This window comes from Rhipicephalus sanguineus, chromosome 6 (genome assembly GCF_013339695.2).
Source record: "Rhipicephalus sanguineus isolate Rsan-2018 chromosome 6, BIME_Rsan_1.4, whole genome shotgun sequence".
Classification (NCBI taxonomy): Eukaryota; Metazoa; Arthropoda; class Arachnida; order Ixodida; family Ixodidae; genus Rhipicephalus; species Rhipicephalus sanguineus.
The window spans coordinates 29254416-29542773 of NC_051181.1; the positions used below are offsets into that span (position 1 = coordinate 29254416).

General features: G+C 47.3%; 4 protein-coding genes across 6 annotated transcripts; 2 read left to right on the plus strand and 2 right to left on the minus strand.

Moving 5' to 3' along the window:
- Positions 1-38542: 38542 nt before the first annotated feature.
- Positions 38543-86719, minus strand: LOC119395666 (protein ABHD13). Its single transcript, XM_037662656.2, has 8 exons — positions 86323-86719; positions 81337-81568; positions 76032-76132; positions 74425-74678; positions 64971-65075; positions 53434-53541; positions 45322-45431; positions 38543-38620 (listed from the first exon to the last, which is right to left on the minus strand). Exons 1-7 carry the CDS (start codon positions 86603-86605, stop codon positions 45345-45347), a joined length of 1170 nt encoding a protein of 389 aa, XP_037518584.1. The 5' UTR covers positions 86606-86719; the 3' UTR covers positions 38543-38620; positions 45322-45344.
- Positions 86011-174244, plus strand: LOC119395665 (epoxide hydrolase 1). Of its 3 annotated transcripts, XM_037662651.2 has the most exons (10): positions 86011-86199; positions 129021-129156; positions 132153-132451; positions 141123-141285; positions 159436-159568; positions 160800-161011; positions 169412-169640; positions 170339-170750; positions 170896-170955; positions 172997-174244. In XM_037662651.2, the coding sequence occupies exons 2-10, from the start codon at positions 129021-129023 to the stop codon at positions 173201-173203; spliced, it is 1851 nt and encodes a 616-aa protein (XP_037518579.1). In that variant the 5' UTR covers positions 86011-86199; the 3' UTR covers positions 173204-174244. The 3 variants fall into 3 exon arrangements, with proteins under 3 accessions (XP_037518579.1, XP_049272686.1, XP_037518583.1); XM_049416729.1 differs by lacking the exon at positions 170896-170955; XM_037662655.2 differs by lacking the exon at positions 170896-170955 and having other exon boundaries at positions 173000-174244.
- Positions 174245-219571: 45327 nt separating this feature from the next.
- Positions 219572-223451, plus strand: LOC119395667 (uncharacterized). The gene is made up of 3 exons (XM_037662657.2): positions 219572-220800; positions 221864-222092; positions 222905-223451. Exons 1-3 carry the CDS (start codon positions 219990-219992, stop codon positions 223449-223451), a joined length of 1587 nt encoding a protein of 528 aa, XP_037518585.1. The 5' UTR covers positions 219572-219989.
- A 2764-nt stretch (positions 223452-226215) lies between these two features.
- Positions 226216-241388, minus strand: LOC119397155 (cytoglobin-2). Its single transcript, XM_037664594.1, has 3 exons — positions 241171-241388; positions 235339-235580; positions 226216-226262 (listed from the first exon to the last, which is right to left on the minus strand). Exons 1-3 carry the CDS (start codon positions 241386-241388, stop codon positions 226216-226218), a joined length of 507 nt encoding a protein of 168 aa, XP_037520522.1.
- Between the last annotated feature and the right edge of the window lie 46970 nt (positions 241389-288358).

Below are 288358 nucleotides of genomic sequence, written 5' to 3' on the forward strand. Positions count from 1 at the left end.
TCGTCTGCAATTATACTATAGGCTCTACCCCCCTCTCAACAGTTGACGCCATAAAGTATTTAGGCGTGACCATAACAGGTAATTTAAAATGGAGTAGCCATATAGAAAAAATTTGCTCAGCAGCGGAAAAGAAACTGGTATTTACGACGCAAATTGAAGCTCGCTACGACCCCGGTTAAGCTAACAGCGTATCTCACGTATGTACGGCCAACTCTGGAGTACGCAAATATCATATGGGACCCCTCAGAAGTTGGGCTAATAAAAATGTTAGAAAGGGTAGAGGAGAGCCGCTAGGTTCATACTTTCAAAATACGCCTCCAAAGAATCGGTAACAGAAATGGTATGATTTTTGGGACTTTCCACTCTAGATGATCGTCGAAAACTGGCCAGACTGAAATTCCTTTTCCTACTGTCAAAGAATAAACTAAACATAGATATAGACCAATACTTAACGCCACGCAGAGTAAGAATTCTGGGAGGAGTTAATGAGCATACATATGAAGTACCCCAACAACGCCTCAATATATATGCAAATTCATTTTTTCCAAAAACTATTCAGCAGTGGAATTCACTGCCTTCATAATTGCTCCAATGTACCTCAGTGGAAAACTTGGAGGAAGGGCTCAAGCGATATTTAGCGCAACCTGAGCTCCAAGATTGACATATTGTGATGTGCAAGTGCGCGTTTGAAAAGGGCGCGACGCAAACACAAACCGATGAAGACGACGACGATGACTCTCGACCGTAGCGCGTGTGAGCGTGAACAATTTTAGCCCAATGAAGAGCCGCCACGGTTTTAGGGGCGAAGCTCCTTATAGCGGCACCCGTTCGTCCCTCGTAGCGTAGTATGTAACAAGTCTTACGCTTTGACCTGCAAGGTGGTGCCGGTGGGAGATTTTTCCTGTGCGTTGTTGAACAATAAAAAATTCGCAGCGTTAGCTAAAAGCCGACTTCTTCTGTCTCTCATTCCCATTAGCAGCCATTCTTTACCTCCAAGGTAGTGCCTGGTGAGATTTCTCCTGTGCGTGATTAAACAATAAAAATTTTGTTCAAAACGCCGTTGATTGATGAAATAAACCAACAAAAGACGCCACATGTTTTGTAAAAGCAAAACGAAAGAACGCCAGATGTTTCTAAAGCAAAACGAAAAGACGCCAGCTGCTTAACGAAAGACGCCAGATGTTTTCTAAGCAATGGTTTTCTAAACAATGAAAATTCACAGCGTACATGTAAAATTAAAGTGCGCTGCAAGTCGTCATAACTCTCATCGAACCTTTAGTATAAACGCGCCCGATCTCACGTCGGTGATGATGTACTGGGCAGAATTCACGGAAGATTCACGGTTTATCGATGAACCTCCGCAGCTTCGCCCACTCATCATCATTCACTCCGTGGATATGCTGTGTTTTTTTCGGAAGAGCAAGCCACGGGTGAAGAACGGCAGAGCGGGGAGACGGGGCGGGGACGTGACCGAGTGAAGAAGGCGACCAGGGCGCGGGAGTGGCGGCCGGCAGAGTTCCTGCGTCGAGGCCGCTGCGGGCTCCCACCTGGGCGCGTACCCAGCATCTTCAGTCGTCTGGCGTTGGCCATACACACGCTTCTCATCGTCTGGCGTTGACCAGTCAAGACCGGCGTCTCCCGCTTCAAACCCAATCTGCGGCTGGCGAACGCCGAAGGGGCGTTCGGCCGTTGACCTCGACTCGCCCCACGCTTATGTCCACCCGAGTGAGCGTCTACCGCACATCTAGTCGTTGGTGTCTGCGTGAGTTCGTCTGTGCCTTGCCTTCACAGTCCCCGCTACAACGGTGACACTGCCTTTTCTCTTGTACTTATCTTCTGTGAACTGTTCGCGTCTGTTAACATTTTCCTACTCTTGTTAACTTCTTTTCCGCTTGCATTTTCTGTACTTTTCTCTCTCCTTCGCTATTCTTATTTCTGCTGTGTAAATACATTGAGTGTTTGGTTTCTGGGGTGCACAAGTGGTCTCGCCTCCTTTCTTAATGACGGTTATGTCATCGGTTGAATGCTTATACGAACCTACGCGAGAGCTGGTTAATTTAACAGCCTCGTGACAATTGGCGTCCGCGACAGGACAGGACCATTTGTGGCACTTTAGTGTGGTTCACTGAGACAGAGGCAGAATGAGCAGGGCAGATTTAGAAGAGTTGGCAAGGCGCATGGGTCTAGAAGGTGTGGAACTGGTGGCGTGGTGCGAGGAACGCGAGAGGCGAATTCGCGAAGAGATGGCTGAGGAAATAAAAGACAGGATTGAACAGATGGAATTCGAACGTGAAATGAGAAAGAAGGAAAGAGAGCTTGAAGAGCTAAGGCAAAGAACGCAGCAATCCGCTTCGTGCGCTGCTGCTTTCAGTGGTACTGGTGGCGCCACCAACGGCGGACGGTGGCGATAGGTGGATACGCGCGGCTCATAGAAGCCGCGGGCAAAGCGCCTGTTACTCTCCGTTTTTCTATTCATGTTTCATTCTGGTTTGATATTTGTACTGCCGACGCTGCTCCACTAGACAACCATGCCGTCTGTTACGTCGATTGTTCTATAATATTTGTTTTAAAATGACAGGCCCGTTTTTTTATGCGTGTGCGCGATGCACTGCGTACGTTTCTTACGTGCATGTGTCGAAGTTGTTTACGTGATCTGTTAACACAGATGAAATAAAAATTGTTGCAGTACAAAACAGCATTCTTGTTTTAATAAACACCCCAAACAGTACAACAACAATGACTATTACGGCTGTATGACTGCTTAAGAAACGCACAAAAGACACGCGATTTTATCTTCGCCCAACACTCGTAGCACTCAACAAGGCCAAGAAAACCAAAATCTAACTTGCTGAACGTTTTAACAGCCGTCACACAGCTGCATAATAATGCGTGAAAGTACTTTAGCAAATGACCAACAAACATTCACACAGCGTTTTTTTTTGCTCACAGACCATGTTAACATATGAGAAAGTTCTAACTGCATTGCAATCACATATTTCGGAATATCTAATCACTTTCACCATTGAAGCCACAATCCTCTAACACATGCGCTTTAAATTGAGCATGGCATTACTCAGACTTATATAGGAAATGCGCACGCGTGGCTTTACTCAGATTTATATAGGAAATGCGCACGCGTACAATGTATCTTGTATGCTAGGTTCTCCTTTGGTACGTGCAGCTCAAAATAAAATGCGATTCTAGAAGTAATGTTCGTGGAATAGCGAGCATATAGCAGGACAACTACTTACAGCTTCACTTACCTTTGCAAAAACGGTATTCCAATTGCGATTCAATGTTAACCGACGCAACAACGATAACAACACGCTTGTTGCACACAGGCGTACCAGGTTGACGCTCGAGGCCAAGCGCGGTATTTTAAGTGTAGCACAATCGTGCGCGTACAGTACGCTAGAATATTCTGGCACAATGTCTTCAAGCTTGCAGTCACTTCAGCGGTTCCCACGATGTAGCACCAGTTGACGTCCTCGTGTCATCAGACTGCTACGACGCCGAGAACTACACACACAGCTGACTTGGAAAAACGCCGTCTTGCAGGAGGCCATCTTGTCCCGCAACCAACGGACAAAAGTACACAACTGAGGCGTCTGAAACATTGCCGTTGATGAGATGGCAGCTGAACGAAATCAGGGCTCATCGTCCGACGTGTGGCCACCGCCTTAACACAATATTAACGTTGCAACGTTCAAGGAAGACGCGACGAAAGCGACGAGCCCAGCCGGTCTTGTCGGGTGCGCTACTGGATGGATGGATGGGATGGATGGATGCTATGAGCGTCCCCTTTATAACGGGGCGGTGACATGTCTGCCACCAGGCTCGAAGGATAAAAAAAGAAAAAAAAGAAAAAAAACTTCCTTGTTTCATGTTGTCCTAATGCCTTATCTACATTGATTAAATCTATGTTATTATAACAAAAAATATAAATTCACAGTCCATCTCTCTGCCTCTTAAGGCAGAATAACCTTTTTCCCCCCAATTATTTATTTTTGTACTTTATCTCTACTTTTCTGCCACCAATACTCTAACCGTCTCTTACTTATTTCTATCGCGGGCGTGTTCAGCTTTCCATTGTTGTCCCTAAAACCCAAGGCTTCATGTAGACTCGTGCCCACACGTATACCTGGGTGAATATCGCCACATTCAATCAGTACATGTTCCATCGTTTCCTTAGTTCCCCCGCAGCATGTACATAGTTCTTCTTCGTTACTGAATCTCGCTTTATAACTACGCGTTCTCAGGCAGCCCGACCTTGCTTCAAACAGTAAAGCGCTTCCCCTTGAATTATCATAAAACCTTTCCCTCCTTATTTCGTTTTTTCCTTTTCGGTAGTTACTCAGAGCCGGCTTCTTTTCCATCGCTGTCATCCAATAAGTCTTCTCCGCCTCTCTGACCTTCCGCTTAATGCTCCTTGTTGCCATATCGCCCGCACTGCCAGTCGTATATTTACTGGTGAGCCTCCTAGTTCTTTTTCTCCACTGCGTGTCAACGCTTTTTCTATACAAATACCTGAAAACCTTCTCTGCCCATCTACTCTTCTTCATTTTCCTCAGCCTCTCTTCGAATCTCATTTTGCTCTGCGCTTCCCTAACTTCAAAGCCTGTCCATCCCATATCACCCTTCACCGCCTCATTTGTCGTCTTCCCGTGAGCGCCCAAGGCAAGGCGGCCCACCGTCCTTTGATTTACATCCATTCCTGATTGCACCTCTGACTTCATGCACACCACTGAGTTCCCAAATGTAAGCCCCGGAACCATCACACCCTTCCACAGCCCTCGAAGCACCTCGTACCTATTGTATCCCCATAAAGCTCTGTGCTTCATAATTGCAGCATTCCTCTTTCCCTTTGCTACCGATGCTTTCTCTTGTACCTCCATATATCTATCTCCCTCATTTACCCATACTCCGAGGTACTTGTACTCGCTTACCCTCGGTATTTTTTGGCCCTGTATTAAGACCGTATGGTCTCCGTGATCATTGAATATCATCAATCCACATTTTGTTGCACTAAATCCTAGTCCTAGAGCCTCACACTCCCTTCCGCATATATCTGCCAGTCGCTGTATATCATCTTGACTGTCCGCAAATAAGACAATATCATCAGCATAAAATAGACCTGGAAGCTTCTGCTCAACCATCGCTCCGACCTGTTTGTGTGACAAATTAAATCCAATGTTGCTACCTTCTAGCGCTTTTTCCATCCTCGCCATGTACAGCATGAATAACAGCGGGGACAAAGGGCATCCCTGTCTCAGCCCCTTGCTAATTTCAACGCTGTCCTTGCTACTTATTCCTTCCCATTCTATACAAACTGTATTTTCTCGGTATATTTCTCTCAAAAGCTGTACACAGTCGTCACCTATGCCCACTTCCTTCAATATATCCCACAAAATTTCCTGATTAACGTTGTCATACGCCCCGGTGATATCTAGATAAGCTACGTATAAGGGCCTGTTTTCTATTTTAGATATTTCTATACACTGGGTAAGAACAAACAGATTATCGTCTAACCGCCTGTCGATTCGAAATCCATTCTGAAGTTCTCCCAAAATATCATTTTATTCTACCCACGCTTCTATTTTTAATTTTACTGCCTGCATCGCCAACCTGTATAGCACCGATGTAATTCTTAGGGGTCTATACGAGCGAATGTTATCTTTTTCTCCCTTGCCTTTATAGATTAAGTTCATTCTACTTTTTCGCCAACTGTCTGGTATTTCCCTCTCCTGTAAGCACTTTTCTACGGCTTTCAGCAGTGCTTCTTTAGTGTTATGTCCGAGTTCGTTAATGAGGCTGACGGGAACCCCATCTAAGCCCGGAGTAGTGCGCTTAGGAATTTTTCCTTCGGCCTTCTTCCAATTGAAATTCTCTAGTACTACATCTTCGTCGGTTGCTCTCCTTTGCGTACTTTTACTCACCGGGGGAATCCCCTGGGGGACCTTTTTAAACGAATCGGCTGTTATCTTCCGAATGTAACCTAGCGCTTCATATCCTTCGAATTTATTTCCTCCTTCATCTACCATATGTTGTTGCATTGTGACAGACTTCCTACCCAGCGCTTTTAGGTGGCTCCAAAATATCCTAGGCGCGGCCTTCTTCTTTTCGCGAATCTCTGTCATCCAGCGTTCACTTTCACCTTTAATTTTTGCCTCGACTAATTTCTGCACAATGGATTTTTGCTCTAAATATATTTCCCATATTTGGTTAACTTCGTCCTGTGGCCGCTTCTCCTTTTTTGCCTGTCTGTGCTCCCGTGATGCCTGACGTCGCATCTCGATCGCTTCCCGGATTTCTTTGTTCCACCAACTTTTTGGCTTTTTCTTTCCTTTCCAACAAATAGTTTTCTTCTCTATTTCCATTTCTTTCGTGATTACATGTAGCAGCTCACTATACTTCCAGTCTTTGCCTGGTAGTTCGTCTACTTTTTCCTCGACTCTTGCGGCTATATTTGTTATTTGTTTGTCATTTAGATACGAGCTGCCAAACTTTGATTCTATGTTCTTATTTTCAGTTTTATATCCCATTTGTAATATTATGCGTTTATGATCACTACCCAAGCTGTTAATGCCTTCTTCGTCTATTCTCATGTCTCTAAGTTTGTCATATATTCCTTCTGTCATGAGACAGTAATCAATGCTCGATTGCCTGTTTCCGACTTCCCACGTGATCTGCCCCTCACACTTAGGCCCCACGTTAACTATCTCAAGACTATGTTGCTCGCAGAGATCTAGCAATAACTTGCCATTGGTGTCTGAATATCCGTCAAGGTCATGAATGTGAGCGTTCATGTCCCCTAGAAGGATTATTTCGGCATCATGACCAAATTCTTTAATATCGGTGCTTATGCATTTCACTATCTCCAGATTCTTTTCTCTGCAGTTATTCCCCGTCCACAAGTAAGCTACACCTAGCCACGTTTTCTTTCCACCTACTGTGCCCGAAACCCATATGTGCTCTGAACACGTTTGTTTCACTCTCTCCCATTTTGTTCTGCTATGAATTAGCATTCCAACCCCCCCACCTCTCCTTTCTGATGTGATCCTGTTACATCCTTCCCAAACATAATTTTCAATATGTGGTGGCTCTTCCAAGTCTCTAAGGTGTGTTTCTGTAACCGCATAAACACCTATCTGTTCCTTGTTTAACTGTCCCTCAATCTCTAACCATTTTGCCTTTTTTCTGCCACCCTGCATTTAATGTAACTAATTGCAACACGCGCCTTCTCCCTTCTTTTACCTTTTCGCTGTTTTTTCGCTATACTACCTGTCAAAGAGTCCCCCTGGTTGTTTTCCTCATTACAAGCTACCTTGGGCACCGAAGGGCCCGCGTGCCCCCCAAAAAAGCTACTGCGCGTCCTGCAAGACGCCACCCCACCTCATGGCCAAGCCTCCTATCGAAGTGTATTCCGTCTCTTCGAAAACCACTCCACCTGTGCACCTCTCTGTTTATTTCCACTACCTCGATGCCTTTCTCTCGACTAATTCGCCATATCTCTTTGTTTGCGACGACAACCGCTGTTTGTAAGCTGATATTTCGCACTGGTACTTCCGGTATTGTGCATACCACTATCTGCACCTGAGGGGAAATGGCGCGCATGTCATCGACCCCTTTCGCCAATGTGGTCGCTAGTTCGGCTGATTCTTTACTCAAGACGTCGTTTAGACCTCCCGCGATTATCACGAGGTTACGTCCATTAGACTTAGTTGCGAGTTCTGCGCTAGCTTGTCTCATCACTGATCCCAGCCTATGTCCCGGGAACTTCCCTATTAAAACTCGTTTGTCGCCTCTCACCCTTTCCTCGATTGCTTCTGCGCATGTAGCTAAATTCGAGTCCCCGGCGATTATCACGTGATCCGACTTTTCTGCTGGACTCTCCCGCACCTGGCCACTGCCCCGGTTACTAGCGCGTGCTACTGCTGTTGTTTTGTCCCCTCCCGTTCCCAAGACTACTTCGCGGAAAGTGGGTCCTGTGACCCTTGCACCTGTCTTTTCCAAACCTGTTTCCCCCTTCGCGCATACCACTGTCGGGGTCGATGCCCCATTGTTGCCGCTGTCGCTTGCTACCTTTGCTGGCATGGCTACCTTTGCTAATCCCTCCTCGGCTGACTTAAGCCTTTCCGCCATAGCCATCGTTTTTTCCCGCTCTGTCGCTACCGCTTTCTCCAGCTCGGAGATTCTCACCATGAGCTCATTCTGGGCGGCCATCATTATTTCCATTTCCGCCTCTAACTCGCATTGCTTACACTTGGCGTCAGCTGTCTCTGTCGTCTCATCCTCACAAACCTCTATTTTCCGCCCCATTCCGCATCCTGAACACTTTACGGTCTTTTTGACCATAGCTATAGATCGTTCACACGGTGGATTAGATACACTTAAAGCCAAATGATATCACAAAACTCCGCAAGTACGTTACACGTCTAAGCACCTGTGCACCTTTCAGCCACGTGGTGGCCGAACAAACAAATATTTAAAAAAAAAACACCCGAGGCGACTGTCACACCACTTTGTACCAACAGTACAAAGTTGTAAGCTCTCTTAAGCTGCAATCTAGTGGATTAACTAAAAAAAACAAGCTCGAATCATGCAAAAAAAAAACACTTATCTGACGCTGTCATTCCGGAGCCCACGAAAAACACGTCCGTCCTCTAGCAGCACCAAACACGGGCCACCAAACACGGGCACTGTGCACTGTGCATGCACAGTGCACAGTGCGCGCTCTCACGGCCACCGAAAGAAATAAAAGAAAGTGGAGAGAGGGGTCACCTAGGAGCATCGCGTATCGGTGAAAGCAAGAGGAAGTGTTGCGTCGTCGGTGTGCCGTATTGTCGAGAGATGGCGCTAGCTTGTTTTTGCGCAACGAAATCGCAAACTTCATTCAAAATGCATGGGATCCTATGGGGGGTTGGGAGAGGGTACAACCGCCTTAGCTGAGCGGTGGCGCCACCATACCGATGCACGAGGCGGATTGCGGCTTAAACTGGCGGAGGTCGAAGCGAGGCGATGCGAAGGTAGAGAGTGGCGGGATCAATTTTCATATCTGAGCTCCGAAGAGCAGTTACTCGATGTGTGCTCCGAAGGCAGGGCCTTCACGAGTGAATCAGTATCGCTCTTTAGTGGCAGTATTGCAAACGCCAGCAACCACACTTTAGGTACAGGCTCTGAACAAATAGAGGACAGAGGCGAGGCGGAGAGCGAGGGTGAGGCCAACCAAGGTCTAGGGACAGCGCTAAGTATGGCTTCGCAAAACTTAGCAAAGAAGGAACAGTCGTGTTCCTTGGAAAGCAATGCGGCTGTGCGCACTGGTGCAACAGAATGCACACTGATTGAAGAGGTACATAGTCCTCTAGACAGCCCTGATAGAGTAATAGATGTTCGCATGAAGTGCGCAATTGAAGACCGTGAGGCGGTCTCTAGAGAAGACGCCGAGTCTTCAGGCATAATGAGCTCAACAAAAGCATACGCCAGAGTGATGCACGAAATCCAGGTAGAGAAGTCTACGGTTGTGGCCGCGGAGTCTTTTCGTGTGCCGCCAACTGCAATAATAAAGGGCACGGGAATGACCGATGACCACGCGAATAACTCCATTTTTACCACAGAGAAGTTAGCACTCAGCGTCAGTACCGATGAAATGTACCCGAGTGAGCTGGCAAATAGTGCAGAAGCACATTTCAATGAACACAGACTAGGGTCGCACGTTCAGTCAGCAGTAGGTGATGACGAGGTGAGGCAGGATGCCCAGGATGGAAGAGCGGGTACTCTTGGAGAACAAACAGATGCATTGGTGAAAAGTGAACCAGAGTTGAGTAATATTTCACCAATCCATTGCTATTGGAGCCATGAGGATGCCAACCTATGCTCTGTGGCTTTTTGGAGTGCAAAAGCCACTTCTTTCAAGGTTTCAGGTCGATCCGAAGCTTATGCGCCGAAGCGAGTCATTCGCTTGCAGGCAGCGTTTGTTCGCATGCTGTTGTCTCGACGCACTCAGAGGCATTGGGTTGGGTTCGGATGCAATCCATCCTACGCAGAGGCTAACGTTTTAGCTGAGCAGGCGGTTGCTGAGCATACGAGTCTTTTTACGCTTACTTATGGACGAGCGTTTTGTCGACGTCCTTCCGAGACCTTCCGACTGTTTTCGCTGGACATGCGAAAAGGGTGGTGCGTCTTGTGTGGGACGCGATCACTTGAGATACCTGAAACTAACCGGTAGCTTTTCTTGGGTTTCGACTATGGACAAAGGAACTATAATGCTTGTAGATATCTTAGGTTTTGAACTGGCCTTTGGTGTGAAGTGTGACGTGATTATAGTTTTGGCATAACGCTGGGACCATGCTTTGAAATGTGTGGTGGACTTAACCAGCATATTTTTGTGTTAACTCTGAAGGTGCAATGAGTGTGTTGGTGTAAGATTATGTAGTGGACGCTGTGCCGAACGTGTGCTGTGCGTGGCGAAACGCGCACTTACCGGCAGTTTTTTCATCGGAAAAAACTTATCGAAAGGGGGCTTTTGTGATGTGCAAGTGCGCGTTTGAAAAGGGCGCGACACAAACACAAACCGATGAAGACGACGACGATGACTCGCGACCGTAGAGCGTGTGAGCGTGAACAATTTTAGCCCAATGAAGAGCCGCCACGGTTTTTCGGAAGAGAAAGCCACGGGTGAAGAACGGCAGAGCGGGGAGACGGGGCGGGGACGTGACCGAGTGAAGAAGGCGACCAGGGCGCGGGAGTGGCGGCCGGCAGAGTTCCTGCGTCGAGGCCGCTGCGGGCTCCCACCTGGGCGCGTACCCAGCATCTTCAGTCGTCTGGCGTTGGCCATACACACGCTTCTCATCGTCTGGCGTTGACCAGTCAAGACCGGCGTCTCCCGCTTCAAACCCAATCTGCGGCTGGCGAACGCCGAAGGGGCGTTCGGCCGTTGACCTCGACTCGCCCCACGCTTATGTCCACCCGAGTGAGCGTCTACCGCACATCTAGTCGTTGGTGTCTGCGTGAGTTCGTCTGTGCCTTGCCTTCACAGTCCCCGCTACAACGGTGACACTGCCTTTTCTCTTGTACTTATCTTCTGTGAACTGTTCGCGTCTGTTAACATTTTCCTACTCTTGTTAACTTCTTTTCCGCTTGCATTTTCTGTACTTTTCTCTCTCCTTCGCTATTCTTATTTCTGCTGTGTAAATACATTGAGTGTTTGGTTTCTGGGGTGCACAAATGGTCTCGCCTCCTTTCTTAATGACGGTTATGTCATCGGTTGAATGCTTATACGAACCTACGCGAGAGCTGGTTAATTTAACAGCCTCGTGACACATATATGTTTTACTTTTTTTATGTTAATTGTGTTATGTTGTAACTCGTGCTATATTAACTTTATTTAGGAGCTTGCTTAACAAATACACATCCGTATTGTATTGCACTGTATTTTATTCTATTGTACTGCTTGATTTTTGTATTTTGAAATGTCGTATTTGTTGTGCTTCAAATGTTTTGTATTGTATTAGTGATAACAACTGTAACCCACCCCTGTAACGGACTCAGGGCCGACAGTACGCTGAAATAAATAAAGATCATTTGCCTTTGCGCAAAACAGAAGCGTGGAACTCTGTGGATAAACTTCGTATAAGGCAATGTTATTGAACGTATTATTTTTAATTTTTTGCAAAACAAAATGTTGCTAATGCTGCATTGCGCCGAGCGTACCCTTAAAATACTGTTTGGTGAGAAACGGTCACAGCAAAAAAAAAAAAAAAATCGGCAGATACCACGCATTGAGGGAATCGATTTCATGCCAGCCCAAGGTCAATATACATACTGTGTTGCAGTAGCATGAGCTTTAAAAATTTACGGGATGTGCTGTTTCTTATCAAAAGAACATAAAGCACTGTGCCGAGGAAGTTTTAGTAATAGCGCACTACGAAAAAACAAAAGTTCAAATGAAAAGGAGTGCACAAATCAAACCCCAGCTGTTTACGCGCTGGCAACGTCAAAAATTAAATCTGTCGGAACGCAGCAAAACATTTGCAAATGCACTGCAACGTTGGTTAGTTAGTTAATTCGGTATTTTTTTTTTTTTGCGCAAAAGCAGCTAGGGCTATGCTGCGCCACTCACTAGGTGTTTTGAAGTTTGAACGTTGAAACTGTTGCAGTTTTAAACATTGATGCACACAATAATGAACATTAAAGCAGTTTTAAAGCTTATTTAAAAAGCCACCTTCTTTTAGGAAGATTAGCACAGAGCCCAAGGGTACGAGTGGATCATCTCCAAGAAGCAGAGTAGGGTGGATAGGCGTATTATATTTGTATAATTGGTTGAAATATTTTCGTCTGTGCGTATCGTAATGGGGACATGTGATCAGTATGTACATTACTGTTAAAGTGTCTTGACATTTTTCACATGTTGGCTGTTCGTCATTTGTGAGCAGGAAGTTGTGGGTCAGGTGTGTGTGCCCAATACGGAGTCGGGTTAGTATAACTTCAACAAACCGTTCTTGGTGACGACAGGTTTTCCATTCTCCGAGTATGGGCTTTACTACATAGAGCTTATTGTTCGTATACGAGTTCCAGTGCTGCTGCCATTTAGTTAGCAGTGCTTGACGAATTTTTCTATTGCTGTCTTTCAGGGGAATTTTACAGCGAAAGCTGTTATGAGATCATTTCACCGGCCGTTTTTGGCGCCGTAGTTGTCCGCCGCCGCCGCCGCCGGTGTCCGTAACCAGTATCGCTCGAAATAAGAAAAAAAAACGAAATAAGAAAAAAATTCCAGGGTGGAACGAAGTTCGAACCTGGGCCCTCTGCGTGTGAGCCCAGTATTCAACCTCTGAGCCATGCCGGTGCTTGAAGCTGCTTTGCAAAAAGGTCCTATACAGGCTTCATGTCGCGAAGGAACCACATTAGCATATGCAATATAGCGTGGTAGAAGAGTAAAATAAACACCAAGCGTCGCACAACGCGAATTCTGTAACCAGGCGTCACACAGTGCGAATTGCGCAGCGAGTAGGTTGTTGAATGCTTCCAACCCGTTACAGAGGGCTCTGCCATAATTCTTCATCGTCATCAGTCACAGCATCAGCAAAGTGCGCATAATGCCTTACATGCGTTTAGCGTTTAGTAGAATGACGAAAAAACAAACGCCAGGCCTGCGCTGAAACCGCAGCACAGTCACAGCGAAAGCTGGAAGAGCGGCGTTTCTAGAGCCCGTTGTAAGCTCTCTTGGGGCTACAATACAAGTACACTAGAAAGGTACCCACTACGCCATAAATCATAGTTTTTGTGATGTTGGGAAGCACCTACTAAGCCATTATTCGTCATTCTGCGGAGAAGCGAGGCACCAGCTAAACGTCTGTAAGGCATTATGTGCACTTTGTGTACGCGACGACTGATGACGATGAAGAATTATGATTCAGCCCTTTGTAATGGGTTGGAAGCTTTAAACGGCCCACCAGTTATGTAATTTGCATTGGGTGAAGCCCAGTCGCTATTTCCCTCTCCCGTCATGCTGTATAACATACGTTGACGTGGGAGAGAGACGGGGGGGGGGGCGAGGAACTTTACTGAGACCCCGCGGAAATGCATCATGCGGTTAATGGCTTCCTTGGCCACCAATACAAGTGCACTTGCGAGGAACCCACTACGCTATAAATCATTGTAATTTTACTGAGACCCCGAGGAAATGGATCATGCGCTTATGGGCTTCCTTGGTAACCAATACAAGTGAACTTGCGAGGAACCCACTACGCTATAAATCATTCTAATTTTTGAGAAGTAGGGCTGCAGGCGCTGTGCCATTTTTCGTCATTCTGCGGAAAGCCTTCGTACCTGCTAAACGCATGTAAGACATTATGCGCACTTTGTTGATGCTGTGCCTGATGACGATGAGGAATTATGGCAGAGCCCTTTGTAATGGGTTGGAAGCATTCAACAACCTACTCGTTGCGCAATTCGCATTGTGTAATGCCTTGTTACAGAATTCGCGTTGTGCGACGTTTGGTGCTTATTTTACTCTTCCACCACGCTATATTGCATATGCTAATGTGGTTCCTTCGCGACATGAAGCCTATATAGGACCTTTTTGCAAAGCAGCTTCAAGCACCGGCATGGCTCAGAGGTTGAATACTGGGCTCACACGCAGAGGGCCCAGGTTCGAACCTCGTTCCATCCTGGAATATTTTTATTTCGTTTTTTTTTTCTTATTTCGAGCGATACTGGTTACGGACACCGGCGGCGGCGGCGGCGGCGGACAACTACGGCGCCAAAAACGGCCGGTGAAATGATCTCGTAACAGCTTTCGCTGTAAAATGGCACAGCGCCTGCAGCCCTACTTCTCAAAAATTAGAATGATTTATAGCGTAGTGGGTTCCTCGCAAGTGCACTTGTATTGGTTACCAAGGAAGCCCATAAGCGCATGATCCATTTCCTCGGGGTCTCAGTAAAATTACAATGATTTAGAGCGTAGTGGGTTCCTCGCAAGTGCACTTGTATTGGTTGCCAAGGAAGCCCATAAGCGCATGATCCATTGCCTCGGGGTCTCAGTAAAATTACAATGATTTATAGCGCAGTGGGTTCCTCGCAAGTGCACTTGTATTGGTGGCCAAGGAAGCCCATAAGCGCATGATGCATTTCCGCGGGATCTCAATAAAGTTCCTCGCCCCCCCCCCCCGTCTCTCTCCCACGTCAACGTATGTTATACAGTTTAGAAGAACTTGCTGGTGGGCGAGTTGGTGCATCTGAATAGAAAAGGGATAACTGCGCTACCTGACACACACGTAACAACCATAGACACACACAGGCGCAGTGTGTGTCTATGGTTGTTACGTGTGTACGTTTAATAATACTCTCGTACGTTTTTGCAAGACAACTTGTTAACGCAATGGGCCTGTAGCTACTAGGAGATGTTGGGGGTTTACCAGACTTTAGAAAAGGTATGACTATTGCATTTTTCCAATCTTGAGGCATTATGCCGGATTCCCATATTTTGTTGAAGAATTGGAGAAGTGCCTCCGCCGATACTTGGGAAAGGCGCGCCAGCATTATGTAGTGTACCCGGTCAGGCCCTGTTGCTGCTTTTTTACTGGTGGAAATTTTTTACTGTTTAATTCGTGTAGAGTGAGATCGTGATTATAGAATTCATTTGAGGTACTGAGAGTAGGCAGTCTCTGCTTTTCAGCAGATACTTTGTACTTAAGGAATGCCTTTGTGTAATTCGCAGAGCACGAGACATTGTAAAAGTGTTCGCCTAATAGGTCGGCCTGGTCTTTTAGTGTTGTTTGTGTGTCTGGACTTGCAAGCAGTGGTATTGTGTACGATGAGTACTCTCCTCTAAATTTTCTCACCTGGTCCCAGATATGTTTAGAGGTGACGGAGCTATTAATTGATGATATGTATTTTTGCCATGAGCACTTTTCCGCTTGCCTACGAATAAATCGTGCTTTGGCTTTTGCCTGTTTATAGATCACGAGGTTGCTATACGTCGGGTGCCTTCGTAAGCTTCCCCAGGCCTTGTTTTGCTGTTTTTTCGCTTCGGTACATTCTTTCTTCCACCAAGGATTTAATTTTTTCCGCATGATACCGGACGATTGTGGTATCGCCTTTTCTGCCGCTGTAATTATAACTTCTATAAACCTTTCGTTCAATTCCTCTATAGAAAGTTCCGGTAAAAAGACATCTTCGAGCTTCGCGTTCTCGGTAAAAAGCGGCCAGTTCGCGAGTTGTGATTTCCACCGGCGTGGCTTGGTAGCTAGAGTTTCGTATGTTGGTAAGAGTTTGATGATGGCCGGTTGATGGTCACTGCCATATGATGTGTCGAGGACATTCCATTTAAGATCGTTAAAAAGGCCTGGTGAGCACAGAGCAAGATCTAAACAACTAAAAGTGCGTGAGGTTGGTGAAAAGTATGTAAAAGCACCCGAGTTTAAGAGACAGATATCACTTGACAAAACAAAATCTTCAACGACCTGCCCTCTTTGATCAGTTTTCTCACTACCCCAAAGAGTAGAATGAGCGTTAAAATCTCCCACTAAAATAAATGGCTTTGGTAACTGTTCCATTAGGTTTTCTAGGTTTCTCGTGGTAAAATGGGTGTGGGGTGGGATATAGAGAGAACAAACGGTGATGGTTTTGTAAGATAAAATGGTGACGGCTACGGCCTCGAAAGACGTGTTTAGTTGGACATCTCGGGTAGGAGTGCCGCACTGAACGGCAATAGCTACACCTCCCGAAAGTCGGCTACAGCCTTCGCGGTCTCTTCGGGAAACTGTAAACCCCTTAAGGACATGTTTATGTTTTGCGCCTAGGTTAGTTTCTTGAAAACATAATGCTATTGGTGAGTACTTGTTTATGATGTCTTTTATGTCACCTAAATTATGTAGTAGCCCTCTGCAGTTCCAGTGAACGATGAAAACCATGATGGAGAAAAAAGAGCAAATATACAGTTGTAAAGTGTTCCGTTATTTAAAATGTATAGGTGACATATGTTGAGCAGTTGTGTAGCATACAGGAGCGATAACCATTTGAGTTATCGCTTTTTGTTGAAGATAGTCGTGATGGGGACTTTGTCCTGCTTGGCGCGCTCCAGGGAGCGCTTGTCAGTCGGTGTCGATGACACCGAGGCTTTGTGGTCGATCTCCATCGCCCTCTCAGAGGCGCTGGACGATCGAGAATTCGGCGCTGAAACCCGGGTCTCAGGCCGTGGCATTCGATTGAGTTTAGGGCCCTTGGAGACCGGAGTCTGTGGGCCCTTTGACGTGGATGGAGCAGCAGACGCTGCTTCCACCAAGGGGGCGCTTGGAGTCACCACGGGACCACTGCGTGTGGTCGAGGTGGGCTCCTGGGGCCTCTGTGGCGCTGCCCCCGCGTGCGCCACATCGGCATAACTCCTGCGGAAAAGGTAAGACAGGCGTTTTCGTGCTTCGTGGAATGATATTTTTTCTTTGACGGTCAGAGCGATGACTTCCTTTTCTTTTTTCCATGATGGGCATGAGCGGGAATACGCTGGGTGATCACCCTTGCAGTTGACACAAAGTGGCGATGAAGTGCAGTTTTCGGTTTTGTGGTCGTTTTCGCTACATTTTGCACATGTTTCTTTTCCCCTGCACGAGTGGGATGCATGTCCGAACCTTTGGCATTTAAAACACCGTCTGGGATTAGGAATGTAGGGCCTGACATTTATTTTGACGTACCCTGCCTCAAGAGAGGTGGGCAATTCACTAGTTCCAAAGGTTAGTATCACGTGTTTTGTAGGGACTTCCTGATCGTTGCGCCGGATAACTATTCGCTGTACCTTTATGACATTTTGGTCCTGGAAGCCTTCGAGGAGTTCTTTGTCGCTTAGACCCAAGAAATCTTCGGATATTACTCCCCTGCTTGTGTTTAGGGATCTGTGTGCGGAAATTGTTATGGTTGTGTCACCAATACGGTTGAGTTCAGAGAGTTTCGGCACTTGGTCTTTGTCGGCAAGTTCGAGGAGCAGATCACCACTTGACATTTTAGAAGCTTTGTATGTGGGCCCGATCTTTTCCTTTAGGCACTTGGCCACCAAAAACGGGGATAGCTTTCTTACTGGTGTTCCTTCACTGTGAATTACGTAGTATTTGGGATATGATACTTTGGTCTGTGTTGAGAAATGATAAGTTGCCTCGGTGCGGCCTCTTTTACGAGACCGATCAAAAACAGTGGATGCTTGAGACGCCATAAAAAGATGAATGTGTTCGGCAACAGCGCCGGCCGCCCACCACGGAGCCCAACAAGGGGACGCGGCTGGACTTGTCAAACAAGCCTGCACGGCGCCAGCCGTACGCTGTCACTATAACCATAACTATCCAAGGTTGGATACCTACACAAGGTTAACCCTTGCCGCCAGGAAGTATGGGAGTAAATGGAAGGGAGAAGAAGACAGGACAGTTTGAAAGTGAGAGAGAAAGACGCAGATGTGAGTAGAGAGGGACAGGAAAAGGCGACTGCCGATTTCCCCAGGGTGGGTCAGCCCAGGGGTGCCGTCTTCGTGAAGCCGGGGCCAAAGGGGTGTGTTGCCTCGGCAGGGGGGCCTTAAAGGTCCAATAATCACCCGGCGTCGACTCAACCCCCAGGATCCCCTTTTCCCCGGACACGGTAATGCCACGCTAACGGGAGGGGGTCGAAACCCCCCCCCCCCCCCCGTTAGCTCGGGTCCGTGGTGTCGCTACACACCAAACGCCTGCTTCCGCAGACGCCCCTGCGGGGTGCAACGTTGGGAATACTAAGGAGACGAAAAATAGGAAATGAAACAACTACTTAGGTTATGTCAGTCATTTTTGATGGCCTATTTTCTACGCATCTATTGGGGAAATGACAGCGTATTCGCAAAATAAGATGCGCCTCACCTACCGCGCGCCGATTCGCCCGTGAGTTCGGCTGCTGGGGTTCCGAACCGAGACATAGATACGTCACGCACAACTTCCAATTACCATACACACACCACTTCTATTACACATAACACCCAGTTAAACAGCAAGCATGGTGCGCAAGCAAGGTACGCGTCAGCCATCTGTCGAAGGACGCAATGTTGAATGTTCTCGACGTTGTTCGATAATGTTCTCGAGTGCGCTATGAAGTGATCCTGGACACCGACTGGAAAGCTAGCGCAAACAGTCAACATTCACCACGTGTCGATGTAAATGGCATCTCGCACGAAGTCTGTGCGCTAATGCAACCAGGTTTACAGCTCCGGACCTAGCGAACACACCCTGCTATGACACGAAAAAAGACCGATAAAGCCACGAAGAAAGTTTGCGAGCACATGGCAACATTCGCCGCACGTTTCAATAGTTACACCGCTTACCGCGCAGTCGATTCATACCTGTCGATGACTCGAAATCACTTCTGATATTGTCACGTGGTCGTGACGTTGACGAAGGCAGCACTCAGCACGTCAGAGATGAAACTCTTTATTTGGCCGAACTTGTGGCCGGGAAACTGAAAAGCAATACACTGATAGCGGCGAATAGAGCGTCGACCGTCGATCAACTGACAAGCGGTGAAGCGCGTCGTCTTTTATACAGGCGCTATCGAACTTTCCAGCGATATCGCTGGTTGTTGCGTAATCTCTAGAATAAGCTCGAGTGTTCGCGTCTCGCGCGCAATCTTAACAAAATGATCTACAATACTCGTGAAGCTTCTCGAACAATGACGCGCGGTTTGCGCTAAGCGTTGCTGACAGTCTTTGTGGGCAAAAACTGAATACAGCAAAATGATAATAAGAAACGCCCGTGGCAATATCCTCTAGAAGAAACATACACACATATTGCAGTTACGCCGAGCGTAACACGTCATCGAGGCGAAAAGATCCGTCCCTTCTCAACACACGCTAGCAAGCGCGGGACGGTCTGGAAGGGAAATGGCCGCCACCGCCCAATGTTGCTCGCGTGCATCCTACCTTTGCGGTACTCTGAAAATTTCCAGTGACTCTAGCGGATACGGACAACCGGCGCCACTTAAAGGGACACTAAAGGCAAATAACAATTTATGTCAGAGTGAAATCCCAATGTATGACAACTTCTAAAACGGCAATATTATCAACAGCAGTGCCCTACTTACCGAGAAATTAAGCTAAATGTATCACATGATGAGCGCCACGAGTGGGACATTTTCGAAGTGATCTCGATGACGTAGGGAAGTCGGCCTACAATAAATCACTAGTAATCAAACTAGCAGCAGTAAAAAAAGAACATTCCGAGCATCAAAAGACGTAATAAAATGCTGTTTGTTCGTTTCCGCTTGATTCATGGAAAACAAAACCTCCGTGGCGTTGCCATGGGGAACGGCGTGCGTGGTTCAAAGGTTTCGTTTTCGCCGAGCTGTGCCTCGCCCGTCTCAGTGGTAGTTTCGGGATCGCGTACTGCCGTGCGTGTTTTGCGCGCTCGTGAAAGTCGCTCTGACAGGAAGTTCGACAAAATGCCGCATGCGTGTGATATTGACGGATGCCCGAATGGTGCACAACGCCAGCGCTGCAGCAAGGAAACCGGTGTGTCTTTTCACTGGGTGCCGCGGAATGAACCCTTACGCTCGAAGTGGCTTAGTGTCATGCCATTGCGCCAGTGTGCTAAACAGTCAAAACCTCTGCGTGTGTGCTCGCTGCACTTTCGTACTGAGGATTACGAGACCAACCGCAACTTAGTGACGGCTTTGAATCTGCCCATCTGAGCAAGTCTTTGCCGCAGCGCCGTTGTTGCTACTGTGGGTCCCGCTACTTCCGCTCGGCTGCTACTAGTGTCGGCGGCCGCGCAGTAAAAGCGGGCAACGTTGGGCACGGCAGCAGTGACGTATGAGAGTCGTATTTTCAGGCGGGAGATTTGAAGCGCGCTAACGCGATGCGGACCACTAAAAACGTGATTTTATTTCAAAATAAGCACTTCCTTTGCACAAAAGCAGCGCTACGAGGTTTCTGGACCGGTATTTCAACAATCAACGTCGACTTAATATTTGCCTTAGTGTCCCTTTAACGGTGAGTGTACTGCTTTCGTAGGCACTAATTATACTGCTTTAGCTGGGCGTCTGCAGCAGCTTTGCGGAAGTTATCTGCCAGCCATTTCCAACAGCAGCCTGTGTCCGCGGGGCTGTCAGTTAACGAGTTGCCACGTTATGCGCGTTGCTGTACAAGCTCCCATAAAGTGAGCGATGCAAACAATTATCAAGGGTCATTTCTTGCTGATTGCACGTTGTGTCTGCACTACTGAAGGTGTAAGATGTCGTTTTGAGATGCACTTTAGTCTACCTCATAACATTTCCATCGACCTTGAATGTGCTGCGTGCTTCCGCGCGTGAGAACGTGAAAAAAAAAAAAGCCTGTGTACAGAACGCTCAGACGCACTATATATAATGATTTTTGTTGGCTTATATATATATATATATATATATATATATATATATATATATATATATATATATATATATATATATATATATATATATATAGATTGAGGTGCAGATATAGTGCGGTGGCTTCCAGAACGTATGCGGTAGTCATTCAAGTTCGACACGCCTCGCCGGTAAGGCGAAAATGCTAGACTTTCGACGGCGCCCGTTGTTGCGGCCGCCGCCGTGCACTTTTTTCCTTCGTTTCTGTTTGCTGTCTTCATGGTTTGCCAACATCTGCGATGACGCTATAACAGAATCAAGTGAGTGTACGTGATTGTGGGAGTTGTGTGTGCTAATTCTAGAATATGACATGTCTGATCTCGACGTACACTGTAAACACTGTGCACCCTTAAGGGTGTTTCAAGCAAGCCAAACACCCTTTTGCCTAACCAAGATTAGCAAAAATTAGGGTGTAAGGGTGTTTTCCTTCCCCAAAATAACCTTTAAGGGGTAATGCTCTAACTAAACACCCTTTAGGAGGTAAGGGTGTTATGGGTTATCGAAACACCCATGGCCCGTACTACAGCGTGCCAGATGATAACTGGGACTCGCTAATTAAAATGTCGTTGGATCTTAGGCGAGTTTAGATTAAAAGCCATGTCTCTTTTAGGGATATCTGCAAGCGTACCATAAATGTACGCCTATTCTCTTAATGTTTAATGTTCATTTATACGGAACATGAATATCTCCACCGGCACAGAACGGCGGCTTAAGATACTATGGCTATATATACCAGATGGTCAGTGTAAGGCTGTGTAGCACGAGCGCTCCGTGCATGTGGTATTTTACAATACGCTCCGTTGTGTGTGCGGTTTGGCGCGTGCGTGCACCTTCTGTGCTGATGTCGTCTGTAATTCCGTGTCCCCGGACTCGTAGATTTTTATTTTTCACATTTTTCAGTGATAGGGGTGTTTAGGCTATTGGAAACACCCTATGGTATGGGTGTTTTGATACGTGAGAACACCCTTTTCTTAGGGTGTAAGGGTGTTAGAGACACGACAAAACCCCCTTAAGGGTGTAAAGTGGTTTACTGTTTTGACGGCGTCCGCACGCGCTGGGTGTCGTTCGGGCCCTCGTACTCGCATATGTTTATCTGAGCATGGGTTACGTTTGTAAAACATGCGGTCAGTAACCGCACACGGCATGCCCCTGACTGCCGGAGGATGTGCTTGGTTGTCGGGGTAAGCCGGCGCAAAACCGTGTTTATTCTGAAACCAAATTTTGAAGCGATTTCTCAGAAAAGAAGTGCTTTCATTCGTGTATAGCCAGTGCCTATTGCGAGACGAGGTTCCCGCTGCCTTTTACGTGAAAATTTGTTTTCGTTGCGAAATTTGAACTAAACAGTGGTGGCAGATGTGTGTACAATAACGGTGTGTTGAACAACGGGTTGTTTTAAATACAAATAATGTGTGTGTTTTGGTTATTCCCACAATCCCAGATCACTTCTCCCGCCTCTTCACTCCAATTGACAGCCACACTCGGGGAAACGAAGGTGCCGCTATAGTGCCGCTCTGGTCTGACCCCTCACCGCTCGTGATGGGAAAATCAACAGCGGCGTTCGCCCTGTCGACGAGGCAGTCGGTCCTAAATTTCCTTTGGTTGGACAAGACGACGTAGGAAAAGAGGTGAGTGGCACCCACGCAAAGGAGCCTAAACCAATTTTGTTTGTTGCTTAAAAGAGGCTCACATCATGTTGTGCTGCAAGTTTGTCGCCAAGTGACGTGTTACAAAAGGTACTATTTGCAAGTTGTGTTTTACACGATAACGGCAAAAAACTTGGTTCCTTACCATACGTGTTTGCATTTGTTGTTTTGTTGTGAGCCTTCATTGTGTCTATGTGAACCACTTATTTTGTAGGTTTTGCAAACCTTTACTGCAATTTCATTTTTTCATGGTGCTCACGCTGAACAGGAGCGACAACGTAGCAAGCCACAAGTCTGATGCCTCCAGGCCGTCACAACTTTTTGATTTATTTTTAATCATAAGGAATAAAGATTGAAACATGATGCCCATTTCTGCGGTTTATTTTGCACTATATGACAAGATGCACATCAGTCACACATTTTAGTTGGCTATACTCATACAAGCATGTACATGAGGAATACCCCAACTTCTTAATTGGAAATCAAAGACCATCTTTTCGCACTTTCTATATAACTTTGCTGGAAAATATATGTTGTTTTGACGACTTTTATTAAAATAATGCTTCAACTGAACTATTCTTTTTTTTTTTGCAGTCGCTGGGCAGAACGGCAAGTATTATTGGACATGCTTAAAATGAATACTCCACTATTTTCAACAGCAGTCGCGCAAAAGTAGAGCAAGGGTCCAATGAGTAGCTTAAAATACTTGTGGAGACGCTTGACGCTTCGGTGTGGGTCATTTGACCCCCGTAGGAGTGTTACCGGCAAGAGTCGTCTGACTACATAGAAGTGGTAACGTGATCCTTCGGATGAGAGTCTTTCCACTCTTCCTATAGGGTCAGGGGACTCTCCTAGAGCGAGCCGACCCTGACCCACCAAGTGAGTCACCGTGACTATTTAAAGAGAGTCCTATACGTGGCAAGTCAGATCTCTCCGAAAAGAGTCACGCATACTCTTTTTTTTTTCTTAGAGTGTGTCTACACAGTAAACCACTTTACACCCTTAAGGGGGTTTTGCCGTGTCTATAACTAACACCCTTACACCCTAGGAAAAGGGTGTTTTCACGTATCAAAACACCCATACCATAAGGTGTTTTCAATAGCCTAAACACCCTTATCACTGAAAAATGTGAAAAAAAGAAATCTACCAGTCAGGGGACACGCAATTACAGATGACATCAGCACAGAAGGTGCACGCACGCGCCAAACAGCACACACAACAGAGCGTATTGTAAAATACCACATGGACGGAGCGCTCGTGCTACACAGCCTTACACTGACCATCTGGTATATATAGCCATAGTATCTTAAGCCGCCGTTCAGTGCCGGTGGAGATATTCCTGTTCCGTATAAATGGACATTAAACATTAAGAGAATAGGCGTACATTTATGGTACGCTTGTAGATGTCCCTAAAAGACACATGGCTTTTGATCTAAACTCGCCTAATATCACACGACATTTTAATTAGCGAGTCCCTGTTATCATCTGGCACACTGTGGTACGGGCCAAGGGTGTTTCGATAACCCATAACACCCTTACCTCCTAAAGGGTGTTTAGTTAGAGCATTACCCCTTAAAGGTTATTTAGGGGAAGGAAAACACCCTTACACCCTAATCGTTGCTAATTTTGTTAGGCAGAAGGGTGTTTTTCTTGCTTGAAACACCCTTAAGGGTGCAAAGTGGTTTACAGTGTAGGTGTGATAAATTTTGCCAGCATTTGAAATATTGTTATAGTTCGAAAAATATCCTCGTTTGCATGCGGCTTTTTAGTCCTTGAAAAACACGTGACTGGCCCTTGAATATCCTTGAATTTTCTCCTTTGAAGCTTGTACGAACCATGATTTTTGTGGTTTTAAATATTTGCTTGTTCGGTTCAGCATTATCGACATTAAGGAATATATTTTGTAAATAGCATTGCTCTGTTTACTCAATTACAGGAACAAGCCTTGCTAACCCTATGCCTGGTACGGAAGGACATATTGGCGCTTCACCTTGCAGACAGATTGTTTTTCAAGGCTCGCCGCTGCTTTTGGGAATAGCCCACCTTCATGGGCGATTTTATGAAGTATGAAGGCACATACACATACTTTAGGTACACTCGCACTTCATTGTTCAAGAAGTCTGCTACTGTACAATTTAATAAAATAAAGTTTGTTGGTGCTTATGACATATTTGCGATGCATCATTCGGGGTGTGTGCCACAACAACTGCTTTGTTGTTTCTGAGCAGCAACTGCTGCTCACCGAAGGAACGTCGTTCGAGGAGTCAGTGTGCACAGGATTCTTTCACAGCACAGATTCAGTGTAAAGGGTCTTACGTTTTCTCTTTATTGCAAAACACTACTCTAACAGCCGCGCCGCAGGGTGTATAGACACACAAGACGGGGTACTCTGTTGAACTATTGGCACACTTTTTATTGTTACGAACGGCTCGTAAAATGCAAAGACAGACGACGGGCCTTTCTGTTGTCGAACTATTGGCACACCCGTATCTTAACGGTTCACTCGTTAAGTACAAGCATGGGTTACGAAATCTTCTGTTTTCTAAGTGCGACGACACCTATATCCAGTTGAGCGGTTTCTACTAAACGCACTGGGCTTCCAACGTAAAGGACGTTTTTAAGTGAGGAAAAATTGTTCGGTCACAATATGTCATCAAATTTTGTCGTAAAGTGGGGCATTTTTTTTGCAGTGTAACTATTATGCTCATAATTAATCAACATTAAATTTCCCAAGCAAAAATAGTCATGTAATAAAAATACCGTTTCTGGTTTATAAAAATTCTTATTTCTGTATTTATTTAACTTTTCGGTCTCGTGAAAATTACTGCATTCTATTCGAAAATATCACTTTACTTTTTCCTTTACTTTCGCTTCATGTTCACATTTACATCACCTGCCAGCTACTTGGCCAATCCGCCGCTGTGGGTACGAGCCAAATATAAAGAACAAGCAAGCAGAAGGCGTTGGGACATTTTGGAGCGAAGATCGCTGGCGTCGCGTGAACGTCATGTCGGGTTGCGGACCCGAACGCGAGAAGTCCGACAAGGCAAGGATGCACCAGCCGTTCCTGATGCACTCGGAGTTACGTGGCCTCAATATGTGCCGGCCGTGACTGTCCCAGACCACGTCCTCGCTGCTGGGGCCACCACTCCTGACATAAACCATCCGTGGAAGGCGGAAATTTTTGAGTGGATTTTCCTGATGGTAACGAACATTTCCGACGCTTCGAGCGGAGCCTAGTAGCGGCCGCAGTTCACATTGGGTTTCGACGTCCTGACAGGCACGTTACACGATCTTCGAGTGGAACCTCGTCAGCATCGCCTCATAGTCTGAAAGCAGCCTATGAGGCCATCGCCGCAATAAACACCACTGGTGGCTCTTTCTTTTTACAATGTTATAGCGGAACGTTATATTCTGTAATTTGTAATTTGTTCGTTATATTTTATTTCATCTTAACTTCCTTACTTTTCTTGTTTTCTTTTAAAGAAGCTTCGTCTTTTCTTTTGCGGAGGCTCTGTCTCAGAGTAACAACACAGGGCCTTAAAACTTCATGGCACCCTTGATCTTACAGCATTCGAGCACGAGTGTTGTTATCCATGTCATCATTGGTGGGTGTCATCGAGGTAGTAAAAGGTGGAAGAGCCGCTCGTACACGAAGCGGCAATCTATACTGTTATGCTGGGGATACAGCGAGTCAAGTGACAATTGTGCAAGTAGCCCTCAATTTCTACGCCCGTTTTGGCCGTCCGTAAGTGTCAAACAATGACCTTTGTACCCTTAACTTCGACCCCACCCGGGTTTCATCCTCTCCGCACCTACGTCTCATGCTTTTATGTCTTGCTTGCAAAAGCAGTCTGTACAAACAGAGGACTAGCAAAACCCTCCTTGTGATCAGCTGTCCATAACTCCAGTAACACAAATATGACCAAGAGGACAATTTCTTCGGTTTCAGAGTCAACAAAAGGAACGCCGCAGCGACCTGTCCTGCCACTCGTTTTTTTTATACTCCCGCGCTGATCGCGCTAGAATTTTTACACAATGGCATTTTTTAACCCGGAATTTTCCTGCCCCCTCCTCTCTCTTATCTATTTCTTGTTCCCTTGGTCCTTCTCCCCACCTGTGTGTCATGTTTGCTCCCCTTCCAAGAAAGCGGGATCATTCGTGCTTGCTCTTACCTACACTTTTGTCGTCTAGGTCACGTGGTCTTCTCTCGTGTACTACAGTAGGAACTTGAGGGAACCCTTTTCACCACCACAGGTATTGTCATAATAAAGGCTTCCACAAGGTTTGATATTCAAATATCAAGAACTATTCAAACCTTCACTGTGACTATCCCTAAATTGTGGTCAAAAGGTTTCGCTCAAGTGCCTATTGTAGTACACGAGGTTAGACCACGTGACCTAGACGACAAAAGTAGTAGCTCGCGAATGTCCCCCACTCACGCGGACGAGGCGAACGGAGGGGGAGACCAGTGTTACTAGACTACTCTGGTGGCTTGCACCACGCGTTTGACGAGCTGCTGACGACGAGCTGCAGACGACCATGCAGCTGGAGACATCCGCTGCCGCTCTCTGCAGGAGCAAGTGCAACAATGTGGCCAAACAAGAGCCCGAAATTTCGCTATATCCCCCACCGCCTGGGGATTGTTTGTCCTTTCGGGGAAAAAGTCTCCGTCTCCCCCGAGAAGGCGTGGGGGGGGGGGGGGTCACGCCCACTCGTTAATCCGTGACGTCGCGGTCACGTGATCCGCAATCCCCCCGTCTCCCCCTAGCATTTCTCCCTCTTCTGAATACCCCTTATGGGGTGGACGGGGGGATGACCCCCGTTCACCCCCGATAGCAGCGTTGCTATCGCTATGACGTGGTAAACGCCATCACGTGACTCTCCTTTGCCGCCGAAAGCTTTGCCAAAGCTGCTCGCTGCATCTCATGCCCGAGGTTGAAGCTTTGTTTTTTCTTCAGCATGGTCTATTGCTCTGTGCTGCAGTGCCGAACGTATTCGACCGAGCCCCCGGTGTGTTTCCACGCATATCCCAAAACCAAGAAGCAGCGAGATGCGGGTTGATAAAGCTTAGAATGGGGAAGCAACCCAGCATCCATTATCGCGTGTGTAGCAAGCACTTTCGCGAAGAAGATTTTGTTTACTGCGTTGGAGTTAAAATGTTTGGTAAGTACTACGTGAGACTTTCCGTGACTGTGCACGTAGGAATTTACGACGTTTATTCACGCCAGGCTGGAAAAGGCGGTGCCTGGTTCCCGAATCAGTGCCGTCGCAAAACCTTCCTGTCCGGCCCTTGGACCGTCCAAAACACACCGAGCGTCGCCGGAAGGCGCTCAGCACAAGGGCGGCGAGAGTGACTTTGTCTCGATGTTGTTCTTTTACGCTGCATATTCGGACGTGGTCGGCCTCATAGACTGCCTCTCCTTCCGTTAGCAGCCGCGATGTGCTGAACTGCTGGTAAACGAACTCGTTGACGCCAGAGACCGGCAGCGTCACTGAAAACGAGATACGGTAATTGTAATTAGTATTCGACCAATCAATTCACACGTGCTGGCATGATATCACGTCCATATCACGCCCCCCCCCCCCTCCCGTGATATCACGGGGGGGGCAAGGGGGGCTCTGCCCCGCCACTGAAAAGTTAGGGGGGTGGAGCCCCCCCCCCCCACTTTCGACAGTGGTTATTGTCGGCTGCAGACTGGGAAACTAACAAGTCAGGCAAAGTTTTACTTGAACGCAGCAATTACGTAATTATGTAATAAAATTTTTCCTGCGATTCTCCTTTGACGACTGTCCTCCGTGTGTCATGACCACGCACTGTAGGCTACCTGCGGTGCGGGCTGCCTATTCCACGCTTGCGCGCCTTGCGCTCGAGCATTACAGAGAAGGCTGTCGCTCAGCAGCAACATCACAACAATCTGTCATGATTTTCTTTTGTTCTGCCTGGCCTGAAATTTAAGTAATCGGCGACGCAAATATTGGCGGGAACCAGTAAAGGTTTTATAGTCCGATCAAACGCTCTCCTTTTTTAGGAAGTTCAGTTTCTTTCCTTGAAAACGAACAGCATCGCCACTGCTCGATATCCAAGCTGCTGTGAGTTGAGCGTGCAGAAGTGTCCAGTATTTTAGTTGTGCCTAGCCAGGACAGCTAAAATAGATTCCTACTTTAGTCTCCGAGAGAGAGAGAGAAATAACATTTATTTACACATCCGCGTGTGGGAAGTCCCCGGCCTCGCAGGGCGCGGATGTTCCCTATCTTAAGATTACGGCTATTAGAGTCCGATAATCTCAGAGCCGAGTAGCCTGCTTCACTTGGCTTATCAAAACGATCTAGAATAATCGCGAAGCTTCTCGAACAATCAGGTACGGTTTGCGCTGAGCGTTGCTGACAGTCTTTGTGGGCGAACACCGAATACAGCAAAAGTGATAATAAGAAATGCACGGGGCAATATGGTAGCCTGCAGAGATCGTGGCGGCTTTTAACAAGGCAGTGGACTCGAGCACATCGAGAAGCCGAGCATTCGAGTTTGTCCCGTTGCTTGATCTACCTCACTAGGGAGATGATCAGCGTCCACGGTTTTCTGGACTAAGAAGGCTGCCTACCTGCAAAGGATTGTGTCGGTTCCTAATAATGTTTATTAAATGCGAAGCATTTCTTAGCGAACTTCTGCGACTTTGAGCGTATCTATCTATCTATCTATCTATCTATCTATCTATCTATCTATCTATCTATCTATCTATCTATCTATCTATCTATCTATCTATCTATCTATCTATCTATCTATCTATCTATCTATCTATCTATCTATCTATCTATCTATCTATCTATCTATCTATCTATCTATCTATCTAGCCGCCTACGACTTTGTGCTCTCCTGGTCGCTTGGTTAATCGAATGTACACCAAAGTTGGTATGGCGTAACATGACTGTATGACGAACGTAAATGACAAGTCATAACATGAAAATCATGACACGCATGTCATGTACAGCATAATTTACATGCCACGCTCATGGTGCGCTGGCGGCCGTTTCGCTAGCTTGATATACACCAAAATTGGTATCTTGCGACGTGACTGTGTGACGAGCATAAATAACTCGAGTTAACATGAAAATCATGACACGCATGTCATGTACAGCATGACTTACGTGCCACGCTCATGGTGCGCTGGCGGCCGTCTCGCTGGCTTGATCTACCCCGAAATTGGTATTGCGTGACGTGACTGTGTGACGAACATAAATAATACACGAGATAACACGAAAATCATGACACGCATGTCATGTACAGCATAACTTACGTGCCACGCTCATGGGGCGCTGGCGGCCGTTTCGCTCGCTTGATCTACCCCGAAAGTTGGTATTGCGCGACGTTACTGTGTGACGAACACAAATAATAGGAGTTAACATGAAAACCATGACACGCATTTTGCTAAACGACATACAAGACGATGTATGCAGCTCTTTGCTGGCTGCTTCGCATTACATCGATTCCCACAATGCGTGGGATCTGCCGGCTTTTTCTCTACTACAACTGAAATTAATGATAATTTCAGTTTTAGTATAACGATGCTGAGCTGTTTTTGCGCGTGTACAACTTCGTGTGAACTCATCGTTGCTGACAAAGAGGTAGAGAGAGAAATAAACATTATTAGGAACCGACACAATCCTTGTACACATATGAATCCATCTCGCCCGCTGCTATAAGCAGCCGCTGCCAAACAACCTTCTTGAATTACGTTCAGAAAGAGACACTCTCTGTGTGTTCCAAAAAAAATGAGTTATTGTTCAGCACAGTAATATGTGCTGCTAATTGTGCACACTTCATTTTAACGCCGCGAGCTTTCGCAGAGCTGTGACGTCGCGTAACACTCGGAGGCGATTTTATAGCACGTTGAAAATTTTTGACGAATAGCGAAGAACCAATGACAAACAATACGCCATATTGAAAACAGTTCATTATTATTTCTTTTTTTACGCAGTCATGCGTACATGGTAATTACGCGGTGGATCACTTACGCGTCATGTTGTTGCGTTGTTTTACGAGCAGGTGTTCAGCATGACCCCGAATATTTCGACCAATCATTAACAGCTAACGACATATACGGAAGGAAACAATGCGGGGTAGTTTAACGTTATAATCGCCCACAATTTTTCAAGGCAAATTTCCGCTTACACAGTTTACGTGGGCTATTCACTTGGAGGAACCGGAGGGCAGGAGTAAAGGGCCACTTCACAGCTTTCCCGTCCACCCCCCACCCAAGCTGGGCAAAGTAGGAGGGCAAGAAACGACACCTACTATATAAATTCGTAGTCATTTATAATTTTATAACTATACACAACTAGCTCAATGTGGTTTCTTAAGTATTAATTGGCTGAACTTGAGCTTCTCTTTCAGAAAGACTTTATATTAGAGGGCTCTAACAGTAAAGAAATTGACACTCGGCTTATCCTGAGGATTTCTGCGAAGTACCTTGCTTTGTCAGCCACATGTTTTCTTTAATAAGTGAGAATTTAAGGCACTAGAGTCATAGCAGGTTCTTCATACTCATCGTATTTACAACGCCAAACTGAGGCAGTGAAGTTTGCAGATGTAATGCTCAGATGAAGAACAGGTTAAATGTGGCTGCACTGCTTAAACTTCACGGTAATATATCCATAAAGTTCTTAAACACTGCTGTGTTGTCGCGGTATAGGGCGACCCAGCCTTCACAATCTCTTTGTGCAGATTCTTCCTTGATATAAAGCAAAGAGTTTAGAAAAGCAAGTCATCTGATAAGCTCTATAAATATACCAAATCACTTCAAATCATATATATATATATATATATATATATATATATATATATATATATATATATACACGGCGGACAGAGTGAGCGACGTCAGCCCCCCCCCCCCCCCCCCCCCCCCCCCCCACTCGCGAACGAGTTGTTACGCCACTGATCACGTCAGTGAATGTACCCCTCGCAGAGAAGCGCACGAAGCGGAAGCGTGGATAAAGGAGGCAAATATATATGTGGTTGAACTTCCATTTATTAAAATATATCTGTTATGAATAATCGTCCGGCAACAGTTCTGGCTAAACGGGTAAGCCGAAGTCACCACGAGTGTTGTGGACATTGCTGTTATTGCGGCGAAATAACTTATGGCTACCTTTACGAAACATCTCGCGAACGTAATAACCAATGTCGAAGCATCGTTTGCACTCGGCCATTTGATTACGCGCTGAAAACTAGGGCAAGGCGTTGCCGTGAATTGTGCGCGGCAGTCCGCGTCGATCGAAACGTATACCTCTCGGCCGCGCAACTTCCACGCAAAAGCAAGAGATAGGTGCGCGATGTCAAGCTTGCCTCAGTAAACATAAATGTACACGAGATGCGAGGATGCTTCGAGTTACAGATTATTAGGTAAATTACATAACTCACCAAGAGTGGCCTCTTCACGTTCGGTGTCCATGGCTCCGCGCGCATGCACTCGCTCCGTCGAAAGTGCACGACGCGACGATGACAGCGCGGTGGCTCACGAAAAACCTTTGCTGGCAAACACACTGATTGCTTCACAGTGCATTACAAGTGCATTCAACGCTTGCAAGACGAGAAAAACCGTGGCCGAACACTGGCGACGTCGAACACTCCGCGCACTCGGTACCACGTGATGCCCCTCTATACGTCACAGAGAGATTCCGGCAGGCGGCGCCACGGTATGTCCTCGCCGCCAATATATTTGTATTTAAACCTAGGAGTGTTAGCGCCAGTCGAACCATGGCGGCGAGTGTGGAACACTTTTTTTGTGCCTGTTGGCGTCACGTAGCACGTGATCTTAGCATGTAGCACGTGACGTAGTGTACGACAATACCACTGGATGGCAGCACTCATCCATGCAGTATCAGCAGTGCCGCTGGATGCAGCATGCATCATGCGCCGATATATAAGGGCTGTGAATGAACAGGAAGACACTTGTCCACCCGGAGTATAGTGAACTAGAATATATATTCTAGTATATTCTAGTTCACTATAGCGGACGTCTACAAAGAAAGCAGCATATCGACAGGTAATAAGTCTTCATAATTCCCTGTCTCTATTTTTCGCGTTCAAAATAGAAGAAAGTGTGCACTGCAGGTTTAGAAGATAAAGAAATAGATGCGCTAATGCCTGTTTACGCATAGCAAACAGTACATAGTAAACAGTGCGCTGCCCAAGCAGACGATGTCGCGCTACAATGCCATGGTGTGCATCGTGTCGCACGATGTTTATGCGAGCACCCAAGGGTCCATTTCCCGTGTTTCTTCCCAGGTGGAAGATCACCGAAGCTTTTCTGAAGCCGCTTGTGACACTATCGTTTGCGGTTGCGAACGTGAATATGTTCAGGGTGACAATACGAAGAGTGCACAACGTTCTGATTGCGCGCGCGCGTTTGCCATATCAAGCTCTGGAGCTGTATATGGCAGCTATCAAAAATCATTTGGGTTTTCCGGTAACTTGCAGCGGATGCAGCTTTTGTAATGTTGATGGTGACACGTACGATCGGTGACCTGCCTAGGCACGGAAAGATTTTTTAGATGCGAAGCAGTTTTCGCGCTGGGCTTTGTCCGTAGTTCCATTGGCGACCGTCCGCTTTCTAAAACCTACCACAGTCATCTGTAACATATTGAGCGTGCTCGCGTCACGGAAACGTCTTCGTCTTGCTCTTCGACCGACTTGATGATGATACGTGCCGAGCGCGCGCTCGTGCCAAGGAGAAGTCTTCTTCGTCTTGTTCTTCGACCGACTTGATGATGATACGTGCCGAGCGCGCGCTGGTGCCAAGGAGAAGTCTTCTTCGTCTTGTTCTTCGACCGCCTTGATGATGATACGTGCAGAGCACTTTAGGGGCACGGGCTGCCGTATGCTGTCCTAGCTTGGCGTAACGCAGACAAAACAACGCGTGCTGGCACGCGCTAGCGCGTTCGGGCCTGTGTAAGGGGTTGGGTAAGACGCTGTGGCCTCTCCCCCTTACACACTCTCAGCAATCATGTGATGGCGTCGGCGAACGAGATTCTGCAGACGCGCTGCAGATGAACCAGCGCGTTGTTCTCTGCAGATGGACCAACGCGTTGTATCCTAGTCAGAATGCGCTGGAACGCGCTAGCGCGTTCTCTCTCACTCTCTCTCTCTCTCAGCAATCACGTGATGCTCTCTCTCAGCAATCAGCACACTCTCTCAGCAATCACGTGATGACGTCGGGGAACGAGATTCTGCAGACGCGCGATGAACCCGCGTGGCGTGCTCCAACAAGAGTTCGGGACGAGTAACAGCAACAGCAACTACAGTGAATTCATGGTGTGCTCCACATGCAACATCGGCTAAGGTGCCCGTGATGAACGAAATTTTAAGTCGGCCCATGCGCTTCTTCGCATCCCCACATGGTTCTCTTTAGTGGGAGATGGTGAATTTTTTTCTAAATTAAGATTTGCACATTTGTTGTCATATGTTACATCATTTAAGCATAGGCGTGCGCAGGGTCCTCGTCAAGGGGGGGGGGGGGCAAAGGTTCATCGCAGCGCCCCCCCACCCTACTAAGTCAATGTATTGGGCAGATTTTGCGCCCCCCCCGCCCCCCTGTGCGCACGCCTATGATTTGAGCAACGAGTTAGAATCCTGGAAACGCTCATGGTGATGGTGGAGCAACAAGGCCACCAGTTCGATACAGTACAGCGGCAACTGTACAGTACTGCATCACAAGTTGTTGCAAGAGATGAAGGAGATCTAATAAGCGCAGGTTTTGAAGATTCAGATGCCCTTGAGAAGTTTGATAAAAAGCTGGCAGCTGACGCAACCATCAAAATGCGGCACTTTAGGGGCCCGGGCTGCCGTATGCTGTCCTAGCTTGGCGTAACGCAGACAAAACCATGTGTGCTGGCACGCGCTACCGCGTTTGGGCCTGTGTAAGGGGCTGGGTAAGACGCTGTGGCCTCTCCCCCTTACACTCTCTCAGCAATCACGTGATGACGTGGAGAAACGATATTTTGCAGACGCGCGATGAACCTGCGTGGCGTGCTCCAACAAGAGTTCGGGACGAGTAACAGCAACAGCAACTATAGTGAATTCATGGTGTGCTCCACTTGCAAGGACGCGTTAACATCGGGCAAGGTGCCCGTGATGAACGGAACTTTAAGTCTACCCATGCACAGCTGCTTCGCATCGCCACATGGTTCCCTTTAGTGGGAGACGATGTAATTTTTTGGACAACTTTTAGCGTCACATTAGCACGGCTATCCGACGGTCGTATAGCCGTCTACGGTCTACAGCTACAGAATGTCTTGACCAAGACATCTATTAGCCGTTTCAGACAGCCGTCCAAGACGCTTTTAAGACGTGAAATAGCTTCTGTTGTGTTTCGTGGGCACGGAGGTGGCAGTGCAGCTCAATCCGCCGAGTGCACTGCCGTGGCCAGTGTTCGATGAGTTAGGAGGAAAGGCTTGGAAGCAGGGCAACACATAATTGCCCGTAGCTGGCTCGATAGGTGGTGCGTCGCTTAATTTATGGTGCGGATTATTTGATAATGCTGTAGCCCAAACGCTGACAAAATAATAATTAAAAAAGAACTCTTTCAGGGTTCCTTTAACATTGAACCGCTGTTTTTAGTAGGCTTGTGCGAATTGTAAGTCTTAGGTTCGAAGCGAATAGTGATGTGGTCGAATAATTTCGTATCGAATTCGAGTAGTATATATCACATGATATAAAAGAAAAATGAGCATACTTGTCATAACCCAACTAACCTGCACAATACTTTTAAAAACTGAAACAAGGCATGTGCAAATATCATTCTTTTTGGTTCAAAGGGAAGTGAAAGCAACTTTAATACTGTCGAAACCCGCAATAACGAAATCCCGAGAGAACGAAATTCACACCGCAACGAAATATTTCCTGAGCACCGGAGAATGCATTCATGCTACACTGACATTGTGCAAAACTATCGATACAGCGCACTTGAGCCGCCACCATTGTTTGCAAAAAAACATACAGCTGGCGACAATAATGATGATGATGGCTTGCCGAAACACCTGCTGGTTATCGCGGACTGCGTAGCCAAATCCACATTCCTCATGGAGTTTCGTTCGTTGGCTTATAGTCAACTAGAATATTCTAGTTCACTATAGCTTGGCTCTGTGCTTGGCTTTGTCGGCTTTGCGCGCACATGGTCTCGTGTGTGGAGCCATTTGTGGAGCGTTTGCTTGGTTGCTTGGTGCAACATGAACTGTGTGTTGCGATTGCTTCGTCCGATTTCACTGCCTGCGAAGATGCCGCCCAGAACGAAAAAGCGGAAGTTCATCACGCTGGAAGATAAGGCTGCAATCATCAGTGAGGTGGAAAAGGGGGGAAAAAAAAATGGACATCGCCGAAGAATTCGGCGTTGCGTGCAGCTCGCTGTCCACGATTCTGCGCTGATCCGCGCTTATCCAGCGGAGCCGGAAGAAGGTTCGCCTGTAGGCGCACTTGATGACGGTACTCGTGACAGCGCAGTGCCGCTGTCACTGACCAGTGCGTGGGGCGAACCTTGTGCCGTGGCAAACGAGATTCCCCATCGAGAGGCATGAATTTGCTGCATGATAAGGCCCGCCAAAGCAAACTTACTTACTTTCGGAAATAAAATGTGTTTTTTGTATATTCCATGTCTTTTCTGCCGCATTCTCGCGCCAACGAAATTCCCGCAAGGGCGACATTTTGTGCTTTCCCCCGCCGATTTCGTTATTGCGGGTTTCAACTGTAGTAGCAGGATTTGACTTTCGGTAGAATGCAAGTGATAACCTGGAAAATACGTTACGTTTTAAAATTTATTACACTTTCAGCATATAAACTGGTATAACAAGTTTTCAAACTTAGAGAATGATGATTCGAGGTGAGGATATGTTCATTTAACCTTGAAGTGGGGCTTCACGGCAGTGCGGGTTTCCCCTGGATAGGTGTATTTACGGTAGGGCACCCCTCCACTGCAATGAAACCACCTTTACAGGGGTTACATGCGGTTTATGTCTTTTTGTTCATTTTAATTACTTCGACATTTAGAATAATTTAAATTCATTTCGAAGTGAATTGGAATACTTTAATATTCGTTCGAATATCCGAACAGCTCGAATGTTCGCACAAGCCTAGTTTTCACGTCTTCCGATACAGGCTTTCTTTTTTTCCCTCATGCCCACAAGTATCGAGGAACAGTGTGGATATTTAAGTTCCTTTTTCACTTTACTGTTAGCACGTAGTACTTTTAATAATAAAGAATACCTGAGGCACTTGTTTTCCTCCTGTTTGGATGGTGGTGATGGCGACGTTGTTACAGGTGGTTTTAGCCTGGTAGACCTTGCCGGCAATTGCTCCACCCGAGCGTCCCTTTTGTCGTGTAGGGCAGGAGCGCGGCGTAACCCGCGGCGGGCCGACGGAGAGGCCGAACGACGGGAGGGTGCGTAAAGTGACGACGCAGAGACCGAGCTTCGGCGAGACTGACGGGAGACTGCTCTCCCGCGTTTATTGCAGGTGGCTTTAGGAGGGGAAAGAAAGGCTATTGGTCCACGAGGCACGGGTCACATGACCGGCATGGCCACGCCGGATTGGTGGTAGCAAAGAGACATGGAAGAGACCCAGCTCCACCCAGTAGCATGAATAGAGAGCTCAACTGCACTGGTGTCATAGCATGTCACCACGGGTCGCGCGACACAACACCTTTCCGGTATTATGTCCAGTATTATGTTTACCAAGTGTCAATTAGGCCAGTCTCTCTCAGATAATTTAAAGGTGTGGGCACTTCAGAAATTTAAATGGCATCTTCGCACTCCGCTTGGAACCAACAACACATTTTTATGGTCCCCGTTTTCTTTGGTGCAACGCAAAGCTTTCTGGGCAGAGTATCTCCATCACGGAACGATAGTGCAGAAAACACTGTGAAACATTTATAGTCAGTTTTTCTACATACAGTGACTGAGTCACACATGTAAAGAGCTCGCATGCCTTGCATGCACATGCGCCGCCACCAGTCAAACTAATTACAGATAAGGACATGTAGTTATCATGCAGTGTGCTGTGTGTATGCATCCGTCGTGTGAATAAATGTTTTGTTACTGGCTTCCACTTGTCACAGTGTTGATACAGTACACACAACACATGCTGCAAACTGTGGGAAGTGAGCACAACAGTGGTTCCTGTTTGTGAGCTGTGGCATGCTGCACATGCGTGTGCTCCATGTGCATGTGCCGTGACTCCACATGCATTAACTCCTTTTAATTTATAAGCAGCACAGAATAGTGCAGGAATGGGTAATAATCCACATACTTTCATTTCGATAGAGTGTACTAGAACAGGGGAGTGCTCGGAATGGCTGCAGCACCAACATGCAGCAAGTTAAGCTCAAACAGGGTCAATCCGCTTGTGGCACTGCGATCGGTAGTCTGCAATGTGTCATCGTTTAAGAGCTGCGTACGGCGCCGCCAAAGTGGTGCGGGGGTAGAATGCCCGCTTCCCACTCAAAAGGCCCGCGTTCGAATCGCAGCTGTACATCGTGGGCTTTTAGTCTTAGTGTCACCTTTTATACCTGTATTGGTTTTCCTTTGTTTCTTAAAACTAGCTTCTGTTGCTACGCATTGCTACAAATAGTAACGTAAATGTGAAATCTCGTTTCGGGTTTCGTATTCGGAAAAACCTCGGAGGCCATACTTACATTTTTTTGTTGAATCCGGGGCGGTGGCGCTCCAAATAACTACACTCACTATCAATTTTTCTTCTATTTTACTTCACAGCGACAGTTTGCATTTAATTGCAGTGCAACCGAGGAAACACAAATATTACCAAGTTACAAAAGAAGTCTAATTTTGATTACAAGTAATTAATTACATGTAATTAATCACAGAGAAGCATGCTCTATTTATTAAAATTTGGTGATGGCAGCAGTATGGGCTTGAGGAGCATGTGTGCCTTTTATTTTTTAGCAATATTTAAGGCACACAAACACAAATAGAAACAAAACAAGATATTGTGAGCAAAAATTGCAAGTAAAAGTGCACTTCTTTATTGGCAACCATGAAGCAGGCAAGGCATATTCTTGAACAGATTTTCAATGCTGAAACGAGAAAGTAAACTGGTTGTCACTCAAATATTAATCGTCATGCGCATTTCAATAAAATATATATAACCATCAAATTTAGTAATCAAAAAGAATGCTCGAAACTTGCTACGCACAGTGCTGGGCAGTATCGAAGATACATGTATCTTAGATACTATCTTAGATACTCTATGGGTATCTCGTATCTGTATCATGATACGTCTTGAAAGACGAGTATCTGTATTTCCGATACATTCGATAATGTATCGTGTATCTTAAGATACAAGATACTTCTATCACAACACAACCGTGTGAAACAATAATCGCTGGCCAAGCTCCACTTCTCAAGCTGGTGGTGGTGCCACTAAGACATCTGAATAAGTCTAAGGACAGTGACATTATTTTATTTTTACGCTAGAGTCATCCCGTGAGGGTAGAAGATCAGGAAGAAAAGCACGCGTACGTCTACGCCCTGCCCAAGTACCTTTTGTTTTCTCGGTTTCTTTTCTTTTTAGTTGCGCCAATTCCGCGACACTTGCTCATGCCACTGTCCTGCACCGCGTACTCCACTGCGTGCGGTGTCTATCGTGCAAATTCTGATGTTGTTACAGTGTCGCTATTGAAGACATCTCTTGCGTCTTGCTCCGTAACGAAATGTGATGCGTACAAGAATGGGGTTGCTTTGCGTCGCATGGGTTTTACATATCAGCGTTTTGAAGGATCTCGTGGATGCAAGTTTCACTTGCATGCAATAAATAAACTCATATGCAAATAACATTCCAACAACTTTAGAACCACTGGTACTGATGCTATATCTAATAGAGCACACGTTTACCCGACAGAAAATATCTTGGCGTACCGTATTTTTCACTTCCATCTACATTTATTAAAAGAATTTATGAAATAATTTGATTAGTAGCACAAGCGCTTTCTTAGCTGTCATTTTGCATCACATACATTACCTAGGACTCTGCACTGTTTTTCCGGTCTGGTCACTGCAGTATATCTTTTGTAATGCGCTCCCAAAATAAGATTTCTGTTTTATTCTTGTGTTGCTTTATTTCTACTACTGTTTACACATTTACGCGTTGCCAAGGCTATCTTGAAAACAAATATAGTATTATGTGGGCGTGCCTTTAGTATACAGTACAAAATATTCTGCTTACCGCTTAATAAAATAGCGAAATTGAGTTAGCATTATAATAATGGAAATCATTAGGAGCCATCTTAAAGATGTTCGAAAGGGGATTCGAGAAACGTTGTTTTACTGAATGCTCCGTTTTACTCATGAGCGTCCTAACGAGCCGTTTCAGTCAATTTTCCATACGCACTGAATTTTCTATTGTCTCAACAGGTAAGTTGACGATACTTCATGCTCATAGCTATTGAGGGCGCCGTCTGTATTGTGTTTCTGTACTCATTAAATGCGAATGTTTGATATGCAACCACCTCTCTATATTTACTTATATTTGTTTTCCTGTTTTAGGCCTTCTTAAATATTTTTTGTATTACTAATCGCCACGTAATGGAAGCTATAAGCGGCAATAGCGTGAATAGCGGCGGTGTCCTGCGACGCTTTGTGCAACTATACAATACGTCTGAGACATTTCTGTGTTGCACATGTTCTCTCGTTGAAGAAAAATTGCTACAAGATTGCACGTTAGTGAGTATATCAACAAAGAATCCCTTACGCCAGCAGCTAAGTAGAACATGGAAATTCATTGCAGTTTTACGTTATCTACGTATACACACCAGGGGTCTCAAACTCAGCTTATAGCCGGCGGGCCACAGTCGCCAAATTCAGCTCCAAGGGCCGGGACAGTGAAGAAGGTGGGGTCGGAGAGAGTTTGAACAAAATGACGTTGCCATTTGAAAGGAAGCCTTTTCCATATCTCATATATAGGTCATTTCTGAAGAGCATCTGGAGTCAAGATTCGAGAAACATCAATACCGATGTACACAAGGAGTGAAATCTGGACGATGATTGAAATATAGTTCTTTTTCCACGGTTATGTTTCAGCACATGGTGACCACATGTTCATCACGAAAGAAATGCTTGAGACCAGTGACGTCTCCGTAGCTCACGAACATACTCATTTAGAAAATAAAAACAAATGGGACGGAGACAATCATGTGTGCCGGCCAGGCCGCTAGCGAACGGTCTCAAAACCTGTATGCACCATGCGTTCCTCCCCACCTTCTCCCAAAAAAAGAAAAAGTTGCTACCAGCGTTGTTGCTGCTGTACACCTGTCTGGATATACGGTATTATGCAAACTGTCTTTTACGGACAAAGTAAAAGTCCACACTGGTATTTGCGCCGTTGTGGGAAAGGCTTCTTATTGAAATTATTGTGATTATCCGGCAACCCGCTAGCTGGTCGGTAAGCTGAGCAGCGACTCCCATCAATTGCAAAAATGACAAGCAAGAACCGCTGTCAGCAAAGTGTATACAGTAAAAGCTCGTTAATTCGGATTTCTAGGGACCGGAAAAAATGTCCAAATTAACCGAATGTCCGAATTATCGAATGGTCGAAATAAACACAATAAATGCATGAGTTTTTCAACATACCTTTACTTAACAAAGTAATCGCGGATGCTTGTCTGTTTTCGAGCAGAAATTCGCGCGGACACAATTTTTCTGAGCCCTTCCAGGTGCTCAGCAGCTCGCATGATGTCTACAGTACCGCAAAAGTTCCACCCGTCATCCACGCTTTTCTAGGCTGTTGCTAGGGTTACGTCCAGACGTAACTGTAGTCACCGCTATCGTTACGTCCAGACTAAAGTCCCTAGATTTTTCCCTGTTGAAGAGCAGGGAAAATCTAGGGACTCTAGTCATGTGGCTTTCCACAAACGTGAGTACATTATTTTTCTGTTGCTCAGTGAAGGCCCTCTGCGCCCTTCGGGCGCGGCAACCTAATCGTGGCTTCGCCCTCGCTTCGCGAGTGCGGCCATTTCGCTAACGCTCAATGGCCGGTTGGCAGGGTCACGGTCACGCGCTACTGGCCGCTGTCGCGGCCACGCGCTGTTTAGCCCGCGCAGCCTGCCCCTTCGGGGCAGGCGGAGGTGTACGTAACCCAAGAGCCGCGTCGCGCTTCTCTGGCAACAGACTTCAGCAACACCTGACAAAAATAAAAAAAAGGAAGAATTTGCAGCAGCAGCGAGGTTCGAACCAACGTCCTCACAGTTCCGAGCACGACACGCTAGCCGCTGCGCCACTGAGGCCAATCGGTCCGGTAGGTCTAACGGGCTGTATTTGTATCGTCACGCTGGACGTAACTTTTAAGACTCGTTATTCTTACGTCCAGACGTAACTGCAACGGCTCCTGCCGTTACGTCTAGACGTAAGGCTAGACACTCCCTTTTGGTTGGCACTAATCCACGGGAAGATTGTTGATGTTCTTAAAGCAGCGTGGCTTTTGAACCTTTCCGATAACGAGAAGCGGCAAGCGCTCTGTTCCCGTCACGTTGGCGGATAAAAGTACGGTTACTCGTTCCTTGCTTCCTGCCGCCGATTGAAGAATCCCCTTTCATCACTCTTCATCACTTCTTGACGGGAGAGCCCGTTATTCAGAGCACGCAAAATTTCTACTTTGGTGGTGAAGTCCTTGGCCTCGTACTTGGGCCGCTTCGCCGGCGTTGCCATCGGCGGAGAGTGCGGTCGCACGAGAAGTCAGCACAAAAGCACCAGCAACGATCAAGCTAAAGGAGCCGTACTGAAACGTTCCTCGCTAAATCGGCGATCAACGATGCAGCACACCAACGGGAACAAAGCAACAAAACCCACACGCGAAAAAAAGGCAATCAACCAGTCTCAATCCAAGCCAAGTCGTTAATTGATGTCCATGGCGATGCTGCGTTTGAGCTTCACTTTTGTTCCGAATTGTTCTTTTTTCGTTTTCGAGCCTCGCCAGCGGCCCGAAAATCGCCGAATTATCCGATTTGCGGTCAAATCTGTCCGAAATAACGAGCGCCCAGTCTCATAGAGTGATGCGTATATTTACAGGGACCAGATGACGTGTCCGAATTAACCGATTTTCCGAATTAACGAGCTTTTACTGTAAAGAGTTGTCCTTTGAAGAAGCTAAAACAAGCCCCAATAAGTTGTCTTGGAAGGAAACTAATGTACTTTGAGCAAGAAGGGCAAAACTTTTGAGATACTAACAGACATTTCATTCAAGTGAAACAAAATAGGTCACAGTTAAGAAATTTTCGAGCAGACATTTTCGTGTATAGGCGTTTGCTGCTACAATATATGGATCTATAATAACAAATTTGAGAATGTATCGAAGTATCTTAAGATACAATTGCCAAGTATCGTATCGGATACAGTTATTGCAGCACTATCTTGTATCTGTATCTCCAATACTTCTTGCCTGAGTATCTTGTATCGTATAGCGATACAATTTCAAAGTATCTTTGCCGAGCCCTGGCTACGCAGATATTAAAATGCTGATTATTACAGTTACAAGATGTGTTAAAAAAAGTAATGAACCTTCTTCTTTCCCACATAAACTAATGAAATACTGGAGGCTTTCTTCAGTCAACATATAGACTGGACACACACGTGCATGCGTGAATTTTTTTGCCGCCAATGGAAGGCATCACCTGCTGGCAGTAAGTGTGACTTGCTGGTTCTATTGCTAGCAGTAAACCCATAACTGAGGACATGCTTGCCGGATTTCAGCTAGTTGTAAAATGACAGAACAAAATGAGCAGCGACATAGCATAAAATTTTGTCAAAAGCTTGGCGATACCCAAGCAGAACCATTCGCAAGATTCAACAGGCTTTCGGTGACGATTCCGTGAGCACCATTTGGATGAAGGAGTGGCACAACTACTTCAAAGATGGCCAGAAATCGGTGGACAGCAAACCGCTTTCAGACAGACTTTTGACAAGCCGAAAGTGGAATGTCATTTAGCAAGTGCAGACTTTGGGAATGAAAAACCGCTGCCTTACAGCAGCCTCAGAGCTTGCGAATGAGATAGGGGTAAGCATTGGATCAGTACATTAAATTTTGACCAACGATTTGGGTATGATGTGAGTGTTCGCAAGATTTGTACCATAACCGCTAACAACCGGGCGGAAGAAAAGCAACATCTGGAAAACATTCCTATCATTCATGAGGTTCCCTTCTCCCCCAACATCGCTCCATGTGATCTTTGGCTTTTTGCCAAGTTGACAACGCCGCTGAAAGGAACCAGACTTTAGTCAAGAGGTGACATCATGCGGAATGCGGTGGCCCGGCTCATCCTCATTCCTAAAGATACATTTCAATTCCCAAAGATTAGGGATGGGTGAATAGTGAATTTGAGGTTCGAAGCGAATCCGAAGCGAATAGTGATTTGGTCGAATATTTTCGAATCGAATAGTTCGAATAGTATTTACGACATATTATCGAGAAAAATGAGCATTTTTGTCATGACCCTTGCACAATATTTTTAAGGACTGGAACTAGGTATGAGTGAATGTCACTTTTTTGGTATGAAATGAAGTGGAAGCAGCCTTGAATAGTAGCAAGATTTGAGTAGTAGTAGGTTGCAAGTTTAAGTGGTGCAATACATAACAATTTAAAAATTACTATACTTAGTGCGTATAAGCCCATATGACATGCTTTTAAACTTAAAAAAATATGTACATTTAACTTTGAAGTGTGGCTTCGCGGCAGTGCAGATTTCCCCTGGATGAGTTGTTTCACGGCACAGCAACCAGACGCTGCAGTGAAATCACATTTACAGGGGGTTATGTGCGGTCAAATGTATATATATATTCGTTCATTTCGAATACTTCGAAATTTCGAATAATCTAAATTCATATCGAAGTGAATTTGAATACTGCAATATTCGTTCGAATATTCAAAATGCACGAATATTCGCCCTTCCCTGCCAAAGATGCATTTTGCACTTGGAGGATTGTGTTCATTACCATTGAAGGGGATTAGGGTTTTTGTACGTCCTAATCAATAAATGTACCGTACTTACTCGAATGTGACGTGACTTTTTTTCCAAATTTTTGCTACCTAAGGTCGACCCTCCTGTTACAATGGAGTATCAAAATCACTATTTTTTCTTCATGGACGCAATGAGAAGTCACCCCTCGCGTTACAGTTGTGGTTGCATTACAATAGAGTAAATACAGTATTCTGCTGACCAAAGGTATGATACTTTCTAACACACCTCTCATATATATTTCATTATGTGAACAAAGTGTGCATGCAGATAAGGTGTAACTCCCAATTTCTTTTTTGTAATGTATTTAATATTTACCAATTATATATTTGTTTCTGCATTAGTACACCTGCATTAAATATAGTAGGCATTCAGTTTATTCCTCATGTTCACCTGAACTATGAATGAGACAAGCTCTGAAAGTGGCATCTTCCTTCAGCACACAAGGCAAATGAAGTACTACATATAAAACCTATGTTTCTCTGAGATGTCAGGCATAAGAACAAGGCAGTCGCCAGGCAGATAGACATTAGGCACAGGTGGTTATTGAGGCGATGAGCCGAGTGCTATTTATTCACAGAAGGCTGCTGGTTTTACCACTTTGTCCATGACAGTTTCAACATTAATCTGCTGTACAACCCTCTCCGAAACTGAATAGGTAACGTTTGTGGGCCAGTGAATCGTAGGTCACTGGCCCACAATGCAGTAAATGTGAATCTGAGACTCAAGGCCACATCATGTATGATACTAGCACAGCAATCGACAACACCTACCAGATGTGCAGTGCAGTGAAACTTCAGATGACTTCAGCCGGCACGTGTATGCATGTGTGTCCCACCGGCCACTCTGAGGCACCCCGTTGCAGATGACTGTTGGCAACCAGCTGCATCAAAGGCAGTGAATGTGCATATTAAGGCACGAAATTCTAAGCTCAAGTCACCTAACGCCAACTCCAAAAGCAGTACGTTTCCAACCCACAAATACGCATACTCTCTTACCTTGACATGATAGACCCACACTGCTCCCAGTGTGGGTCCACAGCCTCTTTGCATTATATTACCCGGGACTGTAAGGAAGACCCCCTTTCACCAGATCTCCTGGCCACTCCCTTGTCTGAAGTGTGGGAAGCAATATATGTCACCATATGGTCACCATATCAAGATTACCTAGTCCGTATGTTGGAGGTCGTCCAGAATAGAGCAGCAAGATTCATCCCTGGCAGCTATGACTATCATTCAGGCATTATCCTAATAAAACGAGACCTTGCATTTCAGTCACTGAGAGAACGCCACACCATTTGCTCTTTTATGTCTGTTTCACAGGTACATTTACAGTAATAAATTTCACCGTTTTCCACTTAATTCTCCTGTGCGCACATCCCAACGACTTCACAATGCATGTAGTTTTATGCGCATTCATGGTCACATGCAGGAATTTAACTCATCATCACTACTTCGAGCCATTGCACATTGGAACGATCTTCCAGATCACATTGTATCCATGCCTAATCGTGAAACTTTCTGTGATAACCTGATTTCGGTGCACTCTAGTATTGTATAATGTTGTTGCACCTTGCTGTTTGCAATCTTTGTTTTATTCTTTTTTTTCCTTTTTTTGCTTTTTGTCTGTATTTATCTTTATTGTTGTTTTGTAAATATTGATGCCCCCCCTTACTCGATGCCCTTGAATGGGTCTGTAAGGCGTATTGAATAAATAAATAAATGACCCGAGCCTGGAGGTTCAACTTCGGGCCATCAAAAGAGTTGGTGGCTGCAAGGCAATCCCTGGTAGCTATCTATCCCTCACTGAGCCAAATTGACTGAATCTTCTTCTCTGGTTTCTTCATAAATGGCTCATTATCAGGTTTAAAGGCTTACAGAAGAAAGCGATAACCATAAGAATAGTAAATGCGGAAAAAAAATGCAAGTGCCAACAAGTTGCCAAAACATGGCTTAATAATTACACTCGAAATAACATTGACTTTGGCGACACGGAGGAGAGGACGCAACAATGTTTACCTGAAATGTCCAACTCACCTCATCTGTCTTACAGATATTGAGATTCACAAATAAGGCACCGTGATAATCCTCTGCCAGGAAAGAACATTCATGGTGAAGCGATGTGGTGATGATTTATGTGCAAAAGTGCTTCAATAAAACTTCCCGTTGGGCGAGTTGGTGTTGCATCACATAGGACATTTCTTAGCGCAAAAGTTTAGCACTCGCCCTTAGCACTGTGTTCGTCTTCTTTTCTTTCCACTTTTACACGAAAAATGTCGCATGTGGTGCAAAAGTAGTGAGTATGAAATCACTAAAAATGAAAGCAATTGATCAGGCTAGTTGGTGGTTATAATTTGTTTCTTCTTCACTGTATATTAAGTAGGGGTGTGCGAATATTCGAAATTTCGAAAATTTTTCTAATAGTGTTTGCTATTCGATTCGATTCGCACTGGAATTTTACTATTCGAACTTCCCAAAAACAAATACAGTCAACGTCCGATTGGAAGTGGTCCCTAGATTTTCAATATGCTTCACCTCATCACACCCTGGTATTGCGGCAAATGCTGCCTTTCAAGCTATGCTACGGTCGCAAATGTATTAACTCAAGAAAACGCTAGTTCCAACATGGAGATGAAAGATGTGGAAGAGGTGGGGGCTCAATTAATGCTGCTTTGAACCTGAAATTTGGGCAGGGAGTCCGAAAAATCGGAAGCCGAATCTTTTTAGCATCCAAAATTTCCAGATGTTCTTATATATCGACGTCTAGAGGCAGATTTGGAACTCCGGACTTGAAGGGAGCACACCCTTGTCCGACACATCAGTTGGGTTTCCACAGAAGTTGGAAGAGGAGGAGAGGCTGAGGAAATGGCATTTTGCCTATCACGTGTAAAGTGTTGTTGGCAACACTTTGGTTGCACCAAATCATGTACATAAATACAATTCGGCCTCTACATTGCCTCCTTTTTGATAAGACAACTATGAAACACCACCCCGCCAGTGCTTCATCAGCCTAGTAAAAAAGAAACACTTTCATGTTGCTATCTCATAAGAATATGCTTAGGAATCCTCTTTAAGTTTTTTTTCCTGCAATTTCACTCCGAAGTATTCGAAAAGTATTTTAGAAATATTTTAGAAATATTAAAAAATATTCGATTCGATTCGCACTCACACTTCAATATTTGAATTCGCTTCGCACCCAAAATTTTGCTATTCGCACAGCTCTAATATTAAGACAAGAACGCGAACACAGTGACGACATACACTGCTGCCTCGCTCTGTTTTTAATGCATGGCGCAAAAAGAAACTACGACACTGCAGCTGCAATGCGCCTTCCTCATTTCACCACCACAAAACAAGGCAGGCTGTGTGATTTTACCTCAATAATTTCGTATCTGTCCAACTTAGTGAAAGCTGCAATTGAAGGAAGCGAACAAGGCTAAAATTTGTCCGAACAGCATCTCTGCTGGAGGGCAAGCATTGCGCTTGGTTCATCCATCCACACTGCCACGAAACCGGCGAAAAGGCGACACTATCAAAAGCTTTTTACTGCACAAGAAACGGACAAAAGAAGACAGAACGTCCTTTTGTTCTTTTTGCATCTGTGTTTTGTAAAAAACTTTTTGAAGATGAACTTCCACCAACTAGCCCAACCAGGGTTGCCAGGTTTAACTACTTTGCCCTAACTTGGCTACTTTTTTAGCCCAGTGGCGGCAGAAAAAACGTCTTGGCTACTTTTTGGCTACTCTATTGTTCCCTTTATTTGAACCAAATGATCAATACCTGAAGTCGCAGCCACTGATGTTCGAGTATGCACTGTCAAAAGAAGGCGGTCAAGGCGCGTTTCCCCCTTCTAAAACTGAAAATGGCACTTGAACTACACAAAAGAAAAAGCTTTTGGATGGGTGGCTGGGACTCGGGGTAAACTGGGGCCTCACCTTGCATGCCAACAACTGCTAAACCTAAGTTTAAACTATAATGAAAACACTGGGCTACAAGCGGTGCTTGTCGTAATAGTAGCAGCAGGAACTGGACAGGCGCGGGCAGCGTTGCAGCAAGAACACGGGCTAGGCAGCTCCAGCTCGTGCCTCGCGCAGGGCTGGCGATGTGGCTGCAGCGCTGGACATTCCTCTTCACTACAATTCATCCCCCGTCGGAAAGGAGCCATCCTGCCGACTCACGGTGAACTTATTACGAGCGGATCGTAATAGGGCTTCAGACGCTGTACGTGAACAGTTTCACGACCCCGAAAGCGTTGGTCCGTAGATGGTGTGACTGGTTCGACGATATAGTTCACAGGTGACGTCTGCGCAACAACACGGTAGGGTCCCTGATACTTGGAAACCAGCTTGAAGGAGAGACCAGTAGGGACAGCTGGAACCCAAAGCCACACAAGGGAGTCCGGAAGAAAGTGAGGATACGGGTGGTCATCGTCGCGCCGAGATTTTTGTCTCCATTGGTCGACAGTTGTGAACGACCGGGCGAGCTGACGGCATTCCTCGGCATGGCGGGCAACTTCAGAGATGGGTGTAGATTCGGAGGCATCGGGTCGGTACGGCAGAATGGTATCGAGTGTGGTCGAGGGTTCTCGGCCATATACGAGGAAAAATGGCGAAAAGCCTGTAGTCGCCTGTGGAGCAGTGTTGTAGGCATACGTCACAAAGGGCAAAATTAGGTCCCAGTCAGAGTGATCTGAGGCAACATACTTAGAGATCATGGCGCCAAGGGTGCGGTTGAATCTTTCCGTCAAGCCATTAGTTTGAGGATGGTAGGCGGTAGTAGTACGATGAACGATATGACATTCGGCAAGGAGTGCGTTCACGACTTCGAATTGTAGGGAAGAGGAATGTCCAGCACTGCAGTACTTCCTCTAGCCTGCTGAGATGTGTGGGAAAATCTGGTGAAAATATAACTACGTCATCTAAGTAGCAGAGGCACGTTTTCCACTTAAGACCACGCAAAAGATTGTCCATCATCCGCTCAAATGTTGCGGGCGCGTTGCAAAGACCAAAAGGCATGACACGGAATTCGTAAAGACCATCAGGTGTGACGAAAGCCGTTTTAGGTTGGTTGTCAGGTGCCATGGGGACTTGCCAATAGCCGCTCCATAAGTCGATAGAAGAGAAGAACTCCGCGCCTTAGAGGCAGTCAAGGGCGTCGTCAATTCTCGGTAAGGGGTAAATGTCTTTTCGAGTTATCTTGTTAAGGCGACGGTAATCAACGCAGAAGCCAAGTGACCCATCCTTCTTCTTAACAAGAACAACTGTTCGAAGGCTGGATGACGCCGCGCTTCAGCATGTCAGCTACTTGGTCGTCGATAACCTGGCGCTCTTTCGCGGACACACGATAGGGTCTTTGTCGCAGTGGCGCATTGGTACCCGTGTCGATGCAGTGACTTACAGCTGACGTGCGGCCGAGGGAAGCATGCTGGCAGTCGAAGGAAGAGCGGAACTTGTCGAGGAGGCGTAGAAGCTGGGCGCGTTGAGAAACGGTTAGCATGTCGGCGATGGAGCTGCTCAGTACGTCAGGCGTAGCAGTCTGCTGCGAGGAATCACAGGACACTCCGCCGACTTCGTGTTCGGCGGTAGAACCGGTTGGCAGGTCAATGATGGTAGAAGGGTCGACACTGTGGACACGCCCGACGCACTCGCCACGAAGCAGTGTTAAAGGACATGACTGCAGGTTCGAGACGAGCAGTCTGCTGACGCCGTGACGAATTTCCAATACAGCAAAAGGCAGCGGGGAGCATTTGCGACAGGCGAAAATGGCAGATGGCGTAAAAAGGGCGCTCGACTCGGCGATGCTGTTGCAGGACACCGTGGCAAGGGCAAAAGAGTGCGGCGGTATTGAAACGTCTTCCGCAACAAATAGTTTGTCCTCGGTTTCAGGAGCGTCAAATAACGGGGCGTCGCAAAGCACTTCAAATACCACCTCAGCGCGAGAGCAGTCGATGACGGCCTTATTAGCGGAGAGAAAGTCCCATCCCAAAATGAGGTCGTGGGAGCACGAATGCAGCACTAACAATTCGACGACATACAGCAGGCCATTAATCACAACGCGAGCAGTACATGCAGCGGCCGGCGTGATGTGATCTGCGCTGGCGGTACGAAGAGATATGTTCAATAGTGGCGTCGTAACTTTTTTTAGCAAGCGGCAGAGTTTGGCACTCATAACTGAAACTGCGGCACCAGTGTCGACAAGGGCGAGTGCAGCGACGCCGTCCACAGATACATCAATAACATTTGTTGGTGAAGGGAGAGGTCTTGGTCGTTTCGCGGGTGACGCAGTTCCTGCCTCTGGAACTGCGGCAATTAGTTTTCCTGCTCCGGCGTGGATGAACGACGACGCATCGGCGATAGCGAGCGGCGTCGAGGCGATGGCGAGCGGCGGTTAACAGGAGGGCGGTGTAAGAAGACATCTGGCCGGGGTTCTGAGATGCTGAGAACGGTGGGCGCGGTGACACATACGGGTCAGAATCGAAGCTCTGGTGGTAGGGAGGTACGCGCCGACGGCAATATCGCGCGACGTGGCCAGGCAGGCCACACGCAAAACAAATCGGTCAGTTGTCGAGAGTGCGCCATTGGCCACTACTCTGTGGGTACCTTGCCTGATCGAAGCGGGGAGTTGGTCGCACTGGAACGGCTGAGGGTAATGACGCAAACGTCTGAGGCGGTGGCCGTGCGGCAACTTCAGCATAGCTGAGAGGCGCATTTACCCCGGCACCTCCACCAAAATATAATGAAAACACTGGGCTACAAGCGGTGCTTGTCGTAATAGTAGCAGCAGGAACTGGACAGGCGCGGGCAGCGTTGCAGCAAGAACACGGGCTAGGCAGCTCCAGCTCGTGCCTCGCGCAGGGCTGGCGATGTGGCTGCAGCGCTGGACATTCCTCTTCACTACAAAACCATTTTGAAAGCGAATAGGACGATCGAAAGTGCTCTGCATCCATGGCACTCTGCACTCATCCGACGAACTGCTTTGTCATTTCGCAGGATTGGGTACACACTATGAGTCAGGAACACAAATGTTCGGACTTCATCATCCCGCAAAATATGATGTCAGAATTAACTACAAGTTATGCTTCAATCCCAGCAACTGTTATTTTGAGTACACTCATGCCTTACTTAATTTTATTGTCACAATAATGCTGCTACTTCTGGTCTCGAAAAATGTGTAGAGAATGCGTCATTTTTGCAACAGCGCAGAAACTTCATCCTGCATGAAACCATTTTTAAAAGCAACAATTTATGCTTAAATCTTGGCAATTCTGATCTTGAAGGGTTCATGCTGTATTTGTTTACATTTTCACCAAAAGCCTCTTGAATTTAGTTGTTTAAATAAAAACGTCGCAGCTGTTTTCCCACACGCACAACTACTTTTGGCTACTTTTAGTGCCCTTGGCTCAAGTTGGCTATTTTTGACTAGTTTATCCTTTTTTTTGCTATTTTTCGTCATTTTGACCTGGCAACCCTGAACCCAACTTGGTGTTCTATGACAATGTTGAACAGAGACAAGAGTGAAAAAGTGCCTGTAATGAACAAGCAGCACGAGGTTCAGAGCATAGCATGCCATCGTCACCGCTAATCCAGCCTGCCATGACACACACGGGGTGTAGGCCAACACACCTCGTAGCACTCAGAAAACCCAGTAATATAACCATAACTGGGGTTTTACGAGCCAAATCCATAATATGATCCTGTTTTTGTGCCTCAAAACTCTAGATAACCTGCGGTGTTCTGCCAGACACAGATGCCCAACAGATATGAGTTTACACAATGGTAAGTCGACTCGTCAACCCCACCAATAATCTCAAATGAAATTTTAAAAAAATACTCGCAAGCATATTCCAAATCCCGAAATTCGTTTTTGTATTTGTTGGACTGGGTCCAACAAATTCCCATGTCCGAAGCATAAACACCTTACGTGACCATGTGCATGCCACCAGCAGAGATCTATCACGTAGTTCGCTCATGTGTCACGAGCTCCAGAAAGCATCCAGGCTTCAGCCTGCAGAAATCTCAGTGCATGACGTCACAAGTGAAAACTTGGTCACACTGCAGTCACCGCTGCCGCACCACCCATTGAGAAACTTTGAACTTGCATATCCCTGTGCAGTCGCTTGTTTTTTTGGCATGGGGAATGGCAGTGGCAGCCCTCTTGAATGCTGCTATGGATGAGCAATAAAAGTTCTTTTTTTTGGCCTGAAGCACTCATAGCAATGATCAAGCACAACAGTGGCACGTCGCCTGGCCTGGGCATCAGCCCCGGTTAATCTATGCGTTGCCTAGCTCTGCAACCAACCCTCACTTCCGCACGGTAGATAACAAAACTTTCACTGGTGGCTCCGCAACCGCTGGCACCTGAAGCGCATGCGGTGTGTGCGAGGACAGTTGAAGACAAGAAAGTGGAGGGCCAGGGAGGCTTTTCCATTGACTATCGTGCACCCCAAACAAATCGCCGCTGTTCACTGTAAGGAGTGCCACTGCCCATAGGAACAGCCGCTCTCCCATCACCGATCGATGCTTAAAAAATGGCACGCGTCGCTGTTATAGGAGCATTCAACCGCTGATTGGTGAGAGAGCCACTCTGCCATCAATCAACAGGAGCATTCCTGATGGTGAACAGGAACTTGGTAAATGTAAAAAATTAAAGAAAAAAAAGTTTTTTATTTTCTTCAAGACCAGCGTGCCGAATAATTGTATGCTATGTTTAGAGCCCGAAAGCAAGTGTAATGTTGAAACCATGCCACAGCGTCCCCTTTTCCTCGTTTTTCCCACCGTTACTGGTAGCACTAGCTTTGAGTCGACATCCCCCTCCACTTCGGATTTCAAATTTAGATAAAATGGTTTGACCTACAATTGTGCAAATACGTTACAATACGCCACTCACCTCATTGATGAAGAGTGAGAGGCTCTGGTAGTAACCCCGGCACTCCCACGTCTCATTGTGCGTGCCAGACTCAAACGTCACCAGTCGTTTCATTGGACTAGAGCAGCTCTGAAAAAACAAGAGAAGCATCCACTGGATGTCCTGGTGGCCATAAGGCCCTTGGAAAATAATGTTGCAGGCCATTCAAGCTGACAATTGACAGCTGCCAGTCCGTGCCAGAGAGTGTGACTTACTTATGAATGACGAATAGATTAGACAAGACATTACCTTCGGTTTGGACATGCTGCAGTAACTCATAGCACTCCACACGGGATGCATCTATGAGGTACTGCACTTGCATTTATCATTACTTCAACATGATCGTGCACCAGACGTAATAGTGCCGTCTCACATAAAAGCTTTTGTTGGGTAGACTCCACCAAACTTTTTATTTTATTTCGTTTCAGTCTACATGTGACGGTTGTTTTTCACTAACCTTTCTATTTTACCCAGCTTGAACTCTTTCAACATTGGTACAAACATCTGCTTTTTTACCTGATCTCAGTGATAGTAGCAACAGACAGAAGCCTAGGGCACAGCAATGTATGCACCGAAAGGCTGGCTGCACAGCATTCAGTGCTAGTCATTCGGTGGCATTGTGAAGATGCTTGAAATCCTGATTCTTTCGTGTATCGTTGTTTGTATATCCATTGATGTGTGGCAAGCAATGCCAACATGCCAAAAAAAATGGCCTTGGTCTTGACAGAATTGCAGTGCTCAAAAGTAAGTGAGTACAAGGTTCTAACCACTACAAGGTTCTAAGAGTTCAAAGTTGCAAAACTTTCCCATACATACACCTCTGATGAGACGAGTTGATCAGCCCAAATTATCCGGAGACTTGAAGTAAACAATTACTGTCACTTCACTTTACTTAATGCATGTATGTAAGCAGTTCAAGCCAATAAAACATATTATATATGGAAGTGCACTATACCATAAATTATTACCAAGAAGGACCGTCGTGAAACCTAGATACACATTGAATCTCACACCTGTAGATTCATGAGTCATATTTGCCCATGTCTAGCACTATAACAACTGCAACAGTGACCAGTTTTTGGAGCCAAGTTCCTGACTTGTAAACAGTTTGATTTACTTTTTTTATATTTATATATAGATAAAGATTTTGTAGAAACGCTGAGACAATCATCATTATGCTTCCTATGGCTGTAGAAATTAGCTTTGCAAATTGCAACAAACTTAATTCAAACTCATGCAGTGGTTGCCTAAGGAATGTTCATGTGTTGCACATACACAATTACAAAAGTAGGGGAATTTTCCGAGGGGCTCGTTTTCTGTATTATACACAACTAATGAAACCCACAGACAATTAAGTCAAGGAAGGCATAGAGGTTTCTTAACTTTTTGTGGTTTCTTAACTCTACTGTAATGATTCTCACTTAAATTGAAAGAATTTAAAGTGGACGAAAAATTACCTTTTCCGTCCATGGGATCCGAACCCACTACCTTCGAATTACGCATCCTACTTTCGTACATTCATAGTGAGGGCTTCGTCCCGGCAGACTTGATGCCATAGGTAGCATGCAAGGGTTTATTGGTCAGCCGCCACCTCGTTCGAAGATCACGTGCCTCGTGACGCCCTATGGCTAAATAAAGAGTTGCACAGCATGCCAGTTGCACAGCGAAACGGCCATTCACCGATACACCGGTCATACAGCTAAGCCTTAATGCTCTGTCGCCCACAGCTGGCACGAAGCGACGCCTCTTACGTGTATCAAAGGGCTCGTTGCGCGCTTTGATTACAAACCGACATAGAGCAGTGGCAAACCAACATGTATGAAAACTGCGCCACATTATCGCCAACGTGCCATGAGCCATGAATAAAGCACCAAGCTGCCCGTTAATGTCACTTGAACTGGTCTGAACGCACATGCGCATGGATTACCAGCACTACACACGTTCTGTCACCACGGGTCAGCAAATCGTGCAAGTTTCTTGGTGCGCACTAGACGACGAGTCTTCAGTGCTGCTACCACGTGGGTCTCTCGCTACATGCAGACACCCGATGTGCAGATGCGGCATGCGATGGCTTCGTTAAATGTAAAATGCAATGTAAATTTGCTTGTCTGAATAAATAAATTAGTTGCTAATGGGGGTAAAACGCGAGCGGGTTGCATTCGTTCTGGCCACTTGTGGAACCCAGTTTAAGAACCCATGCGATAGAGCATCGAACGTGTAATTAGAAGGTTGTGAGTAGGGATCCCACCGACAGAAAGGGCGATTTTTTGTCCACTTTAACTTCTTTCAATATCAAAGTCAATATTTACTGAGTTTTATTATTCTCAGTTTAATTTGTCTACAGTAATAAATTCCTGAAACAAGTATTTCGTGCCTTTACCATGCTTGCAATTTTTTTTCTCAAAAGCCCTTTTACTGCAAAGGGGAATAATATATGCCCATAAGATGGCATTTCATTTGTTTTTTGTTTCATTTCATTTCATTTGTTCTTTGTCGGAAATATTCTGGCCAAGAAGTGCACCGTTTTTTCACTAGGTGCACTCAAAGTGGAGATATTGCAAAATCAGCAGAAAGGTACTTTTTATGGTTGACATTTGTATACTTTTTTACATAAAGAAGTTCTTTTCAGAAAACTCACTTAAATACCACTGTACTGGGTCCAAAACCTGCGCCTAGAGTAAATTTCATCAAAATCGGATATGGTGACTGAGACCTTGTGTTCACTCTTATCTGGATTCACCCAGGTGTTAACTGTGATATTATTGGCTTTAGTGAAGTTAGGAGAACTGGAGAAGCATACACAGTCGTGACTGATGGGCATGTTTTTTGCTACAGAGGACTCGCTGAGAAGAGGGAGTATGGCGTGACGTTGTTTTGAGTTCACAAAGACATTGTGGGCAGCATGCATTGCGACAAAGCTAAACACAAGATATACTAAATTGAAAGTAGTACTACAAGGCATAGAAATAGGAAGTATAACCCAGAAAAGCCTTAACGAAGAAACAAAAATGAAATATATTTCATAATGTGCACGTATCCAAGCATAATAGAGGACATAGAAGTGATGGGCAATGTAAAATGAAGTCGTAGGTTAGTGAGAGTGTGGATCACCTTCAGCCTAAAAAGAATAAGAACAAGATTAGTCCCTATAATACAGAAGCACAGACCGCCCAAGATGTGGTCAGGGTAAAAATATACAGGATTGCCCTTGAAAACAAGCATGATGCTTTGGAACAAGGAGATGAAGACAACGTGAATGGAATGAACGCAGCCCTAACTAAACTGATTTGAAAACAAGAAATTGAATCCTTCTAAAAAGACAGGGCGTGCAACCACGGACACATGAAAGAAGTCAGGACACCACAAACGCCGACTAACAACTGAAGAGACGCACAACGGCTGAAAAGAAAGAAGGCACGAAAACTTATCTGCGCATGCCCATGCAACAGGCGAACCTATCAATCTGGCACGCGTGGCGGTCTACGTGGAAGATAACTGTTAAGGCATTTGATTTCATCTTTATGCAAGTTAATCGACGGTTGGCTCACGCATGCGCTACCACTATTCTCGATATGCCATGCTTCAATCATCAGGTGCGTTTCTTCATTTCTATGCCGGTACAACACTGCGCATTCATCGAATTTTGGCGTGCACTTACAATCTCAACAATGTAAAGATAGATTAGAAGGTGAGCCTCCTGTTAGCGATCCCTTATGTTCCAACAATCTCTGGTTAATGCATCGGCCCGTCTGTCCTACGTAGAAGCGGCCGCAGCTGAAAGCGACCTTATACACCACGCTCGTAAGGTAATCGATGAATTTGTTGGTGTGCTTTACGAAACAAATATCGGTCCGCTTCTTGTCTTTTACTCGCTCATTCTTCCTCTGCACAGTGGCACAAATCTTACCTAGCTTATTGGCAGCCGTGAAAACAACATTAACGCCGTATCTGCTTCCTACTTTCTTTAGCCTGTGAGATACGCGATGAATGTACGGTATACCTACCACACGTTTCTTCCTATCGCTTTCTGCAACCATGCTCGGACTTAACACAATAGACTTCTTTAAACGTTCAGCGACCGTGGCCACTGCATCACGAGGATACCCTACATCTACAAGACGCGTAACCTGTGCGTTAAAGCTATCACTCATTTTGTGCTCACACGACTTGGTGAGGGCTGACTTAAGGCAAGACATGGCGATGCCGTTTTTTACAACCTTCGAGTGCTTCGACGAAAAATTTAACAGCGGTTTCGAAGATCTAGGAGAATACTGCCAGCACACGTGGTTCTTCTGGAATGTTAAGGAAATGTCTAGAAATTGTATTCCATTATTCTGAGGCACCTCTTTAGTAAAGCTCAGCCCTCCTCCATTTAATTCAAATTTTTCGCTCACGGAAGTTACCACCTTTCCAAAGTCCTCACCACTACAAAAAATCAAGGAATCGTCCACATAACGAAAAACCTTAATAACCGAATTACCTAAGGCGCCTTCCAAAAGATTGTCAATCTTGCTAAGGTATAAATCACTAAGAACCGGAGCAACCTTAGAACCAATACATATCCCTGATTTCTGCACATAAACGCCTTCCTTCCAACCTACCAGCGTCGACTTTAAATACATGGAAAGGATTTCTAGAAATGCCCCGGTAGAAACACCACATTTTTCGATGAAAACCGTCTGGTGCTCTTGTTCGTTAATACATTCATTAACACATTTTAACAAGTCCTTATGCGGCAAAGAATAATATAGGTCTTCAATATCCATACTAAAAGCTTTACAACAGCCGGGGTTCTCCTCTGAGAGGAACTGAACTAACGCCTGAGAATTACGCATGCGAAAAGGGTCTGAAAAACTCAAAGAGGTTAAGCAGTTCTGCAAATAACTAGATACAGCGACTTGCCAGGTGCCTTGCTCTGAAACGATTGCTCGAAACGGAATCTCGTTCTTATGTGTTTTGGCTGAAAAAAACAATTCTAAAGTAAGTGATTTAGCCTTCTTGACATTACAAGCTATTCTCTCAAGATTATGTCTTAACAAAAGGTCGACAGCATGTTGCCTAACTACCGATGGCTTAAGTTTTACCGTCCCAAAATTCTTTTCTATGGTTGTTAATGCTTTTTCTGAGAACAAACTGTCCGGCATAATTACAAAATACCCTTCCTTATCTGAAATTACTGGCCTCAGTTTCTTTTCGACACAGTAATTAACCAAAGGCCGGACAGGATCAGAACACTTGAGATGCATATTAGAACCCTTGATGCTAGCAACGCAGTCTGAAATGCAGTGGGAACGCTCTTCTTCAGGAACAAGTCTAGTGATTGTACGCGGCAAACTTAAAACGTCTATTGGTTTCAGGTTCGGCTTAAAACAGTATTTAGGACCTAAGGCTAGGGTTTTGCCGTGACTATCATCTAAGGCAGCTCCTACAAGGACTAGCAGGTTATTTTGTGGTGAAACAGTAGAAATAATCTTCCTCTTACATGATAGAAGTTCTCGAAGTTTTACCCTCCATATGAATTCCGCATGCTGGTTAGCTACCCTCATCCAGTCGGCGTACATCTGCTTCTGGCGCCGATCGTCACGCGAAGTCGAGCAACGGACCTTGAGGCATTCCTGGTAAAATCTCACTTGACGCCATGATTCCGCGGTCAATATGGCACATATCCTCCTAGCATGTCCGGTAGATGGTTGCAGAAAGCCGCACAAATGTTGAACTCCAACTGGGCAAACTCTATTCTTAGAAAACCATGAAAAAGTTCTAGCACGAACCAAGCAAATAGCAATTAAAGAAGCCAAAGAGGCAGGATTGTTCAGATAAGTAGGGGAACACAGAAAAGGGCTCAGAGTACTAGTGCAGCCGTTGTGCGTCTCTTCAGTTGTTAGTCGACGTTTGTGGTGTCCTGACTTCTTTCTTGTGTCCGTGGTTGCACGCCCTGTCTTTTTAGAAGGAATACTTACCAACTAGCTCAGCTCTATGTTATTCTAAGAAATCGAAGTTGCAAGTAAAGTACCAAGACAAGAAGTAAGCAAGCCCTCTCAAACCACCAAAAACTTCATAAAGAATTGACAACACATGAAAGTACCTGCTACGAGAGATCAAATGGAATTTGCTGAACTGTCAACGTTTTGAGAATCAGTGATGTATAGAATGACAACATACAGGCAGCCTCGGCCAGTCTACGTCCGAGTCAGAGAAAGTTCCATGCAAAAAACATTGCTGATCCCTCTGTCATAGGAATCGGCATAACACGAAAGTGAAATGTGTCTTCACAGACTTAGTTGAGTGTTTGTTGTGGACTGTTTCGGCACAAGGACGAAGGAATGAATGCTAGAGCAACATACTGTAATGTCACATGAAGAACGGCAAGCAGCTCGAAACTCACGACGTGCTGCACGAGCAGAAAGGACGCATGGAAAGAACATACACAGGATGAGTGCAAACTAATTGTCACAGATGTAACTTATTTGCGTGTGAGCAGCGCGCTCCTTTCGCAAAAGCGGCTGCTGCGGTGAGCGAAGTGACCTTCGTGCTCTCTGTAACTTCAACGCATACATGCGGTGAGAGCACAGGACATACAAACCACCCCCCATCACGAGATAAGTGCACGCGCACGAGCGATCATGCCCTGATGAGGCGTGTGCGCATCGCAACGCAAGGGACAACGACCTTTAAAGCGCGTTTTGAGCCCTTCACGCCATCTCACTAGTGATAATGAAAACGCGCTGAGGTGCCACCGATCTCTGAGTACCGCCAACGGTAAATGGTGGTGCATCATATTTGCATAGCGTAAATGCGGCAATTTCTTTTCTTGTGGGGCTCCATGTCCGACATGTGTCTGAGTGGTGCGCTTTCTCACACACGCCATGTCCCCGTCCATGAGATAGCAAGGCTAGACTGAATGTAGACTTAACAGCTTGAGCTTCACAAAGACAATGTGCACGCAAAGAGAAGTTCATGAAAGAAGGGCAAAAGCAGAAGAGGGGAGGCAGGAACAATAAGCAGCGGCGTGCGCCATTTCAGACATGCAACACGAAACGTTTTTATCGCTGGCGCCATAACACAACCCAAAATTATTCATTTTTTTTCCGCACTGTTTAAATTGAACAAAGGTGCTCTGCAATGTTGGCATTGGCTCGCAATCAATAACTTTTGGGGCATTCTCTATAAAACAGATCAAAAATGATTAATTTTCCATCTCATTTTTCGAAAAAAGGTTCGTTAAATCGGGACAGATCACAAAATTTGTTTCATTATTTTGAGTTGTCAAAGCATTGGACCCTATGGGCATCTGAGGGGGTATCTTTATTAAATTGGGACTTTCATTAAATCGAGTTTTAACTGTATATAAACAGCATGAAACCACCAGTATAGGTGGTTTCACTGCAATGGAGGGTGCTATACCATGAATACATCTATCCAGGGGTAATCTGCACTGCCGTGAAGCCCCACTTCCAGGTTAAATGAACAAACTGCCCTCATATCGATTCAAAATCTTGCGATACCGGCTTATATGCTCTGAGCATAGTAAATTTTAAAACGTAACATGTTTTACAGGTTATCACTTGCATTCTACCGAAAGTCGAATCCTGCTACTATTCAAAGTTGCCTCCACTTCCCTTTGAACCACAAAGAATGACATTTGCACATGGCTTGTTTCAACTTTAAAATATATTGTGCAGGTGAGTTGGGTCATGACAAATATGCTCATTTTTCTTAATAATATGTGACATATACTATTGGATTTTGATTAGAAATTATTCGACCAAATCACTATTCGCTTCGAACCTAAAACTTACTATTCGCACAAGCCTAGTGCCAGCTTTGACGCACAGGTTACGTGTCTTTTAGAAGTAGCTTATCCTCGTGTTGCAGTGGCCACTGTCGCCGAACATTTAAAAAAGTCTGTTTTGTTAAGTCCGAGCATGGTTGCAGAAAGCAATAGGAAGAAACGTGTTGTAGGTATTCCTTACATTCATCGCGTATCTCACATGCTAAAGGAAGTGGGAAGTAGACACGGCGTTGATGTTGTTTTTACAGCTGCCGATAAGCTCGGTAAGATTTGTGCCACTGTGCAGGGGAAGAATGAGCGAGTAAAAGACAAGAAGCGGACCGATATTTGTTTCGTAAAACACATCCAACAAATTCACTGACTGCTGTACAAGTGTGGTGTACAAGGTCCCTTTTAGCTGCGGCTGCTTCTAGGTAGGACAGATGGGCCACGGTGTTAACCAGAGACTATTGGAAAATAAGAGATCGCTAACCGGAGGCTCATCTTTTAATCTATCATAGAGCAGGTAGCGCAAAAAATACAGACACAAGCCAGGAACATAAACATGAGACGAGCGCTATCATATCGTTTACGTATTTTTAGCGCTACCTGCTCTATGATGCATTCTTACAAACTTGCCCAGATTTCGGTTCTCGTAAGCATAATTTCTAATCTATCTTTACATTGTCGAGAGTGTAAGTGCACACCAAAATTCGATGAATGTGCAGTTTTGTACCACCACAGGAATGAAGAAGCACATGTAATGATGGAGGCATGGCATATCGATTATAGTGGTAGCTCATGCATGAGTAAACCATTGGTTAACTTGCATAAACAAGAAATCAAATGCCTTAACAGTTATCGTTCACGTAGACCCCCACGCGTGCCGGATTGATAGCTTCGCCTGTTGCATGGGCATGCGCAGATAAGTTTTCGTGCCTTCTTTCTTTTCTGCTACTGTGTACCTCTTCACTTGTTAGTTGATGTTTGTGGCACCTTCACTTCTTTCTTGTGTCTATGTTTGCACGTCCTGTCTTTTAGAATGACTGTATAACCATTGGTTTCATCAAGAATGGAGGGGATTTTACATTTTAGAAGCTTATGACACTGTATATCAGAGCTGTGTGAATAGCAAAATTCTGAGTGCGAAGTGAATTCGAATACATTTTTATTACTTCAAAGCTAAATTACAGAAAAAATGTTGCACAGGATCCCTAAGCATATTCTTATGATAAATGCAACATGAAAGCGTTTCTTTTGGCTAGGTTGGTGAAGCGCTAGAGGGTGGAGGGGTGGTCTTCTCTAGTTGTCTTATCAAGAATGAGGCAATGCAGAGGCCGAATTGTATTTTATTTACGTGATTTGGTGCAACCAATGTGGTGTCGACAACACTTTACACGTGAAAGAAAAAGACAATATTTCCTCAACCTCTCCTCCTCCTCCAACTTCTGTGGAGGCCCAACTGATGTGGCGGACAAGACAGCGCTCCCTTTGAGTCTGGAGTTCCTAATAAGAACATCTGAAATTTAGACACTGAAACTCTTCGGCAGCATATTTTTCGGACTCTCTGCCCAAATTTCCCGTTCGAAATGGCATTAATTAAAGCCCCCACTTCCGCCGTGTCTATCATCTCGTAGGCTCGAGCCAGTGCTTTCGTGAGTTGATCCGTCTGCGGCTGTAGCAGAGTCCGAATGCAGCTTTGCCGCAATGCCACGGTGTCATGGGGTGAAGCATATTGAAAATCTGAAGAGGCCACTATCATGGCGCAGTGCGGCGATGTCTTTACGGATAAGCACCAGAAATGCACAGAGGCGTGATGGCGGCAGCCAGCAAACGCGCCCAACCCTTATGATAAGCGTCTTCAGCTAACTGCTCAGTAGTGTATGTGGCCTAGCGCAGTGGTGTGCGTATAACTCAAATGCGCCACGCCGCCGTTCATGCTGCCTCTTTGTGCGAGACCGCTAAGTGCGCTACACAGACGCGTTGCCTTCATAGATGAAAGCAGCTTGCCATCACCGTGCCCATGTGCGGTCAGGAACGGAGTGGGCATTAAGAACACTGTCATGACAAACGCGTGCGTACGGTACAGCATGCGCCCCGGCAGTGATGGCGTCAGCTTAGTTGGCGATGTGCTGCCCACAACGAGGAACGATCGGCTTCATGAGGCAGCAAATGTTACGTATCGGCGGAGATTCGGCAATGCGGCGCACACGCATGCATCGGGGAAAGGCGGATGAGTCGTCTGCTCTTCTGCCACAGTCTTTGTCCCGTGTCATCGTTTCCAAACGCTCCATGCGAGAGAGCCGTAATCTAATAAGGGGGGACATGGCTTGTGGAGGCCAAAAAATCATCAAAGAAAAAAATGTTTTTTAAATTATATTATTGACATCCACAGCTGTTATTTCGCATGTAAAGCCTAAGAGAAGTCTCATAAGATCAGTATTTCATCTGCAGTTTAGATCTGTGCAACGAATACGAGCTGAACGTTAAATGTTTTCGGGTCATTTATTTAGCTTGTCGGAGTCATATCTCATGATCTAGAACAGCTAGAGCTGTAAATACTTTTTTAACATAAAGCCCAAGCTGTGTATCACAAAGTGCTGAGAGCAGAATTCTAATTTTCTGCTCATCGATTTTTTAAAATCGATTTTGTTTTTTCTTTACGGTAGTCATGGTACAAACATTGAATTTCGATCATCTGCAGAATGACTACTTATGATCCGATCCGAAAACTATTTGCAGCGTTGTACTTATTGCATATAGTAGTATCTAGCTATCTGATAATATTCACTTTCTGCTGAACGGCTTTTCTCCTATTGTCTCCGGAAACAATAGAGAGGCAGCTTTGTGTATCTCGTAAACCAGTTTGCTTACAAGAAAAATTATTGTATATTTGAAATCAGCATGAAAAACCAAACAAGTCTATTTAATTTCATCAAGTTTGGACATAAGATACAGAAAATATCTCCACGCACCATGTCCCCCCTTAAATGCTTTGCTGGTATCAGCGGTGCTCATCTTGAGACGCAAATTTCCTATTGGCGGTTGGCACATACATCCTTAAGCGGGGCTCGCAGCAGGTACCGAGTGTATTCACGAGAGCCTGGGCACGCACCAAAATGCCTGATAAATGTACGGGGAGGTATTAAAGCTATTTCGGATATGGCTGTCGCGATTTGACCGCTTGAGCGGAATAAAAAAGCATGAATTTGTTTTTTCGATGGCTACCATTTTGGAGGCATGTGACCTACACAGTATTAATGGCAATGGCAAGCATAAATATGCACAAAGTGTTCTGGCTGTCTTGTCGTTACCATATGGATCCCACCGATTACTATGGCAACGTGAACTGTGCCGCTTCGTTCAGGCGATGTTCTGGCACAGGTCCAACGTTTTTGTGCTGCACATTTGCAACGCTTTACGTTTGGTGGATTCATAGGATTGCCCAAGTTAACCGGGATGGAGCCGAATAAGCCCTCAGTAAGGATACTTTGATGCCATTAAATCATGCATATGCTCATCAGAACAGAGGACAAGTGCAAAGTAGTCAATTTTCCTAATCAGCGAAGGTCAGATTAAGAAGGTTCTGCAGCATAAGCATTTCTTTATATTCTTCTTGAAACTTTCAAAGTGATTTGTGATTAGCTTAGTTCACATTTTTTGCTGACCGTCTGATTTAACGAGGTTTTGTGGTATTTGAATAGGTGGGCTCCAGCATACAGTGCAGTGAAGAATGAGTGCAGCTCACCTGGTAAAGCCGCTGTGTCATCGAAGGTGGAATGAGGGCATCTGACAGGCCACAAACAAACAGTATGGGCACAGTCACCTTAGGTACCTTGTCGATGGACCGAAACTGCAAAGTAAATGCAAGGTATCTATGATGCTTAGGCCTTAATCAACACCCCGCACATGTATACTACCACAGTCAAAATGAAGAAAAACAGGAGTAGACATGTCCATATGCTTTGTGCCCTGCAAACACCGCAAACTCTGCCACAATTCCTTAAACGGGTCCTGCAACACTTTTCCAAGTACCAATCTAACGACATTATTATAGGCCTTTGCTGCCTCACGAATCGACCACCGTGAAAAATTTTTAGAATCCGTCAGGTACGAGCAAAGGTGGAGATTTGTCGCATGGTGTAATTGCTTTCTCGCTTCTCTCGTCTCGACGAGTGCGCTAAAAGCTAAGCAGGGAGCGATGGCATGGGGGAAAGACGTCACTTGGTCATGACCTTGAGCACTTTTCCTTTTTTTTTTTCTTCCAACGCGCACCTTACTTTCAGTGTGATCGCGTGGGCATGTGGCAGCCTTGTGCGGCTGTCACGGTAACTATGCAGCTAACGATGCTCAAATCAGCCAATGGCTGTGAATCTGGGTACTACTATATGGCGTGGTCATTGGGGTATATGGCATCATTTCTCGAGAGAAGAGGGAACGATTTCTAGCTGACTTCGAGAATTAATTGTAAATTCCAGGCCACGTGCTGCGGTATAATGTTTGGCTCGCGTGTTCTCAGGAGCCTCGACTACAGATCGGTGGCGCTTTCTGACCGTGCAGAAAAGTACCGTATTTACTCGATTGTAACGCGAGAGGTGGCTTTTCATTGCGTGCAGGAAGAAAAAAGAGTAGCTCTGGCATTAGATTGTAACACGAGGGTCGACTTTAGGTAGCAATAATCTGGAAAAAAACTCGCGTTAAATTCGAGTAAATACGGTATTGCCAGGCCCCTTTAAACATATCAGGAATCTAACTTCTCAGGCATAGTGGTGCATAAAATTATGAGAGTTTGTTAAAACGTTGTTGGAAAGCTGTCAGTGTAGCCTGCTAAGTCACTAAGACTGCTACAACTTTCCATCTCCCTCTTTTTCTTGACTCTGCATGCCAGAGATTCTTCTTTACAAGAAAAGAGCAAGCCAAGATCCTTAACGGACTTTTGTTCAGCCTAGCACTGCAGTTCAATGATGCGGACATTCAGCCAAATCCTCTCAAACCATCCTGACAGTCACAGTGATGCGAGCGACTGAACCCATTTTCGCACAGCTTCTGGAGCAGCTGAAACGACCATTTGAAGCCGCCAGTCATGATCAGTCTTTTTGAGAAGTCACCAGTCCGACATTTCCAAACACAAATATGTATTGAAATCTCCAATGGAGCAGTCCTGCCATGTTTAATGAAATCACTTATGAGCGAAATCAATATATACACACATAAGCCCTAAGTCGCAATGCTTAGTTTCTTCAGTTTTGCAACCTCAGGCCACCTATATTTCTCATACTTGTAATTCAATCAAACTGTTACTGCTGCTTTAGTTACAGCACTGGAAGCACAAGCTGCATGAATTTTTGACACATTTCATTACTATCTCAAATAATTCTGATAACGTCCGTGCTTTCAGAACATCTACGCGTTCATAGCTTGTGAGGTACCTGTTGTCATGCTTCATGGACAGAATTGCCAGGCTCCCGGTTTGTTGCTGGTTAATGAAATACACAGTTTAATAATTATTGGTCATTTGTGTTCGAAACCTACCTTTTGCTCTAAATTTGCAGTAATGGAGGGCTTCATGTTTGATTCTGACAAGTTCCTTAGGGCCCCTGAACCACCCAGAGGTCGAAATTTAGTTGTGGTGTGACAGTTGTGCAGAAGTCTACAATGAACACATAGCCGTGAGAATTTTATGAAACAGTGTTGTAATAGTGGAGTTACATGCGTTTCATGATGGAAATGCTGCGATCGCTCATTTCACTCTTTCCTTCGCTACCTTCCACTCGTTGGCTGGTCTCCTCTCCCAAAGCCGCTTTGCCCTCCTCGCCGAGTGCCCCTCCCAATCTTACGTCAAATAACGTCATCGATGACGTGCTCTTCGAAACAGCGGGCACTTCCAGTTGCCGCGACTCCGTGAACTCCGTGCTTCTCCGCTAACCGATGTTGTTGCCCTGACAGCCCGTGCTCTTACGAATCGTGCCGGTATGGACCCTGTGTTGTGCACATGCATTCAAGGGATTGCGAACATGATGGACCCGTTCGGTGACACACGTCGCGTATTTTTGCTTTTCCAGTCGGCACTTTTGCAGCCAAGCACCACACACTGATGCGTGAAAGCCATCGCAAAACACTGTCGGATTCAGTTCGTGCAGCTTATCAGACTGCTAGGCGTGACTGTGCTAGTACGCTAGTGATTTGGCAGTTACGTTGCGGGCTGCAGTTGCCGATTCGCAAAGCACACAAGCAGACAACACAACGAAGAACAGCAAGGAGCGCGGGCAGCTGCTTGCAGACTAACCAGAAGTCATAGGTTCTTGTTCGACCAATAGCAGCATCACCTCTTTACCGAATCACAGATTCAACATGCTGATGTATGTCACTAGGGAGGCCGGAAAGACGTGGAGAGGAGAAGGCATTGTGTCTTGGAATTTGTGGTGCGCCCACGGATTGTAGCGCTGCCACGTGTGGCATCGTTGATTGGGACGGCATTCTGCACACGATGCGCGTGTTTACCTGAATTGTTCGAAAAAATATCAAGAGGTGGTTTAGGGGCCCTTTAACATGAACTTTTGCTGCAGTCGAGAAGCAGAACCGAGACATTGGGATACTGTGACACCGTGCTTTCTCAGTAAAATACCAAAGGCCACTGCAGCAGGTGGAATGTTTGCTAAATATTGACTGTGTATGGTATTAAAATTTAGGAGTCCTGCATGAGCTCTTATGTCAATAAAAACAAATACAGTGCTAAAAATTTCTGTAAAACAAACAAACTAAAACAAAACACTCTGTTCCAAGTATACACATGTACTGCTCACTGTAATAGCACATATTCAAAATGTAGAGCCCCACTTGTAAACAATGCTGAAAGCCTCATCCGCCATCTTGTCTCATACGGGTAAATGAAATCAGTCACTTATCGTAGCATTTTATCTGCTGGCTGCTGGTTTCTTGCTTCCATTTTGTCGTGCCATGCCTCTGTTTCATGCCGTAGTGCAGGTAATGAGTGAGATGTGAAAATGCCGGGAATAAGGTAACACTGCTTTGAGGAAAACACATGCCGCATGTTGACGTGAGCTACGCCATCTAAGTTGATTTCGAATTTTCTGTTCTACAGAGTCCCGAATTGCCCGTGCTGTGTTGTGGGCGGCAAGCCTACTCATTCGTGACTCGTCAAGCTACGGCACTGTGTGCCTCAGCAAGGCAACCGGTGACCAGAATCACTGCAGCACATCAAGACAGTGAGCATCTGGCTCTCACTATCCAATCAATGCCAGGATTCAAGCATTTGCGGCTTTTACATCACGCCCGAATGTGCTACCACCATTTCCTTATTTACGCTTAAAAGTGGCTGTTCACGCAAAAGCCTTACATGCCTCATCAGACGGGAAGTGCGACCATCTTCAGGGAAAATACACATGCTATCGAAAATTCCGTGATGTCATACGAGATGTGACATCATCCTGTCACAGATCGCCAAAATTTGTGACATCATCACATATGACGCTATAAACACATGACATGGAAAGGTTGACCCCGTAAGGGACAGAAGGCTTCTGAGGGTTGGGGAGGGGAAGAATCAACATACAATATATATAAAGCAAAGAATATGGCCTTTGCCTTTGAGTCGTCTTGGGAGAATGCAATAGAGACCTAGAGAGCACGTCAGTTCATCCATATATATACAGTCAAACCTCGTTAATACGTACCCGCTTTAAACGTACTAAACGTACTAACGGTTAAAACGTAGTTGCGACGAATCCCCGACCGAGTCCCATAGAACCCAATGCATTCGCTGACCGCTTAAGCCGTAGTGGTTCGCCCTATGCCTACCGGTTGGTGCGTACCTACGCGTACCGCGATAACTTTTTCTGCCATAAAATTTTGTTGCACCAGTGAAATTCTTGACGCCACAGTGTGCCGCCAAAGGTTTCCCGCCTTTTCGAGACATGCGGTGATCGGTCGATCACCGATTCCGACTTCCGCGCAATTGCGGCGACGCCTTTGCAGGTAAGCATCGGGAAAGAACGAAGGCGAAGCGGTGGCCACAGACAAACGCGCCAGCATGACTTAGCACCGACAACCTTCTCACAATAAGTATCTTCAGCTATCTGCTTGGGCTCGCGTGCAGCGCAGCGCTACTTTAAGCATACTGCACGCTTTTATTTGGCCACAACCTGAACGTGCTGGGCCGCCGATCGCTGCCGTGCAGGGCCATGTTCAAGCGCGCACCGCTTTGTAGAAACGAGGGCAGATCGCTGTTACGGAGTTGAACGCTGCCGGTCGCGGATGCCGTGAAATCTCGCTGCATTGACGCTATCACGCTAAACGCACGCGTACGGTACAGCAAGCATAGCGCTGTTGTAACCATACTGCACGCTTTTATTAGGCGACCACCCAATGAACCTCCCTTCGCTGCCAGGACCGCTACAGCGTCGCGGAGGAAGCACGACATCGCCGCGTTATCTGAACAAGCTACTCGCCGCATCTGTGCAAGGTCTGGAGCGAAGCGGGCACGAAGAACACTCCCACGACTAATGCGCGCGTGCGGTACGGCAAGCGACCCGGCAGTGACGGCGTGAGCCAAGTAGGCGACGCGCTGCACGCAACTACCCAGTAGATGATCGGCTCCACGCAGCCGTTCCGCGTGTCCGTTTTCGTTTAGTAGTAGATCGCGGCACAGACGCATACACATATATCGCGGAATGCAGACACTGTCTGTTCTGTCGCTATGTCGGGCACTGAGTATCCCGGACCCTGTATTAGTTTCGAAATGCTCTTTGGCGTGGGCCGCGTGGCGGCCACCGCGCGCTATCGGGCAGTCGTGCGAGGGTGCCAGGATCTTTTCTCCACTTTGGCAAAAAGAAAGAAAAGGCTTTGCAGTGGGTAGTTTAGGCAATATTTGCTGCGGCACTCATTTTTTCTTTGCTGGCGGCGATGGCGTACGCCAGGAGAGGCAAATTTGTACTTGGTGGTTAATGCGTACTACTGTTTAGTGCGTAGTTATGCCGCGTTCCCGGCAGGTACGTATTAACGAGGTTTCACTGTACTTAATTCTTAGCGTTTGCAGATCATTGGCTTACTGTAGAAGAAAATAATGCAAATGGCCAGTAGCCCACAGCGGTTGGTACCATTGTGGCAGGTGGCAGTGTAGAGTTCAACTATGCGCTGGCGATAGCTGCAGGCTATGCCTGAGGGAGATGCACCGGTTTCCCACCCGGAGCTCGAGCTAAGTGGAGTTGAGGAGAAAAAGCAGTGCAAGAATGAAGGTTGCCGTTAGCGGCTTTGATAAATGGTGCATCAGTTAGCTTAGGCTGTGAATGATTTGATAATGCTGCAGCCGAAACGCTAACGGAATTTAAAAAAACCACTTCAGGGACCCTTTAATGCTATGCCTATAATTTCCAGTTCCAGCGCAAACTGCGTGGTTCTATAACTCCTTCTTGAGTTTCTTTGTTATTCATTAAAGGGACCGACAACTGGCCTGAACCGGTGATTAGGTCCTGGTGGAAATGAAAAGGCCGTGAATTATAGTGACAGATTCCAGAATACTTTTCGCGATCTGAGTAGGATTTATATTTTTAAATCGCATTTAAAAGTAACAAAAACCGGTATGTCGCGCAGCCTAGCGCGAGCGCCATGAACCAGACGTATGCAGTCTTAAGCACTTTGTTGTACGTAGTCTAATGCTTCTACACGCACCAGAACGAGGGCTGAAAATTTGAATATGTATGTTATTGTCAATTCCCGTTTGTTTGTAAGGTAAAAGAAGTAAAGCATGAGATGCGGCGCTGCTTTCGTGGCTTCCAGCGAAACGGAGGCTGCGGCGCATGCGCGCAGGCGTCCGGCGGAGTTTCCTGCGTAGCTCGACTCTCGTCTGCTCTCGTCGTATCGGACTTTTGAAGAGTAGCACACGAGTTTGCGTTGCTGCGCGCAAAATGCCATCGACTTACTGTTCTGTGGAGGATTGCTACCACTTCGTGAACAGCACTGCTGGTGTATCCTACCACTTGTTTCGTTTTCGAAGGCTTAGCTTGGCTTGACTAAAATGTGATAAAGCGACCTGTCTACGGCCAAAGTACTTCTATAAGAAGCTCCAGAAAAACGCTATAACTATTGTAAAATAATTTAATAGGCTAGAAAGCAGTAGTCGCGGCACCGCAGGCTTTACAAACGTAACATTGCCTTTTCATACTTAGGGCATAACTTGTCACCACTGCTGGTGTATAATCACTATCGCGCTCACCTCTCACTGTTTGCAGCATATGATATTAAGACTGCATAATTGCTGCAGATCAAAAAACTCTGATTACAAATGGTTTACGGCGTTCTCCGCGTTACCACTCCGTGATTAGAAGCTCTGACCGGTAAGCTTCCCATTGCACTCAAGAAAATGGGTACCACAAAAGTTGGTTGTCGGTCCCTTTAAGTTTCTCAGTACTAATGACAATATGCAATTATTGTACGCTTCTTACTTTAGGGACAGTGGTAAATTGCTGGTTGTGAATTGAGAAATTGAGGTACCTCGTTTTATATTTCTCAGGTGTACGTGAAGTAGAAGCACGAACCATCATTACAGTGTCACATATATGCCATCCGCACCCTCGCTTTCATTGACGATTTTATTTGCCCCCTTTCCAAGCACAGCAACCCCAAAGAGTTTTGTTGATTGCTTAGCAAACCGCAACTTTTATCGACCATGAACACTACCAACGAGGCAGCTAGTGCTCGTTAGGCCTAGCCTGCAAGTTGGCACGCTGTCACTGTAAGCCTCTCCAGAACAACATGGAGATCGGGCATCAAATAAATTGTGCGCACACACTTAATGAAGGGCAGTGCGCAGAAAACAAGGTTTGGGTTTTCTGCTGGCAAAAGCCTGCCAAGCTTGTAAAACCACACAGTACTAGCAGCAAAGGCGAAAGCTCACTTATTGGGGGGATTATATGGCAACTGCATCGTAAGTGGTCGTTTATCTCGGGGGAGGGGCTGCCACAATAAGTGGTATGCATATTATACACGTGGAGTGGGAGAGTAAACGGGAATCGGAAATGACTGCATTGTCACAATCCCTATTGACACAATCCCTATCAGCGAGGATAAAGACACTGCTGCTTGTTTTGAGATATTACAGAGCTCACTATCCTTGATCCCAAAGTTGAAAGAAGCTATTCTGTATTCTCTGAATAATAGTACAAATTCCAAGAGAAAGCAATTTGAACAGGTTCTTTTACTGGAAGCAACAATAATTTCAGTGAGTGCACTGCTGCAACAAATTTCCAATAGCTGACCAATTTTTTAGAGCTGCTTGCAGTTAAATGTCACACCACTACAAGCACTACTAAATTATGTGGATCCTCAGTCATAAAAGACTACTGCTGAACCAATGCATAAAGGCAACCGAAATTCACGACACCGTGCCGGGTCTTGCTCAATTCTCCAGACATGCACTTACAATGTCGCAGAACAGAAAACATGGTAACCACTGGCGTAGTCAGGGGGGGGGAGAGTTCAACTCCCCGCCCCTTGTAACTTATTTAAATTTTGCATGTGTATTATACACAAGCACACATACAAGTGCACGCACACATACATAAAGCATAATTACTGTGCTCACTTTTTGTTGATGCTTTTGCTGATGATGATGATTAAGTATAACTGAGTGCTTTGTAACGAAAGGGCCTTTAAAACACTGCCTTGTTGCGCAATTCACATGTTTTGACGCCTGGCGCGATTCTACGCTTATGCCACGCAATACTATTACATGCATTAAAGGGACACTAAAGGCAAATAACAATTTATGTCGGAGTGAAAGGCCAACATGTGAGAACGTCCAAAATGTCAATAGTATCAACAGCAGTGCTCTAGTAATCGAGAAATCAAGGTAATTGTAGGACACGATATGCGCCACGAGTGGGACATTTTGGAAATGATCCCGATGACGTCAGAGTCCCGAGCACAATTAACCGCTAGTAATGAAACTAGTTGCGATGAAAAAATAACCTTCCATGCATCACAAGACAAAATGCTGCTTGTTCGTTTCTGTTTCATTGACAGAAAAAAGAACCTCTTGGCGTTACCGTGGGGAACGGCACGAGTGGTTCAAAAGTTCAGTTTTCGCCAGGCTGCACTTCGCTCACGCGGTCGCGTCTCAGTGGTAGTTTCAGTGTTGCGTACTGCTGCATGTGTTTGGCTCTCGCTATTTTTGCACTGATGATACTCCACTTCTGCTGCTTTAGAAAAAAATGTAGTGCTGCAAAGCTAAGGACAAGAAAAAACATGGACTACACAGATGAGGCGCCTCGGTTGGTGTAGTCCACGCTTCTTCTTGTCCTCAACTTTGCAGCGCTACCTTTTTTTCCTACAGTATGTTCCAACTAGCCCCCACACAAGCTCTTCTGCTGCTTGCCAAGCTAACCTCTGTTACAGTGAACTATAACACAGTTTCGAAGTGGCCCGTGGCTGCGTCTTGGCAAGGTTGATGGCTGCTGTTGCGCAAGAAACTGTAGCTTCAGCGGCCGGGCAGTAAAGGCGGGCAACGTTGCGCACGGCAACTACTACATCAGAAGGCCCGTTTAGGCGGGTGATTTGAAGGGCACTAATGCCCTGCGGACCACTAAAACGTGATTTTCTTTCAAAATAAGCATTTCTTTGGCATGAAACAAGCACTACGAGGTTTCTGGAACGCTATTTCAACAATCAACGTGGACTTAACATTTGCCTTTAGTGTCCCTTTAAGGAGACTCCTTCCACTGCATGACATTCATATAGTGTTGTCTTACGAAGCAGTTTCAAGCAATGGTGTGGCTGTGTGGTAGAACATTTGCTTGCCACGCAGACGGCTTGGGTTCAATTCTCACTCGAACCAAAGATTTTTACTATTACTTTATTTCTATCTTTCACGATTTTTTCGCTCAAAACCAATGATGCCGATTTTTCGCTCACAACCAACGACACTAACGCAAAACCGACATTGAAATTTCTGCAAAACGAGCTCTTTTACGCTATCGTGTTAATAATAATCAGCAAGAGACACTTAGCACATTCTTTATGTGTTAAGTTCCCGTTGGCAATGGTTTGATAGGCATGCGGCCAGCAAGACAATGTGCTGCAGATTTTTAATTCAGCCTGTTCACGAACGAGCTATAAAAATCAACAGAGTGTCGTTTTTCTGGCCCAGGGGAGACACAGTGAGTAGACCCATTATGATGGCCACCCACCTGGTTCTTGTAGCAGAAGTCTGGCAGCCATCGCAGCAGGCGCCAGCCAAAGAGCACGCGTGCCATCTCCGGGATGGAGGAGAAGGTGTTCTCCACGATGACCCCGAGCAGGTGCTGGGCCTGTTCAGGCCGGGAGGCCAAGTCCAATGCCACGGCTCCCCCCAGCGACCGACCAAACACGAGCAGCCGGGTCTGATCCAGACCGGGGTGCGACAGCAGGTACTCCAGGCCCGCCTGTGCGTCCAGGTACAGCCCTGCAAAAGCTCTTAGCTCTGGTTTTGCCCACTCTTTCTCGAGAAAAAAAAAATGGCACCAGATAAAAGAACTACAGAGAAAGACATAAAATTTCATTTAAAAAAAGCGAGAAGTTATCGAACTGTTAAAGAGAACAAACCTTAACGGGACCCTGAAATAGTCTTGATGATTTTATATAAAAAAACTAGGCTAGTGTGAATGTTCAAATGAATATTACAGTACTCGGATTCGTTTTGATTCGAACGTAAATTATAGGAAATTTTTTCGAAATGAACGAAGACGTGTATCTTGTCCGCGTGTAACCCCCCTGTAAAGGTGGTTTTACTGCAGTGGAGGGGTGCTATACTGTGAATACACCTTCCAAGGGAAAATCCGCACTGCCGTAAAGCCCCACTTCAAGGTTAAATGAACATATTATCGTCACATTGCTATTGTAATGAGCGCACAACAGTTTACGTCGTAAAGCATTGCCAACACTTTGTCCCCACCACAGAGAATAAGATGAAGTGAAGGTTCCATTTACAATTGATTTCTTGCTGCCAATGCAAAGTGCAAGCTGCAAGAGCAAACTCACACAAAGTGGGCACACAGATTACATTGCAAAATCAAGCGGAAGTGGCTGTCCCATGGATTTCCAGGCAACAAGCAATATATATGAGCTGGCCAGGGTACGGTAATGCGGCAGGAAATGGATCACCCTCCACGAAGGCAAAAACAAGTCGCTAGATGCCGTTGCTTATTGCTAGAAAATCATGCGCATGTGAATGCACCTTTAATCAATAACCATCCTAATGGTAATCCTACCAATTAATTCTACTTTGCTGCATCGTGTTCCTGTGTACTGCAGCATAGGTTCTGCCTGCCAAGTTGGCATGAAAGAAGAATTGTTATACAAATAGATACTGGAAAATGTGTGTAGTATCCAATGAAAGTCATTCTCTTTAAAGTGGTGAAGGAAGTGCAACTGATACCAATTGTAAAAGTATGTGGGTTCCTGGTGGGTACCGGGATTCAATCCCAGCACAAACTGCACATGCAGCAGTTTCCCCACCTTCTGGCTGCCTCTGTGGTAGGAAAGTGCTTGCAGTCCAGCAACCAATTTACTCCTAAAAGCCGTTTAAGGCTTGCTCATGACTCCGATACACTAAACAATCAAAGGCATACAAATCTACTGCCACAAACTATCTTGCCAGCACCGTATAGCTAATCACCAGTCGCAGAAATAAACTGTACTGTGTACACGGGAAACGCAGACATTCCTTTGGTCGTTAATTGTACACAGAGCAGGCACAGATGTCCTTGCATGCCTTTCTTTCTGCTCCAAGTAGACGTGGCCATTCGGCAGCACTGACCTTCCTCACTGGGCGTTCCCTCACTGCGGCCGTAGCCCCGATACTCGAGCAGGAGAATGTTGCATCCACAGCGGTGGAAGAGGCCACCCACATTGGGGAGCCTGCAACAACGTTCGGACACTTATAGCTCTGTAAAAAAGAGTATAGCTCTGTAAAAAAAAAAGAAACTGGAAGAACAGAAACATACGAGTGCTGTGCTTGTAACCAAGAGTTTTATTTCGTGCAAGCTTGCACTATCATTTCATATATCTGCATCTGATCCAATACTATGCTACTCAGTCGTAACTTTGATTTGAATTTGTGCATTGAGACGCTTTCGAATTTGAAGTAGTGATACCACACAAAAATAACTGTTAAAACACACGCAATAACCCGCTGCATTTTCAGTGAACAAGTCGGCTATTATTAGCACTTACCAAAGACAATGGCAAAGAACTCCTGTACTAAGTAAATTTTCAGTACTTGTTGCTAATCAGCAACGTGGCCCGATATCACATGCATGAGCTAGACTACAGTGCCAGCAGAGTCATTAAAAAAAACGCCAGGCCTGCGCTGAAACCGCAGCACAGTCACAGCGAAAGCTGGAAGAGCGGCGTTTCTAGAGCCCGTTAAGCTCTCTTGGGGCTACAATACAAGTACACTAGAAAGGTACCCACTACGCCATAAATCACAATTTTTGTGTAGTTGGGAAGCACCTACTAAGCCATTATTCGTCATTCTGCGGAGAAGCAAGGCACCAGCTACACGTCTGCAAGGCACTATGTGCACTTTGTTGACGCGACGACTGATGACGATGAAGAATTATGGCTCAGCCCTTTGTAATGGGTTGGAAGCTTTAAACGGCCCACCAGTTATGTAATTTGCATTGGGTGACGCCCGGTCGCTATTTCCCTCTCCCGTCATGCTGTATAACATACGTTGACGTGGGAGAGAGACGGGGGGGGGGGGGGGGGGGGGGTGTCGAAGAACTTTACTGAGACCCCGAGGAAATGGATCATGCGCTTATGGGCTTCCTTGGCAACCAATACAAGTGCACTTGCGAGGAACCCACTACGCTATAAATCATTGTAATTTTACTGAGACCCCGAGGAAGTGGATCATGCGCTTATAGGCTTCCTTGGCAACCAATACAAGTTCACTTGCGAGGAACCCACTACGCTATAAATCATTGTAATTTTTGAGAAGTAGGGCAGCAGGCACTGTGCCATTTTTCGTCATTCTACGGAGAGCGTTGGTACCTGCTAAACGCATGTAAGGCATTATGCGCACTTTGTTGATGCTGTGCCTGATGACGATGAAGAATTATGGCAGATCCCTTTGTAATGGGTTGGAAGCATTCAACAACCTTCTCGTTGCGCAATTCGCATTGTGTGACGCCTGGTTACAGAATTCGCGTTGTGCGACGCTTGGTGCTTATTTTACTCTTCTACCACGCTATATTGCATCTGCTAATGTGGTTCTTTCCCGACATGAAGCCTGTATAGGACCTTTTAGCAAAGCAGTTTCAAGCACCGGCATGGCTCAGAGGTTGAATACTGGGCTCCCACGCAGAGGACCCAGGTTCGAACCTCGTTCCATCCTGGAATTTTTTCTTATTTCGTTTTTTTTCTTATTTCGAGCGATACTGGTTACGGACACCGGCGGCGGCGGCGGACAACTACGGCACCAAAAACGGCCGGTGAAATGATCTCATAACAACTTTCGCTGTAAAAAATACAGTACAGGCAAGTGACTCAAAACCTGGTGATTAACTTGCTCTCGAGTAGTTTTGGCTCAAGGTGTGACACGAACCTTAGAGAAAGAGCCCACTGTTTAGGTGGTTCATAGGCTGGTGAAAGATGTTGCCATGTTACAGTTATACGCTCAACTTTTAAAATAAAGAAACATGTTCATGCACATCAATGAAGACGGAGAAGCCATAAAGTCTCAGCATCGGAGGACTGCTGTCAAAGCAACAAGAACTGTATGCAAAAAGTTATGTGACTTTGTGAAATCTTTGCCCAGTAAAACTCTTTTTCACCTTCTTTAGAGGAGAAGCTCACTGGAAATCACAAAAATTATGCTTGTGTGATGCTTGTATAGGTGTTTCGCGAAACTCCCGCTTAGTGTGTATATACACGACGGACGGCTCGGCGGAAATCTCTTCCACAGACAATGGTTCTGCCAACCGTCCAGCTGCAAAGCGCACCCAGACGGTGGACGAAGTGAGTAGACGAACAAGGTGGAGAAAAAAAGCATGGCGGCACCGTCTGAAGCGAAAGCTGCCCGCTACAATTTTTAAGCTCCTCGTCATGCACTGCGTGGCCTGTTAATCCCAAACTGGTGCTTGTATTTGCTTTATGTTTCTGTCCGAAAGCATCGACGGCAAAGCATTCAGGACGATTTGGCACCGTTTCCGAGAGCCATACTCGCTTTCTCAGAGCTGTAGGCTTAGCGAGTGCCTCTATTGGCGGAACATGGCTTTGGAGATTTGCTGTAGCTCGGGTGCCAGCAAGTCTAAGAGGCCGTAGCGTACGATTCTTTGCTCGTTTCTTCTTTTTCTAGATGGCACAGAGGGTATAGGAGTTTTTTTATGTTTCTGTCTCTGTCGTACATACATAGTTTGTTTTTGGTTGAAGATGACACTTGAAAGAAAACGACGATTAGTAGCTGCAATGGTTGTTGTATTGTCGGACTTTGATGATGAAAAGCACTTGTTTTCTGCAAAAATATCTTGTGGGCAAAAGACTATATCGCTCAACAAGATGCAGAAGAACAAAAGTTGCGTCGTTGCATAAGTTCATAGTTGCAGCTGAGCGAACTTCCCATGCAGAAAACGCCAACAAAACGAGAGAAAAAAAAGGAAAAAAAGGTAGCGCCCATTGCCAGACCGTTACGACTTTGTCAGTTAAGGCTGTGTTCCAATTCTGGACAGCATCGTAGACAGTCTACGCTGACAGCTTAGAAGACAGCATCGAGGTCATGTTGTCCGACAAATGGAACGCGTCTAGAAGACGTCTACGCGACGTGATGCCACCTAGCGCCGAGAAGAGAAAGCTAAGAAAAACAAACGTAAATGTTCTTTCTTTAGCCTCTTTCGTGTTCAAACCTATGAAAAAATTAACGTAGCTTACATTGAGCGCCTGGAAAAGCGCTTACTGGTGTACAGACGACCATACCGGCGTGGTCCGAGCTACGCGAGCATTGCGCTGAGCCGCCATCTTGTTTGGACAGCAAAGTAGCCTGCATCGTTTTTGTCTTTCTCGAAGCTGTCTATTTTGCCGGCTACGTGAGAATTGGAATGGGACTTAAGATGGCCGCTGTCCACTTAACTGTCTATTTGGCCGTCTACGGTGAGTATTGGAACACACCCTAAATCCACAAAACAAGCGAAACAAAAAGCTGTGCTTGTTGCCAGACCTATAATGGCACTCTCGGCTAAATCTGCTGTTTTAGACCGCCGAAATCCGGATGCGAAAATTAGCCTGGCATTTTCCATCTGTGAGGTCCGCGGACACGGGACAGATGGCACAAATCCGTGACATGGGGTCATGTTATACGCCGTCCGCCGTGGAAAAGACGAAATTAGTCCATCGTGTGGATACACGGCGGACTAAATCTTCATTTCGAGGTCATCATATAATGAACTGTTCTGACTGCCATCATACAAAACAAAACATCTAAATCAAAGAATTAAACCACAAAGAACGATGTAAGAACCTCCTTCAGATAACACAACCCCTTAACTGAACATTCCAAAAATGCGTACCATAAAATTGCCTTCCAAGAAGAATGAAATTCTTGTGAGAGAGAGAATAACCAACAATGTAGCCTGTTACTGGAGTCATGGTTATCAAAAAACAAGTACACACAAAAAGAATTTAAACATTCCTAAGAAAACATGCCCTTGGTTTATATTCCCTTCTTAAGCACAATTGGAAAAAAGTGAGAGAAAGCACCTGTGGAAGAAATTGTAGACCCTCTATGACCACTGTCACTAAGCCTGAGAGCTTCACGTCACCAAAGAAATACTCGACATCTCCTCCTCGCTACGAGATAAGTATAGAAGTTGCACGTTGGCATCTGTCATTTATCCCTGGATAAAGGAACTGAATTGGTTCCAAAATGCCAGGCAAATAAACCTATTCTTTGGTTGGAGCCATTTGAAAGTCTTAATTTGAGAGCTTCTTCAATCCACTTCATCTATAATTGTTGGGGTTTAACGTCCCAAAACCACCACATGATTATGAGAGATGCCGTAGTAGAGAGCTCCGGAAATTTCAACCACCTGGTGTTCTTTAACGTGCACCTAAATCAAAGTACGCAGGCCTCAAGCATTTTCGCCTGCATCGAAAATGCGGCCGTCTGCGGCTGCGATTCGATGCCACGACCTGCGGATCAGCAGTCGAGCAATCCATTTCATCTGCCCTCTTGAAGTGATATAGAATAACTCGGAACATTTTATATTACCTTACTATGAATCACACTAGCAGTATCACATTGATTAAAGGTGCCCTTTCCTTGCAGTCACTGTCATCATGTTGCAAAGCATCTTGTCTTACCCTTTTTTGCAAGATATATCATCATCCAGTTTTCAAAGCCGAGCTTATCTTATCACTCAGCCCTCCAGTACAGCTGCACTGAAGCTCTTTTGCAATGTTTGATTTCACTTTCCGTCATGCTTATCATGCTGGGAGCAGAGAGGCAGACTGCAGAGATAATGGCAGTGTGTGAATCGTGTCCAAACAAGAGATGAAGGGTAAAAAAAAGACGAACAAACATTGAACACAGAATAAGGTGGCTCCAAGAGTCAGTAACAATTTTCTTCCATTTGCTACATTGTAATAGGCAGATAGTTATTTGAAAATACAATGGACTCTCAGTAAAAAGACATCTCTTAAAGGGAACTGCTGCTTAATGGAACAAGTGCTTCTGACAAGGTTGGTTTAGTACTTGTGTTCTGCACCCTTGTTAATCTCTCAGTAAACGTAACTCCTGTTAAATGGAACATATCTCCCTGGTCCTTTCAGGTTCTGTTTAATGAGTCTACTGCAATACCACACAGTGCGCACTCATTAGTGAAACAACTTTCAGCCAGTGTGTAGTCACATTTTGCCAAGCCAGGTGGTGCTGCTTGTCATTAACGCTTGCCCAGTTTTTTTCTTTATTGTGGATTGCTTAAGTCCCTGCATCAAAAGACGGTCATCCGCAAGTGGAGTTTGGGGAGAATTAGGTCGAACATTCGCCCTTTCCTGCGATACAGGAAGGGCCCAAGGCAAGAGACATTAAGTGTCTCTTGCCAAGTAAGCGCCACTGAGCAACCGACCTGTGTCCAATGTTTCCTGCATTGCCGTGCAAATAGAGCAGCGTGGGTGCCTGGCTGAACAGCTCGGGCGGCTGCTTGATGAGCCAGGCGTGCAGCGTGACCCCGTCGTGCGTCTTGAGCTGCAGGCTCTCGGCCGGCAATCCCAGCATGCTCGGAGAGGGCACATAGAGCCGGGAATGGGCCGGCTGCTCCGGGTGGTACAGCAGCCAATCGCCCACCTGGTACACCAGCCCTGCCAATCAGATGCACACATCTTCATTTCCTATTGAAGCTGGTCTTGACATGTTGGATCTAGTTGAATTATCGGAATATCGTGACGGAGCAAGGATTGCTCATGTTGTGAAGTTATGTAGGGTAACAGTGCTTACACACAAACTACAGACACAGCTGTACCGTCTCTTCCTTTTGGCTGTGCCCATAGGTCGGCAAACTCACTCATGAGTCGACTCACTGAGACTCACTCATGAGTCGGCTCACTGAGACTCAGACTAAGATTGAGCTGCGAGTCCGAGTGAGTAATATTTTCTTGAATCTGTGTCCGAGTGAGTCCAGATGAGGAAAATTTTTGTGCGTCTGAGTCCGAGTAAGCCCTGTGGGCAAAATATATTTCATGAGTGAGTCTGAGTGAGCTCCACATATTTTTGCCGATCTATGGTCCTATCTACTCAACTTCAGCATTACTATCAGCCTTATGACGACTCAGGTTTATACTCCCATAGACTTGCACATACTTTAAAGCACTAGCGTTCATATGCCACCTATTCGTTGATGAGAGGCATGAGTTACGAAGGGGGGCGGGGTGAGGGGGGTTTGACCTCTCTCCGGGCATATCTTTCGCGGGAAGTTCTTGATAAAAATATCTCGTGTGAGTCATCTCTTTCAATAAAAATGTCCTTACTGGGTTGTAACCAGTGACAACCCGTAATTGAAGGTACGAGATAAAAAACGCACCAAGTAGAGCACCAGTGATATGATAGCGATGCTAAAGAGCCTTGACACTATGGTCGAAAAAGTTGATTATATGCTAATGGACTCGTAAGTCGACAAACTCAGACTCAGATTGAGCCGCGAGTCCGAGTCGGAATGAGTCCGAGTGAGCAATATTTCGTTGATGAGCCCTAGTGAGTCCGGTTGAGAAAAAATTCAGCGAGTCTGAGTGAGTCCGAATGAGGAATATTTTGGTTAATCTGAGTGCGAGTGAGCCCTAAAGGCAAAATATATTTCGTGAGTGAGTGAGTCTGAGTGAGCTGCACACTTTTTGCCGACCTGTGCCTGCATGTAGCAGTTTGAAAGAATAGAACCAGCCAGTGTACCAGGACGCCAATATGCACCCATGTACTTAGCAATGTCATGCAGAAACAATACAAATTAGCTAATGTCTAGGCTAACATCTACAGCAAATTATCAAAATTTGTATCTTTGTATCTCTCTCAATGTAGGGGCCATGACCTTTTTTCTAGCTACTGCAGCTGCTTTCAGTACAGAAAAGCAGAAGTTTGAGGAGGGCATTTCTGGCAGGCATAATTGGAATCGAATCTATCATTGAAGCTGCTTTGACGATTGCCAGTACTTTTTTTCCAGGGTTTAAAGGGCTTGAGCCTTTGTTCAGAGCAAAAATTAAAACGGGGAGGTATGAAGTCGAACACAACCCCATGTTCATCATAGCAGATAAATGGGTTTAGTGACAAAACAGTCCATAACGACCAGGAATTGGATAATGTTTCAGGGTACGAAACAGGAGTAATTAGTATTGCAGGGAGGGTACTTCAATGAGGGCATAAAATAGGCGAACCATGCTGCAACTGTTGATGCCACAGCTGCATACTGCGGAAAGATGTCTTGGCTTCAAGCATATATTCGTGACACGGTGATATCGAGGAGAAAAATTTCTTGTTAAGCAGGAAGGAAAGCCGAGGGGCCCGATTTTTGTTACTGCTTAGACTCAGCTGCGCACCGAATTACAGCTGCTCCAACGTTACTTCCAGGACCCTTCATTAATGAAAAAAGTGGTCGAATGCAAATGCAAGCAAATTTCGATGTTGATAACTGAACTCAGAAAAAAAACTCGAACATGCCTGGTAAATATTTTGGCAGTAAAGTACTGTTCAAAATATTTTTTTTTTCTCAACCATACACATCTACAGTTAAATTCCTTTTTATCTGAAAATTTATTTCTCTTGCTTCACCGAGATGTCTACTGACTATAACCTTCTTGCCTGGTTCATTATTCAACATAAACAAAGTTTGTCATTGGTAATACACACCTAATATGGATGGCACAATGTCATCAGGCTGTCTAGCTAATAAAGTTGTGCAAAGATTTGTTATTCTCATTCTTTCTCCATATCTATCTTCTCCTGTATAGCAGTTTAAGAATAGTTGATAGCCATTTGAATCTTCCTTATCTATGTTCCGTTCGTGTTCCGATTAATTTCTTCTCCATCGGACACGTACTGTGCTGCCCTCTACAGATGCAAGTAGCAGCTTATACAGGGAATTCAAGGAGCATAGGACAACCCTTAATGGCCTCAAGATTTGTTCAATTTCACTCTCCATACCTTGGAGTCATTAATGTATTCAGGCCTTGCAGATGTATTGTCAACCGCAAAAGTTTGCAGGATCTTCAGCGCGTGGTGGAGCGGTAGAAAACTGCATTGCTGCGCCATCTACCATCCCATTGTGTGGTGTTGAGACTATTGGCCACGGCCTCTGCGATTAGGTCCTGCGACGCGCCATTGCCGGAGCTAATTGCGGAGGCCATGGCCGACAGCCTCAACACCACACCGTGCGATAGTAGGTGCCGCAGCAATGTAGTTTTCCGCCGCTCCACCATGAGCTGAAGATCCCGCAAACATTTGCAGCCGACAGTACAACACTATAAAGCAGAATTTCAACATGACTTGCACAAAATCAGTGACAAAATTAAGAATGCAAAAGAGGCTCATCCCTGCAAAGAGTGATGTTCCTGGCTTTTCTCTTTCAAAGTTAGGTGGCAAACGTGGCTTTAATGGTGTTGAAGATTCCTGTTGGCCCAAGCAAGAAGAAAGGAAAGCATACTGGTGTCTTTTTGTTTACTCTTTCATGCAGGACGTTCCAAGCAGTTGGTGTAGCTGTACAGAGGTGCACTCATACGCACAGTCGCCAACAGGTGAACTTTAAAGTTCGTAAAGCTTCCTTAGTCATGACAGTGAAAATGTAAAAAAGAAAGGCACGCATGCATTCTTTTTTTTATGTCTGTGCTAAGCAGGCATCTTTAGTGGGATACACATGCACATTATTAAATAGAATTTGCGTTTCAGCTTTGTCTTTAGATGACGTGCAACTCAATGGGGTGAAGCCTGAGAAAGAACGTTGTCTTATTTTACATCACACTTCGACTTTCCCAACAGACTTTGCTGTTGCCTATTTTACTGAGGCCTTCAACCAAGTACCACTCTGGTGTCCTTTAATCACCAATGACACTTCCAACGTTTTACACACCTCTGTTCAGCACCACTTTCCGGAAACATTCTTGTGGAACAGACTTCAGGTTACTTCAAGTTTGATGCAACATTTGCAACATTGTAGACCAACCCCGAATTTATTAACTTTACAGAAAGTTCAGAATAGCTGGCAGGTATACATATGACACACAAGAAACACAGACTATTTTTGTTTTCACAATCAAAGACTTGCTAAAATTAGGCAGTTTTCGAATAGCGTACGCAAAGCTCTGCGTTGACTTTTCGCGCAACTGCACATGCATCGTACGCTAACCACTTGCGGGCTCCCGTTAAGTGACGGAAAGAACGGGCCGCAAGCGCTAACTTGGGGCACGCTATTCGAAAGCTCCCCATTATCACACATTGTCATTGCATACGCTATTCCGAGCCATGAAAGAGCTTCGACAGTAACAGCTAGATACGTCATTGGGAACGAATGGATTGGTGTATTGTTTCGAGCTAGGTGGCATTCTAGCACGTTGAATAGATGAATCCAGGGATCCATGGCAAAACTAGTTAAAAAATGATTCCACTGTAACACTGGCAGCTAGCATTAAAATGCAGTTCGGACTCGTGAAGCACCAAATAACCCCATGAATATTGAAGTGCTCATTTCAGAACGCTGTTCATGGCATTACTACAAGTGTCTCATAAAGCAGCATCTAAGCAGTAACACTAGTATAAAGGAGCAACTCAGACGATAAGGAAGCTGGATTATCACTTCCATGACGCGCATAACACAGCTGTAAGGCTGTTTTTTTTTAAATTACTTTTATAGCACAGCAAAATCGCTCTGAAATGACCACGCACATAACGAGCTGTCTTGTGACAATTCTATGCACCACTTCACTCATCCGTTCTGCTCACTGACATGAACAGATGTGTGGTCCTTTCTTGTGTAGTTGTACTCCTCATAGTGTCAGCAGCAGCTCATCCTCATCGTTAGGCAGACGTGCTTCTACGGTACTTCAACGCACCTAAGTCGTGTGGCACACGGATACAGTTGGCTACAATGTAACGCCATCGAGCGGACAGTTCTCTGGCTGTACCGCCTAATACGTGCTTTGCTGAAACTGTGTGTTAGACTGAGACGCTATCGCTACAGCAGCAGGGTGCCTGCAGCTATAAATATCTTCGCTCTTATCTTCGACGCTGGATAATATTGTCTACGGCGTGCACTTGAGACGCGGCGACGGGGGCCGCACTTTTGAGCACGCGATTCAAATACACATCGCATCTGCCGCAACAGCAATACGTAGGCAGTGAGGAAAGTACGCGGCGAGCATTTCCTGCCGCCGAGACAGGTTCGCCCTCTCCACGACGACAAGGACACGCCGATCGGCGGCGCGCTTCCTTCCTCCACGCCTGACCAACGTGCACGGTGAGTACGCTCTGCTTCACGTCTCCAGTTCCCGCCCTTCGATGAGACAACGGCTTTAGCACGGGCTACTTGACGATATCTCCAAAACACACCGTAGCTGTCAACGCGTGGTCGCGTGCGTACCTGTAATTGCGAAGACTAACAGCAGCAGCGCTAGGATGCTGCTGCAGTACCAGTAGATGACGAATATGGAGACGAACGAGACCCCACACACCATCCAGCACTTCCTGAGCACGAAAAGCACAACGCGGCTGACGATGCGGATGGTGGCAAAGTCCGGGTTGCTCTCGGGCCCTTTGGCCTTTTCGGGCCGCACGGAGTCCGGCGGTCGCATGGTGTCGGCCGCCAAGTAGCCACTGTCCAGTGCCGATCCTCCATTGCCCTGCGGAGGGTGTATCTTAACCATCGGCAGGCTGAACGCTCATGACATGCACCAGTCCCATCGAATTTAATTTCTAATCGTCAGAAACCGAAAGGAAAATCTTGGGGACCCTGCTCAGCTTCCAGCCGCGACACTGTGTGCAAATTATTTTGCTGGCGGCGTTGGTGGCGCTGGTATCGCACTGTTTTTGTGACGCTTCTTCTTCCGTTTCCCTTTTTTTTTTTTTTGTCGATTTCGAGTAGGGTTGTTGCTTCGACGGCTGGCATTTTAGTTACGATCGAGCGTAACCAGATCGAAATTCGCATTCGCGTATGCTCGATGAAACCATGCTGCCAGGCCACTTGGTACAGTGTCAATTTTTATGAAAGGGAACACGCGAACGCATGGCCTGCGCTCTGCGACGGCTGCCTTCAGCTCCGTCAACCGACAGCTAACGAAAGCTCGCCCGCTTTGGCGTCATCTATTGGCAAACAAAATAACAAGTCATGGCCGGTTGCGAAGCGCTTTTAGATAACGCTGCATCTCGGCTCGCGTAACGGGCGATGCAGGCAGCGCGTCGTCTGCCTGTCAACAAATCGAGCGTGCCGCGCCAGCACTGCGCGAGCTGCAGGAATTGCCCTTAACGCGAGCCGAGAGGCAGCGTTATCTAAAGGCGCTTCTCAACCAGCCATGATTCATTATTTTGTTAGCCAATAGATGACGCCAAAAGCGGGCAAGCTTTCGTTAGCTGTCGGTTGACGGAGCTTACGTCAGCCGCCGGATCGCGCAGGCCATGCGCTCCCGTGTTCCCTTTCATAAAAATTGACACTGTTCATGACTACTGCAGGGAGTCGGTCTGGTTCACTCCCCCTTATTCGATAATGCTACATCTTCTCGCTGATCCGAGCACGACACGCACTAGCCCACTGCGCCACTAGAGCCGATCGATAATGCTACATCTTATCATCCACCGAGCCGGCTGAACCCGTTGATAACTTCGACGGGCCGTCGCTCTGACCACTGGCCAAGCGCGAAAAACAATTAGCATAAGAGAAGGTATCGCCAAAAAATACCGGCTCTGCAGTTGTGCTGTGCTCCTTCCGCGCTTGTCGTTCGCGTCTTGTTGGAAGATTCGCCACAACTACCGAACGATCAAGACGTCTGTGGAAAGCGTCTATGGCCCCTATACACAAGCTGCCAAACGATCGCGATCCCACAACACCAGTGCGATTGCGAGCTCGATCGCAGTCATGTCATATGCATATACAGTACCTACTTTCGTATTCCCCTTCCCTACGTACGTGCCAGAAAAGGGCGCAAGAATTGTTCCGAGTACATCGAGGCTAAATTTTGATGCAAGCAACTAAGAGAATATTTAACATAAATGATGGGGTACAATATGGAACCTGCTTATAATCCAAAAATCACGCCTAAAGTGGACATAGCATACTTTTTCTGCAGCACGTGCGTGCGGCAACGGTAATATGAGCAGCGTTACAACGTGGGATGGCTTGCAAGAAGAATATCAAGCGTATCAGAATAAAATGGAAACAATATTATTCGACTCGAGGGAGCGTGTAAAAAATAAATGAGCCTGCGAGAAAGCTATAATGAAAAATCAAAGCCATTCGCGCATTCCTAATTAGGACTGTATCCAGTCCTGCAGATTATATCTCGTGATCGGCAGCATAGTTTGTTGCTTCACATCCTTTTATTACACAATTTCTTAGCCTGCTTATCATGCAAGCAAGGTGGAAAACACGCGCATAAAGGAAACGAGCTGAACTGATATGCAGCGTCGACTGGTGTCCGCTTGCGATTAGAAACGTGCGACGTCGTTCGCAGACGTAGTAAATGCGTACATCATGTAGAAATGATGTCAAGCAGACGCAGTTTCCCTACACTGCAAGTACGTGTCCCGTAGAAAGAAGCGTTTTTATAGAGGCTTATAATGGCATAATTAAAGGAAATCATTAAACTACACTTCCTTTTCTTCCCATGCTCGTTTTATTATTTCTGGACATATATCCTTCCAGGCCCGTAGCCAGGAATTTTTTTCGGGGTGGGGGCACTGGCTGAAGGCCTTGACTATTTTAGAAAAACACCTATTTTTATTATTTGTTTTCCACAAGAATTTCGGGGGGGGGGGGTAGCATCCTTCCCCCCTTTTTTTTTCTCCTACGGGCCTGTATCCTTCTCGCGAAAGTTATCCAACGTCGCTACGAGTATTCGAGACACCAATGCGACGAACTCAATTTCAGCGTGAGTACATGGCTGAAATTATATGATGTGCATATGATTTTCACGGAATATACCTTCACGATAATTTTATATTCAATATTAAACAAATAATAATGAGCATAATAATATAAATTTGTTCAATGCATCAATATTTCTTATATGCCCTGGAACAATCGTGACGTCTTCCTGCGAGCGCACGCAACAGTAATCACTAATAATAAACGATAAAATGAAGGCAGTCTACAAGAGCAGATACGAACCATAAAAGGGGGAAAATGTAAAAACAAAAATGTGTCGGGACAGAAATTTAGGACAATGATAAATGCAGTTCACGTGCAACAAAGTAATGGTAGCTAAACACAGGGTTCGAGGAGCAAAAAAGCTTGTACAATATGTGTGGCATTACGACAAAACAGCGCGGAACTTCGGATAGGACAATGGCTCTGGGTTAAGAAAAATATCGATATCAAGAAACTGAGCATTACAACGGTTTTCTTGTAGGCGGTTGAGTGTTGGTGGAAGCAGGCAGCTACAAGAAAAGGTCTGTGTTCTCCGGCTATTACAATTCGAAAAAAAAAAAAAAACGAACAGTTCAGGGCAGCTAATGATACCGTAAAGAAAAATATGTGAGATCTTGTCAATATATATATATATATATATATATATATATATATATATATATATATATATATATATATATATATATATATATATATATATATATATATATATATATATGCAGTGAAACAGACACGCGTACGAAGCGATTTATAGGGAACCCAAGCTCAAGTTTGCGGCGCGACGACAGCGCCGCGCCAGCCGCGCTGCGGCTCTGTCGGACAACACTGAACCGTCGCGCGGCCGACTCAGCCCCTTTCACGGTAGCGGTAGCGCACGATGGCAGAAGCGACCCCGCGGAAGCGCAAGCGTCGTCCGAAGTATTGCGGTTTAGTGGCCAGCCACAACAGTGCAGACAAGGCACACGATTCACGTATTAAACTGTATCGGTTCCCGGGCGTGTCGCACGAGAAATAAAGGCGGCAAGCGTGGATATCTGACAGCGCTGTCTCGCCTTCTATTTTGGCTGTCTGAGTTCATCGCTTTCGTTCGTTCCGACTACCTGAATCGGTAAGTAACGGGGCGCATGCACGCAGCGACTACAGTAATGATTAGTCGCTGTCTTCTCGCATTGTTAAAGTCCAGTTACGGTTGTAGGTGAAGCAACTTTGTGTTTTGATTCCCCGTGCTCGTGAGACCTACCCGTCGTTGTTGAACGTTCACATTCGCGTTATACCGTTAGCGTTGCGCGGTTGGTTGAATTCAACTGAACTCCGCACATTGTCAGAAGTTCGGCGCCTGCATTTCACGCGTCGGGAAGGCTGCTTTATCACGCCGGAACGGACGTCTGTGCATTTTCAGCAAGCTTTGACATCGTTCTGCAGGTTTGCTTTGTTTTTGTCACTTTATTGGGGTGATATATATTTAAGCCGCTAAATATAACTGGCACTTCATACATGCTTTGCAATTGCAACCTTGATTTAACCACCTTCTGACTTTGTGCGATTTTCTAGCCGCGTTCACGCAACAGGTTTTATACGCCTGTCAAGTCGGTATCATAAAAAGAGACTGCAAGCATGACGCGAGAGCCGAAAAAACGAGGCGAGCAGTACATCTTGCTTCACAGTGGTTGAAGCTCAGCTAGCTGCCTCGCGTCTTAATAGGCAGGTGATTCTCCAGCGGCACGGAGGACTTGACTCTAACCTTCTCAGGAAGCAGTGCCATGGCCGTATAATCTTTTTTTCGCACGCCGCAAACGTTTGTTCACGAAAGTACACGGCTGCTACTGTAAGCATGCCATATCAAAACAACAATCATATGATTCGTAGTCCACGCCGCAGAACACCGATAGCGTGTACGGCTTCATTTCGGAGTGCATGTGGACCATTATTCATCTTTAACGTGACAGAATGAGACTTACCTCGAGGTATACGTCCTACACGGTGTAATCGCGACTTGGGAAATGAATTTCGCTTTGAGTCGGGCGTGGTTGTCGTCGATCGTCTGCTCTTCACCGTTAACGTGATTGACGAGCTTTCCTCATTTTATCAAGTTCGCTTTGCGGAAGTGCCAGTCAAGCTTGAAGATCCTTTTGAAGCCGCACTGCACGCGGTACATTGTGAGACGCCGCAAGTGCACCGCGAGAGCTCTGCACGTGCACGGAAGCGAGTGGCAACGCGGTGGCGAGAAGGGAAAGCGCTCGCTGATCACGCCCCAGTTTCTCTTTTTCTGCCAGAGATGGCGCTGCCTGTCAAGAGCAGCAGCGCCGCTAAGCGTTGCTTGGGAAGCCTATTGACGTTTCGGCCGCGGGTCCGGCCTTCATCAGAGCAGATACGAACCATAATGAAGGCCGGACCCGCGGCCGAAACGTCAATAAATCGCTTCGTACGCGTGTCTGTTTCACAGTCCGCTTTGCGTCGCGAGGCAGCGTCGCGGCAGCGTCTTGATTGAAAAAACCGACCGCTCGCGCTGCACAACCGTTCACTGACCACCCCGTATATATAAGCACTGGATTTTGACCTCCGAGGTAGTGCGTGTGTGCGATTTCTGCTGTGCGTGATTAAACAATGAAAATTCACAGCGCACATGTAAAATTAAAGTGAGCTGCAAGTCGTCATAACTCTCATCGAACCTTTAGTATAAACGCGCCCGATCTCACGTCGGTGATGATGTACGCAGAATTCACGGAAGATTCACGGTTTACCGATGAACCTCCGCAGCTTCGCCCACTCATCATCATTCACTCCGTGGATATGCTGTGATTTTTTTTTCAATGAGAAACTCGCTAGCAGACGCTGCCTGCGTCGGCGTTGTCTCTCGTGGGCGAGCGCGCGCTGAGGAGGAGGAGGAGGAGAGGTTGAGGAAAGGAAAAGGCGCAACTTCTGCAACCCTAATTGGGAGCAGCGCGTTCTCATTCCTTGCGAGCTGGTAGTTCAGCGTTCATCGCAGAGAGAGAGAGAGAGAGAGTGGTCCGAGAAAGAAGAAATGAAAAGGGGTGCTATTTTCTGCCTCCCGTCGTGGATGCACGGCTAGCGCCCTTAGGGATGGGGAAGGGGAAGTAAAGACGATAAAAGAAAAGAAGATAGAAAGGAGTGAGTAGCGTGGCAAGAGTGTCTTGTAAAGAGCGTGCGCCGTTCCCCTCTCTCGCCCACACGGCGAGCGCTGAGGCGGTGGCGCAGTCTCTTGCGCTCAAGCAAATGGACAGGACACGACGATGCCCGTTGACAAACCAATACCCTAAGGTGCTTTGCCCCTTAAAAATATTTTTTTGTATTTCTCATTTTCCTGCGGTTTTAATAGGCGAGTTTTATGTCGAGGCGGTCTACATGGTAGTCGACGGCGGAGGGGGAGGGGGGTTCGCTTACGCGTCCCAACACACTATATATATATATATAAAGGCGCTCGTTAATTCCGTCACATTTGGCCCCAACCCTGTTAATTCGGACGATCCTCGGAGCGCGCCAAGCACGAAGTACCGCAATTGTGCTACGCAAAGGACCGAAAACGGCGTTTCATCAAGGTGTGGTCGCCAGGGTTTAAAGTCAGGGGGTGCCCGAGCCCCCCCCCCTTCATTTTTTAAGGAGGAGCCCCCCCCCCCCCCCTCAGCAGTCCGACGGTGCCCTGCACCCATTTGACAAGTGCTGTAGTTGATTTTATTGGCATTAGTGCTTTGTGCGGGAGAATTATACTCTGCAATTTCCCGAATAATGATTTATTAATCGCGAATGTTTGGTTGACGGGGTGTCAGCAGAACAGAAGAAAACAGGTATCGTTGTACTGCTGAATTCAATTCAACACCACGGGCAACGCCTCCTGAAACCACGGGTCACCACCCTGTTCGACAGAGCGTCTTGGCACAGGATACTGTTTCACGAGGCACCTGAGTGTGAAGCTACCTGCTCGTGAATCAGTGATGGTTCACGATGGTCTGTTTAGCTTGCCACTCAATTTTCATTCTTTTAGTTGTGCATCACAAGTCTGTAATTACAAAGGCCTATGTAATTTGCCCACTTTATTAGACCAGGGGTAGCGAAAATAAAATATAGCATTTCCATGCCTGAGGTTCTGAATCCAGTGAGTCAACTAATGTTACTTACATTGAGTTGAGATATCTTTAAGCCTGTATATCTCGTGTTATTTTTGAAGAATCGTTCCCAAAATAATTTCATTTAATGCTTGATTGGATTCACACGTTGAATAAATGCCCGAAATATATTTGTATAGCATTCATAAGCATTTGTTCAGTTGGAGAGACAGTTGGCTGCACTGCACTGTGATCATCGCAAACACCTCTCTTAATACTTAATCTATAGCATATATATATATATATATACAGTGGAATCTCGTTGATACGATTCTGCATAATACGTTTTTCAGCCTAATGCATGTTTGTTTTATTCCCGGCGAACATCCCTCGGAAATAATGCATTTTCATGTGTTTAATACGATCACATTTTTGCCCATAATTGGATAATACGACCGGGAAAGTGGATCTTGACCGATATATCTAGAAATCCAGCGTGTATTACTCGGTATGCCAGCGCGCACCGCGTTTGTTATATATATATATATATATATATATATATATATATATATATATATATATCCGCTTTATGAGCCCCCCCTTCCCCTCCAATGAAGGGAGACTTGAAGCCCTGGTGGTCGCCATTCATAGTTGTGCGTTAGCGGCGTTAGCGAGCCGGGCTTATTCAGTACCAGATGCGGTGCTCAGCAGTTTCGTTTCGACTCTGGGCGTAGCAGTTGCCAACAAGCCCAAGCTACCCAAGCCTCCACACTTGTCTGGGCGTAGGCCGCGCGCGTGCCTTCAGAACTGCGTGGACGCTATGACCGTGTCTTTAGCGACTACGGTTTCGTCTACAGCGGATGCGGCACTCATAAGCTTCGTTTTGGTTTCGGGCAACGTGCGCATGTCACAGAACTGAAACATGGTGGAAGCTGTTGAAGATGAAGCGCTGCAACCGCAGTCCGCATGCCGGTATAAAACTCTCTTGCTACAATGTGATGGACGAATGATCAGTTGCCGGCCATATTTCCGGCGAAAGAGTTACCGTCACTTTCTCGTTGTGGTGGTGTTGGTGGTGGCGGTACGTAATAACGCATGTGTTCAGAGCACGTTTTGGCTTAGTACGCGGGGTGTCTTCAGCCGCGGCCCTTTGTGAACGAAGTCGCGAACGTCAAAAATTGTGGCTTTTACACTGCTCTTATGCAAAATAAGTATTGAATTTACGTATTCATCAAGCGAATGAAAATGTATTGATGTAGCACCCAAATGTTTATTGTATTCTTGATACTATCGATAATTCGGCATTCGGTTAATTGTGACATTTTTCCAGTCCCGTGAAATCCGAATTAGCGAGCTTTCACTGTATATATATGTATGCGTAAGTTCACGTCTCGGGACCGGTCCAGACGCCGAATAAATGCGTATATATATATATATATATATATATATATATATATATATATATATATATATATATATATATATAACCGCAGCGGTGGCTTCATGGTTGAGCGTCCGCTTCCAATGCGGGAGGTACCGGGTTCGATTCCCAGTGCCGACCGGGAACCCACCGGTTTTTCCAAAGGGGTAGAGGAGTACACCTACATGGCGCTCGGTTGTTAATGGTTACTCATCCCGAAAGGTGGCCCCATAAGGTTCTGCAAAGACCCCTGGGCGCACCTTAACCCACCACAGCCTTGGTGAAATAGTTGAGCATCCGCCTCTGCTGTGGGAGGCAGAGAATTGCTGCCGCCGGGTACCTACCGGTAAAATAGGGACAAGCGCACTTCCTGCCTGGTGCTCGGCAGAACGGAGTTCATAGTCGCTTGGGAGGGCACCCACCCTGTGGGAAATTGGCGGCATGGGACCGCCAGACCTAAAAATAAGGTCACCCTCTTTTTTTTACGAATAAATGCGTGTATGTGTGTATATATATATATATATATATATATATATATATATAGTAGTGGGAAAAGAATCACGCGGACCCCGATGGAATAAGGAATGAAGAAAGAAACTACGACTTTCGTTGGTTTGGCACTGTATATTTTCACTAACGTTTCGTCTGGTGGACCAGACTGTCCACCAGACGAAACGTTAGTGAAAATATACAGTGCCAAACCAACGAAAGTCGTAGTTTCTTTCTTCATTCCTTATATATATATATATATATATATATATATATATATATATATATATATATATATATATATATATATATATATACGTCGGTTCACGGGTGAATGGGGTAAATGAAGAAGGGGAAGATGAGGACAGTTAGAATAACTTTAAAACTTCATATCAGCAATTCTTGGCCAATCCCTCAGTGTGGGTATGAACCATGTGTAGAGGCACATCATCATCATCAGTTAGAATAAACAGTTGTTCTGACTGACGCCATGTCTCCTTCGTCACAGTAAGTTGACAGGATCTACCTAACCAGTATCGTGAGCACATCAAAGGAGTCGATCAGCCTGCCGAAATACACCGGCGCCGAAGACGACGTCCCCGTGGACAAGTGGTTGCGCCTCTTCGAAGCGAAAGCGAGCAACGTTGCCCGGTCTGAACGAGATTGCATCAACTACATCTGTGAGTACCTGGAAGGTGAGGCATTCCGCCGGTACCTCACCGAGATATTCGACGTTGAAGACTCGCGGGGAGGCATCAAAGACAGCATGAAAGAGCGATTTGCTGAGCCCATCACAGACCCATTCCGCCAATTCATACACTGCAGACTGAAAAAAGCACAACGCATGAGGCACTATCACGATGAAAAAACACGCTTTGGTCGCCTCGCAGAACTGAAGGACGCTCACATAATATCAGGCTTGACCGACGGTGTGCCTGAAGATATGGAAAGGCGCCTCGCTGGACTGACGCTCTCTACCAGCCAAGTGGCAATTGCTGCTGCACTACAGGCGGAAGTCTCTGTCCAAAGTGATGTATCCCCACGCTCGTTGAAGCAGCAACCCGTGCAACGGGAGCCTCATCCTACACAATGATGGAACCCTGCAGGATCGATGCGCACCCCTCGCACTCAGTGCCGACAGTGTGCATCTGCTGGTTTATCAGCTTCACTGTCACAATGAGTGCCCTCGTCGTGAAATGGTGTCTGCTCTTGCTGACGACCAGGAAACAAAGAGGGTGGCCCAAAGCTGCACTAATACGTTTTGGTCTACTTGGACACTTGGTGAACGCAACTCTGGATACAGGAGCCACGATTACCTGTACCCATAGGCGTGCGCAGGGTTCCCCAGGGTTCATCGCAGCGCCCCCCCCCCCCCCACCTTACTAAGTCAATGTATGGGGCAGATTTTGTGCCCCCCTCCTTTTTAGGTGACTAGAAGGGTCAATGTACAGGGCAGATTTTGCGCCCCCCCCTCTTAGGTGATTAAGGGGGGCGGCCGCCCCCCCCCCCCCTGCCCCCCCTGTGCGCACGCCTATGCCTGTACCAGTGACGTTCTGTTCAAATAGCTCAAGCTGCAATCGCTCAAGGATCCACGCACCAGTGTCCACCTCAACAACAAAAACTTTGGGCCGCGTACACATACAGTTGGAAACAGGGAAGATAAAGCAGGCAGTTCAAGCACACGTTCTCCAAGGAATGAAGACTGAATTCTTGCTAGGCCTGGACAACGCCTCCTTTTGGAACCTTTCACTGAACTTGAACACCATGACTTTGCTTCAAGACAACGAAGTTCTGCAAACCCCCTTTGGAAATAAAAAGTACGCCTTCAGTGCGGATACATCCCTGCTTCAGTCCGTTGATGTCACGCACCTTCCGACGTCGCAACAAGTTGCTTTGAGAGATGCACTTCACAGTTACGAGGACATTTTCTCAAAGTCTCAGATGGACTTCGGGTGCATTGCGGATGAACGACATCGCATCGTCCTCAGAAACAACGTCCCGATTCGCAGACCACCGTATCGATGCTCCTGCTACATTCGAAAGAGCTGCCGAATCAGTGATAAGAAAAAAATAACTTGAAGAGTGTTGTTAATTACTTTGATGATATCGTAGTCTTCTCCGACACATTTTCTGAGCACCTAAATCACCTCCACCTCTACTGTGTTGACCTCTACTGCAAGTTCTAAAAAAACGAGAACATCAAATTAAAGTTGAAGAAGTGTCACTTTGCCCAAGATTCTATTGAATATTTGGATCACAGGGTGTCTCACGGTACCGTATCGCCTAACGGAGCAATATAGAAGCAGTATTGCTATTCCCAAGACCAAAGATCTCCGAAAGCTGCAGCGTTTTCTCGGCACCCCCAGCGTTTACCGCCAGTTTATACCGCATTTCAGTGACAGTTTTCCCACTTCCAAAATTGTTGAAGGACACAATGTGGCAATGGGACGCTTCTTGCGAACAAGCTTTCGAGGAAATGAAAAATCATCTGACCGAAGAGCCAATTTTAAGAATATTTTCTTGCCAGAAACCATGCATACCTTATTGCGACGCATCTAACGTCGGCATCGGTGCAGTCCTGAAGCAACGTGATGATGATAGCAAAGAACACCCTGTCGTTTATCACTCGCGCAAGCTACTAACGCATCAATTAAATTATGCCATAACGGAGCTTGAATGCCTAGCTATAGTCGACGCTGTTAAGAGGTGGCACTGCTGAATGGTCTCCATGGAAGACCATTCACTGTTGTTACCGACCACGCTGCCCTACAATGGCTGAAAAACAAAAAAATCCCCAGGGCCGCCTGTTTCGATGGTCTCTGAAGCTGTCTATGTATGACGTCAACATTCGACACCAAAAAGGCAGCGAAAACATCGAGGCAGACGCATTTCCTCGGAGTCCTGTGGTTCAATTCCTTTCGTTACCAGAACTCCAAGGTTACCAGGATGATCGACCTCGCTGCAAGTACACTACTGAAAACGGGGTCACTATCGTGACACGCAAAGGAATTCGCAAAGTGTATGTTCCTCACAAGCTTAGACTGGAACTTCTGCAGAAAGCACACCACCAGTTCGAACATGTCGGAGTAAAGAAAACTCTGGGGTTGTCACCTCACTATTATTGGCCGGAAATAATCACAGACGTTCCATCCTACGTCCGACACTGCGACATACAGTAAAACCTCGGTGATACGAATCTCGCGGGGTTACCAAAAATATTCGTATCATCTGAAATTCGTATCACCAGAAAACATGGAAAATTAGTATGCGACATAAGAAACTTGGCATACGTTGTGATTTAGTGTTTTTGAGCGCCGCAGCGACGTCATGAACAGCTCTGAATGATTGCCAGTAAAGTTTCTAGACGTCAACGATCATACTTCTACTCGTAAATATACGGGGCATGCGCGCGTGTGTAGTTAATGAACCATATGTGTTGTGCCCCGTGACTGCTAGTAGCCCTTTCCTAATCTTACTACGCTTTTTTGTATGACACTAAAGTACTGCGGCGAAAGTGATTTAAGAAGCGCTTTGCACACGATAGATAGAGGCCAAGCTCCTTCGCCAAGACCATCCGCTTCGTCTCTTGGGGTCTTCGGCCACCTTTAATGTGACTTCATGATGGACCCGCAGCCCAAGTTTCAGTCTTGTTTCACAGAACGTCTGATTGTGGGGACATGGCTTGCATTGACGTGGCAGACACGTGCAGTGATTAGCGCACCCAGGATTTCTCTCAGGGGGGGGGGGGGTTGAGAAGACTACAGGAATGCGGGGGGGGGGGGGGGGGCAGGCGCATTGCATATTACGCCATTTCGTTGTTTTATGCTGGAGGAATGCAACGACAAATATAATATGAGATACCAATTAATAATAAGAATACTAATGGAATAATAGTAATAATAATAATAATATCAAATGTGATATGATGATGATGATGATCTTTCAGCGTTTTACAGCAAGATCTTGAAAAAACTTGAGAGGGCCAAGAAACAGTTCAGTGAAGCAGTGCACGTAGAAAATAAACGGCAAATTGAATAAACCAACGCGTAATATAGTTCCAACAAAGATGTCTGGGAAATACTTGTTATTGCAAATTTTTCAGCTCCAGGTATTGATAAGGGTGCTGACGTGCCGGCCGGCTGGCGGTCGCGCAATGCTACTTAAAAATATTATTATATGATAGCGCAAACAAATGGGACGCAAAAAAGGCACACGAGGACACGCGGCGCCGTGTGCCTTTCTTGTGTCCCAGTTATTGCGTCTTGTGCCTGATTACCACAGTAATCAGGAAATGTCACACAAACAAGCCCCATTGGCAATTTTAGCAGTTAAAAAACTTTGCAACTGAGAATCTTGTGCATAATGCGAGCAGAACATCCTATATTATACTTCCTTCCAGCCTCGCCAAACTATAAATCTGAAACTGCATCGTAAATATTGATTATAAACTTTGCGGCATTGATTACAAACAGTATGTGCAGCTCAATGCAGCACACATATACCACGGATAAACTGCATTGTAGCCAAGCTTACCGATTTGCCATGTCATTCGGGTGCACAGGTTCGGCGACTGAAGTATCCTCAGTGATAAGTGACTGGTCGATTGACGCATCTGAAGGCGATAAGTGCTGAGTCATCGCTTCCTTTCTGGCCGTAATCGGGTATTCCGGTGTTCTTGCTGCGTCTCTTGAATTCGAACACGGAATCTTTGTCGGGAAGTAGGTGAGGATCGTGTTCAACTGGCGTTTGTGGTAGCGTGGTGTGGTAGCTCACTGTCGACGCAGACTCGCGCAGCAGACACAGAAGCCAGTTCTAGCTAAAACGCATGGATGGGCTTTAGTTCTAGCAAGCGAACTGCACATCGAACTTCGTAGCTTCCGTCCGATGTACCACATACAAAAAAGAAGTAGCAAAAATAGAGAGGTCGAGAGTTGTCTACTGGAAAAAAAAAAGAAAGAAAACGTGGTACCCCAATATACCTCTCGCACTTTCCAAACCCCTTTTTTCTTGTCGAACGAGCCGCGTACGAGGTCGCCTTTCTTCTCGCCGCTCCAATGCACCTCGTGCGTCCGCTGTCAACAAAGTTAAGAAAAAATGCACGACCACCCTGCTGGCGACACCCTTTGCCTGCAAAAAACGCACGCTCCGAAGAAAACAAAAAACACTTGTTTTCGAAGCCCAGCCGACGCCCTCTTATCGGTGGAACTTTGAGCGAGCATTGTCCCTACTTCGAGGGAGGGATGAAGAGCGTTTTTTTTTCTTGTTCGGCGGGTATGAAAGGGTGAGTCAGGCGGCGGCGGTGATCTTCGGCAAAGAACAGAGGAGTGCGAGGGATTGACCGGCGGGAATGAGTTGAAGAGTAAAAGGGGGTGGGGAGCTCCTTTGGAGTGGCCGGAATGTGCGAGGCTGTACGCAGACATCTTTTTCTTTTTTCTTGCGATCTGCGCAGGGAAAAGCGACGGTGCTACGTGTAGGTTGCCTTGAGCGTGGTTCACAAATGGGGTCGTTTGAATCTGCCATCATTCATTCCCGGTAATTGGCTTCAGCTGCGAGGAATTGGCGACGTCTTTCCTGTCTTTCTCAGTTCCGCTGGTGCAGCTGGCGTCGCAGCCAGTACCAGTAGGTTTGTTGAAGATGTCTTGGGTACGCTCTTCCAGTGGCCAGTCTTTGGGAGAAGGCAGACAACGCGCTATTGTGTTCGTAATGCTGAAAACATTTTCACGAGCCGCCCGTTCCCGTCGTCGGCTGCGAGCCACACGCTCGAAGGGGTCGGGCGTCAAAAAGACCTTATTTTCCCTTCTTTTTTTCGGCAGCCTAGTACGCCGGCGGCTTTTCGAACATGTGGCTTCGTTTTGAAGTCACGCGCCGTCCGCGGAAACGGGCGATGGTTTCGCTGGGGCCAGGGATAGCGGAGAGTGATGTATTTCTGTCGTGATGTTGATTGGGGGAGGCCTGTTGCTGGATTTCTCAGCTTGCGTCGTTGTGTTTTTGGAAGCGAAATGCTTTCCGAATAAAAGAGTTTGGGTAGCCATTCTTGGCGAGTTTCCTGAATATATCGTGTTTTTCTTGTTTTTCTTTCTTCAAGTTCTGAGCTGCAGTGCGTTCCGGCTCTTCGCATTAATATCTTTACCACTGATGTATTGCGGATTTTCGGGAGGTATGAAGTGAACAGAAAATATCGACTTGTGTAGGTGTGTTCGCACAGTTTTATTTTCAAGTTACAAGAGCATCCAAAAACGACAGGGAGTCTTCTGTTTCAAGGGTGAACTGAATACTGGTTCGATAAGTTTAGATGAGAGAATAATTGTGACTTATGATCTCTTGACGCTCGAATGACAGTCGTTGAGACGTATCTCTGAAAGATTTTTGACTGCGGCTGCAATGGATTAAGAGCATTGTTCCTCGATGAGTTTCATTGTTATATTTGCCATGGCGACAGACATGGGCACAGGGTTCCAAACAGTGAAACGTTTATGAGAAAGTTTGCATATTTAGCAAACAATGCATTGTGACAAGGCAAGAAAAAGAAGATTCGCACCATATGTCTCTGGAAGGGCCCGAGTGCTTCAAATGCTTTTATATATCTTTTTTTTTCGTTTTGGGGAATCAATAGTTACCTTGATTCGGTCCTGCCAATTTGAATTACGTTAGTCCCCGTTTGCACGTAAAAAGTGAAGCTAATTGGTAAGACCGTAAATATAAAGGGCATTTTAGCGGTGACACGTGGCTATGTGCTTTAGATCTTGCCGTCGAATGAGTGCCTTCATTCTCATTTTGTGTTTTGTAGAGCCCATCTATGATGAAAAAAGAATGTTTGTCGGCAAGGAGAGTGTATACATTATTGACTATTTAAAGGAAAACAAAGGTGCTCCATGACGGACATAATTCGTGTTCATTATAATATGAAGGATTTAAGAAAAATTAACGAGAACGCCATCTTCATCGCAACAGGAAATGTTCATCACGCTTTTTTTTTGTTCATCACGCTTAAGCGAGTTTCGTTTCCATAGCGAGTAAGGCCATGGAATATACATTAAAGCGCTTGTTATTTCTGCAAAATGAGTTTTATGTCGTAGAATTTGAAAAAAGTTGCACATTCAAGGCAAAACCAACATATATTTATTGCGCAACTTCGTCATCGTGCCATTAGTGCCACTAAATCAAGCCATGTGAGGCCGACAATTTAATGGTATTTAGGCGCTTGATATCTTAATCTCTAATTGCATTAGAAGCGTCCCAGTGAACCTGGTATAATTTGCATGTGTGCAGGTAAGTGCATTAGATTTGCCCATGTGAACCGGATAATAATGTTATAAACGGCCAACAGTGCGAACTCTTGTTCGGGACAAACATGTATGTAGCACTGCGTACACAGCTGGCTGAGCTGCTATACACAATACTTTTTGATGTCACATGCACTGTGCACCGATGTCTGTGGCCAAGTCACGCGGCGCATTATCATCGTACACTGCGACTTCCTCTGAGAATCAAATAAATGAAAAAAAAACAATAGCTTGTTTCAAAGATTCCGAAATATCTCCTTGCTCTATTGCAGTAATCAGAGGGGGCAAGAAAAGAAGAGGGGTTAAACTGAGGACCCGTGAAAGCATCTTTTCTTTCGTCCAAAGCTGCTTCACTGGAAGTGAACGCAGAGCCACAGAGCACGCGGTTTGCGCTCTTTCAGTTTACGAGTAGATGAGTGAACACAACACATTTCTGGAGTAAATGAGAGAAAATCGACCTCAGACTACCTCTTGAATTGAAACGACAATGTCAACAAGGGCTTTGAACGTGTACGTTGGATTCTCGGTGACAATGACCGTGAAGCAGTTACAAGGTGTGTGTGTGGGGGGGGGGTCAGGTCGGCCTCAGGGGGGGGGGGTTACAACCCCCAACCCCCCCCCCCCCCCGTCGGTGCGCCACTGTGCACAGTACAAAGACGCTGCTGCCTCGAGTACAGGAGCACGCGCCAACGCATCGAAAAAAAAAAGAGCGCGACGTCGACGTCATCTGTAACCTAAACGCGAAGGCGCCTAAAGGCCTCCAAGATTCGCGCGCACTATCTCGGAGGCAACGACGCACCGTTGATGGTCGCGCAGCACGCATGCCCACGCCCGCGCGTGACTGCCGCGTCTTCCGCGACAGCGCGGGCAGCACCTGTTCGTACCTGTGCGCTAGAGTACGTTCGCATCAAACGTCATGGGGTGCAAATCGGTTCGCAAGAACCGTACTCCAATACATTGCAGGCTAATGGGCCTTGGCCGGGACCACAGAAAAATTCGTATCACCCCGAAATTCGTACGAGCCGTGATCGTATCACCGAGGTTTTACTGTATGCCAACTATGCAAGAAACTTAAAACCAAGAGATTCGGATCGCTCGAGTCGCTACCACCCGCATAACAGCCCTTCGATCTTTTCACGATGGGCACTATAGGTGGTTTTTCGGGATACGGCTCCGTGAACTAATTTATTCACTTGGCGATAGACCACGCTACGCGGTATGTCTGGGCGTTTCCCCACAAATATAAAACGTGTGACGCATACATTTCGTGCCTCACCACCATCTTCGCTGCAGGGAAACCAAAGAAGTTCCTTTCTGATCGTGGACCAGCTTTCACTGCAGGCAAGCTCGAGCAGTTCCTAAAGCGCAACAATGTCCACCAGTCATTCACGTCCCCCCACCACTATAACGCAATGGCATGAACGAACGCACGAATCAGACCATCGTGACACGACTAAAGTGCAAAATGAACAGCTGCAGAAGTCTTTGGTCAAACATCTTTCGGACGTTGTTCAAGAATACAACAGAACCCCACATGAAGTAACCCGACATCCACCATCATACCTAACGTATGGAATGCCTTCTTACGAGGCCTCTTTAGACACGACAAAGGAAAGTGTGCAAGATGCAAGGCAGAATGCAGTCAAGAACACGCTCGCCTACCATGAGAAGAACAAGATCATAACTTCGACTGGGTAGCGCATAAAACACGGATACACAATATAGAGAAGTAGACAGCACAAGCGCTAACCTCAAAACCTTTTTGAAGTTAGCGCTTGTGCTGTCTACGTCTCTATCTTTTGTATCCCTGTTTTATGCTCTACCCAGACGAAGTTATGCACCTTTACCAACCTGCCCAACTTGCCGCACTTAACAAGATCATTTATGACAAAACATTCCTGCCACAACATCTTCAAGTTGGTGCTCTACGAAACACCTTGGCACCCAAACAAGGGAAAGCTCAACTCAGTTATGGAAGGGCGGTCTTACACAATCCTTCGCAGAGTGTCTCCAGTAAACTATGAGATCGACCGATGCGTGGCACCGTTAAGCAGAACTACCGACATTGTGCACGTCAGCAAACTACGCCGTTACTATTGTCCCAATAAGTTGACTCTCTCGCGGGGAAAGGGTGAAGCGTGTGACGGTTCATGGGTGAAGGGGGGAAATGAAGAAGAGGAAGATGAGGGCTGAGGACAGCTAGAATAAACAGTTGTTCTGACTGACGCCATGACCCCTCTTCGTCATATATATATATATATATATATATATATATATATATATATATATATATATATATATATATATATATATATATATATATATATATATATATATATATATATATATATATACAGGGTGTTTCAAGAAATGTGTCCAACCTTCTCAAAAAATCAGGAAAATGCGATATTTGATTGCTGCCTTCAGAATTGGTTTTTCTGTAGTGGCAGGGATTTTAAGATGGTTAAAGAAATAATTTGGGACTGTAATTGAAAAAGTTACATTAATTAACTTTTTTAATTAGTGCAGTTAGGTGGTTGTGTCAAATGGGAGAATTGAAGTTCTTCATGCCAGAAACCCAACCCAACTTTGAGATTTCGAAAAAGTGGCATTTAGTAATAATTATGAAGTAATGAAATTCAACCAAATTCAATGGCGAAACCTAAACAGAAACATGGAAGAACGCAACTGCCATATTCTTCTGAGACGTCCAAAATGAGTGAATGACTTTTTCTGTAGCGCTAGGCATCTTAAGATGGTTAGAGACATGACTTGAGACAGTAATTAAGCAAGTTAATATAATTAACTTTTTAATTAGTGGAGTTATGTGACTGTGTCAAATTGGGCAATTGAAGTTCTTCGTACCAGAAACCCATCCCAACATTGAGATTTCGAAAAAGCGGCCTCCAGTAATAATTACGAAGTAATGAAATTCAACCGAATTCGATGGCTTTCGCTATTGAAAGCCGTTGCATTTCGTTGAATTTCATTACGCCACAACAATTACTAGAGCACGCTTTTTCGAAATCTCAAAGTTGGGTTGGGTTTCTGGCATGAAGAACTTCAATTCTCCCATTTGACACAACCACCTAACTGCACTAATTAAAAAGTTAATTAATGTAACTTTTTCAATTACAGTCCCAAATTATTTCTTTAACCATCTTAAAATCCCTGCCACTACAGAAAAACCAATTCTGAAGGCAGCAATCAAATATCGCATTTTCCTGATTTTTTGAGAAGGTTGGACACATTTCTTGAAACACCCTGTGTGTGTGTGTATATATATATATATATATATATATATATATATATATATATATATATATATATATATATATATATATATATATATATATATATATAATATATATACTCGCATATATTGTTACAGGGAGACGACGACAGAAGAAGGCTGTATCTAGAGTATTGACACAAGAGATAGGGGTGACAACCAAGATGGCGAAAGCAGCAACAAACACGTCCTCCTCCTCTTCGTCTTCTAGGTAAACGGCACATAACATTACCCGCCGGCGGTAAAAGCACCGACTCGGTGCGCCCAGGCAAAGACGGTTGCAAGGATGGTCACTATACACACGCGTCGGTGGGTTCCGGTAGGTGATAGGGCTTCAGACGGACAACGTGAACAATGTCGGTGCGGGGCTGAGTCGACGAGGACGAAGACAATGGCTCGATTTCATACGTCACGTCGGTCACTTGGCGGCATACACGGTATGGTCCGGTGTACTGGAAGAGGAGCTTTTCAGAAAGCCCAACACGTCGTGCTGGTGACCAAAGGAGGACAAGGATCCAGGAAGAAAGTGGGCGTTTCTGTGACGGCGATCGTAGCAAGATTGTTGGCCCGCTTGCGATTCGGTTAACCGAACGCGCGCAACTTGGCGTCCATGGTCGGCACGGGCAATAGCTTCTTGAGCGTACTCAGCAGGTGGGTACATGGAAGGCGGCATCATCGTGTCCAAAGGCAAGACTGGATTTCGGCCGAATAAGAGAAAGAAAGGCGAATAACCAGCCGTCTCGTGCCGGGACGTGTTATACGCAAACGTGACAAAAGGCAATGTTCTATCCCACTCTTGGTGGTCGGCCGACACGTACATTGCTAGCATGTCGGTAATAGTCCGGTTCATCCGCTCCGTCAAGCCATTCGTCTGTGGATGGTAGGCCGTGGTTAGCTTGTGTTTCGTCGAGCAAGACACCAGGATGTCGTTGATGACCCTGGAAAGAAACTGCCTGCCACGGTCGGTCAAGAGCTGGCGCGGTGCCCCGTGTTGAAGGATGACGTTATGGAGCAAGAAGTCTGCTACGTCGGTCGCGCAGCTGGTTGGAAGTGCGCGAGTAATTGCAAACCGTGTAGCATAGTCCGTGGCAACGGCGATCCATTGATTTCCCGAGACAGACGTTGGAAACGGACCAAGCAAGTCGAGGCCGACACGATGAAACGGCTCATATGGGATGTCGAGTGATTGAAGACGGCCAGCAGGCGGGAGTGTAGACTTCTTCCGGCGCTGACAAAGGTCGCACGAGGTCACGTGACGGCGTACCGACCTATACATTCCTGACCAGTAGAAACGACGGCGTGCACGATCGTAGGTGCGGGAAAATCCGACGTGCCCCGCCGTCGGCACATCATGAAGTTGGGCCAGAACAGTCGAACGAAGGTGTGCCGGAATCACAAGCAAGAGGTCAGGACCGTCAGGTATGGAACTGCGACGAAGCAAGGTTCCATCGCGTAGCACGAAGAGACGAAGGGAGGAATCAGGAGTCGGTGAGTTGAGGCCGTCAATGATCTTGCGGAGAGTCGGGTCACGGCGTTGCTCAGCAGAGATGTTGAAGAGGTCAGTTATTGCGAGCACAGATGGAATGGTATCGTTCGCCGAAGGTTCTGGTGGGTCTACGGGATAACGAGACAGGCAGTCGGCGTCTTGATGCAAGTGGCCAGATTTGTAGACGACAGTGTACGTGTACTCTTGAAGTCTCAATGCCCAACGACCAAGGCGACCAGTGGGTTCCTTCAGAGAGGACAGCCAGCAGAGGGCGTGGTGATCACTGACAACGGTGAAGGGTCTGCCGTACAGATAAGGACGCAATTTGCCGACGGCCCAAACAAGAGCGAGGCACTCTCTCTCCGTTATTGAATAATTCCGTTCAGTTGCGGAAAGAAGGCGGCTGGCGTATGCAATAACGCAATCCTGACCACGTTGATTTTGGCCGAGAACAGCGCCGATTCCATGACTAGTGGCATCGGTACGTACTTCGGTGGGTGCAGAGTCGTCGAAATGAGCCAACACAGGGGGCGATGTGAGTAGGTCGATGAGATGAGAAAAAGCCGACGCTTGCGCAGGACCCCAAGAGAAGGGGACGTGCTTTTTAAGAAGGCATGTGAGGGGCTGCGCAATCGCTGCAAAATCTTTAACAAAGCGGCGAAAATAGGAGCATAGGCCAAAAAACGACCGAACGTCCTTGGAAGAACGTGGAGTGGGGAAGTTATTAACGGCGCGTATTTTGCAGGGTCAGGTCGTATACCCGCAGCGTCCACAAGATGGTCCAGCGCGGTGATCTCGTGGCTGCCAAAGCGGCACTTCGAAGAGTTGAGCTGAAGACTTGCGGTGCGAAAGACTTCTAAAATAGCCGACAAGCGTTGTAGGTGCCTTGAGAACGTAGGTGAGAAAACGACGACATCGTCGAGGTAGCAGAGGCATGTGGACCATTTGAAACCTTGAAGGAGGGAGTCCATCATGCGCTCAAATGTTGCGGGTGCGTTACACAACCCAAAGGGCATGACTTTAAACTGGTAGAGCCCATCCGGTGTAATAAAGGCCGTCTTCTCCCGATCATGTTCATTGACAGCGATTTGCCAATAGCCTGAGCGAAGGTCTATGGAAGAAAAGTACCGTGCGCCATGAAAAGAATCAAGGGCGTCGTCTATTCGCGGCAAAGGGTAGACGTCTTTCTTGGTGATCTTGTTAAGGTGCCAATAGTCGACGCAGAACCGCCAGGTGTTGTCCTTTACAAGAACCACAGGGGACGCCCAAGGACTCGAAGATGGCTCGATGATGTCCTTAGCGAGCATCTTGTCGACTTCCGTTTGAATGACGCCACGCTCGGTAGCAGAGACACGGTGAGGACGTCGATGGATGGGTCTTGCGTGCCCGGTATCAATACAGTGGGTGACCAGATATGTTTGGCCAAGCTGCGGCGAAGCGAAATCGAAAACGTCGCGGTATGACACCAACAAAAGGCGTAGTTCCTTGCTTTGGGAAGCGGAAAGGTCCGGGGCAATCATGTCGTCGAGCGGCTCATCAAGTGTTGCGCTAGCAGCAGGGCTTCCTGAAGCCGGTGGTGGAGTATCAATGGCTAGGGCCACAGGGTCGTGCGTGTCTAAAGGTGATATAGTGCCCAGCGTGATACCTTCGGGAAGCAACTGTGCGCAACGTCCAAAGTTGAGTACAGGTATACATGGTTGGCAGAAACAGTCACGAGGGAGTGAGGCAGAGCTACACGTTGCGTCAGAAGAACGTCCAAGGAAGGGGGGTAATTAGGTAGTCGCCATCACGGGCAGGAGGGTCCGGGGTGAATGAGACGTAAGTAGCCTTACCTGGGCGCAAGCGAACCAACTGGACAGCGCATAAACGTGGTGGCGACCTGACGTTGAGGTCAGGCATAGCCGGAAGCTCTAACTGTAAAGGCCAGAAGAACAGTCGATAAGGGCAGAATGCGTGCTCAGAAAGTCGTGGCCGAGAATGATGTCATGGGGGCACTCGTCCAGCACAGCAAAGAGAACTGAGGTCTTGTGGTCACCGAAGCTCACACGCGCAGTACACATTCCAAGAACGCGAGGTGTACCGCCATCGGCTACACGAACAACAGGTGATGAAGTGGGCGTTAGGACATTGCGAAGACGGCGAGAAAAGTGAGCGCTCATTACGGATAATTGGGCGCCAGTATCAATGAGCGCCGAAACAGGCACGCAATCTACTTCTACGTCCAAAAGGTTTTGTCGGGTAGCCAGGGTCAGCAGAGGATTTCCGGGTCGGTAGGCCAATGCAGCATCACCTCCGGGAGCTGCACTAGTCAGTTTTCCGAGGAAGGACGGCGAGGATACGGCGAAGGTGAGCGACGGGGCAAAGGTGACCGAGAACGTCGCTGGTTCTGTGGGGACGGCGAGCGGTCGTAACGTGGGGCCGAGGTTTGGGCATTAAGGTTGGTAGGGTCCTCGCGGGCGTAAAAAGGTGAGGATCGAGTGTCCTCTGGACGGTACGTGATATGTGGCCTACCCCGTTGCAATTGAAGCAGATAGGCCTGTCATCTCGTGTGCGCCACTGGTTCGGATCACGGAACCTGGAATAGGTCGGTTGTGGGCGGAAGGATGGAACAGTGGTGACCGCGGGACGACTGAGGGCACATATGGGCTGGATGCCTGCGTTTGCCAGTTCTTCGCGCACGACGGCCTGGATCAGAAATTGTCGGGCGGGTTTCTTCGTAAGGACGGGCCTGCGGTGCGTATGGGGATGCTGCCTCGATCTCTCGCCGCACAAGGCGCAGGAAGTTTTCGGTGCTGGGCGGAGGCTGGAGCTCGGCGTCTTCGCACGACGACGTGGCGGCGGTGTTAGGGAGTCGAACAAATTGCTGCGTGACTCGACGACTCTTCGCTTCTTCAAAGCGTCGGCACTCCCTGATGATGTCGTCGATGGTGGAGCAGTCCTTGTAGACTAGTAAGTGAAAAGCGTCATCGGCGATACCTTTGAGAATGTGGCTGACTTTGTCAGTTTCGGGCATTTGGTCGTCAACTTGCCGGCACAAGGCTAGGACATCTTGGATGTACACCATGTACGGCTCCGTCGAGGTTTGTGCACGGCACGAAAGTTCTTTCTGGGCGGCGCGTTGTCGTGCAATAGGCTTTCCGAAAAGGTCTTTCATTTTCTGTTTGCACACGTCCCAGCTGGTCAGCTCCTCCTCGTGCGTGTCGAACCACACACTGGCCGTTCCCCTGAGGTAGTAACTGACGTTGGCCAGCATCAAAGTGGGATCCCACCGGTTGATCTTGCTGGCGCGCTCGTAGTCGGCCAGCCACTTTTCGACGTGCACGTTGTCAGTTCCGCAGAAGGTACCAGGGTCTCGGAGATGGGTCACAACGACGTGGCTGGGTTCAGTTGGCGTAGCGGGGGCAGGATCAACGGGCCTGCCTGTCGACATGGTGGACTGCCCAAGGAGACGCCCGCTGCGAAGTTCCGTGGTGTGCTTCGGATGTGCCCCGCGCCTCCACCAAAGATGTTACGGGGAGACGACAGAAGAAGGCTGTATTTACAGTATTGACACAAGAGATAGGGGTGACAACCAAGATTGCGAAAGCAGCAACGAACACGTCCCACGTCCTCCCCCTCTTCGTCTTCTAGGTAAGCGGCACACAACAATATATATATATATATATATATATATATATATCAGAGAGAGAGAATTGATTTACAGAAAGGCAGAGAGGTCGGTCTGAGCAATAGTTTGCTCTGGCGTGCTACTCTACACTGGAGATGGGGGACGGGGGAGCGAAAGAGTAATGAATGACGATGTTAAGGTAGTGAGATGAGAACATAGTTGCGTGACGCTGGGGCAAATTTAAAGACGTGCATCCAGTCCAGTGGCTTGTAAGAAAGCTACGACTGCTTCTATAACCACACTTGAGCTGCTGACATCAGGCCAAGGACCTAACACAACTTCATCGGTTAACGGTCTGTATCATAGTATACTATGATACTGCCCAATCGTGGAGATCAGTTTCTGACGTTCTCGTGCGTACTCCGGACAGGCGCAAAATATATGTTCCAGTGTTTCTGGTAACTGACAATCACCACAATCGGGACCTGTGTCACTGCAGCCGATCAAGTACGCATAGCGTCTTGTGAATGCCACACCAAGACGAATGCGGTGAATCATGCATGTGTAAGGAGGAAGAAGAACAACATGCCGCAGTGGGACACCACCTCAGCTGAGAGAGCCAAGCGCGAGCTGTTGGTGCCAGCGCTGCGATTCTTGTGTCGGTTGTCGCCGCCCGCTTTCAGCGTCCGTAGACATCCTGCCCAAGTGCTACTTACGCCAATAAACCCCGTATCAGAGTGGTGGAGGTGCGGGGTACTCAACCTGGAACTCCGAAACAGGAGACTACCCGCTGCCCCTGAAATGGCCAACGAAACCGCCCAGCAAGGCACGACCCAACCTCCGATGGTCATCGTGCCCACGGCGCTGCGCCTGCGCGATCCACCTTTCTTCAACGGCACCGATGAGCAAGACGTCGAAGACTGGCTGTCGACATTTGAAAAGGTGGGCGCAAGCAACAAGTGGGACGACCCTTCCAAGCTGCAATATGTTTCTTTCTACCTGAAAGAGGTCGCAAGCCTCTGGTTTAACAACCACCAGACAGAATTCACCACCTGGAGTGATTTCAAGCAACGCATTGCCGATGTGTTCGGTCACCCAGAGGTACGGAAGCTCCGTGCTGAACAGCGCCTACGGGGGCGTGCACAGTTGCAAGGAGAAGGCTTCACAAGTTACATCGAAGACATACTCGACTTGTGCAAGCTCCTTAACCCTTCGATGAGTGAAGGAGACAAGATCAGACACATCTTGAAGGGGATAGACGACGACGCCTTTCAGATGCTGCTGGCCAAGGACCCGCGGACTGTGTCTGAACTCGCCACTCTGTGCCAGAGCTTCGAGGAACTGCGGAAGCAACGGCGGCCAGCGGCTACAGACGACACTCTCGCGGCGTTGACCCTCGGTGGTGAGCACAACCCGCTGCTATCAGAAATCAAACGGTATGTGCGCGAGGAAGTGGCTCGACAACTGTCGTGCCTGTCGTATTTACCGACAACAGAACACACTACTGAGCGTCTCGCGCCAGCCATCCGACAGGTGATACAGGAGCAGGTCTTCGAGGCACTGCCGTCCGCCTCCCAGCCAACACCTGTCGCCGCTCCACTGACTTATGCCGCTGTTACTGCTAATCCACCGCGACCTCTACCTTCGTCGACTCCTCAACCTGTGCGAGTACCAACGACGCCTAGTACACAGCAGTGCTACGGAAACCCCTGGCGCACAGCTGACAACCGTCCCATTTGCTACGCTTGCGGGTATCCAGGCCATGTCGCGCGCTTCTGTCGTCGGCGCTTCGCAGCGACCTCTGCTGCACCGAGGTACCCCGACTACTCTTTCCGGGCCCCGTACGACGCGCAACGCGAACCGCCACCTCAACGTGATCGACTACCAGCTGAACATGACCCGTTGCCAGCCGAACGAGACCGCCAACGTGCTTCCGAGTACCGACCGTTCGCTTCCCGTCGCTCACCCTCACCACGGCGCCGTTCTCTGTCACCCCTGCGTCGCCGACCGAACCAGCTGGAGACGGAAAACTGACTGCCGCAGCTCCGGAGGCACGAGCTGCGTCGTCGTCACACTGTATAAGTCCTCGCCTGTCCCCCGCCAATGTTATGGAAGTGTTCGTTGAAGGTTTCCGAACTCTCGCGCTTGTCGATACTGGTGCTGCCATATCTGTGATGAGCCGGAAACTTTGTCGCTCTATAAGAAAGGTAACGACGCCGCCTTCCGGGTTTTCGCTTAGTACAGCGAGTGCGCAACAAATTCAGCCGGTTGGAGCATGTACGGCCAGAATCGTCATTCAGGACGTTTTGTACCGCATAGAGTTTCTCGTGTTGGCCACGTGTTCGCATGATGTAATACTCGGATGGGATTTTTTGTCACGCCACCACGCCGTTATTGACTGCGCGCGCGCGCAGGTGGAACTTTCTGTGTTTTCTGAGGCCCCATCTACCGACAGAGAACGACCACCCCATGTCGGCAAGCTTGTTGTTGCCACTGACACTGACGTTCCTCCTCTGAGTGCCGTCATAGTTCCTGTCCACTGCGCTGAATTTTCTGGCACTACCGTTGTGTTCACGCCATCTGACGTTTTCAGTCGCCGCCACAGTACATCGCTGCCATTTGCGGTTCTGCCACCTCATCAGCATGCGACGGGAATATTAGTTTGCAACCCCACCGTTTGCCCTCTCACTTTGCACATTAACGAGACGCTTGGCCACGTCCAGCCTGTAGACGAAAATGCTATCGTGCCCATTGAATCCTGCGAAACTGAACCAAAACTTCATTTGAACGCTGTGACCCCGCGTGTTACATCGGATGACGTCTCCTCGGATGTATTCAACCGCTCCATCGCAAGCGAGCTCCCTCAGGATAAACGGGCACAGCTTATTGCGCTTCTTCATGAGTTTAGACATTCGTTAGACTTCCCGCAGAAGGCACTGAGTAAAACCAACACAGTTGCTCACCATATCGACACGGGCAGTCACACTCCGTTGCGGCAACGGCCCTACCGTGTATCACCAACGGAACGGAATATCATCGCGGAGCAAGTGAATGACATGCTTCAGCACGGTGTCATCGAGCCTTCTTCTAGTCCCTGGTCTTCACCTGTAGTGCTCGTGCGGAAAAAAGATGGTTCGATTCGATTTTGTGTGGATTACCGACGTCTCAACAAAATTACGCGGAAAGATGTCTACCCTCTTCCCCGCATCGATGACGCCATCGATTGCCTACAAGGTGCCGAATACTTTTCGTCATTGGACTTACGTTCAGGTTACTGGCAGGTCCCGATGGCAGAATGTGACCGTCCTAAAACAGCGTTCGTTACTCCAGACGGCCTGTACGAATTCACAGTAATGCCATTCGGTCTGTGTAATGCGCCTGCAACGTTTGAGTGCATGATGGACAGCATTCTACGCGGCCTAAAGTGGCAGATATGTTTATGTTACCTCGATGATGTTGTCGTGTTCTCCCCAGATTTTCCTACGCACGTCGACCGTTTGCGCACGATTCTTCAGTGCCTTACCAAGGCAAACCTTCAGCTTAATCTGAAGAAGTGCCGCTTCGGGGCTCGCCAACTCACTATTCTTGGTCATGTTGTCTCAAAGGATGGAATTCTTCCAGACCCGGACAAACTTCGTGCGGTCGCCGAGTTTCCTAAGCCGACTACACTCAAAAAACTGCGGAGCTTCGTCGGCTTGTGCTCGTACTTTCGTCGTTTCGTCCGTAACTTTGCGTCGATTATAGCACCACTTACGAAACTACTTGCTGGCCCTGCTAATCTTTCCAGTTGGACCCAAGCATGCGACGAAGCCTTCGACACATTGCGCCGCCTGCTTACGTCACCACCCATTCTGCGCCATTACGACCCCACTGCTCCGACCGAAGTGCACACAGACGCTAGCGGCGTCGGTCTTGGCGCAGTGCTCGCGCAACGTAAGCCCGGCATTCCAGAGTACGTCGTCGCATATGCTAGCCGCGCCCTCACAAAAGCAGAAACCAGCTACTCCGTCACCGAGAAAGAGTGCCTCGCAATTGTGTGGGCATTAAGCAAGTTTCGTCCTTACTTGTACGGACAGACTTTCGACGTCGTAACCGACCATCATGCACTCTGTTGGTTAGCTTCTTTGAAGGATCCTTCCGGTCGCCTTGGACGTTGGGCTCTTCGCCTACAAGAATTTGACATGCGCGTCGTCTACCGATCTGGGCGAAAACATTCTGACGCGGACGCGCTCTCTCGATCGCCAGTGCAATCTAGTGAAGACCCGCATTCAGAAGCTGCCTTTCCCATCACTGCCGTTTCCGTCACGAACATGTCATCTGAGCAGCGAAAAGACCCATGGATTGCCTCTCTCCTCAACGTCCTTTCCGACTCTTCAACGTCTGCATACCCACGTGCTCTTCGTCGCCAAGCCACACATTTTGAGATACGAGACGCGTTATTATACCGAAGAAATCACCAAGCAGATGGTCGCAAATGGCTCTTGGTTATACCAAGCCACATGCGATCTGACGTATGTGCATATTTTCACGCTGACCCGCAACATGCTCACGCTGGCGTGTTGAAAACATACCAACGGCTCCGCCAGCGTTACTACTGGCGTGGCATGTACACTTTCGTCCAAAAATATATTCGATCATGTCCATTGTGCCAACAACGAAAGTCATTTGCCCATTCACCCGGATTACTGCAACCTCTACCGTGTCCGGCACGCCCTTTCGACCGTGTTGGCATTGATCTATATGGACCGCTTCCTTACACCGCAGCTGGCAATCGATGGATAATTGTCGCCGTAGACCATCTAACGAGATACGCTGAAACAGCTCCGCTACCTTCAGCCGGTGCTCGTGACGTAGCCAACTTCGTCTTACGTCGCTTCGTCCTGCGTCATGGTGCACCACGCGAACTACTCAGCGACAGAGGGCGCGTGTTTTTATCCGAGGTTCTTCAAGAACTCCTTCGCGCATGTCGCACGGTTCACCGCACCTCTACAGCCTACCACCCGCAGACCAACGGTCTCACTGAGCGCTTCAACAGAACGCTGGGAGACATGCTCGCGATGTATGTCGATGCTGACCAGTCAAACTGGGATGTGGTCCTCCCCTTTGTAACTTATGCATATTGTCACGTGGTCGTGACGTCGACGAAGACAGCAGTCAGCGTTTGCAGGATGAAACTGTTTATTTGGCCGAACTTGTGGCCGGAAAATGAGAACTCGAACTACAGCAATACACGCTGTACAAAGATAGCGGCGAACAGGGCGTCGTCCGTCGATCAACTGACAAGCGGTCACGCGTGTCTGCTTTTATACAGGCGCTATCGAACTTTCCAGCAATATCGCTGGTGGCGGCGTAATCTCTAGACAAAGCTGGAACATTCGCGTGCGGGGCGCAATCTTAACAAACTGATCTACTACGATCGCGACGCTTCTAGAACATTACTTCGCGGACAGCGTCGAGCGTTGATAACCGTTCCTGCCGGTCAAACCTGAATACATCAAAACAAGACAAGAAGTGGGCGTGGCATTGCCCCCCTCTGAAAAAAGCATCGTCCCGATGCTTGTGAAAGAACAAAGAAGAGAGAAAAAACAAGTGCATACATAAATACATTACAATAACAAAGGAAAAGTAGAGTCCCCAGGTTCGCTAACGCGCAAAAAACGGCTTAAGGCGCACGACATGGACGACTTCAGGTCGTGCGCGGCGTCGCTGAGAGTTCGTAATGCCGTCCGGGATGACCTCGTAGTCAAGAGCGCCGAGGCGTCGAAGAACCTTGTATGGCCCGAAATATCGCCGAAGGAGTTTTTCGCTAAGCCCACGTCGGCGTATCGGCGTCCAGACCCAAACACGGTCGCCGGGCTGGTATTCCACGAAGCGTCGTCGAAGATTGTAGCGACGGCTGTCGGTGTACTGCTGGGACTTGATGCGCAGGCGGGCGAGCTGTCGAGCTTCTTCGGCACGTTGTAAGTAGGTGGTCACGTCGATGTTTTCCTCGTCGGTCAGGTTTGGTAACATGGCGTCGAGCGTCGTTGCCGGGCTCCGTCCGTAGACCAACTTGTACGGCGTCATCTGCGTCGTTTCTTGCACAGCGGTGTTGTATGCGAAGGTCACGTACGGAAGGATGGCATCCCACGTCTTGTGCTCGACGTCAACGTACATGGCCAGCATGTCGGCGATGGTCTTATTTAGCCGCTCGGTGAGGCCATTGGTTTGAGGGTGGTAGGCAGTGGTCCGGCGGTGGCTTGTCTGGCTGTACCTCAAGATCGCCTGAGTTAGCTCCGCTGTAAACGCCGTACCTCTGTCAGTGATGAGGACCTCTGGGGCGCCATGACGCAGAACTATGTCTTCAACAAAGAACTTCGCTACCTCGGCAGCACTGCCTCTAGGTAGGGCCCTTGTTTCGGCGTAGCGGGTCAGGTAGTCGGTAGCTACGACGATCCACTTATTACCGCTAGTCGACGTTGGGAACGGCCCCAGGAGGTCCATCCCGATCTGCTGGAACGGTCGCCGAGGTGGCTCGATCGGCTGAAGAAAGCCCGCTGGTCTTGTTGGCGGTGTCTTGCGTCGCTGACAGTCTCGGCATGTCCTTACGTAGCGAGTGACGTCGGCAGCAAGACGCGGCCAGTAGTACTTTTCCTGTACTCTTGCCAGCGTTCGGGAAACACCGAGGTGTCCTGCTGTCGGGTCGTCGTGCAGGGCCTCGAGGACTTCTGGCCGCAATTCTGGAGGCACCACGAGAAGGTATTTGGCTCGGTGTGGCGAGAAGTTCTTCTTTTGGAGAACGCCGTTGCGTAAGAAAAACGACGCCAGTGCTCGCTTGAACACTTTCGGAACGACGGCGTTCTTGCCCTCGAGGTATTCCATAAGGCCTCTGAGTTCCGGGTCGGATCGCTGTTCTTCAGCGAAATCGTCGGCACTTATGGTTCCCAAGAAGTAGTCATCATCCTGGTCGTCTTGCGGTGGCGGGTCCACGGGGGCACGAGAGAGGCAGTCGACGTCAGAGTGTTTTCTTCCGGACTTGTAAACGACGTGAATGTCGAATTCTTGCAGTCGTAGGCTCCACCGTGCGAGGCGACCGGAAGGGTCCTTCAATCTAGCTAGCCAACACAAGGCGTGGTGGTCGCTCACAACTTTGAAGGGCCGGCCGTAGAGGTAGGGGCGAAACTTCGATGTAGCCCAGATGATGGCCAGGCACTCCTTTTCCGTTGTCGAATAGTTGATTTCTGCCTTTGATAGCGACCGGCTAGCATAACTGATGACCCTCTCCAGCCCGTCAGTCTTCTGCACGAGGACGGCGCCGAGTCCTAGGCTGCTTGCGTCGGTGTGGATTTCCGTATCGGCGTCTTCGTCGAAATGTGCTAGTATTGGAGGCATCTGAAGGCGTCGTTTAAGTTCTTTAAATGCCTCGATTTGCGCCGTTTCCCACTTGAATGGCACGTCGGTCTTCGTCAGGTGCGTTAGTGGCTGTGCTATTCGTGAAAATTCATTGACGAAGCGTCTGTAGTAGGCGCACAAGCCGAGAAAACGGCGTACGGCCTTCTTATCGGTGGGTGGCGGGAAGGCAGCGATGGCAGCTGTTTTCCGCGGGTCCGGGCGAACACCATTCTTGCTGATCACGTGACCCAAAAACAAGAGCTCCTCGTACGCGAAGCGGCACTTTTCAGGCTTCAGGGTGAGTCCGGAGGTCTTGATCGCTTGAAGTACAGCTTCAAGGCGTCGAAGGTGTTCGTCGAAGTTTGAGGAAAACACAACGACGTCGTCCAAGTACACAAGGCACGTCTGCCACTTCAAGCCGGCCAGTACTGTATCCATAACGCGTTGGAAAGTCGCGGGCGCCGAGCAAAGACCAAAGGGCATGACCTTGAACTCGAACAGGCCGTCTGGTGTTATGAAGGCAGTCTTTTCTCGGTCTCTCTCGTCGACTTCGATTTGCCAGTAGCCGGTCTTGAGGTCCATCGACGAAAAGTACTTGGCGTTGTGGAGTCGATCTAGGGCGTCGTCTATTCGTAGGAGAGGGTACACGTCCTTCTTCGTGACCTTGTTCAGGCGACGATAGTCGACGCAAAAACGTAGGGTTCCATCCTTCTTCCTCACTAACACCACAGGTGACGCCCACGGACTCTTGGACGGCTGAATGATGTCGTCGCGTAGCATTTCGTCGACCTGTTTCTTGACGGCCTCGCGTTCTCGCGTCGAAACTCGGTACGGGCTCTGACGTATTGGTCGGGCACTTTCTTCTGTTATGATGCGATGTTTCGCGACTGGGGTCTGTCGAATTCGTGACGACGACGAGAAGCAGTCCTTGAATTGTAGGAGCAGGGTTTTTAGCTGATCTTGCTCGTGCTTCGGGAGGCTCGGGTTAACGTCGAAATCTGGTTGGTTTCGTCGATTCGTCGAAGCAGGTTCGGTAGCATCGAAGAGGGCGAGAGCATTGCTGGATTCCACGAATTCGTGGATGTAGGCGACCGTCGTACCGATGTTGAGGTGCCTATATTCATGGCTGAAATTTGTCAGCACTACCTTTGCTTTGCCATCACGCAGCTCGGCTATGCCTCTTGCGACGCAAATCTGACGGTTGAGAAGTAGGTGCTGATCGCCCTCGATGACACCTTCAAGGTCTGCGTGTTCTTCGGTGCCGACGGAAATGATGATGCTGGAGAGAGGCGGAATGGTGACGTGCTCTTCTATCACATTCAATACGGGCTTTCCTGGCGTCGTGTGTGGCGGCAGCGCTTTTTCTGAGGTTAGTGTTATTGACTCAGATCTGAGGTCTATTACGGCACCGTGTTCACTTAGGAAGTCCATCCCAAGTATCACGTCCCTGGAACAGTGCTGCAGGATAAGAAAGCTCGCAGGATAGGTTCGGTCACTGATGCTGACTCTTGCTGTGCAGACTCCAGCCGGCGTTATCAAATGACCTCCAGCGGTGCGGATTTCAGGACCTTCCCAAGCAGTCCTAACTTTCTTCAACTTCGCGGCGAATGACCCACTGACGACGGAATAGTCGGCCCCAGTGTCGACGAGAGCGGTAACGTTGTGTCCGTCGAATAGTACGTCGAGGTCGCTAGTCCGCCGTCTTGCGTTGCGTGTACGTCGCGGCGTCGGGTCACGGCTACGTCGGTTTGCACCGCTGCTTCCGCGTTGCGTCGTCAGGTCTGCTTCCACGGGTCGCAAAGTTTCGTCTTCAGGACGTCGTTCGGCGTGCGGCGGGGGCTCAGAACTTCGTCGCGGCGTCGTCGTCGACGGCGGAGGATCTTCAAAGTTTTGTCGTTCAGCAACCGCACCTCCATCGGTTGCTGCCCTTAGTTTTCCGGATACGGGCTAGGTGACCGGCCTCGCGTTGGGCCAGTGTATGGTCGGCGTTGGGGGGAGACGTAGCGGCCTGGCGACGGCGAACGGGAAGGTTGTCGGGGCGTCCATTGCGTTCCCGCGAGGTAGTCGGCGATGTCGCGTGGTCTTTCCCCTCCTTGTGGACGCGGCGCGTCGATGGCGAACCCACGCAGTCCCATCTGTCGGTACTGGCAGCGACGGTAAGTGTGGCCAGCTTCCCCGCAATGGTAGCAGAGTGGGCGGTGGTCGGGGGCGCGCCAAACGTCGGTCTTCCTCGGCGTGTATAGCTGGCCGGCTGGCGGGCGGTATGACGTCGGTGGCGGCGGCGGTGGTGCCTGGCGGCGGAACTGCTGGGGTGGCGCGGCGGCTTGACGTGGGCGAGGAGGGGGGGCGTTGCGTCGGGCTGCAGCGGCATAGCTCACTGCTTGCAGCTGTGGCTGCGCTGACTCGGAGGTGCCCAGAGACTGCTGTATTTCCTCTCGGACGATGTCAGCGATCGAGGCAACTTCAGGCTGTGGTAAGGGTAAAAGTTTGCGCAGCTCTTCGCGCACGATCGCTCGGATCGTTTCACGCAGGTCGTCGGAGCCGACATGAACAGCTGGGCTGTCTTGAATCGAACGGCGATTATACTGGCGGTTGCGCATTTCCAGCGTCTTCTCTATCGTCGTCGCCTCTGAGATGAATTCTTGGACTGTCGAGGGCGGGTTCCGCATCAGCCCAGCGAAGAGCTCTTGCTTTACCCCTCGCATGAGCAACCTGACTTTCTTGTCCTCAGGCATGGCTGGGTCGGCGTGGCGGAACAGTCTGGTCATTTCCTCTCCAAAGATGGCAACACTTTCATTTGGAAGTTGAACCCGCGTCTCTAGCAAGGCTGCGGCCCTTTCTTTTCTTACGACGCTTGCAAACGTCTGCAGGAAAGCGCTTCGAAAAGCGTCCCAAGTTCGAAGAGTGGTCTCCCGATTCTCGAACCAGGTCCTTGCTGCGTCTTCAAGGTAAAAGTAAACGTGTCGCAGCTTGTCCTCGGAGTCCCAGTTGTTGAATGTTGAGACCCTTTCGAAAGTCTCGAGCCAGGTGTCTGGGTCTTCGAATGACGACCCGCGGAAGGTTGGCGGCTCCTTGGGCTGCCGGAGTAGGATCGGCGCAGGCTGCACGGGGTCGGTCATCGTCGCTGCGGTGGGTGTTGGGACCAGGGGCTGCCTGGTTTTTTCGGGAAGGAGCCCGTGCTCTGGCTGCAGTCCCTTCTGCCTGCGGCTTGTTCGACGATCCGGGTTTTCTTTGCTGTCGTCCTCCTCGCGGCTTGGGCTTGGGTCAGCGCTTCGCGGGGGCGTCCGGATCATGGAAGAAGCAGCACCTCCACCAGATGTCACGTGGTCGTGACGTCGACGAAGACAGCAGTCAGCGTTTGCAGGATGAAACTGTTTATTTGGCCGAACTTGTGGCCGGAAAATGAGAACTCGAACTACAGCAATACACGCTGTACAAAGATAGCGGCGAACAGGGCGTCGTCCGTCGATCAACTGACAAGCGGTCACGCGTGTCTGCTTTTATACAGGCGCTATCGAACTTTCCAGCAATATCGCTGGTGGCGGCGTAATCTCTAGACAAAGCTGGAACATTCGCGTGCGGGGCGCAATCTTAACAAACTGATCTACTACGATCGCGACGCTTCTAGAACATTACTTCGCGGACAGCGTCGAGCGTTGATAACCGTTCCTGCCGGTCAAACCTGAATACATCAAAACAAGACAAGAAGTGGGCGTGGCAATATAATACGGCAACGCAGTCAACGACGGGCTTCTCGCCTTTCTTTCTTCTATATGGCCGCGAACCGTGCGCCACCCTTGACACTATTTTGCCGTATCGTCCGGACGCCTCCGAATTCAGCCCTGTTTCTGAAATTGTGCAGCACGCTGAAGAGTGTCGTCAGTTGGCCCGCTCATTCACCTCGGACAAACAGGCCCTCGAAAAAGAACGCCATGACCGCGACCAGCAAGTCGAGACATTCGCCGTAGGTTCGCTCGTTTGGCTCCGACTGCCCTTCCATTCCCCTGGCCTGTCGTCCAAGTTTGCCCCCAAGTATCACGGTCCTTATCGCGTCGTGGAACGTCGATCACATATAACATACGTGATTGAGCCAGTCACGCCATCTACAGACAGGCGCCGGCTTGGTCGGGAGACGGTCCACGTCAGTCGCCTCAAACCATACCACGACCCCTTCGTTCTGTCGTCACCTTGATTCGCCAGGATGGCTCTCCTTTGTCGCCGGGGTGTTGTAAGGAGGAAGAAGAACAACATGCCGCAGTGGGACACCACCTCAGCTGAGAGAGCCAAGCGCGAGCTGTTGGTGCCAGCGCTGCGATTCTTGTGTCGGTTGTCGCCGCCCGCTTTCAGCGTCCGTAGGCATCCTGCCCAAGTGCTACTTACGCCAATAAACCCCGTATCACATGTAATATTTCGCTTCAGCTTGTGAGGCATACGGAACTTCATTTCTGGGTCCCATTCATGAAGCCGCTTGTGCCGGCGTTCTGGTTTGTTTCAATGCTCTAAGGTGGAGTTGCGCGTTACTCGCCGAAGTAAGGCGTTAGTGTCTGTTCGCGAAAACGCAATGCACACTTCCGGGGCATTATGTAAAGCTGTTTTAGCTTCGGCGTCAGCCTCTTCATTCCCCATCACGCCACAGTGAGCAGGTATCCACTGGAATGTTACATGATGTCATTTTTCTTAGCATTGCCAAGAAGCTCTGAAATTTCTATCGATAAAGTATGATACGGGCCTTGTCTCATGATGCAATCGATGGTTTGAAGAGCAGCTTTGGCATCGCAGAATATCGTCCATCTACGAGCGGGCTCTGCGGAAATGAATCGTATTGCCTCCCGAATAGCAACAAGTTCCGCGGCTGTTGATGTGGTCTTGTGATCTAACTTGAAACTTCGAGCGACGGTCATTTGCGGAATGACAAAGGCTGCGGCGGAAGTACATGAGGTGGTAGATGCATCAATGTATACGTGTGCCGCGCCGCCATACGTTTTATAAGTGTTAAGGAGGGTAAGTTGCTTTAGGCCGATAGGTGGTACCAGGGACTTGTTCGTAATCCCAGGTATCTGAAGCCTAACATGCGGTCTAGGCAGAACCCACGGAGGTGTCCCAGGAATACATGTTGGAGAGAATCTTGATGGTATAATGTTCTCGTGCCGCGATAGAGCTCTTGAATAACAGCAGTCTGGGTGGATATCAGGGAGTGCTGATAGTGGCAACACTCAGGGAGTGTTGCCTGTGTCGGGTCAACAAGCGAAGATGGACTCGAAGGGACTCGCAGAGCCTGTATACATCCATGGGACAAGCCCGAGCTTCGGCAATAGTTCCATTGGTTGATGAGCACCGTGGCAGGCCCAAGCATGTGCGCAACCTTTGAGCTTGGATGCTTTCTAGCGTGCGCACACAACTAGGTTTCATGTTTTAGAGCACGGGCATGCTGTATCGTAAGTATCCTACGAATAAAGATTGATACAATTGTAGGAGCGCAGCCTCCGACTGGCCCCATCTTGCTCCTGCCAAGAACCGAAGAACGTGGACAAAACTTTTCAGCTTTGACTTCATAGCAGCGACGTGTTTTGACCATGATAGATTCCGGTCGATGATGACACCAAGGAATTTGTGCTACGCTACCGCAAGAATCTCGGTCCCATTCACGATTATTGGGTACATTGACATTCGTTTGCGTGTAAATGCAAGTAGTGCGCATTTTTCAGTTGAGAGTGCGAGACCTTGACGTCGTAGGTACATTGCTGTGATGATCACTGCACGTTGCAGTCGAGCACGCAATTGGGGACGTGTACCTCCAGATGCCCATATGCGGATGTCAGCATATGCGCTAACCTTCACCGGGTCTGGAAGTTCAGCAGCAAGTCCAATCAACGTGATGTTGAAGAGGGTCGGACTGAAAACACCCCCTTGGGGAACCCCGCGGAGAATACTATAACGATTGGTATCTCCATCGCTCGTCGACATATACACGGTACAGCCACTAAGGTAAGTCACGATCCATGCATACAGTCGGCCGATCCTCTAGCGCATCAAGGATGGCATAATGCAAGACATTGTCATAGGCGCCCTTTATATCAAGAAAAACTGCGGCCACTAACCTGCGTCGACATCTTTCCTGTTCAACATCGGAGATTGCCAAGTTGATGACATCGTCAATGGCTGATCGGCCTCTCCTAAAGCCATTCATGAATTCTGGAAAGCAATTATTGCTCTCTAAGAGCCACTCTAACCTCGACAAGACTATCCTTTCTATCACTTTGCCAACGCAACTAGCTAAGGTGATCGGCCGGTAGGATGAAAGTTCATTAGGGCACTTCCCCGGTTTAAGCAGCGCAACTATGCGACTGCACTTCCAGTTATCTGGAACATTTCCCGACTCCCACGAGGTGTCGTAGTAAGACAACAGGATCTGTCGTGCTTCTTTATCAAGATGGCGGAGCGCAGCGTACGTGATTCCGTCCGGCCTTGGTGCCGATGAGCGTCGGGAAAGTGAAATTGCAGCTTCCAGTTCTTGCACTGTAAAAGGTACATCAAGGCGCTCAACAAAACACGGGGGGGGGGGGGCGTGGTGGTAAGAGTTTGAATCATGGTATCAGAGGTGCCCACGACAGGGCAACAGTAGTCCTTGGCTACCTCCGATTCGTTCCGACCCTGATGCAAAGCGACGGCACGGAATGGCTGAGTTTGTTGTGGAAATGACTGCAGACTTCGTACTTTCCGCCAGATCTTAGGGAGAGGCTGTCTTGGGTCCAGAGATCCGCAGAATGTCCTCCATCACTGCCTGTGAAGCTTGTCGAGATGCCGAAGAACGTGTCGTTGAGCTTGACGACAGGCTGAGAGGTCTGACAGTGATCTTGTTCTTCTATATTGCCGTTCTGCGCGGTGGCGGATAGCACGAAGGGCCTCGTATTGTAAATCGATAGCTGATCGCTGCATCGCTATGTTAGCTTGTTTTGTTGTGTCACGCAGGGAAGAAGCAATAATCTCTTCGACTTCGGATGGTATAGCTGTGCTCCGACAGCCGGTTTTCACAGATGTCCTGAATAAACTCCAGTCTGTTTGATGACTACAGCGTGAGTCTAAGGGGAGGAACCACCTAAACTGAACGTAGGTTGGAAGGTGGTCACTACCATGAGTCTCTATATCCGTGGACAAAGATGCAGAAGACAGGAGACTCCTGGACACAAACGTAAGGCCGAGACAGTTGCTGTAAGAAGTTCCTCGAATGAATGTATGTGATCCGTCGTTGAGCACCTTTAGTCCAAAATTACACACGAAGTCCGACAAATCTCTGCTACGACCACTCATTACCCTGTTATCCCAGAGGGGATGATGAGCGTTAAAGCCACCAATCACAATGTGTGGGCCTTGTGCAGCCTGAAGCATGGACCGAAGGTGGAAACAGTCGATCTTCGTATGTGTGTGCTTGTCCGGGTTCTCCTAACAGTGGGAGGAGGTGGAAATGCCGCCCATCGCTCCGACTGCTTCCTTTGAAATGCGCTCCCGAGGAACAAAAAAAGGGGGGGGGGGAAATAGAATGTGTTCGTGCGCAACACCAGCGCGTAGAGAGCCTACATATGGGACTCCACGCATTACAGTGATGTATAGTCTGGCGTACGGCCTCTACCAGCGGGCCGTGCCTCGCGCCACCTGGTTACCTAAAAAGGGGTTTGAACAGGTGGTCTCCTTGTGGCCTCGAAGATCGTCAACGCCAGTGCGAGCGCTCGAACACACGCGCCCTTGCTGCCGTTTTCTGTGTGCGAATATCGCAGTCAACGTGTATGCATCGTATGCGACAGGTGTGCATAGGTCGGCTCACTCAAACTCACTCATGAAATATATATTCTGCCCTTAGGGCTCACTCGGACTCAGACTCACCTGAATTTCCCTCAACCGGACTTACTCGGACTTCGTTTTCCCATTTCTTGCTACATTTAGCATACATGGCCATGCTATGCTCACCCTCTCCCCTCCTCGTTTCTCTCCTCCTCACCGTTACTTCTCTTTCCCACCCTTGCTATACTATAGGATACATGGTGTGCTATGCTCACCCTCTTCCTTTTCCTCCTCCAGAACCCCCACTGCCTTTTCCCACCCCCTTGCTATACTACACCATACTAGGCTATTCTATGCTTTACTCTCTCCCTTCCTCATTTCCGTCCTCCTCACCCTCACTTTCCTTTCACCAACAAGAGTTTGATCTGGGCGAGTCGGTTCATGCTAAATATCGCAGGTACAGCGCAACAACAGTCGGAACGACTCCCATTGCTATACTATGTTATACAAGGCTATGCTACGCTTTACTCTCTATTCTCTTCCTCACCCTCACTCTCTTTGTCACCCACTATTTATACTACAGTTTACAAGGCTATGCTATGCTCTGCTAGAGCGTCTGGATAGCCGAGTAGTTGCAATGCTCGCCTTCGGATCGTGGGTACACGGTTTCGAATCCCGCTTCGCCAAGAATTTCTGTTTCTCTTTCTTTCTATCTCTTTCTTTCTCTCTTTGTACTCGTTCTCTCGCCCATCCGAGTTATTGCATCCCATGCCGAATAAATCTGTGTCCGTGGTCTGGGAGCAAAGAACAACATGAAGAAGAGGATGAAGAGAGCGCGTGTCGGTTCGTGATGATGACAATATTTGTACAGGGTCGACCAGTAACGCGGCCAGAAATTTCTCAGCCATTTTTTGTACGTGTGCATGCGTGAGTTTGTGTGTATGCGTGTAATATACACGAGTGGTGGTGGTGGCGGGGGGGGGGGGCGGTTGGCAGGAGTTTGGCTAAAGAAATGCGTACTGTCAAACCCAACTATATTAAACACGGGCAAATCAAATGATCCTTCACACCGAACTGTTTTCGAACACGACAGTGTTTCAATGTCAATTCACAGGAAAATTTACAGCTACATCGACAAAAAATGCCCCCACCTCCCCGAAGGGAATCGTGAGGAAATGCGAATGCATTTCTTGCGCCGAGAGTACACGGCGTAGTAATTTGAATGGCGTAAAGCTGGACACATCGACGCGCTCAAGTGTCTCCCTTTTGGGCGCCTCTTTCAACGAACGCTTCCTACGTGCGTTCGTAATCACCTCAGGGATGTTGCCACCGCCTTCAATGCAGCACAAACGCGTTTCGAACGCGCTGTTATCAGGCTGTGCCAAGGCAGCACAAACGCTACAAACGCGTTTTAAACGCACTGCATTGAAGCCGCGGCGCAGGGAGGAGAGAGAGAGCGAACGGCGAGAGAAGGAGCGGCGAAGCACTGCACCTACCCTCTCCCACACTCTCTCCACACACGCGATGCGAGCGCCCTCACACGCCAGAGCGCGCTCCTCCTCTCCACTCACTCTCCGCTACTCCGCCCGCACCACCTGCTCCTGTAGCTAGGGGCGAGGATAAGCGCGCGCGCCCGCAGCTGTTGCTATGGGAGGGGGAGTGAGAGCGGAGAGGCGCGCGGACAACGCCGGAGGCCTCCATAGCCCGACTAAGAAATGCATTCGCATTTAAAAGAAAATCGCCGGAACACTTGATATATCGAACATCGGGCAGCGCGAAACATCCCATCGGACCAACCAGCCCAGCAACAAGTTAACACCCTGAGAAGTTGGCTTTTCCTCACGGAAGGGGTTTCCCCCCGTGCATCTGTGAGAGTTAGCGGTGTGATTAGGAGGGCGCCGCGCAGGGCAAACAGAAACTGCCGCTTGCCATCGCGTGCTTTCCGCCGTGATTCCTCGCCGTCGCATCCGTCGGCTTCTCCGCTCCTCTTGTTAACACGGTGGCTACCGTAAAACGGAAGAACCTGGCTGTTCTCCGCAAGGCTAGCGATAATCAACACAGCCGTACGTAAAGAAGACTCGCGTCGCCACTGCGTGCAACATTTTATGAAGCGCGCTTAGTATGACATTAAAAAATTTGGCCGCGTATCTGCGTGCTTCGCTGCAAATGTCGTCTAAAGACGATAGTCTTCTGCCGGCCGTACTTCATGGGTCCTCCTCCTATATGTTGAATTGCCGCATCTGGCAAATAGCGTCAGATTTACAGCGCAGCCCAACCAAAAACACTAGCATTTTCAGCGCAGCCTAACAAACACTAAAGCCTTTAAAATTACGTATCTATGTATTTTCTAGTAAAGGAACACACCACCTAATAATTACGTACTGATGTTGTGCCTCAGATATGCGTAACATTTGCTTTTTGATCGAAAATGTTCACAAGTATGAACGGCGCTAACAGTTCAAGATGGCTTGGCGTTGAGAAAGTGGTTAAACTTTGGCCGGGTGGCTGAATCGGGTGACAGAATGACAAACAAAAAGACAGGCAGACCAAAATTTCTGCGTTTAAGTTCCCCAAGAAAGACTATCGTCTCTAAAATTGGTCGCGTATCTGCGTGCTTCGCTGCACGTTGAACCGCTGCATCTGCCTCATAGCGTCGCATTTTCAGCGCAGCCTAAGAAACATTAGGATCTTCAGAATTACATATCTACGTATTTTCTATTAAAGGAACGCATCACCTAATACTTACGCATTGATGTTGCGCCTCAGATATGCGTAACATTTACTTTTTGATCGACAGTGTTCACAAGTATGAACGGCCGTACCAGTTCAAGATGGCTGGGTGGTAAGCAAGTGGTTAAACTTCGGCCGGGTGGCTGAATCGGGTGACAGACAGACAAAAAGAAAGACAGACAGACCAAAATTTCTGCGTTTAAGTTCCCCAAGAAAGACTATCGTCTTTAAAAACAGGCCAACGTATAGCCAAGGCGGACCAGAGGCTTCCGGCGCCCGACGAGTAGGTGCAGCTGCGTATGAAGATGTTGAGGCGCTGCTCACAATGATACCGTATTTTCTTGCGTATAACCCGCCCCTGCGCATAACCCGCACCCGCCCCTACAAACTGCGGAAAAATAAAAACTACTAAACAAACATAAAATTGCCCCGTTTTGCCGTGAAGTTTCCTTTCTTGCATTATAGTGAAGTAGTGCCGTGCAGCCAAATTGCGCACCCAAATTCGCATCGAAAATACAGCAAATTCTTTAAAAGTTTCAAATGGAATTTTACGATATATCGAACTAACTCCCGTTTTCTTTTTTTACGAGTATTATGTATTCGGGTTCTACTGTATTTCAAACAATGCCAGTGCTTTTGCTTGACTGTGATTTTGCCATACAGTGTGCTGTCTCTACGTTGCAGATGTGCCGGCGGGTGTTCATCTGCTTCTTGGTGTGCGGCGTCGTAGCTGCGGTGCTGATTGGCTTCCTCAACCAGGGCCCTGATCCGTTTAAGGTCAACAAGACGGGCTACTGGGGAACCGCCAGCGTTAAGAATGGTGAGAGCGCAGCCGCATACGAAAACGGGCGCGCGACGCGTATCGTGCTTTCTAGGCACCTGCATCAAACGAGAGAGTGAGTGAGTGAGTGAATAAACGTTTATTTGGTCCAGCAAAACGCGAATAATTGCGCACGTGGCTAATCCCACGACGGGACCGACAGGTCTAGCCTGCCGGCCCGATCACGGGCGCGCTGGACGGCCAGGATTTGGACCTCATAGACGGGACTTCGTAGGAGCGCATCAAACTAGTAAGCTCTTAAGATTGTTTTTGTTGCATAGGAATTTCGTACACAGAAATTATAAGCACTAAATGTAGTAGGAAATTTCAGACGAGCAACTCGGAAAGCAATCACACCGCGCACTTCTACGAATGTATAAGGTTTTTTTAATATATATTAAAAATAATAGCCACTTTCGTCGACTGGCTCCCGTACTCTAGAACGTTCCTTGACTGCACAACTGCACACTCCACCTCGACTCAAGAAAGTCGATGGCAGCGCTACCCTTCGCGAGATGCGGTCACTGCAGCCAGGGTGTTGAAGGAAATTAACCCGAACTGAAAACCGTACCAGAACCTGAATTTTAACTTTAACTGAACCTTAAACCTTAGCAATGTTCTGGGAACGTGACTCAACCCGAACGAAACCAGAGCAAACAAGAAAAACAAAAGAATGGTTCGGCACTAGCATATGTGGCGAGAACGGACGACAACTAAGAAGTGGTTTTTGGAAATTACTTCAGCCGGCGACCCATTACTAAATTGTGACGGCTCACGAATAACTTTGCGTGCAATAATGGCGATAGAAGAGAGGTACGCGCTCGAAGCTATCCGGAGATCTAGGCCTAGATGATATCACAATTCTGAATTGGCCGTGCCAACTTGTGTTTCAGCTGCGAAATGATCCAACAGGCGACAAATGGCGAGACTGTTGGTATATTGCAGCGAAACATGAAATTACTCTGCGGCACCGTGAATGAGTCAGTACATTTGGTTTGTGTAATATTCAGTTACAAGATGTAGAGTTATGTTGTGATAATCCTGCTGCGGACTTACCAATAAAAGCGCTGATGGCGTACGCGTGTAGAATGAGTGAGCTCGGGTGATATATGGCGTCCGTGTTGCTGTTTTCTTCATAAATGCTCTAATCGGTGAGCGCGGCTTGCAATTGCATTGGGATTCCCTGCGCATAGTACAGCTAGAATTTCCGCTTCTGCGTCTTTCAATTCTTTTTAAGCACCAAGTTACATGCGCGCAGAAACGTCTGTGTGCCTTTTTGCGAGCGTTTTTCGCTAAGGGGGGCGCGTGCGTCGAATCACCCCAGCATGGATGGGTGGATGCAATGAGCGTGCCTTTTATGACGGGACGGTGACCTGCGCGCCGCAAACTCTAAAAAAGAAAAAAAGACATTGTACTTTGTTTTAAGCCGACTTAATGCCTTACCTTCTTCAGTTAAATCGATCTTCCTGCAGAAAAAAGAAATACTATGCATTCGCAGCCGAGCTCTCTGCCCCTTACGCATAGGCGTGCGCAGGGTTCCCCATCAGAGGGGGGGAGGGGCGAAGGTTCATCACAGCGCCCCCCTCCTACTAAGTCAATGTACGAGGCAGTTTTTGCGCCCCCCCCCCCCTCTTAGGTGACTTGGGGGGGGGGGGGGGGGCCAAGGTCCTTCTGCCCTTACGGCAGAAGGACCTTATTTTCCCGCTATTTATTTTTCTTCTCTATCTCTACTTTTTCGCCACCAATCCTCTAACCGCCTCTGACTTATTTCTGTCGCATAGCTGTTTACCTTCCCATTGTTCGCCCTAAAACCCAAGGCTTTCTGTAGGCTATAGTGCCCATGCGGGTGATATGGCGTTCGCGGAACATTAGCGTAGCTAGAAATTTTTTCCGGAGGGGGCGGGGCGGTGTGGGGTGCTCAGCCATACTTTATGTATATTAGTGCGGGCGTTTGTACGTGTGCATGTATAAATACACATGCAAAATTGAAAAAATTCGGAAGGGGGCGGGGGATTGAACCCCCAACTCCCCTAGAACGTTCCTAGAGCTAGTATCGCCAGAGTGGGTTGAACGCTCCCCCCCTACCCCCCCCCCCCCTTCTGGCGACGCCAGTGCTGCGAAAGTTCGAGGTAGCGTTTTCATTATAAATGTTCTGATCGGTGAGTGCGCCTTCTGCATTGGGGGCGGGGTACCTTCTGGTTCAGGGGCGCCATGTATAGAAATTACATAGTACAAGCGATGCATACACTTTTTCCGTGTTTTTAGGGGCGAAGCTCCTTAAGGCGGCACCCGTTCGTCCCTCGTCGTGCTCGTAGTAGTGAGTAACAAGTCTTACCCTTTGACCTCCAAGGTGGTGCCGGTGGGAGATTTCTCCTGTGCGTTGTTGAACAATAAAAAAGTCGCAGCGTGCGCGTTAACTAAAAGCCGAATTCTTCTGTCTCTGTAGAAGTGTAAGTGTTAGCTAAAAGCCGACTTCTTCTGTCTCTCATTCCCATTAGCAGCCATTGTTTACCTCCAAGGTAGTGCCTGGTGAGATTTCTCCTGTGCGTGATTAAACAATAAAAAATTTGTTCAAAACGCCGTTGATTGATGAAATAAACCAACGAAAGACGCCAGATGTTTTGTAAAAACAAAACGAAAGAACGCCAGATGTTTCTAAAGCAAAACGAAAAAGACGCCAGCTGCTTAACGAAAGACGCAAGGTGTTTTCTAAAGCAATGGTTTTCTAAACAATGAAAATTCACAGCGTACATGTAAAATTAAAGTGAGCTGCAAGTCGTCATAACTCATCGAACCTTTAGTATAAACGCGCCCGATCTCACGTCGGTGATGATGTACTGGGCAGAATTCACGGAAGATTCACGGTTTACCGATGAACCTCCGCAGCTTCGCCCACTCATCATCATTCACTCCGTGGATATGCTGTGATTTTTTATTTATTTTCTCCACTGTATTTCTCGAGCCTGTCGCGACCGAGCATAATTTGGTCGATGCAGTTCGCGCCGCCCCGGAGGACGACCCGGTGATTTACAAGTTCTCGGTGCACGCCCCCGAGGAAGCCCTGCTGGACCTGAAGCGCCGGCTGGCGTCGACGAAGCTCGCCGAACCCCTTCAGGACAGCCGCTTCGAGTATGGGTTCAACGCACACGAACTTCGCCGAGTTGTAGACCACTGGAAGGATCGTTTCGACTGGCGTCAGCAGGAGCGCCTCCTCAACGCCTACCAGCACTACCACACCACCATAGAGGGCATACGCGTGCATTTCATGTACGCCAGGCCAAAGGCTGATGCAAAGGTACGTACTCGATTTCTGTGTTTCTTACAGAGAGGTATGGTACCTCACGCACGATCGCGATGTTCACATCAGTTCCCTTCCAAATGAGGGCGTGACAAGCAGCGACGTTGCTAGAAATATTTTTTTTCGGGCTACATAGAAGTACGGTGATCGCCGCCGGTAAAAATGAAAATAAGGCTGAGCCCTAATCGGTATAACACGAAAGTGAAACGTATCTTCACAGAAGTAGTGCTTATTGTGTAGTGATATATGAGAACTTGTACAATGTATATTGGTGTTGGTGTTTGCCAGCAATTGCACCTTTTGACGTGGATGCACCCACGTTGACGCCTAGTGGCAAGTCTCCATCGCGACGATTAACTCCCATGGTAACGATTTAACCGTTCTGGTAGCTGCAGTTTTTAACATATACCTGAACACATCTTATTGTGAATCCCGCGCAAAGATGTCATCAACAAGCACCTAATATGCACTTCTTCAAAGTGTTGTCAATTAAGGAGGGAAACGGCACGGTGTGCGCTCTCGAGTAATAGGGCAACCTATGCCTGTGCTCATGCATACACTACCACACTGCACTTCAGCAACACGGGAGAGAGGTTCTCAGCTCGAGCCACGAACGTGCGCAGGCGTTCCACGTCCCTCTGGCCTCTGTCTCGGCTGCGGCGACACACCGTTGGTACGGGTGAGAAACAGCGCTAAAAAGACGGGACAAGAAAGGACACGAGACGACGGCGCTGCGTTGGTACATGCGGAAGCTGCACTACTCTGACAACGAGCAGTCACACGCTAACACAAAGCGAAAGGCAAACAACGTAACTGCGTCTAGGGCGACTACCCGATGCTAACACAGCCAGTGTTTTTCGCTGGTATCAAGACTCTTTAATCATAGCCTCCGAGATTGCGCGCCGGCGGCTTTCTCTCCGGCCCTCCCAATCACCGCGCTCCGCACAAAAAAAAAGTACGGTGCCTCGCGCGCCCGCCTACCGCGAGAGGGCGCGTTTATTGAGGATTCCGGCGGCAGCGCAGACCGCGGCAGAAAGCAGAGCGCGCGGGATACCTGCGTGCACGTTGGCACTTTTTCGCGTGCAAGGAAGGATCAGCGGCCGAATCTTTTGAATGCACTGAAGGCAAGTATTTTCTTTGTGTTACTGCATTTATTTTGGCCCGATTTACGGAGGAAAGCATGGCAACTGCTCGATGTTTCTGATATAGATCACTATAAGGACGCATCAATTCGTCTCTGCAAGTATTAAGGCGAAAGCCATTAATGTCTAGTACTCGTGGTGACCGTCCGTCCGTGCCCTGGCACGGTGCCAGCTGTGTCCTCTCCCCCTCACACTCGCTCAGCAATCATGTGATGGCACAGCGGCCCATACCCAACGTTAGCCCATACCAACAGCTTCTCGTTGCTCCTTCCAACGCGCGTTGCGCAACTGTTGCGCAACGCGCGTCCGTCGGCGGCGTAAGAATGTGGATTCCTCCGATACCATGACATCGTCAGTCGAATGGCCACAGGGAAATTTGAGCGCACCTGCACATGTGTTTTCATTTCGCTATATCTTGAGACAAAATGTTACACCGAAGGGGAAATGCTCAAACGAAGCGAACACCGATACCTGCTTTTAGCGATACTGCTTCAAAGCGGGCTGCTTTCGTCGCTGGCCTTAAATTTAGCGTACAAAATGATGAACATATCTATTGTGGGCTCAGGACCAGCAGTTGGCCGGGGCCCTCAGAGAGAACACGGAGGTGACAAGAAAACAGATTTACTTTACGAAGGCCAGGTTGCGACTGATCTGTCTTCAGCAGCAGGGTGAGCGCGAGCCCTGAGAGTCATCGCGACCAGCCAAATAATCGCTCACTTTTTTATCTCCTTCGCCAGCACCTTCATACAATGCAGCCCGCAAACTCTGTAGTGCGTTTCCAGCACATGCGGATCTTGCAGAGGCATCGCACTTCTAAGTGCTCTAATATAGAATGCGCATATCTACAGCAAAAAAAAAACAAAAACAAAAAAAACAGTGCATTTGAGAAAAAATAAGCCCCCAGCACGCACTTTGACTCTCGTACGTATTGACCTGGCATTTCCAAATCAATGAGAGGTTTTATAAAAGCGCAAAACAATTTTTTCCTCCCCTCACGCAAGCCGCGCCACAGCGCGGCAGCTTCTCCGACCCTCAGTGGCGAGCGCTGCGGTGTGGAGGAGGAGGAGCGAGCCACGCCCACCCCTGACTCTCTCCGTGCGATTGGGAGGTCATCGGAGGCCATGCTTTAACTGCGTCGTCGTCGAATCGTTCTCTATCGGCGCTAGTAAGTGTCATGCCGCATTACTTCACTGCACCGGTCGCAGATGGCGGTACCGCCCCACCCCGCCCCGCCCAATCTAGGCCCGCCAACAGAGAGCATCGTGCGAGAGAGAATGTGTGAGGGATATAAGATGCGTTTGTGGAGTGTCGCGCAAGTGCCTTGTTAGCTAAGTCGTCAGAGCGCCAGTTCCTTATCGTCGCGGCCCAAGAGGTTGTAGGTTCGGTTCCTGGCGGGACAACCTTTTCTTATAGTTCTTTCTTTCTCATCCGTTAGCGTCCATTTTATCAACGTCGTATCCGTGACGGAAATACGTCACTAATGTCTTGGTGGACCCCGGCATAGAACACTTTCGTGTTAAAAATAATAAGGAGAACCCTTTCGCGAACAATACCTCGGTAATTTTTCCGTTTTAATAAAGGCGGAGGGTTAGTTGTTCCTTCAATGCAATATCTACATAAAAAATCGCAGCATATCCACGGAGTGAATGATGATGAGTGGGCGAAGCTGCGGAGGTTCATCGGTAAACCGTGAATCTTCCGTGAATTCTGCCCAGTACATCATCACCGACGTGAGATCGGGCGAGTTTATACTAAAGGTTCGATGAGAGTTATGACGACTTGCAGCTCACTTTAATTTTACATGTACGCTGTGAATTTTCATTGTTTAGAAAACCATTGCTTTAGAAAACATCTGGCGTCTTTCGTTAAGCAGCTGGCGTCTTTTCGTTTTGCTTTAGAAACATCTGGCGTTCTTTCGTTTTGCTTTTAAAAAACATCTGGCGTCTTTCGTTGGTTTATTTCATCAATCAACGGCGTTTTGAACAAAATTTTTATTGTTTAATCACGCACAGGAGAAATCTCACCAGGCACTACCTTGGAGGTAAACAATGGCTGCTAATGGGAATGAGAGACAGAAGAAGTCGGCTTTTAGCTAACACTTACACTTCTACTTCTACTAACTTTTCCTACTGACATGCCAATGGCTGCTAATGGGGAATGAGAGACAGAAGAATTCGGCTTTTAGTTAACGCGCACGCTGCGAATTTTTTATTGTTCAACAACGCACAGGAAAAATCTCCCGCCGGCACCACCTTGGAGGTCAAGATCTGGTACTAGCGTTACGACTGGTTACGCACTACGACTACGAGGGACGAACGGGTGCCGCTTTAAGGAGCTTCGCCCCTAAAATACGACTGCACACAGGACTCCGAGGACTTCATTCGCAAAAAACATGTACTTTCTCACAAGAAGCACTCGTGCCAAAAAGAACACAAATGTACCAGAATATTCCTGAATAATTACTGAAACACAAAAGTACGGGCCACCGTCTGAAATCCAAGCTGAAATGTCGGGCGAGGAAAAAGTATCGCTATTAAAATATGGTCGCGGCAATAAATGAAACTTGAGTTGGTCTACATGCTGAACACTACGTGCAATTGTCCCTTCCGCTCTGCATCCCAGTGTGCAAAAAGTGGGAAAGGAGTTTCTGTGCTCGCGTTGAGGCTGGACATTCAGAGGAAGCCGCTGGCTGATTTGGTTCCTCTATGTAGAACAGGATAACCATTTTTGTCAACAAACCGACAGTGTTCTTACTTTTGTTTTTACATTTCAATATATCGATGAGCTGTGTAAATAGCGTGCGTGAAAGAAAAAGGCCGAAAGGAGGAGGACCGGGGGCGGGGGAAAGGGGGTATGCAGCGCTTAGAAATTTCGTGTTTCGACACCCAAACACCCACCAGATTACGTCCCTGGCGACAACTCACCTAATCTGTTTAATGTAAACAGTTTTATGGCATTCGCGGAGGTTTAGCATTCTGGCTATCTCTCTATGATTTTTTTTGCTTTCTTTATTTAAACCTCGACTACTGTTACTTACACCTGTACTGACTCCAGTTCCATAAATGTTGCCTGCTTTTTTCCCCAAGCAATTCTCCTTACTTCTCTCATTTATCTCGGCAGCTCACCAGCTTGCATTCGCTGTATATCCCAGCGTCTCATAAAGGTGGCCGCCTTCTACGGATAATGCTGGATGAATCTCCTGGAATTTTGTGACAGGGGGCTGAGTAATTTCCGGACTTTTCTTGCGCTACACGCATGCCTCATCCTGTTGCGGCCATTCGCTACGGTATGTTATTGTCCTCGGGCAGCCAGATACTGCTTCTAATAGCAAAGCGGCGCCCTCCGCGTTTTCAGGGATATTTTCATTTCTGATTTTTTTTACCGCATTTCTATTGCTCTATGCTTCCATCCTTCGCATCCGAGTAACAGCCTCTGTCTTTCTCACTTTTATGTATCCTGGTTGCCTATTTACACAATCTCTTACCCTCTACTTCATCACCAGCCTTTTCGATCGTCTCCTATCCATTTCGTGCTTACGCTTTTATGTACAAGTGCTTTTGCATTTCAGCCGCCAAATGTATGTGTTATTCGCCCGTGTTCCTGAATACGTGCTCAAAGCTAGTTTTGCTCTGCGCTTGCCCGACTTAAAACGATGCCCAGTAGTTATCACCATGCACGACCTCTTTTGCGACTTTCTTCGGGGGCACCAGTGACTATCGGACTTTTGGTTAATTTGCAACACCGATGAAAGGAATGCTGAATTCATGCACAAAAGTGCATTTACGAACTCTGCTGTGGCCAACATCATCACCATAGTCGTCGTCGTCGTCATTCTCAGCCTGTTTTACGGCTTGTGTTACTTAGATGAGCCGTAGAAATCGGTCTTATTTTTACCCAGTTCGCGATTACAGGTAATGTTCGTGTTGCTTGGACGTCATTAAGTAGGTCTTTTTTGTTTCAAAAACTTGCTTAAAGATGCTAGTTAGCTCTGCTTAAAGGGACCCTGAACTGGTTCTTTGAAATTTTTTCAGCCTTTAGGCGACAGCATCATCAAATCAGGAAAACTTGCGTTTGGCCTAGTTGGTGCTTACTGTTAGACATTTTGACCGCACAAAAAAGACGAGGACAGAGGGAGGTACGACGACACGGGCGGTAAACTTTCAACTCATTTTATTCGTCGTGCCTCCCTCTGTCCTCGTCGTCGTGTCGTCGTACCTCCCTCTGTCCTCGTCCTTTTTGTGCGGTCAAAATGTCTAACAGTATCATCAAATCATTCGCACCATAAATTAAGCGACGCACATTGTATCAAGGCAGCTACGGGCAATTATATGGTTACCCTTCTCACCACTGCCTTGGCTCCTTAACTCGTCCAACGCCCGGCCGTCGCTTGCGACGGCAGCGCACCGGATGGGTTGGGCTGCTCTACCCTCTCCGTGGCCTAACCTCCGCCTTTATTAGCACCGGTGCTACGTAACATGGAACAGTGCTAGCAGAATGGAAGCGGGAAGCTGAAACTCGTTCGGCTGAGCCGCTGCGATCTGTACCGATTCGCATGTTTAAACTTTTTCAATGAATTACAGAGTTGACGCAGAGAGGCAATATCTGTCTGCAGGAGGTCCTTAGGACTTGCTTTACCGGATCAGTGCGTTTACACGAAATCGGCGAAACCATTTCAGAGTCCCTTTGAAGCGGTCACGAACCACCCCAAGGGCTTAAGAGAAAACAAATCCTGCGTATAGCAGACGCGAACGTCTCAGCCAAATCTTGCACTCGTGCGCCGCAAGGAGAATTTAGACACGGAGGAGCGCGAAGTTGCCATTTTCTCAGGCGCCCTCTTTTCATACAGAGGCCTACTCTGTTCAGAGCTGTCAGCACCTGCTTTTTCACGTCGAACAGCAGATGGCATGCTATTGGCCAGTAGCGGACATAAGTCAAGAGCGCCCTTTGGATAAGATACGCTTCTTGCCACGGGACGTGCCGGCGCCACTATCCACAGTCTGCTACACAGTGAACTACACTCGCGCACAGGAATCACAACCGCAGGGAGCGATCGCGTTTCATCACGCGCGCTCAAGGTCATGACACTCGCTGACGTCTTCTTTTCCCCGTGCCATCCCTCCCTGTGTAGCTTCCAGTGCGCTAGTCGAGACGAGAGAAGAGAGAAAGCGCTTAAAGAGGGCGTAATGCTTAAAGGGGAACTCCGGCGATTTTTCGATATTCACTGATCTCAATTAAACTTTCAACATATGTTCTCTTTGGTATGCTGATAATATGTGCCAAAGTTTACAACCGTAAGTAATTTTGCTTTTTTAGAAAACGCATTTTAAAAACTGGTAGCCAATTCCGTAATCACGCCTGTAAACGCGGGCCACCTTGTGCATGTGACGTAACGTGCCTACTCTTTTATTTTTAATCCCGCCTCGCCCAGCAGCCGGATGCAGCGCGCGCTTTTTTCTACGATGCGACGACAACGCGAGCACAGTTCTTCGGTTTTATTAGCTGCGTTGACATCGGGTCTTACTGTAAGCTCGCACAATATTGAGCAACTACGAGATCGATGCGGGGCACGTCAGCTACTTCACATGTCGGCGGTTCGAAATTAAAAAGGCGATGCTTTCGCGCTCAGATAGTAGCTGGAATCATCGCTGAACTCGTCACTGGTAAATTCAGATAGGCTGGCACAGCTTGATTCCGCGTCAGATGACATCGCCAACTTGCTTTTCCCGCGATAGAAGAAACACGTGTGCTGTTTACACCCTGGCCAGCCGTGGAGGCGTGTAGCGTATTTCGTGACGTCATCGCACACCCAGCACGGAGCAGCTCCCTGTTTCGGTTTCCATTTTGACTAATCGCATATTGCTTATTTAAAATATTGACGAGTCTCTCAGCAAAATGAACCACCTGTTACAGGACTGGTAATACTATTTGAAAACGGCATTATCTCAATAGGGTCGAAAATGCACCGTGGTTCCCCTTTAACGCTCATTCTCCGCTCATTCTTACAGATTCGAGAAATCTTGCGGCAATCGATTTGTGAGGAAGTAAACTCTGTAACTGAGGTCATTCGATCATTACTTGTAAACGTCGATCATGACCTTTTTAGGTGTTTGAAACCACCCATTTCATTCTGCATTGGAATTTCATTTAGATGTTGAGCTGCCATGTCAGGGATATTTTTTGCTTATTTGTTCCAGTAAAAATGTGTGGATAACTTCTCAAATCTCTGTGTTGCTGCATCTGGTTGATTATGCACTTTTATTTCTCTCTTATGGTGGTCATCAGCATTAAAGTCTCCTTCGAAGGCTCTCCCGTTGTCATTTGTAAAAAAAATGTTCGTGAATTCTTAATTGCTGATTCTTCCCAAGATCATTTTTTTTTTCTTTTTGGTGCGCCTTTATTACTTTTGCGAATGCCATGCAGCGCCAGAGCTTGTCGATGTTTGCAAACCAATACAGAGGTGCGGGTAGTTGCACTAGCCTCAGTAAAAATGGGGACCTAAGGTTTCTTTACTGAATAGGGTGGTAGCTCAGAGTTTCCCGAATTATTTTAACTGCGAGGTATATTAACGGAGAAGACACCATAAAGAAAACAAGAGCCTGGCCACATGTGCGTGTCTGCAAAACATATTGTAGGAGACAGTTGCACTGAATGTCGTGCAAGGTCTTTTGTACAGAGAGGCTGGCGAGGACGTGGAGAGGGGTGCGGACGAGGTGCATCACCTGTGCGCGCAAATGTTTGCCGTGTTGGTTAGTCTTGAGCTACGGCAGCAGCTTCAGCGAATTATGTGCTATGCGTTATGTCGAGAATTGGGTAGGAAATGTTCATGAAATGCAAGGTTAGGATAATCAGAACTGCACTCAAGTTTGGTTTGTAGATGTTGAATATGACAGGTAGGCATTACCGCAGGAATCTGACAATCAACATTCAGTTGTTGTGAAGGAGAAGAAAAAAAGAAAAGGAAATAAGAGTCTCATTTTGGTTGGTCTCAACTGTACGAAGTTTCTAACAAATCAGATAACTCGCAGGTAGGTTAAATGTTACGTTTAAGTGAAATGTAAAAATAGTAAGGCAGTGAAAATGGACGAGGAGATAACGTGACGCAGGCGGAGACCGAACTCCGAATCCCCGCATAGCTCGAAATGAGAGGTGCTTTTGACACCCTTGTGGCACTAAAGGTTTGCCTGACGAATAGGTGATATAAGCCGCGTGAAAACCCAGTAACAAGCACCACCCCTGTTAGCCTGAACGAGTTCGCGATCTCTGCAACATGACAGGACGTTTGAATCGGCTCCATAAAAGAGCGATCGGCGCTGGCTTCATTGGCGGCAACACCTGACAGATACGACCGCGAACACGTGTGCGATCTTCCTGGTATTAATTGTATCTCCAATATTGCGCTTAGGAAGTCCTATGAAATGCTCCATGTTTGTGCTGCCGCACTTCCGATAGTTGATGGCGTGAGGAAGGGGACTCCAGGTACACCGGTTGCTTAGTGCGAATTCTTCTGTACGTCTCATTTGATGCAGACCAAGGTGTACACGCTGCTGATGATCCACGGATGGCCGGGATCTGTAGTCGAGTTCCTGAAGATCGCCAAAGAACTGGCGACTCCAAAGCAGGGGGTCGCATTCGAAGTCATCTGCCCCTCCATCCCAGGATACGGATTCTCCGAAGCGCCACACAAAAAAGGTATGCCTCATTCAATAGTGACAGAAAAATTCCTTTGACAGTGTATGAAAAAGGATGCTGTAGGTTACCGGCGGATCTGGTCAAGCTGCAGGGGTTAGGCTCCGCACATATGGCTAAACGGTCCTGGAGAGGCTTTCTCTCTTGATTTTTTCGAGTAGACGCTCAATCCTTGCTTAGTTGCAACCATCGAAGGTTTCGAATTTTCCAGAACGATGAAGAGCAATGCGAGGAAGGCATTATTGATTGAACAGTGCGTCCTACTTAAAGGTCTGCTAGATGCCTTATTTTGTTAACGGTATTCTAAGAGAGCTTCAGCTTATGTGTCCTGACCTTAACTATGAATGAAGGAAAAGAGATTATTCTTAAGGGCTCTTTTATCTTTGTTATAGGCACAATATTAATGAGAACTAACAGACAACTGCCGCACTTCCGCGATTGGCGCTGACTACCACTCCTAGGTTTAAATCCACATATATACCTCACAAAGTGGACGGGAGGATGACCGCCGCCGTAGCTCAGTGGTAGAGCATCGGACGCGTTATTCGAAGGTCGCAGGTTCGGTCCCTGCCGGCGGCAAGTTATCTTTTCGTCCACTTTTTACTTTCTTCACACTTATATTCTAAATACTACAGATAACACCCCCTATACTTTCCTTGGAGTTATTGTCTGTTAGTTCAAATTAATTTTCTTACCTTAAAACAAGCCTTCCACCAGCGGCGTTGCTCCTCCTTTGCGTTTTCCTTATTGCCACTGTTGGCGAGTCACTGTACGTCTGTAAGTGCGTCTATCGTGACGTAAACAGAGCCTAGACAAATTTTGTAAAAGTAATTGCGGTATGGAAGCAAGCACTGGCCAGGTTTCACAGCGGCGTCAGATAGTGACGCGGCACCGGCCTCTGCGCAGGCGGGAAAGGATGAAAGAAAAATTGGGGTCATAATGTTGGTAAAAAATTGGGGAGGTGAGAAGCATGTAGGGAAGGGTGTTTCAGCTCGACTAACGTGAAACCTGTGGATGGGCGAAGCATGCAGTGTGCGCCGTGGTTCCTACAGCAAAATCACTGCTAATGGGCAATGAGATACAGAAGAAAGATTAGACACATAGACCTGCAGTTCGCTTTTAGTTAACGCGCACGCTGCGAATCTTTATTGCTCAACTACGCACAAGAGAAATCTCCCACCGGCACTACATTGCAGGTCAAGATCCAGTGCCTATATATACGGGGTGGTCGCTGAACGGTTGTGCAGCGCGATCAGTCGTTTTTTTTTTTTTCAATCAAGAAACTCGCTAGCAGACGCTGCCTGCGTCGGCGTTGTCTCTCACGGGTGAGGGCGCGTTCTCGTTCCTTGACAGCTGGTAGTTCAGGTTCATCGCAGAAAGAGCGTTTCCATAGTTAACGCGCGCCGTTCGCTATCTCTCGCCACATGGCGAGTGCTGAGGTGGTGGCGCCCTCTCTTGCGCTCAAGCAAATAAACAGACGACGATGCACGCCGCGACAGCAGCCGACGATAACAATGCACGCCGACACGCCGAGATCCTAAGGTGGTTGGCCTTAAAAGTGTGTTGTGAATGTGGCCATCGACGTTCATACCAATGTACAGAGCCGACCGCGACAAATGGACGACTACACCACCATCGGGGTGCACATTAAGCGACATTTGCTCGCCAACAGTGTTGCCAATCAATTTTTCGAAAATACCCCTCGTCTCGGTCAAAATTACCCTTCTTTACGCTACACATTTTTTTTTATTACGCTACATTTTACCCTACGCCTAGAATAGCGTAGTCTACTAATAATGAGATACAGACTCGGCGCTGAAGTCGATTTAAGCGGTTTAAAAGTTAGTTTCGAAGCGGCACTAAGGAACATGAAAGAGAGCAGATGGGAAGAGAAGGCGTTCCGGTATTTGTGTTGGAAGAGTGTTGACTCACAGTTGAGAAAAAGAGCTAGAAGACTCCTCAGCAAGTATGTACGACTGACAGTGTAAGCGGCATGGGAACAACGAGCGTTAGTCGTCAGAAGGGCGGAAAAAAGATTTATTGCATAGCAGCGATGGAAAGAAAACCGGCTCTATGTAACTACCGAAACGGAAAAGACGAAATAAGCAAGAATACATTTGATGATAACTCAAGTGGAAGTGTTTTGCTGTTTGAAGCGAGGCCGGGTTGCCTTAGAACGCGTAGTTATAAAGCAAGATTCTGTAAAGTCGAAGAACATTTTTAGGTAGCGGGAGCTAATCAAGCTGCTTTAGTGCAGCTTTTACTCCCGCCATCCTTCATGTAGTATCAAACATGAAAATAAAGGTTCAATTCAATTCAATTCAATTCAAAATGTAAATGCTGTGGGGCAGCTAAGGAAACGACACAGCATGTTCTGATTAACTGTGGAGGTATCCATCCAGATGTATGTTTGGGCACGAGCCTACATGAAGCCTTAGGTTTTAGGGACAATAATGCAAAGCTGAACGCGTCCGCGATAGAATTAAGCAAGAAACGGTTATAGTATTGGTGTCAGAAAGGTGGAGAGAAAGGACAAAATAAATAGTGGGAAAATAAGGTTAATCAGCGTTAAGGCGTGGAAAGTTGGGCTGTGAATTTATAAGTTTTTTTTATAGAAAAAGAACCTTAATTCAGCTAGACAAGATTAGGCTGAAATATAATAATAATAATAATAATAATAATAATAATAATAATAATAATAATAATAATAATAATAATAATAATAATAATAAAAATTACACCATCTCCCGCTAAAGGGGACCATGAGGCGATGCGAAGCCGGAGCATTTGCACGATCGCGTTCCGTTGGCGTTTGTTGGGCATGCTACCGACCTCGCGTCGTGGAACGCGAAGAGGGACGCTACGCGCGTCGTATTTTCCATCTAGCCTGGCCGTTAATTCTCTCAGGGCGAGCGGGGAACGCGGTCGACAGGCGGGCGAGAGGGGGGCAGCGTAGGAGAGGAGAGAGAAGGGGAGGGGACGCGCATGCGCTCGAGCTCATCGCGGCGTTGCGCAGGAGAGAATTTCGGCATGTCTAGCCCGCGTTTCAGAGGAAGAGTGGAAAGGGGAGGGGAGAGGGAAAGTGGAGAGGGCAGGGGAGAGGGGAAGTGGAGAGGGTGAGTGGAGAGGAGGTGTGTGGAGAGGGTATGCGCATGCGCAGTAAGGGTGGTCACGCCGCACACCACCGGATTGAGCTCGGCCTCAAGATACTTCGCATCTAATAATAATAATAATAATAATAATAATAATAATAGTAATAATAATTTTGAGCTTGGTGGAGCGCAGGTCATCGTCCCGTTATATTAGGACGCTCTTAGCATCCATCCATCTACTGTCATCGAAAAAACTGGCATGGTCCTTTATGCATTCGCCTAATACGACTCAAAGGTGAAGCTATTTTCTTTTTCTTTATCTCCTGAGTCAATTGCATTGATCCCCCCGTCCTCGAAAGATCCCTGCTCCTAGTGCGTTTTTGCACTGCCAGAGGGATCGGAGGCATTCCAAGCTTTCAACACCTAACGCGCCTCCGGGATCGGCCCATCTATGACCAAGTGACGATGTCTTGTGATGACGTCATCATTTGATGGCACATTATGTGATTTCACAATGACGTAACTATGACTTCGCGATGACGTCACAAATTCTGGCAATCTGGAACGTCACGATGGCGTCATGAGGTGAAGAATGATCAAATATAATCAAATCAAAGCTCCATTTCATCTCAGCAAGAAGAAAGGGGGTGGCGAAAAAAGGCCGCATTACTTCAGCTTGACTAAGCCCGGTCCCGTGTGTTACAGTTCGACAATGTGCAGCGCTGACTATAGGTACATGACATGTTAACATAAGGCACTTTGCAAAAGTATGGAAATTGGGGAACGTGTGTAATGCAGTAACGGAGACGTATGTAGTAAGTTGAGTTTTCTTTTTGTAAGTATAACGCAAAGCAACACAACGGTGTCAAACAGATATACACAAAATAAATTCAGAAATAAAACGTGGCAATGAAGAATCGCAGGCCAAAAAGAGAAAGAAAAACTTGGAGGACGCTTGAGCTTCGCCTTCAAGAGCAGAACGCGATAGCGTAATCGTGCCCCGTGCGCATCTCCTTCTCTATTGCTAGCCTCGCTTCGGTTCTCGGTGCATGCCTCAACCGTGCCGTAAGGAAACGAACGACTGCGACATTCGCCGTTTCAACTATCCTAGAATGTCTACTGCAAGTACATTTGCTAAGTGTCCACTGTGCCATAGTTCTTTTTGCGAATTAGCGAAGGGCCCACTACGCTTCCGCAAGGCAACACGCGAGCCTACGCAGCTGCTCACTTTGTTGACGCTTTTGCTGCTCACGATGATCAAATATGTCTGAGAGCTTTGTAATGGGCGGGCCTTTAAAACACCCACTTGTTGCGCAACTCACATGTTTTGACGCCTGGCGCGATTGTATACGCTTCCGCCACGCAATATTACCTCCGTTAAGGAGACTCCTTCCACTACAAGAAATTCATATATTGTTTTTTTTTTTCCCGAAGCAGTTTGAAGCAATAGCAGGCCTCTGCGGTAGAACACCTGCTTGCCACGCGGACGGCCTAGGTTCGATTCTCGCTCGAACCGAATTTTTTTATTTGCACCTTTCTCGATTTTTCGGTCACGGATAAGATGATAATTTTTTCGCTCACAACCAACGACGCCGACGGTGGAATTTCTGCGAAACGAGCTCTTTAACGCTCTCGTGTTCAAATGCAATGACCACATCAACTCTGGAAATAGGTGATATGCGCATTTTTATATACACATGTAGGCATACTCATGCCCTGCAAGAATCACACAGCGCGATTTAGCGAAATGAAATGAGTGAAAAAGGAGTGATAAGACATTGTATCCGGGTTTAATTCATATCTAGTTAGGGTGTTTAAAAGATCAGCACTACGGTAGGATACCGATTGCTGCTCATAGTTAGTAGGTACAACAAAAATGTGCTAAACAAATATCTCCATGTCTTGTACTATATGGAATTTCGCGACGATTCAGGTTAAACAATTGTATGTATTCAACATTTCCCTTTCGCAAGTCAATTCTGTACATGCAAGCCAGATGAAATGAGTAAATTAAGTCAACTGGCATTATAATGCGTAAAGTGTTGCCAAATCAGCCTAACGGCCGCGCCGTTCGTTATGTGCTGAAATACGGGTATAAGTTGTTCAAAATAATTCTACGCGACATAATCACAAAGCAGCAGCTCCACACCAACAAATGCGCAGCCAGGTGTCACGGTTCAGCAAGCTTTGTCTTGCGATCAGCCGCTTGACAAACCCGCAGCAGCGGCCGTTCGACGCTGCGGGCGCTCACATTACATGAGTGCCGCTTCGACTGCGGATGAGCTCCGCTTGCGCGCCAGACTACGCTCAGAGGAAGAAAAAGAGAAGGGATGCATCACTGTGAAAGTTAAAGGCTGTTAAGTATACTATGTTGCACTCTGTCTCTGTTGTCGTCTTTTCCTGTTTTACCGCGCTGTGCCACTCGTCAATATGAACCAACTAGCCCAGCAAGCAACCGTCCTTGGTCACATTTGACGCATTATAACTTGTTAGCAACCAATATAATGCAACGTTTTTTTATGCAGAATCGTAGGTGACGTCCTTGACTTCAATCAGAGGGACTTCAACAAAATAAGAATGGCCTTTTTGAGAAAACTATTTTCAAACTTCGGCGTTTTTGGTAAATCACTTACGTTTCAGCCCAATTATCGAGTGAAACGAAGCGCGATGAGGCCACAGAAATTATTTTAGAAGTGTCAAAGTTAATATTTAACGATTTTTATTAGCCTCACTTTAACTTGTTAGCAGCAATAAATTCCTGAAATACAGGTATTTTGTGCGATTTGCCATGTTTGTGATTTTTTTTCTTCAAAAGTGCTTCGACCGAGCAAGAAAAATAATAGACTCATAAGATTGTATTTCACTTGTTCTTTTTGGAAAACAAATATTGGGATCGAGCAGTGCACCATTTTTTTCCCTAGGTGCGCTCAAAATTCAGAAATCCCGAATTTGTCGGAAAAGTGTTTTTTGTCGCCAAAATTTATGTATGTTTTTTTAGGTGAACAAATTTTTTTCGTGGAATAACTTTGCAACTATTGTTCTAGGTCTAATGCCTAGGCCTACAGTAAATTTATCAAAATCGGGAATGGTGACCGGGGCGTCGTGTTCGGTCTTATCTGGACACACCCAGCTGTCGGTCGTCTGCTGATTCTTGATGCGTAGGCGGTCTAGTTGTCGGGCATCTTCGGCGCGTTGAAGGTAGACAGTCACGTCGAGGTTTTCTTCGTCGGTGACGTTGGGCAGCATGGCGTCGAGCGTCGTTGCCGGGTTCCTTTCGTATACCAACTTGTATGGCGTCATCTGCATCGCTTCTTGCATGGCCGTGTTGTATGCGAAGGTCACGTACGGAAGGATGGCATCCCTTGTCTTGTGTTAGACGTCGACGTACATGGCCAGCATGTCGGCGATGGTCTGATTTAGGCGCTCGGTGAGGCCATGGGCCTGTGGGTAGTAGGCGGTGGTCCGGCGGTGGCTTTTCTGACTGTATCCCAATTTGGCCTGAGTTAGGTCCGCAGTAAAGACCGTACTTCTGTCAGTAATGAGGGCCTCTGGGGTGCCATGACGCAGGACGATGTCCTCAACGAAGAACTTGGCTAGCCCGGCGGCACTGCCTTTGGGCAGGGCCCTTGTCTCGGCATAGCAGGTGAGGTAGTCGGTAGCTTCGATGATTTCCGGAATTTCCGTTGTTTCTGGAATTTGACGTTGGGAGCGGCCCCAGTATGTCCATCCCTGTTTGCTGGAACGGCCGGCGAGGCGGCTCGATGGGCTGCAGAAGTCCGTCTGGCCTTGTCGGCGGTGTATTTCGTTGCTGACAGTCTCGGCAAGTCTTTACGTATGTGTGACCTTAGCAGTGTGGCGTGGCCAGTAGTAGTTTTCTTCTATTCTCGTGATCGTGAGGGAAAATTCAAGGTGTCCAGCCATCGGGTCGTCATGCAAAGCTTCGAGAACCTCTGGACGTAATGCTGAAGGTAGTACGAGAAGATAGTTGGCCAGGAGTGGCGAGAACTTCTTCTTCAAGAGAACGCCGTTCCGCTACAAAAACGCCAGTCCTCGCTAGAATACATTTGGAACAACGGTGGCCTTGCCCTCGAGGTATTCCACAAGGCCCTTGAGTCTCGGGGCGGCTCGCTGTAGTCCGGCGAAATCATCAAAACTCAAGCTTCCCAAGATGTAGTCACTACCCTACGGCGCACGGGACAGGCAGTCGGCGTCAGACTGCTTTCGTCCGGACTTGTAAACGACGGTAATGTCGAATTCCTGAAGTCGCAGGCTACACCGTACGAGGCGACATGAAGGGTCGTTCAAGTTAGCTAGCGAACACAAGGCGTGGTGGTCGCTCACAACTTTGAAGGGCCTGCCGTAAAGATAGGGGCGAAATATTGATGTAGTCCAGATGATGGCAAGGCACTCCTTTTCTGTTGTGGAATAGATGGCTTCTGTCTTAGATAGCGACTGGCTAGCATAACTGACAACCCTTTCTAGTTCGTCGGTCCTCTGCACTTGGACGGCTCCGAGCCCTACGCTGCTTGCGTCGGTGTTTGCGTCGGTTTTTTCCGTGTCGGCGTATTCGTCAAAGTGCGCAAGTATCGGCGGCTTCTGCAGGCATCGTTTCAGTTCTTGAAATGCTTCGACTTGTGCCGTTCCCCACTTGAATTCCACGTCCGTTTTCGTGAGGTGAGTTAGCGGCTCGGCGATCCGTGGAAATCCCCTGACGAAACGTTTCTAATAGGTGCACAAGCCGAGAAATCGTCGTACGGCCTTCTTGTCGGTGGTTGGCGCGACGGCAGCGATGGCAGCCGTTTTCCGTGGGACGGGGTGAACTCCAAGCTTCCTAATGACGTGGCCCAAGAATAAGAGCTCCTCGTACGCGAAGCGGCACTTCATTGGCTTCAGGGTGAGTACAGATGTTTTGATTGCTTGCAGGACAGCTTGAAGGCGCCGGAGGTGCTCGTCAAAGGGTGAGGCGAATACAACGACGTCGTCCAAGTACACGAGGCAAGTTTGCCACTTCAAGCCTGCCAGTACTGTATCCATAACGCATTGGAAAGTCGCAGGTGCCGAGCAAGGCCTAAGGGCATGACCTTGAACTCGAAGAGGCTGTCTGGTGTTATAAACGCAGTCTTTTCTCGGTTTCTCCCTTCGTCTTCGATTTGCCAATAGCTGGTCTTGAGGTCCATCGACGAAAAGTACTTCGCGCTGTGGAGTCGATCCAGGGTGTCTTCTATATGTGGGAGAGGATGCATGTCCTTTTTTGTGATTTTGTTGATGCGACGATAATCGACGCAGAAACCTAGGGTTCCGTCCTTTTATTCACTAACACCACGGATGATGCCCATGAGCTCTTGGACGGCTGGATGATGTCGCGTAGCATTTCGTCGACTTGTTTGTTTACGGCCTCGCGTTCTCGCGTCGAAACTCTTTGCAGGCTTTGATGGAGTGGTCTGGTGCATGTTTTGCGACTGGGGTCTGCCGAATTCTAGACGACGACGAAAACCGGTCCGTGTATTGCAAGAGCAGGGTTTTGAGCAGTTTTTGCTTATGCGTCGGAAGGCTGGGATTGACTTCGAAAGCTGGCTGAGAAGCTTGGTTCGTCGGAGTAGGCTCGGAAGAATCGGTGAGCGTGAAATCTTTGGTGGCTTCCACAATTTCTTCGATGTAGGCGACCGTCGAGCCTTTCTTCACGTGCTTGTACTCGTTGCTGAAACTTGTGAGTATCACTGTTGCTTTCCCTCCCCGCAATCGGCTACTCCTCTGGTGACGCAAATCTCGCGGTTAATGAACTGGGGCTGGTCGCCTTCAACGACGGCTTCCAGGTTTGCTGGTTTCTGAGTGCCGACGAAAACGATGACGCTGGAGCCAGTGGCGTAAGCAGAAATTTCGTCGGGGGGGGGGGGGGCACATTCTTGATCCGACGTGGGGTCCGGGCAGGTAAGTTGGTCGAGTGTCATTTTTTGCTCTCTATGCTATGGCAGAAAAAAACTTCGAGGATTTGGTAGGGCACGGGCTCGGTGTGCCACCCCCCGGCTACGCCACTGACTGGAGCGGGGGGGAATGGTGACCTGGTCCCATTCGGTAGCTGCGCTCTTGTATCCAGCAAAGCGGCGGCCTTTTCCTTGCGGTCGATGCTCGTGAATGTATTAAGGAACGTCGTCTGAAAGAGGTCCCAGGTTTTAAGTGTCGATTCTCGGTTCTCAAACCACGGCTTCGCGGCGTCTTCTAAGTAGAAGTAGACGTGGCGCACCTTTTCTTCAGAGTCCCAGTGGTTGAAGGCGTAGACTCGGTCGTACGTCTCCAGCCAGCTCTCCGGGACTCCAAACGATGATCCACGGAAAGTCGGTGGCTCCTTTGGCTGCTGCATCACGACCGTTGTAGGCGGCAGAGGGGCTGTGATCGTCTCGGCTGTCAATGTGACGGTCTTGGGCTGCCTGGTGTTTTCGGGAAGAAGCCCGTACTCCGGCTGTAGTCCCTTCTGTCAGCGGTTAGTTCGACGATCGGAGTTGTCTTCAGCGTCGCCTTCTTCGCAGCTTGGGTTGGGGTCGGCGCTTCGGGGGGGGGGGGGGGGGGGCGTCCGGATCATGAACGAAACAGCACCTCCACCAGATGTCACGTCGTGGTGACGTTGGGGAAGGCAGCAGTCGGCGGGTTGAAAATGAAACTTTTTATTTGGGCGAACTTGTGCCCGGTAAACGAGAAGTCAAACTAGAAGCGATACACGCTTACACTGAGAGCGGCGAACAGAACGTTGGCCGTCGATAATCTGATCTGCTGTAAGGCCTGTCGGCATTTATACATGTGGCATCAAGCATTCGAGCCTTATCGCTGGTGGCCGCGTTAGTTCCAGAGCAATCTCAGCTGTTTGCGTTTGCGCGCTGAATCCTATAAGAAGATTCTAACATAGTCTGGAAGGTTCCCAGACATCAGGGCGCGGCTTGCGCAAGGCAGCGGATGCGCGTGCAACGGACTAGTTACATAAGAATAACAAAAGAAGCGCGCGTGGCAATATGACTGCTGGTATGAACGTGAGTGAGGGCCGGTGAGAAACAATGGATGTATGAACGTTATTGTGTACTTGTGAGTGCAATGCGACGTGTTAAAGTGACTGCACGTGAAAGAGGGGAGCGGGCACGTGAATGCGAACTTCAGTGATTAAATGCTAGTGTGAGTAGACGTAAGTACGATCATGAATGAGTATCTGTGAGTGTAAATAGACGCGAGCATGGGTGAGAGTGAGAAGTTGTGAGTGTGAGTGGACGTGAGTATGAACGTGAGTGAGTAGTTGTGACTGTTAGTGGACGTGAGCATGAACGTGAGTGAGTAGTTATTAGTGCAAGCAGACGTCGGTATGAACGTGAGTGAGCCGCAGTGAGTGTGAGTAGACGTGAGTACGACAGTGAGTAGCTCCAAGTGTGAGTAGGCGTGAGCAGGAACGTGAGTGAGCGCCTGGCAGGGTCAGTGAGCGTGAAGCCCGAAAAAAGTATGGTGAATGGGTATGGGTGAATAGTCGCGTTTGCTGCAGACCTGTGACCAGAGCACATGCGCTCCCGTGTCTACTGTGAAGTTCATGAGTATACCGTGAGTGTGACGTTATCGAAGTAAATAAACTCGGGTGCCTGTGCAATTTTCAATGTACAGTTTGCAGAAACTTGTAGGCGTAAGCTTTTACGGTTTCTGTGCCATTCTTTTCATCGCTTGTTTCCCTTCTTCACGGCGTAGGGTAGCGAACCGCAGGCTGGTCTTGTTGACCTACCTGCTTTTCTTCTTTCGCGGTTATCGAATGAGGAGGAAAATAATTTAATGTAGCGAGAGAAAAAATGGTTGACGGAAATGGGCTCATCTTTGCGTGTAGGCGTATGACGTTATGCTTGTTACTTACGTTAGTAAGCTGTTTTGTTACGAATTCTAATCAGTAAGCTACAACATACACTGCCGAAAAATTATGCGTTCTACCTTCTGTTGTTGTCTGTTTCGTATTTTGGGCAACACTGTGGCTTTCTTTGTTTGTGGAATCTTTTACAGAAAAAAAGATCTTGTCTACTTTGCCGAATGGCCCAGTAAAATGGGGGCTGCGTAAATCATATAATTTTTTTTAAGCTTGTCAGCGAATTTGGAAGATATTGGTTGATGACTGGAAAGGGAACCTCCGCGAGGCCTTGGCTGTTACATATGTCAACGTGAAAGGCGAGTGGATACGGTAGGCCCTCTCTGGACCAATACCGCTCGTCTGTTCATGCTGTTTAGAAAACGATGTGAAGCTTTTCTTTGAAAAAATGCTTCCGCTACAGTATAGGTACCTAAGTGTTTTGGAAACTTACTTGTAAGGAAGCAGGGCATTCTCGTTCGGAACTGTGAAGCGAGCAGCGCCTGAAGCGATAGTGCTAACTTTTGAAGAGGTTTTGTCGTCGGCTGCCTTCCTCATACAAAGGAGCATGCATACTTGGACTTTCGCCACTTTGCGATAAAAACCGATCAAGATAATAATCTTGCGCTGTCGCAGATTGTTAATTCCCGTCACAAGCTTTCGGACTGCGACATTCCGTGGAACAGGACAGTCGAAGAGCAGGACGCAGGGTGTTACTATCAGGCTCGTGATCACGTCTGTCGGAAGGAGCATGCCAGCGTCGTAGGAGATTTGGTTGAAGCTGGCCTAATTGAACGTGCAACTGGCTCTTGCATGAGAATTTTATGAGGGTTAGTATTACTGAAAGCTTACGAAGCTTTCAGTAATACTACAGTAATACTACGCAACGACGCTGCGTTGGTAGTCATGTAAAATTGCTTGAAATTTTTTAAGTCGTAAAAAAACCTCGTGATAAAAAAAAGGAGTTTATTAGGAAATTTTGGAAAGACTGGAGATATATCTACCATTTCCCAACATACGGAAGTAAATATAGCAGCACGCTGTAATCCGCGCAGCGATTTGTTTTCAGATGTTTTACGGAGATGTTAATACAGTTGAATATCTTTATAAAGAACACTGCAATAGCGAATTATTGGTTATAGCGAACAAAGTAGGAACTTTTGTTGGTCACGCTTCGTTTATGTGATATTTATTCTTTCTATAACGAAACCGAAAACGTCATAGTCGCCGCGATGTTGGCTGTAAAAAAGAGCATATATAGTTTGCGCGAGGCTTAAAACTCGAAAGGTAGCATGAAAACCAGAATAAATATTGATAGAATTCTTAACAACATTCATATTTATTAATGTGGTTGTGACATTAAAAGTTTTGTTATAAATATGGTCTAAATTACGCCAGATCCGCGCTGAACACGCAGCACAGTCACAGCGAAAACGTTTCTAGATCCCGTTGTAAACTCTCTAGGGACGACTAGTGCTAGTAGTACACACTACGCCATAAGTCATAATATTGCGAAGTAGGGAAGTATCCATCATTCATCATTCCGCGAAAAAGCTAGGTGTCCACTACCCGTCTGTAACGCATTATGTGGGCTGATGACGGTGAAGAAGGCTTTTGTAATTGTCAGAAGACTTTAAACCACTCACTCGTTACGCAGTTCGCATTGTGTAACGCCTGGTGTTATTTTACTATTATACCACGCTTATTACATCTGTTAACTTGATTTATTGTCCGACATGACACCTGTATAAGGCCTTTTTGCGAAGGAGTTTGAAGCACCGGCATGGCTCTGTGGTAGAGTATACTCGAGTGCCACGCATAGTTCCTGGGTTTAAATCCCGCTCGAATCTCGTGCATGGACACCGTCGAAAACTTCATTCTACTCTGTGGTGTGAAAAGCCACCATCCTTCTTCAGAAGGATAGACTGTTGGGCGAGTTGGTAATTCATTCTGGAAACAAATAGCGCGAAAAAACGTGGGACTAGTAGAAGAAAGCAACAGGACAAGCGCATACTAACAACTGAACCTTTATTAAAAAAAACGAATGTATTTATACCAAGCAAACCACACGTTCACCATGCACAAAACCCAAACCTCAGATGTGCGCATCCAGATACCCTATCTCAACTTTGTTCAAAGCAAGAGAAGGCTTAGCCACACAGTTATCACCGCCTTTCCCAATAAAGAACGCCGGTCTTGACTGATGCAAAAGTGCTTGCACGTCATCGTGACCAGACGGCACGTGAGCTTATGGAGGCTTTCTTTATTGGAAAAAGCGGTGATAACTGTGTGGCTAAGCCTTCTCTTGCTTTGAACAAAGTTGAGATAGGGTATCTGGATGCGCACATCTGAGGTTTGGGTTTTGTGCATGGTGAACGTGTGGTTTGCTTGGTATAAATACATTCGTTTTTTTAGATGCGAAGTATCTTAAGGCGGAGCTCAATCCGGTGGTGGTGGTGGTGGTGGTGGTGGTGGCGGTGGTGTGCGGCGTGACCACCCTTACTGCGCATGCGCATACCCTCTCCACACACCTCCTCTCCAATCACCCTCTCCCCTTCCCCTCTCCACTTTCCATTTCCCCTCTCCACTTTCCCTCTCCCCTTCCCCTCTCCCATATCCCTCCCCCTTTCCACTCTTCCTCTGAAACGCGGGCTACACATGCCGAAATTCTCTCCTGCGCAACGCCGCGATGAGCTCGAGCGCATGCGCTTCCCCTCCCCTTCTCTCTCCTCTTCCTACGCTGCCCCCCTCTCGCCCGCCTGTCGACCGCGTTCCCCGCTCGCCCTGTGAGAATTAACGGCCAGGCTAGATGGAAGATACGACGCGCGTAGCGTCCCTCTTCGCGTTCCACGATGCGAGGTCGGTAGCATGCCAAACAAACGCCAATGGAACGTGATCGTGCAAGTGCTCCGGCTTCGCATCGCCTCATGGTCCTCTTTAGCGGGAGATGGTGTAATTTTTTAATAAAGGTTCAGTTGTTAGCATGCGCTTGTCCTGTTGCTTTCTTCTACTAGTCCCACGTTTTCTCGCGCTGTTTCCAGAATCCTCCTTCAGGTAAATGTGAACTCAGGCGTGTTTGGTCGAACGAACTGTGTTCTGTTTTAACTTCACTTTCTCATGGTGCGGTATATTTAGCTTTAAATGGCTTGAGGAGACAGGTAGTGCATCACTTCGTGTATGGAATCCTAGAATAATGCGTTTTAAATGCGAAGCATTTCTTAGCGAACTTCTGCGACTTTGAGCGTATCTATCTGTCTATCTATCTAGCCGCCTACGACTTTGTGCTCTCCTGGCCGTTTCGTTAATCGGATGTATGCCAAAATTGGTATGGCATAACATGACCGTATTACGAACATAAATGACAGGTCATAACATGAAAATCATGACATGCATGTCATGAACCGCATGATTTACATTCCACGGCCATGGGGCACTTGCGACCGTTCCGTTAATTTCATATATATCAAAATTGGTATGGCGTGACAAGAATTCATGACGCACACAATGACAGGTCCCAACGTGCAAATCATGACGCGCATGTCATGTGCAGCATGATTTACATGACATGGTCTCGGGGCGCTAGCAGCCGTTTAAATGAATGGATATATACGAAAACTGATATGACGAGATATTTCTGTATGACGAACATAACTGACACGTGGTAACATGAAAATCATGACATGCACATTAGGTAGGACATGATTTACATGCCACGCCCATGGCGCACTCGTGGCCGTTTCGTTAGATTGATATACACCAAAATTGGTATTGCGTGATGTGACTGTGTGAAGAACATGAATAACAGGTGCTAACATGAAAACCATGACATGCATGTCATAATTTACATGCCACGCTCATGGTGCACTCGCGGCCGTTTCGGTAGCTTGATATGCACCAAAATTGGTATTGCGTGACGCGACTGTACGACGAATGTAAATGAGAGGTGGTAACATGAAAATCATGACATGCATGACATGTACCACATGATTTACGTGTCACGCTCATGGCGCACTCGTGGCCGTTTCGCTAGATTGATATACACCAAAATTGGTATTGCGCGCTGTGACTGTGTGAAGAGCATAAATAACAGGTGGTAACATGAAAAGCATGATATGCATGCCATGTATGTCATGATTTACAAGCCACGCTCATGGTGCATTCGCGGCCGTTTCGCTACCTTGATATACACGAAAATTGGTATCGCGCGACCTGACTGTATGACGAACATAAGTGACGGGTGGTAACATGAAAATCGTGACATGCATGACATGTACGACATGATTTAAACGCCACGCTCATGGCGCACTCGTGGCCGTTCCGCTAGACTGATATACACCAAAATTGGTATTGTGCGATGTGACTGTGTGAAGAACATGAATAACAGGTGGTAACATGAAAACCATGACATGCATGTCATGATATACATGCCACGCTCATGGTGCATTCGCGGCCGTTTCGCTAGCTTGATATACACCAAAATTGGTATTGCGCGAAGGGACTGTACGACGAACGAAAATGAGAGGCGGTAACATGAAAATCATGACATGCATGACATGTACGACATGATATACACGCCACGCTCATGGCGCACTCGTGGCCGTTCCGCTAAACTGATATACACCAAAATTGGTATTGCGCGATGTGACTGTGTGAAGAGCATGAATAACAGGTGGTAACATGAAAACCATGACATGCATGTCATGATTTACATGCCACGCTCATGGTACATTCGCGGCCGTTTCGCTAGATTGATATACACCAAAACTGGTATCGCGCTACCCGACTGTATGACGAACATGAGTGACAGGTGGTAACATGAAAACCATTACATGCATGTCTTGTACGGCATGATTTACATGCCACGCTCCTGGTGCACTCGCGGCCTTTTCGCTCGCTTATTGTAGACCAAAATTCGTATTGCGCGATGTGATTGTATGACGAACGTAAGTGCCAGATGGAAACATGAAAACCATGACATGCATGTCATGTATGGCATGATTTACGTGCCATACTCATGATGCACTCGAGGGCCATTTCGCTCATTTTGATATACACCAAGATTGGTATTACGCGATGTGACTGTATGACGAACATAGATGACAGGTCCTAACATTCGAATCATGTTATATGCATGTCATGTACGGTGTGATTCACATGGCACTGTCATGGTGCGCTTCCGGCCGTTTTGTTAACTGGATATATACCAAAAAGTGTAAGGCATGGCGCGAGTGCGTGATGAACATAATTGACAGGTCATGCATTGAATATACCAGAATATACGTTTCATATGGATGGTATATACCAGATTTTGCATGCATGCTTGCATGGCAAACATGCGATATATAGTGAACTAGATCCCATGGCATGAATGATTTCATTCGACTCAAAGACAAACAAGGCGATGTGTGCAGCTCTTAGCTGGCTGCTTCGCATTACATCGATTCCCACAATGCGTGGGATCTGCTGGATTTTTTTTAGCTTGGATTTTTCCGCGAGCCAGATTGCTGATATGCTAGATCCGATTTTTATTTCTACTGTTACAACGAATACCGGATATAACGATATAACGGTCCCGATGCTACTTCCTTTTAGCGAGGTGCAACTGTGTTCGACATCGAATGACCTCTTTCTTTCTCTGCTCATACATCCTTGGTGGAGTGGATTTCAGAAATGTTCTTTGCTACTTAGTTAGAGAGGAAGAAATTATGCTCTCTCTGCACAGTTCTGGAATTTTACTTTTGTGCATCTTGGAAGCCACGTACGGGGACAGTTATATCGCTCGGCACGAAATGGCAAGAACCGTGGGTCAAACGAGTGTGCACATTCGGACTTACGCATTGGTATGGAATGAGCAGCCGTTAGTAAGTTGTTTTCGACCGTCTGCTTGACACTTGTTAACAAGGACAGGATATTCTTCATAAACGGTTTTAATCGATTCATCTAAAGTAATTTTTGTTGGTATGCTAAACCGTTCCTTTCAGTATGTTGCTATTTATTCTGTGAGAAAGAGGTTACTCCTGCGGACCGACTAAATAAAGGCCGCACTTTCATTTCTAACGTTTTTATAAAAACGCGTGGCACCTTAAATTTCAGGTCATGTTTTAGTATGTGCGCGATATGGAGCCATGAGAAATTTTTAAAAATTTATAGGTTGAGCCTTTGAATTGTTCAAAATACTGTGCAGATTGACCTTTTTCATGAAACGAGTGAACGATAGATCCATGGACGGCTTGTGAAAATCGACATGCTGACGAACCAGTTCGGAAAACTCTAGGCTCAAGCAGGTTTCACCAATTGCATTTTGTGCTGCCTAGTTGTCGTGTTATCAAATACGAATTTTCGTTCTTTGTGAAGCGTAGTTGACAAGCACCGCTTAACATGTTTTAACACACCTTTGAAAGTCATAAATGTTGGCCTAACGTAATCTCTAGGCTATGAGCCTATGTGATTCCTCTGATGGAAGCAACACTTCGAGTTCTTAATCTAGAAGTGCGCAAGTTGATACTACGCAGGCATACAGCCGATCACCCCGAATATTACAGCGTAAAAAGTACTTGCATCAGAAAGGAACTTCTGCGGCGTGTTTCTTTGTTAGAAGAACAGAAATCACTGCCTTTGCAGAGAAAAAGCTAGTGGATCGTCTTTTTTTTTAATTTCAACACTCGGATGCGAAGGGGAGGGGGAGTTCTTCGTGCAGCAATCGTGGAGAGAGAGAGAAGCATAAAAGCAGGCGGAGAGGTCAACCAAGACTGAGTCTGGTTGGCTACCCTACACTGGGGAAAGAGGAAGAAACTTTTAGGAGAGGAGAAAGGCTACTGTTCCCACCGACACAGTAACAGTTCTGTGCTCGACGTCACACACTAGTTGGTAGGTCATGACGAGAGCTATAGCGCAAACTGAGGACGAAGAAGACTGAATAGACGAGAACGAGCGCTACTTCCAACTGAGTGAGCAGATCACAAAAAATATAGCAGACAATGAACACAGGAAACACGTGGAAAAGAGCAAAGCGAAAACCAAGCAAGTCAAAAAGTGCAGGGAGGGGATTGGGGTTAACCCCTCGCCCGTCCCCGAAAATTTTCTATTTTGCATGTCTGTATTTTGCACACGCGCATACAAACGCACACACGAACATACATAAAGTGTGGTTGAAGCCCTCCCCGCACACCGAAAAAAAATTTCTGGCTACTTCCTGATGTGCAGGTTTCAATAGTCTGGAGGCAGCGCGTGTGTTCGTGAAGCTGATGGACCGTCTCGGACGGAAGAGATTCTACGTGCAAGGAGGAGATTGGGGGGCGATGATTGCGAAGCTGATGGCCACCTACTACTCTGACAGGTAAGGAACTTGCTTCCTCTTGTGTCGCACTATTCACCCATTCTGTGTTACTCGTAGCCAGTATTTCCAGCCCGCAGCTACATCAATACTTCGTCATCAGGAAAAAAACAAAACCAAAATTTTGTTCCCTTGCATTGGTCCAAGAGGACATTAGCTTTACGCAAGGGCGGCCATTCGGGCTCCTTCGTGCTCTTATTTGTAGCTCCCTATAGTTTTTTAGTGTTGTAGAACATCGCGACTACGTTTTTTTTTTATCTGCGGTTTTCACACATTTTCTCGTGACTGTACACTTCTGTGAGAATTCTCAAAATCCCATGAATTCATCTTCGGTGAAGCGCGCTCGCTCCGTCGCACAAACAGTGGCGGAACCATCGCTTGTGTGCCCTGTTCCGGAATCGCAGTGAAAAAGAAAAATGAAGAAAGCGAAAATTTTTGAATATCGATGATAAAGATGATAACTTTATTTTTTTAACACCTGTTGCAACGCTCATTGTTAAAAAAAAGCGTGAGCATGGGAAGCGTTGCGCATGTGGGGGCCATCGGACCCGCTGAGTCACCGTGCTCCGAACTCGACAGCTAACCGCTAGAGTGCGCTCAGGTGCGACACCCTCGGAGCTTAAGTCACGGCGATGTAAATCGACTGCTTTCGAGTACTACAACGTGAAGATTCCGATATCTGACAAGTATTACGTCCCTTGAAAATCCGCTATTGCATTTCACGCGCTTCATAAGCACAGCACCTCTGAAAGACGAGCCGCTGGAGCTCTTCGTCAATGACGATGAAACCAAGGAACTTGACGCAGTGCAGCAAAAGCTATTTACGTTTGTGATGCGCGCAAGACTTTCATGCTACTATGGGAGGTATCTTACCGAAGAAACTGTTTCTGCGAAATTCGTGCACTTGCAAAAACGACCGCGAAAACGTCACCACCGGCTGGTAGAGACGACAATGTCGGCCGTTTCCTCTATGGTGACCGCGCTCTAAATTTTTCTTGCAGTCGTGCTCTCTCTTAAGTCGCGTGACAGAAACAGTTGTAGCGCTTCCTGGAGCCTTCTGTCACAGCGCAACGATAACATTCTTGGTTAACCATTGTTTGCATGAAAACGTCAGAGTAGGAGGTTCACGCGTTTCTCCTGGCATCTCTCTGTAGTGACCTTGAATGCAGCGTGCGCGCACAGCTTAGCGACGCACAATGTCAGAGCTACCTATTTCAGAGGATGTCTCGTGCAGAGTGCTGGGGGCGCACATGAACATGATGGACGTGGAGTTCAACCCACTGGTGCTGCTCAAGCTGCTCATCGGCTCCTTCTACCCGTCGCTGGTGCTGGGCAACGACGAGCGTCTAGTGGCTGCTTCTGCGCTGCCCCTGTGGCCAAAGTTGGTGCAGCTGCTGCGAGAAAGTGGATACATGCACCTACACTCCACCAAGCCCGACACCATTGGTACGTTTTTATGCCTACGCAGCCAACGTGCAAGTTGATAAAACTCATTTCAAATTTGATTACAGCGCAAGGGAAGACACGGGACAAAAGAGACCAACGAAGGCGAGCGATAAATATCAGTCGTTTTTTTTTCTTTATGAAGCTGGGCACTGGCGAAAGTTGTACCAGTCGTTTAGCTATTTTGTCGAAATGATTTCTGGGAATTCGCCTAATCTTTCTGTTTCGGAACATTAAACGTACTTGCGGCGTTATTACCTTTTATATTTTTAGTTGCTGCCGCGGTGGTTACGGTGCTCGGCTATTGACCCGAAGGACGTGGGTTCGATCCCGGCCGCGGGGTTCTCATTTCGATAGAGGCGAAATGCTAGAGGCGCGTGTACTTAGATTTAGGTGCACTTTAAAGGACACCAGATGGTCGAAATTTCCGGAGCCCTCCACTACGGAGCGCCTCATAATCATGTTGCGGTTTTCGGCACGTGAAACCCGAGCAATTATTATTATATTATTATCTGTTGTGAAACACAGGTTTGCAAGATGTAACAAGGGCATGGTTACTTAGCAATATGGAGACCACATGCGACTCAGTGCTGTGATCACACCCTCGTCTTATGTGTCTTGCTGTGACCACCTCCTCGTCCGTTGTTTCGCTGGGCAAGTGTTTGGCATAGGGCTGTGTCCCAAAACGGCCTCTGGCACCAGGAGCACCGTCAAGTTGCTGTTAAGTATATGTGGCAAACTGGAGAGCCGTAAAGCTTGAGCCTGGCAGCGTGGACTATTTCATTGCTTGTTGCAGAGAATAATGTATAGCTGTGCTTACTGAAACACATACGTACGTGACATCGGTGACTTTATGAACCACACGTTACGGGCCCTCTGTACGAAGAAAGCAGCTTCTTGTATATGCCAACTAGACGAGAAGTTAATTACTGAAGAACAAGGGCACAGTGCGAAAAGTGCTTGTCGTGATGACATTAGTCGTAACTCCAGGTAGAGTTTCGCTTCCCGTGCCGGAACACTGGTTTCAGGCAGCTGTTGCCTTAACAGAACAGTGCTCAAGTCCTAGCTTTACGTTATGAGGATTTCTAAAAAGACAGGGCGTGCAAACACGGACACAAGAAAGAAGTCAGGACACCACAAACGCGTTGTTGCAAAGTTTTATACTGATGTTCCTGCAGATATTCAACACGAGCAATGCGTTTCCCGTTATGCGTTGCCTCATCGGGCATCACAGCAAGGAAGAAACACATGCGGGCTCTTCGAGACGCTCACTGCAAAGCTACCGGCAGAGTTTTGTTGCCTTATATGGTTCTTATTGGCGATTAACGGTTTTCACTTTGCTCAGCAACATATTCGTCATATTATTCATCTTCTGAACGTCTGAGCAAGCGGAGCTTGCCCCCAATCGAAGCGAATCTGATGTAACGTGAACGTCCGCAGCCTAGAGCAACCGGCGCCCAAGATCGTCTACTCAAGCTTGCGATGATCGGAAAAGGTTTGCGCACCATGCAACCCGGCTGCGCAATTGCTTTTTTTTTTTATTGCGATAGCACTTATATGGACAGTCTCGGCGGGCTTTTGCCGTCGCCGTCGCCATGCACCGTATATGTATAAGTATGTATATATATATATATAAAAGTCCCAAACAAAAATAATTCAGAAAAATCCTACCGAAGCGCGGAATCGAACCAGCGACCTCTCGCGCTGCAGCGCGTGGCGCTCACCACTACGCCAAAAAACGCAGATCCCTCAGGTAGCTAACGGCGAGCGTATATACACACCGTTTACCGCAGTACTCCGAGACGGCAGGCGCTTATAAGCGTTTCGTCATTACCTGCGAGATGGTGCGAGGAGCGCAACGGGCGCATTTAAAAGTCGTCCGCCAGCTTGCTCGCTTCTAATATTTGTGCAAGGAGAACCTTGCCCTTCCGCTGTCTGCTCGCGCGGTAGTTGCTGCCGGGGGGTAGATACTTTCTGCAGCGTAGTAGCGTGGCCATCACGGGCCGCTTTTCTTGCTATCGCATTCATTGCTTCGCGCTTGCGGCGAAACTGTGACTATTTTTTGAACAGCTTCTTTGTGACTATGCCGGGTACAACTAGTATGAGCAAACTGCGTCGGATTTGCAGCACAGTAGTATTATCATGGCAGCTATAGGCTGAGTTGGTCACATTCAATGCTCCATAAATGTTCAGAAACTGAAAAAATGCAATGCTTCTTTATGCAGAATGGTCGACAACGTCATTTACATTAATCAAGAGATTTTCAGAAAAAAAAGTAAAAAAAAAAGATGTTTTCTCAGAACAATTTTCAAACTTCGACATTTTTGGTAAATCACATATGCATCAGCACAGTTTTAAACTGCAAATGTGCGTTGCAATGCCTCGAAAGTTTTCTCAAACGAAAGCGCGAATATTGTAGTGTATATGTGTTGAGTTTTATTAGCTTCAGCTTCACTTGTCTACAGCAGCAATCTCCTGATTTACAGTTAATTTGGCTCGTTCATCATATTTGTGATTTTCTTCCTGTAATCTCCTTCCACGAAAAAATTAAATAAAATACTCGTACGGTAGCATTTCAGTTGTTTTTTGTTGGGAAGAAAAATTCTGGGAAAAAATGTGCCATATGTTCGCTAGGTGCGCTCCAATTAAAAAAAGTTGTGAAATTAGATGAGTACTGTGTAAAGTGGCCACTATTTTATCTTTTTTTAGCCGTGCGAAATCGTTTTCCAGAAAACTAATTTCAATATCATTCTCCTTATAGGCCCAGAGTGTACATCTACATTAAATGTTATCATGAGAGGGAATAGTGGTGTTCGGTCTTGCCTGGATTTGTCCAGTACATATATATATATATATATATATATATATATATATATATATATATATATATATATATATATATATATATTAGGGGTGTGCAAATTGAAAATATCAACTTTTTCGAATACGAATCGAATACAAATATCCACCTTCGAATATCGAATCGAATATCGAATGTCAAAGGAAAAATGCGTCCACAGTAATGATATTTTATTTAACATGTAGCTATTTGAAGAAAAAAAAAACATTAACTGCCTGACTGGCAACACAACATACATTGCTATCTCCAGAACACAATGTCCAGGCTAGCACAATGCACATCACAACACAAGCAAATATCACGGCACAATGAAAGTAATAACCACATGTTATCATGAAGAAATATGAGTTGCTCCACATGATCAGGCAGTAGGCGCTTTCTTGTAACAGAGACAACCCCCCCCCCCCTTTCCACTGAAAATGCACAGGCACGCTCGCTTGGAACAGAAGTGGCTTGTATAAGGAGTTAGTTACATGGGGCAAAGCTTTTGCCAGAGTGGGGTATCTGAAGGTGCCTACACTCCGCCACCAGTCCCGTGGGTCACTGTCTTTCTTCAGAAGTGGACCCGCGTAGTGAACGAGTGGTAGTGCGGCACGTTACGGCCGCATAATATTGAAAATGTACGGTTGCATGTTCGCCAACAGCGCTGCACGTCGGAGATGCACCAGCAATAAATCATACGTATTGGGGCGCTCGTCGCAGGCAGATATCGTGCCTCCGTGTACTTACGATGTTTATCGCTCCCCTCGGCAACGTTTTTAGCGATAGGAACGCAGCAGAAATGTGGAAGACGAGTTATTTTATGCATGATAATCGAATCGCATATTCGAATTTTTCGAATAATCGAAGTTATCGAATATTCGAAACCTTTCGAATACACGATTTTCGAATCGAATACGAATATTTCGAATGTAATATTCGACGAATATTCGAAACTTTCGAATATTTGCACACCCCTAATATATATATATATATATATATATATATATATATATATATATATATATATATATATATATATATATATATATATATTATTTATTTATTTATTTATTTACCCTCAGGGCCTTTCGGCATTACAGAGGGGAGTGGGTTACAGAGGAACAACTTGGAAAGGAGCAAATAATAACAAAGGTAACAGTACACTGCGACTAATACAATATTTGTTAATTATACAATACTAGCAGAGTATGTCGATATATTGTACAACGAGGAAATGAAGAAAAAGAAATAAGTAAGATGAAAAAACAGAGTGAGTCTTCTTTGATTATTATACAATGTTAACTGGACATATAAAATACAGCGTTGAAAACAAGACTGTAGGTGCTTCTTTTTATTTAAGGCATAATGAGACTGACAGATGTAGCAATAATAACGCACCATATAAACGGGCAGGTAACATTAGTTGATACAAGTGATTGTTACTATACAATGTTAGCTAATGCTTTACGAAAATTTTCGTTGTTAACAATAGATACAATATCAGCCGGAAGGTCATTCCATTCACGTGATGTACGAGGGATGAGTGATTCTGAAAAGCATGTTGTGTTACAAGCACAAATTCTAACTTTGTGCTGATGATCAATGCGGTGAGATAAGTAATATGGTCGTGACATGAATTCCGGGTGTAGAGTAGGATGGTGATAAAGTTTATGAAAAAATGATAAACGAGAAATTTTACGGCGTGTAGCCAGTGACTCAAGACCGAGATGTGATTTCATTGAGGATGCACTTGCCATTCGGTTGTAATTCCAAAGAATAAAACGACAAGAGTTATTTTGGATTAATTCGATGGAATGAGTTAGGTTGTCATGATAGGGGTCCCATATAGCTGATGCATACTCTTGCTTCGGCCTTAGCAATGTTTTATAAAGTATTAATTTTAATGGCGATGGAGCGCGAGAAGAGTTACGGCGCAAATAACCAAGGAAACGGTTGCCTTGGTTAGTCATGTACTCAATATGTTTGTTCCATGTTAGGTTAGATGTTATATGTACGCCCAAGTATTTATATGAATTTGTAGCTTCCAAAGAAATGTTATTAAGATGATATACGGGCAGACAGCTATTCGATCTAGATATTCTCATAAATTTACATTTGTTAATGTTAAGCTCCATACGCCACTGTTGACACCAGTTGCAGATGTTGTTAAGATCGGCCTGAAGAGTAGTGATATCTTGTGGGGTAGTTATTTCTTTGAAAATTACACAGTCATCGGCAAACAAGTGTATATTAGAAGTTACTGCCGAAGTCAAGTCATTGATATAAATATGGAATAAAAGGGGTCCCAGAACCGAGCCTTGTGGCACTCCGGACTGAACGATACTAAGTGGTGAGTCATGATCATTAGCTGTTACGAACTGGGAACGATTAACAAGGAACAACTCAATCGATTTTAGAAGGTTACGGTCGAGGTTTAGTATGTGTAGTTTATGAAGTAAAAGTCTATGGCTTACTTTATCAAATGGTTTTGAATAGTCTAAAAAAATGCAATCAGCAAGGGAAGAACGGTCAAGTATCTGGTGTAGTTTGTGAGTAAAAGACAACAATTGAGATTCACAAGATAGGGTTTTGCGAAATCCGTGTTGTGAAGGCGTAAAAAAGGAGTTAGATTCAAGAAAATTCATCAGGTTAGTAAAAATATGTTCTAGTAATTTGCAGCAGGTGCTAGTCAATGATATGGGACGATAATTTCTAGGTGAGGTTTTGCTTCCAGATTTATGTAAAGGAATAACTTTTCCTGTTTTCTATGCGAGTGGGAGAGATGATGTGTTAAGCGATTGCTGGAAAATTTTAGTTAATACTATAGAGCTATATGAAGAAGTGTTTTTAAGGAATTTGGCACTGATGTTGTCAAATCCAGGTGACGAATGCATTTTCATTGAATCTATTAGTCCAATTACGCCAGTAACCTCGATAATTATAGGAGGAATTGGTAAATAGTTATAGTTGTTTAATGCAGGCAGAGTAATATCATTAGTTCGCGAGAAGTTGTTTACGAAATCATCGTTCAAGAGGGCTGCGCAATGGCTTTCTGGAACTGGGTTACCAGAACTATCATTAAGAGTGATGGAATTATCGGAAAGGGGATGAATGACTCGCCAGAATTTTCTGAGATTGGTTAGTAGCATAGATGGCAATGTGGATGATAAAAATGTTTCTTTAGCTTGTTTGAGAGCGGCTACATAGGTGTTAGATGCAAGTGTGTAAACTTTCCAACGGGACTCAGTAGCCGTTTGCTTTGCCGAACGATACAGACGTTTTTTTTCTGTTAGACAGGCGTTTTAAAGTATTATTGTACCAAGGCGCGCGTGGATTACAGGTTATGGCACGGGTTGGGATGTGTTTGTTTGTTAGACGCTTTACCTCAGCCTCGGACATATTCCAGTTTGACTGCACAGTACGGTTATCAAAGTCCTTCAGAAATTCATCCACAAATTCGCACAGTTCGTTGTTTATTGCTTCATAGTTGGCTTTTTTGTAGTCTCTAATAATTTTCTTGCTTTTGCGTGACATTTATTTCTTATATATATAAGAAATAAATGTCACAGTTGTGCCGCTAGGGCGAAGCAATGAATGCGATAGCAAGAAACTAATGCTATACGAAGTGAGGCTCACCAATGGATACTCTCAGTTTGAACAGTGCTCCTGTTGCAAAGGCGGCCGCAGCAGCGAAGGAAACTAGCGTGCTTCAAGTGTCGAGCTGTGACACTTGATAGTTGGCACTCATCTTCTGTTTGCTCGTTTAGCGGCGTCCCTTGAACTCGAGTGACTTTCGTACGCTCCGTAACATCAGCGCGGATATCACGGTGAAAGCTCGAAACAACCCTCTTCCCCTCACCACGAGAAAACCGCGCGAGCAGACAGCGGAAGGGCAAGGTTCTCCCTGCGCAAACATAACAAGAAGCGAGCGCGCTCGCCGACGACTTTTAAATCCACCCGTCGCGCTCCTCCCGCCATCTCGCTGGTAATGAAGAAACGCTTATAAGCGCCTGCCGTCTCTGAGTCCTGCCAGCGGTAAAGGGTGTGTATATAACGCTCGCCGTTAGCTACCTGAAGGATCTGCGCCTTCTGGCGTAGTGGTTAGCGCCACGCGCTGCGGAACGAGAGGTCGCTGGTTCGATTCCGCGCTTCGGAAGCATTTTTCTTTGATATATATATATACACATACTTATACATATACGGTGCATGACGGCGGCGACGGCGACGACAAAATCGAGCCGAGACTGTCCATATAATTGCTATCGCAGTAAAAACTGAAGCAGTCTAATTCACTATATACTCATTTTGGCAGTTTCGACGACCCCTGCTTTTCAGTATTAACGGAGCCCAGCTGCATGTCTTGATAAAACTTGACTGCACATGCTAAGTCACAGCAGCAAGCAAAGTGGAAATTTAGCAGTCTGAGTAAGTGTTCATAAAAGGACTGTCTCTTTTTATTTTTCATTTTTGATAATGAGATTTATGACTGACTATCGTTGCAAGCCAGTAAGCTTAAGAACAGCAGTCATCGGTATGTTCACGACAACGGTCAATAATGTAAGTGCACAACATTCCCATATATTTGTTAGTAGAATGGGCGGGGGAGCATGTTGTATGTAGAGGAATACAGTCATCCATTACGAAAATCATACCCTTCTGCTATAAGTTCCGTGCGTCGCAGCAACCTGTATGCATGCTGTGAATAATACCACTGGTATGCCGGTTATCTTTCTACCACAGTGCAATAGATACAATTTACCTGGTATAATGGTGATATTTTGTCGTATTTAAAGTTATCAAAAATAATATGCTGCGCTGAAAAGCACTAGCCAGGAAACATGATATAAATATATCTCGAACTTTTCGTTTTAATAGTAACAAACAGCCACCAATTAAGCGTCTATGTTTATATATAGTGTGACCCATTGCAGATCTGGGACAGTGAGTAAATGTAGACAGACTACACGTTCACTGCACTTATAGGCTGACTAGATCTGGTAGCGAAGACATACTGCTTAGATGTGCGTGTACACTTGAAAAGGAAACGACATTGCCTTCCTTGAAGCACGGGGACAGAGGTTGTCTTGAATGATGGAGCTCTTTATTTCAGGCCAACATTCTTTCGGGCCATACTGGTCACTCTCTGGCACACAGACGATTTTGGATGCATTTTTACCTGCAAGAACGAAGAAAGAGTTATCCAGAAACCACAGGAAATAAAATCGAAGAAAATAGCTTTGGCAGCAAGACATATGCACTGAGGACCAATCGCAGCCCCTGTGCACGCCACAAGCCACAGAGTACGGGTCAACTTTGAATCCCTCTGTAAAGTACTTGTTGGTAACAGCTGTTAAAACCTCACTTCGTTGTGGACTGACCATCATTTATGATCCCTGCCGAAACTGCTTTGTTGTAACACTTCTGCCTTCATTATTTGCCTTAGTTAAAGAACGCTGTAGGCCGGGCTGCGTCACACGACGACCTAGAGCGTTGTCTACTCGTAGCATATGATGTAAATGCAAATGAAAGGAACTGCTACACGGCTGCCATCCTATTTATAGGTCTGGCGCTGCTCAACTCTCCGGCCGGTCTAGCAGCCTACATCCTGGAGAAGTTCTCTACGTGGACTGCCGGTACGAACGTTGACCGTGAGGACGGGGGCCTCACTGACAAGTACACCTACGACGAGCTGCTGGCTAACGTGATGCTCTACTGGCTTACCGACTGCATCGGGTCGAGCGCACGCTTCTACAAGGAGAACTTCGCTGGTGGTTTGACCCGACCCACAAGGTGAGGCTGACCCGAGTGCTTGGGCGACTAGATAAGTCTGGGCCAAATCAACACTTCGTTTGTTCAGAGAAAGCGCACAGCAATTATACAGAAAAGAAAGAAGTCGTTTTTGACTCTGTCTTATACCTCCTGCTGCTTCGAAAAAAAAAGCTCGTGGAAACGTAGCAGAATCCGTTCCTTGGGCCATCAGTGCTTCTTATATGCGTGTTTTTGTTACAGTGATTACTTTCTCATTTCCAGTGAAAACGGTAGGATTGAAACCAGAACCAAGGTTTTGACGTTTTTATTTCCAAAGACGGCTAAATATATTAAGCCAAGACGCTAGCAGCTTTAACGTAACAACGCCATTGTTATTTTGCACGGAATCGCGCCCAGCGTCATATGGTTTCCTTAAGCTCACCAGGCCGGTGCCAGAAGTTCTTGCGCAGCCACCTGCGCTTTTTTGTTGCAATACAGAAGGAAGAAATACAAATTTGTTAACTTGAATATATTGTTGATTATACTACGGCTGCAGAAGCAACTCGCATAACTGCAAAATGTTGAACTGTTCCTCAAACATTTTGGAGGTAATGCAACGTTGGGACGCAATTTTCCATGCTGATTAATTGGACCTACCTTTTGCACCGTAAAGTGTAGACTACTCTTCGCACTGTACTGGGATTGCGTAGTGCATTAAGCATAGGGAAATGATTGCGCAGGGTGCCCGTGACTGTGCCCGCGGGATTCTCAGTGTTCCCCGAGGATCTGCTGGCGTTGCCGAAGTCGTTCGTGGGCCACGCGTACCACGACGTTGTCACCTTCGAGCAGCACTCGAGCGGCGGCCACTTCGCCGCCTTCGAAAAGCCCGATGTGCTCGAGAGAGACGTGCGTCACTTTGTGGCTGCGGTGGAGGCCCGCAACGCTTCGGCTGCCGGGCCCTTCGCCGCTTTCCCTTTCGTCGATGTGGGACCACAGCTGTACCGCGCCACGGTGACCTTCGGGCCGAGCAGGCCCGCCGGAGGACAACGCTTCGAGCCAGTCGAACAGCCAAAGGCCGTGCCGCCTCCGAGCCCGCCGCCGGTCAGTAGAGAGCCGGAGGTGAAGCCAGCCTCCAAGCCCGTCGAGAGCAGGGTTCGTGTCCCCGAACGTTGTTCCGAAGTACTCTGAGAACACCCATTACGTTTTGCCTTAATTTCTGGGGTTTTCCACTGACGTCCGCGCAAAGAACAGTGCAGTTATATATTTCGTGTCTAACGCAGCTAATATGATTTCGCAGCCTCCACCAGCATCTGCAAACGAGGCAACAAAGCCAGCGCCAAGGGCTGCAGAATCCGAGGTTGGTGTATGGCATTGCTTGCATATAGGAGGCAATTTGCGCCGAATTGCTCTAGAGGCAATTGTCGTGGTGTGTGAGACGTAAAAGAGTGTGTATGCAGGCCAGTTGGTGATCCATGATTAGCAAAGGTAACCGCAAAAGCACACGGGACACAGAACGAGGCAACACGAAGCGCTTACCTTAGCAACACAACCACTTCGTGTTGTCTCTTTTTGTGTCCCGTGTGTTTTTACGCTACCTTTGCTAATCGCGTGTGAGACCTCTATTAGAGTTAGGGAGACGCGTAGCTGTGCATGCGCATTATTAGCTAAAGATGACACTCCAACCAAGAGTTCATTATACTGCTACAAGAGCGGATAGTCAACTTAAACTAGTGCTGATATGGGAGTACGGGAGCGCGCTAGCAGCTGTAATTCGCTGCGTTTCATATACGACCAAGACGTGAGAATGGCGCCAATGTTGCCACTATCTTGCGCGCAATGTGTTCGTGTGCGCTACAACATCATCATTCTGTCTGGCGTCTCCGTCCAGCGAGTTTTGAGCGTCACTATTCATGCTTTCATAGAAATGGAAAGGAAGGTAATCGAAGCAAATATATGTAGATAAGAAACTATTAGTGAAGACAATGTGCGAAGCGCTGCAGAAAATGCAATGCCAGGGGCAGGCCAGCTTGTTATATTATAGCGGAGCTGTCATGCTCGAGGTTTGCCGTGTGTCGTAGGCAGATAATTATCATCATTACGAACCGGCACGAGTTCTCTTCGTCCTCTTTTTCCTCTCCTGCTCCGCTTCCAGACCACGTGCGCCTATTTGTCCGGCGTAGGATGCAATAACTCTGATGCAATAACTCTGAGAGAATAAGTGCAGAGAGAGAAAAAGAAACAGATAGAAAAAGAGAGAGCGAGAAATTATTGCGAGAACATTCCTTGGCGAAGCGAGATTCGGACCCGTGTACCCGTGATCCAAAGGTGAGCATCTTAACCACTCGGCTATCCAGGCACGCTAGCCGAGCATAGCATGACCTTCTATGATATACCAAGGGGTGGGAAAGGGAAGTGAGGGTGAGGAGAGAAAGGAGGAGGGGAGAACGAGTTCAGAGAGAGAGAAAGACAGAGAAAGATAGAGGGAGAGAGAAAAAGACACAAAGAAAGAGAAAGAGAGAAAAGGAAGGGAACAAAACACAAAAATATAAAAACACAGAGGAAAAAATAGACAGAGATGGAAAGAGATGGAAAGAAACAGACACAATAAGGTAGAAAAAAATAGAGCAAGCTTAGCCATGTATAATACAAGGGTTGGGAAAGAGAGAGGTGAGAGGGTGAAAGCCTAGCCAGGCCAGGACCAGCTAGGTGCCCAACAGCTCTGCTGTGACCCAGCCTTGCGCGACTTAGTGCAAGCTGTGATAATGTTTTTTACTTTATTTGTGCAGTGCTAAGAAAAGTAGGGCGGTAGTATTTTGGGGCAACCTTCTCGTTAACTCTACGTTTACTGTCTAGGCGCATTTATTTTAACTATGACCAACTACGATTTTTAAGGAGGTAATGGTAATCGTTACTTTTCTTCGGCGATGTGTAGAAGACTGGTCACGGTTGGCAAGCATCTGCAGCTCGTGCTAGAGGAGCGTGCTGGCCTCTGCCAACGCTGTAGGACGGTGCCGAAAAGCGGCAAAGCTGAATATTTACGCAGCCTTGTTGTGCAGATTGGTATTCGGATTCCAGACTGGTACTATTATATGTGAAAATCTTGGTGTACGTCCCCGTCGCTCGTTCATGTGTTTCCTTCGGTAGCTCTGGTCATGCGTACCTGTTTTAAACCGGAATAGCCACTCGTCTTCGGAAATTAAACCTTTCCAGTAACTTTTCCACGGGCCACACTAAACATTTAAGGTACACTGTCCACTGCAGTGGTCGGTACACTGCAGTTGCGTACATTTGAGCGGAAAAGGATGCATGCTTTTATTACGATTAAAGGTGTTCCCAACGTTACAAAAGTGGTTTTGTTGTACAAAATTTAACAAGCGATGTAAACTGTGATGCAGCAGCAGCAGCAGCCGAGCCGGAAGGAGCCGGAAGCCAAGGCAAGGACAGCTGCGAAGCCGTCCGAACAACAGAAGAAGGCGAACGCACCTCCTGCTGGGGCCAAGCCGAGTCCTCCTCCGCCTCCCGCAGCGCAGCAAGCCAAGCCTACGCTATCTGTTGGACAGAAGAGTGCTAACACGAGGCCTCCACCGGCACAGCAGAGGCCTTAAATCGCGTGCTCAGCTCCGCTCCTGTCAAGATGCTGGAGTTTGACGTTCGCGTTTTCTTTTGTCCACACTCTTCCAGCCGTTATGGATGAAACTTTCAACGCCGCTTGGTTAAAGGGACGCAACGAAATGAGCTTGCTATACTGAATTAAGGCAAGATTATTTGTCATATTATGGAACAGAAGTGCGGAAAAGTGCTCTTGCTGTCAGCTTGCACGACAAAGAGGACCAAGACAGTAGCGCTGCCAGAAACTTTTCCGGGGGTGGGGAGGGGGGATTCAACCTACTTTATGTATGTTCGTGCGCGCATTTGTATGCATGCCTATATATATATGTATGCAAGATTGAAAAAGTTTTTGGGGCGGTGGTTGAACCCCGCTGGCTACGCCAGTGGACCAAGCAACGGTGGAATTGCAATTTCACCGCGTGCCGTGGTGACTTTTGACAGCCATTGCTCGGGACCTGTTGTATCGTGTCAAGTTAAAAAGACCTGAGCGCAAGTCATTTGGTAAGAGTCAATCGACGAAAAAGCGGGGCGAAATGAGCGCGGACGAGGGAGGAACAAGGCCAAAGCGCTCTTGAGGTTTCTGAAATGCCATCATGTTCAAAGATGCAGCATCTGTCAGCACGCTTTTGATATGCTTTACTGAGTTCAGCTATCTTCGTCGGTTGTCTGTCAGTGTGGTTTTAGGTGCATGATTACCATTTTTTTTAATGACATGGCGCATGCGTGGTTGTAAGTAGTTTCCCATCCCCACAATATGCACCTTGTCAAAGGTATATTTTTGTACTGTAATAGAGTAAACAAAAGTAGATGGCAGAAGCGCTTGTCCTGTGTTCCTTCCTTGTGAGAGCTTATTTCACGCTGTGTTTTTCTTTTTTTCACCGAACGCGTTAAGCTCGGTTTTGCTGTGGTGCAATGTAACCAACGAGTCAAATGGCATGAGAACATCTCGCGGCATACTACATGGTCAAATACTGTAAAATCTAACACTCTTTCGGCTGCGCAGCTTATGGCTGGAAATAAACGAACGGAAAAGCAAGGTTGCGCTTCAGTGTAATAATATTCATTTTTAGATTTTACGTGCCTAAACTACGATTTGCTTCTGAGGCACGCTGTACTGGCGAGCTCCGGATAATTTCGACCAGCTGGGTTTCTTTGACGTGCGCTGACATCGTACAGTACATGGGTCTCTGGCATTTCAGCTCCATCGAAATGCGACCGCCGCGGTCGGGATCGAACCCGCGCCTTTCAACTCACCAGCCGAGCACCCTACCCACTGCGTTACTCCGGCGGCCTACCTGTCTTTGTCGTCGCCATCCAGTCACTATTCTTCACGGTATTCTTACAGAGGGCATTATAGATGACTGCTTGAAACTGCTGGTATCGCTTTTCAGTTTCTGTTTTATGTGCGTTCCACGATAATTGAAGATTAAAAATGAAAGCAAGGATTTTTTTCTGGTAGCTGCTATATAACGCGGACCGGCGTGTTAAATTGTATGTATTTTCTGCATGAACGTGAAACCACAATTAAAAATCTTGCTGAATTACTCCCGGCCAGCACTGTGAAAGCGTTTCTTTTGTTCGGTTATCATATATCTTACAGCCCCCGTTACGGATGTCTGAACCCCTTGATAATATGAGCTGATAGCCGCTCGTATCACTGACGAAGACGGAAGAGGCATAATACTGGGTTGTTGGGGCATTAGAGTAAAAACATGTTATCTAAACCTTCGATTGCGACGATTATTGCTCATATAATAATAATAATATCTCGGGTTTAACGTCCCAAAACCACGATATGATTATGAGAGGCGCTGTAGTGGAGGGCTCCGGAAATTTCGACCACCTGGGGTTCTTTAACGTGCACCTAAATCTAAGTACACGGGCCTCAAACATTTTCGCCTCCACCGAAAATGCAGCCGCCGCGGCCGGGATTTGATCCCGCGAGACGATTATTGCTCAATTTCGCGATAACATGCGCTTGCGAGTGTCGAAGTAGCCACCATACTAATGTTTTTTCAAGGTGCCAACGGGCGTCCGTTTGTTTCAAATTGCCAGTGTGACAGTTGATGGTTGCGGACGTGCATGGACATTATAGAAATATTGAACAAAATATTCTTTTAAAGATTTTAGGCATCCTTAGTTGCGCATAAGGTACGTAATGGCGCTAGCTGGATTAACTTCGTGTTACGGCAACTCTGTGTGGAATGTACAGTTTGCGTGAACTTTAAAGTATAATAATAATAACAATAATAATAATAATAATAATAATAATAATAATAATAATAATAATAATTACTGCAGGGGTATAACGTCCCAAAACTACGCTATGATTATGAGACACGCCGTGGTGGAGGCTCCGAAAATTTCGATCACCTAGAGTTCTTAACATGCACCTAAACCTGAGCATTCGGGCCTTCGGCATTTCGTCCCATCGAAATGCGGCCGCTGCGATCGGAATCCGATCTTGGCACCTTCCGGTCGTTCGGTGAACTTTGAGGGCACTTTATTAAGCAAACTGAATGACTGTGTTAAGACATACAGTCTGCTAGGACCAGGTTCTCGACCTTCGTCCACCTCTATTGGCCTCGAGGAGTTACGGAGTCGCCCTCTATTGGACGCGCCTCGATTGCGTGCTAGGCAGGATACCGCCGGCGCGCTCCCCATAGGTTTTGCTGTCGGCGCTCTACAAAAGCACATCGCGGAAGCCCTCCAGGGCATTTCTGTAAGTACTTTAGAAATGAACTGTGTTCTTGACTGTCAAAACAATCATTTTCGACGAACTGAAAGCACAAGATGTGGAGGCGAAAATGTCTGAGGCCCGTGTACTTAGATTTAGGTGCACGTTAAAGAACCCCGGGTGGTCGAAATTTCCGGAGCCCTCCACTACGGCGTCTCTCATAATCATATTGTGGTTTTGGGACGTTAAACCCCAGATATTATTATATTGTCGCAACGCAGAAATAACAAGAAACAGGACCACGTTGCGACGAGGAAAGACAAGTCTGTATTCAGATAACAAAAAAGAGCAGACGCCTCAAAGTCGTCGTCCTCAGAGAGCCCACAGCTGCAGCTCGTGCTTCTCGCTTCTTTGTCCTCTGTCGTCCTGTCGGCTATTGATCGTGACAGCCTCCCTTCCAAGAAAGCATCGTCTCGATGCTTCATCGTCACGGCAGCAGGGTTTGTACTCACTGGCAGCCCATGAGTTCATTCGGACAAATAGGGCTTCATCCGAACCACGTGAACAACTTCTGGTGCATGCCTTTGACGCCTTGAGCAATGTGGACTGTCGGGAACAACCTCATAGTTAACGTCAGTGAGACGTCGGAGGACTTTATACGGCCCAAAGTACCGCCGTAATAGCTTCTCAGAGAGTCCACGACGGCGAACTGGGGTCCAGACCCAAACTCTCTCTCCCGGCTCGTAGTAGACTGGTCGGTGACGTAGATTATAGCGCCTTGTGTCATAGTCCTGCTGGCGGCGAATACGCGTGCGCGCAAGTTGTCGGGCTTCTTCAGCAAGCTGAGTTATGTAGTCTGCATCTGTTTCGACGCCATCGTTTTCATGCGGCAGCATAGCGTCGAGCATGGTTGTGACTTCACGGCCATGGAGAAGACGAAACGGTGTCATGCGCGTTGTCTCTTGCTGGGCCGTATTATATGCGAAAGTAACATAAGGCAAGATCTCATCCCAGTTCTTATGCTCCACATCGAGGTACATGCAGAGCATATCGGCAAGTGTCTTGTTTAGCCGCTCCGTCAGACCATTCGTTTGTGGATGGTATGCCGTTGTACGCCGGTGAGATGTGCCGCTAAGCTTCAACACTGTGTGTAACAGCTCGGCTGTGAATGCTGTTCCCCTGTCGGTTATTACTACAGATGGAGCGCCATGCCTCAGCACTACATTCTCTATAAAAAACCGGGCTGCTTCACTTGCCGTGCCCCTCTCCAGAGCCTTGGTTTCGGCGTAGCGAGTGAGGTAGTCCGTGGCTACAATTATCCATCTGCGCCCTGCAGCCGAAGTTGGAAATGGGCCTAGGAGATCCATTCCGACTTGAGCAAATGGAGTTTCCGGTACATCAATCGGATGGAGGAGCCCTGCTGGTTTGACGGCTGGCACTTTCCTACGCTGGCATTCAAGACAAGTCCGAACGTACTGTTGAACGGTTGTCGTTAGTCTTGGGCAGTAATACTTTTGTCTCACTCGGCATAGCGTTCGTGTGTAACCCAGATGACCGGATGTTGCTTCATCATGGCACGCCTGTAGTACTTCTCTCCTCAGTGGTGTTGGAATGACGAGTAAGTAGGTGTTTCCATTCGGCGAAAAGTTCACCTTATATAGGACGTCGTTTCTCAAGCAAAATGATGCTACTCCTCTTGCGAAGAGCTTTGGCACAGCGCATATGCGTCCCTCCAAGAAACCAATAATGGATTGCAGTTCCGGGTCGTCGCGTTGCTGCTGTGCGATTGTGGTCGTGTTGGCAACCCCGACAAAGGCCGCGTCGTCGTCATCTTCAGCATTTGCATGTTCAAGTGGCGCGCGAGAATGGCAATCGGCATCCGTATGTCGCTTCCCTGATTTGTACACAATAGCCATATCGAATTCTTGAAGCTTAAGGCTCCAGCGCGCCAATCGTCCTGATGGGTCTTTTAAGTTCGTCAACCAACAAAGGGAATGATGGTCGCTGACAACTTTAAACGGGCGGCCGTACAAGTATGGGCGAATATTTATAACAGCCCACACCACCGCAAGACACTCTTTTTCAGTGGTGGAATAATTCTCTTCCGTGCGGGAGAGGGTCCTGCTCGCATAAGCAATTACTCGTTCGGCGTCATCTTGCCACTGCACGAGTACGGCTCCTAAGCCGACATTGCTGGCGTCGGTGTGGACCGCTGTCGGAGCGTCATTGTCAAAGTGTCCGAGGACTGGCGGCTTTTGGAGGCGTTGCCGCAGCTCGTTGAACGCTTCCTGCTGCTCTTCACCCCACACGAATGTGACGTCTTCTCTGTTGAGACGTGTCAACGGCGAGGCAATGCGTGAAAAGTTCTGAATAAAGCGTCGGTAATAGGCACACAGTCCTAAAAATCGTCTGACTGCCTTTTTGTCAGATGGTGCGGGAAAACTTGTAACGGCAGCTATTTTGTCGGGGTCAGGCCGCACACCTTCACTGCTGACAAGATGCCCCAGAAACAGAAGCTCTTCGAAGCCGAAGTGACATTTTTCTGGTTTAAGCGTTAGTCCAGCAGATCGTATCGCTTGGAATACCGCGTGCAGTCGCTTCAAATGCTCGTCAAATGTGGCAGAAAATACTATCACATCGTCCAAATATACCAGACACGTTTGCCACTTGAGGCCTGATAGTACGGTGTCCATGAGCCGCTGAAATGTTGCCGGTGCGGAGCACAAGCCGAAAGGAAGTACCTTAAATTCATAAAGGCCATCGGGTGTCACGAATGCTGTTTTTTCTCTGTCTCTTTCGTCGACTTCTTTCTGCCAATATCCGCTCCTTAAATCCATCGACGAGAAATAACGTGCATGCCGTAGTCCATCTAGGGAATCGTCTATACGAGGTAGCGGGTAAACGTCTTTTTTCGTAACCTGATTGAGCTTGCGGTAGTCCACGCAGAAACGTAAGGTGCCGCCTTTTTTCTTCACCAATACTACCGGCGATGCCCAAGGACTCTTCGACAGCTGAATAACGTCATCTTGAAGCATCTTGCGCACCTGACTTTCTATGGCTTCACGTTCCCGCGGAGCTACTTGGTACGGGTTTTGCCGTATGGGTCTGGCCGTTTCATCCGTAATGATGCGATGTTTCGTCAAAGGCGTTTGACGAACTCTGGACGTCGAAGAGAAACAATCCTGAAACTGATTAATAAGGTCCAGGAGGCTTTCCTTCTGCGTAGGCAGCAAACTTGGGCCAACATCGACGGATAGAGGTACGGGCAGCAGGCCGGTGTGATCGTCTTGCTCCACAGTCAAGCAGCCTGCGACCTCAGTGAGCTCCTCCACGTACGCGACTGCCATACCTCGCGCAAGATGTCGTCGCTCAGAGCTGAAGTTTGTTACTAGAACTTGTGTGTGTCCGCAATTTACGCTTACGACGCCTCTTGCAATGGATAGGCCATGGCTGAATAGCAATGTTGGAATTTGTTCGGCGATGTTGTCGGACTTGCCTTGTAGGGCGCATGTTACAGCCACGAGAGCGCTTGACCGCGGAGGGATGGTCACGTCATCGTCGAAGACACGCAGATGTTTACGTGGCTGATCTGCACAGCGCATATCCGAAACTTGTTCTGGGGCCATCCAAAATGTAACCGACCTGTCCGGAATGTCTATAACGGCGCCGTATTCAGACAGGAAATCCATTCCCAAGATCAGGTCTTTGCAGCACTCCGACAAAATGACGAACGTAGCAACGAAAGCCGAATTACCGATGGTTATTCTGGCGGTACATTTGCCAGTCGGCGTCATCAGTTGACCACCCGCGGTTTTGACGTTGGGCCCCGTCCATGAAGTTTTAACTTTTTTGAGGCAGTCGGCGAGCTTCCAGCTTATAATAGAGAAATCCGCACCAGTATCCACCAGCGCTGTCACTGGGCGCCCGTCTATGTAAACAGCTAGGTCGGCGCTTACGATTTCCTTGGGAGTCGGCAACGTCGCATCGTCCGTCGTATCGCCGTATCCTACGGTTGGGGGTGTTGGAGCATCTCGACGGGCGGCAACCTTCCCCCCAAAGGTCGCTGCTGTTAGTTTCCCCGACGAGGGCTGGGGGATCTGCCCCGAACAGCGTCGGCGTAACTACGACGGTGCGGCGAAGTGCTCGGCGCAGGTGACGGAGAGCGGGGTCGACGATACGGACCAAATGGCTCGGCTTGCGGGCGCATGTCGCTGTCGCGGCGGTTGTCGAAACGAGCACGTGGAAAGGTCGGCGCAAAAGTCTGAGATCGCTGTTCACGGTAAAGGCAAATGCGGTAAACATGGCCGGCTTCTCCGCAATGGAAACAAAGTGGACGGCGGTCGACGGTGCGCCACAAGTCCGTCTTACGAACAAATGGTCGACTAGTGGCCATCCTTTGCGACCAGGTTGCAGACGTTGGCGGAGGGTAGAACGGCGACGTTTCTGGATGCGCATTAAGCTGTGGAGTCGGCGGCGGTGGTGGTGGAATGTACGCTGGAATCACCGGCTCATGCGGCGGTGGAATGTACGCTGGGACCACCGGCTCGTTGCAGGTATGAGCCAGAGGAGAGGAGTTGTGCGGCACTGGCGTTGGGCGACGGACGGTCGACGCATAGTTAACAGATCGCTGGTCTGGTAGCGATTCGGGCAGAGAAAATGCTTGCCTGATTTCCTGTCGTACAACTTCTGCAACGGAAGCCATTGCAGGTTCTTGTGGAGTCACAAGGAGGTTGCGAATCTCTTCACGAACAACCTCGCGAATGAGCTCACGTAGAGAACCCCCACTGCCGGCCGTCAGAGCAGAGACGCTGATCGAGGCGTTGTTCGGTCGGTCGTAATAGCGGCAGCGTTGCTGTAGTGCTCGCTCGATAGTTGTAGCCTCCTGGACGAATTCCGCAACGGTTGTCGGCGGGTTGCGAAGAAGACCGGCAAACAGTTGTTCTTTGACGCCTCGCATCAAATGTCGTAGTTTCTTGGCTTCAGGCATCTCAGGGTCAGCTCGTCGAAATAGGCGAATCATGTCCTCCGCAAACATGGCGACGCTCTCATTCGGTTTCTGTATACCCGACTCGATGAGTTGCTGAGCCGAATCGCGGCGGTCGTTGTTTGCGAAGGTGCTTCGAAGCTGCTGCCGAAATGCGTCCCAAGAAGACAATGTGGCCTCGCGGTTCTCATACCACGTACGAGCGCTGTCCGCTAGAGCAAAGTAGACGCGCGAGAGCTTCTGTTCGACGGTCCAATGGTTTGCCTTGGCGACTCGCTCATACTGGTCTAACCAATCCTCGACGTCTTCATAAACCTCGCCGTGGAAGGTCTCGGGAATCCGAGGCTGCTCAACGGTAACCTGTGAAGCGCCTCCAGTTGCCATTTCTGCAGACAGAGTCCTTGGCTGGAGAGGTTCCAGGAGGATTGTCTCGGGACTGAGGCCTCGCTGTCGGCGACTGTAGCGGTGGACAGGAGTATCCACTGCAGGAACAGGTTCCGGTGTCGGACTGGCAACGCCGGGTCTTGGAGGAGTCCCGAGCATCAGACGTAGAGGTCCAGCACCTCCACCAGTGTCGCAACGCAGAAATAACAAGAAACAGGACCACGTTGCGACGAGGAAAGACAAGTCTGTATTCAGATAACAAAAAAGAGCAGACGCCTCAACGTCGTCTTCCTCAGAGAGTTGGTTGGTTGGTTGGTTCCTCAGTACTTTGGCTCAACCCACTGCGGGGGATAGGCCATGAAGCGGACGGTGCTTTGCTTAGGAAACTAATTCACTTCGTGAAGGAAAAAGCTGAAATGAAATGTTTAGCCTTTACATATAAACTCGCAAGATTTACAGAAGAGAAAAAAAGAAAGAAAAAAAGCCTATATGGAAACAACAACAAGAACAATAAAAAAATATATATATACAGTTGCATATAAGACAACTGAGGCTACACTCAACATTCAATTCTTTTGGATTCTCGTAAAAAATTAGAGACAGCGTTGAAAACGCTCCTGTGGCTAAAACCAAATATGGTTGCCCCAAATGAAAGAATCACCGGAAGTGACAAATTCACGCCCAACTTCCGCAGGGGTTCTTCTAGTAGTCTTTTTCTTTGTGTTTTAAATCTTCGGCACGTCAAAAAGAAGTGCTCCAGAGATTCCCTCTCATTACAGTGGAGGCATAACGGTGACTGAGCCATACCCGACCTGTGAAGGTAAAAGTTCAGTGGTGGGACTCGACAGCGTAGCCTTGTAATTAGTATTTCTTCCTTCCTAGATGAACACCGTCTACTCTTCCAAGGAAACTTTAGCTGTGGGAAATCTGATGAAAACAAAGGAGATTTATCGAAGTTATTGGCCGTGGTACGCTTTTCAAATCTCGCTGCTGTGACATATGCTGACGTGGGCAATACAGATAAAATAGGGCCATCATGGGATGATATTGCCAGTGCATCCGCATATTCATTGAGTGCTAGCCCTCTATGGCCTGGTACCCACACTAATCGAACCAGCCGTACATGCCTGGGAATCATCGAATAGAACGTCTGTATGGTACTCGATAAATTAGGTGCACTTAACGCAGAACAGACAGAGAGGCAGTCTCTTAGTACAACCACTGCTGATAGACACTGGGGCAATTTACTCAATGCTAGGACTATTGCCAGCAATTCAGCCTGGTAAATAGGGGTGAAGTCCGGTAACCGAATCGAGAATGACCAGTCTAGAGAGAATGATACAATTCCCACACCTGCCTTCTCTTCACAAACGGACGCATCAGTCGCTATCACAGTGTTTGTTTCTAAAGTGGCCAGATGATCTTCCAAAATGCAATTTAGATATTTATGTGGTAAATTTTTCGCGTTCTTGGGATATATATCATCAAATTCAATCCTAATTGTTTCTACAGTGCTGAGTATCTGTACTTCCCAGAGGTGAACTTTTAATGGGTCCAAAAGTCTCTGTGTAAAAACGAACTGGGGGCAACGTAATCTAGACCATTGGTGGTTAAAAAATGAGGCTTGCTGGTTAATGAAGACATACTGTGACCTCCTCTGTGGAGAAGCATAGATTTTTAGGAATGTACGTACTGTTAAAATATGAAATCTTTTGATAAGAGACGGCAGGCGGGATTCTTCGTATAGAATATTGTTTGCAACAAATTTTGGTAGCCCCAGACATAATCGTAATGATTCACGTTCTAACAAAACCAATGGTCGAACTTTATAAGCCGGAGTGCCAGAAAACAAAACGCAGCCGAATTCTAGAATTGGTCGAATGTACATGCAATAAATCATGACGAGCACGTCTCTGCGCAAACCGGCACGTTTATTGCTGAGCCTACGCAGCATCCCTACTGCGCGTGCTCCCTTAGTAGCCATGTTTTCTATATGGGGTCTCCAGTCAAGTTTGTCGGTATAGGTTACTCCTAAATACCTAACTGACTCGACCTGAGGTGTCACGGCTTGTCGGTAAAGTAATGAAATTTGCACTGGTACATTTTGTGCGAAAACCACAATTGCACTTTTATTAATATTTAGCGATAAATTAATACCCTCTAGCCACGTTTCCAGGCTATTCATGTATTTCTGCAGGGTTTGGTAAAGAGTGTGAATGTCTGCCGAAGTAGCGAAAAATGCGATATCATCGGCATACACATACACCTGCACGTTCTGCTGTATGGGAATAGAACATAGCAGAATATTAAATAATAAGGGTGATAACACTGAACCCTGCGGGAGGCCTCTCGTTTGCTTATATTTTGAAGAACTGACACCAGATTGCGAGCAGTAAAATTCTCTATCCCTCAAGAAAGCACAGACCCATGCCACAAAGTATTCTGGCAGTCCTAAGTTCTGAAGCGAATTTATCAGTTTCACATGCTCCACACTGTCATAGGCTTTGGTGATATCTAAGGTTACTAAAGCTGAATATTGTTTCTGATATCGAGCAAGCTGTATTCTACTTTCTAGATCAACATGTGCACACAAAATGGAACAACCACGCCTGAAACCAATTTGACTTGGGCTCAGTGTCATTTTTTCTGGCATCCAACGATCTACCCGGCTATGTAAAATTCTCTCGACGAGTTTTACTAGATTTGATGTGAGTGCTATAGGCCTGATATTATCTAAGGTAAACCCCGCGCCTTGCTTTTTTAATAATGGAATAACTTTTGCAACTCTCCAATCAGCTGGGATCCAAGAATTTCTAATTGAGTGATTCACAATTTCGAGTAGGCCAAGGGGGTATATTTTATGTACTGCTTTTATTACCGACGTCGTGATACCATCAGGACCTGGAGCGGAATTAGGCAGCGTTCTTACCACATTTACTAGCTCAGCAGCTGTGACCTCCTCAAAATCCTCACCCCTCTTAGGGGTCTGGGGTTGGTATAAGAGAACAGTCGTAAAGCGACTCTCTAGGCCCTGAGCGATGTCTTCGAGAAAGGACTTCAGTTCACTTGGTGTTGATACTACAGATTCTACGGTTTTCAGTACTGGAAGAACTCTCTTGGTTCTCAGAAAGCGAAATAGTGCTTTTCTGTTTGCTGTCTTTGAGAGAAACTCAGAACGTTCACTGTCAAATTTGTCCTTCGCAATGGCAACGGTTCTTTTAAAACTCGCGGCGGCATACTTATAATCACTCCAGTTGCGAGGGCACTGGTTGAAAAGTAATTTTTTCCATGCAGCTTTTCTTAATCTATACGCCCGCGAACATTCCGCATTCCACCAAGGGTTGGTCGAAGCGCTTTTGGAGCTGTGTATGGGGAATTTGGACTTATTCAACGATTCTTTTAGGATGTCGCTTAATCTGATAGCGTCTGGTTCCCTATCATCTGCTCGGTTAGATATAGCCGCTCGTAGTAATTTTCCAAATGTACTGAAATTTACATGCGTAACCGATGGTCGAATCATGGAAGTTACTGGGCATATCATCTCAAAAAATATAGGCAGAGAGTGGGCCACAGCTGCAGCTCGTGCTTCTCGCTTCTTTGTCCTCTGTCGTCCTGTCGGCTATTGATCGTGACAATATTATGAAAGCACAAGATGGTCTACAGTCGCTGTCTCTTTGCAGAAAACCGAGCACCCGCTTCACGCTGTCACCGCGTTGGAGACCCCTGAACCGGCTTCTTGCGTGAAAGGTAGTCAGTCGCTGAGTGCAAACTATGTAAAATATCTCGTTAGAGTAGACTGCCTGTATAACCAAACGGAGCATAACAGAAAGAAGCCTCAAGCCAGCGATCGCACGGGTTCGCGACGACTGACGGTGCCTCTGCATGTATGAGCGTCTGCATGTATGTTCGTACTGATGCTTTAGCTTTTGCTACGAGCACGTTTTGGCACCGCGCTGTGAACTTTAGGCCGCAAAATATGAGAATTTGTGAGTAAACAAACAACTCCTCTTGCGCGGACGTTATCAGAGCAGTTCAAAAACAATTTCCTTCGGTGCGCATGGCAACTTTGTGATCTGCCGTCCCGACGATTCAGTGTTTTTTAACACGAAAGTGTTTTATGCCGGGGTCCACCAAGTACATCCGTCACGGATATGACGTTGATAGAATGGACACCAACGGGTGAGAAAGAAAATAACCAAGAAAAAGATACCCCGCTGGGAATCGAACCCACGACGTTGCGGCCGCGACGGCAAGCGCCCGACGCGCTACCCACTAGGCCATCTCGGGAGATGCTAGGCACGGCGCGAACGCGCCTTATATCTTTCACACACTCTCTTTCGCGGCGGGCGGAGCGGGGCGGTGCCGCCGTCTGTGAGAGGTGAAAAGAAGTAATACTTCACGATCGACACTAGCGCGCTTACTCCGAGATTGCACGCGACATCTGAGGTCATGGTTAAAGCGTCTCGATACCAGAGAGGTAGAGCGGCCGCGCTGGCGTCGCCGAGGCGGCCGAGGCACCCTTGACGCAGTTACGTTCTTTGCCTTTGGCTTCGTGTTAGCGTGCGTCGGCTCATATCTTCCACGTGCACCAACGGGATTTCTCCGCCGCCGACTGCTTCAATTGCGAGAGCACCGACTAACAAAACTGCTGCAGTATGCGTTGCAGAAAAGGACGCGATTTCGACGGGCGAATGTCGTGCCTTGGTGGAGCGAGAGCAGCGCCTGCGAGACAGAGGCCAGCGGGACGCACGCGTTTGCGGCTCAGGCTACGAACCTCTACCTCCCGTGTTGCTGAAGCGCAGTGCGTGTTACGTATGCATGAGCACAGGCGTCGGCTACCCATTACTAGAAAGCGCACACCGTGCTGTTTCTCTCCTTAATTGACGACGCTTTGAAGAAGTGCATACCTGGTACCAGTGTTGATTATGAGCTTGTTGATATCATCCTTACGCGGGATTCACGATTCGCTGTGTCCAAAATATATGTTCACACCGTCAGCTACCACAACAGTTTAATCATGATCATGGGCGTTAGTCGTCGCGATAGAGACATGCTGTCAACATGGGTGCATCCACGTCAAACGGTGCTATAGCTGCCAAACACGAATAGACATTGTACAAGCTCTGATATATCATTACACAATAAGCACTACTTCTGTGAAGACACGTTTCACTTTCGTGTTATACCGATTCCTATGACGGAGGGATCAACCATGTTTTTTTTTTTCTTTTTCGGTCTAAATTCGGGTACGTTTCAATGTCACTTGACAAGTTGTCTCGCACTGCGTATTGACCGGTCTTCTCAGCGGGCAAATGCCGCTGCTTCTGTTTCTTTATTCAGCGCATTCGTTTCGTTTGGTGCTCAAACAAAACGTGAGCAAATGCGACGCCTTTTTTTTAATGCTCCTTAATTATCGTTCCGTTTGCATTCCAGTGAACTTGCCGCTCTCTGTCATCAACAAATTCATAGACCAAAGCTTCACCACTTCGAGATTGCTGGTGGAAGGAGAACCAGTCTACGAGACCGAGCATGTAGTAGCATGCGACGCCTAGGAAAAGAAAGAAAATACAGTAACGTTTGCCGGACTTGTTCTGTAAACGTCGGCTGTGAACTAGGACCCACATGAACTTGAAATAGGGGTGAATAAAATAGAAGGTATTGCAGCAACCAGCAGCCGCAAAACAGGATAGTAATTATTTGGCGTGTACCCTAATTTTGGCAGCAGTGTCAACAGGGTGGCATCTTTCCCACGTAAATAAATGAGGCTCCAAGAAAATACATGGGGTTGGCCGGTGGGCCGATCACGGAGGCAGTGCAAAATTTATGAAGCAATGCATGCCTCATCAAATGGGAAGGTTGCCCGTCGGCGTCCCGCGTCGGCGGCGTCAACACGAATGATGCAAAAAATAATCGTCCCGTGATGGTGTCACCATATGACGTCATCATGACGTCACAGATCGCCAAAATATGCAGCGTCATTATGACGTAACATAATGTGACGTCACATGATGACGTATTCACACGTCATGGTCGCTTTGCATTGCCTCCGTGATCGGTCACGGAGGCCGTGCGAAACCGCGTTAGGTGCAGAACGCTTTTGGAGGGGGGCGCGGGAGAATCAGTACATCGACTGACAAGAAGATGGCTTTCGCCTGCTAGTCATCTTTAACTAATGCATAAGGGACCCTGTGCGTTTTTTAATTCAACGTATCTAAACAATGACTTGCGCATCTGCAGCCGATTTTGTGGACGCTGAGCACGGGGCCGACGATCAAGAGGTCGCATTGGAGGGTTCTGAGATGGCATCGCACGTGGTAAAAGGTAGCGCTTTTACCATCCTGTGGCAGATAAGCATCAGTTGCCGGCGGGAAGCGCGCGCGAGCCATCGTCTCAGTGCGCGCTGTCTGCTACTCACCGAACATCGCCGGCCCGACGCAGTAACAAAAGTCTTCGTCGCGGAAGTGCTTGTTGCACACAAGACTCGTAGCGGATGGCTACTTGCCGGTTCTTAGCTTTACAACCCATGCTTCACGCTGTTTCTTGTCCTTACCAGTGCAGGCTGACACTGGGCTCTTTTGCGTAAGCGTGGCACTGCGGCACCGAGCGGTAGATCCCCATGTTCATCGCCTTCGGAGGCAGCCACTCTATTACAATGGTTTCAATTGAGTAGAAAATGAGAGAAAACTTCCGAATTTGAACAGGCCGCAGCGCATGTGGGACTTGAAACTCGTTTTCAAAGCACGCGGCAGTGCGCCACAAGCAGCCGACGCGGCCGCTGAGACCACGTGATCCTGCCAAGCACGTCACGCCGACGGTGGCGCCGGCGTTTCCAGTGGTGGGCCTCGAGGCCAATAGTACGCGAAAGGAGCCAGCGCAAGCTCGAACACATCTTACTTCTACAGGATCTGGCCAAGTGATTGCGGACGTGTCAGAACTAGTGATGCAGAACTATCGATAACTGAGACAATAGTGAACTATCGACGGTGAGAAAGAAGTATCGACAGTGGCATCGATAGGAAATTCGATAGCACTATCGATAGTATCCAGTCAACCGCGCGAACTCATTGGAACATAAACTTAGTTCCCGAGTGCGTGGTATACGGTTGAGCGGGAGGCTGAAAGGCAAGAAAGTTGACATGTTTGTCTTGCTTTACCAGAATTCTTGGCGGACATATGGTAATCAGGTTAAAACTGTTCAGCTGTAGCGGAAAAGACGCCGTTACATGTGGCGGAACTGCGCGGCTTCAAGCTTATATTGCCTTTTGACAGCGAAACTGTTTAGCAAATCGTTCCTTGTCCGGCGAACCAAACAAACATCATCATCGTCATAAACGGGCATGTGCCACAGAAATTGGATAAACCGCACTACTCACCACTGGTTCACTAAAAATGAAGAAGGCAACGGCTAGCCCAACAAATGTCCATAAAACTATCATCATCATAAACGGGTATGTGACACAGAAATTGGGTAAATCCCACTACTCACCAGGTCCACGAAAAATGAAGGCAACAACCCAACAAATGGCTGCGAAGCGACGGCGGTGAGCCGAAGACCCTGAGTACGTACGACGAGAGAATACTAGGGAACGGGAAAGGCAACGGGGGCTGCGAGAAGACCCCGAAGCGATGGAAGGCCTACGCCAACGACGACGTACCCGTATATATATGAGAGGTGCGAACGCTTGGTTTCAGCGCGAGGCTCTGTCTCAGCAGTTTGGACATCCGTGTCGTGTCGGTGACTGTGTGTTGTTTAACACAAACCTCTCTACGCTGAGAATCAACGTAGAAACAAGCTAGCATCACCTAGCTATAGCCTAGCAACGACATAGAAGCAACCTAGGAAAAACCTGCATCGCTTAGCTAAGGCCTAGTAACAACCTAGAAGCAACAACATTAGTCTTCAGAATCGCCCGGTTTCGCTGTTTCGTGCCTTGCGCGGCTTAGTGCAATCTTCGCCAATTTTTTTATGATTTCAAACTAAAAAAAAAATATCAAGAACGAAGTTTGTTAATTGTAAGGTGTAACTGGTTACTATTGAATATGAATTTATTGATCGACATATTCCGCCATTTTCACTCCGGAAATAATTTATTTCTCCCGCCAAAAATTGCTCATAAATTAAGCGAACTGAGTATTGCTAATATCACTGACAGTCATCATCATCATCATCATCATCATCAGCCTGTCTACGCCCACTGCAGGGCAAAGGCCTCTCCCATGTTCCGCCAATCAACCCGGTCCTGTGCTTTCTGCTGCCACGTTATACCTACAAGCTTTTTAATCTCATCTACCCACCTAATTTTCTGTCTCCCCCTCACGCGTTTGCCATCTCTTGGAATCCAGTCAGTTACCCTTACTGACCACCGGTTATCCTGCCGACGTGCTACGTGCCCGGCCCATATCCATTTCTTCTTGATTTCAACTATGATGTCCTTAACCCCCGTTTGTTCCCTGACCCACTCTGCTCTCTTCCTGTCTCTTAAGGTTACACCTATCATTTTCCTTTCCATCGCTCGCTGCGTCGTCCTCAATTTAAGTTGAACCCTCTTTGTAAGTCTCCAGGTTTCTGCTCCGTAGGTAAGTACCGGTAAGATGCAGCTGTTATATACCTTCCTCTTGAGGGATAGTGGTAGATTACCATTCATGATTTGATAATGCTTGCCGAATGAGCCCCATCCCATCCTTATTCTTGTAGTTATTTCACTATCATGGTTCGGCTCTGCGGCTACTACCTGTCCTAAGTAGACGTACTCCTTTACAACTTCCAGTGTCTCGTCACCTATCGCAAAGCGCTGTTCTCTGCCAAGATTGTTCCACATTACTTTAGTTTTATGCATATTAATTTTCAGACCTACTCTTCTACTTTCCGTATCCAGTTCAGTAATCATGAGCTGTAATTCGTCTCCCGCGTTACTCATCAATGCAATGTCATCATCGAATCGCAGGTTACTGAGATACTCTCCATTAACTCTTATCCCTAATTCTTCCCAATCGAGGGCCCTGAAAACCTCCTGCAAACACGCTGTGAATAACATTGGAGAGATCGTGTTTCCCTGCCGTACGCCCTTCTTTACTGGGATTCTGTCGCTTTCTTTATGGAGGACTACGATGGCTGTGGATCCGCTGTAGATTTCTTCCATTATGTTTATACATGCTTCGTCGATGCCCTGATTCCGCAGTGCCTGCATGACTGCTGATGTCCCCACCGAAGCAAGTGCCTTCTCGTAATCATGAAGGCTATGTATAGGGGTTGTTTGTATTCTGCGCATTTCTCTATCACCTGATTGATAGTATGAATATGGTCTATTGTTGAGAAGCCTGTACGAAATTCTGCCTGGTCCCTTGGTTGATTGAACTCTAATGTCGTATTAATTCTGTTAGCAATTATTTTTGTAAATAGCTTGTACACAACGGACAGTAAGCTTATGGGCCTGTAATTTTTCAGGTCCTTGACGTCCCCTTTCTTATGGATCAAGATGATGTTGGCATTCTTCCAAGATTCTGGTATCCTCCCCGTCGAGAGACACTTCGTATACAGGGTGGCCAGTTTTTCTAACATAATCTCTCCACCGTCTTTCAACAGGTCTGATGTTACCTGATCCTCACCAGCTGCTTTGCCTCTTTGCATTCCCTTTAGGGCTTTCTTTACTTCTCCTGTTAATACTGGTGGGATATGTCAGTTTCCTCTGCGCTGTTACTGCTTCTTACGTTATCATGCTGACTGTCTCGGCTGCTGTACAGATCTCTGTAGAACTCTTCCGCTACCTCAACTATTCTATCCATATTGTTTGTGACGTTGCCTTCCTTGTCCCTTAATGCATACATCTGATGCATCTCATAGGAGGCCACACGAGGCTTACACAGTGCTCAAGAATGGACACGTCCTATGCTATCGTGGCTTAGCTGACAGAAGAGAACTAGGAGTGGGGTTCCTTATTCATAAAAATATAGCTGGTAATATAGAGGAATACTATAGCCTTAATGAGAGGGTGATATGTATCGTAATTAAGTTTAATAAGAGGTACAAGACGAAGGAGGTACAGGCCTACGCGCCTACATCCAGCCATGATGATCGACTGGTTGAACGCTTCTACGAAGACGTAGAATCAGCAATGGGTAAGGTAAAAACACAGTATACTGTACTGATGGGCGACTTCAATGCAAAAGTAGGCAAGAAGCAGGCTGGAGATCATGCAGTTGGGGAATATGGCATCGGCTCTAGAAACGCCATAGGGGAGTTACTAGTAGAGTTTGCAGAACGCAATAATTTACGCATCTTGAATACCTTCTACAGAAAACGGGCTACTCGTAAGTGGACGTGGAGGAGTCCTAATGGCGAAACTAAAAATGAAATAGACTTCATAATGTACGGCCACCCGGGCATTGTAGAGGATGTGGCAGTAGTTAACAAGATCCGATGCGGTGACCATAGAATGGTAAGATCTAGAATTCAACTAGACGTGAGGAAGGAACGGCAGAAACTGATACGCAAGAAGCCGAATAATGAACTAGCACTGAGAGGGAAAGTACAGGAATTCAGAGTTTCACTTCAGAATAGGTACGCGGCTTTAACCGAGCAAACCGACCTTAGCGTTGACGCAATGAATGATAATCTGACTAGTATCATTAAGGAGTGTGCAGTGGAAGTCGGGGGTACAGTCGTTAGACAGGACACTGGTAAGCTATCCCAAGAGACGAAAAACCTGATTAAGAAACGTCAAGCTATGAAAGCCTCAAATGCAATAGACAAAATAGAGCTGGCGGTGCTTTCGAAGTTAATCAATCGTAAAGTAGCCGACATAAGAGAGTATAATATGGAGAGAATTGAGCATGCTCTAAAGAACGGAAGAAGCCTCAAAGCTATGAAGACAATCACTGACAGTAAACTATCCGAAATGTTTTGGCAATATCGCCGGCCAGCAACCGCATCATTATGCACACCACTACCGATAGTACACTCTAAGAAAAAAAAAGGCAGGCGTATTCACTAACAAAATACTAATAGTAAGATGCAGGTTAGTAAAATTCGCTACCTTGTCAGTAAATGAATTGTAGGAACTCGAATGGTTAGTCTGTTACTAAATTGTTAGTAACCGCACCAGCAACTTCGTTACCGTACTAAATCTAGTGGACTACAATTAGCCAACTAGAGGTTTACGCCTATGTCGTTTATATGTGCGTGTGCATTACCATATCACGTTGATTGTACAGTAAGATAAACGTGCATAAGGTGAAATAAAAACAAAATGGCACGGCTTGTTGCACCAATTAACAACTGCTAATTTATTTAATTAATTACCACGGTAACTATGCATCAACAGCGTAGATTGAGGCATGAACGGATTCTAAGCGGGAACACACACAAGCGCACACAGAATATCAAGGCTTCTACGCACGCGCCATCGACTCTAATATTATAGTTTGACGGCTATTTATGTACCTACTTTGGAATAGCCCTCACTGTACCGGTTAGCAGTTATAGAATTTAAAAAGATTGACCATCACGTATCACGATACTTTTAGTTCAACATAATCTAGAAAATTCAACCTCTGCCTAAATTTCCCAAAAAACTGTCACAATTACGGCATAAAACACTACGGCATCTACGAAGCATCTGGCAACATAGGTATTTTAGTAGTAGACTTAGAGCACTAAGAAAGGCTCCCGCGTTAGTAACGGCAAAGTTTACCAGCCTTACTAGCTGCTGGGTAGTAAAGGAATGTCGCGAAGGTTGCAAAGTACGCTCGATACTAGTAAATGCATGCATGTACTGTTTACTAAATTTTTTCAGTAATTACCGATGGTACTATAGATAGTTTTTTTACACCATCGATCGTTTTAATAAAATATCGATGCTATCGATAGTCAATTTACCGATAGTTCTGCATCGCTAGTCAGAACGCTTCGGTGCAAGCGAGCGCCAAGCGAGAGGAGAGTAGGGTAGGCAGGAGAGGAGAGCGCGACGCGAGCGCTGCACGAGAGCACAGCGAGAAATGCACGCTACGCACATGACGCGCGCGTGACGCAAGCGCAGCGGAGCGTACACAGTAGTACACAGGTGCAGCCGGCGCCAGCGAGCACGCGCGCGATGTGAGCTCCGCCACGAGATGGGGGGAACTACGACGAAGGGTACAATGCATTACTGTAGTGTACTGTTGCACATGTTCCTACTAGTGTTGTGGAGTTGCCACTCCGGAATTGGAATGACTCCGGAATCATTCCACATTTTCCCGACCCCGGAATGGAATGGCGACAACACTTGGCGGAATGGACTGGGAATGGAATTAAGCGCCTTTTGCACGGAATGGAATGGGAATGGAATTAGTCTTTTTCCGAAAGTAGAGCGCGGTGTGAAGATAGAGCCGGCGTTTGTGGTGTCCTGACTTCTTTATTGTGTCCGTGTTTGCACGCCCTGTCTTTTTAGAATGAATACTTACCAACTAGCTCAGCTCTCTGTTATTCTAGAGCACGTTTTCGTCTACGCGCTGTTTTTCAAACTTCATACTTAAGTAAGTGAGAGCCTCGAATTTAACAATTAAGCAGTATTTTTAAAATGGCTTAGCTGATTACAAACACGGTACATTTAACAGAAACACGCCTACTACAATTCTGTCCTACTGTGCTGCTCCGAAGTCTTCTTGAACACTACTTTTGTCAGCATAAAAATGCGCTATGTAGTCATTTTAGCATCAACACATTTAAGCTTAAACAATATTAAAACACCACCATTTGTTCAAACATGCTGACCATGCAAATACTATAGGTAGCGGGAGAACTGTCCCTATGGGAATTAGTAAGGTGGTTGTACTGGACGAGATATATCACCAAGCTGATATATCCCTCGACCTTGGTAAAGTGTTTTGCATACTTTTGCAGTTCTTAATGCATCTGATGGCATAAGCTTTATTGGGCGTTCATTCGTAACTCGATAAAACTATCAAGATGCCTTTCCTACGTTGAGTAATTATGCACAGCAATATAATTGAATTGCCCGGCCATCTCCGGAGTCGGAATAGGCTAAGTTTTCTCATTCCGAGAAATAGAAAGGAATGGAGTTGCGGCAAGTTTTAATTACTCGGAATGGAATCGGAATGGAATGGAGGCGCCCATTCCGCAACACTGGTTTCTACACCCTAAACCATAGAGTTAATGTACTGACTTATGAGAAAAAAATTGGCCGCGTATCTGCGTGCTTCGCTGCAAATGTCGTCTAAAAACGATAGTCTTCTGCCGGCCGTACTATATGAGCCCTGGTCTTATCCGCGGCCACCCATGATGCTGTTCCCAGGGCTACTGCCAAGTGGCAGCACCATATCGTCGGCAGAGGGCTTTTTCGTGCATAGCGTCGCATTTTCAGCGCAGCCTAAGAAACACTAGGGTCTCTATAATTACGTATCTATGTATTTTCTACTAAAGGAACACACCACCTAATACTTACGTATTGATGTTGCACCTCACATATGCGTAGTATTTGCTTTTTGATCGACAATGTTCACAAGTATGAACGCAGCTACCAGTTCAAGATGGTAGGGCGTTCAGCAAGTGCTTAAACTTTGTCCAGGTGGCTGAATCGTATGAAAGACAGGCAGACAGACAGAAAGGCAGACAGACAGACCAAAATTTCTGCGTTCAAGTATCCCAAGAAAGACTATCGCCTTTAAAAGCTCCGCATAGGGCCCATGCATTGAAACCTATAACCGCATGGGTTCCGCATTGATGGAACAAAACGAACGTTACCAGATCCTGAGACACTCGCTATATTTGACGGCAGTAATCAGTTTCAATATACCAAACTAAGCCAGCTACGCGCTGTTGGCGCTATGTCAAGGAACATCTGCTGCGTTTTGATGCGTGAAGCCGTGTGTTAGTGTAGCGCTGTCTGTGCCCGATTGAAAACAGTTAGTTTCCACCTGTTTGTGCATCGTTTTTAGTAGGCACGCCCTACCAGTAATGCATAACGAATGGAGTTTCTCCGTTCGCTGGCACAAGGGCCACTCGCCGGATTCGCAGCTCGAAGCAAAGAGCATATAGGCCGTGGTCACGCGGTGCTTGGACTTGCAATGACGAGACACCTATATCCGCATTCTTTTTCAGCTCATTGCTGCCGTACTTCAGCACAGAGCCATAAAGCAGAAAAATGTCGATTGCATAGTGATGCAGAACTATCGGTAAATTGACTATCGATAGTATCGATAGTTTCTTTGAAACTATCGATAGTGTAAACAAACTATCGATAGTACTACTATCGATAAACAATCGATAGTCGAATCGGTAGTACCATCGGTAATATTGCTAGCGATACTACTGCCACGCGTGTTTATTGCTTCGTTTTGATGTATTCGGGTTTCACCCACAGACTGTTAGCTGTGTTTGACGCAGACCGCGCCGCAATGTTTGAGAAGCTTCGCGATTGTTTGACATTTTAAAATTACGCGCCGGACGCGAGTATTCAAGTTTATTCGAGAGCTTACGCGAGCACCAGCGATAACGCTGGAAGATTTGATGACTGATGTATAAAAGACGAAGCGTTCCACCGGTTATCAGACTACTGGACGGCCGGCGACTGTTCTCGCCGCAATCAGTGCGCAGCGTGTATCGCTGGTATTCTGAGTATTGATTTTCTGGGCACAAGTTCGACCAAAAAAAGAGCTTCGTATTTCCCAGTCTTGCTGCAGAATTCTTCACTGTCACAACCACGTGACAAACTATCCATAGTGGTGCGATGGTGTTGCTGGCTGGCCAAATTGCCAAAATATTCGCAATAGCCTACTATCAGCTTCGCTTAATTTATGAGGAAATTTTTATAGAGAGAAATTATTTGCGCAGTGAAAATAGCGGCATATGTCCATCAATAAATTAATATTTAAAAGCAACCAGTTACATCTTACAGTTAACAAACTTAGTTCTTGATAATTTTTTTATTTTGAAATCATCAAATGCAATATAAAACTCAAGCCGCGCAGTTCTACCCCATGCAACGGCTTCCTTTCCGCTACAGCCTGCTCCTCCGGCTCCAATATGTACAACGCGCGCGGGGAACCAAATTTACTAGATGCGAAGCAGCTTTTGCTCGAGGCTGGGTCCGTAGGTCCGTAGTTACATTGGCGACCGTCCGCTTTCTACCACCTATAGCATAGCCATCTGAGCGCTTGCTTGCCCCAAGGAGAAGTCTTCCTCCTCTTGTTCTTCGACCGCCTTGACGATGATACGTGCAGAGCACTTTAGGGGCCCGGGTCGCCGTATGCTGTCCTAGCTTGGCGTAACGCAGACAAAACCATGCGTGCTGGCACGCGCTAGCGCATTCGGGCCTGTGTAAGGGGCTATGTAAGACGCTGTGGCCTCTCCCCCTTACACTCTCCCAGCAATCATGTGATGGCGTCGGGGAACGAGATTCTGCGATGAACCCGCGTGGCGTACTTCAACAAGAGTTTGGGACGAGTAACAGCAACAGCAACAACAGTCATTTCATGGTGTGCTCCACTTGCAAGGACGCGTTAACATCGGGCAAGGTGCCCGTGATGAACGGAACTTTAAGTCGACCCATGCGCTGCTTCGCATCCCCACATGGTTCCCTTTAGTGGGAGATGATGTAATTTTTTTCTGCAATGAGTTCGTGCTGTTGATTTTAAACTATCGATAGTACTTACTATCGATAGCACTATCGATAGTATCTTTAACTATCGATAGTTCGATAGTGGCTCAACTATCGATACTATCGATAGTACCATCGATAGTTCTGCATCACTACGATTGCAGCATGCAGCGGAGAATGTGACTGAGACGTCAGCCGAAAGCGTCAATCAAAACTAAAGTTATACGGTACATGAAGTTTTATCGCCCTTAAAAAGACAAAAAAGAATACTTCGGTTGCGCCTAGTTGGTACATAACTTTCAGTGCCTGTCTCATTTCTTTGCCGTCTGTACTTGTTTGCACTTAAGTTTTCAGCTTGAAGGAAAAAATTGGGGAGAGGCGAAGGGTGTTTTAGCTCCACTAACGTGAAGCCTATGGAGAGGCGAAGCATGCAGTGTGCGCTGGTGTTTCACACAGCAAAATCACGGCTAATGGGCAATGAAAGACAGAAGAAAGATTAGACACAGAGACCCGCAGTCCGCTTTTATTGCGATAGCTATTATATGGACAGTCTCGGCTGAATTTTGCCGTCGCCGTCGCCGTCATGCACCGTATATGTATAAGTATTTATATATATAGAAAAGGCCCAAAGAAAAAAAAAGTCACAGTTTCGCCGCAAGGGCGAAGCAATGAATGCGATAGCAAGGAACTAATGCTATACGAAGTGAGGCTCGCCAATGGATACTCTCAGTTTGAACAGCGCTTCTGTTGCAAAGGCGGCCGAAGCAGCGAAGGAAACTAGCGTGCTTCAAGTGTCGAGCTGTGACACTTGATAGTTCGCGCTCATCTTCTGTTTGTTCGTTTGGCGGCGTCGCTGAGCTCGAGTGACATTCGTACGCGCCGTAACATGAGCGCGGACATCACGGTGAAAGCGTGAAACATTGCTCTACCCCTCGCCACGAGAAAACCGCGCGAGCAGACAGCGGAAGGGCAAGCTTCTCCCATGCGCAAATATAAGAAGAAGCGAGCGAGCTCGCCGACGACTTTTAAATGCGCCCGTCGGGCTCCTAGCGCCACCTCGCTGGTAATAAAGAAACGCTTATTATCGCCTGCTGTCTCTGAGTCCGTCCAGCGCTAAATGGTGTGTATATAACGCTCGCCGTTAGCTACGTGGAGGATCTGCGTTTCGTGGCGTAGTGGATAGCGCCGCTCGCTGCGGAGCAAGAGGTCCCTGGTTCGATTCCGCGCTTCGGAAGCATTTTTCTGAGTTATTTTTCTTTGGGGCCTTTATGTATATATATATATATATATATATATACATACTTATACATATACGGTGCATGACGGCGGCGACGGCAAAATCCAGCTGAGACTGTCCATATAATTGCTATCGCAATAATAATTCAGAAATATGCTTCCGAAGCGCGGAATTGAACCAGGGACCTCTTGCTCCGCAGCGAGTGGCGCTAACCGCTACGCCACGAAACGCAGATCCTCCGCGTAGCTAACGGCGAGCGTTATATACACACCCTTTACCGCTGGACGGACTCAGAGACGGACGGCGCTTATAAGCGATTCTTCATTACCAGCGAGATGGCGCTAGGAGCACGACGGGCGCATTTAAAGTCGTCGGCGAGCTCGCTCGCTTCTTCTTATATTTGCGCAAGGAGAACCTTGCCCTTCTGCTGTCTGCTCGAGCGGTTTTCTGGTGGTGAGGGGAAGAGGGTTGTTTCAAGGTTTCAGCGTGGTGTCCGCGCTCATGTTACGGAGCGTACGAAAGTCACCCGAGCAAGGGACGCCGCTAAACGAACAAACAGACGATGAGCGCGAACTATCAAGTGTCACAGCTCGACACTTGAAGCACGCTAGTTTCAGTCGCTGCTTCGGCCGCCTTTGCAACAGGAGCGCTGTTCAAACTGAGAGTATCTATTGGCGGGACTCACTTCGTATAGCATTAGTTTCTTGCTATCGCATTCAGTTTAGTTAATGTGTACGCTGCAAATCTTTATTGTTCAACTACGCACAAGAGAAATCTCCCACCGGCACTACATTGCAGGTCAAGGTCCAGTGCCTATATATACGGGGTGACCGGTGATGGTTGTGCAGCGCGAGCAGTCGGTTTTTTTTTCAAACAAGATACTCGCTAGCAAATGCTGCCTGCGTTGGCATTGTATCTCGTGGGCGAGGGCGCATTCTCGTTCCTTGCGAGCTGGTAGTTCAGCGTTCATCGCAGAAAGGGCGTTTCTATAGTCAACGCGCACCGTGCGCTCTCTCGCCACACGGCGAGCACTGAGGCGGTGGCACCCTCTCTTGCGCTCAAGCAAATGAACCGTCCCGACCAGTCCAGATAGCAGACGACGATACATGATGCATGCCGACACGTCGAGACCCTGAGATGCTTCACCCCTAAAAGACTGTCACATCAAGTCGAGTTGTAGGCGACGTCGCGCAAACCGGCGCAATCGGCCGCGAGCACGCACTCGAACGTTGATGTTGATTTGGTGGCGCCATTTAGTAAACCAGCCTGCAAACACTCTTTTCTGCGCACATGAATTTGCATAAATAGCCATTGTATTCTTTCGTGAAAGTATCCAAAATAAACACGAAATAATATCCGAGAGTTTTTAATTGTGCAAATGCTTCTTTAGGATTGATATGGCGAGTATTGTGAGCATTGTATAACAATAATTTTGGCGCATCTTTAAGATAATGTGTTAGCAACTATGACAACGTTCCAAGATGTCAGCGTTCTTGTGGTTAGCAGTCTCACGCATAGAGTTTCCTACAATACCTAACAGTGGGAACTCTGGCGCTAGTGTCTATGGGAGCTGCAACGCACGGCGCTCCAGCCAGCATAGGAAGGATGGGTAGTACACGGATTTGTCTAAACTTCGCTCCTTTGGCTCCGTTTGGCTCCGCGTCGCCTGCACCCGCTTTGTCGCAAAACAAAGTTCAGCGCAAGTCAGCAGTTCCACTTCAACACTTTAACTATTGGAGACACACCAATTCAATTCGGGTCACGAAGTTCACAACGATCCATTCTTTTATCCGAAAGAAAACCAAAACACAGCAATAAACACAGCCACAAGTGCGTTTGAAGCCCGCAAGCACGAAGACTAGGCAAATCCGTGTACTACCCATCATTCCCATGGTGGCTGAAGGATCGCAGCGCCAGAGTCCCCTCTAGTTAATTTTAGGAAACTCTATGATCTCGCGGGCCAGCTTTTCCTCTGGAGCCAGTATATTAACTACATGCCCTAAAGCACAGCTTCCTAGCTCTATTTGGAGACTTCCGCTTGTGAGAAGAGCCGACGAACGGAGCATGCATAGAGTATGCTCCATAACAATATATGAGCAAGCCCTGCCGTCATAACAGATAAACTGAGCCAAATGTCCGCGCATTTTACTGAAAGCGCTTCATCGCTGCGTGCCAGGTTGTGCCAACAAACGGGAACGTTTCAACCAATATAGCATCCACAAAGGCAGTGTCTCCACCCTGTCGCGGAGGAAGCGCACACATCGAGGCACCACTGCGGCTGCGTGTATTCTGTCTCGTTGCTCGCGACGCCTGCGCGGTCTGGCAGCGCACGTACGTCTCCCCCGTTCTCTGCTCGTGCTACGCGTGCTCTCTCCAAGGTGCTCGTGCGCGCGTTCTCTCATCTCGTCGTGCTGAAAGGCAGCGTGCGGGCTCCATCTAGCGGCGCTCATGCGAGTGTGCTTGCACGCTAACCTCGTGTTGCGCTGGCTCTCGCGTTATATTATTGCGATAGCAATTATATGGACAGTCTCGGCTGGTTTTTGCCGTCGCCGTCGTCATGCATCGTATATATATATATATATATATATATATATATATATATATATATATATATATATAAGCCCCAAGAAGAATAATTCAGAAAAATGCTTCCGAAGCGCGGAATCGAACCAGCGACCTCTCGCTCCGGAGCGCGTGGCGCCAACCACTACGCCACAAAGCGAAGATTCTTCAGGTAGCTAACGGCAATCGTTATATACACACCCTTTACAGCTGGCAGGACTCAAAGACGGCAGGCGCTTATAAGCGTTTCTTCATTACCAGCGAGATGGCGCGAGGAGCGCAACGGGCGCATTTAAAATCATCGGCCAGCTCGCTCGCGTCTTCTAATATTTACGCAGGGAGAACCTTGCCCTTGCGCTGTCTCCTCGCGTGGTAGTTGCTGCCGGGGGACAGATGTTTTTGCAGTGTAGGAGCGCGTCCATCACGGGCCGCTTTTCTTGCTATCGCATTCATTGCTTCGCCCTTGCGGCGAAACTGTGACTTTTGTATTGCTGGACTCGCGGGGTCGATGGGGATGGTGTGCAGAACCAGTGTCAGGTTCTGACAGTGGCCAACAAAGCCACTCTTTGGCGATGGTAATGTCCAGAAAGACTAGAAAATAAAAGCTTGAAAAGAAATCTCTGTACCACGTTGTTAGAATGGTAGAAAGAAACCACACCAATATCGCGCAAAAGATTAATGACGGCACCTCCTGCTACATCAAGGTGAAAATAAACGATAAACAAACAAACAAACAAACGTAAAAGAGGTCACCCTGCTTTAAACATGTACGCGTATGGGGGAGAAGCGTTTATTAATAAAACAAGCAGAACAGAATAATTCATTCCAACACGAGCTGGCGTGAATCCATGCAAAACCACCCGAAAACGGGGTTTAAGCTGAGGTTGTTGGTAAACTTGATTTTTTTTTTTTTGGGTGAACTGCACAAGAGAAGATGATGAAACGCCGCGACGAGAACAAGGACAACAAAGGAACGAAGACCACAGGACAAAAAGTTCGTCCCTTTGTGGCCCTTCTTCTCGTTCCGCTGTTTCAAACTCTGCTCTAATTATGAACTGACTAGTTAGTAACGTTCTTACTAACCCAAAGGGCACGACAAGAAAGGTAACGCGTTTGCTATCTTCACTCTTCAGTTTTTGCACACAAGTTCCCAGGTAATTGTGAGGTGGGCTGTTTTCCTGTTCCTGCAGCTTCCGTAAATAGAATGGTGCGAAAAGCAAAAACAAAAAACGAGTGTTGTTTATGTCTCTCCGATGTAACGTCAAAGCAACATAAAAGTCACATTACTGGAAATCGTTGGAAACGAAGACATGCATACATATGCCTACTGCTCTGGCTAGCAGAACTTCCGTTGTGTTGATTGCATTCTTTTTTTTTTTAATATGAACCGGTACGCATACTAAGCCAATGATCACGTTGTGCACAGCTCCGCCTCAGCAACACGGGTGAGATTTTATGTAACCAATCGCTGAACACAGTACTCTGTGTCTAGAAAGAACGGACCACCGGAATTTCAGTTGCGCTGATATGGCGCCCCTTGGCGCGTTTGAAATAAAAACGAAAATCCAAGTGACTTGAGCGCACGCTTTTGCTAAGTTCAAGAATGTTTGTCATCATCTGTCGGACGAACGGCGTTATAAAATGACTACAAAGGATTTTTGTTTTGGTGAGAACGGTGCGTACAATAATCAATGCAGGTACTTTCAAAGGCTCATCAAGATACAAATCAATGCAGAATATTAATGAGAACTAACAGACAACTAACGGCCGAGTCCGGCCGAATCAATGCAGGTACTTCCAAAGGCTCATCAAGATAACTGATCAGGTTCGTAATGATAAACAATAAAATCGCTATTTCTGCATTTATATGATGAAACTGAAATGCAGCACCCGTTCTGTCACGCTGCTGCCCCACGGGCTCGCAGGCCATAGGTAGGATTCTCGGAGAGCACCAGTGACAGCAGAACACGCAATCGCTATGATTGTTTTAAATATTGCGCGGTATGCGCAGCACCACAACAGTTTTTCACGTTAGCTGGTGTTCCAGTGTGCTCTTTCTCTAAAGTACTGAATGGGTGCGATGATGTGTGAGAAGTTCACTAAATTTAACGCTGTATTTGCAAGGACCACAAGATATGTCGTATGAAAATGATCAAAAAAGGTTTGGTTTGGTTTGGAAAAACTTTATTAATCAAAATTCGAAGGCGCGTGCCCTAGCACACGGCGAGCTGCTCCCACGGCGGGACAGTCCGGCCGAGACCTACCGCCGCATCGCGGGCCCTCTGGACAGCCCGAAGCTGTGACTGAATGTCCGTACTCCTCAGAGCGGAGCCCCACTTGCTGGCCGGTGCTGTATCAGTGCCACGTAACGAAGGGCACTCCAGAGCATGTGGTGTAAGGTTGCTAAACCCCCACATTTGGTACGCGAGTTAAATAAACATCTGGATAAAGCTTGCGAGGAAAGCCAGGGTTAGGATACGTTTCCATTCGAAGCAATCTCAATGTCAGCGCCTGCGCTCTGTTTAACTTCCTGTCTGGAGGAGGAAAAACTGTCCTACCCATAGCGAAATGCAGAATAATTTCATTGTAAGTAGTTAGTTGATCCCTATTTACCAATCCTCCAGGTTGACCCAGAGGTCCTCCATGGTCGCGGACAGCTAATCCTTGCGCCCTGGAGTGGGCCAACTTATTGAGATTGATAATCCCTTCTCCCATGAATCCCATATGAGCAGGGAACCATACAAGGGTATGAGTTGTGACTTCTCACCGGGTATGTCTTTGGCCTCTTTGCAGACAGCGCTAACACTGAAAGCCCGAATGGCTGCCCTACAATCACTTGCATGATTGTTATCTAAGAGAGCCATTGCAATGGCAACCTGCTCGGCTGGATTAGCAGTTAGGGCGCATACCGACGCCGAATTACTGCTAACCCTCTCGTGGTTAATTGCCACTACCATAAACCCGCCCCTATTGTCGTCATAATGTGCCACGTATACGAAACAGGCACCTCCGTGAACAAGTTTACAATAAGAGCTTATTGAACAAGTTTCAGGTGGCCGCGCACTACGCGCCACATTTCGGCAGGGCAAGATACACTGAGGCCAGGCTAGATACACAGACTGCGGCCTGTGGTATCACTGGTATGCAACTTCTATTCGTGTAATGTACAGAAAACACTATCCGTCGTGCGCCTACTTCATGGTTGGAATATGTCTCAGTGTCGCGGCGCTCGAGCACCGTGCCCGTGTTTTACGTAAAATCACACCGGCATCAGCATTCGCTAGTGGCAGGCCCGTAGCTAGGAATTTTTTCCGGGGGGGGGGGGGGGTCACTTGCTGAAGATCTTCACTATTTTAGAAAAACACCTATTTTCATTATTTTAGTTTTAGTAAAAACACTTACTTCACTAAAATTTCGGGGGGGGGGGGGGCTAGGCCCCCTTGGCTACGCGCCTAGCTAGTGGTGGCCTTGTGAACAGTGCAACCCAAAGAGAAAAAAGTTTTAAAAAGAACCAACAAATTTTTACTGTGAAGGAACATATAACGCGAAAACTATGCGGATGATGTCTTGAATTTGTGCTTGCGAGAGACATACGTTTCGTCCGCTGTCACGTAAGCAGGAACAGTGCACAGCCGTCACTGTCCTACAAGGCGTTCATTATGGACATCACGTAGCAAGGTGACTTCATTCTGTGATGCTGACTCAGCACGATTTCACTGATCACTGAAAATCCTTCATCCGCTGCAAAGAACGTCGAAATTCTCTCGTTCCACGCACTTTTGTTCAGACCGCCTGGCTACTACAACCGCCGCGACAACAATGCGGAGCTAACACTGGCACAAAGAATGAATAGTGAAGTACACCTCGGTTTACTGGGTTCGTTACGAGACCTAGGGAGCCGCACATGCTGCCGCTGCAGTACACGCCGCACCACGTAACCATATCAATGCCGCCATTTTGCCCAGTGTGTGTGGTCGCTAGGAGGTCATTTCCTCAACGCTTTTATCGCAGCAAGCGGGCTGGGCAGGCCCACTGCTCAGTTTTTTTTCCTCCGTGCGTGAACAAATGTAGTATTGGATGGAAGAAGCATGGAGTCGCACCAGGCGTCATACAATGTGAATTGCTCAACGAGTGGCCGGTATAAAAGTCGACCCATTACAAAGCGCTCAGCCCTAATTAACTATCAGTATCTGCCACAGCATCAACAAAGTGCGCAGCTGCGTAGGTGCGTGTATTGTCTTACGGGTGCGTAGGCGGTGCTTCGCTGCTTTCCAAAATTGTCATGGCGCAAACGACAGTTCGCAAATGTACTTGCAGTATAGCAGGGGCGTAGCCAGAAATTTTTTTCGGGGGGGGGGGTTCAACCATACTTTATGTACGTTCGTGCGTGCGTTTGTATGTGTGCGTGTATATATACGCAAGCAAAATTGAAAAATTTCGGGGGGGGGGGTTTGAACCCCCCAACCCCCCCCCCCCCTTGGCTACGCCCTTGCAGTATAGGCAATCTGGGAGAGCTTACAAGGGCCAGTGCCACGCGCACAGCCGTCCCTTTATCGTGGCATGGTCGAGGTGTCCACGGAGAAGCGAAGCCTGGCTAGCGAATGAGAAGGCGATGCGAAGAGGACCCAATCACGCGCTCCATTCTTGAAGGCGAGGCCGGAGCATCCTCCAAGTTAAAAAAGTTTAATACGGTCTAATATTATTGGCGTGATTTAGATTATGTGATTTCGACATAACTGAAGAAGTGCCGTCTATAACGGCTTAATTGACGTGCTGGCTTAATTAGCAAAGCGTCAACTAAATGCCGTTATTTAATGCACAGACATGGCGCTTTTATTTATGCACACTTGATTTAACGCATCAACGCGAATCAGAAGTTAGCAAACGCGGGACGTATAAGGGGCTGCGCGCACGGGAAAGCTCCCAAATACAAGCGCATATTTCGCTAGGCTTGACGTGTGGCGGAATCCATAGTTGTATACTCTAAAGGAGCCGTAGCATATGAGTCTTTATCGATGTCGAGCTGGCGTTTCATCAGGGCCGGCTTCGGAGGTCGACAGCGCTTTCGGCGTCCGTGCTCTGAGACTCGCTGCGTGCCGGCTCCCGTAGCGACTGTTGCCTCACGCCGAGCGGAACAGTTGGCAGACTGACGCTGCTAGGCGCCGCAGTGAACTCGCTGAGCGACGAGGTACGCTTAGAACTGGGTGCCGTGCACAGCTGGGAAAACGTGCTGCTGCTGCAGCCGCCCGTGTTCCGCAGTGTATCGTCGGTGACGCCTTCCTTGGAGCCCGTCGCCTGTGAAGAAAAGAACGGGATATAAAACTATAAAACGAAAGGAACTCGCAGCGATTATCACACACACACACACACACACACACACACACACACACACACACACACACACACACACACACACACACACACACACACACACACACACACACACATATATACATATATATATATATATATATATATATATATATATATATATATATATATATATATATATATATATATATATATATATATATATATATATATATATATATATAGTTAGCTTCCAGCACGCTTCGTGTACAGCTCGTTACGCGTGGTACACAACATCGCTGCGGCATTTCACGACTTTTGACACGTCCTGCTCGAAATTTTAGATCGTCGTATCCTCTCGGTTGACCAACCTGCATGAACGCTCTAGTTCGTTCGGCGCCGATAAAACAACCCGCACCCCGGGCTTTCCAGCGATCTTCTTGATGTAATGTGAGATTTTGTAAATATGTGGTCATCGTATGACGATGGCCTTCTGCTTGCCAGCAGTAGGTGAGCGCACTGTCGGTCCAATTTGCATTTCCTGGACAAGCTTCCCTGCAATGCTGCGCAGCGAGAATTCCGGGAAGCCAGCTCATCGCAACGAGCCGACTTGCGACTATTATTAGCTTCATGCATACATGTCCTGTGGCCTCCCGTACATTGGACAGACGGGGCATTTTATTACAGAGCCCCTCAGGGAGCATTCTTTCTCGCTCAAGACCGCCCCAGGCAGAAATCTGCCATTGTACGTGTCTACCTGCAATGCTTGCAAGCCAGATTTCATCTGTACCGCTACAGAAGAATCGCCTCACGCACGAAATATTTGAGGCCCACGCGATTCATCGAAGAGGTAGCAGCTGCGTCTGTTGATCTGACGGATAAGGAGCATGACTACCTTGAACAACAGATAGACACTCGTTCTTAGACTAACCATGTGTGTATTCGCATCAAGAACGTATGTTCTTTATATTTTCGAATAAATTATATGTTGAAATTCGGCGCTCGTGTTTGTTTGTCGCCTTGCAAACGTCTACGCGCAGTCCTGATATACTCACAGGCCCAGCTTAGCACCCTTCATTAGAAAAGGAGAGTGTGCCTATGCGCGTCAAATATGTGCTCGCTGCATCGGATGCGCTTGCCGAGAACGCCTCCTCCCTAACAGCATACTTGTAGGAGCGGCCCTGGCATAGGCGTGCGCAAGCTTCTCCACTAGGACGGTGGGAGGAGGCAAGAGATTTACCGCAGCGCCCTCCCTCCCCCGCCCCCTCTTCGACCGAAATAAGCGGAAATGAAAATAAAATTAAAGCGATGACTGACTTCTTACAGCGGCCTGCAATTTGTCCCCGGCTTTCCGGCGTTAAAGATGGGAAGTACAGTTTTAAATGCGAAGCATTTCTTAGCGAACCTTTGGCACTTCGAGCGTTTCTATCTATCTATCTATCTATCCAGCCGCCTACGTCTGTGTGCTCTCATGAACACCTCCTTAAGCTGGTGTAGACCAAAATTAGCATGGGAGGGTGAGAGGATTTGACGAATGTGACTGTCGGGTCATGACATGAATGACGTGCAAATCCGGTCGCGTACGTCGTCAAAACCTTTCCCACAGACACGTGTAGCACATACCCGTTTACCACGGGCCGCGGTCTACGGGTAGGCGCCACAGGTGATTGACAGTTTACATCTAGCCAGGAAAGGCGGGAACAGACATTCGTAATTTAAACGCGGGAGCGTTAAGAAAAACCGACATCGGTAGTGTTGGCCCGACGAATGGAAAGAATAAAGAATAGGATCCCAGCAGGAATCGAACTCAGCCATTCTGCGTGGCAATCAGGTGTTCTACCACAGAGCCACGCCAGGTCTACGAACTGGATAGGAAAAAATTGGGCAGGTCCCACGTACCGTGGGAATCCATGTTATGCGAAGCATGCGCGGGTTGGTGACTGTGGCGTAATTTTTCATATTGAGAAAAATGTTACCGAATGACGCTAGAGAAATGTGGAAGTGGTATAAACACACTCATATGGTGAAGAGTCGCACATGTATTATATAACCAGCTCTTTACAGTTGCGTAACGATGCCAACAGCAACATGGGTGTCACCAACACCAGACGCGGTAAGCTGATATGTAGTGCTTATATTCTTCAATACTGGATAGAGTTAGTCCGAACAGGACAAAGAAGAAGCACAAATGCAGAGGACAGGCATTACTCGCAACTAAGCTTCATTCAGGATAGTTTCCCTGGATATACGCACAGCCGAGTGGCACACGCAGGCGCAATGTGCGTACGTTACAGTCACAGTTGCATTTGTGACAGTTGCGTTACAGTTGTTATGCTTATACTTGTCCGTTATGACGGAGAATGCACGCACGTTTCGCGAACCCGTGTGCATGTGTAGAAGGGCTTCTTGACAGTTTATGAACAAGGTCATCATCACCGTGATCAGTGAGCAGCAGCAGCTGGACCGGACTTGTTCATCGGAACCGTTCGTGATCGCGGCTACGAGGGGTCTAAGTGTACTGAAGTGCGAGGTGTAGCACAGCTGGTGGAAATCCTGGATGCCTCTTACGATCAAATGATCTATGACGCCGCCTGTCCTGGACGTGGCATCGAGGTCTTTTGATGCCCTGTCCACATTCAAGCCGTCTTTCACGAGTATAAAGACCAGGCGTTGTTGGGTCTTGATAAATCAATGTTGAAGTCACCGGTAATGATGAGAGGCTTGGTTCTCTCGGCAGATTTATTGACGAAGCACTGACCCCGGTTTTTGCGTTATCGACGTGGTCCACGTTGCGGGCCACGTGAACGAGCGCAAGGTAGTTGAGCGTCTTCCAGGGGTGTTCTGTCTTCAGCTCCCTCACTGTTATTTCATCCGCCGCAGTGGTGTAGCGGTTACGGTGCTCGGCTGCAGACCCGAAGGTCACTGGTTCGATCCCGGCCGCGTCGGTCGCATTTCAATGGAGGCAAAATGCTAGATGCCCGTGTACTGTGCGATCTGAATGCACGTGAAAGCCCTTCGCTACGGCATCTCTCATAATTATATCGTGGTTTTGGGACATAAAACCCCGACAATTAATATTATTATCACTTTCCTTGCGTGTCAATGTGTGTGTTCGCGTTTACTGCGTTGGTTGAGACTTTGTATCACCTGTGGCACATACCCGCATAACATGAACTCTGGTATGCGGGTATGTGCCACACGTGACTGAGAGAAAGAGTTGAAGGACGTACGCGACAGATATTTTGCGTTATTCATATCATGACCAGTGGTGTTCGCCATACACTGGTCCCCTGCTATGCCAATTTTGGTATATTACAAGTCATGGAGACGACCAGGAGAGCGCCCAGACAAAGGCGGCTAGATAGATAGATAGATAGATAGATAGATACGTAGATAGAAACGCCCAAAGTGCTGAGGTTCGCTAAGAAATGATTGGCATTTAAAACAGCCTATGCAGGCGTAATGGCGGTGCAACGTCAATTGTGGTTGTGGTGCTGGCTATCTAATTTTACAAGAAAGCAATAAACACTACATATGTACTCCTACGATACAGGCGTCATATCAGATTAACGTGTGTGGTTCCAGCATTGGCTCCGCTTTTATAGCAGTCTAATAAACATTACACTCGATTTCCTATGATTGAGCAAGCTATATTGAAGCATTGCTCGACCCCGATGGAATACATTCACGAAAGTTACATATGATATTCACATGATTGCAGCATAATGTGCACTCAGTTTCGATAATACTGACGTATGTACTCTAATGTGAGGGCTGACATTACGTCGCACATTAAGTTACCCTTTAAACGGCAGTGTTGTCGACGTGCCTGGTAAGCCCGCGATGTGCACACAGCTACTACACTCACAAAACACGTCGATGCACCTCGCAACGCTTGGCTAAAAGCTATAAAATACAGCATAGAAGTACTCGCTGAGTGCTTTGCATGAAACAGATTCCTACACCGAGTGGGATCTGCCGAATTTTTTTTTATGCAACATCAGGGATCCTTGGTCGCCATTATCGTCAAAAAGTATTCGGAGCCGTAACCCTGCGCATTAAGAAAATGACCTGAAAAGTCCTACTGAGCAAAGGCGTGGGGCCGGAACTAGCCCCCACCTCCTCTAGGTGATTAGGGGGGGGGGGCGCCCCCCGCACCCCCGCCACCCTCCGGCTCACGCCCTTTGTCGACTCACGCCTTTGTCATCCCTTTGTCAAAGGAATCGGTATAACACGACAGTGAAACGTCTCTTCACAAAAGTAGCGCTTATTGTGTAGTGATATACGAGAGCTTGTACAATGTCTATTGGTGTGGCAAGCACCCACGTTGACGCCTAGTGGCACATAGCGACGACTAACGCCCATGATAATGATTTGACCGTTGTGGTAGCTGACGTTGTTAAAATATACCTGTACACAGCGTATCGTGAATCCCGCGCAAAGATGGCATCAACAAGCACATAATAAACACTGGTACCGGATATGCACTTCTTCAAAGCGCCGTGAATTAAGGTGAGAAGCGGCATGGTGTGCGCTCCTAACTACTGGGGTAACCTACGCCTGTGCTGATGCATACACTACCACACTGCGTTCAGCAACACGGGAGGCAGAGGTTCGTAGCTTGAGCCGCGAACGCGCGCAGGCGTTCCACCGCCCGCTGACATCTGTCTCGCTCCACAAAGGCAGGACATTCGCCCGTCGACATCGCTGCCTTTCAATCGGTGCTATCGCACTGGAAACAATCGGCGGCGGAGGAACACCGTCGGTGCATGAGGAAGCTGCAGTACCCCGACAACGAGCCGTCACACGCTAACACGAAGAGAAAGGCAAAAAACGTAACTGCGTAGGGCTACACCTCGATGTTAGCGCGGCCAGTGTTTTTCGCTGGTATCGATACGCTTTAACTACGACCTCTGAGAGTTAGCACCGGCAGGTTTCTCGGAGGCCATGCTTTGAATGTGTCGTCGCCAAATAGTTCTATATCGGCGCTAGTTAGTGTCATGTCGCAATACTTCTGTTCGCCGCTCACAGACGGCGGCACCACCCCGCCCCGCCAACAGAGAGAACCGCGCGAAAGGCAATGTGTGAGAGATATAACGCACTTTTTTTGGTAATCGCGCATCTGCCTCGGTGGTTTAGCCGGTAGCCAGCAGGGCGCTTATCGTCGCGGACCGAAAGGTCGTAGGTTCGATTTCCAGGGGCGGAACATTTTCGTGTTTTTTTTCTTTCTCATCCGTTAGCGTCAATTTTATCAACGTCATATCCGTAACGGAAATACGGCACTGAAGTCTTGGTGGACCCCGGCATAAAACACTTTCGTGTTAAAAAAATCAGTTTCACCGCAAGGGTGAAGCAATGAACGCGATAGCAACAAATTGTAATATATTTCGAAGTAAGGCTGGCAGCTAACTCTTTTGCATCCGATATCTCGTAACTCTACAAAAGGCTGGTGTAAGAGAACACGGCTGCTCCAGAAACAGATCGGGATTTCGCACGGTCTCTTCACATTGAGAGTGCAGCATGTAGAAGGGTATACGAGCCGACCGCTGATGCCTGCCCAGAAAGCGACAGCGATCGCGACCGGGCCCTTAGAATCAAAATTTCCAGTTGCTGCTCAAGCGAGACACCCCCTCCTCCCCTACCCGCGTCCTTTCATGCTCGCTAAAGACGGGTGGAGCATTTACTCTCTGAGCATTCGACGGCAAGTCTAAAACGCGGGGGGATATTATCGCACGCGCCCTCCGAGCGACGGCGATGGGCCGGCTCGTTTGATCTCTGTTTCAGCCGCGTTCATTGCCCCCGCTTGCACGCGGTTACCCGCGGTTAGAACATGCGACGCGCGGGCGGATGTTATTAATTTGGGCTTTATACGAACCATGACGGTGACGCCGACGCCGAAGGCAACAAGCCGACGAGAGTGTCCACATAATTGCTATCGCAATAAAAATGTACACAAACCTCGGGTGCAGTGTCTGCGCTGAACTCTGGCTTTGTCACTGCCATGACCACCTGCATATAAGAAGTGAAGAGGAATAATTACGTGGGTGAAATACGTGAGTGTGCTTAGCAAGAGCTTCAGCTACCAGGGAGAGGGCGATGAGGGGGAGAGAGGCAAGGTTCACTCGGACATGTCCACGAGGATAAAGGTGAAACCCATCATGGCCGTAAACGTTAAGAGCCTTAACTATCTGCTCAATTTGTCTTACGCCTGGAGTACACCCCTGTAATGAACCTTGCATAACCACACTTCAACGTTTTATCAAAATGTTGTTTTTTTGTGTGCGCTTCGCTAATAAATGGTTTCTTCCGCTTCCAGCAGCTCCCCGGTCGTGGCCACCTGGGTGTCCCCCCAATAATAGGCTGAACAGAACAACTATGGTTCTATTTGTGCTGAATGAAAGCCTCGCCGAACGTTCGCGCATGTAAGGACCGTTTTTGCGTACACGGTGTTTTACAGCGAGGCTGTTGACTTCTAACCCTCTAGCTCCACGGGGTGAATTCTTGCAGGCTTGCCTCTGCATGTAGACACCTTATGTAGACAAAAAAACCCGCATTTCCCCGAAGGGGAGTATGGGGAAGTGCGAAGCACGGGGTGATGCGATGAGGGGGCGCGCGCGACTAAACTGCAGAGCCGAGCGAAGGAGACGGCAGCGAGAGAGCACGCGCCAGCCGACCCACGGAGGTCTGGCCGTTTTTAAGTGCAAAGCACTTTTACTGATGATGATGATCTGTCTTCCGAACTCGTTCCAAAGAACCCGCAACGCGTTCAACTTGTTGGCGGCGTTGCGCACGCCCGAGATGGGGCTCAGGTTGTTGTCGAACCACAGTCGATCGCACACCGCGCAGCTATATCCGAAGCTGCGGTCCAGGAAGTCTCGCTTGAAGCGCGCGTCCGGCCGATCGAATTCGAGGGCCCGCGCTCGCTCACGCATCGCGCGTCCCCGCGCCAGATCGGCTTCAGGGTGCTCGGCTCGCTTCGCACGCTTTCGTTCGGCGTCTCGCCGCCGGCCTTCATCACCACAGGCAATGCGCGGGGCGCGCGCAGCCACGGAGCGGAGGGCGGAGCGCGCGCAGTCACGTGGGGCGTGACGTCGCTGCGCCGTTGCTACAGACGCTCCTCTCCGCTCCTCGCGCCGTTGCTATGGGACGGCGGATTCAGGGTCGCTTATAAAGTGCATTCGCACTTAAAATATTCACAAAAAAACTGGAGACGGCGCAGCAGGCGGAGCGTCCACGCGCGGCGGCGCTCGCCTCGGCATTGTGTGGTGAAGCAGCTACAGTATGAGACGACGTACTGCGTGAAACCGAAAAAAGACGAGTCACTGAGACGGTTCAGTGCCTTCACGGCTAAAAAAAAATAAAGAAGAGCGCTAAAGAAGCGGAGGTGCGTCGACAGTGGACGGACAGACAGGCAAAGAACTTGTATTAGTCCTGAGAAGACGATGAGTGCCCCCGTTAGGGGGCACCATCTGCGGGCCGCGACCACGATGGAAGCGGGAGGTTGAGACTCTCGGTGACTTCGCGGGCTCTCTGGACTGCCCTGAGCTGCTTTTCCTTGGCAGAGCTGGTGACGAGCCGGAGCCAGTCTTCCTCCGTAGAGAGAGACCCTAAGCCCCCATGCAAGTTGAGGCACTGCCAGAGCGTGTGCTGAAAAGTAACTGGGATGTCCACAGCGCGGACAGCCCGGGTCGATGCCTTCTAGGAATTTTGAATAAATAAATGGAGACGGATACGTCTCCGCCTGTAACATTCGCAGGGTGAGAGCCTGTGTTCTGCTTATGTGTGGGTGTGGAAGCGGAAACTTCCGACGCCCTAGTGGACAGTGCTTGCAGAGCTCGTTAAAAGTGAGGGGACCCTCCCTTTGGCACTGCCCTCTCTCGGCCTCCGATTGCACACTTCCGGCGCGGCGAGTGAGACCTCGCGCCTGCGAGTCTGCAAGTTCGTTGGCGTTGGGGACGGCTTTATGAGCATCGCTGCCCACGTGACTAGGGAACCGGATCAGATACATGCGGGAAGCGTTATATCGGTCCGAGGGGCCGATGCCTAAATGTACGCCAACACGAAAGCTCATTAAAAGGGGCACCGTATTCGCATTTTGCAATGTGCTGCAAAGAGTGCACGTGTAAACCTGAGTTTGATAAAACCACTATCGTTGAAAATCACACCAACCTATCTGTTATAGAGATCATTGAGGCCTTTTGTATCAGGAAAAGTGACAGTGGTTGTGTTAGCCATGCTTTTAATACGTGAGGTTGCTTTTTTAGAGAGAATATGATAAGAAATTTTCTGATTCTCTGGGTGTGAGTGCAAGTGCGGTTTTTATCTCTTGTTTGTTTTCTTTTGTGATCACGTGATTAATCTATTTTTGAACGATGGCTTACCTTTATGAATATGGGGACATCGTTTCTAAATAAAACTTTCAGTTGCTAGTAGTGCCTTGTCCTGTGTCCTTCAAAAGTCTCCGTTCTGTCTAGCACTTCACCATCATGAACATATACCCACACGCCCAAATGGCAGTCATTTTAAGGGCTTTTTACCTGTCCAAGATGCAGCAAAGATAACTCGGGGGGCTTCCTTTCGTACCGATCCTTTCATGAATGCTATGGTGGCAGCTCGCGAGTCTGTCAAGATAGTGGAACGCGTCGTGGTGGTCATGGCGATGGCTGCGGCCACATGTTCGGCTAAGCGTAAGCGACATCAGCAGCTCCGCTCGCAGCGACGAAGGCGCTGAAACAAAGTAATTGGGCACTGCGTATTGCGCAGCGTCAACGAAGGCGACGTTGTCGTCAATATTGGCCGCTTGGCTAAGAAAGGCCCTGGCATTCGCTTTGCGTTTGCCGTAATTGTATCGGGGGTTCATGTTTCTAGATATCTGGGTTAGCGAATACATTTTCCTAACTTTGACGGGGAGCGCGCACTCTCTGTCTGGTAATATTAGAACCTATATCAACATACGCTAGTAGCTGCCTGCCGGCTTCCGTGGAAGCCAGTCTTGCAACGTGTGCCATCTGTTGCACCTCTACTATCTCTCCAAAAGTGTTGTGGACACCTAGCTTCAAGAGCCTTTCGGTACTGGTGCTCTGTGGGAGGCCCAGTACCTTTGTTATGATCTTGCGAATGAATGATTCTAGCATAGCATTATCCCTTCTGCTCCACTTGTGGGCTATGACTATGTAGTTGATGTGGCTTCTGAGGAAGGCGTGGAAGAGTCGCCGAACGTTCACCTCCGATAGCTCTCCTTGTTAGCTGGCCACCCTCGTGATCAACTTTGTCATAGAGTCTGGTTTGGTTGCTATGCGCTTAAGGTGTAGTCGTTACTGCTTTTTCATCTAGGAACATGCCGAGAATATTCTGACTCTGTGTACGACCGAGATAGCGGATCCGTTCGCTGTGGTGTTAGAGATATCGGGAAATTTTCCTTTCTTTGCACCGTTTGTGGGTCGGTATAGAAGCATAACGCAAATACAGGCAGCGTAAGCGGACCATGAAAGAGGAGAATACGTCGAAAGATCATGAGTCCAAAGAAGAACTTTTACCGTCGGGAGTCGCTGACGTTGGAGAAACTAGCGAAAAAGCGTCTACAGCCGAAAATACACCTTCCAGTGGTGTACCAACTTGTTCGCGAGTTGGGGGGGGGGGGGCAGACCTGTTTTCCAGTATATATATATATGTATATATATATATATATATATATATATATATATATATATATATATATATATATATATATATATATATATATATATATATATATATATATATATATATATATATATACAGTGAAACCTCGGTGATACGAATCTCACGGGACCACCAAAAATATTCGTATCATCCAAAATTCGTATCACCAGAAAGCATGAAAAATTAGCATGCGGCAAATGAAAGCTGGCGTGCATTTTCATTTATTGGTTTTCAGGGCTGCAGCAGCGTCAGGAACAACCCTGAGTGATTGTCAGTCAAGTTTTTAGATGTCGGCAATCATACCAGCGTATCATACGCGCGTATTCATAACGAACCAGGTGCGTTGTGACCCGCTACAGCAGTAACCCCTTCCAAATTTTAGTATGTTTTTTTACATGACACCGGAGTACTGCAGTGAAAGTAACGAAAGAAGTGCTTTGACACGATGGATCAAGGCCACAAAATTACAAAACCGCGGTCCCGTGTTATGATTTCGTTATTGCGGAGATGTTGGCGATGTTTTTTGGGAGATTTACGGCCGTGCCTGCACAAGTGCGACCTCAACGTTCGCGCATGTTGACGTTGTGAGGCCTGACTCCTTCGCCAAGACCGTCCTCGCCTTCTTTCGTTCCTCGTCCTCCTTTCATAGGATGTCTGATGCACGAGGCAGGCACGTGTAAACACAGTATGACAGCAGCCCGCGTCGACGCATTAAAAAAAAAAAAACACGGTGCTAATGTCCTTTGTAATCTAAACGCGAAGGCGCACGGAGGCACATAACAGCTTCAAAGATTCGCGCACACAATTTCGGAGGCCGTGACGCGTCTCTCTGACGATTTGTTCCGACCGTAAGAAAAGTGTTTTTCTTACACCGTGATTCTGACGATTTGGCGGTGCGGCGCTCATACGCCTCCAACGCTCAAGTTTGCGCAGCGCCGTCCGCCGCCCCAGCGGAGAGAGGGGAAAACTCCGGTAGCTTGGACGGGTCGCTCTTGCTTGGTTTTCCCATTGCGCGCGCGGAGAACGTGCTCTCCGGGGCTTTTATCTCGCATTTTTCACGCTATGGGTGCCGTTCCTTCGTTTTACTCGAAGGCAGGCGCACAGTCCTGCTGCATTGTGAACTGTCACAAAAGTTTAAAAATGACGAAGGGCCGAAAACTGCCCGTCAAGTTCTACCGTTTCCAATGCAAGCAGTGCGAGGAGCAGAGGCGTCAAGAGTGGATTATGGCAGTTCGCCGCGAAGCTTTCGCGGTCTTGTCACCTTGAAGCAATTTTTGTCGTACACAGTATTACGAACTATTAACGGGGAGAAACGCGATGATCGTGCTCATTTGAAAGGGAAGTGCGTTTGTGAACCAAAGCTACAACAAATAGACAGCCGCTGTACGTTTCTAGATTGCGCGCTGGCTTTCCGAGTCAACCATTTGTGCTGTGACAGCAGCGGAGCATGTGGGCTTATTACACCACAGTTTAAATAACGTACCGTGAGTACTAAGTGTTTAATTCAGCTGATTGCGGTACATTTCCCGTCGCGGCTCCCTGTAAACAGAATTAAGCTGCATGTTTGCACTGAGCGTTTATATTGGCCTGGCATACGACACGCCGTGATTGCTTAGCAGGCTGAAGTGTTGCGCTGCTAAGATCGTGGTTATGGGTTCGATTCACGCATACGGCAGCTGCATTTCGATGGGAGCGAAATGCAGTAACAACGGCGTACTTAGATTTACGTACACGTTAAACAACCCCAGGTGGCCGAAATTAATCCGAAGTCCCCCACCAAGGCGGCAAATAAATTTTCGATGGCTTCGCGAATTCAGATGCGCTTATCATTGGGCACAAATCTCGGCATAATCATAAACATGAGTAATCCCAGTGGGTATTGTATAGTATCAGGGGCGTAGCGAGAAATTTTTTTTGCGGGGGGGGGGGGGGGGGGGGGAGTCCAACCATACTTTATGTTCGTGCGTGCGTTTGTATGTGTGCGTGTACATATACGCAAGCAAAATTGAAAACTTTCGGGGAGGGTTTGAGCCCCCCCCCCCTAACCCCCCCCCCTGGCTACGCCCCTGCATAGTATGATGCTGACCAAGCGAGCTGTCGAAACAACCAAAGCGACGTTAGAATAAGCGAACACGGTGCGTGATCAGGCGTCGATATTATTCGAAATGAAACACGCCTCTGCAAGAAACATGCATGGTCGAAGTGGGCATGATTTTTTTTTTGAGCGTATCATTATGCTGTCAAAGGGAGCTCTAAAAAAATCCAAGGTGACATTAAACTTGCGATCCGACGTTGTTATCATTCGATGCAAACCTCGGCAAAAGTGAAACTCCCACGAAACTGAACACTGCGCATTGCGATGCAGCCAGTGACTCAACAGGACAGATGTAAATTTATGCTCTTCACACTGAGCTCATAATAAATTTAAAGGCGGCCGGCAAACTTGGCGTCCATGCGATCGAAAAGTTATCAATAGAAAACGCACGCGAAAGCGTGCTGGGTGTTTGCTGACAGCTCGAGATCCGAGTAGACACGACTGCCGCAACGAATGTGCTTTTTACCGGTAACATAATTACAGAACTCGCGCAGGCACCTCCCTATTCATGTCAAAGAAATGTACCCGTTCAGCATCGGCACGCACGTAGCGCTCGCACAAACAGCATCGCCCTTGACGACCTGCTCGGTCCCGAAAAGGTGGTCGATCAACCGTTCTCCTCTGGTGAGATTCCCACCGTGAAAACGCTTTTTTTCCATCTCTGGGACCTTTCTAAACCTTCAGAGGAAGCGACACGTGAAGCTGCACGTGCACGGCGAGCAGAGAACAGCGCGTGCAGGGTGCGGGAACGTGCTGAGACAGCGCAGTCAAAAGGCAGGCGCGGGGAGGGGAGCGACCGGTTTTTGCTAAAAAGGCGGCGAAACGCGTGCGACGCAGCGCCCCCTGGCCGAGCTTGGGAGGCCTATGCCCACGTTTGCGTTCCCACGCTCGCACGTGCTTGGCGCGTCTTCCGCGACAGCGTGGACAGCACCTCTTCGTACCTGGGCGGTAGCGTACGTTCGTATCAAACGTCGCTGGGTGAAAATCGGTTCGCAACAACCGTACTTCATTACATTGCAGACGAATGTGCCTTAGCCGGGACCAACAAAAAATTCGTATCACCCCGAAATTCGTATGAGCTGTGATCACCGAGGTTTTACTGTATATATATATATATATATATATATATATATATATATATATATATATATATATATATATATATATATATATATATATATATATATATATATACCGGGTGTCTCCGCTATCTTTAGCCAAGGGTTAAAAAATACAATATTAGAGGCAGGCGAGTTAAATCACTAGCAAATTACTGACAGTCACCTTGCGCACTACAGGCAATTTTTTGGTTGGTAGATAACTAATTCGTTAATTAGGATTATTTATTTAAATAGCTAAATATTGACTGTAAGCAAGAAATGCGGCTTGCAAAGTTCGAGAGCGTCTTCAGAAACCCCAATTCTATTATTTGCGATAAAGAAAGTGTTGTAAATGCGGTGTCAAACCACCACGTGATATGCGCGCTGTCATTGCGCATGCGCCAAGTTTCTGTTCCTTGTTTTCTATCGCATCCTTTCCCTTTCCACTTTACTTATATATATGCGTGCAATAAACGCCTTTTGGTTGTTCTCGGCTGACACGGAATCATCAACGTCTCCGTCCTTTCGTGACGGCAGCTAGGCTGCCTCCGCTATGCTACAGTGGCGACGAGCAAAGAAAACACCCACGCGGTCAAGCAGGAACCCGAAGTTAAGCATCCAGTGGCAACCGTACTGCTGACAACGATGGCCTCCTACATGCTTCCCAGCTTCGACGACGCCACAGATAAGTGGAAACCTTACCTCATCAAAGTGGAGGCGTATTTTGAAGGAAATGCTATTTCGGATTCCGCTAAGAAGAGGGCACTTCTAGTAGCTGCACTTAGCACCTCGACGATCCAAATCCTGATGGGGAAAATAGCACCTGCAAAGCCCAATGCCTTAAGATATGATGAAGTAGTCAAGGTGTTAAATGACCACTACGACCCAAGGCGCAACGAAATTGCTGAAAGCTTCCAGTTTTTCAACCGCTGTCAGCAGGAGGGAGAAACCATTCAGGATTTCGTCGTCTCAATCCGACGCATTGCAGACAATTGCAATTTCGGAGATTCTCTGAACAGGCTACTTAGAGACCGAATTGTCTGTGGTGTGCGTTCGGGTGCTGTGCAGAAGCAACTTCTGGCAAAGAAAGATTTAACTCTGGAGGAAGCCGAGTCGATAGCAGTAGCCGCGGAAACTGCCGAAAAAAGACGCCAGGACAATGTGTGTAGACGTACCGCCTGTTCTTAAAGTGGAAGCGCGTCGCAAACTGCCATCGCGATCAAGCATGGAGCGCTCAGAGCGATTGGAGTGTGGAAGGTGTGGCAGTTCTAGACATGATGGCAACAGCTGCAGATGGAAGAATGCACGATGTTACGCTTGCGGCCTGAGGGGTCACCTCGCTAAAATGTGTCGCAGCCGCATTGGCAAAGATGTTGCCGCCCCTCGGCGACTACCTCACGCGAAAGCTTTGGCGGTAGAAGAGGCTTCTTCAGAAGAGGACAGCAGTGGTAGTGCTCAAATTTGGACGTTAGCGTCAGCACGAAAGAATTCTCTTGCGCCGCCAATAAGACGAATGTTCAGTTGGGGAGGCGTGAACGTGTCCATGGAAGTCGATACAGGTTCACCGGTTTGCGTCATATCACGGCAGCTTTTCGAAAAGCACCGCAAATGCTGGCCAAAGTTGAAGCCTTCACACGTAAAGTTATCATGCTACAGTGGAAGGTTGCCGGTGATGGGTGAACTGCAACTTTGTGTCAGATACCGCGATACTTCTGTTGACTGTTCCCTTGTGGTTCTAGACTGCCCCGGACCAAGCTTGTGCGGCCGAGACCTACTAATCCTCCTGGAACAAGCTGGCGCTCCGGTAGTGAGAGTCGCACACGAAGACGAGGCGACGGCTATTCGAGCGAAGCACCACAGCGTCAACGCCCTACGCCACACCTACGAGGATGTTTTTTCGGAAACCTTGGGCTTGATCAAAGGACCACCAGCCAGCCTCCTGCTGAAGGACGACGCGGTCCCCAAATTCTGTAAGGCGAGACCTATTCCATATGCTTTACGTGACAAGGTATCGCAAGAACTTGACAGGTTAGTGTCGTTAGGTATAATATCACCAGTCAAGCATTCTAACTGGGCGACGCCCATTGTGCCCGTTCTGAAGGACGGCTCGGTCAGAATATGCGGAGACTTTAAAGCTACTCTCAATCCCGCTTGTGCCACGGAACAGTACCCGCTTCCAGTAATTCAAGATATTTTTGCGTCATTAGGAGGTGGCCAGTTGTTCAGTACGCTCGACTTGCGGGACGCATATAACCAGGTGGCTCTGGACGAGGATTCCCGGAAGCTCTGCGTTATAAATACTCATAAAGGCCTTTTTTGTTACAATAGGCTTCCTTTCGGCATTTCTTCCGCGCCTGCAATATTTCAAAGAAAAATAGATACAATTCTGGCTGGCCTACCTGGCGTTCAGGCTTACTTGGATGACGTTCTGGTCTCTGAAACGGTTGGCGATGGCGGAGCACGATTGCAAAATGTGTTAGAACGGTTCAGAGAACATGGCGTGAAGCTCAGGTACGATAAGTGCAAATTTAGCCAACCATCGGTCACTTATCTTGGGCATCGCATTGATCAAGCCGGCCTTCACCCAACTGAGAAGAATGTAGATGCTATCGTAAATGCACCTAGTCCCAAAAACCTAAACGAGCTGCGTTCGTTTCTGGGGATGATAACATTTTATTCAAAGTTTTTGCCGAACATGTCAGATACGTTGTTTCCATTGAACCAGTTGTTGGAAAAAAACGCGCGGTGGCAGTGGAAGTCATCCCAGGAATCTGCATTTCGCAAGGCAAAGCAGTGTCTTAAAGATGCCGAGGTACTGGTGCATTTTGAGCCGTCAAGACAACTGAAGTTGGAATGCGACGCATCCGCTCGTGGGATAGGCGCCGTTCTTTTTCACACAATTGGAGGCACTAATAGGCCAGTCGGATTCCGGTCAAGAACCCTGACAAAAGCCGAAAGAAATTATTCTCAATTAGAACGAGAAGCACTGGCACTTGTTTTTTGGAGTTACTAAATTCCGGGATTATCTCCTAGGTCGAGAGTTCGTCCTGGTTACCGACCACCAGCCACTTCTGGGACTGCTGAGACCCGACCGCCAGACGCCTGCAATGGCCGCAGCTCGCATCCAACGGTGGGCCCTCTACCTTGGAGGTTACCGTTACAAGCTTGAATATGCCCCAGGAAGGCAGCTACTGAATGCGGATGCTCTGAGCAGACTGCCGCTGCGGTGCCAAGATGCCGCCACGGAACCTGAACCCGAAGAGTATGTATTTTCTTTGAAATGCCTGGATGAAGGGATAGTCACAACGCGCGAGCTGAAGGAGCTGACAGCCAATGACTCGATCTTATCCCGTGTAAAACAAAACATCTTGAACGGTTGGCCGAAAGGTGCAGTACGTCTTGACCCTGCCTTAGTGCCTTTTGTGGATCGCCAGTTGGAGCTATCTCTGGCACACGAACTTGTCTACTGGGGACATCGTGTCGTCATACCTGCCGCAGCGCGGAAGCGGTTGTTACAACTACTGCATGAGACTCATCAAGGCTCCTCGGCAATGAAAACAGTGGCGCGATCGTTGTTTTGGTGGCCAGGAATAGACCGCGACATAGAGTTAACAGCAGCGCAATGCACTAATTGCATTGACAATTTGCCTATGCCTCCAGCGGCCCCGCCTTTAAACTGGCCACAAACACAAGAGAGATGGTCGCGTGTTCACGTCGACTTTGCAGGGCCGATAGAAGGTAAAATGGTCCTCGTAGTAGTGGATTCTCACACGAATGGGTGGAAGCGGTGCCAGTGAACCAGGCTACTTCGGCAACCACGATTAACTGTCTGCGTGACATATTTAGCCGTTTTGGTGTACCAAGAACACTAGTGTCTGATAATGGAACGCAGTTCACCAGTCACGAGTTTGCAATGTTTGCTGACAGAAACATTACGCATCTAAGAACCGCCCCTTTTCATCCGCAGTCAAATGGAGCGGCCGAGAGGGCAGTCAGGACAATCAAGGACGGTCTTCGGAAGATGAAAGGCGGGAAGCTCGAGCATAACCTTATGCGTTTGCTGCTCAATTACAGAAGGACCCCACAGAAAGCCGGACTATCGCCATCGGAAATGCTGCTGGGGTACCAGATACGGTCACGCCTGGACACGTGCTTTCCTGCGACGACTGCGCCCAATTCTAAAAAGGAAAGCGACGATTTGTTACCACCAACGAACTGTGATGTGCATGTCCGCAACTACGGGTCCAATGGTAGATGGATGCCAGGACGTGTAACAGCTACATCGGGAGGACGGATGGTCACAGTGGAGACACCTCAAGCAATCGTGCGGCGTCACATAGATCAAGTGCGTACTCGTAGGGGATTTTCGGAAGACGAACCACTGTGGACCCATCCAGGTGATATCAGCAAAGGCAATACACCGAGCACAACGCCACTCGACCCACCGCCACCCGCGAACCCCGATGAAGCTGTGGAAGCGTCACCCCAAGAAACTCTCCCAGTCACCGACCAGCCTGAGCCTGCTGCAGTCCCAACACCCCTGGCAGCTACGACGGATCAAGAAACCGCACAACCGCTCCGGCGCTCCACAAGAACACGCAAGCCAGTGCATCGTTTTTAAGGAGGAAGAAATGTTGTAAATGCGGTGTCAAACCACCACGTGATATGCGCGCTGTCATTGCGCATGCGCCAAGTTTCTGTTCCTTGTTTTCTATCGCATCCTTTCCCTTTCCACTTTACTTATATATATGCGTGCAATAAACGCCTTTTGGTTGTTCTCGGCTGACACGGAATCATCAACGTCTCCGTCCTTTCGTGACGGCAGCTAGGCTGCCTCCGCTATGCTACAGAAAGTGTCACGTATACCATTTTTTCCAAGCTGCAAAGAATGCCCGCGAAATACAAAAAGAACCACGTGACAGCGCGTTCGCGCGCCGCGAGAATGCTGCCCTCAGCCGTGGTTCGAGCGAACAAAATCAGCTGCGGCCGCGACTCACCGGCTCTGTTGGAGCGGTAGGCCGATAAGTCAACGGTGGTTTTTTTGGCCCGCGTCAGCCAGTTGGTGCGCGTGATGGTGCAAGTTGTAGCGAGCGCGGGCCAAGAAACCACCGTCAACTGATCGGCCTATACGGCTATTCGCGATGTCCGTAGACTGTCGCGCCGCACCGCGGCGCATGGCGGCAACGACTCTTGGAGGATAGGCAGACGACGACGCGTGTTTTGGCTGCTTTAGTCAAATGCCTCGCGCCTTTGTACTCTTCTTATGCGCGTCATGGCCAAGAAGCACAACAGCAATAGGATGTGCTGCGTGCCCCAGTGCACAAACCGAGCTGCCCCTAAGAATATAAGCCTCCATTCGTTCCCGCAAGATCCGCGGAAAAGAAAGGAATGGGTCGTGAGGCTTCGTATCGGTAAGCCTGTGACGCCGCCGATGCGGGTCTGCAGTGCACATTTCATCCCCAGTGATTTCTTCTGGAGCAATACAGGTAAGTGGAAATCACTTTCACTTTTCGCTTTAATTAACGTTGGGGCCCATACATGCTAGCGTGACGCGACGCGATGGACAGTAAACAAAAAAATGCTGCAAACTGCGGGAAGTTTAAGGAACGAGCAAGCAAGCGAGCAAACCTAGTGGACGCGAAGTTGCTTCTTTTCGTGTGATCTTCGCAGTTGTTTTAGGGGCGAAGCTCCTTAAGGCGGCACCCGTTCGTCCCTCGTAGTCGTCGTCATCGTAGTAGTGCGTAACAAGTCTTACGCTTTGACCTCCAAGGTGGTGCCGGTGGGAGATTTCTCCTGTGCGTTGTTGAACAATAAAAAATTCGCAGCGTGCGCGTTAACTAAAAGCCGAATTCTTCTGTCTCTCATTCCCCATTAGCAGCCATTGGCATGTTCCAGTAGGAAACGTTAGTAGAAGTAGAAGTGTAAGTGTTAGCTAAAAGCCGACTTCTTCTGTCTGTCATTGCCATTAGCAGCCATTGTTTACCTCCAAGGTAGTGCCTGGTGAGATTTCTCCTGTGCGTGATTAAACAATAAAAATTTTGTTCAAAACGCCGTTGATTGATAAATTAAACCAACGAAAGACGCCAGATGTTTTGTAAAAGCAGAACGAAAGAACGCCAGATGTTTTTCTTAAAGTGTAGTAGTAGTAGTTGTATGTAGCCACCTCGCCCGATCGTCAACGGGCGAGGTGGACCGGCAACGGCGCGAGGACCCTGCCGTACGAGAGGTAAATCACACTAAAAGACATACTTTGCGGGCGATACACTCTAGTGAGCTTTCAACTTTTCGTCTTAATGTACATGATAAAGAAATTATTTCTACGAAAAACGCAAGGCACACCTGGAGCAATATATTTGGTTTTGGGACGCTAAATGGAACCATAAGGCGATGCGAAGCCGGAGCACTTGCACGATCGCGTTCCGTTGGCTTTCGTTGGGCATGCTACCGACCTCGCGTCGTGGAACGCGCGTCCTGTCTTCCCTCTAGCCTTGCCTTTAATTCGCACAGGGCGAGCGGGGAATGCGGTCGCTCTTGGCGCTCTTTCGCTCGGGAGCGGACTTCTTCCTTGCATTTCACCGATCACAAGTGATAATGAAGGGACCACGTAAACCAACAGTACAATAAAAGTTTGATGTTTAATATATACACGATGCTTCACACTCTTTATATTATGTACTGGGCGCATTTCACGGAAGAGTTTCACGGTTTACAGATGATTCCCTCCGTAGCTTCGCCCCATTCATCATCATTCACCCCGTGGATATGCTGTGATTTTTTTTACAGAGATTCAATACCGACTTCGATACACAAGCGAATTCCGTGAAATATTTCAATAAGCTCCGACATTGTACGGGTACTTTTGATCGCGGCCAGGGCCATCGGGATTACGCTCGGTCGTAATCTTATGAAGCTGTATCGATACGATCGAATAATATTCATAGCGATTTATAATAGCAGTATTGCACGGGCACATTTGATTGTGATCAATGCCGATCCGAATCGCATCTTTTAATCGTGATTGGTCCAAACTGATCCACGTCGAGTTCGGCGTAGACGTCACCAAAATAACAATCGTCGTGATCTCGATTGCGTCTGATCGGGATCAAGAGATCGTGTAGCAGCACCTGATTCGGACCGAGCCTAATCAAGATCGGCCCTGACCGTGATCAAAAGTGCCCGCGTGACAACGGTTTTGCGCGCGTCGGAGGCCTGTGCAATGCAGACAATCAATCTATGCAGGCTTCGATCTAAGGTGACATGACGCGTCCATTTAACACCAAGCAGTTTTATGAACTTAAAAAGGATCGAGAGAGTGTCTTAGACGAAAAGTGGGGCCCTCTGTATCTGCCAGTAACTTTTACTGTTCATTGAAACACATATTTTTGCTATTTAACGGAGACGTGCTCTGCAGACTCCGAGCTGCTGTGGACACCTGAGAGGAAAAGGCTCCAGTCTACAGATGATGTACTGTCGCACATCGTGCAAAACGTGTCGCACCACGCTGAAGAACACGCAACGAGCTGTGTTTACAAGGGTCTCTCCGGGCAAAGCGGAGCGCCTATCATCCCTCGAGCAGCCATCTTGAGCCGACTTGCGCGCCACCTACAGTTCGCGGACAGTGCGAATACCGCTGCAACGGAGCCGCCGAGTCGCGGCCGCAGCTGATTTCGTTTGCTCGAACCATGGCTGAGGGCAGCATTCTCGCGGCGGGCGAATGCGCTAGTCACGTGGTTTTTTTCTTGTATTTCGCGGGCTTTCTTTGCAGCTTGGAAAAAATGGTATACATGAAACTTGCTTTATCGCAAATACTGGAATTGGGGCTTCTGAAGCCGCTCTCGAACTTTGCAAGCCGCATTTATTGCCTACAGTCAATATTTAGCAATTTAATTAAACAATCCTAATTAACAAATTAGTTAATTACGAAACAAAAAAAATGTCTGTAGTGCGCAAGGTGACTGTCAGTAATTTGCAAGTGATTTCACTCGCCTGCCTCTAATATTGTAGTTTTAAACCGTTGGCTAAAGATAGCTGGGACACCCTGTATATATATATATATATATATATATATATATATATATATATATATATATATATATATATATATATATATATATATATATATATATACGAGAAAGAGGCAGAGGACTTCATTCGCACTCAGTTTAACAGTTTGATGTAATGTTTTTTCTAAGAGATAGAATTTGCTTAGCGGTGTTTAATCGCATAGAATAAGTCCAGTCACTTTTACGTAGCATACACTGGGACAATCATACATATGCGGGTTATGCATGTAATAGTATTACAAGCAACACTTTTTATACATTAACCACACAACGTTATGCATGAACACGATTATGTCGATGGCGGCCTTCCCAGTAGTACATATCTGTACCATTCAATGAAATTGCGCTAATGTCTAAAAGCTGCTCACTAATAATTGAGTAGCTACAAATGACTGTACATTTTCTTTTCCGTAATCAGTACTACTTTTTCTTGCACATATTCAGGCTTGCGAATATTTTGCCTTGATGCGCCTAGTAGAAATAGTGTTTCGAGCTTGTGGTTATTGTTATTACAGCTGTTATTATATTACTCTCATTATAAACTAGTCAACCACAACTTTTCCTTAGAAATTAAAAAAATTGTAGTATTAGCGCAATACATAGCTCATACTAATTGTCTTTGTATTTGCAACATTGCTTGGAGAGTCCTCCGGCACCTCCAAGGAAATACGCTAAGGAAAACGGTACCACAATTATTTTATTGCGATAGCAATTATATGGACAGTCTCGGCTGGATTTTGCCGTCGCCGTCGCCGCCGTCATGCACCGTATATGTATAAGTATGTATATATATAAAAGAGCCCCAAAGAAGAATAATTCAGAAAAATGCTTCCGAAGCGCGGAATCGAACCAGGGACCTCTTGCTCCGCAGCGAGGGGCGCTAACCACTACGCCACGAAACGCAGATCCTTCAGGTAGCTAACGGCGAGCGTTATATACACACCCTTTACCACTGGACGGACTCAGAGACGGCTGCGCTTATAAGCGTTTCTTCATTACTAGCGAGATGGCGTTAGGAGCGCGACAGACGCATTTAAAAGTCGTCGGCGAGCTCGCTCGCTTCTTCTTATACTTGCGCAAGGAGAACCTTGCCCTTCCGCTGTCTGCTCGCGCGGTTTTCTTGTGCTGAGGGGAAGAGGGATGTTTCACGCTTTCACCGTGATGTCCGCGCTCATGTTACGGAGCGTACGAAAGCCACTCGAGCTCAAGGGACGCCGCTAAACGAACAAACAGAAGTTGAGCGCGAACTATCAAGTGTCACAGCTCGACACTTGAAGCACGCTAGTTTCCTTCGCTGCTTCGGCCGCCTTTGCAACAGGAGCGCTGTTCAAACTGAGAGTATCCATTGGTGAGCGTCACTTCATATAGCATTAGTTTCTTGCTATCGCATTCATTGCTTCGGCCTTGCGGCGAAACTATGACTTTTTTAATTTGGGCGATTGTGAGGTTAAACTACCCCGCATTATTTACTTCCGCATCGCTCGTTAGCTGTTTATGATTAGTCGAAATTTTCTAGGTCATCCACATAGCACCTGCGCGTAATTCGATGCAACAAATGACGCGAAAATGATCCATCGCGTAATGACCACTTATGCACAACTTCTTAACACAAGAAACTATTTTCAATACAGCACATTGTTGGCCATTGGTTCTGCGGCGTTCCTCAGATATTTTTGGGTGGCCACAAAATCGCCCGCTTGTTGCGCAACGTCACAAATCTGTGAAATCTCTAAGCTGTCAAGCGACGTGTGTGCACTAAATAGCGCATTGATATGCTGAACAATATCTAAACTTTTTTTAACACAAAAGTGTTTTATGCCGGGGTCCACCAAGACTTCAGTGACGTATTTCCGTCACGGAAATGACGTCGAAAAAATATACACAATCAGATGGCAAAGAAAAAAAAGGTACCGTCAACGGGCATCGAACCCACGACCGCTCGGTCCACAACAACAGATGCCGGCACGCTATCCACTGCGCCACGGTCTTTTTTTTTCTTTATTACCGGTTGTACTGCGCCACGGTCACAGACTCTGGAGGCGTTACGAACGCGCCTTTTATATCTACGACTCTCCCGGTCGGCTGGGTGGTGTTGACCTCTGGGAGTGGTAAGGTAAAGTAATTCGTCATTGCTGTGGCCTCCACGACCAACACCTGCAACGCGTTTACGCGTCCGTCCCATTCGGCGCGTTTTCAATAGAAGTTGAATTTTGTCAATGCCTTAACACACCGCGAGGTGGCGACCTTTGCCCAAGCGTCGTAGCGTGCCTCGGTGCGTGCGCCCCCCTTAGGGTGTTGCCATTCTTTGAAGGGGCTGATGCCGCCACGACGCCATTTTTTGCCCCGCGTCTCGTGCCTCTCAGCGCAGCTGCCGTAGAGAGGTGAGACGCCGGTGACACGCCGTGGGCTCAAGTATGGCAGCCGCGCCGCAGTAGACGCCGCAGATGTCCTCACCCTAAAGCGGACAAAACGCGCATCAAGGCACCCTAAAGCGTCGTAAAAGCGTCGGCCTCGCTCAGCATCACGCTAATACAAACCAAATATAGCTCTGCGACGCGCGCCTGCCTCACCTGGCTGTAACAGCGCGTTTCATGCTCACGCGCTCGCCCCGAGAAAAAAATCACAGCATATCCACGGGGTGAATGATGATGAGTGGGGCGAAGCTACGGAGGGAATCATCTGTAAACCGTGAAACTCTTCCGTGAAATGCGCCCAGTACATAATATAAAGAGTGTGAAACATCGTGTATATATTAAACATCAAACTTTTATTGTACTGCTGGTTTACGTGGTCCCTTCATTATCACTTGTGATCGGTGAAATGCAAGGAAGAAGTCCGCTCCCGAGCGAAAGAGCGCCAAGAGCGACCGCATTCCCCGCTCGCCCTGTGCGAATTAAAGGCAAGGCTAGAGGGAAGACAGGACGCGCGTTCCACGACGCGAGGTCGGTAGCATGCCCAACGAAAGCCAACGGAACGCGATCGTGCAAGTGCTCCGGCTTCGCATCGCCTCATGGTTCCATTTAGCGTCCCAAAACCAAACATATTGCTCAAGGTGTGCCTTGCGTTTTTCGTAGAAATAATTTCTTTATCATGTACACTAAGACGAAGAGTTGAAAGCTCACTAGAGTGTATCGCCTGCAAAGTATGTCTTTTAGTGTGATTTAACTCTCGTACGGCAGGGTCCTCGCGCCGTTGCCGGTCCACCTCGCCCGTTGACGATCGGGCGAGGTGGCTAAATACAACTACCACTACTACACTTTAAGAAAAACATCTGGCGTTCTTTCGTTCTGCTTTTACAAAACATCTGGCGTCTTTCGTTGGTTTATTTCATCAATCAACGGCGTTTTGAACAAAATTTTTATTGTTTAATCACGCACAGGAGAAATCTCACCAGGCACTACCTTGGAGGTAAACAATGGCTGCTAATGGCAATGACAGACAGAAGAAGTCGGCTTTTAGCTAACACTTACACTTCTACTTCTACTAACGTTTCCTACTGGAACATGCCAATGGCTGCTAATGGGGAATGAGAGACAGAAGAATTCGGCTTTTAGTTAACGCGCACGCTGCGAATTTTTTATTGTTCAACAACGCACAGGAGAAATCTCCCACCGGCACCACTTTGGAGGTCAAAGCGTAAGACTTGTTACTCACTACTACGACCACGACGACTACGAGGGACGAACGGGTGCCGCCTTAAGGAGCTTCGCCCCTAAAATCGCGGCCGGGCTACCGGGGCGGCATGACGCGCTTTGCGTTTCCCTCTAGTCCGGCCGTGGTGTTCAATCACATTTTAACATGCCGCGGGATGGCGACCAAGTTCTGCGTCCAATATGCGACGCTCTTCTGGCTATCACACCTCGTTCTCTGATTACGCTTTCACCGTTAACTACTACAGCTACCACAAGGGTTTGTTTAATCATTTAACATGGACGTTAGTCGTCGGGATGGAGATGTACCACCAATCATCAAAGTGGGTCCATACACGTTAAACGGCGCCATTAGCTGCCAGACATCAATATACATTGTGCAAACTCTCGTATATCAATGTACAGTAAGCATTCAGTTACTTCTGTAAGGGCACACTTTACTTTCGTGTTATTGCGATTCTTATGACGGAGGGATCAACCGTGTTTTTTTTTGTAATGGCCCCTGAACATAATTCAAGAGGGCTGCCCGCCGATTAGACTGGTAGCCTTCTGAAAAAAAATCACTAAAAAGAATATCGCAGTTTCGCCGCAAGGGCGAAGCAATGAATGCAAAAGCGACAAACTGGAATTTTATATGAAGTTGGACTAGCAGCTAGCTCTTTTGGATCCAACCTCGCGTAACTCTGCAAAACGCACCAGTAAGGGAATACGGCCGCTAGCGAAGCGGTTTTCGTGCTCTCTGTCGTCTCAACGCGAAGTAAACCGTGAAAACACAGCACGTATAAGGGTATACGAGCTATCCACTGATGTCTGTCGAGATAGCGTTCGGGGCCGCGCCCTTCTGATAAAAGTTAGTAGTTGCTCGACCAACGCAGCTACCCCTCCTCCCCCCCCCCCTCCCACTAGATTCCCTTCATGCCTCTTCGCCCGACAAAACACCCGCGGGCAGTTTCCTCTTTACTTGAGGAGTCATCGACGGCAGGCCTCCCGCGCGTGATGGTGTTATAGCATGAGCCTTCCTTCGACGAAGATGGCTAGATCGTTCGTCCGCGTTCGCCCGCAGCGTTCCCGCGTTATTGCTCGCACGGAGAACACACGATAAGCGGGACAATGCTATCAATTTGGACTTATACGAAACATGACGGCGACGCCGACGGCAAAAGTCCGCCAAGAGTGTCTCTACAATTGCTATCGCAATAAAATAAAAAAAACGCTTGGCCTGCGCGGAACCCGCCGCACAGTTACAGCGAAAGCTGGAAGAGGGGCCTTTGAGGGCCCGTTGTAAACTATCTTGGGGCAACTAATACAAGTACACTTCCAGGGTATCCGCTACACCTTAGATAATTTTTGTGAAGTAGTGAAACACCCACTATGCTATTATGCGTCATACTGCGGAGAAGCAAGGTGCCCGCTACACACCTGTACGGCATTATGTGTACTTTGTTGATGCTGTGGCTGATGACAATGAAGAATTAAAGACGATAGTCTTTCTTGGGGAACTTAAACGCAGAAATTTTGGTCTGTCTTTCTGTTTGTCGGCACGTCACTCGATTCCGCCACCCGGCCAAAGTTGAACCACTTGCTTACCGCCCACCCATTTTGAACTGGTACGGTTGTTCCTACTTGTGAACGTTGTCGATCAAAAAGTAAATATTACGCATATCTGAGGCGCAACATCATTAGGTAAGTATTAGGTGGTGTGTTCCTTTAATCGAAAATACATAGATACGCAATTTTAAAGACCCTAGTTTCTTAAGCTGCGCTGAAAATGCGACTGCGCTGAAACTTGTCTTCCTCCGTGCCCTCTGCACAAGCTCATGTTGTGTTTCGGTTTCGGTTCAGTATTGCATTGTACGAATGACTGGGGGCGCCGCTTTGGCATTCCTGTTTTACCCAGGCGACGTGTAAATAAGAGAGTTTGTGGAGAGTACTCTTTGAGTGCGGACGTTTCTTGTCGTTCGGCGCATCGCGCCAAACCGCGTGTTCGGGCTGGCCGGCGTCCAACGCGACCCGGTCTTCACCTGCCGCTGCGCCGGGACTGCCAGCCCGCAACACAGCACTCATGTTTCCCGACGTATTGCCAGATGGCGTGGGTGGGAAGCTTTACACCACACATTCATTGCGCAATTATCATTGTGTGACGCCTGGTTGTTATCTTAATTTTTTACCGCGCTATATTACATATGCTAACGTGATTCCTTGCCCGAAATCACACCTGTATAGTGTTTTTTGAAAGGGTGTTTTAAGCAGCGGTGTGGCTCTGCGGTAGAATACTCGACTGCCACACAGAGGGCCCGGGTTCAAATCCCATTTGATCATGGTAATTCTTTTATCATTTTCCGCGATAGCTGTTACGGTAAACTACGGCACCAAAAACGGTCGTCGTTGTGATCTCATAACAGTTTTCGCTGTAAAAACTTCAGAGCTCTTGAACTTCGCCTTCAAGAGTAGAACGCGATAGCGTGATCGGGACCCGTTTGCATTATCTTCTCCTTCGCTTCTCAGTGCACAGCTCTACTGTGCCGTGTAACAGTGGCCGTTTAAAAGTCTCCTAGAATGCATGTCTACTGCAAGTGCAGTTGCGAAGTGTCCACTACGCCATAATTCATATATTGTGAATCAGCGAAGTAGCCACTACGCGTCCGAAAGGCAATACGCGCCGATGCAGACTTTGTTGATGCTGTTGTCAGATGATAAATTATGTCTGAGCACTTTATGATGGGTGGCCTTTAAATCACCCAATAGCTGCGAAATTCAGATTGTGTTACGTTGGTTGCAATTCTACCCTTCTGCAACGCAACATTACACGTGTGAAAGGTACTCCGCGTACTACATAACGGTTGCCTAGCGGTTTTTCCGTAACAGTTTCAAGCACTAAAATCGTTCTGTGGTAAAAACCTCACTGCCACGCAAAAGGCCTGGGTTCTTTTGCTAACGAACCGAAAGTTTTAGGGGCGAAGCTCCTTATAGCGGCACCCGTTCGTCCCTCGTAGCGTAGTATGTAACCAGTCTTACGCTTTGACCTGCAAGGTGGTGCCGGTGGGAGATTTTTCCTGTGCGTTGTTGAACAATAAAAAATTCGCAGCGTTAGCTAAAAGCCGACTTCTTCTGTCTCTCATTCCCATTAGCAGCCATTCTTTACCTCCAAGGTAGTGCCTGGTGAGATTTCTCCTGTGCGTGATTAAACAATAAAAATTTTGTTCAAAACGCCGTTGATTGATGAAATAAACCAACAAAAGACGCCAGATGTTTTGTAAAAGCAAAACAAAAGAACGCCAGATGTTTCTCAAGCAAAACGAAAAGACGCCCGCTGCGTAACGAAAGACGCCAGATGTTTTCTAAGCAATGGTTTTCTAAACAATGAAAATTCACAGCGTACATGTAAAATTAAAGTGCGCTGCAAGTCGTCATAACTCATCGAACCTTTAGTATAAACGCGCCCGATCTCACGTCGGTGATGATGTACTGGGCAGAATTCATGGAATATTCACGGTTTACCGATGAACCTCCGCAGCTTCGCCCACTCATCATCATTCACTCCGTGGATATGCTGTGATATTCTTCTTATTTATTTGCGCCTATCTCGATTTTTCGCTCGCAACCAACGACACCGACGCTGACACCGGAACTTCTGCGACACGGGCTCTTTAAAGGGACACTAAAGGCAAATAACAATTTATGTCAGAGTGAAAGCCCAATGTATGACAACTTCTAAAACGGCAATATTATCAACAGCAGTGCCCTACTTACCGAGAAATTAAGCTAAATGTATCACATGATGAGCGCCACGAGTGGGACATTTTCGAAGTGATCCCGATGACGTATGGAAGTCGGCCTACAATTAAATCACTAGTAATCAAACTAGCAGCAGTAGAAAAAGAACATTCCGAGCATCAAAAGACGTAATAAAATGCTGTTTGTTCGTTTCCGCTTGATTCATGGAAAACAAAACATCCGTGGCGTTGCCATGGGGAACGGCGCGCGTGGTTCAAAGGTTCCGTTTTCGCCGAACTGCGCCTCGCCCGTCTCAGTGGTAGTTTCGGGATCGCGTACTGCCGTGCGTGTTTTGCGCGCTCGTGAAAGTTGCTCTGACAGAAAGTTCGACAAAATGCCGCATGCTTGTGATATTGCCGGATGCCCGAATGGTGCACAACGCCAGTGCTGCAGCAAAGAAACCGGTGTGTCCTTTCCCTGGGTGCCGCGGAATGAACCCTTACGCTCGAAGTGGCTTAGTGTCATGCCATTGCGCCAGTGTGCTAAACAGTCAAAACCTCTGCGTGTGTGCTCGCTGCACTTTCGTACTGAGGATTACGAGACCAACCGCAACTTGGTGACGGCTTTGAATGCGCCCATCCGAGCAAGTCTTTGCCGCAGCGCCGTTGTTGCTACTGTGGGTCCCGCTACTTCGGCTCGGCTGCTACTAGTGTCGGCGGCCGCGCAGTAAAAGCGGGCAACGTTGGGCACGGCAGCAGTGACGTATGAGAGTCGTATTTTCAGGCGGGAGATTTGAAGCGCGCTAACGCGATGCGGACCACTAAAAACGTCATTTTATTTCAAAATAAGCACTTCCTTGGCACAAAAGCAGCACTACGAGGTTTCTGTACCGCTATTTCAACAATCACCGTCGACTTAATATTTGCCTTTAGTGTCCCTTTAACGCTATCGCGTAATAATATGCGGGCTTTTGTCCGCCTTACTTGAATGTCTCATTAGTATTGCTATGAGCACAGAGTTTATAGGCGGCAAAACGAACAGCTACGTTTGCTGAATATAGCGTGTCCGATGTATAGCTTACGTACGTCGAATAGCTTTATCCACGCCGCGATGACGTCCTGCGTGAATTGTTCGGGACAGCGCGTCTGCATGGTCTCCAGAATCACGTGCAGTAGGTGCTCGAAGTGCTCGGGCTTCAAGCCTGGTTTGGCCGCGTGGTTGACTCCAGTCTTGCGTACCAGCTCAGTCATCACGTCCAGGTCTTCAAGCGTGTCAATCACAGCCGCAATCTGGTGGCCCACGGCGTAACCGTGCGCCCGGAACCTGCGAGTGGGCTGACCTGTACGCACCTTCGTTTCAAATAAGCACCCGCAGCCCCAATCGATTCCGTTAACCACAACATCATATTAACTAAGCTTCACGACTATGGCTTTAGAGGCAGAATTCACGAACTTCTTAAATGCCACATTTCCGACCGACAGCAACGAGTAGTGCAGGATGGTATTGTGTCCTCGACTGAGTCAGTGGTCTCAGGAGTACCACAAGGCTCTGTTACTGGACGTATTCTTTTTTTTCACTCTATGGTAATCACCATCCCTCTGTGTTATTGCACTCGGAAGCTGTAATGTATGCGTACGACACGGCACAAATTTTTGTTGGAGACCGCTTAAACCATATCAAAGCCGAAATCAATGAGCAGCTACACAGAGTTAATTTATGGTTTAAACGAAATCCCCTAAATATTAATACAGACTAAACTAAATACATGGCCTTGCGCTCCATGAAATACAGCCCGACTTTGGTAGATTTATTTATATTTAGAGTCGGCACTGTTGCAGCGAGTAACCACATTTAAATATTTGGGTGTTATGTTTGACTTAGATGTGAACTGGAAGTCTGATATAGATAAGACATGCTCGAAGTTAGCGCATGGCTACCACTCATAGCTAAGAGACCGAGTGTGTTTCCGCGCAGCCCCTTTGCGTCCCCTATATTTCGCACTTGTGCATAGCCATCTGAGCTACTGCCTAGCATCGTGGGAAAGCACATGCGAAACATAATTGTAACCTCTCAGCCGTTTACAAAAGAGGGAAATAAGAATTATTACATTTTAAAATAAGACGGATACCAGTAAACCGCTGTTCCAACACATGCGCGTACTTCCGTTGGACTCTGTTCACGTAATAAGCAGTGCGGATATAATACACAGAATAGCAAAACATGACGACTGTCCACCACTAAGCACTTTTCAGTTACCGGCGCTCAGCACAACAGCTGCGACGAACAATTGCTTCAATTTACCGGTTGCTAAAAATGTCTATGGTCGGCGGCTAATAGAATTTCATGGCGCTCTTATTTGGAATGTTATACCGGCCGATGTGAAAGCAGCACACAACTTTTCTGCGGCCATGAAGCGTTTTATGTTAGCTGATAGTGGTGTAGGTTAGTAAATAATCTACGCGTTTTTCTTTGTCTCTAAAAGTGCATTGTGTAATCTAGCATGTGTATTTTTACCTGTTCCGTTTGTCACTGTTGGTACCGTTTGCTGAGTTATGCGCTCTGTATAACCATTGGTCCCGAGACTAGCCAGGCTATGGGACAAAAAATGTTTTTTTCGAAGTTTTTGTATAGCGTGTTGAAAGTGGCAGTGAAAAAAAAGATGCTTTGACAGCACGAATAAAAAATGCGATATCGTGCGAACTGTTGTCATTAAAAGGGGGTATCGTGTATTGCGTTAGTTTCTGTAGTGAAATGACGCCGCTGCGTGGCGCTGTGTGCAACGGGAAGGACACAATGACCATTGAAATGGATATATATATATATATATATATATATATATATATATATATATATATATATTTGCATCGACGAGCTAGTACAATTGTGTAGATGATTACGTTTTTTTATCTTTATTTGTACAAAACAAGCAGTTAAACTCTCCTTCAACCGATGATTTTGTCCAAAGAAAAACAATGCACAAGTTGGACAGCACACAAGGAGGAGACAGACAGCAAATGCGCTATGTTTCTATGAAACAATGCACCAACTAGCCTACAGCGCGTATTCCTCAACTTTAGCCTGTGAAGTTGACGTATCCTTAAGCAGGTCTTTTAGTGCGTCACTTTCTTTGATTTATTAAGTACGTGAGCATTCCTATGCTGACGAAAGAACTGCGTCTGTCCGTCTGCCCGTCCCTATGTCATGTGAGAATAATCGCCACTAAGAAATAAATGTACAAAACAAAATACATCTCCTTGGCGACGGTGGCTTTCGAACCGAGGACATCACGCTAGGGCACAGTGGTACAAACAGCGCTTATAGACCAGAACACAGCGAATTCCATGCGCATCGCCATATTGGCATCGCGCGTCGCGCCATCTATCGCACACGCGACGAAACGACATGCGCGGGCTGCCACACCAGCAAACGCTACACAGAGCAAACGTGAAACTCCCGAAACTCAGCCCGTCGGAGAGCGCGTTTCGCGTCTTTTCTAGCCTGGACATTTTCGCTGATCTTATTGGAACATCAAGAACATCTTGCTCGTGCAAATCCACAATGTATACAGTACGTGGTGAGTGGGCTGCGGAAGCAACCTCGTGAGATATGTACGCTGTTACATTTGTAAAAAAGCATTCTCGCTGTAGTACGCGTGAATCGTAATTGCAGTGCAGCTCGCGAAAGAGTGAAACGATGTTTTGTTGCCCCATATAAGAATCTGTACACAAAGTTTTGTGAAAGCTCATCATTTCAGCATGCATCGCGTAATAATTAGAGTACGCTTTACGGGTAGTTTCGCGGAACGTAATTTTTGTTTCACAAGCGCTCTTACAATAATGCGTCTTGCTCACAAAAGCATGCTATCGGAGAGTATAACCTGCAGTATCGTTCAGCGATCCCTTTTGGAAGCTACCTGCGCGATTTTACTCTTGTAATGATGGTGCTTTACAAGCGAAACTGTGTTACTCTTAGTTAAGCCGGTTAGCTACGCCTGCGACGTAAAGGACACTGGCGTGCCAATATATGTATTATGTGCAGCTGGATGCATCGTGTCCAAATACGTTTGGGGACATCAAACACTGAAATGAAAGCACGAAATTCTGGCCATCTGTTGAGGAGCACTGTGTCATTTATTACCTTTTGAAGACGAAATATCGAAGGCGTGGATGCCATCAAAAGCACTAAAGCTTAATACTACGTTGAAAGTAGCAATGCATGATCATTGCTTGTGCTTGAAAGCACTACCTTGCACTAGAGTTTCGTCAAAGGAAACGCTCAAAGGTATGAAGTGCACCCCCACACAAAGCTCGCGCCTACCATCAACCCAGCTGCGTGTCACGCAAATCAGGTTCGCAAAATGAAATAGGTGGGCATCACACTGCAGAATACACGCAGTTAGTGTACTTACTCGCGCATTTTCACTCGGCTCCTAGTTTTTCTTTGTTGGAATCACAATTATCCACTGCGGCGAAGCTGAAAACACCGCACCGGCACTATTTCCGTGGCGCGTCGTAATCGTCGCAGACAACGCTAATATCCTCTTGTTGCGCTGCCTGTTTTGGCATCCAAAGACGACGCAGTAGTGCCCAGACGAGCTCTTATACGCTGAAGCGGCGTGAACGGGTACTTTTTCGCTTTTTAAAGCCTCAGAACTGCAGCTTGGCCTGTTTACTTGGTGCAGCCCGCGCGCGCCTTGGCAGCCCCGGTCAGCCCGGCGTCTGGGTGCGAGAGTATCCGCTCGGCTCGCCAGCAGCCTGGGTGCGAGACAGGTGTGCTCTGGTGCTCTGGTGTACAGATCGCGAATATATCAGTACCCTATGGATGCGTTGTAGCGGTGGCAAAAAAAGGAAGAAAGCACACTATCTATGAAGGCATTGATAAATATTTTCGGGTGGTGGAATAAAAGCCTTCTTCAGGACAAGATGTAACGGCCACACGGGGTATTGTACGCCTCCGAAAAATTTCGATTTTGCCAAAGGTTCATGCCACCGGTTGTAGCGAGGCGTGATTTCTGTTGGTCCGCGCTAGGCGATCAACTCTAGAAAAAATGATGAACCAGGCCGCGTTGACACTGCCCGACAACAACATCCCAAGGAACTTGAAAACGGGGTACCAGCGAAAACAGAATCACGTACACAAGAAGAAGGCGTTACACACGGACTAACGCTGGACTTTCAACTGTGCTTTTTTGGAAATTGCATTGCCGCACAAGGCTTCTCACGCATGCGCATTGCCGTCACTTCCCACGACAGGTGACACTTCAACTTAATTTTTTTACGCTAAGTAGGCATGCTCTTTCGACGTCAGAGACAAGGACGTATCGCTGACACAATTGTCTTTATGATTCGCAATATGAAATGCTTCTAAAGTGTCCCGCGAATATTTTGCCTTTCCATATTGCCAATCATAAAGATAATTGTGTAAGCGATACGTCCTTGTCTCTGACGTCGAAAGAGCATGCCTACTTAGCGGAAAAATAAGTTTGAAGTGTCACGTGTCATGGGAAGCGACGGCAATGCGCATGCGTGAGAAGCCTTGTGCGGCAATGCAATTTCCAATAAAGCACAGCTGAAAGTCCAGCGTTCGTCCATGTGGAGCACCTTCTTCTTGTGTACGTGTTTCTGTTTTCGCTGGTACCCCGTTTTCAAGTTCATAATGCACGAACTGGCCCAACAGCTAGCGCTAATCCCAAGGAAGGTCGAAGCAATAGAGTTTTCTCAAATAAAACTCTACGTTTACGCATCACTTAGACAACACCAAACGGAGATGCTGCGTGGAGCATTTTTGTGTATGTGTGTGTGAATTACAGCCTTGTGAAGCAAATGGACGATGAAGGTAAGGAATGTGCAGAGATACGACTGCTTTACATTTCAAAGGCAGAAATAATACAAAACATTGAGTGTTGATCCCTCCTTCACAGTAATCGTTCATGTCCCGAAAGTGAAATTAGTTTCTAGACAAGTAGTTCCACCAGTGTTGGACGTAAAAAGAATACAATCTGCACAGCCTTCGACGTGGAAGCACAGATGTTCACATCCACGCCGAGCATTTTGGTGCGACTCCATGGGGTGTTTGGCTGCCGGCATGCGCGCAGGTCGTGCTCACAGTCACGAAAGTGAAATACATAATTCGCAGTTTGCGCCTCGAACGCATGAACACGTTGTGCTTTCCGCTCACGTGTCTCACTGGTTCAACACAGTGGTAGTACTGCGCCGCGTCGCGCTACGCCATGACGCTTGCACCGCCATCCCTGTCAAAGATAGAATCATATAGATTCCTCGTTCCCGGCAAGGAACCTGTTCGCCTTTGTGGCGTAGTGTTCAGCGCGTTTAGCATCTGTGATAGGGTGTTCGATGTTCGATTGCCCGGTCGGATAACTTAGCTCCTCCATTTGAGTTTCTTCGAGAACACCCACCGTTTGCTTTTATTGACGTCACTTCTCTGACGGAATATTACTGGTCGATCCCGGCGACAAAGACTTTTGTGTTAATTGGTCAAATTGCAGGGCAGTTGCCGAATGGAAGCCGAGACGCATCTTTTATATCTATCGTTCTACTGTACAAGTTGCAATGGTGGTGGCGGCTATCCTGCAAGGCACTATTGCGCGGAAGATGTGTACGTGTATTACAGTTCTCTGTGACAGTGCTAGCCAGCTCAACACGCGGCAGTGGAGCGTCAAGCATTACGCTAACCGAAAACTTCAATTACATTAATCGCTACCGCACCGTGGGCATGGTGACCCAGATAATTTGGCAGGCGAAACGCGAGGCATTCACATCTTCGCCCAACCGTGCTTATATCAGTTAGGAATAGTGGGCATTTTATTGCACAAAATGCAAACAAATGCTCGTGCCTACGGTATTCAAATTTGTTTTCTGTGGCTCGTTGCCGCACGTCGTCGTCTGGTGCTCACCTGTGATTGCAGACGAGATCCTTGAGCGGCAGGTCTCCGAAAGGCGGGAACAGCGGCAGATACGAAGGGTACCGCTGGAAGAACTCGACGAAGATCAGCACCCCGTAGTCTTGATTGGCTTGACAGAAAGCCTGCCAAGTTTGACGCACATACTTCCGCTCCCGGTTCGTGAGGTTTGCACTGCCAGACGTCGTGGCCTTGCGGAGACTGTTACCCATTTTCTTCTTTGTCCAAGCCTCGTGCGTCGCGCGCAAGCGGCGCATGAGGTGTGGCTTTTCCCCTCTACATGTGTAGCATCTACCTTCCCATGGAGATCAATGAAGAAGTAAATGATTTGCAGTGAATTAACGTATCACACACAAAAAAATCTTACTGGCTTTTATGTCGCGGAATTGTTAGTGAAGCGGTCTTTTAAAATGAAGGACTAAATTTCGTATTTCCGTGTTTTGGAAGGTAGACGATGGGAATGAAGGATGATGATGTTCGTCGTGTTGCCATCATTTCAGTGGCAGTAGCCCAGAGGCGAATAAAGGAAGAGCAGCAGCACGAGTATACACTCGTGTTGAGGCTAAGCACGCTTATAAAAACTTCGACAAACCTTCTTTTCGCCACAAGAAAGCAGGAAGCTTCTTCGACAGACGTTTGGTGTCTGCGACATTACGGACCCAACAACGCGAGGCTTGGACCTTTCCGTGCTTAAGCGTGCGTATCTTTTCAGCGGGCACTGAAAATGGGATCTTAGTGTTCAAGCCAATGACACGTGTTTGGACCTTCGAGGCCAGAGGCGAAACTGTTCTTTGGCCTCGACTTCACGTAGCCCCATCGTCTCACTTCCGGACTGACCCGGCCGCATAAACCAGAAGTTTCCGCCGTAATTATCGTCGCCTTTCTGTCTTCCTTTATTCTTTCCTGTCAGCTTATTTCTTCTGTTTACCTCCATATCTTTCCAATAGCAAGGATTCTCCATCGCGGGTAACCTCTCATGATTAAACCGTAATTGATCACAGCACCGACGGCATTCAATGGCAAAAAGTTTCGTTTAGGTTTTCGTTAAGGTACTGCGAAAACGGCTACGTTCCAGTTCAAGTCCGAAGTGCGAAAATATCGGTTCCAATCAGCACACATTCGTGTGCAGAACAATTGCGATTTGGGAAGATAAATTCTTTTTTCTGTGCGCCACAAAAGACGAGCGTTTCTACTTTAGAAGGCCGCCATATTAGTACCTCACTGATTATGCTTTTTACGCCATGCTCCACGAAAATAATCATCCCACAAGTTCGACCAACAATTCAGAGCCCTTCCACTACTGTGAAGAAGGAAGCCAGCCGCTGTGGCTGCGCGTTCTTCCGCAGCTGCTTGACGGTCGTTTCCGCACCCACCAGCACTTCTGTGCATGGTGGCTCCCCGTAAACTCTCGCTCTTCTCCCTCCGAGCTATAATGACACGGGTCCGTTCGATAACGTGTCCAAAGGGCAACTGCTGATAATAGCGCTAGCGCGATTACTACGTCACGAGACAAAGGGGCACTACGATTGGTGGGAAGTGCCGCCGCCGAGTATCGCGACACTTGTGAAAGAGCCATCGGCGGTGGCGAGGGGCGCCACAAATTGTTCTTCTACGCGTTTTTTGCGTACGAACGCAGTCAGCCAGAACACAGCCATATAAAGCTTCGCTCTTAAACACGGTAATGGTCCTAAAATTCAGCTGCGAAATTGGTTGTTCAAAACGGTGTGACAACAGGGATAGGTCAGTAACCGCGATTACATATCTTTATAGAGTGCATCACTGCTTCAGAGATTCAGAGGTCGGTTTCTTTCATTTTCTTCTTCGTGCGTGCTGGCTGTTTTACCGATAAAGGTCTACCAATTTGCCCAACTGTCTAATTTGCTTAAGGTGGACAGTTGCAGCCAGGGGTGTAGGCAGAAACTTTTTTCGGTGGGGGGGGGCACCTCCTTTATATGTGAAGTGGAGGCAGATGTGGTCAAGTGTCATTTTATGCTCTGTATTCTGTAGCAAAAAAAAAAAAATCGGGAGGGGGGGGGGGGAGGGCACGGGCTCGGTGTGCAAACTAGAGCTGTGCAGGGGCCGTATTTCCGATCCCGAGCCCGGCCCGGGCCCGCTGACTTTGTCGAAGGCCCGCCCGAGCCCGACGGCAAAGGGCTGTGAGCCCGCCCGGCCCCACCCGACGTACGAAAACACAATCCCGGGACCGGCCCGGCCCGGCTTTTTGAAGGTTCGCTGCGAAAAGAAAACATCGTTTTCCGGTAATTTGGCATTTTATTGAGCATATCAAATATGATCAAACGACACAGGACGAACGGTCTCTATAACAAAGATTACAAATTACATGTAGACGGCCTCATCCCAGCAACAATAGAGTTCGCTCGCCAAAGCCGTCACGTGTATGGGGTATGCCCATACAAGCATCATCTTGCACGAAGGCGGTCTACGTCAGGTCGCTCGTCGCTGTCGCGTGCGTTTTCACTCATATGGGATTTTGCCTTAAATCTAACGCGGAACAGTCGCGTGGCGCCGTCACTAGCTCAGGTGGTGTTACTTCTCTGTTTGTCGGAGTGCAACAGAGGCAGTGCTTTACCTGCTCCCCTTTTGTTTAAAGTAGCGAATGGTAAGGAAAAGCGGTAATGGGCGGTCGCGGAAAAGGCGCTGTATGCGTGCTGGAAACAATTCCCGCTCCTTCTCTATATTTCGGGCTTGAGTCAGGCTTTGCGCTGGGCCCGAGCCCGGCCCGATAAAACTCCAAGTAGTCCGAGCCCCGCCCGGGCCCGAGGTGAAAATACGTCGGCCCGCCCGAGCCCGGCCCGCGGGCCGGCTCGGGCTTTTGGGCTACCCGGAGCCCGTGCACACCTCTAGTGCACGCCCCCCCCCCCCCCCCCCCCCCTTGGCTACGCCGTTGGTTACAGCCTTGAACCATACACGTCCGTTGTCAAAACTTTGGCCGCAGCGACATTTCTTCTTACAAACATTTTTCATCGCTTCAAGATTCCATCTTTCCCTGAACTTCTGCCTGTTTCTGCTGTAGGCGCCTCTCCAGTCGTTCCTACGGAGTGAGCACACTGAGACATCTCACCATCTGCGGTTTCTGGCAGTTCTCTGCGTCATACAGCAACAGCGCCAACACGCTACACAGAGGCAAGCGCCGCCGCCATGCTCTTTCCCCTTATTTCCTACCAGTCATTAAGGCCGATACGGACCCAATTCACCCAGAGTGCACCCCCTGCAAAAGCATGGGCTAGAGGTAAACAAGTTCGCTATAAAATTCACACAGGATCTCCTTTTGCCAGTTTCCTAAGTCGTGCGTAAGCGCAGAGAGAGAGAGAGAAGCGGAGAGGTAGGTTGCCTAGAACACTATATTCGGGCGGCATTAGCACGGCTTCTTTCGACTTCTCCGCAATGTTCTTCAGCGTCTGGAGAGGCCCCACTGGAGGCGCAAACCGCGACCACCTAAGCGCCAGCTTGCCCCTAAATGTTCACAAAGTGTAAATTTTCGCATGTCGAATTTGCATATTGTCCCAGACAGGGTTTTTAAGTGCATCAGCATATCTTTGGCCGTTCAACGAGAAAACCGTTCATCTGTTCCTCTGTCACACAAGAACATCATCGCTATAAAGAAGGCAAGGTATAAAAGAAAGTAATTTCAAGTCTCCATCATCCCCTGAATTTCCATTTCATTTGGCTTTGCATCTTAAACTGTTCATCGCTTTACTATTCATTAGCACCAATTATATTTAGTATTCAACAAAGTAAAAAAGTAAGGCAGTTTCGCACTAGGGATGCCAAGCTTGAAGGAAGTGCGGAACTGGGTGGCCTTCTTTGATTCACTTTATTTCTCTCTCTCTTCTGTTTCTTTGTTTTATAGCGATAGCAATTATATGGACACTCTCTGCTGGTTCTTGCCGTCGCCGTCCGTCGACGTTGTCAGGGCCCGTATATGTATATTTATGTATACATATATAAAAGCCACAAAGCAAAATCATTCAGAAAAATATTTTCCGAAGCGAGGAATCGAACGGGGTACCTGTTGCTCCGCAGCGCGCTGCGTCAAACGGCTAGGCCACGAGAAATACGTCTTTCATCTTGCTAACGCCGCGCTATTTATGTATACCATTTACTTCAGCATGCTTTCTTGGTAACCAGCGAGATGGAGCGAAGTGCGCGCGGGCGCTCTTTAGAGGTCGTCGCCCGCTCCTGCCAACGCCGATACTCTTCGCCCTACAGGGCGTGGTCGCCTGCGCGCGCGCTTATCTCGACGAATAGGAAAGGGGGGGGGGGTTATGTCTTGCGCTTTCCCCGCGATGTCCGCGCTGAAGTTACAGAGCGTACGAAGGTCACTTCGCTCACCGCAGCGGCCGCGTTTGCGAAACGAGCGCGCTGTTCAAACAGAAATAAAAAAAACTGTGACAGTTGGTTCGCGCTCGTCCTCTGTGTACCTGTTCGTTTCGTGCGTCCTGCTTTATGTTAGAGCAGCGCGCTTCAAGTGTCGAGCTGTGACGCATGATAGTTTGCGCTCATCCTGTGTGCGTTCTTTTCATGCACCCTTTGGGCTTGAGCAACGCGCGGTCAATTTTGAGCTGCTTTCCGTTCTTGGCGTTACATTCCAATTTGTTGCTGTCGCATTCATCGCTTTGCCATTGCGGCGAAACTGTGACTTTTTCTCTCATCTCTCGTTTTTTTCTGTCTTTTTCTATTTCTTTCTTTCTCTCTCTTTTTTCTTTCTATTTCTCTCTTTCTCTTTCTTTCTTTCTTTCCTATCTCTGTCTCACTCAATCTCCCTATTTCTCTCTTGCTTCCCCTTTGTCTATATCTTCCTTTTCTTTCTTGGATTATCTCTTTTTTTCTCTTTCTTTTTATTTCTTTCTCTCTCTGCATTTCTTTATCTCTATTTCTCGCTTTCTCACTTTTTATATGCTATGCTTTGCTATCTGCCCTCCTCCTTTCCCTGCTCCTCACCCTCACTTCCCTTTCCTACCCCGTTGCTATACTATACTATACTATACTATACTATACTAAGCGATGCTATGTTCTGTCAGCGTACGAGCCGCAGTTAAAACGTTATTTCTTAAGTTACATACTCATACGCTGCCGGTTGAAACGTGGCTATTAAAAAGCGGTGACTTTTTACCGTGGGGATCCAACTGCTTACTTGTCGCAAAGGAGAGTCGGTAGAGCATGTCTTTATCGATTGCTTGGACGCATTTTTATTTTGAGATGTTGTACAAAAACAATTAAGAAGGATTTCCCACTTCACACGGGATTCTGCTCTTAGCAATAGAACCAGGGCCTTTAAAATGCGATATGTTCTTTCTCCATGGCTTGCCCAGTATATGACAAAGCCGCATGGCGGTTACGCATTGTGATTTAGATGCTCGGCCAGTCGGTATTTATTTTATTGCACAAATGTGCAAGTTGCGAGAAGTATTTGCAGGGCTACAATGATGAACTGCTGAAAGCTATGGACGACCTGTGTCATCTGAGACCACTTTAAGCGCGTCCTGCACGTGGCATACTCTTCTTGAAGCCATAACACGAAGCTTGAAGCTAAGGCGGGCCCCGCCATGGTGGCCTAGTGGTCATGGCGCGTGACTGCTGTCCCAAAGGTCGCGAGATCGAATCCCAGCCGCGGCAGCTGCATTTTCGATGGAGGCGGAAATGTTAGAGCCCCGTGTACTGAGATTTAGCTGCACAATAAAGAGCCCCAGGTGGTCAAAATTTCCGGAGCCCTCCATTACTGCGTCCCTCTTAACCATATCGTGGTTTCAAGACGTTAAACCCCATATATTATTAAGTTAAGTGGCGATGTATTTGCTTTTGTTTGAATGTTAAATCCTGCAATAAACAAAAACATAAAAGCCTGGATAGCCGAGTGGTTAAGACGCTGGCCTTCAGATCGTGAGAACGCGGTTTCGAATCCCGCCCCCTCATGGGGGAACTTTGTTTCGCCATGATTTTCGCTTTATTTACATCTTCCTTTCTGTCTGTCTCTCTCTATCTCTGTACTCGTTCTCTCCTCTCACCCACGAGGCTTATTACAGGCCGCGCCGGAGAAATCGGCGCACGTGTTTTAGGAGGGCAACAGAAAATGAAAAGGAGGACTGAGAGGAAGAAGAGGATGAAGAGAGCACGTGCCGATTCATGATGATGATAGTTTCTGTTCGTACTACCCGGCGCCCCTCCCCCTTTCCCCCTTTCCCTCCCCCTCTCCACATCACATCTCCCCTTCCCTTTCCCTTCCCCTCTCCTTTCCTCCTCTCCACTTCCCCTCTCCCCTTTCTCCCTCACCACTCCACCTCTAGAACGCGTGCTCTACATGCCGAAACACTGCTTCGCATCGCCTCATGGTCCCCTTTAGCGGGAGATGGTGTGATTTTTTCATCTCTGTCCCCACTCTCCATGCAAATAACTAGAGCCCGGTTGTTATTCATTTGCTTTTCTAAGGCGCTCGTTGCTTGCCAGTGTTGGATAATATCTACGGAGGATATTATGTATGTTTGGGAGTGCACTTCAGTATTTGGTTATAAATGCTGGCGGCTGGTTGGGCTGTGCTACGGGGGCTCTTTTAGCTAGTGATGATTTCCTGTCTAGTTGACATGCTTCGTTGTTGACCTTGTTTAGAGCTCCTTGCGGGTAATTTCTTTTAACTAATGTTTCCTTAAGGTTGCTTAAGTGGTGAACGTAGTCACTGTCATCGCTTTGACTCACCCAATTCGTCACGGCGGCCTCTCCCCCACCCCCGCATGCTGCAGTTACCCTCTCCTCCTCCTTTATTTGGATTGGAGGAGAGGGTACGAAGCACATACACACAGACGCTAAGGAAATCAGTTCCAGCCTTGAAGAAGACAAGTCCACTTGTCGAAACGTCGGCTCGAGCACACACACCCTGTTTACGTAAGTTTTTTTTATGAGCATGAAGTGTTTCAGCTATTTAATGTGCGCACCAACACTGTCGATTTATCGATTAATCGACGAACAAACTCTCGTCGATTGGGATTCATGTATTAATGATTCATGTATTATGTCAGGCGTATAAAATGCCTTTTGCCTCTGTTCCTTTTTCTTGTATAACAAGAAATAAAAGATACAACTACTACTACTACTACTAATGGCTGAGGTAGAGAACTAATGGTCGTTAATCGATTAGAAAGATAATTCGACCATCCATTAGGCGGTGGTTTTGTCTAGGGACATGATAACTCCGCGCGTCAGTAGAAAAATGTCAATGAAGTTAATGTACTGCATTTGGCTCGCATTCGTGTACATTTATACTGTTCCTACTGCGCTGTTTTTCACTTTCCGGGATTCCAGCGCTGTCTCGACAACATCCCCAAACGAGGAACCCCTACAGACCGCTGACGAACTGAGCACTTATAACGAAATCCTTAACCATTATAAGCTGGGGCGTCAGATTTACCCGAGAGCGCATAAGAACCTTTCAAAAAGCGAGGAAGTTATGTGGAGAAAGTTACAAACAGGGGTATTTCCAAACCCGCAATTGTTGAGCAAGTGGCATCCCTCGGTGTATAGCCCTCGGTGTAGGCATTGCAATGGTAGAGCGGACTTAGTCCACATGGTTTGGAGCTGTCCTAACTTTGATGAGCTAGACAGATGCAGAGAGTCCTGGGAGTCCTTGCTACTCAACGAAGAGGAAAATGCTCAACGGCAAGTCATCGGTCTCGCCCTAACCGCCGCCACGTCCCAAGGGATCCCGGTCGACGGTTAGGGAGGATGAGTGTGGGTTTAGGCTGACGCCTCTACCCCGTCATCTATTTGACGGGTGCCAATAAAGTTACTTCTCTCTCTCTCTCTGACTTGCAGTACGTCGCACCAGCTGGTTGATACAGAGCTACTGCTCCACCGAACAATAATGCGAACATCACCAGACTAACAAGGCAGCCCCGACAACATACATACTTGGAAGATTCAAGTGCACTCGTCGATGTTAGTTCGGTTTTCATGGCGCAAAAGCTAGAGCATTGCACGGGCTCGGGCCTACCCGAAAACCCGGGCCCGGCCCGGCCGGGCCGGGTAAAGCAGTTTTCATGGCGACCCTAAGCCTGAAGCTCCAGGCTTAGGGTCGGGCCCGGGTTTGAGTTGGCGGGCTCGGGTTGGGCCGGGTTTGGACTTTGTCTTTAAAGGGGTGGTGCCATCAAATTTCGAGGCTATAGCAAGCCTGTTGTGGGTTTCCTCTGTATGAAAGGACACTCCGCACTAAGGGTCGGACACAGCAAACGTTTAGAATATATTTTAATTCACTTCCAAAGTGTACTAAATGCCCGTTCTCCTGATCGAGACCCATCGCTAGCGCGCCAACACTAACGTAGCTCTATAGGAGGGAAAACGAAAGTTGTAGTGACGTCACACCAGATCTGCTGTAGTGATGTGTGTGGCCACCGGACCTCTGCAACGTACCTACCGGCACGGTCCCTAGAATATACTATATTCTAGGGCCCGTAGTACCGACAAAGCATCGGTTGCTGCATCACTCGCCGAGTTTCGATCTCGCCCTCGCTAGTGCGTCACAGCCTTGTGTGGTCACGTGACCAAGCCCCCTACACTGCTACGTCACCACCCAACCTCGGCGCCCAGAAATCGAAACCGAAAGTTGTCCTCATAAAAAGGCGATATTAAATTATTTAGCGAGAATACATGAATCTTGGTGCGTCTACCATGCTTCCTGGAGCTATAGGAAACGCCTGCAGCAAACAACGCGCAAGCCACAAATTTGGTGACACTACCCTTTTAAGATTGTTCCACATACGTTGTGCATACATATATGTTCTAGATATTTTATCTCGAAAACACGTTTTTTTATGTTGGTCAGGCTGGTTGGAGAAGTTTGGTGAGTGCGACAAGTACTGCAATATTTCTGCTTCTTGCTCATGGGGCTACTTTATTTATTTAAAACGGGCGAGCTAAAAGAAAGCAGACCAGGCGCCCCTAAGGTTAACATCTCACTTTTCTGGGCTTTATTAATTATATTTGCCATTATTTTATATCGCAAATGTTATTTTGTAATTGCAGTAATAAATATACTGTAATAAACTGACCTCTATTACTTATCATCGGAAGAGCGATCACAGAACTCCAAAGCGTGGCAACGTTCTTGGAAGTTCCAGTAGTCCACTAAACGCAAAGTCTGCGCGGAGTTACGTTCCATAGAATCACTATAAAGACACATTCTTTTTCCGTAGCTCCGTCACGGCTCCCAGTGGTCGTGTAACGCGACACGGACATGCACAGCCTGTTTTGTTTGTCCGCAATGTTAACGCCTGAGCTTTCGTCTTGTTCCGCTATATGGTGCGAGGGCTACATGATACTGCCGCAACAGCGTTGGAATGTGCAGGAATAGCATAGGTCCATTAAAGAGCCCCTGACAGCCGATTTTTTGTTTGTGACATTTATGTTGTAATAAGTAGGTCTATGTCTTGTAATCACGGACTGACACCGTAAGTGCTCCAACGTGATGTCTAATTAATCCTAGCAGCGTTAATTATGGTCATTTTTAGTGCAGGTTCAAAACGCGCGCCGAAAGAGGATAAGAAGCTAGCGCCGCGCCGCGGCGGTCGCGCCTCGGGGCACGCGTGCTGACGTGCGCTCAGTATCGGGTGACGTCAGCCACGCGCTTGTTGAGCTGCCAGTTGGAGAACACACACACGGAGAGCTCACGCCGCCTGACGACACGTACCGAAGAAGGAGAAGGTGGGAAGCGCAAAGAGCAAACATGTTTTGCAATATACCACAGTGCACCGCGCATATTTCTGTCTTTGACGTCGACAATACTTGCTTTACCTCTGCGACGTCAGAAGGGGCCTAGGTCTGCGTCATACTAGTGGTTATGTTGATAGGAGCTCCAAATTCAGATGAGCACTCAGGCTTACTTTAAAACCGAATTAAAATATCTTAAAGGCAACGCTCGTCACTCATAATCGGTCAGAAGTGCCCCCGCATGCAGTACTATCAAACAACACAAGCATCTCGAGTTTCCAAATTCGGTTTCAGGGGTCCTTTAAACAAGGCATGGGGTAAAGTATATTCGCTTGAAAAAAGACAAGTACTAATTGCGTGTGGGAGGTGTCCCTTTACCTCGAACCATATGCAACCAATGAGTGATTAGCGGGAAGCTTATTCGCACATTTACTACCAAACTGGAACGAACCCCGAAAATAGATCGAAATCTCTTCGCCTACCTTCTGCCAGTCCTACCAGCGTTATCCAATATCGTTAGCAAGGCACAAACTACTGTAATATGCAAAAAAAGAGTATAGTACAAGCCGTGCATAACCTACACTGCTGAAACCTGCAAGGAAAAGCCCTCAGAGAGGACTTTTATAGATCATTATATTGAAGAGTGGCACGTAGTGATGCAGAACTATCGATGGTACTATCGATACTATCGATACTATCGATAACTGAGTCTCTATCGAACTATCGATGGTAAAAAATGCTATCGATAGAGCCATCGATGTTACTATCGATAGTATAAAATCAACAGCGCGAGCTCATTGCACAATAACCTAGGTTTCCCGCGCGCGTGGTATGTAGTGGAGCCGGATGAGCAGGCTGAAGGGCAACAAAGCTGACATGCTTGTGTTCTTCACCAGAGTGCTTTGCTAACACATGATCATAAAGTCAAACTGTTCAGCTGCAGCGGAAAGGAAGCCGTTACATGTGGTGGAACTGCGCGGCTTCAAATTTATATTGCATTTTATGATTTCAGAATAAAAAATAAATAACAACTAAGTTTGTTATTTGTAAGGTGTAACTGGAGCTTTTGGATATGAATTTATTGATGGACATACTGCGCCATTTTCACTGCGGAAATAATTTATTTCTCTCACCAAAAATTGTTCATAAATTAAAAGAAGCTGATAGTAGGCTATCGCAAATACTTTGACAATATGGCCGCCCAGCAACAGCATCATTAGTCACACCACTATTGACAGCATTGTCACGTGGTTGTGACAGTGAAGAATGCTGCAGGATGACTGGGAAATACGGAGCTCTTTATTTGGGCGAGCTTGTGCCCAGAAGATCAGAACTCAAAATACAAGCGATACTCGCTGCGCACTGATAGCGGCGAGAACAGTCGTCGGCCGTCCAGTAATCTGGTCATCGGTGACACACGTCGTCTTTTATACATCAGTCATCGAACCTTCCAGCTTGACTGCTAGTGCTGGCGTAAGCCCTCGAATAAGCTTGACTGTTCGCGTCCCGTGCGTAATCTTAACAGAATGATCTCAAAAAATCGTCAAGCTTCTCAAACGTACGTTACGGCGCGGTTTGCGTCAAACGTTGCTAACAGCCTTTGAGGATGAGACCCGAATACATGAAAAGAAAGCAATAAACACGGATGGTGGTAACATCGCTAGTAATATTACCTATGGTACTACCGATTGCACTATCGATAGTTTTTCGATAATAGTACTATCGATAGTTTAAAAAAAAAACTATCGATGCTATCGATAGTCAATTTAACCGTAGTTCTGCATCACTATAGTGGCACGACGTTGAGAAACAAGAGAAATGAAGGGGAGCTGGACATCTATGTTCATTTTGCATAGTCTGAACAGAGGTCCGAAATCTGCTCCAGTGGTGGAAGTCTGAGAACAGCGACTGTCGACACATTCACAATTCGCAACAGATTTCGCAAGGCAGAATTCGGAGGGCTAGCGCAAGCAGTTTGGGAAATTTTAGCGTAGTACGACATCTGACGTAACAGCGCATGGTGTGCTTACAACCGCAACCTCTTGATCATTTCACTTTTCGCCCAATAACATGTGAAGAAATGAACTCTAAACTATGCCACAAAAACTTATAGAATGTGTATACTAGCAACGGAGTGATATATGGAAAGAACGCTGTGACAAATCGCTTTTTCTTCCTATCGGTTGTTTGTACGTATTTCGAAAAGTACACGTGGTGCACGGAGCTCGTTATAATTTTTATCTAGGTTAGCGTATTCACAACAAAAGTAATAAATTTGGCTTTTTCCCTCTATTTCACAAGCTGTGGCAAGGTGCTACTATGCTGAAGACAGGTGCGACATATCCAGAAGAGAGCACGATTAGCTTTGTCGTTAGAGCATGCTTTAAATTTGAATAGATAGCACAGTAAAAACAAAGTGAAGAGAGCGTTCAGTTCTCTCCTCTCTTTTTATTGCACTCCCTGTTAAAAGTGAACTGATGCTGCGAATCCCTTTTCATGCTACAATACCTGCTACCAAACGCTTTTGATGATTCCCATTTTCAAATAACCGTTCTTAGTACCCAGCATGTCCAGTCAACTGTTTCCACAATGATGCCCTTTTGTACAAGGAATTGCCGTAGATTAAAACATACTTGTTAGAGTAGCATGCGCCTAGAAAACGTGAATATTTGCTACTTAAAAATGCGTTGCTGCCGAGTCCATGTTCGGTCAACACGACCTAGTTTATTTGGTCGGGCCCGATCTGCGGTCGGGCCGGGCCGGGCCGGGTCGGGTAGGTGAAATTTTTTGTCGGGTTCGGGCCAGGCCCGGGTCTCGCTTTGAGTCACCGAGCCGGGCTCGGGCGGGTAAACTTCATCGAGTGCCGGGCCCGGGCCGAGAATCACGGCCCGTGCAGTGCTCCAGCAAAAGCAGCTGAGGATATGCTGCGCCACTCACAAGGTGTTGATGTAAATAATGTGCATATTCAACGTTAATACTGTGAATATGTATATGTTGTGGGAGTCACGCCCACCGCGCCGCTGTTTCGAGCACGACACGTGCTGCGCACCAGCGATGCGCGTGGCACAGTCATGCTCTTGGAAAGGAGCAGCCGACACACCGGCCGCGCTGTCGGCGACGAACCGATGTGCGCGCGTGCAATGTGTGCCCCGCTGGAGCGAAGGCGGTGTCGTGGCCCGTGAGTTTCGGTTTTCGTTACCGTTTCTATTTCAATAAATATTTGAGCATTTTCATCGGCTGCTTCAATCCCTTGGGTCAGACGGCTGGAACCCTACAATGCACAACATGTTTGAACGTTGAAATGCCGAGTCAAAACATATTTCGATGGCGAAGCAATGATTTTATTAGTAGTCACCCTCTCCATCAGGGCAGAGGTCTCTGCTGTGTTCAGGTACCATGACGCCGCAGGTGTCAACAAAGTGGTCGATGCAGTTCTGTGGCACGTTGTCCTTTACTGATCTTTGTGCCCATAGTATGCATTCTAAAAAGATAAATACCATTGCTAGAGGTTATCAGGTTATATAGTGATTTATAAGAAAAGCTTCCTACTGTAATGAACACATTTTATATGTTAAGCGGGAATCCAATTTACGCCAAGTCTGCTTTGCGAGAGCTCTCAATTAGGAGAAATTTTCATAATACGCAACACATCTAATGGTCTCCAATAGTTACAACCTATTTAAAGTGTCACTGAGATTAAAACCTCGCTGCGCTGGGAGACGTTAACTACAAGCAAAAAATACTTAAGACTCATATTCTTCCCCCGCATCTTTTATAAACAAACAGGTATTGATCGCCGCACCTACCTGTCAGAACCATCTTCTGTCTCGACTCGGCACGACCACATAAAGAAGTCGCGCGAATGCATTTGCAATACAGTTCCTCCAAATATTTCTTCCCACAAACCACACAAGACTGGAACTTGTTACCGGAAGAATACGTTTCTGTACCTGATGATCGTGATTTTTATTCCTAACTAAGCTTATAATAATGTATCATTGTCCTAGTTTTGTTTGAACGTTCTGTTACATTAATGTTAACCTTGTTTTACGCATGTGATTGCTTATTACTGTAAAAAAATGTAACACGTGGTGCTCAAGCTATCTCCCCGGCGATAATGCTTTCGAGCCAACGCAGCTATTCTATAAGTAAATAAATAAATAGGTAAATAAATAAATAAATAAATAAATAAATAAATAAATAAATAAATAAAATAATTGTATCTATGCGTTTCAATCTGGTAGACGGCAATTCTTCCCTTTCAAATGCACTAATTTATTACTGATGTAAACGTCCTCATCACTCTGAAGATGCCAGATCTAGCAACGTGATCCTCCTGATAGGTTTCAACAATGACTGCATGAAGAAGTAATATCAAATGTGATTTTCTTGTTTGTTTTTGAAGCGGAAGGAAGCTGCTGTACATCTTAGTAAGGATTTCAGTGCTATTATTACCTAAAATATTTGTTATTCGCAGAGTAGCAGCGAACAGTTCGCAGTAATGCTGGTCTTTATGATAAATGCACTGGTCGTGCAACGTCAAAACTCTTCTTTTGTCAAAACTCTCGTCTTTTTGTTATGGTTTTCCGAACCATACAAATAAACCGTATTGCCATCATGCTCGCTAATACTATACGCAACAGTTACTTACGATGACCACGATATTCAAAGTCCACTACGTCGCAGTTGACATAATCGCTGTAATAAAATATGCCCTCGCGTGGAGTGGGGTCTGGAAAAAAAGGTGCGATTAAAGCATTTACCCTGTTACTATTTGCTGCAGCTTGCCTTTATTGCTGTCCCTGATTTGGTGTGCAGAAATAGCTAAATTATTGTACCATGGCCAGAACAACGTTACCACATTCAGTTAAGAGTATCGGATAACGTTGGCAGAAATTACGGTGTGACGAATTGCGCTTTTAGATGTGAAGCATCTTATAGCGAAGTTCAATCCGGTGGTGGCGGTGGTGGTGTGCGGCGTGAGCACTCTTACTGCGCATGCGCAAGCCCTCTCCACACACCTCCACTCCCTCTCCACTCCACATTCCCTTCCCCCTCTCCACTTCCCATTTCACCTCACCCTCTACACTTCCCTCTCCACCTCTCCCTTCCCTCTCTCCCCTCCACCTCTCCCCTTTGTCTCTCTCCCCTCTGCTCTCCACTCCCCTTCTGAAACGCGCAGTCTACATGCCGAAACCCTGCTTCGCATCGCCTCATGGTCCTCTTTAGCGGGATATGGTGTGATTTTTTTCTCCCTCTTTTTATAACGTACGCGAAGGGTGCGCGATTTTGTCGCAGGCTGATGCCGGCGTAATCTTAGTTTCTTGGAAGTGTAGAGAACGAGGATTGGGATTTGGGCGCAAGAAAAGAAAGAAAATTAGGGCAGCTTTGCACTGGTGGAAGTGCGGAGCTGGGCAGCCTTCTTTGTTTCTCAACGGTTTTCTCTTTCTTTCCTCCTCTCTTTCTTTTTCTTTGTTCCAGTTCTCTCTGTCTTTTTTTGCTCTTTATTTAAATTTATTTCTATTTTTCTTCCCCATTTTCCCTTTCTTTTTCTCTATTTCTATTTCTCGCTTGCTTCCTCTTTTTTTTCTATTTATATACGCGGTTTTGCTTGCGTTACGCCAGCATGCGACAGCCCGGGCCCCAAAAGTGCTCCGCACTTGACATCATCATCAAATCGCTCGAAGAAAAAGAAGAAGACTTCTCCTTGACCCTACAGCGTGCTCAATATGCAACAGATGGCTATGCTATACGTGGTTTTGCCAGCGTTACGCCAAGATACATGAGACGACGACAGCATACAAGAGCCCGGGCCCCTAAAGTGCTCCGCATTTGCCATCATCATCAAATCGCTCGATGAACAACAAGAAGAAGACTTCTCCTTGGCCCGAGAGTGCGTTGAATATGCTCCAGATGGATATGCTATACGTGGTTTGCGAACGTTACGCCAAGATACATGAGATGACGAGAGCATACGACAGCCCGGGCCCCAAGAGTACTCCGCAATTTACATCATCAAGGCGCTCTAAGGAGAAGAAGAAGAAGACTTCTCCTTGGCCCTAAAGCGTGCTCCTCAATATGCTACAGATGGCTATGTTATACGCGATTTTGCCATCGTTACGCCAAGATACATCAGACGACGACCGCATACGACAGCTCGGGCCCCAAAAGTGCTCCGCACTTGACATCATCAAGGCGTTCGATGGAGAAGAAGAAGACTTCTCCTTGGCCCTAGATCGTGCTCAGTATGCTAGAGATGGCTATGCTATACGTGGGTTTACCATCGTTATGCCAAGATACATGAGACGACGACAGCATACAACAGCCCGGGCCCCTAAAGTGCTCCGCATTTGCCATCATCATCAAATCGCTCGATGAACAACAAGAAGAAGACTTCTCCTTGTCCCGAGAGTGCGTTGAATATGCTCCAGATGGATATGCTATACGTGGTTTGCGAACGTTACGCCAAGATACATGAGATGACGAGAGCATACGACAGCCCGGGCCCCAAGAGTACTCCGCAATTTACATCATCAAGGCGCTCTAAGGAGAAGAAGAAGAAGACTTCTCCTTGGCCCTAAAGCGTGCTCCTCAATATGCTACAGATGGCTATGTTATACGCGATTTTGCCATCGTTACGCCAAGATACATCAGACGACGACAGCATACGACAGCTCGGGCCCCAAAAGTGCTCCGCACTTGACATCATCAAGGCGTTCGATGGAGAAGAAGAAGACTTCTCCTTGGCCCTAGATCGTGCTCAGTATGCTAGAGATGGCTATGCTATACGTGGGTTTACCATCGTTATGCCAAGATACATGAGACGACGACAGCATACGACAGCCCGGGCCCCCAATGTGCTCCGCACTTGACATCATCATCAAGTCGCTCGAAGGACAAGAAGAAGAAGACCTCTCCTTGGCCCTAGAGCGTGCTCAATATGCTAGAGATGGCTAGGCTATACGTGGTTTTGCGAGCGTTACGCCAAGATACATGCGACGACGACAGCATACGACAGCCCGGGCCCCAAAAGCGCTCCGCGCTTGACATCATCAAATCGCTCGAGGAACAAGAAGAAGACTTCTCCTTGGCCTTAGAGTGCGCTGAATATGCTCCAGATGGCTATGCTATACGTGGTTTTGCCAGCGTTACGCCAATATACATGAGACGAACAAAGCATACGACAGCCCGGGCCCTTAAAGTGTTCCGCAATTAACAAAAAGAAAGAAAGCTCGACACATACGCACCATCACAAGTCGATGTACATCCCCTGCGAGACTAAAGCCTCCCCATTTCCCCACCATCACTCACTGACAATCAATTTCGTGGAGGTGCTGCTTCGTTCACGAACCGGATGCCCCCGCCAAGCGCTGACACAAGCCCAAGCGGCGAAGAAGATGACGCTATAAGGCAACCCGGATCGTAGAACTAGCCGCAGGTAGAACGGACTACAACCAGTGCAGGGGCTCCTTTCCGAAAACACGTGGCAGCCCAAGACCCTGACATCGATCGCAGAGGCGATGACAGTAGTTGCGTACCAAAATTTTTATTCGCGGCCGGGGGTGGGTAGGGGGAGGCGTGGCGTGTTCAATCATACTTCATGTGTGTTCGTCGTGCGTGCATTTGTATGTGTGCGTGTATGTATACACAAGTTCAATTGAAACAATTCGGGGGGGGGGGGCGAGGATTCGACCCCCCTGGCTTCGCCGGAGGATGACAGCCCCTGTACGGCCTACATCAATCCTTCTTTGACAACCCAGCGAGCTGCCAACCTTCCGTCGATCATCATTCGAAGACCCGGAAAGCTGGCTCGATGGGTACGACCGAATCGCCGTTTTCAATACCTGGAGCAGTGAAGACAAGCTAAGGCATGTCTACTTCGCCTTGGAAGACACTGCAAGGACATGGTTCAAGAATCAAGAGGCAGTTAACCCTTTTCACACCACGTACTTGGCCACATTCCCGAGAGTCGTCCGCTAGGAGAGGGCCGAAGCTCTGCTCAAAACTGGTGCGCAGCCCTCAGAAAAAACGTGGCGCTCTTCACGAAAGAGATCACTAGACTGTTCCGCCACGCAGACTCCGAAATGCCCGTAGAGAAGATAGTTTTTTTCCTCATGCGAGGCGTCAAGCAGACGCTCTTTGCGGGACTGACGCCGGACCCACCGAATAGTGTCTAACAATTTGGCTTTGAAGCGACGTCGATTGAGAAGACTGGAAATGCGCTCCCGGTAGTAAAATCGCCGGTCCACAAAAGACAGCTCAGCTGTCCGTGCCCTCAGCTCCGACCAAACAGTTCTGTAATTGTTGGCTCTGACGACCATCGCTGAACAATCCAAGACCTCGTCCAAGCTGGGACGTCCAAGCTGGGAAAGCTCTCACCTTCTCCACAGTTACTATTGCTGACGTCGTTCGCGAGGAAATCCATTTTGGCACCTATGGGGTTTGGCCTTTAGTGAAAATCATGGCGAAAGAAACATTACAAAGCTTTGCTCTGATTTCACCATGGCGGTGTCGTCGTGATCGGCGCTTTCCGGCTCACCTTTTTATCTAAAGTGCGCATTAACCTCATGACTAGTGTTGTGGGCTATGCAAGGTAGTGTTCAAGTAATAGCTTTGCCTTTAATGTTGATAGACTATCCTTAACAGTAATAGCATTGTGGTTCGTGATGAACTAATAAATGTCAGTCTCAGTGAATTCGGTTGCATAACGTATTCTCTGTTGCACTAAACTGGGAACAGTACAGTCATCAAGTTTACTCAGCAAGGTACTGAGGTCGTATAAAAATTACGAATGACGTAGATAATCACCTCCCCTACACCCTATGTAGATGGTTGAATAGCGAAGCTGAAGGGGCCAGGTGCATGACCAGCGAAGCTGTGTTGCACACAGAACAGAGCGGACACTGAATTTTCAAGAAAAGTACAGAAAGTCCCTTTCTAATGTCGGGTATGCTCCCTTAAAGCTTTCCATTTGAGCAGCATGCGTCATTTGCCGCGACATGCGTCCTGTTGTCAGCTTTGCCACACGCGCTTGGCGCTTCCTGCACGATATTGAGGAGCCATTTGAGCAGATACGCGGCATTCTCCATTTCGCGACGCATTAGTGGACCAGTGGTATAGGCAGGGGGGTTTGCTTAATTTCTGTGGCACATACGTTAAAGCGGCGGACAACTTCATTTTATTGCGATAACAATTATGTGGACAGTCTCCACGGGTTTTTACCGTGCCGTTGCCGTCGCCGTTGCCATCATGTCTTTCTGGTATGAAGTCCAAATTGATAAGATCCCCCCGCGCATTGTACGTTCTACCGCGGGTAAAAGCGTGCGGGCGGGGGCGACGAACGCGGCCGAAGCAGAGTTCAAACGAGCCGGCTCATTTCCGTCGCTCGGAGGGTGCATGGGATAACATCACCCCGCTCGGGAGGCCTGCCGTCGGGAAGACAGGAAATGCCCCACCCGTCTTTAACGAGCCTTAAAGGAGTCCTGACACAAAAATTTTCGCCCCGCGTTTTTTTGCTGCAGTGTGTTGCTGGGGGCCTGTTAATCATAACACGGCACATCGTTCGCTGCAGCGCGCGACAGATAACTAATTACAAGCTCCTCATTACCGACACAGACTTAGTTTCGGTTTGACAGAGCTCCAAAAACGGCAAGCCGCCGGGTGCAACTATCACCACCTAGCGAGTGAAACTCTCGGTCACTAGAGCACACAGAACGGTGGCGCATTTCCGCGCGGTCTGTTGTCGTCGGGCTCATCGTCGTCTGATGGCGACGATTTTCTTGCGGCGGGGATCGAAGGAATTTTCGACGTGGCGAATCACTTCAGGTTTGACCCGCTGGCGAGGAGCGATTCGTCGGGAAGCGCGTCAAAACAGAAATGGCGGCTACGACGTCATCGTAACTTGTACCGGCTGCAACGCTTACGTAGGGGAAGTAGGGGGGTCACCTCGGGTCACCTCCGAGGGTGCCAATGCACTAGGTGCGGCCTATAATGCTGGATCGCGCTCGCGAATTTCAAAATTCATATAAAATACCTTCCAAGCTTTATTCGCTGTCGATATTTTGCAGATGGTACACGCACGTACACGGGAATCGATCCAGCAGGCTATCTCGGCCGCGAAATTTTGTGTCAGTACCCCTTTAAAAGGCGCGAAGACGCGAGGGGGGGGGGTAGTGACGCGCGAGCAGCAACCTTGAACTTTGAATCTAAGGGCGCGGTCGCGATCGCTGGCGCGTACGCTATCTCGAAAGCCATCACAGAGGGCGGCTCGTATACCCTCCTACGTGCTGCGCTCTCAACGCGAAGTGACTATGCGGAGACCATGTCTCCCTGCAGCGGCCGTATTTTGTTACACCAGCGTTTTGTAGTTACGCGAGATCGTATACAAAACAGTTAGCTGCCAGCCTCACTTCGTGTAACACTACAATTTGTTGCTATCGCATTCATTGCTTCGCCCTTGCGGTGAAACTGTGACTTTCTAGAGGAGCAGTGGTGGTGGGTAGCGAGGCGTGTCTAGCTTGTGGGGCAGATACCTGCGCGTGGGGTTTTCTACCCGTCGAAATCAGTTTCGCTTCCACATATACAGCTTCGCTGTGAAAATGACTTCGTTTAGAGGCGATGACGCGTTGCTGCCAAGCATAGCTTCTTCCATGGGTGAATTTCTGGCATTGCTGGTGCGCCATATTTACTGTTAGGGGCAGAAAGTACACCATGGGACGGGACAAGAAAGAACACACACACAATCGCTAACTTTCAACGTACCTTCATCCACCGTAAATGTAAATTCTCCCGGCTTATCAGCAACAGTCGCGTGAAATGGAATTTCTTCCCTGGAAGTTCAAAATGTTGAGAATATTAATATTTCATTTAAGCATCTTCTCACACATTGATTCATATTACAAGTGAATGGTATTATCTGTAGGAATTAAAGTATTCTACAGCAGCGATACAGTGCATAAATGCTCTTTCTTAAGCCGATTATGCGCATGAATGCGGTACTTTAGTTAAGGGTCTTTATTTGTTTTCCAACACCTTGAGTTCCCTTTTATGCTTTTATTATAATGTGGTCTTTTTTCGTTAGTCTTGACCATAGGTCGGCAAACTCACTCATGAGTCGACCCACTCAGACTCACTGAGATTCAAATCGGGCCATGAGTCTGAGTGAGCCCGTATGAGTAATATTTTGGTGAGTTTGAGTCCAAGTGAGTTTGGTTGAGGAAAATTTTAGTGAGTCTTAGTCCGAGTGAGTCCAGTTGAGGAAAATATTGGTGAGTCTGAATCTGAGTGAGCCCTAAGTGCAAAATATATTTCGTGAGTGAGTCCGAGTGAGCTCCACCTTATGGCTCGACTTATGGCCCTATCTACTCATTTTCAGCATTACCATCTGCCTAAGATCGTCTTACGTGTACATTCAAGTCCATTCACCCATATCTCAACACTAACATTAATGCGCCACCTCAATATTTATTGATCAGGGGCGTGAGTTAGGGGAAGGGGTGCCATGACCTCCCCCCGCAAACTCTTTCATGGGAAGTTCTTGATAAAACTATCTAGTGTCGTCGCGCATTTCATAAAAATGTCTTTACTGGATCGTTATGTGATAATGATATATGATATATGATGATAACTTGTATTTGAAGGTACAAGATCAAAAGGCGTATCGTAGAGCATTGATTATGTGAGATATTGGCGTTAAAGAGAACTAACACCATGATCGAAAAAGCTAATTTTACACCAACGTACTCATGAGTCGACTCACTCAGGCTCACTCAGACTCAGGTGAAGCTGGAAGTCTGGGTCTGAGTGAGTCCGGCTGAGCAATGTGTTGGTGAGTTTCAGGGGCGTAGCCAGAAATTTTCTTCGGGGGGAGGGGGGCACCTTCTTGATCTTAAGTGGGGGTTGGGCAGGCCCATATGATGGAGTCTCATCCAAGGACGTTTAATCATGTGCTCTCTATGCCATGGAAAAAAAATTCGGGGGGGTGGGGGCACAGGCCCAGTGTGCCCCCCCCCCCTGGCTACGCCACTGGTGAGTTTGAGTCTGAGTGAATCCTTCTGAGAAAAAGTTTACTGAGTCTGAGTCCGAGTGGGTTCGGCTGAAGAAAATTTTGGTGAGTCTGGGTCCGAGTGAGCCCCCAGAGCAAAATATATTTCTTGAGTGAGTCTGAGTTAGCTCCAATTTTTTGCCGACCTATGGTCTTGACAGAAGGCCATTGGCAGGAAGTGGTAATTAAACATGCGGATAACAGTGGTCTCACAGCAATCTTGTACACAGCCGTCTAACTGAGAAAATACCGGTAACTGGAAGACAGGAACTTCAATACGGATCTTCAAGAGGGTTCCACAAGATTATTAAAGTCAAAAATAAACCACGAACATAAGAACGGGAAGATATCTGCAAATATTTAAAAGCACTGCAGCCGACTGAGCCAGCTCCAGGTGTTTTTTAGTTGCTCCCTAACATCCACTATAGTTAACCTTTGCCGCCTTATTAGGGCCATAATATTCTTCGCTTCTCGGCGGATACCTCAACCGCGCCGTGAGGAAAGGAACGCCATTGTGCGGCCACGGTTCGTGATCGTCTTGCAGCGCCGCACTTATAAAACGCTGTGAAGGACGAACCATTACCACTGGCCGAAACATAACCGCTAAGTTGTGTTCCTTCTTACTGAAATACAAAAATCACAGCATATCCACGGAGTGAATGATGATGAGTGGGCGAAGCTGCGGAGCTTCATCGGTAAACCGTGAATCTTCCGTGAATTCTGGCCAGTACATCATCACCGACGTGAGATCGGTCGCGTTTATACTAAAGGTTCGATGAGTTATGACGACTTGCAGCTCACTTTAATTTTACATGTACGCTGTGAATTTTCATTGTTTAGAAAACCATTGCTTTAGAAAACATCTGGCATCTTTCGTTTTGCTTTTCTGGCATCTTTCGTTGGTTTATTTCATCAATCAACGGCGTTTTGAACAAAATTTTTATTGTTTAATCACGCACAGGAGAAATCTCACCAGACACTACCTTGGAGGTAAACAACGGCTGCTAATGGGAATGAGAAACAGAAGAAGTCGGCTTTTAGCTAACACTTACACTTCTACTTCTACTAACGTTTCCTACTGGAACATGCCAATGGCTGCTAATGGGGAATGAGAGACAGAAGAATTCGGCTTTTAGTTAACGCGCACGCTGCGAATTTTTTATTGTTCAACAACGCACAGGAAAAATCTCCCAACGGCACCACCTTGGAGGTCAAAGCGTAAGACTGGTTACGCACTACGACTACTACTACGACTACGAGGGACGAACGGGTGCCGCCTTAAGGAGCTTCGCCCCTAAAAACACGCGTAACATCAACGAAGGATTCAAGACATCACAGAAAAGTGCGTCACTCGCAATTAACTTCACTCTCAGAAAAGCAGCGACATATATAGCCGTAGCAACCATGCGCACGCACATCACCTCACACGCTCCTTAAAATACACCCGATAAAGAGAATAACAAGAACCATTTAATCTGGAAAAGATTGGAAGAAACTAGATTCACCGTCACGCAGAACAACACATGTGTCACTTACACAAGTATCTCTCTTCTTTTTGATGTAGTACGCTTCTATTTTAATGCGCTAGGGTATCATTACACTTACGCTAGGGTATCATTAGACTGCACCTTTTCATTACGCTAGGGTATAATCATAAGGTACCTTTAGTGTTATCGGCGCCCCGCTGGTTGCCTAGCCTGTGCCCGCGAGTTTCTAATGAACCGAGGCCTTCCCCGTGTGCGAAGAGGCACGCAAGACCGTATGTAGCCTGCTCGGTTTATTAGATGCGAAGTAGCTCTTTGACTAGCCTGCGTAACGCTGTCCCTCCGTCGGCACAAACGCGAGGCAACGCGCTTCCCTCGGCGCAGCTGTTGGAGCGGTGCCAAGTAGGTCACGCCGCAGCTGGGCGTTTACGTCACGCTCCCCTCGCACGCTTCCCTCGCAGGCGCGCGCGTACGTCACTCTCTCCCTCACCCGCCGGAGCGCCCGCAGCTGCCGGCTCCAACGCCCGCTCGCCTCCCGTGTCTGCGTTTGAAACAAACGTTTACACCAGTAAACGCTACACCGAGTTTCGCTTCAAACGAATCTTCCAGGGCTCACCGCAGCGCCCGCGTTAGCGCCGTTCAACCCGTGACGCTACCCGTGCGCAGCGCTGCTGCTTCGCATCCCATCAGGGTTCCCTTCCGGGGATGGTCCAAATTTTATTTATTTATTTATTTATTTATGACGCGCTCAGGGTCAACAGACAAAACAGAGGGGAGTGGTAAAACATTAAAAAAACAAGATTGCAATTAAAAAGAGGCAATACGATATTTCCGATTATGCAATAATAGTTAATGATAGACACATTATAGCATGAATTTACAGCAGAAATATACATAATAGGTAAAATAACAGTGTAATGTTCCTAAATGCGCAATTAAAGCCATCAAAATGCAAAACATAACAGGTAACAGCGCAATGTTGTTACTTATAAAAATATGGCTAATAAGATGCGAAATACAACAAGGTATTACAAAAAATTGGTTAATAAAAATCACAAAATGTCATGATCTGAAATTGTTACTAGCGATGCGGGAAGGCAATTCTAATCATTTGAAGTGCGCGGTATTTATGACTGTCGGAATGATTCAGTTTTAGACGACGGAATGCCAACCTTATGAGCATGACCCAAACGGTGCGAGGCATGACGAGGAGGAACTATTAGCAAATCACGTATGCAGTAATGATGATGAAGTTTGTGAAAAGGGGTTTAGCGGAGCCTTGTGCGACGAGAAGCAAGCGTAGGCAACTTAACGTTAGTTTTCATTAGTGCGATGCGCGCGTTTCGATTGTAATCAGAAAGTATAAAGCGGACAGAGTTATTTTTTACCATTTCTAACGAATCCACCAAATTATTTGAATTTCGGATCCCAAACCGACGTGTCATATTTAAGTTTAGCACGAAGTTTGGCGTGGTGTACGAGATCCCACTCATTTGCGGTGGGGTTGACATCCGCCAGACAGGTCGGTGTATAAACGACAAGGTTGGGGAGCACGAGCTTTCCATAAAAAACAAGCTTTCAGCACATTTACCGCTGCACTGCGGTTCCTTCAAGCGTGAGTCTGGGTTTTCCAGTGTGTCCGTTCTTGCGAAGTAATCATACCCTCCTACCGCATGAAATAATGGAAGCATGCTGCAGCAAAAAGGAGAGAGATATGTGTGTAAGGGACACATCTGTTGCTCTGCGTGATGGTGAATTTAGCTTCTTCCAATATTTTCTAGATTAACTGGTTTTTGTCATTCTCTTTACCGGGTGTATTTTGACGAGCGTGTGAGGCGATGTGCGTGCGCATGGTTGCTACGGCTATATATGTGGCTGCTTTTCTGAGAGTGAAGTTAGTTGCGAGGGACGCCCTTTTCTGTTGTGTCTCGAGTTCTTCATTGATGGCTGCGCGTCTTTTTTTGTATTTCAGTAAGCATGTACGAACTAGCCGAAGAACAAGCTTTAGTAACCTAAATGTGTTCCTTCTGTTTTAACAGCATACGTACCGCGCCCCTACTTTTACTTCTTATAGGGGCTCTGCGCCGATATTTTAACCCTCCAGCCTTGCGTTAGAAAGCGTAAAAACAAACACATACACACACACACACACGCGCGCGCGCGCACACACACACACACACACACACACACACACACACACACACACACACACACACACACACACACACACACACACACACACACACACACTTATGTGTGCGCGTGCTGAAATTACTGTAGTATGCAGCTGATGGCCGAACGGTCCACGCTTTGTAATGCAAAACTCGAAGGATAAAATTTCGGCCTAGAGCCCCTATGCGAAGTAGGGGCGCTGTTCTGTAAACGACAAAGTAACAAATGTGCCTGCCTGCTGCATAAACCACCACAAAGAGGAAAATAAAGGACTGCCATGATATGCGAATAGTACAGGGGCGATGGTAAGAAAGGCGGACAGAGCGGCGCATTGTTTTAAATGCGTTCTGGCCTTGGTGGCAACAAAAAGATTTCATTAGGGTGGCTTGTTGGGCAAGTTGGTACATAGTTCTTCGTAAGGAAATGCCAGCAGCACTAAAGAAAAGAGAAGAAACTGAGCCAGGAAAAAGAGACAGGAACAGGTAGGACGCTGGACTAACAACTGACTTTATTTCGATGAAGACGCGAACAACAAACCGATATGAGCATGCACAGCAACAACCGTGAATCAAAAACAGGCAACCTATCACCTATCACTGTCGAGAAATCGGACCTCCTTGTCATTCAAAAACACAGATGGCGCACTCACACACTTATCATATTACGCGCGTTTGTCCTGTTCCTGTCTCTTTTTCCTGGCTCAGTTTCTTCTCTTTTCTTTAGTGCTGATGGCATTTCCTTACTAAGAACAAAAAGATGCTTAAGTGGTCCTTGCTCGTATCATTGATGACTCTAGTGGCTCTTTATTACCATTAGGCCTCAGTCGATTGAAAAGGAATGCGAAACATCAGAGCGCATAGATGCCGTTCTGTTGGCGTTTGTTTCAATTGCCCCTGCACATTTCGCAGTTATTTATCATCAGAGTAAATCACATTAGCTATTAAGATTTCCACGTATCGCCTGCTGTTACGAATATTGTTTAAATATATATTTTACTCACGAATTGGTAAAAGTTGCTTTGATGAATTCTCACTGACAAGAAGGAAGCCTCGTAGTTGTTTTTGATAACACCAATCAATTGAATATTATTGTTTTGGAATATAACCGATGCTATCCAAGGTATAACATATCTTAATCAATATTTTGTAAGTGCTTGAAATACTGGATATGATTGAGCAGCATAGTGAGTGGTTGAACACACGCTGAATGTAAGTTAAAAAGCATACTGTGTGTTTGGGAAAATGAAAATATAGGTGGCGGTCTTCTTTTCTGGGTCGAAGGCACTCCGATAGGCTTGCAAGCACTCGAACACGGTGTCGTTGTCGGCATCCGAGATAGACACAGCGAAACGAAAGCTGTCGAAAACCTGCAGTAGAGAAGACGTTGAGCTTACGCACACCTTTTGTCAGTCTTAGGAAAAAAAAATAAGGAAATGTGTACTGCCACAAATACTGCAGAGCACAATCACCTGAAAGGGCGCACCGTGGCGGAAAACATGTAGACACAGAACTTTTGCGCGCATGCCCAGGAGTTGCATCGCCATTCGTGCGCGTTAACGCGAGGGATCAGAGTTTAGACCGTTCATTTTATTATGCAAGTGAACCGAACCCTGACTCTTGCATGCGCGTCCACTCTTATTGTTACGGCAAGGTTCAACTATTACGCGCGTTTGTCCACTTATTTGCCCACGGAACCGCGTATGTCACAAACGAGCGCGTTAATTAAGGCGCGCGCGCGGCCGCTTTCAGACGACAACGGGAAATCACGGCGGCAGCCATTCGCTCAGCAAGCGCGCGCAACGAAAAAAAAATATCAAAATACGCCGGCGCGCCGGTGTGCCTCCTCACCCACTCGAAACAGCCGCAGACAGCCAGCAGTCTCGGATCAAACGCCCGGCAAAGTCTGGAAACATCTATAGTCGGATACAACTTTAGAAGTCAGCGGCATTTTTTCCTCAAAGGCGGATGAACACAAGCCTGCACCAATGGGCGCGCACTCGGGACTGGCTTCATGATCGGGACGCGGTGGCTCCGCCTTCGGAGAACGTCGGCGCGTGCATAAGCGGGACTATTTGTTTAGTCGCGGAGGCGATCGGCTGCCGCGCTTCGATCGTCTGGGCGGCGCCTCTCCTAACTACTTAATGGTACATTCGACTGGTCGTTTTCGAGCGCTCCAGAGCGCTCTGGCGACGCGCGTCACGTTCGGCTGGTCGAAATCGAGCGTTCTGAACACGTTTGGCTGGTTCTTTCAGAGCACCACGTTCCAACTCGGAGCGCTTTGAGGTGCTCGCACTGTAATCTGGGAGCGCGACCGAGATCTGATCACGTGACTCCCACACCTCGTCTGTTTGCAACAGATGATGTGTGGACGCGTATCCTCTTCCGGCTTCCGATTGCTCTGGCGAGCGGCTGCACGTTCGGCTCGGACACGCGTTTTCTGGCTCAGATCCCCAGCGAGTTCCCTGTTGTTGCAATCTGAGTCAGACTGCAGTGGTGCCCAGCCGAATGTGCCATAAGTTGTACCCGACTATAAAAGGGAGCGCTGATGCGACGCCGAGTGACGCCACCGCGAGTGGAACCGACGAGAAGAATCTCACCCTTTTCCTAGCTTTGGCTGTGCTGCACGATAAGGAAAACACCCGAAGCTACTGCAACCCGGTAGCGAGGCGACATAAGCGTGCAGTGAAGGGAAGTCGGTTAGGAGAAGAAGTCGGTCGGAGATGGTGAAGTTATGTTGAGTGTCGTTCAGCCGGCCAAAGAAGACGTGTTTTATGATGTAGTGCGGTCAGTCGATCATCGATCTGGAAGAATCGAGTGATGACGCCGTGTGAGCAGTGACAAGCAACGTGAGTGGTTCCTGGAAGAGAAACATTCGGGGCCGACGACGTAAGGAGGGAACGACGACGATCAGCGCTGGAGTTTGAGTGAGTGTTTCCTGGAAGAGAAGCATTCAAGTTATGTCCATGAATTGTGGTCTGGATACGTTGTTGAATATTCAGAACATTAACTGTTCTTGAATAGTTTGTAATGTATGAGATTGCATTTGTAGCGCGTGATCTGTTTGTTTTGTTCCCGTTGTGTTAACACCATCTGAGTTAGATGTGAGTTGTAATTGATACCAGCCGAGTGTGCATGTTTGTGTGATATTTGTACTGCCTTAAGTGAGAATATATTTTGTTTGTGTTATCAAATCTTGGCTCTGACTCGGTCTTTGGACCACAACCGGCGTTCGCTGGCGCACTAAAAGGACCTACTCTAAATTGTCCGCGCCCGCAACGGTGGTGTAGTGGTTATGGCGCTCGACTGTTGACCCGAAGGTCGCGGGATCGATTCCCGACCGCTGCGGCTGCAGTTTCGATGGAGGCGAAAATGTTTTAGGCCCGTGTACTGAGATTTAGGTGCCCGCTAAAGAACCCCAGGGGGTTGAAATTTCCGGAGCTCTCCACTGCGGCGTCTCTCATAATCATATCGTGGTTTTTGGACGTTAAACCTCAGATTATAAATTCTTGTCTAAATACTCCGCGCTTTCGTGGTGCGTTTCGGGGGGCCGATATGTCAGCCCTTGGACTCTGCCCGGCGATTGCCACTCAATAACGGGACTAGTGGCAGCGCACTTATGAAACTTCGGCGCGAATTTCCAATTGCGACTGGGCAACGAGAGATTAGATGGTAATCATCCGGTTAACGGCCTCTCTTGCTCAAATAATGTCTGCTTTACACAAAGGCTCTGCCCTACGTAAAATTGGCGGTAGCTAAGAGCATACCACACCAGTCTCTGCCTTTATTGGTGTTTATTAATACACGAATATCAGTCTAACTTTGACCTTTTACGAGATCATTATTTCTCTACATGGTGGCACATATCCCCATAGCTTATCGGAAGCCGTAAGAAGAACGTTGATAAGGCATCAACTTCATCACGAAAGAGGGTAACGCGTGCAAACACGTACACAAGAGAACAGAACCAGACAGCGCAGGCGCTGACTATCAAGTGAAAGGGCGCAGTTAAGAGGTACTTGACTGCGCGTGGCTTTTTTAGCGTTGCTTAACCCAAAAAATAGGTCTATGTTCTTTCGCACTTTTCTTTTTTACTAAAATCTACATCTACATACCCAGATTTAATTCAATGATATTGTGACCGATGCTGGCAACGTTCCTTTCTTACTTCAAAAGCTCGACAGTTGCGGCTTCCATCCGCATTGAAGCCTAGCGCTCCTAAATCTGAACTTGCCTCCTCTTCAAATTTCGAGCCACCTTGAAGCTGACACTGCCCGCCGAGTCGCTTTCACGTTCGTATTTATCTTCATTATTGCGATAGCAATTATGGACACTCTCGGCTGATTTTTGCCGTCGCCGTCCTGTCTCGAATATTGATATGTATGTAGCCTATATATTGTTACGTGAGTGACAGTCGCTTTTACAAGTCGCTATTCACAAGATATATTTTCAAGAACGGCTGCAGCGCTGAGCAATCCGGCTCCGAGCTCGAGCAGCTAACGACCTTCGTCCTCTTCGTCGGGCGCACACGCGCGTCGACAATATGGATTCCGGCAGCCTACATGTAGCATAACCCCCGGCGCAAAGGCGCCGTCTCGGCGCATCTAGGCGTCAACGTCATTGGGCGAGTGGTACTGCTTCAGGCGTGCGACGTGTACGATGTCGCTGGCATGCGGGGTGGATGAAGACGACGAGTCAGCAGGAGCGATTTCATAGGTGACGGGAGTCACCGCACGAAGCACTCGGTATGGCCCTGTGTACCGAGAGAGCAGTTTGTCGGACAAGCCAACGTGCCGGGTCGGAGACCACAGCAGAACCAAAGAACCGGGCGAAAAGTGTACGTCGCGGTGTCGTTGATCATACCGACGGCGTTGGTTCTCTTGGGAGGTCAGAAGGCGAGTACGAGCGGCTTCGCGTGCATGAGCGGCCCGGCTGATAGCGTCCAGGGCGTATTCAGTGGTCGGAGCTGCTGGCAACGGAATGACTGTATCAAGGGGCAATGTGGGTTCGCGGCCGAACAGCAGGAAAAATGGGGAGTAACCAGCCGTGTCATGGCGCGAGGAATTGTAGGCAAATGTCACGTACGGTAGAGCAAGGTCCCAGTCGGAGTGGTCTGAGGAAACATACTTTGAAAGCATGTCGGTTAGGGTTCGGTTCAGACGCTCCGTGAGGCCATTCGTTTGCGGATGGTACGACGTAGTGAGCTTATGCCGCGTTTCACATGAACGCAGGATGTCCGCTATGACTCTCGATAGAAATGTGCGGCCACGGTCCGTGAGCAGCTGGCGTGGAGCACCGTGTTGCAAGATCACGTCGCGCAGAAGAAAATCGGCGACATCTGTGGCGCAGCTTGTTGGAAGAGCTCGTGTGATGGCGTAGCGTGTGGCGTAGTCTGTGGCCACAGCTATCCACCTGTTGCCAGCAGAAGACAGGGGAAAAGGGCCGAGTAGGTCCAAGCCGACGCGAAAGAAGGGTTCGGACGAAATGTCGAGGGGTTGAAGGCACCCAGCCGGAAGCGTCGATGGTGTTTTGCGGCGTTGACATTTCTCACACGCCGCGACGTATCGTCTGACGGAGCGTGCGAGACCTGGCCAATAGAAGCGACGGCGGATTCGGTCGTATGTGCGGGACACACCAAGGTGACCGGCAGTTGGAACGTCGTGAAGTTCGTGGAGTACAGCGGAGCGGAGGTGTTTGGGTACAACAAGCAGCAGGGATGGTCCGTCTGGATGAAAGTTGTGGCGGTATAGCGTACCATTCTTGAGTACGAACGAGCGATGAGATCGGTCCGAAGGTGAGGCTTCGAGGCACTCGATGATAGCCCGTAAGGATGCATCACGGCGTTGCTCGTCGGCTATGTGGGTCAGTTGGGAAACGGTGCACACGCAAGCGTCGGTGTTAGGGACGGTGCGCGACTCGCCAACCGGATAGCGAGATAGGCAGTCGGCGTCCTGATGCAGGCGTCCAGACTTGTACGTCACTGCAAAAGTGTACTCTTGCAGTCGCAGAGCCCAGCGACCAAGTCGACCTGTGGGATCCCTTAATGATGAAAGCCAGCAGAGCGCGTGGTGGTCGGTGATTACGGAGAAGAGAGTGCCATATAAATATGGACGGAACTTGGAGACCGCCCAGACAAGAGCAAGGCATTCTCTTTCGGTGATCGAATAGTTGCGCTCCGCAGGTGTAAGGAGGCGACTAGCGTAGGCGATAACGCGGTCGTGTCCCTGCTGACGTTGGGCGAGGACGGCTCCGATCCCGTGACCACTGGCATCAGTTCGGACCTCAGTCGGGGCGGATGGGTCAAAGTGGGCCAATATAGGTGGCGTCGTCAAAATTGTGATGAGGTGAGAGAAGGCGGCAGCTTGAGTGGCACAAAGAAACAAAAGGCACAAAGAAAATAAAGCAGAAGAAAAACATTCCGAAACACCCGACCGGGGATTCAAACATTCAACCCCTCGCTCCGCAGCCCGCTGCATTAGACAACTCTACTATTCCCCATGCATGCGCCGGCAAAATGAAAGAGAGTTATTCATACACACCATTTACCACTGGTGGTAAGCAAATGTCGGAGGAGCTTTAGTGTGTTTTCTATCACCTAACACTCCTAATTTTCTTTCAATTTGAAAAGTGCCCTTGAGACGCGCACGGCAAAGTGGCCCTTTTGTGTACCTACTCGTGTTGTGGAAGGAAAAAAAAAAAAAAAAAAACAAACACCGGCCATACCTTACATCCAGTTGTCCAAGTCTCCAATTAACATTGCAGCTTTTGCTTAAGGCAAGACAGATGTAAAAGCCTTAACGGAAATGAACGAGTTTTTAAGGAGCTTGCTCCTTATGCTCGTGCCTTGTCCGTTGTCAGCGGCGTGTACACTAGTTCTCATTGGTCCCGTCATAAACGCAGCTGCGCTCTCTCCGGTGTTTTCAAGAATGCTCACTAGATGGCGCACCCCCGCTCAAGGCGGTGCACACCACGGTCGGGGCATGCGGTAGTTAGATAGGTGACCGCTAGAGGGACGCACCTCTCGTTTGGCGTTCGCGTTTGGCGTTCGCGTTTGGTGCGCCTCCTTTCTCTTCGCCGGGAGCTCACTCAGTGAACACTCTTCGTTGCCTCTCCGCAGCATGAACACCCCAGCCAAGGCAGCAGCTCGGGCTCGCCGCCAAGACCCTGCGTGAGAGCCCGGGAGGCCGAAGCGAAGAGGGCTCATGCATATATAACAACGTTGCCACGTCTATATATGACGGTAGAGGGATGTGTACGGATTATTCGCGGTTTACCCGATCATATCTGAGCAAGCTCCTGTAACATCATTCACTTCGTGGATATGGCGGTGATTTTTTTTTCGAACGTTGGCGACTACGTGCCTCCGATTCGTCGCAGTAGTTGCACTAACGCGCTCGTGTTCGCACGTTCAACACTAGCAAATTCAGTTTCTCTCCGGTCACTGAACAGGAAGTCGCGAATTTTATTTGTAGAGTTAGAGTGAATGTCGCTGCTGGGATGGATGGGCTGAGCGCCGTCCCCATGAAGGATGTTGCTTCAATCATAGCCCATTCGCTGACATTTATATTCAATCAAATGCTAGAAACCGGTATCTTTCCCTCTGATCTTAAAGTGGCACGTGTAATCCCGTGTACAAAGGTGGAGCTATTAGTGACATATCGAACTACCGGCCGATACTTGTTCTGCCTATCTTGTCCAAAGTCTGAGAATGTCATCAATGCACGGCTCGTTAACTTTTTAACTAAATATCACGTGGTCGATGATTCACAATATGGCTTCCAGAAAGGGGAAGCTACCGAAATGGTATTACTGCTGATTAAAAATGAAATGCTCAGCAACATGAAAAACAAACTTTTTACTGTCGGCTTATTTATCGATTTAAGGAAAGCGTTTGACTGCGTGAAACAGAGTATTCTACGGTCTAAAGTTCATGATTTTGGTGTACGTGGCATTGCCCTTGATCTTGTGAAAAGCTATCTCTGTAACAGGAAGCAGTGTGTGAAGGTCGTTGACTCGGCGTCTCCAAATAATATAGTAAAATTTGGGGTGCCTCAGTGGTCAATTCTAGGGCCTTTGTTGTTTATACTCTATGTCAATAATTTATGTGATGTGCCCGATTCACCCAAACTGGTCATGTATGCTGACGACAAGAACATATTTTTTTCAGCCCCAACTTTAACAAGCTTAAACACTACAATAAACGACTACTTATTTAAACTTGAACAATTCCTAGACTCTAACAGATAAACTCTAAATGTTAAGACAAAATATAACATATTTAAACCACTAAACAAAAAAATGTGACTCTGAACTCGCCCTTAATTTTTAAGGAACGGTCCTCCAGCGTGTTTCATCAGAAAAGTTTCTAAGTGTTTGGTTCAGAGATATCGTGTCTTGGAACACGCATGTGAACAAGCTAACGATTGAATTGGGCAAGGCAGTTGGATGTCTCTACAAACTTAGAGAATTAGTCCCTCTAAGCCTAAAGAGTGCTATATAATATGCAAAATTTTATTCACGTCTTTCATATTCTACCTTAGTCTGGGGTACAACAACTACTACTAACCATAATAAACTAGAACAGCTGCAAAAGAAGGTGTTAAGAATCTTTGAGAATTTCAGTGGACACCCATGCCTACTACCCACTGCTCCCCCATTCAATAAACAAAATATGCTAAAAGCTTCCAAGCAACACGACTATAAACTCTCTTTATATGCATAAAAGTAAGCTTTCAAAAGACGAAGAAAACAGCCGTCATGACTACAGAATACGTAACAGGCAAATACCAGTACCACATACTCGCACAAACTATGGTAGAGCCATACTCGAATATTGCATATCAGCACTGTAAAACACTTTAAAAACCCATATTAATAATTTTAGTGCCCCATTCCGTGTGTTCAAATCAGATGTGCGTGATTATTTGATAAAGCCATAAATACGTAGATTTCTTTGTTCAAAACTAAATAATATCTCATGTTCTGTGCGTCATACAGAAAGAGTGTTCTGATGTTCATTGTATATATAGTGATTTTTTATATTTTGTTTGTATTATGCTGTTTGTTTTGCTTACACTAGTGTAGATCTATGTGAATTCCACTGCATGTGCTGCCCTCTGTAGGGCCCCAGGTTCGGTGAAGCTGTTTTGCACAGCTTTTTGCCTGGTAGACCCCCAACAAGTGTGTTGGAAATAAAGTGGATTCTGATTGTGATCAGACGCTCTGTGGCAGGAGACGTAGGGGTCACTCCACGCCCCAAAGTTAAAAAAAAAAAGAAATATCTAATAGCGTTTGATTCTCCATTGTCGACACTTACAAACGCAATGATCCTAATTTTCTTTAAACTTGAAAACTTCCCTTGAGACGCGCACCACAATGTGGCACTTTTCTGTACCCACTCGTGGTGTGGAAGGAAAAGAAAAACAAAGAACACCGGGCATACGTTACATCAGACGCTCCCATGTGGCAGGAAACGGAGAGGGACACTCCACGTGCCCCAGTTTAAAAGAAAGAAATATCTAAGAGCATCTCATTCTCCATTATCCACACTTGCAGCGCGTTGCTTAAGCACAAAGACGTAGCAACTGCGACAGTCGTTAGTTCACGCTTGCCCTGTGCATTCCTGTGCGTTCTTTATGGGCGTCCTTCTTTGTGCTTCAGCGGCGCGCTGCAAGTATCGAGCTGCTTCTCGTTCTTCGTGTGACATTCCATTTTCTTGCTATCGCATTCATTGCTTCGTCCTTGCGGCGAAACTGTGACTTTTTTGTAACACCAACTCGCCGCTCTTTTGTTAAACTTCACAGCCTGTCCTCTTAAAATTTTCTCTGCGAGGGGGAGGCACGTCGTCAGAATATGTCGACCACACTCTCCCCAAGCCAGTATGAAGCTGACGCTGACACCGGATTCGCCAAACATTGTTCTGTAAGTCCAACACGAGCTTTCCCCATTTTTAAGAGCACTTCACGACTTTTTATCAGCGGAGCTATTTACGCCGACCGTAAAACCATGCAGAATGAACAGAAATTATCATCTTGAACAGACATGCGCTCTCTTCGTCCTCTTCTTTATGGTCGTCGTCTTCTTCGTCTTCTGCTTCGCTCCCAGAACACGTGCGCCGATTTCTACGGCGCGGGATGCTAATAACTCTGATGGATGATAGAACGAGCACAGAGAGAGAGAGAAAGAAAGAGAGAAAAGAGAGAAAGAAAGAAAAATGAAATAAAGCTCGAGAAAGAGAAAATGGTGAAGCTTGAACTAAGTCGCACAAGGCTTGGAACAGCGAAGCTGGACGATTCTGAAATCCAAACTGGTCGCGTCTAGGTTCTTGCTGGACTTTAGCTAGGTTGTTTCTAGGTCGCTTCTCAGCGCAGAGAGGCTCGAGTTAACCCACAGACAGTCACAGAAGCGACACGGATGTTGAAACTTGCGCTGAAACCACGCTGAAACCGAGCGTTGACGCTTCCCATATATTTACGGGCACGTCGTCGTTCGCGTAGGGCTTTAATCGCTTCTGGGTCTTCTCGCAGCCACCGTTGCCTTTCCCGTTCTCTAGTATTCTCTCGTTGTACACACCGCTGAAGCACTCAGTATAGATGCTTCAGCGAAACTGAACCGTGCAATCACGGTGTTTGTCACCGGGTTAATCCTGATCGTTTATGAAAGCTTTTCTCAATTACTGATTACGTCTTTCTATAAATCTTAGTTGGTGCTTGCCGCCCTTCTGTTGCCTTCTTCATTTTTAGTGGACCAGTGGTGGTATTAGGGGGATTTGCTCAATTTTAGCGGCACATACCCGTTCATGATGATGATAGCTTTTTGCACAAAATGTTTTAAGGCCGGCTTGAATAGTTTCGCTGTTAAAATGTCTTGGCGAGGCGAGATTCGAATCCGCGTACCCATGATCCGAAGGCGAGCGTTTAACCACTCGGCTATCCAGGCATGCTAGCAGAGCATGGCGTAGCCTTGTGTGGTAGAGGATAGCAATTGGATGGGGAAGGGAAGTGAGGGTGAGAAGGAGGAGAGAACGAGTACAAAGAGATAGAGAAAGACAGAGAAAGGAAGGTAAAAAGAGATTGAGATAGCCAGAAAGAGAAGAAAGCGAGAAAAAGATAAAAGACGAGAGAACGATTACACGGAGAGAGAGAAGGCATACAAAGAAAGAGAAAGAGAAAAACATACACAATGAAAGGGAAGAAAGGAAAAGGTAGCAATACAAAGAAAGAGATCGGACAAAATAGATACAAAAGACATAGAAAAAGAAGCGAGCAGGCATAGCAATGTATAGTATAGCAGAGCGAGGGGTGGGGAAGAGAGAGGTGAGAGGGTAAAAACCTAGCCATGCCAGTACCTGCTAGGTGCCCACCAGCTCTCGTGTGAACTAGCCTTGCGTGGCTTAATGCAAGCTGCGTAAACTTTTTCTTTTTGTTTTTGCGAAGTTACACTGCATTCGAGAACACACTCTTTCAGTGTTGGGGACCACTGTCGGAGTGTATTTCTCTTCCCGCCAGTTTGTTTTCTATGAAATGATCCTATTGTCTTCGCTAGTTTTCTTCCGCAGGATGTAAGGACAACGATAATATCAGCAGGAGTCGAAATAGAGCACACAACATATCGAAAAACCATGGCGCATTTATATGCTCATACCTTTAAAGTGTCAGGTGCTTCGAAGGGCAGCTTCTGAGGTCCTCCTGGAGCTCCTAGCTTTCCGAAAACATTGCTGGCAGTCAGAAGGATGCCCAGAGTGAGCGCAGCAGAAATTGGTATACTATACCTGAAAACACAAGAGTCACTTCACAACTTACACTCAAATCTCTCTCATGCTCTAAATTTGTGCTAAATAATTTCTCTATTCTACGCGCTCGAACATATTTTGCAGTAGCTGATTCACCCTCCAGTATTCACTCAATTTTCGTTCAGTCCTAGCTCTCCAACAAAAGTATGCCCTTTTAGAATAAACCATTAAGGTCAAAATTTCGTTCATGCTTCGCAAAATAAGCCTATTCACACTGCTATGCATACCTATTACTTACATCTTCTATAATGAAAGCCCACTCTGTTTCCTCAACAACGTTCTGCGCCCCTTTTATGCGCAATTTAACCCCGGCATCTCTCATGCACCGGATTGGAACACATTAAGAGCTATTACATTTTCTTGTGTTTTTGACTTGCGATAACTTTTGTTTAGCACATGCTATGAGTGTTATTGTGATGGCAGGATAAAACCTTCACAGAAAGCTCACCAGGAAAGAAATACTAAAGCGAAATCTCTTTTGACATGCCGTGTGTAGTATCTGTCATGTGAGCGAAACGGGGCTAATTGAAATGTCACAAAAGAATGCTCGCGAGGTGCTTAGATACGAAACAACATGCAGTAAGCAGATCTGTACGACAATACCTGTCCCATGGCATGGCAGGCCAAGAACTTTATTATGGTCCAGAGAAACTACGGCCCGAGGGCAAAGCCCCCAGGCTAAGTTGGTGGCTCCGCCCACGTGCGCATCGGTAAGGCGAAATGCTCTTCCGATGGCGTGAGCTCTCAGAAGTGACCAGATTTTGTGGCGCAGACTTCAAACGGCCACATTCACGACTCCTTTCCTTCTCTCCCTTATTACCCATGGCGAAACTTCTCCTCATTGCAACTTGTGTCCTAGAACCGGAGATGACATAAATCACGTCTTTGTGAATTGCCCAAACAAACCCAAGTCCCCATGGCAAGGGTCAGAACACCAGGAGCGATTGGGGGCTGCTCTGCGCAGCTTGCAACCGGAGTTACAGCTCCGGACAGTGGGCTGGGCCAGAGGGGTCGCCGAAGCACATAAGTGTCCGGCCACCTAGAGCGGCGTGGGGTGCCCATCGTCGTCCTGTTTCCACTTCTCCACACACACACACCCGTTACATGATTCTTTCAGGAATCAATAAAAGGCACAGTTTCGCCGCAAGGGCGAAGCAATGAATGCGATAGCAAGAAACTAATGCTATACGAAGTGAGGCTCGCCAATGGATACTCTGAGTTTGAACAGCGCTCCTGTTGCAAAGGCGGCCGAAGGAGCGAAGGAAACTAGCGTGCTTCAAGTGTCGAGCTGTGACACTTGATAGTTCGCGCTCATCGTCTGTTTGTTCGTTTAGCGGCGTCCCTTGAGCTCGAGTGACTTTCGTACGCTCCGTAACATGAGCGCGGACACCACGGTGAAAGCTTGAAACAAGCCTCTTCCCCTCACCACCAGAAAACCGCGCGAGCAGACAGCGGAAGGGCAAGGTTCTCCCTGCGCAAATATAAGAAGAAGCGAGCGAGCTCGCCGACGACTTTTAAATGCGCCCGTCGTGCTCCTAGCGCCATCTCGCTGGTAATGAAGAAACGCTTATAAGCGCCGGCCGTCTCTGAGTTCGTCCAGCGGTAAAGGGTGTGTATATAACGCTCGCCGTTAGCTACGTGGAGGATCTGCGTTTCGTGGCGTAGTGGTTAGCGCCACTCGCTGCGGAGCAAGAGGTCCCTGGTTCGATTCCGCGTTTCGGAAGCATTTTTCTGACCTATTTTTCTTTGGGGCTTTCATATATATATATACGTGCTTATACATATACGGTGCATGACGGCGACGGTGACGGCAAAATTCAGCCGAGACTGTCCATATAGTTGCTATCGCAATAAAAGTTGTTTACCTTCCTATCTACCGGCGGGCCATCAGTTGATCTCTCTGGTGAATGAACTGTATACATTTTATGAGTTTACTCAAAGTTATTAGCACTAAATATTTATGAAACTTTTGGCAACACAGACAGCGCTATAGAATGAATGCTGTACTTTTGGGACATTGTATTTCTACGCAACTTTTTGGTAGTGCGGAAATGTGTGCTGGTTGCGCTTGTTTGAGCTGCTATTTCGCCTGGTAAATAGCTGGTCGTCGAAAAGGTAAAATAATTTGCCACATAACATGGGGCAGCTGTTGCAAAAAAAAGTATAATTATAGATTGTCACTGAAAACCTGGGCCCGTATTCCTAGGAATGTTCTAAGAATGTTCGTAGGATAACTTTTCCGCCAAGTGTGAGGATGAGCACATTATTAACGTCCACAGATGGCCCATGGAAAAGAAAACTTGCGTCAGACGTTTTTGAAATCGTAGCTTATTTCCTGGAGCTACATATTTAACCTGATAATGATAATTAAGCCAACGTTCAAAAGGCGACAATTTAAAAATAAGCGGATGCTATTGATTTTGAAACATGCTCAGGAGAAGACATCGATTTGTAATTAGATATTCTAATGCAAGGAGCCAGTAAACAATGACTATAATTTCCAATGAAACTCCAGAATAGCTGTTTTAAGAGACAGAGTGCGACTGCTTGGCCAGTCTAAAAGACCACATATTCTTACTGTGGGATAGCATGGAATGTGAGCTCCGGTGCCACCTAACACCGAATGGCATTGAGGCTGCCGACAGAACACGTCCCTGTGCCCGTGGGTATTACTTCAACAAAAAATGACGAAGACGTGCTTTCAGGTGTACAACTTGTTAACATACTGGTCAATTAACAACTGGTTAACAGACGTATAAATCTTCAGTCATCCCCATGTAGCACATATAGCATCGTGTATTTCGTCTGCATGTATGGCTATCATGACCTCCTACCTATCAGAATTCCATTTGGAAAGCACGGTCCGATTCCCGCGGACAACAGGATGCTGCAAGACCACCAGGTGTCGTCAGCTTCGTTGAGCGCCGCTCGTGTGCATGACGTTAGAGGTGCCGTCGGGACTGGACGTGAATCAACAGACTGTGGAACATCTCGCATCGGACGTTAACGTGAAGATGAGAAATTAGCCAGTAAAAGACATGGGATTTGCATGCTTTGAGGTGAGAAAAGCGCAGAGCAAAGCTAGGCTTGAAGAGATACTAAGGAATACGAAACGCAGTATATGGGCAGAGGAATTCAACTGTTTCTTTCAGAAGCGCGCTGACTGACAGGGCAGAAAAATAACTAGGGGGCTCACAAGCAAGGGCACGGCAGGTGGTGTAAGCGACATGGCAACAAAGAGCGTTGGGCGCAAAGTCAGTGGGGCGGAGAAGATTTATTGGATAGCAACAATGAAAAAAAAGCAGCGGATCTGAGTACCTACCGAAAGAGCAACGAAGCGATAACGAGGACAGAATTTTGTGATAACCCAAACAGAAGTTATTTACTGTTTGAAGCGAGGTTGGGTTGCCTTACAACGGGTTGTTATAAAACGGGGTGCAGTAAAGCAGCAACTAACTTTACTTGTTGTGGGAAAGCTGCGAAAACGATGAAACATGCTTCGCTTCAATGGGAAGTTATCAACCTAGGTGTGTGTTTAGGCCCTGACCTGCATGAAGCCTTGGGTTTTAAGGGCGGAACTGGATAGGTGCGCACATCCACGATAAGTGATAGGCGGTTGGAGGATTGTTCGCGGACAAGTAGGAAGAAGAGACAACCACACAATAGCATGCAAACCAAGTTTACGTTACTTTAAAACAAATACTCTTAAGCTATGGATTCACAGCATCTTTAGCAAAGAAATTTGATTCAGGTACACAAGATATTACGCCGAGTTTTAAAAATGCGCGCTTGAGCTCGCTGATACACAGGTCACCGCCTAGGTATAGCATCCTCCAACAATCACTGATAAGAAGCAGGGCCCACAGCGTTCCTTTGTTGAAGCAGCGACGGCGCAACAAGCATTAATTCACGTCTTTCCTCTGCATGTATCAGTTAGATTTATTTAAAGTTTGCTCGACCTTCTGCGTGTTATTCATTGCTCAGGGGCGTAGCCAGAAATTTTTTTCGGGGGGGGGGGGGGGTTCAACCATACTTTATGTATGTTCGTGCGTGCGTTTGTATGTGCGCGTGTATATATACGCAAGCAAAACTGAAAAATTTCGGTGGGGGTTTGAACCCCCCCAACCCACCCCTGGCTACGCCCCTGCCGTTGCTATCGCTGCACCCACGATTTTTTCCTTTGCATTGTTGCTTGAGGGATTGTTTGGTTACTGTTTTGTTGGGAACGAAACCATACTGACGAATTCGGAGCTCGCCAACAGAACTAGAGCAATTGAGCAAAAGCTAGAAACTAAAAGCGGTCGATTTATTGACGACATTCTCCGTGAGTATCCATTAATAGCAGCCGTCCACTGGTCTTGATGCCGTAGAACTTAAGAATATGGTGCAGAAAAATAATTTATGTGTTCACACTCCCCGCCCGCCGCGACGGAAAGCGCGTCAAGAAATTTTTCAGCCATAGCATATGCGCAGCCGGCAGTTTCGTGGCACTAAAGCGAAGAGGCGCTGCGACATGGGGGCATAAAGGAACCGAGCGCGACGAGGTGGACGCAGATTTTTTTCCTCTTTGTATTTTTCCTAAAGCACCGTGCACGCTAGCAACTAAAGCTAGAAATGCATGCCGCGTCTTTCGCGACTGAAAAACGCCACTTGCGGCGAACACCACCTTCTGCACTCTCTTTGCCACACCGTGGAGGTGGCGAGGAGAGTGCAGAGGGCGGTGAAGCCATCTTCCTCAGCGGCCGCGGCTGCCCACCGTCCTCGTGTCTTCGTCTTCACGCAGCAGCAGCAGCAACCTCGAGGCTCCTGTACGCTTTCCCTAAGCCTCAAAAGGACAGACTAGAGGACAAGCCCAACACGGATCCGTCTCTCCAACAGTGGGACCCAACAAAGAGAGGAATGGAAAGCCTACACAAGAGAGACAAGAGGAAAAGGAAAGAATGGAAGACTTGTTAGTCAAGACGAGCTCATAGGCGATGCATTGTATAAAAACAATTGTAAGTCAAGATGAAGAGAAACCGTAGTATGTAATCTAGAGAATATTTCCCTTGGAGGTGGTTTCACTAGGTGGTGGGATCATTTTTTTATTTTTGTTATTTTATCCTTTTTAATCGAAATTTTAGTACATTTCGATATTTTATCTAATTTACCTATTTTGGCCTGCGATACTTAGGTGGTGCAGGCAGGGCATAGATTTTTTTTTAAATTTAAGTTTCATTTATTTTTCGCCCAACTCCACTTTAATGTAATCTACGCTTTCCCTGTGGTGGCACTCCTTCCGCGGCTTCTGGAGTGACCCGAGCTGCTGCTGCGTGAGTTCCTTCGGTGTGTCCTCGGCCTGCCGCGGTCCTCGCTATTTGCAGGCACCCTGGCAGATGCGGGTGCCTGGTCCCTCTACCTGCCCCTGCAGTAATGAGGACACTACCACATTCATCGGCTAAAGCGTGCGCCTGGCTATCAGCCCCCTTCGTGCTTGGCTGGAAAGCCGACCAACATCTCGGACGGGCTAGCTGTTCGGTATATCGAAAAGCTGTAGGACCAGTGCTGCGTGCGAGGCGTGCCGTTGATTGCTCCTCAAGCAGAAGGAAACGCCCCGCCCGTCATTCGCCGGGTGAAGGAGCAGGAAGGAATGTCTGGGGCAGGGTTGCCACTGACTTTCGAGTAAATGTCGCCAAACGACGAGCAAAAAGTCGCCAAAAGTCGCCATTTTTTTTTACAAATTTCGCCAAAAAAGTAGCCATTCTAGATATGTGCGGCATACCCAGTAATAAAAATTTCCACTCATGTATAGCCCCGTAGAATACAGTACCATCTAAGACCCTTAAGTTATATTGACGTTTCTCGATGCCAGTCGTATCGCCCTCTTCACCATGGGAGTGCATGGTGCTGCTTCTCCGACTAGCCGCAAGATGTGCGTGGTGGCGCAAGGGTGAATGAACGAAACGCTCATGATATCCTTTCATCCCTGTCCTCTCGTTTCAAAGCTAAAAGTGTGGTATAAACCTTGGGCGAAAGCCGTGATAGCATTATTTGTAGACAGCGTTACGTACCCTTATATGAATTGAAAGGATTAAAAGGTTTATTGAAGGTAACACGACAGAATTCTTACAGGAACCGATCATTATTAGTGAGTCTTACACCTTTTCAGTGTGAACTAATATGATACTGGACATCACCGACCCTTTCTTATAGTTACTTATATCTACACGCGTCAATCCGATGCGTTATTGCTGTATAACAATGTAAAATGTTATATAGCAATTGTTTTTATCGCACACGCTTACCGAGAACAGTGAAAAATGCCTCAATAAATAATTTTTTATTTCAGAAATAGCCGCGTATCCGCCTCTCTTCGCTATTCCAAAACAGGGTGATTCCACGTAAGATCGAACAAACGATGGCTGGTCGACCTCTCAAATTTATTTCAAAATTTTATATATTATTGCCTGATGAGTGGAAAGAAGAGATCCGCAATTTGTTTTGCCGCCAAAAATTTTTTCGAACCACAGGAAATCAATAATGACGAAGAGGTGGAGTGGAGCGCTCATCCGCTCTGCTGTTTTGGCCAACTTTCGTTATAAATTGCACAAAATATGTTAAAGTTAGGTAGCTAAAATTTATTTACCTAAATATATGCATGTTTTTGCTTCTGCTCAGGTATTTTTAGTTTTTATGTGTAGTGTAGATGTTTTTATAAAAAACCTCAAAAATGGCCCAATCGGCAAAATTTTCTTTACTTTGAAGCTCTTTATCTCAAAAATGCCTTGTAGCAGAGGTACGAAAATTCCGCATTACGTTCTTCGCATGCGTATCTACCAAAATGCCAAATCTTGTATTTATATAACTTTTCAGTAAAGAGATATGATCGGGCTAAGTTCAAGAAAACACCGAACAATGAAAACTTCTGACGACAATTAAAAGAAAAACCCATTTTTTAAATTTCTTAAACTTTGTCCACTTATTCTCCTCCACATCAGCTTTCACAATCATTAAAAACATGTTGCATAATGTCGTTGCACTAATAGTTACGGACCCTCCAATGAGACCCTTAGGCAAGGATGGGCAATTCCGACTTCTTGCCCAGCAAGTGTATAAAATGCAGGCAGGATTGAATTTCTTTTTATTAAAAGGTCAGCAGGTACCTAAAAAGGTGTCGCCGGCACTGAAGACGTTAATTTTGAAATTATTTCGTCACTGCAGCGGCCACGAGCGCGGAGCTACCGAGTAGGCGCGCGCGCACCCGAGATGCTTGTTGTAAGAGACGGCGCAGTGAGAGCTCGTTTTCGCGTCCTCAGACCGATTGAGTTCGAAACAGCAACACCTCTCGGGTGACTTGAACGCACGTGCACCGGTAGTCGCAGTGATCTGGTTAATTGCGTCGATTTCTTTTTCAGGGGGCATAAGAATGTCATCGTTAAGCTGTGCGTTCCGTGAAGATCTTCCGTGAAGTGGTAGCAAAAGCACGCGTAGCACAAGTAGTCCGTCTCACTGACAGTCACTGATCTTTCGAGCGTTAAACGTTCCTTCAAAGCATTTATGTCTAGATCGGTAATTCTGCGAAATTTTGGCTTCATTGCAATAATTAAAGGAGTACTGACACGATTTTGAGACATCGCAAAAGGGACATTTTTTGCTTCGTTGGTATGCAGTGTCCACGCTGTCCACGCACTGGAGTCGGAGAACACGTATAAATATTTTAATTTGACTTTGAAGTATTCGTCGCTGAGCATTTGCAAGCCAGCCACACTGCAAGGACATTATCCCGACTAGTCAAGACAGTTCCTCTGAGTTCGCGAGTTCTGCGTCCTGCATGCAGCCTAAATCGTAGAAATCACTGTCAGGGTCACTGGGCGACAATTCACTCATCGTTGTCTATTGCACCACGAGCAGATGACGGATTTCCCGCTAGTACGTCGGGAATTTCTGTATCTCCGTGACGTCACACTGCTATGAAACGACACTGAGAAGCCACCCCCTCGATATGGAAACCGAAAGTGTCTTTTTAAGGTGGCGCTAATTAAAATATATAGGATGCATTCCCAGGCACCACAATAGTCGTTTTACGTTTCTCGACACCAGTATTTTTATTTAGAGCAACAATCCGAAATTTTTTTAAATTCGTGTCAGTACTCCTTTAAGCTTCTTGTGCTTCGAAAGGTAGTCTCCACAATAGACTCATTCAGAGCTATACTTTCTCGTCATGAGACGCACAGGAGGAGTAGAGTAAGAGCAAAGCACAAGAACTATCCGCGCCGAATGAAGTGTGAACAGCGCACCGAACGCGCGGCCAGTTCACGCCGTCTGCTGCCGACATCTAATATAGACAAGCGCATCCGGTTACCGATAGTTTTGCTTTTCTTTCCTTTGACAATCCATATTTTGCTTTGCCACTGGAGCGCCACGTTCATGCTTTCCACTGATCGCAACTGGCGCAGCGCAGTTTCTGTGGCAGCAGCGTGCGTGAAGCGAGCGCTCATAGCTCCCTTATAGAGTTTTCATCTTGCTTCCATCTCTGCCGTGTTATCAGCGCCTAGCTGAGATGCGAACAGAGGGCGGATAGAATAGCGAAGCTCCAGTGCGCGTGCGTTAAAGTCACCCGAGAGGTGTTGCTGTTTCGAACTCAATCGGTCTGAGGACGCGAAAACGAGCTCTCACTGCGCCGTCTCTTACAACGAGCATCTCGGGTGCGCGCGCGCCTACTCGGTAGCTCCGCGCTCGTGGCCGCTGCAGTGACGAAATAATTTCAAAATTAACGTCTTCAGTGCCGGCGACACCTTTTTAGGTACCTGCTGACCTTTTAATAAAAAGAAATTCAATCCTGCCTGCATTTTATACACTTGCTGGGCAAGAAGTCGGAATTGCCCATCCTTGCCTAAGGGTCTCATTGGAGGGTCCGTAACTATTAGTGCAACGACATTATGCAACATGATTTTAATGATTGTGAAAGCTGATGTGGAGGAGAATAAGTGGACAAAGTTTAAGAAATTTAAAAAATGGGTTTTTTTTTTAATTGTCGTCAGAAGTTTTCATTGTTCGGTGTTTTCTTGAACTTAGCCCGATCATATCTCTTTACTGAAAAGTTATATAAATACAAGATTTGGCATTTTGGTAGATACGCATGCGAAGAACGTAATGCGGAATTTTCGTACCTCTGCTACAAGGCATTTTTGAGATAAAGAGCTTCAAAGTAAAGAAAATTTTGCCGATTGGGCCATTTTTGAGGTTTTTTATAAAAACATCTACACTACACATAAAAACTAAAAATACCTGAGCAGAAGCAAAAACATGCATATATTTAGGTAAATAAATTTTAGCTACCTAACTTTAATATATTTTGTGCAATTCATAACGAAAGTTGGCCAAAACAGCAGTGCGAATGAGCGCTCCACTCCACCTCTTCGTCATTATTGATTTCCTGTGGTTCGAAAAAATTTTTGGCGGCAAAACAAATTGCGGATCTCTTCTTTCCACTCATCAGGCAATAATATATAAAATTTTGAAATAAATTTGAGAGGTCGACCAGCCATCGTTTGTTCGATCTTACGTGGAATCACCCAACAGTCTTTGCGAGCTGAACTGGGGGCGCAACAGTGAATAAGTCGCCAAGCTATTCAGAGCAGTTGGCGCTTTGGCGGAACAAATGGTCGGAACACGCGGCCAACCCGTCGTCTTGCCCCTTCAGATGCGAAACTTCAGATAAGCTTAAAGCACCTAAAGCCATAAACCTATAGTCAATCACTGCCCCTTCGCGGTTTGCAAGGCAGTCCGCTGACTTACATTTTGCTAGAACGTCGCTGAGGGACATTCCAGTACCCCCTGCATCCAGATGGCATCCCGAACTAAGGATCCCACTCACTGATCTTATTTTCACAGAACATCAAATAAACGTTTTATCTCTCTAGATGAATTGAGGAGGTACACACGAGTTACAGGACGGACATACCGAATGACGCGTAATGTGCACATTCTAATGGTGGGTCTA

What these genes read in the sequence shown, in the direction of transcription:
- LOC119395666 (XM_037662656.2), bottom strand. Translation starts at nt 86,605, where the DNA reads ATGGTTAAGATACACCCTCCGCAGGGCAATGGAGGATCGGCACTGGAC. An exon ending in GGGAACGCCCAGTGAGGAAG is followed by an intron (nt 74,679 to 76,031) that starts GTCAGTGCTGCC and finishes GAGCTTTTGCAG; the next exon opens with GGCTGTACCTGGACGCACAG. An exon ending in TCTCACTCTTCATCAATGAG is followed by an intron (nt 45,432 to 53,433) that starts GTGAGTGGCGTA and finishes CCTTTGATGCAG; the next exon opens with CTGGTTGCCAACAGTCATCT.
- LOC119395665 (XM_037662651.2), top strand. Translation starts at nt 129,021, where the DNA reads ATGTGCCGGCGGGTGTTCATCTGCTTCTTGGTGTGCGGCGTCGTAGCT. An exon ending in AACCGCCAGCGTTAAGAATG is followed by an intron (nt 129,157 to 132,152) that starts GTGAGAGCGCAG and finishes TGGTCGATGCAG; the next exon opens with TTCGCGCCGCCCCGGAGGAC. An exon ending in CACCAAGCCCGACACCATTG is followed by an intron (nt 161,012 to 169,411) that starts GTACGTTTTTAT and finishes TCCTATTTATAG; the next exon opens with GTCTGGCGCTGCTCAACTCT.
- LOC119395667 (XM_037662657.2), top strand. Translation starts at nt 219,990, where the DNA reads ATGTGTGTAGACGTACCGCCTGTTCTTAAAGTGGAAGCGCGTCGCAAA. An exon ending in CGACGCGGTCCCCAAATTCT is followed by an intron (nt 220,801 to 221,863) that starts GTAAGGCGAGAC and finishes ATTATCTCCTAG; the next exon opens with GTCGAGAGTTCGTCCTGGTT. An exon ending in ACGGAACCTGAACCCGAAGA is followed by an intron (nt 222,093 to 222,904) that starts GTATGTATTTTC and finishes GCTCAATTACAG; the next exon opens with AAGGACCCCACAGAAAGCCG.
- LOC119397155 (XM_037664594.1), bottom strand. Translation starts at nt 241,388, where the DNA reads ATGGGTAACAGTCTCCGCAAGGCCACGACGTCTGGCAGTGCAAACCTC. An exon ending in GATCTCGTCTGCAATCACAG is followed by an intron (nt 235,581 to 241,170) that starts GTGAGCACCAGA and finishes GCCCACTCGCAG; the next exon opens with GTTCCGGGCGCACGGTTACG. An exon ending in GATAAAGCTATTCGACGTAC is followed by an intron (nt 226,263 to 235,338) that starts GTAAGCTATACA and finishes TTTTCCTCTCAG; the next exon opens with GTGTCCACAGCAGCTCGGAG.